The 257,909-nt window shown below is 32.6% G+C and overlaps 3 protein-coding genes and 2 non-coding genes across 6 annotated transcripts; 2 read left to right on the top strand and 3 right to left on the bottom strand.

The window, feature by feature from the left end:
- Positions 1-20,585: 20,585 nt before the first annotated feature.
- Trnay-gua (transfer RNA tyrosine (anticodon GUA)) lies at positions 20,586-20,678 on the top strand. Its single transcript has 2 exons — positions 20,586-20,622; positions 20,643-20,678. It is a non-coding gene; the product is annotated as a tRNA-Tyr (tRNA).
- A 501-nt stretch (positions 20,679-21,179) lies between these two features.
- Trnag-gcc (transfer RNA glycine (anticodon GCC)) lies at positions 21,180-21,250 on the top strand. Its single transcript has one exon. It is a non-coding gene; the product is annotated as a tRNA-Gly (tRNA).
- Positions 21,251-25,535: 4,285 nt separating this feature from the next.
- Positions 25,536-53,788, bottom strand: LOC114333574 (pyridoxal phosphate homeostasis protein). The gene is made up of 5 exons (XM_050643448.1): positions 53,656-53,788; positions 47,708-48,293; positions 41,701-42,058; positions 32,391-32,632; positions 25,536-25,671 (listed from the first exon to the last, which is right to left on the bottom strand). Exons 2-5 carry the CDS (start codon positions 47,795-47,797, stop codon positions 25,600-25,602), a joined length of 762 nt encoding a protein of 253 aa, XP_050499405.1. The 5' UTR covers positions 47,798-48,293; positions 53,656-53,788; the 3' UTR covers positions 25,536-25,599.
- Positions 53,789-60,798: 7,010 nt separating this feature from the next.
- On the bottom strand, positions 60,799-100,002 carry LOC114333576 (uncharacterized). The gene is made up of 11 exons (XM_028283470.2): positions 99,853-100,002; positions 95,741-95,773; positions 79,665-79,709; positions 79,109-79,150; positions 78,859-78,888; positions 78,096-78,125; positions 74,723-74,767; positions 73,800-73,832; positions 71,037-71,063; positions 67,467-67,502; positions 60,799-61,021 (listed from the first exon to the last, which is right to left on the bottom strand). The coding sequence occupies exons 1-11, from the start codon at positions 99,919-99,921 to the stop codon at positions 60,941-60,943; spliced, it is 471 nt and encodes a 156-aa protein (XP_028139271.1). The 5' UTR covers positions 99,922-100,002; the 3' UTR covers positions 60,799-60,940.
- A 6,867-nt stretch (positions 100,003-106,869) lies between these two features.
- LOC114333577 (uncharacterized) lies at positions 106,870-151,718 on the bottom strand. Of its 2 annotated transcripts, XM_028283471.2 has the most exons (10): positions 151,600-151,718; positions 133,053-133,088; positions 131,966-132,265; positions 131,867-131,902; positions 121,918-121,953; positions 118,156-118,200; positions 113,688-113,717; positions 112,631-112,657; positions 111,150-111,194; positions 106,870-107,095 (listed from the first exon to the last, which is right to left on the bottom strand). In XM_028283471.2, exons 1-10 carry the CDS (start codon positions 151,666-151,668, stop codon positions 107,015-107,017), a joined length of 705 nt encoding a protein of 234 aa, XP_028139272.1. In that variant the 5' UTR covers positions 151,669-151,718; the 3' UTR covers positions 106,870-107,014. The 2 variants fall into 2 exon arrangements, with proteins under 2 accessions (XP_028139272.1, XP_028139273.1); XM_028283472.1 differs by lacking the exon at positions 118,156-118,200.
- Positions 151,719-257,909: the final 106,191 nt, after the last annotated feature.

Here is a 257,909-nt window from a genome sequence, read left to right as displayed (position 1 = left end):
TTATATGTAAATATGCGCTTTTTCAACATAAATTTAAATGCATAGGGTGATCCACTTAAGTGTAGTATAATCCATAAGCTTTATTTTTAATGACTCCATAAGATTTTAAAAATATATCTACAAATATACAGGATAACAGCCTGTATATTTATATCTTTTTAAAAGTTCCTTAACAACCTGTTCACAACGAATTATATCATGTGGGGTCTATTATGAATATTAAAGGGTGAAATTTTGAAAATACAAAGTGTTGAAACCACTGATAGAAAAAAAATATCTATTGTGCGTGTCCTAATTATAGGAAATTATAAGAAACGCTGGGATACGCCAACTTATAAACTTAAATGTAGAGGGTGATTCACGCAAGTCTAGGTTAGTCCGTTATCTTTATTTTTAATAGCACACCCTGTATATTTTTTATGTTTTTACTCAATATTCGATCTGTCCCAATATTCAGTTGCCAACAAAATAAACATTTTTTAGGGCAAGTAGGTATATTTTGTTTTGTGTTACTGATTGAACCTGTATTATCAGTAATTAAAGAATTACATAGTATTGCATTAAAACACTACTAGAAGAAAATAAACTGTCATGGAATTCTTAATTTTGGAAATTATAGGTAGTTAAAAATATTGAAATAAGAACTATAGAAAAATGTCAGAGATAAACATTGAGGTACTCAGTATTAAAATTTATTTTAAAACAAATTGAATTGCCTACTATCTTCTTCTTCTTTTGGGATCATAGCCCTGGATATATGTTTGCCTATCTGGCTATGTCCTCCATTCGGATCTCTCTTGTGCCCTTCTCCTCCATTGTCTTATCTTATATTCATAGTTTTCACGTCGTCTTCCACATTATCCATCCAACCATTTCGCATCTCGTTCTGGACCTTTCTCCTTTTCGCCTTCCTATCGGCTTCCATTGTATTTACTTTGCTGTTTGTGAATCTTCTTGTCTCTGAACATGTCCCAGCGATGACAGTCTTTGACTTTTTACAAATTTTAATATATCATAACCATTCAATTCCGCGTGGTTTCTCCTGACTTTCTATCTGCTATCTTCTTCTTGCACCAGACCATATAATTTTCTCAGTATCTTTCTCTCGAATGTCCTGAGTTGGGCTTCATCTTTTTTCGTCATTACCCAGCTTTTACAACCATAGGTCATTACGGGTCTAAACCAGGGAAAGTCATTGCCATATTAAAACCAGGGAAACCAAATGATAACAACCCTAAGAATTACAGACCAATAGCCCTACTATCGGTGACGTTTAAGCTTCTAGAGCGCCTTACCTACAATAGAATTACCCAAAGCTGCTTGAAACGATACCGGTTGATCAGACAGGTTTCCGACCTAAAAGAAGCTGCGCAGATCAGGATCTTTCAGTTACCACATGTATTGAGGCAGGGTAAAACAGAGTTCCAGCGAAAACTTAAAACTGCAGCCGCATTCATAGACCTAACAGCGGCCTACGATACAGTCTGGAGATAAGGCATGATATACAAGCTCCTCCGTACAATCCCCTGTAAATCCACCGCTCGAATAATCAACAGCATGCTAGCCGACCGAACGATTCAAGTGGTCATGGGATCTGACATCAGCACCCCAAGGAAACTGAGGAATGGACTGCCTCAGGGATCTGTCCTGGCTCCTCTTCTTTTTAGCCTATACATCTCTGACATACCAGAAACCAGATGAAGGAAGTTTGGTTACGCCGATGACTGGGTCCTTGCAACAAGGTGTAAGTCATTTGAAGAAATAGAAGAAATCCTCACGGCGGACTTACACATAATGGGAAAATATTTCCGTAAATGGAGGCTCCAACCAAACGCTACGAAAACAGAGGTTTCCAGTTTCCACCTAAATAACAAGCTTGCAGGAAGAATACTCAATATTCAGTTCGAAAACACCACACTCGCCTACAATAAAACACCGAAGTACCTTGGGGTGACTCTTGACAGAACCCTATCATTCAAGGAACATCTGATAAAACAGCGGAAAAACTTTAATCCAGAAACAACATCATCCAGAAGCTGTGCGGCACAACATGGGGAGCATCGGCTTTCACCTTGCGATCATCTGCCCTGGGTATAGTCTTCTCAACTGCGGAATACTGCTCTTCAGCATGGCTTAACAGCTCACATATACACAAAGTAGATGCCCAAATTGAATAATACAATGAGAATGATTGCTGGAGTTATCAAATCTACCCCTACGCAATGGCTCCCAGTACTGAGCCACATTCCACCACCCAAACTACGACACATACACGCACTCACTAGTGAGTACAGAAAGATAGTAGATAACGAGAACCTGCCAATCCATCAAGATATAGATGCCGCCAACGGTAACCGTCTACGCTCCAGGCGACCACCAATAAAAACAGCAAAGGTTGCTGTGGAAAATGAGTTAAATTTAATGACAACATGGACTCGAGAATGGATGGAAGAACAAAATAGCAACTTACCCTGCATCACACAGAAACCACCAGGCTTTGACTTACCACGCAACACATGGTCTATGCTGAACCGAATCAGAACCCAACACGGCAGATGTGGTTACATGATGCACAAATAGGGTAAACGACCATCCCCACTCTGTGACTGTGGACAACCACAACCACAAACCATCTATCACATATCACATCACAGAACAGTGTCTCACAAGATCATATCATGGCAGATCAAAGGATTTCCTGATGGCGACTCCAGAGTCGATAGACTATGTAATAAGTTAGATGTACGTTTGTGAACCTATGTATTGTCTTATACAAAATATATGTAAATGTAAATGTGTCAGGTGCCATACGCTAAATAAATAAAAATACGGGCCTAAACAATGTTCTGTAGTTAGTCATTTTGGTTCTTTTGTCTGTTAATTTCGATTCAATAATCTTTTATTAGCCTAGTATGTACGATTCCCACTGGAAATACGTGCATTCATTACGTTACTTACGGAATTCTTCCGATTGATTTCTTTGCCCAGATATGTTAAGGTTTCCACACGTTCAACAGTATAGTTGTCTACTGCGATACTATTTTCATTATCTGGTCTTCTTTTGACAGCCAAGACGTCACGTACTTCGTTTTTATTTCGTTTATTTTAAGCCCTGTTTCTCGTGCTTCAGGATAAATTTCCTTGAACGCTTCCATTAGTCGATTAGTCGTTGCTTGCTTCTACTAATGATACATAGCTACATCACCTGCATATGCAGCAGTTTTTCTGATGACTGCCTCAAGAACTAGGTTGAACCACATGGTTTATATGGCGTCTCCCTGCTTCACTTCCATGTAAATAGGGGAGTCAGTTCTCCCCTAATTGCTTACTATATCAAGTTTTAATCCGAAAATAAGTTTTGCTGAAGTCGTATTGATGTTTCAACTAATCCTTCCCTTCTTCTTCTTCTTCTTCGTGCGACTAGGATTATTCCTGTTTGTCTGCCTCTTATTCTGTTTCAGTTGTTGTTGACTGTACATTGTCTTTCCACCTTTTCGGCGGCCTTCCAACGGGTCTTCTGCTATTCGGCTTGTTGTTTTTACAGATGTTCGCTAATCTATCTGGCTCCATTCGGTTTACATGTTCGTTCCAGTTTTTCTTTCTTGTTTTTATCCACCTGTTAATATTTTGAATTTTGCATCGTTCTCATATACTTCTGTTGCTTTGTCTGTCTCTTAATGATATGCCCGCTATTGATCTTAATACTTTCATTTCGATATTGTTGATTTGTTGTTTCGTCTTTCTTGTATCGGTCCTTGTCTCCGCTGCATATGTTAGGATAGGTTGTTGACTGTTGTCTTGTATACTTTTATTTTGCTTTCCGTGGTCAGATATTTTTGTTTCTGCATATGGTTTCTCGGAAGCAACCACTTATTCATGCCGCTTTTGTTGCTTGTGTTGTGGTCTCTGTTCTTATATTCCTGTCACTAGTAATTTCTACTCCTAGGTAATTAAATTTCATTACTTGTTCTACAATTTTACCGTCTATTTCTAACTTGCATCTACGCGGCTCTTTACTTGTCACTATACATTTAGTTTTTTCTATTGATATTCTCATATTAAGTTTATTTGCTGTGATATTGAAAGTGTGGAGATGCCTTTGGAGGTCATCCTCGTTATCAGCAATTAGTACTGCATCATCGGCAATCGGCATAGCATAGTATCGTAATTTTATGCGCTCCCAAGTGGTATCCATATCCATGTCGTTTTCTAACTTCGTGAATTATTTGATTCATCGCCATATTGAATAACAATGGGCTGAGCGAGTCTCCTTGGCGGATTCCTCCTTTTAGTTCTATGCGTTCTGTTTCTCCTGTTGACATTATAACTCTGGTCTTGTTGTTGTTGATTTCATTAATTAGCCTTATTATTTGATGGTCTATTTGTTCAGCTTGTAATAAATTTAAGATGTCATTTCGCCTCACCCTGTCAAAAGCCCTTTTTAAATCTGCAAAGCACATGTATGCTGGAAAATATTCAATAGACTTTTCTACTATTTCCCTGATAATAAAAATTGCATCTATTGTGCTGCGGTTCTTCCGGAAGCCTTGTTGTTGTTAATTCTTCCCGTTTTGCAATATTTTCTACATGCCCTAAACATTTTTATTTACAGTTGCATATAATACTATTAGGAACTCTTAAGAAAATTATCCCCATAATATTATCACAAAACAAACCAACACACCGTTTCAATAACTTCTACACATCAGCATCTGCTCTAAAAAGCCCTCACACAAATTCTTGTAAGTAATTTACTTGAACATGTTGATGGGCCACATTCAAAACGTTTTTGTTGTCAAAAAGGGCATTATCGAGGAATGTTTTTCCGGTCTGCTAAGGAATCATAATGGCAGCGAATAGATTTGAAAGAAACGAATTCTCACACAAATGCCACCAAAATATTCGAAAATTACTACCTTGAGGGATACATGAAGTTCAGGGTGGTTCAGGTATGCGTGGAGCAGAACCGTAACCGATTGTTTTGAATAGAAAATATAAAGGGTGTGTAATGATGTGTATATTTTACAGTTCAAGTTGATTCTGTTAGAGTTGACTCCAACTAGTTGGAGTCAACTCCAACTGAAACGAGCAGTAAAAGTTGATTTTAAAAATTTAAATCAACTTTTACTAGTTGGAGTTGACTCTTCCTGGATCTATTCAGTAAATGTTGATTATACGAGAATCTCAAGTGCATTTTTGATGAGTGTGCGTTTCTTTGTTTTGACCGTTTCAACTACTTATTAGTATAGTCTGTAACGTCGCCCCCGTTAGGTAAATTATTCTGATTCGATTTTTTGCACAAACTTACTCAAAGAAATACATCCGTATAACAATCCTTATAACAAATAGGTACACAGGGTGTCACGCGGTACCGCGGTCGAAAAAATGTTTAACCAATTTCAGTAAAGTCAGTCAGTAAAGTGACTCTTTATCGAACGAGTCTGATATTACGAGCAGAGGAACAGACGCGTTCGATAAAGAGTATTGAGGTGGTGCGTACAAAATTGTATCGTTAATTACACTTACTTACAACTTTGAGGAAATTTTTTTAATTTTAGACAAAATAAAAAATTCGTATGACAGTAATGGCAGTAATGACAGATGACTTTTGCATGATGGCCGGTTTTGATGTTTAATCGATAGTTATCAATATTGTATACCTACCTAATTACTAAATCTGTAAAGTTTTGATTTATTTTGTATGAATATAATTGCGAAACACTACAGAATTTTACTTTTTGACATAAATTTTATTAATAATAAGATAAATTTTGTACAATATTTTTAATAATTAAAGTAAATAAATTTTAATTTCACTCAAATAAATAATCGATTGCTGCCATTGACCACTTACATTCAATCTCGGTTAATTTGATTAATTATCGCGGCAGGTAAAGTAACATTCTTCTTTCAATACAACAAAGTGTTACTTTACTGCCGAAAATGAGGGCAAATGAGTACAATAATGAATGATTTTAGTGAAGTTTGGCGATAAACAATGATTTTAAACAAATTCGCAAAAATACATAGTTTTTTCAATTCGTACAAATTTTTTTTAGATTCGTTGGGCCTTTTTTCTCTAAAATTGACTGTTGTCGAGTTATTAGCGACTTGAAGTTTGAAAAACGCCAAAATAACCATTTTCAAGGTTTAATAACTCGGTTAAAGATAATTATTGTGAAAGTCGAGCGAGCGGCCGTGGAGTAACGGCATAATCGCTGGCCTCATACGCCAGTGCACGTGGGTTCCAGCCCTGCTAAAGACAAACCATTTTCATTTTCAATAATGACACGAGCCGTCTCACCGTGCCTCGGAGAGCACCTTAAGCAGTCGGTCCCCCTGGGCTAGTGTACATCGACACTAGTTACTTGAAACAGGGTTAAAGATGTAATTGGCGCCGGAACTGTCCGAAAGGCAAAAATGCCATACGATATTATATATTATGAAAGTCAGAAACTAAAAAAAATCAAAGATTAAAGCTACCTCTATAAGATCCTGAAGAAATTTTTGTCATTATTTCAATAATAAGATATTATTTTTAATTATCAACAATGAGCGCTAACCGTGTATTGAGGCGGCCGTCAATGTGAGTGCGAGTGAGATTCACCATTGGATGGCTGGAATAGTGCATCTCTTTAGCACTCACCATTGACGGCCGCCTAATACGCACTTAGCGCTCATTGCTAATAATTAAAGATAAAGCTTAGTAATAAAATAGTGACAACAATTTCTGCTGGATCTTGTAGAGGGGGCTGTAAACTTTGATTTGGTCACTTTCTGACTTTCATAATAATGGATTTTAACCGAGTTATTAAGCCTTGAAAATGGCCATTTTCGCATTTTTCAAATTTTAAATCGCGTTAACTCGACAACAATCAATTTTAGAGAAAAATCACAAAATATCTTTTTTTGCTCAGAATAACCCAAATGATCTAAAAAAAAATTGTTTAAACAATTTATCGATCAAAGTACTGCCTGGCACCCAGTAGATTTGTTATAAGGACCTCTTTTTGAGTAAGTTTGTGCAAAAAATTCGAATCGGAGTAATTTACCTAACGGGGGCGACGATACAGCCTAGACTAATTTGAACATATTCAGTAACATTTAATTTCTAGAATCGGCTGTTTGTGTGAATCAGAATCAACTTTTACTAAATGGCATTGGGAAGAGTATACTTTTCCTAGTTGGAGTCTACTTTTACTAGTAAATGTTGAATGTAAATCTTCATTTTATATTTATAATCAACTTTTACTGAAACCAGCCGTTAGAGTTGACTCCAACTAGTTGGAGTCAACTCCAACTGGATAATCAACTTGAACTGTAACATATATAAAAATTAATTTACATCTGTTTTCAAATTTGTATCTCTATTATTTCTAGGTCTGGATCCCGCGTATGAAAAAAAAGTTGATTAATAGCAAGCTGAAAATTTGTTAATAGCTTAGGGGTGTCTAGTCGGACGAACTTTGATGTATGGAAACACTGGAACAGGGGGAGTGTTAAGTGTGGAACAGGTTAAAAATTTGGAACGGTCAGACCACGAAAACGCCACATTTATTTTGTCCGACAGAATATACCTAAACTCTCCGAACAGAGATTAAACTCTCATGCAAAAATCAGACTGTTATTTATCACCTGTCATAATTCCTGTCATTTGACATATTCTACATGTTCCACTCATTATAACGCCCATTTGGTGATAAATAGCAGCCTGATTTTTGCATGAGAGTTTAATCTCTGTTCCGAGATTTTAAGTCTGTTCTGTCGGACAAAATACATGTGCCGTTTTCGTGGTCTGACCGTTCCAAATTTTTAACCTGTTCCACAATTAAAACTTCCCCTGTTCCAGTGTTCCCATATATCAAAGTTTATCCGACTAGACACCCTTAAGCTATTAACAAATTTGCAGCTTGCTATTAATCAACTTTTTTTATACGCGGGATCCAGACCTATTCATCTATCATAGATATATAATAATTATAAGTTAAGTCATAAATTAATATATGAACTTCCGATAGCTGTTTTGATGTCAATACACATTTTACAAATCAAGAAGTCAAAATTTTGAGCAGTCAATTACATATATTATTATGATAAAAAAAAATTCATAAACATCAGTAAGAGTAAATCCTACTAATAAATACTTCTTCTTCTTTCAGTACCCTGTCCGATTATCGAGTATTGGCAATAATAACTTTGTTAACGGCAGCTCTAAATAGATATGCGGTGGGCTCTTGATACTACTCTCGGAGATTTCGGAGCCAGAATGTTCTTCGTCAGTCTGGGCCTGTTCTTCCGGCGATTTTACCCTGTATTGTGAGGTGTAAAAGGTTTCACCTATCTGAATGTCTCACTACACCGCCACCGGTGTCGAAAAGTTGGTCGAGAACATTTGGTCGACAAACAGTTGGTCAAATGCAGAATGCATAATTCATCGAATGTACAATTCGTCGACGAACATTTGATCGAATGGATTTTTCGTCGACAAAGACCCAAAGAGAATATACTGCAGGCTGTGGGTGAAAAAACGTGATATAATTCAGGAATTTTTGAAACCTATCAGGTGTTGTAAAGGACGATGCCAGGAATAACTTATACTAAAATGTAACCAAAAATATTGTGCGCTTTTTTTTAATTGCGATTTTCATTTGTTAAATTTGCAATTTTTAATTATTTTTAATTTTGTAGCTTAGGATATTGATTTTAGAGAAAAACTTTTTAATAGAAAGTTGTAGTAAATTAAAAAACCTACAATTTGAGCTATGGTAAGTTTAATTTCGTTAATTGGTTATTGCAAAACAGCCTGCGAAAAGTCCAAAATGGCCGTTTTTTACAATTGCATTATTTATTGTACAAATAATTTTCTTTTATTTCTTAAAGCTTTAAATTTAAGATCTTTCAATTCCTAACATAAAAAAATTGTAAAACCAGATTAACGAATTTGTTGCTTAGATATTATAAATTGTTTATCCCAAGAGGTCAAATGTCGAAGGCTATAACTTTTTGAAAAAAAATCATAGAGAGTTGGTGAAACATCCAATCTCCTTCTAAAGAGTTATATTTTCATATTCTGATGTAAATAAATGCGTAAAACATTTTTAAACCTCTAATTTTTGGGTTTGAAAATAAGGGGACAAATTTCGTTACAAACATTTAGAGCTGAAGCGGCCCTGTACATCCTATGAGTTTTTAACTTATAGATTATTGTTGCTGAAGATGAAACGAAGATTTATAAAAAAATAAAAAATTTCTACGACCAACTGAAGCCGAGATAATTTTTGGGTTTGAAAATAAGGGGGCAAATTTTGTTATAAACATTTAGAGCTGAAGCGGCCCTGTATATCCTATGAGTTTCTAACTTACAGATTGTTGCTAAGACGAAACGAAGATTTATAAAGAAATTAAAATTTTCTACAACCAACTGAAGCCGAGATAATTGTTTTTTCTTTCTTAAATCGTAGTGCCTTTATTTATAATAATTAAGAAATTATTTTACAGTCATTGACTAAAGAAAGACTTATATTATCTTAAAATGAAAATTATTATAAAATATAATTATATTTAATTATTAAAAATTATTTTTTAAATCGGTGCTTTTGCAAGCGGGCGAATTTTGCAAATCGCCCGGCTGGATTCAAATCCGCGCGCTCGGAAAATTTTTACGTAACTTGTATTAAATTTTGACAGAAAACAATTTAATAATATTACCATTATAATATACAGTCTATTTACCACTGTATTTGTTTTTCTTGATAAACTTTTATATGTGAAATCCAAAAAGACTAGTCACTACAAGAAGAAAAAGTTTTATATTGTATATTATAGTAAGAAGTAACATTATTATTATTATATTTATATAACAATGAAAAAATTAAAAATATATTTCATATATATGTATCATTTTTGTAATATTATTTCTTTAGAAATGAAATTTCACATATAAAAGTTTATCAAGAAAAACAAATACAGTGGTAAATAGACTGTATATTATAATGGTAATATTATTTAATTGTTTTCTGTCAAAATTTAATACAAGTTACCTAAAAATTTTCCGACCGCGCGGATTTGAAGCCAGCCGGGCGATTTGCAAAATTCGGCCGCTCGCAAAAGCACCGATTTAAAAAATAATTTTTAAGAATTAAATGTAATTAAATTTTATAATAATTTTTATTTTAAGATAATATAAGTCTTTCTTTAGTCAATGACTGTAAAATAATTTCTTAATTGTTATAAATAAAAGCACTACGACTTAAGACAAAAAAAAATTATCTCGGCTTCGGTTGGTTGTAGAAAATTTTTATTTTTTTATTAATCTTCGTTTTGTCTTCAGCAACAATCATCTGTAAGTTAGAAACTCATAGGATGTACAGGGCCGCTTCAGCTCTAAATGTTTATAACAAAATTTGCCCCCTTATTTTCAAACCCAAAAATTATCTCGGCTTCAGTTGGTCGTAGAAATTTTTTATTTTTTTATAAATCTTCGTTTCATCTTCAGCAACAATAATCTGTAAGTTAAAAACTCATAGGATGTACAGGGCCGCTTCAGCTCTAAATGTTTGTAACGAAATTTGCCCCCTTATTTTCAAACCCAAAAATTAGAGATTTAAAAATGTTTTACGCATTTATTTATATCAGAATATGAAAATATAACTCTTTAGAAGGAGATTGGATGTTTCACCAACTCTCTACGATTTTCTTTCAAAAAAGTATAGCCTTCGACATTTGACCTCTTGGGATAAACAATTTATAATATCTAAGCAACGAAATCGTTAATCTGGCTTTACAATTTTTTTTATGTTTGGAATTGAAAGATCTTCATTTTAAAGCTTTAAAAAATAAAAAAAAATTATTTGTACCATAAATAATGCAATTGTAAAAAACGGCCATTTTGGACTCTTCGCAGGCTGTTTTGCAATAACCAATTAACCAAATTAAACTTACTGTACCTCAAATTGTAGGTTTTTTAGTTTACTACAACTTTCTATTAAAAAGTTTTTCTCTAAAATCAATATCCTAAGCTGCAAAATTAAAAATCTTTAAAAATTGCAAATTTAACAAATGAAAATCGCAATATAAAAAAAAGCGCACAATATTTTTGGTTACATTTTAGTATAAGTTATTCCTGGCATCGTCCTTTACAACACCTGATAGGTTTCAAAAATTCCTGAATTATATCCTGAAATCGACCTATTTTTCACCCACAGCCTGGGGTAATAATACATGGCGGAGACACGAAAATATATAAAGTTAGTTTCTTTGTACCATATCAAAAAATATTATTTTATAGGTTGCTAGAACTAAGCTTTGGATATAGTGTAATTCAGGGAAGTTTATTGTCACGATTTCTTTACTTTTTTTAGTGATATTGACTGATGATTGCAGTCAAAAACATTGTACGGAAATGCATCGATTCCCTAACAATTTATTTACCTCAGCATCTCGCATATTTCGTCTTTTCCGCAAATGCCCCCAATTTTGACTTCGTCCGGAAATGCTCCTTTTGCAAGTGTGCCGACACCAAAAAGAAGAACGGTACAACATCACTATTTAAAATATCGGTTTTTAATTGCTGTCTACTCTCCCATCGCAGCCAATTTTTTCATCAAAGGACTCCGCAGAAACCTTATGGGAAATGGCCCTTTGTCAAATGCTCTGAAATTTTGGATTTTGGTAGTCATTGATGTGTAGAACAAAAGACTCCATGGGCGCGTAGCTCCAAAAAATCATAGTTCTAAGATATAAGCCTCTGAAGTTACAGGTATAGTGAGGATGTTTGAGTTGGAATAAATTCATTTTCTCGAGAATGGGCGACTCTGGAGATAAATTACGAATCAGGTCAATTTTTATTTTTAAATTATAATTTTTTGGCATAGATATCATACTAATGACGTCATCCATCTGGACGTGATGACGCAATCAATGATTTTTTTAAATATGAATAGGGGTCGTGTGAGAGCTCATTTGAAAGGTTATTTAATTCTCTATTCACTAATATAAACATTAACATAATCATTTATACAGGGTGCCCAAAATTTTTTTTAATTAAATTAATTAAGACAAAAAGAAGAATGTATATATAATTTATTTAATTAGAAATACATTTTACTGCTGTCATAAAACAGAAAAAAATGTTTATTTGATAAATAAATATTGTTTTTCGCTTAAATTCAATATTAAAGCTGCCACCCACCTGCCTCTTAACAGTTTGAACATTTAATTTAAGCGAAAAGCAATGTTTATTTTTTAAATTAACATTTTTTTTCTGTTTTCTGACAGCAGTAAAATGTTTTTCGAATTAAATAAATTATATACATTCTTCTTTTTGTCTCAATTAATTTAATTAAAAAGAATTTTTGACCACCCTGTACAAATAATTATGTTAATGTATATATTAGTGAATAGAGTAAGGAATAAAAATATAATAAACAATATTTTAAATCTAAGACTTTTCGTTAATAAACTGCTTTCTAGCTGCATCCCGTATCTCCGGATTTTACAATATATAATCACAGAGACGACGAAAATAGGAGAAAACAAATAGAGGACACTTAGGCCACGCATTTACCTTCTCTTCGTCTAGGAAAAGGACCGAAAGACAGTTTCTAAATACTCAAAACTGAGTAAAAATGGAAAAGATAAAGGCAGTTTTTGTTTATATTCGATTCAGAGTTGGACCACCATCTCCATATAGCTATTTCAGCATCCTCATGCCTCCTCAGTGAAGCTATGCAGTCTATAAAATTTTAATAAATGTGAAGTATTTGTTGGGCATTTTTCGCATAATTACGTATGATATGTATAATAAGTGCGACAGAAACGCATCATAAATTGCGATGTGCGGCGGCTTAAAAGTCGAGTGGACTCGACTATATGGGACAATATGGAGCATAATTAGCAATTAAAAAAACAACGGTCTATATTGAAGTAAGCCCCGATTACTCGTTAGAATCTTGAAATTGAATGTATAAACTTCAATCTAGGCATTTGGCAATCTGAAAGCTAATAATGTACATATGAGTTTTCAAACCACGAAAATGCATAAATATTTTCACATTTTTCAGATTTTAAATCGCTTATAACTCGACATCTATGAACTTTTGAAAAAAACGGCAAGAGACCTTTTTTTTAATACAATTTTCTTCTGATACAATACCTTCTGATTTGTTTAAGGGGACATATTTTAACAGGAATCCACAAAAAAAAAACGAATAAGAAAATTTGTTATTCGAAAGCGGCCTCACAACATGGAGTAATATGGAAAGGAAACCTAATAATATCCGATTATTTTTTGGCCACTGTATGTAGAGTTGAATACTTTCCTGGTACAATGTACAATAAATAAAATAGAAATTCATTGTTTATTGTTTTGATGTTATTATCAGTAACACAGAACTCACAGAAGTATTGTAAATTGTTATTGAGAATATTTTAAAAGTTAGGGATTTATAGTTTGGATGTTAATAGTCTTTCTCAAGCTTTTAGACATCTTCAGTTTTGTACATTTTGTACTTTATTGAAATCCAGTTATTAAAACAAATTTAAAATAAATAATCATACTTAGTACGAAATTGTAAATAATTTGTTATTTTTTCTACATTAGTTTGAATGCAAGCTGTTTGTTGCCAACTTATTAAATCTGAAAATTATTTTAATTACATACATGCACACTAGTGATGTAACGAATGTCATTTTTTGAACATTCGCGAATACGAATGCGAATGCGAATATCTGCTAACGACATTCGTGAATGCGGATGCGAATGTGAATATTCCGTTTTTTTGAATTAGTTTCTATTTTTGTCATCTTTTATAAATTTATAATGAGAAATTAGTTGATATGTAGTGAAAATCAATCTGAATCTTAAGCGTTATTTCATAATACCAAATAATAAAATAAAGTGAAGGCTGATAATGTGATTATACGAGGTTAAGTTACCTTTTCTTGATAAAAAAAAGATGAGACGAGAATAGATTTTGATTTTATTAATGTAATATTATCTTCAAATTATTTCTTTTTCTGATATTCATATTCGCAAAACATTTGCACAAATTTTACGAATGCGAATACGAATGCGAATATGCAAAAATATGCGAATATTCGCGAATGCGAATGCGAATAAGAATATTCGTTACATCACTAATGCACACCTGAAAAGTACTCCCACTTAACATAAAGTAGAGAGGAAATGAATATAAAAAACGCATATGACAATTTTATATTATAATCAAAATTAAGGATTATAATAAATATAACAATAAAGGGAAAACTCTTTACAAAATTAAATTATCAGTGAGAAAAATGACATTTTTTATTATGTACAACCTGTCTGAAGTTTGGAGTGAGTTTGGTGCAACTGATTCTCGTTGGGGAGTTGAGATATTCATCTGTTAGCTGAGATCTGTACCGTTTTTTAATAAAGTCCATTCTTGATAAAGCGGCTTTGCACACATAAGTTGAGTCAAACATAATATACAATTTCATGGCCAAACATTTTCAAAATTGCCAAACTCTATATTCTGAATTTAATGACGGTCCGCACAAAAGTAGCTCACGGTCCGGGTGCGGACCGCGGTCCGCTAATTGGTGACCCCTGACCTAGAAGACCTACAAGTCCTCATGGACAAAATCACGTATTACAGTCAACAATATGGACTCAATATAAACGTAAAGAAAACAAAGCTTATGATCGTCAGCAAGAAAAAGATAACAGAAGGTCAACTCTATATCGACCAAACCCCTGTAGAAAGAGTGAGGCACTACAACTACCTCGGCACCATAATAAATGAAGAATGGACCAACAACCAAGAAATAAGAGCGCGCATGGGAAAAGCTAGATCAATCTTCAACCGTATGGGGGCGTTTTTCAAGAGCCACAACCTTTCTCTTGGTATAAAAGTAAGAATGCTGAGATGGTACGTCTTCTCTGTACTTTTTTATGGTGTTGAATCATGGACCTTGAACGAGGATATGTGCCGAAAATTGGAATAATTTGAGATGTGGCTATATCGGAGAATTCTTAAAATCCCATTGACTGATCGTCAAAACATTTGACATGGTCAAAAATGAGGAGGTTCTTAGAAGAATGGGGAAGAACCGAGAAGTACTAACTACCATCAAATCTCGAAAGATGGAATACTTTGGACACATTATGCGAAATGAATTAAGATATGCCCTCCTACAAGCCATCCTGCAAGAAAAAATATTTGGAAAGTGAGGTCCAGGAAGAAGAAGAACATCCTGGTTAAAGAAGCTCAGGATCTGGTTCAACACATCTGTGCAGCCTTTCCGCGTTGCTGCAGATAAAGTGAAGATTGCCATTATGATCGCTAACATTCGTCACGGATAGGCACATCAACAAGAAGAACATAAAAGACATAAATAACAACTGATATGCATTAATGTCCCTAACAGGACAAATACATAAGGCCGCAGTCATGTCCGGATGTTTGAAAGATGTGATCTGGAATAACCCATATATGAGAACGGACTGCAAAGTTAGAATTTATAAAACTTGCATCAGACCTGTTATGAGCTATGGCATTGAATCAAGAGAAGACACCAATAAAACTAAAAGCATCCTACGAACAGCCGAAATGAAGACACTAAGAGCAATTGCAGGGAAGACAAGAAGGCATAGAATACGAAACAACATCATCAGGGAACAATGTGGCGAGCAAGATGTAGTAAGATCATCATCATCATCATAAACAGCCTCTCTCAATCCACTGCTGGACATAGGCCTCCCCTGTTTGTCTCCAAAGTGTTCTATCTTGTGCTTTTTATATCCAGTTTCTTGTTGTCTTTTGTAAGTCGTCTTGCCATCGTATTGGTGTTCCTCTGCTACGTTTATCTGCTCTTGGTCTCCATTCAACTAGTTTGCGAGTCCATCTTCCGTCCTTCATTCTGGCAACGTGTCCAGCCCATTTCCATTTTAAGTTACAGCTTCTTTCAATGACGTCTATGACTTTGGTCTTAGCTCGTAGATCTTTGTTTCTAATCCTGTCTCGCAGAGTGGCCCCTATCACTGATCGCTCCATTTTTCTCTGCGCTACTCTTAGTTTTTGTGCGTTTTTCTTTGTGAGCGATAATGTTTCTGCACCATAGGTCATCACCGGTAGCACGCATTGGTCGAAAACTTTTTTCTTCATGTTAGTTGGAATGTCACTCTTAAAAATGTCCCTAAGAGCTCCGTATGCTGCCCATCCTTGTATTATTCTTCTGGATACTTCTGTTGTTTGATTGTCCTTACCTATCTTAATTTCGTGACCCAGATATATATATATATATATATATATATATATATATATATATATATATTGTCTACCAGTTCTATTTGTTCATTTTGTATTTCAAGGTGTTTACTTGGTACTAAGTTCGTCATATATTTTGTTTTTGTTATATTCATTCTTAAGCCTATTTTATGACATGCCGTACCAAGTTCTTCCAACATTTTCTTTATTTGTCCCAAATCGTCTGCAATCAGGACTATATCGTCTGCGTAGCTTAGGTGGTGTAGCATCTCTCCGTCCACATTTATTCCTTTCATTCGAGGGTTTTGATCGCTTTTTCTAGAGCCGATATGAAAAGTTTAGGTGACAACGTATCCCCTTGACGGATACCTCTTTGGATTTTTATTTGTTTGCTGTTAGCGTGTAGCTGTATCGAGCTTGTCGCATTTATATATATATTACATATTAGCCTCGAATATCGGCTATCAATGCGGCTCTCGTTTAGTGCTTCTATAACACTGTTGAGTTCTACTGAGTCGAATGCTTAGTGGAAATCTACGAATGCTAAAACTAAGGGCTTGTTATATTCTATGGATTTTTCGATGAGTTGTTTTATTGTTTGGAGGTGATCGTTGGTTCCAAAGTTTGCTCTGAATCCAGCTTGTTCTCTACTTTGATACAGGTCTAATTTCTTGTCTAATCTTGTGGTGATTACTCTCGTGAAAAGTTTATAAATATGGTTTAACAGACTGATTGGTCGGTAATTTTCCAGATCAGTTTTTTCTCCTTTTTTGTGCAGAAGAATTGTTTTGGCTCTATTCCATTCAGATGGTATGGATTTCTTTGTCAAACATAGATTAAAGAGATCTTTTATTTTTCTCATTAGAGGTTCACCGCCATTCTTAACAGCCTCGATCACTATTCCATCGTCTCCTGGTGATTTATTGGATTTCATTTTATTCATCGCTTGTCTAATTTCACTGAGAGTTATTTCTGGCATGAGTTCAGAGCCTTGATTTAATATTGTTTTGCTTATTGCATCTTTTAGCTGTGTTTGGTTCATCCGTCTGCTTTTATAAAGTTCTCCATAGAAGTCTTCTACTATTGTTAAAAGCTCATCTCTATTTGTTGTTATTTCGCCCTTTTTGTTTTTTAATTTAATGATCTGACTTTTTCCATTATTTAGTTTTCTTCGCAAACTTTTTAGGCCTTTATTATTTTCTATGGCTTGTTCGATTTTAAGTGTATTATACTTTCTTAAGTCTTTTTTTATTGCTTTCTTGACTTCTCTGTTTATCTCTCTCTTTTGCTCTCCATTTAAATCATTTCTTTCTGTAATAACATTTCTTTGTTTCATTAAATTCCTGGTGTCAGCACTAAGTTTTTCTTCGTTCTTACTTCTTGGACAGTGTTTTCTCATGCTTTCTCCAATGGCTTGCGTAATATGTTGGTTTAGTGCATCTATGTTTTCATTGAGAGTTATGTCTGTGTTGTTTCTCAGTTTGGTTTCAATGTCGTTTTGATATTCTTTAATGTCTCTAGGTTGAGTTCATATTGGTATTGGTTTCGTATTTACTAATTTGCGTCTCTCTTGTTTTGTGCTTATTTTAACTGCTGCTCTTACTATTCTATGGTCACTATACCAGTGTTGAATGCATTTAGGACCGTTACGTCTTGGATGATTTCTTTTTTGTTTGTAATTATGAAGTCAATTTCGTTTTTTGTTTTATTATCTGGACTTGCCCAGGTCCATCTTCTATGTTCTTTCTTATAGAAAAAGCTATGGTAGTAAGATGGGATAGGCAAAAACCAAGAGAATGGTTCAGTCATGTAAAAAGAATGGAGGAGCACAGACTACCAATAATTGCGCTAGAAGAAAAACCAGCTGGCAAGCGTCCACCGAGGAGACCATCAAAAAGATGGAAAGATAGTTGGCGGTCTACCTCTCAAGAAATACTTCAACGTCGGAATTAACACATCGACAGATCTACAACAAGTAATAAGAGGAGACTTTTCCTAACTAACGTGTTTATTGGGTTGAATTTGTCTGTCTGTGGTTTAAATTTCATGTCAGCTAATATATTTTTATATATCAAACATTTTTTTCTTTATTTTTGGACCTTGTTAGGGGGGAAATTTCCCCATGTTTCCTCCCCGTAGATCCGCCACTGCCTGTAAGGGTCCGACTCTTTGTCATACAGCAATATGGAGAGTATGTAGCGTAGCGGCGTATATCTGATCCTAACACACGCTCGAAACACACACTAAGAATTTTGAACGTACGATGGTTGAAATCTACAAATCTACATGGTGGCTCGAGCAATCATATGAAATCTTTCTCCCTTCACCGAACGTTTCAAGCGGTGGAGGGAGAAAGATTCCATATGATTGCTCGAGCCACTATATGTGCATTTCAACCATCTCTTTCTCCTGTCGTTTCCCCATTACTGAGGATCGTGATTTCTTCCAATATTCCTAACAATGTTTCTCCATTGGTCTCTATTTTCAGCTGCTCTAAGAGCTTCGCAGAATGAGTTTCCAGTTGAATTCTTTATTTGGTCCGACCATCTAGTTGGTGATCGTCCTCTTGATCTTCTCCCCGGAACGTTTCCAGAAACAATTAATCTCTCCAACTTGTCGTCACCTCGGCGAACCACGTGACCAAATAATTGCAGTATTCGTTGCAGACATATTGTGGACAGCCTTTTTTAATCTTGAGTTGGTTTAGAACGGAAACGTTTGTCCTATGAGCTGTCCAAGGTATGCGCAGCATTCTTATCCAGCACCACATCTCAAAGGCATCAATTTTTTGGCGCTCGCATGCGCGAAGCGTCCAAGTCTCTGCTCCGTATTCGCGGTGTGCAAGTACTTGGAAAGGGAAACGAGAAACGACCCTGCGCGAGTCGCGGAGAAATATTGCAACTATCTTAAATAATTCATATTGTCAATTGAAATTGTCAAATTGACGTATATTTCATACCTTCTGTCAATGAAGCAGAAAAATTATATATTGCTCCACAATATTGATATGATACGCAATTATTATATAAAGGTAAATTTAATTAATTGTATTTTGCTTGCAGTACTGCATTTTAATAACTAATTTTATTTACTACATACAATTGTTGATGTTTTCATAACATAACCTGAATCTTATTTTTTCTTCTTATTATTTTTTTTGGACTATGGCCTTGACAATTATCCAGTAACCAGGACTAATATAATTGGCCAATTTAATTAAAAGTGCGAATAATAGTACAGAGCGTAGAAATAGGGGTCGCTTTGCCGAACTTGCACGGTCCCAATAGAAATATTGAGAATACAAGGGCATTCACCAGTCTTATGTTGATATTTTGAGAGATAGATCTGTCTTTTCAAACTTTAGTTAGGCGACTCATCGCATTTCAACCATCGCACGTTCAAAATTCTTAGTGTGTGAAAACAAGCGTAAGGTTTAATGTAATATCGTTGACTGATAAATATACTGGTATTTATCAATCTCCGTATTTATCAATCAACGGTAATATCTCTATTAATAAGTTTTTCAAATATGAAAAAATATTTTGTCTATGTGAGTAGATATACCTAATAGACGCTAATAATAGGTAGTTAAAAATATATTCGAATTGTTTATAATATCTAGGTAAATAATAATCATAGGTAAATTCAAATCCTACTTATCGTTGCCTACAAAAGACAAAATTTTAGACGTACCTATGAATTTCTTATATTTAAGTTATATTTTCTGTTATGCAGTATAAAAATTAAAAATAGTGCCTTATAAAATAAAAAGATATAGAAAAATAAAAAAAATCACCCTAGGTTTCGATCCCACATTCTATGAGAATGATCGCGTGTGTTTCAGTGGTGTCATGGCAAAATTAGCAGTGCCGGAACGCACTTTTACTAACTTTTTGAAAGGTAAAATATTACTTGATGTTTTTTTAATACAAGTTACGTCTGCCGCATATTTTAAAATGTATATGCATTTGCTTAATTCAAAAATATTTAAATTCTGGAATTGTCGCTTTTTATTTTATTTTAATTGTAGCTTTTTTCTTAACCAGTGCCGGAACCACGTTCCGGCACCATGACACCACTCTGGTGTGTTTACTTAATGCCTCTGCCCTGCCTCTATCGACCGGGTTAGAAAGCACTTTCCTTTTTTTATGCCTTGTACTTAACGGAGAACATTCTCCGAAAGCGTGTATATTCGTTCGTAAAATATTATTTGTTAACACATAATGTAGGTAATTTAAAATGTATTAAAGGTTAAAATGTTATTATTTTTAATACTACCTATGTATTTAGTAATTTATCCTCCTTTTATGGTCATTAGGAAAATTAAGATTTCAACCTTCGATAGCTCAGTTGGTAGAGCGGTGGACTGTAGTGGAAAATTCCGATTTAGATATCCATAGGTCGCTGGTTCAAATCCGGCTCGAAGGAGTCCTTTTTTATATATTTTTTTATAAATAATATATTTTATGTATGTAGTTTTTTTTATATGTATATTTATTATTTCAATGCGTATTAAGTACATAATATTTTAATATAAATTTTATTTGAAATATTTTTAAATACAAGCCAAATTTATTTTGAGAAAAATTCACAAATGTCAAAATCTACTGTTAACATTTTAATTTCCAGGCTTTTCTAAAACTCCCAGGTATTTTACATTTTACTGTCCAGATTATTGACGTTGAAAGGTCCATAAATATCTTTTTTGGTATAAGATATTTGAAAAAAAACTATTGAAAATTTGCAGATGTCCAATATTATTACTATTTAATTAAGTTATTTCGTTATTTGTAATAGACTAATAAATTAAAATAGAGACACTCATTTAAATTTCTATATTTTCTAAATTTCCAAGAGGTTGTGAAAAAAAAATGTTTAAATAAGGTCGAACATCCATATTTAAAGCTGAAATAGCAAAATTTGTTTGTAGCATCGGTGGTTCAGTGGTAGAATGCTCGCCTGCCACGCGGGCGGCCCGGGTTCGATTCCCGGCCGATGCACTCTTTTTTTGATTTTTTTAGCCACGTTTATATTTTGACATAATAATTAAAACTGGTGCAAAAATATATTACGTAGGTACTTACAAAATTTTTTTTATTTTATTTGTGTATTACATGTTTATAAAAATTAATACTTCCTGAAGACCGCAATATTGTCGATGAATTTGGCATACGAAAGTATAGGTAGGTATTATATATAGTCCTGTCGCCAGGGGGGGTACAACGGCCTCCTGTATTCAGATGGACTTACCCAAGTTTTTATTATGTATTTTGGCCCGTAGAACACGAATTTTTTGGGTAACAGTTGATCCGGATGTCGATAAGATTGTTATAAACAAAGAAGTTGAGGAATTACATAACAGCGATTTCTTGCAAAACAAAACATGTTTTTGTATTTTTTGGGCCATTCTAACCAAAAAATGTTCCTACAAGTTTTTTCGTAGGATGCATAGTTTTCGAGATAAACGCGGTTGAACTTTCAAAAAATCGAAAAATTGCAATTTTTGAACCCGAATAACTTTTGATTAAAAAATAAAATAGCAATTCTGCTTACCGCATTTGAAAGTTCAAGTCAAATTCTATCGGTTTCGAATATATATATATATATATATATATATTGCTAAAAATTTATGTGTTTATTGCTAAAAAAAGCTATAAACACATAGTGTTTCCCGTGCATAATACATGCGTTTACATGCATGCTACGTAGAAATAGCCTCGCTTGCACTTGTACCTACTCTACCTACTCGTTCGATTTTAAATGAGAAATCATTGAAAACATCACTCCAGCACTAGGTGTTTATACTTTTGTTTAACAATAAAATAATAAATTTTTAGCAATGCAAATAACTAAAACCGATATACTTTGACTTGAACTTTAAAATGCGGTAAGCAGAATTGCTATTTTATTTTTTAATCAAAAGTTATTCGGGTACAAAAATTGCAATTTTTCGATTTTTTGAAAGTTCCACCGCGTTTATCTCGAAAACTATGCATCCTACGAAAAAATTTGTAGGAACACTTTTTGGTTAGAATGCCCCAAAAAATACAAAAACATGTTTTGTTTTGCGAGAAAACGCTGTTATGTAATTCCTCAACTTCTTTGTTTATAACAATCTTATCGACATCCGGATCAACTGTTACCCAAAAAATTCGTGTTCTACGGGTCAAAATACATAAAAAAAACTTGGGTAAGTCCATCTGAATACAGGAGGCAGTTGTACCCCCCCTGGCGACAGGACTAATAGGTCAAAATAGAAAATTCATTTGAATATTAATAATTGATATTTAGATTTTATACCAAATATAAAAATGTTGATGAAAGATTAACATTTCAAAGTACGTGCCTCCTAGTGGAGGAACACGGGCACCGAAGACTGACACCGACCAGTCGTTACAGTAGGAAATTTGCCCTGTACCTACACCAAATAGCAAGAGTTTGTTCCAGCATCAGTTTCAAACGGTTTGAAACCATCAGCGCTGTTTAAACCAAGCGCTCTACATTATATATTCGAAAAGGCTTCTGTAGTTTTAAAACCAAGATATGCCTAACGTACAATAAATTGTACACCATAAACATGATTTGACTTGTACATAATTAGATACAAATTCTTTCTCTTGGTAACAGTCTAAGTACAGCAACATGACAAGAATTCCTGAAAGTATTTAGGCTGTTACCACGAGAAATAATACGCGTATATGAACAAATTAAACATGTTTAAGGTGTACAATTTATTCCGTTAGACACATCGGACTTTATAACTTTTTTAAACTAAGATACCTAAATATTCTTCTTTGTCTTTATAAGCAATTCTGCTTGTTCATTGGCGGATTGATAATATCTATTCGCGGTGTGCAAGTACTTGGAAGGGGAAACGAGAAACGACCCTGCGCGAGTCGCGGAGAAATATTGCAACTATCTTAAATAATTCATATTGTCAATTGAAATTGTCAAATTGACGTATATTTCATACCTTCTGTCAATGAAGCAGAAAAATTATATATTGCTCCACAATATTGATATGATATGCAATTATTATATAAAGGTAAATTTAATTAATTTTATTTTGCTTGCAGTACTGCATTTTAATAACTAATTTTATTTACTACATACAATTGTTGACGTTTTCATAATATAACCTGAATCTTATTTTTTCTTCTTATTATTTTTTTGGACTATGGCCTTGACAATTATCCAGTAACCAGGACTAATATAATTGGCCAATATGAGCGTAGAAATAGGGGTCGCTTTGCCGAACTTGCACGGTCCCAATACAGGGTGTTAGTAAATAAGTATGAAAAACTTTAAGGGGTAATTCCACATGAAAAAATAATGACAGTTTGCTCTATAAATGTATGTCCGCAAACGCAAATGATTTGTTTACGAGGTATGGGGTGTTGAAGTTTTTATTTTAAACTGCCAATTTATTTATTGCTCTAAGACCGGTTGAGCTATCAAAATAAAATTTAGCCTGTAACCAGTTTGTGGTATTTACAAACAAAAACTTAGCCTTAATACGGAACTGACACATTTTTTTTATTACATAATAATGTTCAGTTTTGTTTAAAAATGAGATTTCCAAAATTTCACGCTTCAAAAACTCGTAATAACTTAGAAATACATATTTAAAGTCTTCTGTGGTATAAAATAGTTCAAACGACCCGTGACGTCACATAGTTTTACATTAGTTATTATTATGGTTATATTTCGCTGTGTCTAGGTACACGCTAACGTGTACGCAAATAAAAAAGTTAGGTACACGCGAATTAAACTTCATCAAGCCAGTGACGTCATTATTTAGCGTGCGCAGTGACTGTATATAATATTATGGTACATGCTATTTTGATATGTTTAGTGTTTGTTTGATAGAAAAATATTTGTTAAGGGAAGGGAAGCAGAACTATTCAGATGTTTCAAACTTAATTGTAATAAATCAATGTACATATATATAAAAGTATATATTTAGGTTAGCAAAATAAATATATGTATTTAGTAGACATGACACGTACAAAATATTGTTAAAATAATTCTTATACGTAAGTTAATTATTATAATCAACTATTATAAATGGGAAATAAGCCACAATTTAACTAAAAAATCGATTTTATTAACGTTTCGACGTCCAAATCGGATGTCATTGTCAAAATACAAAAATTAGTCAGATTAAATAATTAGAAAAATTTTTTTACTAAGAAACAACATTTTTGTTTAATTTAATAATATTTTGTATTTTGACAACGACGTCCGATTTAGACGTCGAAACGTTAATAAAATCATTTTTTTAGTTAAATTGTGGCTTAGTTCTCATTTATAATATGTAGTTGATTACAAAAATGCCACAAGGAAACAGCTTCAGAACACGTTAAATATTATTGTGAAAGCTTTAGGTCTTCCTTTTGTTTTAATTTTGGACGGTAATACTATTTCACTTATAACTAAAAAAATATATATTAATTTATAGTCTTTTAACTTTTTCATACTGTTTTAAAATGTTGTTAAACTCATTAAAACAACTAAATAATTGTCCACACTGCATAGTTAATTTAAAAACAAACACTAACCAAATAAAAAATAAGAAATCTCTTTACTAATCAATATTAAAATTAAAGTGTAAATACAACGCGATTAAACAAATTCCAACACTCTGTAACTTTTTTATTTGCGTACACGTTAGCGTGTACCTGGACACAGTGTTATATTTAGGTATATTCTTCTTCTCCTTCTTTAGTTTATTGGCCTCCACCTACTTGGGTATTTGGTCAGCTCATCGTCGCGGTACAAGTGAAAAATATTTATATTCTAATGACATTTATCGTATGTCATTGTAATAATATATACCAGTTTGTTGAGATTGGAGTTTGATACAGTTTTTGAAGGAAAGGAAAGAAGGTTTACTATACATAATGGAACCATTTTGCAAAAGTACAAGTTTTCTATGAATAGTTCAACGAATCAAAAACACTTGTGACGTCACATACTTCATTTTTTACTGACGTTTATAATGTCTAATTTAAAATTATATACAATTTTGTTTACCTTGTTGACCAGAGTGTAAACATACAACCGGATGAAGTCACGACGCGTTTTGGGCTCGCTGGTATAATTTGAATTTTTAATCGTCTTTAGGGGACAAACGAAAGACAAACAAAACTTTTTTATCTTTGATACATGTTTTAAATTATGTTCTGTTGTGATTTATAACATTTTTTTCGAAATTAAAATTTTATGCAAGTTCCCTATTGTTTTATTACAATTAAGTAAATAAATGAGCAAAGAACTACAAAATTTAAATCAACAGCATTTATTTTCAATAAAGTTCTAACATACATCCAGAAATTTCACAACCATTCTAAGAATGCTTAGGGGCTCTGTACCCAAATATCGATGATCCAACTCGCACATTTGTACTCCCCATTTCAACCTGGAAAATAAAGGTGGTTATTACTATTACCTTTTGAGTCCACTGCTAAACATAGGCCTCCCGTAAATAATTCAATTTTATCCAATCTTGAGCATCCTGAATCCAGTTGTGCTGGATGCGCATGAAGTCATCCGACCGCTTTGTTGGAGGACGTTCTTGATCACGATGAGTATCGTGTGTAGCTCTGCATTTTAAAATGTTCTTGGTCCATTTTCCATCTTTTAATATGGCAATATGTTATGCCCCATTTTAGCGTTGTAATTATTTTAACATCGTCCATAACATTAGTTTTTCTCCTAATTATTTTATTTGCAGTTATATCTATGAGGAATATATTTAATATTGGCCTCCCCATTGTTCTCTATACCACTTGTATTTTATTGATTATGTTTCTGCTCCATATAGTCCAGGGCGCATCTGTTTTGAGATGGACGTTGAGAGGTGACTCAAATTTTTTTGCAGAAATTGCTTGAAAATAACTCAAATAATAATATTTGACTTATCCTCCCACTCAAAATGGTCCGGAACAATGTTTAAAAAATCAAAATGTCAAAATATGAAGGAAAAATTCGATTTTTTATTGGTTTTTTTTTATTATAACTTTAAAACTATTCATTTCTGAGAAAAGTTGTGCTGACATAAAAGTTTCGCAATTAAATTTCCTACAATATAGAATTGGTTAAAAATTTAAAAAATAGTCACCTTGTTGCAAAATAGCAATAATTGCGAAAAAAACCATACAAAAACAAGTATTCGCATTTTGCATTTCTCATCCACTTATGCTATACTTAGGACCTTCATATTTTACCCAGAAAAACTTTATGATATAGTAAAACAACACTAAATTTCATTAAGATCGGTTTAATAGATTTTGCAAAATACATTTTGCAATCCAGCTTTCGCAAAAAAAAATATTTTTTTTTAATGTTGCAGGACTGAAGATAAAGCAGATAGCAAGTTGAATTTTTTTTTGCTTATAGAAGTGTACTGTAGTTTTCATTTGCAATTTGCAAAATTAAAATCGATGAATTACCACGGCGTCAGGAAATTTTTTAAATAAACATTAATTTTTGGTGCTACGCGCAGGACAACGGTGTTCGATTCACACAAGTTGATTTCCACCAAAATTTCTTCCAATCTTTATCTAATATATTATTTTCTTACTCTATATTTTGTTGTATTTTAATATTTTAATTACACAAAAATCAAACTAATTTTATTGTTGTTTGTGAAATATTGTTTAAACAATTGCATATGTTTAAAAATAATAAACTTTTATGCTCTAAGTTAAAATATATGAAAAAAGAAAGTTTTTGCTAAAAAAAAGTGTTATTTCAAAGGATAGAGTATGTGGTTTTATTTTGCAATAAATAAATTTATTTATTTATATCGAAATGTGATAAAAATTAAAATGTATCAATCATTATCAAAGGTCATTGGAATGCCCAATCAGAGCAAACTATCCGCTGTCCTGCGCGTAGCACCAATAATTAATGTTTATTTAAAATAATTCCTGACGCCGTGGTAGTTAATCGATTTTAATTTTGCAAATTGCAAATATAAGGTATAATACACTTCTATGCGCAAAAAATTTCAACTTGCTATCTGCTTTATTTTCAATCCTGTAACATTTTGAAAAAATGAATTTTTTTTGCGAAAGCTGGATTGCAAAATTTATTTTGCAAAATCTATTGAACCGATCTTAATGAAATTTACAGTATTGTTTTACTGTATCATAAAGTTTTTCTGGGTGAAACAAGAAGGTCCTAAGTGTAGCATAAATGGTTGAAAAACGTAAAATGCGAATACTTGTTTTTGAATGTTTTTTTCGAAATTATTGCTATTTGGCAACAAGGGTGACTATTTTTTAAATTTTTAACTAATACTAATACTTTTAAAGTTATAATCAAAAACCGAAGAAAAAAAATCGAATTTTTCCTTCATTTTTTGACATTTTGATTATTTAAACAATGTTCCGGGCCTTTTTGAGAAGGAGGATAACTCAAATATTATTATTTGAGTTATTTTGAAGCAATTTCTGCAAAACAATTTGAGTCACCTCTCAACGTCCAAATGTATTAATATTTTTACAGATGCGCCCTGGTCTAATATGTTAGACATGGGAGTCCATATTGGTCAAATATCTTCCTTTTCAAGCACATGGGAATATCTGATCTAAAGACTTCCCTCAGTTTTCCGTAAGCCGTCATGTTAGTCATATCCTCCTGTTTAACTCTGTTGTTTGATTGTCTCTTCCTAATTTAATCTGGTCACCCAATATTTATAAATAAACACTTGTTCAATTTGTGTGCCATTAGTTGAGCTACTTTTGGAAAGTACAAGATTGTTCATGTATTGTTCTTTGGAAAAGTTAATATTAAGGCCAACTCATGTACAAGAGCCCTGAAGGTTTTGGCAGAAGAAGAAGAAGTCGGCAGGCATGATTTACCTGGTCTACTATAAGGACTATGTCGTCTGCAAATCTCAAACTGTTTAGAAACTCCACATTTATGTTGACTCCAATATTTATGTTTCCCAATGATTGTTCCCTGTAGCAGCACTCTGCAACACAGCAGTGAATAGTTTAGGAGAGATAGTGTCTCCTTGCCTAATACCCATCTCCAAGTGAAATGTGTTTGTGTCGCCATAGTACATTCTCACTGCAGCTGCTGCGCTATTATATACAGGGTGTTTTATTAACAATTGTCCATATCGTAACTGGAGAAACCTTAGCACAAAATACGAAGATTTAACCAACACTTATATAAAATTTTTGTACGATTGATCATTTTTGACTGTTTACCGTGACAGATTTTACGTCAGTAGGTGACATTTACTAGCAACTCGACGGTAAGTAATCCAACTCGACGGTAAGTACTCCAATACCTACCATAGACAGTACTCCTACCATAGACGGTAAGTAATTCACTTACCGTCGAGTTAAAAAATCTCTTAATTTTAATTTATTTTTTGAAAGAATAAAGAAAACTAACGAATTATTTATTAATGTTGAAACTTATGGTACAATTTGTTAAATTATTTCATGAAATCCCACTTGTTTGGGCTGTGGTTTCACTTCTAACAGAAACTCCTGCAGAATCGACTACATTAGTAGTATTACTAGTATTGCACAATATTTTTTCGGCAAAATCTATTTTATTTTGAAGAGAATCTTCTACATAGCTTTCTGCCACTGTCGATGAACGCCAACCTCCATGACACTTTAATCCGAGGACATCAACACCTTTATTAGCCAAAAGCGTTGCTGATGTCCTCCTGAATGAATGGCCAGTATAGTTCTCGGGATTAGGCAAATTTAAGAATTTGGCAATTTGAGAAGGCCAGCCCCCGATTGTCCCTTTCCCTATTACTTGAGCACAACATTTTCCTTTGGCGTATCTTAAGAACAAATGATTTGATTTTACTTGTAATGGACGAAGTTTTATATACTTTTGCAGAATTTCTAAATATGGAATTTTATCGTCTGGTTTATTAACGACTGTAAAAGTACGCTGGATGTTCGTTTTTGTATTGGGTACTTTTAGAATCATTAAACCATCGGTTTGTTGGATGTCATTCATAGTAATATTATATAATTCTTCTCTTCTACAGGCACCAGATATTCCCAATATCATTGCGACTTACAAATTATGAAAAAATCTTCATTAGAGTATTTCTTTTACCTAAACTAGCTTGTGAACTAGAAATTCTTCATCCGGTGCTTCCATCAGAAATTTTTCAAATTGCTCCCGTGTAAAAATGCTCGCTTTCTTAGGCCTATAGCCAACATTTTTTCTCTTCGAATACGCGATCAAAGTTGAAAACTTGGAAATGTCAATGCCATCATAAAGAAAAACGGTGGATTTAATCATTGAATATTCTGCCCAGAGGCTTCCAGGAGCTTTCAACTGCATATTTATGTCTTTGAACGAAATATGCCAATAGAGTCTTTTCTTCGATTCTTAAATTCTTGCCTTCGCACCATTTTTTAAAACTTTGGTAGGTATTTTGATAACGGCTTTTGGATTTTTCGGGAATAATTGCGGAACACCCTTCTTCCCAAGCCCGTTCAATTTCTTCAAATTCACTTTCGCTCATATTTTAATTTATAGTAATCAAAATTGTACTTAAAATTATTGACAACTAAATAAAAACTCAATACTCCATTGTTGTTATGCACCCTAGTTACTACCTAACAACCAAAGTATCTATCTTGATAAAATGAATGAAACTAGTCAATATGACGAAAATGTTTAATTTTATAATTTATAATGGTATCAATCGTGCAAAAAACGTTATAAGCATGTCGAACGTTAAGAGTAACCTATCTCAGACAATAATTGGAGTCGTCGCTCCGCTCCTCCTCCAAACAATTGTCTTCGATCGGTATAAATCCCTTACCGTTCTCCATACTTAATATACTATTTCGGCTGTTCAGAGGCGTGCTGTAGGGATATATACTTCCTTTTCGCCCCTTTCCCCCCTTACAATCTACGCCACTGTCGTATTAATCATTTCAGCATGTTTTTTTGATTCTTCGTTACTTTTTACGTAAATATCATCTGTTGTCTGTAGGGATATATACTTCCTTTTCGCCCCTTTCCTTCCTTACAACTACGCCACTGTCGTAATAATCATTTCAGCATGTTTTTTTGATTCTTCGTTACTCTTTCCGTAAATATCATCTGTTGTCTCAATGCGATAGAGTAAGTAGTTTTCAAGTTATTTGAGTTTTAATGTAATGGATTCATCAAGATGTATTTTATGTATTTTTTCTACAACCGTGTTAAAAATGCAATTTTCAACACTCCATAGGAGCGTTAAAAATGCTACTTTAAAGCACTAGTGCTTTAAAAATTTTAACCACTGCAGTTAAAAGTGAATTGTCAAATTGTGAAACGTCAAAATATTTATATTTCATTTATTAACATTAATATTAATAGTACAACTTGCGCAATTTGAAAAAGACGGTTTAAAAGGTTTTTTAAAATTTAATTTAAACTATTATTGCATTTTTAACACGTTTGTAAAAAAATGAAAACTACTTTATCGCAATGAGACAAAAGGATGATATTTATGTAAAAAGTAACAAGGAATCAAAAAACATGCTGAAATGATTATTACGACAGTGGCGTAGATTGTGAGGGGAAAAAGGGGTGAAAATGAAGTATATATCCCTACAGCACGCCTCTGGTAACAGCGGAAAATTATCTTTTAAGACTAGTTAAAGTACCCTAACATATGTAAAGTGTGTGTCAAGTTTGAACAAAAAATATTAAAACGTGCTTGAACAACGGGCTAAAATCATTTTAGAATATTTGTAATAAAACACTCTGTATCTCGGCAAGGAAGAATATTTTATTTAAGTGTTTTGGGTTAAATCTTCGTATTTTGTGCTAAGGTTTCTCCAGCTCCGATATGGACAATTGTTAATGAAACACCCTGTATATTTCGAAAAAGAGCAAATCATTTGAAGCAAATGAAATATATATTTCATTTGTTAAAAAATCACCCCTAAATTACGCTCCAGTGGTTGGTGGATAACTAGCTTACGTTCCAGTCTATTAGTAATTATTTTCATAAAGATCTTATATAAACGAGATAACAAGTTGATAAATTAGGTTCTTAACCTAAAAACTAGGTGCCCCACCAGAATAGAAGCTTCTTGATTCCAATATAGATACTGTAAAAGTCTCATATTTTTATCATCTATTCCAATCATTTTTAGTTGGACCGTATCAAACGCCTTTTCAAAATATATAAAGCACACGTAAACCGGTTTCTGTACATCCCATGATCTTTTCAGTAATGTTAGCACTGAGCACAATGCGTGGTCCCAAAGCAAAGTAAAGCGACTGGTCCCAACCCTTCTCTGAAACCGAACTGTTTGTTTCCCATTGTTTTTTCTAAGAACTATCTTGAGAAGCAGTTCGAGAGTGTGACTCATGAGACTGACTCCGTCTCTCTCTCTCTAGTTCCATTCCTCCTAGTAAAGTATTGGGCGTTTATGCATTTCTTGGCATATGTTACTTTGCTTTGATCTTTCTAATAGTTCTGTATCAGTTATTCTGTTGGGAAGTATATTTTCAGGATTTTTCTAGAGATTTGTTTACAAAAGTTTGCAGTTTTTTAATTGTATTTTCGTCCATGTTTCTGCTTCGTAGACTAGTATACTTTTGATGCAACTATTAAATTTTTGTTGTTTCTGACATTTCGTTTGTTTGCCTAATTCTATTTAAGGCGTTGAATGCATGTTGGGCCTTTATTATTCTCGTCTGTATATCCTTTTTACACCCCCGCTCCTTTCCATGACTGATCGTAGATATGTGAACTTGCCTACCTCTTCTATTTCCTTACCGTTTATCATATTCCGTTTATATTTTATTATTTGGATGGTTATTATTTTTTAAAGTCTGGTTTTCTCTGTGTTTATCCAGAGTCCGATCGTGTCGGAGTACTGTGACGATTTGTCAATTTTTGTTTGCATATGATTTCGGTGTTCAGTTAGCAGGCAGATGCCATCTGCAAATTCGAGATCTTCTAACCGTTTGAATAGGTTCCACCTGATGCCTGTTCGATCGTCAATTACTTTTCTCTTGGGACTAATTCTTCTAAAGTTTAGACTTCTTTAGTCTTTTACATCCAGGCCATGACGACAAAATATGGATACAATATTCAAATCAATATAAAAAATTAAACACGTATTAAAACATACTTACAGCTTGTTCATAATCAGTCGACATTCCCATAGACAATTCAATATTTTTCCAATCGAGACCTAAACTCTGGCAGAGATCATCACGGCATTGCTTCAAACGTAGAAAATCAGGATTGGGCCCATCAGCAGGATCATAACCATATTTACCTATAGTCATTAGTCCCTTTAATTCTAAGTTGGTACATTCTTTTAAAACGAATTGAGCTACATCAGATACTTGTGTAGGAAGAATTCCACTTTTTTCTACAAATAATAATCTTAAAATATTAATACTTATTAGGTAATAAATAATACAGGAAAATACAACAGAAAACAAAAGAAATGATAAGATAGAATCTGGAACAAAAATGGCAAGCATTTAAAAATATGTATATTATTGGAAGTGGCCAAAAAATATCTGGGATTTGTAAAAAGAATAAATAGGTGAAACAAACAGACTGGTGGAATGCAGAAATAAAAGAGTGAAAATTAAGAAAAAACTTTGGAAAAACTATTTAGGGAATAAAACTGAAAAGAAAAAGAGGAATCAATTTGGACAACAGTTGGAACACAATAACAAAGAAAATCAAAAACTTTTTTACAGAGCATTAAAAACCATGAGGACAGGCAAACCTAGTAACGATATAAGATTTAAAAACAAAGCAGGAAAATTAATCACAGAAGAAGAAGAAATGATTGAAAGATGGTGGCAACACTTCCAAGAATTACTATCTACCATAAAATAGGATAGGAATAAAAAAAACATTAAAGTGGCGATAGTGAAGAACAGAAGACAAGCATCAAGATAACAATCGATAATAGAAGCAATAGCCAAACAATTAGTCCTGTCGCCAGGGGGGGTACAACGGCCTCCTTAATTCAGATGGACTTACCCAAGTTTTTTTTTATATATTTTGACCCGTAAAATACTGTAGCAAAACAATGAGTCACCAGCCGCAAGGCGTAAGCCGAGAAAAGTCTAGATCGAGCACGCTATACGTGGAACCGATGCGCGGTTGTTGGAAGGTCACACGATAGTCGGAGAGCTGGCTTAGCCCGGAATGATCGAGAATAACGACTAGGATATATAAGGCATAATTTTTGTGAATAGAGTTTAGTCTTAAGGTGATACAGTAGCGATCAACAGGTAGCCAAAACGCGTTCCAAGATTGCGGCTGTAATTTTGAATATTTTTTCGAGATATTTGGCACACATATTCGTAATATAATAAAGAATGGCGGTACAGAGCCCAATTTGAAAAATATATTAATATGGGGAAAGTACTCTGTAATTAAATACAATATTAAAAAAACGAGCCTGTACCGCCATTAAGAAGAACAAAAAAATACACTTTCTTCAAATAAACTTTTTTATCCGATGCCTAGATTTTGTGTCATTTTGGAACTACTAATGAAATAAAAAAAATTAGTAGTTCCAAAATGACACAAAATCTAGGCATCGGATAAAAAAGTTTATTTGAAGAAAGTGTATTTTTTTGTTCTTCTTAATGGCGGTACAGGCTCGCTTTTTTAATATTGTATTTAGTTACAGAGTAATTTTCACATATTAATATATTTTTTAAATTGGGCTCTGTACCGCCATTCTTTATTATATTACGAATACGTGTGCCAAATATCTCGAAAAAATATTCAAAATTACAGCCGCAATCTTGGAACGCGGTTTCGCTACCTGTTGATCGCTACTGTTTCCTCTTAAGCTAAAGTTGGTAAAGTAAACTTGTATAAATAAATAATAAAGTCGTATATAAATTACGAACCGCTAGTTTTATTGTAATTAGAAGTAATTACACTAATCACGCTACAGTTGGTGTCGGTGTTCGGTTAACTTAGTGCGATATAAATAAGTGAATTACAGAGAGACTTTAAAAGACTTTTGAACTTTATTCGTCGGGAACAACCGGAGTGCGTTAATTGTTCGGTATTCGGAAAGACTTTAAAATACTTTTGGACTTTATTCGTCGGGAATAGTTAAAGTGCGTTGATTGTTCGGTATTCGGAAAGACTGTTAAAAGACATTTTGGAAAGTACGTGTGTGCCGACCAAAGATGTTGCTACAAGAACTTACAGTAAAACAGCTCCGTGAACAGCTCGAGGAACGGGATCTGGACAGCAGTGGGCTCAAGATAGTCCTACAAGCACGACTCGAGGATGTCCTCACGAAGAACGGAGAAGACCCAAAGACGTTCCACTTCCAGTCAGCAGAACAAGTAATCTTATCGAAATTAAAAACTGTTTCTGAAACGATCGATGAAACTTCTAGAAGAAGCGACGAGAAACTTGAAGAAGTTAGTAGACAGAACAACGAGAAATTTGAAAGTGTTTCTCAAAAGATCGATGAAACTTCTAGAAGAAGCGACGAGAAACTTGAAGAAGTTAGTAGAAGAAGCGACGAGAAACTTGAAGAAGTTAGTAGAAAAAGCGACGAGAAATTCGAAAATGTTGCTAAAAGATTCGATGAGACTTCTCAAATAATTAAAGAGGTCTGTAGGCAAAACAACGAAAAACTAGAAGAAGTTTGTAAACAGAACAATGAGAAATTTGAAGAAGTTTCTAGAACATTCGATAAGATGCAGAAAAGTGTAGAGACCGTAGAAGAAAAGATCAAACAGCTAGAGAGCAGGATAACCGATACAAAAGTACAACCATCAGTTAATGCAGCAACGTTAGATCCTTTAGTGAAAGATGAACTACCGAGAGACGAAACGTCGCATAATATGAGATTCAAATTACCACCATTTGATGGAAAGTCCTCTTGGTCCATATATCTTAGACAGTTTGAAGCTATTGCGACCGCCAATCATTGGACCGAACAAGAAAAGGCTGTTTCCTTGACTGCTGCTTTACGAGGTGATGCTGCAGATATATTAAGGTCAATTCCCAAGGGTCAAGAAAATTGTTACCAGACCTTGTTCACTCGTCTAGAAAAACGCTATGGAGATGCCCATCTACAACAAGTATACAAAGCACAACTGCGAAGTAGAAGTCAACGAGCAAGTGAGAATCTGCAAGAATTTGAAGCAGATGTGGCTCGTGTGGTGCGGTTGGCTTATCCAGAGGTGCCAGACAGCGTTTTAGAAGAAATTGCAGTAGATACCTTCGTCAATGGGCTGAAAGATAATGAACTACAGAAAGCTTTACGACTAGCAAGACCGAAAGTTTTAGATGAAGCACTTGCTATTGCATTGGAACACGAAACGGCTAGTCAAACTTCACGAGGCCATAGAGTAAGAACCATTGAAGAAAGTGACGAACACAACGATGAACGTCTGGAGGAAATGATACGGAGAGTATTAAGTAATCAGATGCCAAAGAGACGCGAGCCTAGATGTTGGAATTGTGGAGACGTAGGCCACATTCGTCGTAATTGTAAGAAGATCGTACAGCCGTCGGAAAACTAGAGCGGGTCGACACCAAGGGGCAACTGCCGACCTCGAGAACTAGAGCCCCCATAGTAACTGTCAACCTTACGTCCTCCGGTGGAAACCACAACTTATACATCGAAGGTCGTATCAGTAATAGATGTAGATCATTTTTGGTGGATACAGGTGCAACGAGAACTATCGCACGTCCAGATGTAGTACGAGACCATAATAAATTATCACCTGCAACAGTAAAGCTTAGAACAGCGACTGGTGAGCTAATTAATACATATGGCGAGGCTAATATGTCAGTATCCATTGGCCAGACCACAGTTGAACATCAAGTATTAATTGCCGAGATCTCCGACGAATTCATATTGGGGATGGACGTACTAAGGAAAGTGGGGGCAATATTGGATGTTCAAAATGGAGTTCTCAAGATCAATGGTGAAGAGTTGCCCTTTCACGACGACAAAGAAGATGTCATCCGCTTACTTACTACATGCGACGTAACCATACCCGGTAATAGTGAGAAAATTCTGATGACCATGCTTGATGGACACTGCCGAGAGGGAAGTTTAAGGATGGTCGAAGATGTGGATAATGTCGAGTTCCTAACGGCGAAAACTTTGGTAAAAGTTCGAGATGTGATCCCTGTAAGAGTTATGAATTTAAGGGAAACTGCTATCAAGTTAAGTAGAGGAGCTTTGATCGGGCAGTGTGTTCCCGTGGCTTCAATTTGCTCTGTGAATACCAATGAGAAATCATCGAAGGCGAAGTATCCAAAGGAGCTTGTTGAGATGATCATTGAAAGATGCCAAGATCTTGATCATGAACGAACGGAAAAAGTGACATCTATGCTGATGTAAGAGTATCAAGATGTTTTTGCTATTGACACGAAGGATAAGGGAAAAACAAGCATAGTAACGCATAAAATAAATACCGGAGACGCTCAGCCAATCAGACAACGGCCTAGACGACTTCCATTTGCGAAAAGAGATGAAGCCGAAGAGATTATCAAGGATATGGACAAACAAGGGGTAATTGAACCATCGAACAGTCCATGGACATCACCAGTAGTTCTGGTAAAGAAGAAAGATGGTTCAACGCGTTTTTGTATCGACTACCGCCAGCTCAATGCGGTAACAAAAAAAGATAGTTATCCTTTGCCCAGAATAGACGATACATTGGATACTCTCTCCGGTTCTCGTTGGTTTTCCACACTCGATTTAAAAAGTGGATATTGGCAAGTAGACATGGAGCCAGCCGATCGGGAGAAAACCGCATTTTCGATAGGATCAGGGCTTTGGCAGTTTACGGCTATGCCGTTTGGTTTATGTAATGCCCCTGCCACATTTGAAAGATTAATGGAGGCAGTTTTAAGAGGTCTAACATGGAAAACATGCCTGGTTTACTTGGATGATGTAATTGTGGTTGGAAGGTCCTTTGATGAACATGCCAAGAATCTAATAGACGTCTTTCAACGATTGAGGGCAGCGAACTTGAAGTTAAGTCCGAAGAAATGTCACATGTTTCGACGAGAAGTTAAGTACTTAGGACATATTGTATCGAGTAATGGTGTAACAGCTGATCCTGAAAAGATTGATGCAATTAAAGATTGGCCAGTACCAAAAGATAAACATGAAATTAGAAGTTTCCTTGGCCTATGTACATATTACCGACGATTTGTCAAAGGATTTGCCAATATCTCCAAGCCCCTAACAAAGTTGACGGAGGAGGGCAAAGAATATACATGGAGTGAGGAGTGTCAAAAAGCTTTCGAACAACTACAAAGGGCTCTGATCAGTGCACCGATATTAAGCTACCCGGGACAGGCAGGAAAATTTGTTTTGGATACCGATGCTAGCAACAGTGCCATAGGAGCTGTTCTCTCACAAATCCAGGATGGACAGGAAAAAGTCATCGCTTATTTCAGCAAAGTCCTGTCGAAACCAGAAAGAAACTATTGCGTTACCAGAAGAGAACTGCTGGGTGTAGTGAAGGCTTGCGAACATTTCCATAAATACTTGTACGGCAGAAAGTTCCTTCTTCGAACAGATCACGCTGCTCTAAAATGGCTCATACAATTCCGTAATCCAGAGGGCCAGATGGCAAGATGGTTAGAACGACTGCAAGAATATGATTATGAGATAGAACACAGGGCCGGAAGAGTTCATTCAAATGCTGATGCCCTTTCGAGACGACCATGCAGTGCAAATTGTAATCACTGTGCCAAATTAGAGGAACGATTTTGCCCCGTGAGACGAACCACCGTAGTTAATGAGCAATGGCAGCCCCAACAGTTACAAAACGCCCAAGAAGATGATCCATGTATAAAAAGAGTATTGGATTGGATGCGGCAAGGTGAAAGACCTAGTTGGCAGAACATTAGTGCATGTAGTCCAGAAGTCAAGGCCTACTGGAGCCAATGGAATTGCCTGGTACTAAAAGATGATCTTCTGTACAGAACCTTTGAGAACGATGATGGTACAGAATCTAAGCTGCAGTTGATTGTACCTAAAAGTAAAGTGTCAGAAGTATTGCGTCAGTTGCATGACGGTACATCAGGTGGACACTTTGGTATTACGAAGACTCTGCAAAAGGTTCGAGAACGGTTCTATTGGGTGAACTGTAAAGATGATGTAAGAAGATGGTGCCGGAAATGTGAACTGTGTGCATCCGGTAATGGTCCAGTTGGTAAAAAGAGAGCACCCATGAGACAGTACAATGTTGGAAGTCCTATGGAAAGAGTTGCAATCGACATTGCAGGTCCATTTCCAGAAACCGATGCTGGAAATAAATACATTCTGGTAGCCATGGACTATTTTACGAAATGGACCGAGGCCTATGCATTACCGAATCAAGAAGCTGCTACCGTTGCAGAGGTACTTGTTAAAGAATTCTTCAGCCGATTTGGTGTTCCCTTGGAGATCCACTCCGACCAAGGGCGAAACTTTGAGTCAGCTCTTTTCCAAAACGTTTGTAAATTGATTGGTGCCAATAAGACCAGAACAACACCCCTGCATCCTCAATCAGATGGAATGGTCGAGAGGATGAACCGAACGATGGGTAAACACTTGTCCAAAGTTGTATCTGAACATCAGCGAGATTGGGACCAACACATTCATTTATTCCTGATGGCCTACCGCTCGGCCGGGAATGAAACTACAGGTCAAACACCAACCTGCCTGATGTTGGGTCGTGAAGTTCGTTTGCCCTGCGACCTAGAGTTTGGCTGCAGACCTTCCGAGGAATATGTTGCAGGCGAAGAATACGTAGACCGCCTGAAGTTACGAATGAACAGCATTCATGAACTTGCCCGACAACACATCCAGATAGCCAGTGACAGAATGAAAGATCAATATGATTCTCGCTGTAAGAATGAAAGCTTCGAAGTAGGTGATCTTGTCTGGCTTTATAATCCACAACGTCGTCGAGGCCTGTGTCCTAAACTGCAAAGACAATGGGAAGGTCCGTATGAAGTTAAGAAGAAAATAAATGACGTAATATACAGAATTAAGAAGTTGCCAAACGGTAAACCAAAAGTTATTCACATAAATCGTCTCGCACCATATGCTGGCTCAAATGAAACAGAGGAAGCCCGAGTCCTCCAACAGGAGATGAAAGATGCACCACAGCCAAGTTTTAAGGAATTTATGTCAAATTACGCAGAAAGAAAGAGTGCTAGATTCGGCGTGACCACAGAAGTTCAGCAAGATCTGTTTGGTGTTCCAGAAAACGTCTCTCTAGCCCACTGTGTTGCCCAAGACCTCGAGATGACTAAAGGAATCTCGTCCGTATTCAATAGAAAGTTCGGCCGCCTGGACGAGTTAAGAAATCAGCAGCCTAAAATTGGAAGAGTACTGCGATTGGAAGATGGTCCTCGATCTTTGCTGTATATGGTGACCAGGAAGTCTTATACGGACACGCCAAGCTATGAGAACATATGGCGTGCTCTAAGTAATTTGAAGAAAATCGTGTGTAATTATGACATCAAAGATTTGGCTTTACCAAAAATAGGCCATGCAGTAGAAAATCTGGATTGGAAGATTGTGAGAAGCATGCTTGAAGTGGTCTTCAGAGAAACTGGCGTACGAATTACTGTGTGTTGCATGAACCCGAAGATGTCGGATCCTTGGTGGGTGTATGCAAAGCTGGAGAGTCGTGTAGATTCCGCCATCCTGGGCCTTCATCTAGAGTTGCTGATCGGGACGCTCAGATCTTAAGAGGGGAGCAATGTAGCAAAACAATGAGGCACCAGCCGCAAGGCGTAAGCCGAGAAAAGTCTAGATCGAGCACGCTATACGTGGAACCGATGCGCGGTTGTTGGAAGGTCACACGATAGTCGGAGAGCTGGCTTAGCCCGGAATGATCGAGAATAACGACTAGGATATATAAGGCATAATTTTTGTGAATAGAGTTTAGTCTTAAGCTAAAGTTGGTAAAGTAAACTTGTATAAATAAATAATAAAGTCGTATATAAATTACGAACCGCTAGTTTTATTGTAATTAGAAGTAATTACACTAATCACGCTACAATACGAATTTTTTGGGTAACAGTTGATCCGGATGTCGATAAGATTGTTATAGACTAAGAACTTGAGGAATTACATAACAGTGATTTCTCGCAAAACAAAACATCTTTTTGTATTTTTTGGGTCATTCTAGGCAAGTTTTTTCGTAGGATGCATAATTTTCGAGATAACCGCGGTTGAACTTTCAAAAAATCGAAAAATTTCAATTTTTGAACCCGAATAACTTTTGATTAAAAAATAAAGTAGCGATTCTGCTTACCGCATTTGAAAGTTTAAGTCAAATTATAAAATTTATTATTTTATTGGTAAACAAAGCTATAAACACCTAGTGCGTGAGTGATGTTTTCAATGATTTCTCATTTAAAATCGAACGAGTAGGTAGAGTAGCTACAAGTGCAAGCGAGACAATTTCTACGTAGCATGCGTTAAAACGCATGTATAGGCACGGGAAACACTACGTGTTTATAGCTTTATTTAGCAATAAAAAAATTAATTTTTAGCAATGCAAATAATCAAAACCGATATAATTTGACTTAAACTTTCAAATGCGGTAAGCAGAATTGCTACTTTATTTTTTAATCAAAAGTTATTCGGGTTCAAAAATTGCAATTTTTCGATTTTTTGAAAGTTCAACCGCGGTTATCTCGAAAACTATGCATTCTACAAAAAAACTTGTAGGAATATTTTTTGCTTAAAATGACCCAAAAAATACAAAAAGATGTTTTGTTTTGCGAGAAATCGCTGTTATGTAATTCCTCAAGTTCTTTGTCTATAACAATCTTATCGACATCCGGATCAACTGTTACCCAAAAAATTCGTATTCTACGGGTCAAAATATATAAAAAAAACTTGGGTAAGTCCATCTGAATTAAGGAGGCCGTTGTACCCCCCCTGGCGACAGGACTAAATTAGCCAAAATATTCAAAGAAGCATGTAAACAAGAAACAAAAGAATTGGGGATAGGAGTAATATTGCCGATATATAAGAAAGATGATCCTAAAGATTGTGACAAATATAGAGAAGTTACCCTGTTACGCTGTTCATTTAAGATCTATGAAACAATAATAGAACAAAAGCCAAGAAACGTTACAGAAACTACTTTAAATGAAGCACAAAGCGGCTTTACTTTACATTAACAGGATAAAAACAAGAAAAAAACTGTAACGAACATGCAAACCGAATGGGACCATATAGATTAGCGAACATCTGTAAAAACAACAAGCCCTATAGCAGAAGACCCATTGGAAGGCCGCCGAAAACTTGTAAAGACAATGTACAGTCAACAACAACTGAAACAGAATAAGAGGCATACAAAGTGGAGTAATCCTAGTCGCACGAAGTAGAAGAAGAAAGCGCCTTTAGAGATGGACATGGAGTACAAGGTTATTAACTTTAATAATTGTGAATTATTATCTTACCATCCTCTCCACTGGTATTTACTTGAATCATTATATTTAACTTTGATTCAGGTGGCCCAAATTTTGGCCAGCTTTTGTTTAGTGTGGATGCTAACTTTTGAGAATCTACTGTTTCTACAAGATGCAAATTGGGAAGACCTAGTACTTTGTTAACTTTATTCGATTGGAGGTGACCTATTAAATGCCATTTTATTTCTTTACATTTCTCTAAAATTAGTGGATTGTTGGCTTTCTCTTCAAGTTCTTGGACATAGTTTTCTCCAAAATGTCTTTGGCCTTCTTCATAGGCTGTTACAATTAAGTTTGCTGGTTTTGTTTTGCTTACAGCTACTAACCTTGGTTCTATGACTTGTAATTCCTACAAATAATGCAGACTAAGTATGTATATTAAAATTCTATTGATTTGATGGTCGTCAAATAAAAACTCAAACACGAACTATAAAAGGTTTTATATCTAATAATAAAGAAGACACTGATACCCCAGGAAAATTACTGGGTGCTATTTTATAACTGGGATATTAAGGGGGGGGGGGCAACAGGAAAGGCGTACCATCTCGTTTTTTATTGAAGTTATACTTCTTTAGGCGCGATTTCATTGAGGGTGAAATTTTATTAATCTGCGCGCATGCGCACACAGGCAGTATGGAGTTAGTTACTAAATGTTTTAATTTATGTATGATCAGTCCAGAAAAGGTGTGGAAAGAATACATTAGTGTTTTTAAATATTTTTTGCTACAAACGTGTTAAAAATGCAATTTATAGCACTCCATAGGAGCGTTAAAAATGCTACTTTAAAGCACCAGTGCCTTAAAAATTTTAAGGCACTGCAGTTAAAAGTGAATTGTCAATTGTGAAACGTCAAAATATTTATATTTCGTTTATTAACATTAATATCAATAATACAACTTGCGCAATTTGAAAAAGGTGGTTTAAAAGGTTTTTTAAAATTTAATTTAAACTGTATTATTGCATTTTTAACACATTTGTAGAAAAAAACTATTAAAATTTGTTAAAATATACAAAAATAAAAGTAGATGTTATTCTGATTTACGTATTGACAATATAGACAGTTTTGATGTAATGTCAAGAAAAATATAAAAATGGAATGTCAGTCAAGTTCAAGTAAAAGTTTTTGTAGGTATTGTCCTGTAATTAAGAATGAATAAATTATAATTGTTGATATATAAGACGTTTGTAGAAAAAATATTGTATGATATAGGTACGTGTTAAAAAGTATATTTTTAAGGCACTTATGTGAATTGCAGAATGAGTGAAGCAAATCTTTCACACGAAACTTTCACATATGTGCCTTAAAATTGTACTTTTAACATTTATATCATAAATAGGTAACTATTATTATAATTTTTGTGTATTTGGACTTGTCTACTTAACGAATAAGATAATAAGGTATATTATTTAAAGTATTCTATAATTCACTTCGTCTGTTTGTCACTATGTCTGAGAAATCTTGTAGCCCGGATAAACAAAAGGGTATAAGCTCAGTGGTAGAGCGTTGGACTGGAGATCAAGAGGACCCCGGTTTGAATCCTGGTGTTTTCTATTTTTTTTTAATTTTTGGTATTGATTTAATAAAAATTTTTGGAAAGTAGTACTTAAGTAAAAATGAATTTAATCTTTAAATAAAATACAAATAAACTGTCCGAAAGTATATTTATTTCTGTTGTAGTAAAGAAAAGAGAGACGTTCTCACAAACAATTGTTTGTGAGAACGTCTCTCTTTTCTTTACTACAATAGTATGGACTCACACATGCAACCCATTCATTTTTTTATATTTATTTCATTGAAATCATATTTAGAAGTATAACTTCTTATGTGCATACAAAGTACACACACATTCTTTTTTTTAACATTTAAGCAAGAAATGACTTTTTTCATTCATTTTAATTTTGTGAAGAAACTAGGCATTGTAGAGGAAAACATTCAACAGACGACTTTCTTGAAAATACATGCTCTTTAGAATGAGATTTTCTAAATTAAAAAATGTTTATAAACGTCATTGTAAATTAAACCCAAAAGTAGTTAAGCATTTTTTTTCAATTGTTTATAATAGTTATTAAAACAATCTTTTGCAATTTGAGTTTTTATGTAGTTACTATATGTGCAAAAGATGGACCCTATCAGTTAAGTAGTTTTTAAACAATTCAATAATTTGTTTATCATCAGTGAAACTTCTTGAAAGTAGTGGAAACTAGCCACATATATCTAGGTATAATAACTTTTAGATTACATGATACATATTCGATTTTAAAACTGTGGGACGAAGGGTTAGCCCTATAACATCAGAATGTCGGAAAATAAAGAATATCATGAGTTAAGAATCTGAGAGTTAAGAATCTGTTCTGACTTTTGTCAACATTGTCAACGGGTACTAACGGAACAGCAAAAGAGCAATATACATGCTATACAGGGTGATTGATTAGTGTACACGATGGAAAAAGCCTTACAAATGCCAAATTTGTTCTCAATAATTTAGTCAAAATGGAAATTTGAAAACGCATTTAAAGATACACACTGAAGAAAAGCCTTATAAGTGTGAAATTTGTTTTAAGCAATTTAGTCAAGAGGTGAATTTGAAAAGCCATTTAAGGGTACACACGAGAGAAAAGCCTTACAGGTGCAAAATTTGTTCTGAACAATTCAGTCATGATACAACTTTGAAAATGCATTTAAGGATACACACTGGAGAAAAGCCTTATAAGTGTGAAATTTGTTTCAAACAATTTAGTCAACAGGGGAATTTGAAAATTCATTTAATGCCTGAAGAAAAGCCTTACGAGTGTGGAATTTGTTCTAAGCATTTTAAACACGTTGGAATTTTAAAAACGCATTTAAGGCTACACACTGGAGAAAAGCCTTATAAGTGTGAAATTTGTTCTAAGCAAATTAGTCTACACACTGAAGAAAAGCCTTACCAGTGTGAAATTTGTTTCAAGCAATTTAAACACGGAAATTTAAAAACGCATTTAAGGCTACACACTGGAGAAAAGCCTTATAAGTGTGAAATTTGCTTCAAGCAATTTAGGCAAGAGGGGAATTTGAAAAACCATTTAAGGACGCACACTGAAGAAAAGCCTTACGAGTGTGAAATTTGTTCTAAGCAATTTAAACAAGTTAGAAGTTTAAAAACGCATTTAATGCTACACACTGGAGAAAAGCCTTATAAGTGTAAAATATGTTCTAAGCAATTTAGTCTAGAGAGAAATTTGAAAATTCATTTAAGGATGCACACTGGAGAAAAGCCTTATAAGTGTGGTCTTATAGTGGGGTAAAGCTCAATAGATCCGCTACAGTAATAGATAATAACAAAAGATAATAACAAAATTGTAGCCAACTTTGAGCTTTACATATTAAAATTATATAGAATGTTAAAGGGTGTTTGATAACATCGTGGCAGACCAAACTTATGTTTTTTTTTTAAATGGAACGCCCTATATTTTATCTTATATTCAAAATCTTCTTAACTTCTCCATTAGAAAAATATAAAAGTCTGTTATCTTACACAGGGTATTTACAGAGTTATAACCAATTTTCTATGAAAATCGTAACAAGTTCAGCTCCCTGTATAAATAAAAATAAGCACAATAGCAATGGTTTATTGGTACCATATTTTGTTGTTGATTGTGAAAATTTTTAAGAATGGTTGATATAGTCGGTTCACTAAACTCAGACACAACTGACTAGTGATTTTAGTTGGTAATTTTTTTGTTTTTGGCCAATTTTGCCAAAATTTGCAAAATTAGTAACTATTTAGTAATTATTAACTATTTAGTAATTATTGCTTTTGCCAATTTTACCAAATTGGCAAAATTACTTACTAAAGTCACTAGCCACTTGTGTCTGAGTTTAGTGAACCAACTATATTGCTAATTTTCTTTATATCAAATACAGGTTGAGTCAAAACGCAAGTACATTATTTTCTCAGTAATTTTAAATGGAACACCCTGTATTTTATGTCACTATCAAAAGGTACTGTTACTGTACTGTAATTTTTGTATAATATTCAATATGTCTAAATTTATGAGTTTTCGAGATATTTTATTTTTCAAAGCAAATTATTAACCGCTTAACGTGCTTACCTGAGTTAACTCGGTTTTAAACTACGTTTCTATTTTCGCTTAACCGAGTTAACTCGTGTTTAAAATATTTGTACGATATATAAAGGCGTCTATGTGTTTTAACTCCTCCAGCGCTAAATAACGGTATCCCCACTTGAATGGGCGGCCATACCTATGGGAAGGGGGGGCCGTTGCCCCCCTAGCTTTTCGGATGCTTTAAACTATATATGGTTATCCAAAGTATACGAAATGTAATCTGCAACATATTCACGTCTGGCCCCACCCCTAAAAATTTTTATATGGGCGCCCGTGCCCACTTGTTTTTTCGTTTCTAATTCTAAACTTTCTACGATCGACTGCCGACTGGGGTGGGATCTGCCCTGACTGTGACGTACCTCTGTGTGTAACCCCTTGTTTTAGAGTGTATCACACTGTTAGGAATATTTAACATTATTATACTTGAATAATTGCGATTTTCTTCTTACTTGTAGTATATTGTATGTAAAAAGTTACGACCGAGTTAACTCGGGTGAGCGCATGAGGGTATTTGATATTTTATATTTTTCTAAAAAAATATGCGATTTTTTGCTTTAGATTATATCTAGTGACAATAGTCTTGTTCGTAGTTTATTTTACTGTAATAAAATAAATAGGTAATTTTTTGACGTATTTTTGCAAATAAATGTGTGCGTTAAGCGGTTAACAATTAGGGGTTTGAATCTTTCCAAATTTGAAGTAAGCCATAACTGAATTTTTAAAAACTGATAATTTAAGATTACTGATTATCAATCCGGTATTAGTAATAAATTTTACAAAAAAAACACAACCACAACATACAACATTTTTGAAACAATTAAAAACTAAACTACTTTTGTATGTAAATGTAACAAATAAAGAAAGAAAAATCATTTATTAGTTATAAATTTTACAAAAAAAAACACAAAATACAACATTTTCTGAAAACAATTAAAAATTACTTTTGTATGTAAATGTAACAATGTAACAAATAAAGAACGAAAAATAATTTATCAGTAAAAAATTTTACAAAAAAACCATGAACACAAAATACAACATTTTCGAAAAAATTAATTTTATATATTTAATTACATAAGGTGTTCAAAATGAGTTGAGTGAATGAGTTACTTACACTACGAAGCATTTGTAAATCAACACTTCAAAATACACTTTGTATTCTATTTTTTATCTCATCCCTTGTTGGAGACATTTTATAACCTTCATTCTTAACGTAACCTCAAAAAAATCAGTCGTTTATTAAATTTTGATCTAGGAGGCCACGCTACTGGTCCATTGAAAAATGAAAATATCTCGAAAACTAATAAATTTCGACATAGAGAATGTTGTATACAAACTAAAGTATGTATATATAAGTTAAATTATGATATAATTTAAAATTACTGAGAAAATAAAGTACTTGCATTTGGACTCACCCTGTATTCGATATAAAGAAAATTAGCAATGTCAATCATTCTTAAAAGTTTTGACAATAAATAAAAAATTTATTTATTTTTGTTTATACAGGGAGCTGAACTTGTTACGATTTTCATAGAAAATTGGCTATAGCTTTGTAAATATCCTGTGTAACATAACAGACCTTTATATTTTTGTAATGGGGGGGAGTTAAGAAGATTTCAAATATAAGATAAAATATAGGGTGTTCCATTTAAAAAAAAAACATAAGTTTGGTCTGCCAGGATGTTATCGAACAGCCTGTGACATTCTAATTAATTTTAAAATGTGTGACTAGGAATAGTGCGGAAACAGTACGAAGACAAAGTCAAGTAGGTATATAAAAACGTTTTAAAATGATGGGAAAGTGTGCATCCACAAATGGATATCCTGGCTTACAAAGACAAATACATAAAAGTAAAACCAAAGATGAAATATTTTTAAGGTATCAATTATTGCTTACAGGGCTTCTCTTGTTGGCTGCTTCCTCAATTTTTGATAAAACCAACTTAAGGCCTTGTTTCACGTCTATTTCAGTCATCCTCTTCAGCATAATATGAAAAACATTTAATCACTAGATAGAGTACACTAATTTCACATTTGTTTAAATTGCAGATCCAGTACTAGTATTAGCAAGAATTATTAATGTTGAAATAAGGTTAGGATGCAATGATAAACGAAAATATAAGGTTTAAAAATTATTTCTTGCGGTGAGGTAATAGCAAATATTTTGAAATTAATTTTGATAATTAAACTGATTACATATTTTTATTGTAAAATAAATATAGTCTGGGGTTTGGGATTAAATCAGCTGTTCTTCTTCTTCTTCTCTTTTTTTATGGCTTCGCTACGAGGCGATTCGCCAGCACTATTTGTTGGCGACCGTGATGTAATCTGGTTCTAAACCATATCAGGGCCGCTGACATTTGCGTGAGATGGTAGCATTTTTTCCTGACTTTTAAAAATTTGAGGTTAAGGTGTTATATACAAATAGGAAACACAAACACAGATTGTAAACAAATGGTAATAGGAACGCCACAGAGGAGAAACTGGAAGGCAAAAATATTAAACATATTAAAATAAAGTTGAGCATCATGAATTACAAATTAATTTTATTATAGTCAAGAAACTGTAAGATTGCACTGACCGACCTTTCGTTAGGGGATATTAAGATTGTATCTATTGAGATTGGTGTTTTGAATTTCATTGAAATAAAGATTGTGTATAAATCCATGTTGGGAATAACATTAATGGGGCATTCAAAGAAAATATGGTTTAAATCCTCCACTACTCCGCATTCACATGCTGGACTGTCTATTATTTTGATTTTAAAAAGATGTTGTTTAGTTAAGCAATGACCTGTTCTCATTCTTATTATTGTGGTGATATGTCTTCTGTTTTTAAATGTTAGGGTTGAGAACCATGCCTTAAAGGAAAAAGAGGTTTGCATTCTCATATACTGGTAGTTTTTCCTCCGCAGCATGGCTTCCCAATTGATTTTAAATTTAGTAATAATTTTTTCCTTTATGGAGTTTAGAATATCTTGGGAGTCTAATAACATAGCCAACGGAATATTTAAGCCTGTCCCTATTTTGGCTAGTAAATCAGCTTCTACATTACCAGGAATGTCAGAATGTCCTGGAATCCATGAGATTAAAATGTCAAAACCTTTCTTATATGCTGATAAGATGAGATTTTTTGTTTTGAGGGAGATTGAGTCATCAGTGGCTGATATTTTAGGGTTTTTAATTTTAGATATAGCATTTAGAGAATCTGAGAAGATAATAGCCTTCTTGATGTCTTTAGATATTATGATTTTAATTGCTTGGTAAATTGCCACATTTTCGGCTTTTGTTATAGATAACTCACCAGGAAGCCTAGAAGAAAACTTGAAGTTAATGTTGGGAATGTTGACTCCAAAACCTATTCTCCCATTACTTTTGGAGGCGTCAGTATATACAAAGGAGAAATCCCTATTGTACTTTTGGGTGAATATTGAAAATTTTTGTTTGATTGATGATTCATTTTTCTTAAGATTACAGTTTAACGTTTGTATTGGATTGCTTAATGTGTTGAAGTCCAAGTCATAACAAGGAAAGTTTGGATGTTTGTGTATTTTGTTTTGATAAGGGAAAAAATGTTCAAGGGCCATTACAAGAAGAGGTACAAGGTTTGCCTTGTGGAAAATGGGTTTATTTATGATTTTTCTACGTATGTTAAGAAGCGTCTTTATTACTGGGTGATTGTTAATTTTGATAATTTTAGATATGAATTTAGACGCTAGTATTAGACTTCTATGTTCCAGGTCAATCTGAGCAGATTCAGCTAAGATTGCTAAGCGCGGAGTGGATTTCATGCATCCCAGGCATACTCTGAGCCCTTCGAAAAATACTTTATTTAGGTTATTGCTACATTTCTGTGTAATTGGGCTGAACAGAAAGGAACCATAATCCATATGAGACCTAATCAAAGCATTAAAGACCATAATTAGAATCTTGGGGTCTGCACCCCACCAAACTCCACACAATGCTCTCAATATGTTGATATTTTTCTTTGCTTTAAGTACAATTTTGTCTATGTGAGGGTCCCATTTCAAGTTTTTATGAAAAGTGATGCCCAAGAATTTAACCTGATTTTTGAAGGGAATGTTATTGTTATTATTAAGAGTGATTATAGGGGGGTTTGTTTTGCGTTGACCTCTTGTGAACCACACAGCTTCACATTTATCAATTGAAATAGACAACCCATGAGCTTCTAGCCAGTTTTGAGTGTTTGTAATTTCTGGGATGATCTTATTTGTCATACTATGAATGTCTTTACCGCTAATATACAACACTAAATCATCTGCATACCCACATATTTTCACTTCGTTAGAGAATAAATAGAAAAGGTCATGAATGTATATGTTAAAAAGAATGGTGCTTAAGGGAGAGCCTTGAGGTAGCCCCTTAGAAGTTTGGTATGGTCCCAAGAAATTGCCGTCATCAGCTCTTGAATATAAAAGTCTATTTTGTAGGATTTTAAGGATAAGGTTGATTAAAGCCAAGGGGAGGTTTAAATTTTTAAGTTTATTATAAAGGTTGTATATTTCAACATTGTCGTAGGCTGATTTAATATCTAGAAAAATGGCTAATACCGTTTGGGAAGATTCAAATGCTTCTAAAATCGTAGAGTGTAAAAGAGCTAAATTATCATATGTCCCTCTACCTTTCCTGAAACCTGATTGATTAATTTTAAATAGTGAATTGTGTTCCATAAACCAATCCAGACGATTTTTAATTATGATTTCGAGAGTTTTAAGTACACAGGATGATAGGACTATTGGTCTGAAACTCTCAGACAAAGTAGGGTTTTTTTGAGGCTTTAAGATGTTAATTACATTAAATTTTTTCCATTCCACAGGAACAGGACCCCCACTCAAACAAAGGTTGTAAATTCTTAACAGTGTGTTTTTGGCTGCCAGTGGGAGGTTTCTTAACATCAAGTAAGATATGTCATCGATACCTGGCGCAGAATCTTTTTTATTATTTAACGCCAAATTATACTCATGGATTGAAAAGGGAGCAACTTCTTGGTTATCATATGACATATTAAAATTGGGATCAATGTTTATTGAAGACATTTTACCTAATATTTCTAATTTGATATTATCTGGCGGATTATGAACAACTTTATTATTGTGATAATTGGAAAATTTTTTAATTTTATTCCAAACGTAAGTGATATTGGATCCTCTGTTTAAGGATTCACAAAAGTTTTTAAATTTGTATTTCTTTTTTGTTTTTAAGTTCCTCCTAGTCATAGCGATGATGCGTTTTGTTTCGATGAAATTTTCTATAGAGGGGGAATTATTAAAATTGGAGATTGCTTCTTTTCGTGTTTTGATCCATAAGGAACACTCTTCGTCCCACCATGGATTCCTGGGTCTACCCTGTACCCCACAATTTTTGAAAGGGATTGCTTCATCTGCCGCTGTGTTTATGACTGTAAGGAAATCCTTATAGTCTTTGATTTCTGACAAGTTTTGCTTGTTTAATAATATGTTCTGGTAATAGGTATTCCAGTCAGCTTTTTTAGTGTTTCTTGTTTTGTATGGTTTAAGTAGGTGTCTTTCTATTCCATTAAGGTCCTCTATATTTAATTTAATGTATGTGGGAAAGTGGTTACTGTTACCGCAGTCTTGGATAACACCCCACTCAGACGACAAACACATACTGTTGCTCACAATTGCAAGATCTATTGCACTGATGTTCTTATTAGAGTCTTGAAATAACGTTGCTGAGCCATCATTTAACACTGTAAGGTCATTATCAAAGGAAAAATCAAAAATAACTTTACCACCTTTATTGCATACCCCTTTATCCCAAGCGGGATGGTGTGAGTTCAAATCCCCCATAATGATTAGATTATTTAAGGGTATACCTTCTACCATTTCGTTTAGTAAGGTGGCAGTGATTGCCATATTTGAACTAGAATATATATTTATAAGGTATAGGTTACTGATACTAATTATTATGTATTGAACTAGAGCTGAATTGAATTTTTTGATTGTCGAAAACCTTATGGATTTCTTAATGCATGTTGCCACCCCACCAAATGAATCATCCCTGTCTTGTCGGATGATGTTATAAAAGTTTAAAGAAAATCTGGCATCATGCTTAAGCCATGTTTCATTGATGAAAATGATATCTGGATCCATTTCGGATATTAGACTAATCAGGTTATCCCTATTTGCATTAACACTTCTGATATTCCATTGTATTATTTTTAGTTTTGGGTTGTGAGACATTGTGGTGTATAGGAAGTTATAAAGAGTCAAAGTCTGAGATTGAATCTTGGTCCATATAGTCCAAGTTTGTCTGGGATAATATATTTTTGAGAATATTTAAATTATCGAATGTCGCATTATTGAGAAAATGTAGACAAGCGTTTCTGGTATTATATAAAGTATCTGAGTCAGAATGTTGAATATGTTGCAATGCACTGGGATGCCAGGCTAAGTTTTGTAGAGAGTTTGATGAGGGTTTTTCTGTGTTTGTGTTATATGATGTTGAGGCTTGTTGTTGGGAGGGAGAGTATGTTGATTTTTCGGGGCGTGAATTAGGGAAAAAGAGGTTTTCTTCATGAGCTTTCTTGTCGTACCCTTTTTGAATGACTCGTCTTTTGTTGTTTGAGTTAGAGACCACCTGTTGAAATGAGCGTTTGGTAGTGGAGGATTTGAAGTTATGAGTTCTTCTTTGGGAGGGCGTGACAGAGTCGTTGATGCTAACATTATTGTTTGGGATATTATTGGACTTCCTATTCCTAAGAACTGGGAAGTCACTGGCATACATAATAAACTTATCTTTTTCTACATATGTTTTTGTGACTGCTTCGTTGGCATCATAGAAAGTCATATTTTCGTATGCCATTAATTCTTTAATGTTTTTTTGCCTCAGGAATTCGGGGCAGTTCTTATCAGTGGCTTTGTGGGGTCCCTTGCAGAAGAAGCATCTGACTTCACATGCTTCAGTATGGGCAAGTTCACCACAGTTAATGCAACGATCTTTACTCTTACAGATTGTTTTAGTGTGCCCAAACCTTAAACAATTGAAACACTGAGTAACTGGTGCTACGTAAACGTTAACTAGTTTCGGCATGCCATAAAAGTTTACTATTTTAGGCATTATTACACCTTTAAAAGTAAAGAGTACTGTGCCTGTTGGTTCATACGTGATTACGTCATTCTTGAATACCTTCCTATTGAGTCTTCTAACATTTAGTATTTCGATGTCAGAGCCTGTACTGCAACAATCCAACAATTCTTTGTCACCAATCTCTAGATCAATTTGTCTAACTATACCCTTACAAGTAACAAAATTAAAGGGAATATAAATTTTATAACCCTTGTCTAACAAAGTTTTATTATTTAAAAATTGATTAGCTGATTCAAAATTAATAAATTCAATTGCAATTCGATTAAGGCCTTTACTATGTATTTTTCGAATATCTTTTAATTTTAAATTGAAAATATCTCTAGCAATTTTAATCCCATTAAACGAACCTACTTTCGTATCTATGTTTGTTGATTCTAAATACACAAAAAAGGGCCCATTATCTTTTTCGGAGTAGAGGTTGATAATTTTTTGTTCCTGATGGGTTTTATCGTTCTGAGATAGGCTATGGGAGTTAGAAATATCGTTATTACTATTTGAAATATCGTTATTACTATTTGATGCGGAATCTAAAATTATGTTCTCGACGGGTTTGAGGGGGGACGTACCCCCCTGTTCGTTACTCATAATACAAAAAGCCAGTCAGTGCAAGTTTTGTAATAAACAATATATAAAAAAGAAAAATAACAAAATATATCAAATTAAGCCTATAAAAAAGAAAGAAGTATTCAAATGATTAAGCTAATGCTCAACTTACCCAGACAAAAACAATTTGGGGTAGGTTAGGTACGTTAGTACTTAGGAAAGACCTCGTATTCGTAGAACGCGGAGCCAAGCGCTGTTCACACCACCAAGCACAGGTCAAGAGTCAAAATCAGCTGTTCTGTCAATATTTTGATTATGACTAATGACTTGTGACTTTGACTTTAGTAGCGGTTGCGGATCCTACCACAAACCATACATCGACCATGTTAATCTTTCGGATCGAATTAACGCCATCTCTTGATTGGAATGGGAATTAAATTGACAAATTTTAGTTAAGTGAGAATTTCAATTTATAAATTTTGCGGGATTTTTGATGAAATTTCGCAGGAAATTAAAACAACAGAAAGACAATTCAATGTTTTATTCCATATTTTACTGAAAACTTCAAATATTCCAATTTGTTTTCAAAATGCTAATCACTACTGCTATGTGTCACGTGAAAGCACTGATTTCGATGTATATCGAGTTGAATAAAATTTTTTTAAAGAATCTTGCAGGATGATTGTTTAGATAAATATTACCTTATAATCTTTTACAAACTTCCAAAAATATATAGGTCCGAAATGTTGATGACACACTTGTCTATTGGAATAAACTGTTTCAGGATCTATTATATTGTTTTTGTTTAATGTGAAGAAACACAACACGGGATGATCAATGTAAACTAAAAATTCTACTCATAAAAACAGAGAGGAGGTTACTACACTTGATTAAAATTGTGATTTAATCTAATTAAAAACGTAACACCACTATAATAAAATAATTAAGCCACAAACTGTAAAATAAAAAGTAAATAACAAATTAATTTAATTGTCAACTGTCAGTTGTTAAATATGACAAGAGAATTGACTGACAGCGACATCTCTGGATTGGAATGGTAACTAATTTGCTGTCTTGACCTTGACAATTTACGTGAAACGTCTATGAGTATGTATGGTTTGTGGATCCTACCACAAACCATACATACACATAGACGTTTCACGTAAATTGTCAAGGTCAAGACAGCAAATTAGTTATCATTCCAATCCAGAGATGTCGCTGTGAGTCAATTCTCTTGTCATATTTAACAACTGACAGTTGACAATTAAATTAATTTGTTATTTACTTTTTATTTTACAGTTTGTGGCTTAATTATTTTATTATAGTGGTGTTACGTTTTTAATTAGATTTAATCACAATTTTAATAAGTGTATTAACTTCCTCTCCATTTTTATGAGTAGAATTTTTAGTTTACATTGATCATCCCGTGTTGTGTTTCTCCACATTAAAAAAACATTATAATAGATCCTGAAACATTTTATTCCAATAGACAAGTGTGTCATCAACATTTCGGACCTATATATTTTTGGAAGTTTGTAAAAGATTATAAGGTAATATTTATCTAAACAATCATCCTATGTACAAGATTCTTTTAAAAATTTTCATTCAACTCGATACATATCAGTGCTTTCACGTGACACATAGCAGTAGTGTTTAGCATTTTGAAAACAAATTGGAATATTTGAAGTTTTCAGTAAAATATGGAATAAAACATTGAATTGTCTTTCTGTTGTTTTAATTTCCTGCGAAATTTCATCAAAAGTCCCTCAAAATTTATAATTTGAAATTCTTACGTAACTAAAATTTGTCAATTTAGTTCCCATTCCAATCAAGAGATGGCGTTAATTCGATCCGAAAGATTAACATGGTCGTGAAACGTCTATAAGTATGTATGGTTTGTGGATCCTACATCTATGATCGTACCCAACTCATAGATAGTCAACTCATCGAATCCCAACTCTCATACACCCAAAACGCATACGTACCAAATCGTATACGAGCCTATTCGTCTACACACCAACTCACATACATATTAAGAAAAATAAAAATATATTATGTAGGTGTCTAAAAGAATATATAGTTATCGTTATATTATTTAGAAATTGAATTGATAATTAACAAATCAAATAACCACATTAATTTTGTAGAAGTAAAGGAAAACTTAATTTCGAAAAGCCAATAAAATTATTTTAATAAATAAATAAACAATTAGGACATACCAGTGATGTGGGAGATGGTGGGAGGGAGACATCACTGGGACATACCTACATATTACCTACAGTCCGTCTAATTTACTTACCGTTGCACGTCATTATCTACGCCAGAGATCTAAGTTGACATAGTTGCCAAAGTATAAAAAAATCCTGAATCCATTTTAAATCAAATAGATCACATAATTATTGTAAACGTGGGTTATACAACAAAACAAATTAATATTCAATGTAGATAAATAAAAACTTTAGAAATAGAGAACAAGAATTAAGTTATAATCTTACGTTAAAGTAAATAATAAAAACAGTAAATATAATAAAACAAATACTTATAGTAAAGAATATAAACAAATATGAAGTGTCATCACCGCAACTGTCAAATAAATGTTACCAATTTATTCTAAAATGTCACCTTTCGTTCGATTACAGTTACAGTGTGTTCCGAGCAAATGTGCTTCATAAAAACGCCTTATAATCCATTTATACAAATTAAATAAAACATATTATTGTGTATTTCTTTAGGTTAACATTAATAGAAATCTTCAAATATTATTTCTACGCGTATATAATAAAATATGTCTAGTGGCTGTCATTACAGTGTACTAGGCAAAATGATTCTAAGAAAGAACACACCTACCTCCCAAATATTTCGTGTTGGTATCATGTGACGTCACAGGCTATGACGCGGATGACGTGCAACGGTAAGTAAATTAGACGAAGATATATTATTAGACACGCTCAAAATATTTGTAGCCTCTCCAGCCTCTGCTTAAATAATAATTGAATCTCGCCTTGCATGTATTGCTAATTGCTACAATTTTAAGTATTTTCTAGAAAAACTAGAAAAGGCGAAAAGAGAATTTAATTTAGAATATAAAAACTCGTATAAACACGTAAAAGTGATTGCCCTGGAAGAAAAGTGTATTTGCGTAATATTTATTGTACTTTAGTTTAAATTATTGAATTTTATTTAATTATTGATTTAATAGGAAGTATAGTTTATAAATGGGATTGAGTTTTAAACCACTTTAAAATAGTAAATTTAGACGTTAAGAGGATCGGTACGTATTTTCGGCTGCAATGCTATTCAAATGGGGATTCATTTTTTTCAAACCCTGAGAAAACTAATAAGTATTTTTGAAAAATTTAAACGCATAATGAAAGATTACGTTATTAGCGAGGGCCGAAAGTCCCTAAGAACTTCTATAATGTTTATTTTAATAAGTTACAGGGGTGAAAAAACTAAGAGAAAATTTAGTGTGATTTTTAATTTCAAATATCTCATTCAAAATAAACTTTTTATTTATTCTAAGGGACTTTCGGCCCTCGGTAATAATTTAGTCTTTCATTCTGCGTTTAAATTTTTCAAAAATATTTATTGGTTTTTTCAGGATTTGAAAAAAATGAACACAATGCCGTGGTAATATTTTCCAAATCTGTCTTTGTCTTACAACGCACTCAACCGAATATAATATTGTCAGCATATATTGTCAGTCAGACACTGACAATCAGTGACAATTTTAAATATTTGACATTGCATCGGGAATATTTTGAGAAATTGATTAAATATTATTGATATAGTGTATTTGATAAATAATTAAGACGTGAACTTAATAAAAAGTTATTTATTGTGTATTATTTGTGGAAGATCCAAGCAGAGAATACATCAGATATATCCTGTGATCCAAGTATTTTGTTGTTAGAGATGTTCAAAATTGTAAGCGTTCCAAAATAACAACATATTATTAAAAAATCACTTTAACACTTTTCCTCTTTTCTCGATTGATTATTAGTTTTTGTTGTACAAATAAATTATTACAATCACTGAAAACATAGTTAGTGAAAAAATTATCACATTTATTAACTGAATTAATAATTTGCAATTATAAAAATAACAGTTATCCAAGAACATTCAAAAGCCATCTCTTTAAATTAATTATGACATTTTCAAGTAGAATGACATTCTAGTAATGTTTACATATCCACACCAGTGTGAATTTTACTACACGTAATTTGCCGTGTAAAGACAGAAAAAGTAGGGATACACGTAAAATATTTGCGAATTATGTACCCATAGCCTTAATGTGAATGTATATTAAATGTCCACTTGATGAGTTGGGGCTTTCGATGAAGTGGCTGTATACGATAAGGGTGTATATGAACTTTCTTTCGATGAGAAGGGATTCGATGAGTTGCACTACAGGTTGAACAGTAACTTCACACTACTCTGAATAGATGACGCCATTATGACTATTTTTAAATTTGGTCGTTGCCTTTCACATCATGGGTCGTTGCAAACCATTGCAAACCAATGAGAATATAAAATAAATTCATTAATTTTATTTATTCCTCTCTTTTGTATAATACTATGTACTACACCCCTTCTTGGAGTTTTATTATGTATGAGCTGGTTTCAATAATCATTATTATTTATTTACCAACTCAGCCTACACTAATACTGACCTCTACAGTTTAGTTTTCATACTTAAAAAATAGTTTGCTTTTCAGTGGTTTCTTTATCTAATTAATAAATTTTTTGTGGTTTCTTTATCTACTGAATAATTTTTTTAATGCTTCCAAGAGCAATGTGGAGATGGCGATTAAAACTAAGTTTAGTATATTATTTTATATAATAATTTTAATAGGGATAGGTAGGTATATTTTTTATGGTAGGGGAGCCCAAGCGGGGATTTTTGCAGTTACTCGAGCGCGTCAGGTTATCACATGGGGAGAAACCTTGTACCCTGTAAATGTCCCCCGACCATATATTGATTGGCTCTTAATACAGGAGAGTTCGTTAAGGGAAGTCCGAAAAAAAAATTATCCATAGAAAAACGAAACGGTCGAAATCGTCAGGTTAAGATGAGGTAAGTTAAGTAGGTACATGCAAAACAGTGTATATTTAAAAAATCTGACGATTTGAGCAGGGCGTAAAGAAATGGGCGAATCACAAAGTTTCTCAAAAAAGCGAATATTTCGCGAGGTAACATCAGATTGAAAAACTAAAAAATACGTGTTCAATGTTTTTCAAAAAATCTATCGAATGATACTAAACACGACCCCCCACCGAGAGGGGTGGGGGGTAAATTTAACATTTTAAATACGAACTCTGCGATGTTTCGCGAAATGAACATTAGATCGAAAAACTGAAAAATAAATGTATTCAATATTTTTGAAAAATCTATCGAATGACACCAAACCACACGACCCCCCACCGAGGTGGGATTACTTTAAAATCTTAAATAGGAGCCCCAATTTTTTATTGCAGATTTGGATTACTTATGTAAAAATAAGTAACTTTTATTCGAGACATTTTTTTCGAATTATGGATAGATGGCGCTATAATCGGAAAAAATGATTGTTGGAAATGGAAAATTAAATTAAAAAATGGAAAGTCCCCCACTCAGAACCTATTTTACTTAAAATCAGGCCCGAGGCACTACATAGTTTTCAGGCCCCTAAATATAATTTAATAATAATAAGTATTAATTAAGTTAATTAGTTAATATTGATATCAAATTTTTTAATTGTTCTAAGACCTTCTTCTTCTTAACGTGCCCTATCAAGTCCTCTTGACGTTGGCGATTAACATGGCGAAACTGTCTCTGTCTCGAGCTATTCTAAATAGTTGTTCTGCTTTCTTTATTCCTGTCCACTCCCGGATATTCTTCAACCAAAAGGCCTGCTTTCTACCAATTCCTCTGCGTCCTTCGATTTTACCAATCATAATAAGTTGAAGAATATTATACCGGTCTCTCTTTACTACGTGTTCAAAATAGGCCATCTTTCTATATTTGATGTTATCAAGCAGCTCGCGGGCAGCATTTGCTCTCTTAAGGACTGCCGCACTTGTCAGAGTAGCCGTCCATGGTATTTTCAGTGTACATCTGTGCAGCCACATTTCCAAGGCCTCCAAACGATTAATGGTCGATATGTTTAATGTCCATGCTTCGACACCATACAAGAGGACTGACCAAATGTAACATTTAATCATGCGCTTTCGAAGTTTAAGTTGCAAGTTATCATTACAGAAGAATGACCTCATTTTTTAAAATATCGTGCGGGCTATCTCGATTCTACATTTTATCTCTTTATCTGGATCTATTTGTTCAGTATGGCAACCAAGATATTTAAAACTGGGTACTCTTTGAATTATATGACCATCAACATATAACTGTGAATCTTGATGTGCCAAACGGCTAAATAACATGTATTTTGTTCTTGAACAGTTTTTGTTTAGGCCAAACTCTCTTCCCACTGTGTCAATGGCATTTAAAAGGTGTTGTAATGTATTCATATCATCACTTAAAATAACTGTATCGTCTCCATATCTGATTGTATTTATCAGAATTCCATTAACTTTCACACCCCATTCCAAAATATGGAGCGCTTCTTTAAATATTCTATCTGAATATAAATTGAATAACAGTGGGGACAGTATACAACCCTATCTGACACCTCTTTGTATTTTGCATATTTCTGTTAATTTTCTTTTTATCCAAGCTGTCCCTGTTTGACGCCAGTATAATTTTTCTATGATTCGTACATCTTGACTATCAACTCCTTAATCCTTTAATATTTTAATTAATTTGTGATGTTTTACTCGATCAAAGGCCTTCTCATAGTCAATAAATACCGCAAATACGTCTTTCCTTTGATCTCGGTATTTCTTCAATAATACATTTAGTGCAAAGAGTGCGACCCGGGTTCCCAGTCCATTTCTGAAGCCAAATTGTGTTTCATCCTGGTCTTCTTCACATTTATCTCTGATTCTACTGTGTATGATACGTAGAAAGATTTTCAAAGTGTGGCTCATGTGGTTCTAAGACCACAGTTGACAAATTTAAAAATTTATCTTGTTTTATTGCAATAAAATTTTTTTGATGATCTTTCCGGGTGCCTCACTGGCCTAGTAGTAAAATGGGCCCTGCCCCCACTTTATGGAAAACCTAACTTTTTTTGGCTTTTAGGACCTAATCTTCAAAATCCAATAGGTCTCCATAACTGCAAATTTAGCATACTTTCCTCCCTTAGGACTAGATTAATTTTTTTTTTAATAATTGGAGGCAGTTTTCATAGCATCTTTAATGAGAAACACAAAAAACTTAGTGATAAACTGTGTTTATTTTAATAATATGAGACAATTGTGGTAAAAAGAATTAACTTTATATTATAATTGGAATCAGTTATAGATAATAGTAAATTTCAAAAATTACATCAATCTTTGTCTTTGGGGCGAAGACATCATCAATTTTTCTTGACCATTCTTGTTTGTCTTGGTCTATACTCCATCATCATTCTTTTTGGAGCCTGTGCTGCTTCTTGATCCTAAAAATAAATAATAGTATTAATTTAACCCTAGAGGAAAGTCGTCAATTATGCAATACCATTTTGTTTTGGGGATATAAAATAATACCTTTATAGAAATGAAAACAATTTAATGTTATGACGCATCAGTCATACATTTTTATGTAGTAATTAAAAGCCTTCTATTAAATATCTTAATTAACAAAAAAAAATCGAACAAAAAAACAAAATCCCAAATGAGTAACCAAATATGGAATAGGTACCCATATATGGAATATAGGCATAAACCAACATATCAATAACAAAAATAGACATAAACATCTGAGATCAAATAAATTTAAATAAGAAAATTGCGAAAAATGAAAGAAGTAACTTAATTCACTTGCAGACATCACAGATCCATGTACGAAACTCTGGACCAGCACAGTCATAATGAGCCCACTTACACTTAATCCACTATTCCATAATTAGGCACCAACGACTGTCCATTTTTGGATTTGTACATTAGTTCATAAAAGAAACTATGAACCAAGCTACAGCTACATACTACCTAAATGAAAATGAATACACGAACCCTGTACCATTAAACAGGGGAGTCAAACAGCGAGACACTCTATTTAGTTTTGGAGGATGTTTTTAATAATCTAAATTGGAGATATAAGGGAATAAACATCAATGGCCGCTACCTCAGTAATCTACGATTTGCGGATGACATAATCCTAATAGCTACTGACCTACAAGAACTGCAAACCATGCTTTCAGAACTACACACAGACTTTTCTAAAATAGGACTGAAAATGAATTTAAACAAAACAAAAGTCATGCACTCCGAAGAAACGATGACAATAATAAACAACAAAGTTATAGAAAAAGTTGAAGAATATATATACTTAGGACAAAAAATAATACTAAATAGGGAAATTCAAACGGAAGAAATAAAAAGAAGAAGAAAGTTAGCAGAACTTTTAAAAACAATTTATATATGAATTTACTCTATTTGCTAAAGGCGACGATAATGAACCACCAACACCTGAAGTTACGACAAACGAAGAAATAAACATCGAGGAGGGAGAGGTAAAGGAAGCATTAAGAAAATTAAAAAATAGAAAATCTTCAGGAGAGGACAGAATATCGAACGAACTCCTAAAGTACGGAGGACAAGATCTAACTAAACAACTATTAAAACTAATACAAAAAATAATAGAACAAAACAGAATACCACAAGAATGGAGATCAAGCATCCTAATACCTCTCTTCAAAAAAGGAGACAAATCAGACCCGGAGAATTACAGAGGGATTAACTTATTAAACACAACATTAAAATTAACAACAAAAGTGATAACAAACAAATTGAATGAAATTATAACATTAGCAGAAGAACAACAAGGTTTTAGGTCGGGAAGGTCATGCACTGACGCTATATTTATAATGAGGCAAGTTCAAGAGAAATCGTTGGAATACAACAAACCGGCACATTTAAGTTTCGTGGATCTTAAGAAAGCATTTGACAGGGTCACATTAAAGGACGTTATCCACTTGTTATACTCGAGAGAGGTACCTCTGGGAATAATTAAAACGATAGAAAACATCTACCAGAACAACACAATAAAAGTAAAAGTGGAAGATGAACTAACTGACCCAATTCAAGCCGGCAATGGGATAATCCAGGGGGAATCCTTCAATCCTTTATTGTTCAACCTGATCATGGACGAAATAATAAAAAAAGTAAGAACTAAAAGAGGATACCAAATGGGAGAAAGACAACTCAAAATAATCTGCTATGCGGACGATGCAATACTAATCCCTCAAAGTGAAAATGATTTACAACGTATGCTGCACCAATTCAACATCATCGTCAGAAAATTTAACATGTTAATTTCTTCAAAAAAGACAAAATGCATGGTTATAACAGCAGACCCAATAAGATGTAAATTGGAGCTGGAAGGTCAGATAATAGAACAAGTGATGAAGTTTAAATATCTAGGCATCACACTATCTAGCTACGGAAGGCTCGAAACAGAAGTGGAAGATCAAGTGAATAGAGCAAACAGAGCGGCAGGTTGCCTGAATGACACAATATGGAGAAATAAAATATCGGAAAAGAAATGAGAGGCAGAATTTACAGACCAATAATGACATACGCGACAGAAACACGACCCGACACAGAGAGGACAAAAAGATTTCTCGAAACAGCGGAGATGAAAACCCTTCGAAAAATCGATGGTAAGACTCTATGGGACAGAGCTAGAAGTACATACAGTGAGCACGTAAAGGTTGGATTAAATTCATTTTCTCGAAAATGGACGATTTTGTAAAAAAATCCCGAAACAGGTCAATTTTTATTTTTAAATTACAACTTTTTGGCATATATATCAGACTAGTGACGTCACCCATTTGGGCGTGATGACGTCATCGATGATTTTTTTAAATGAGAATAGGGGTCGTGTGATAGCTCATTTGAAAGGTAATTCAATTATCTATTCAGTAATATAAACATTAATATAATTATTTATACAGGGAGCCGAAAAATTTTTTTGAATTACATTTATTGACATAAAAAGAAGAATATGTGCAATTTATTTAATTCAAAATACATTTTACTGCTCTCAGAAAATAGAAAAAAATGTTTATTTAAAAAAACTAAACCATTGCTTTTCGCTTAAATTAAATGCTCAAAATGTCAAGTGGCAGTTGGGTGGCTGCTTTAATATTGAATTTGAAAAAAAACATTTTTTCCTGTTTTATGATAGCCGTAAAATGTATTTTGAAATAAATAAATTACACAGATTCTTCTTTTTATGCCAATAAATTTAATTAAAAAAAAATGTTTTTGGCACCCTGTATAAATAATTATGTTAATGTTTATATTACTGAATAGATAATTGAATTACCTTTCAAATGAGCTATAACACGACCCCCATTCTTATTTAAAAAAATCGTCGATGACGTCATCTCGCCCAAATGGGTGACGTCACTAGTATGATATATATATGACAAAAAGTCGTAATTTAAAAATAGAAATCGACCTGTTTCGGTATTTTTTTCCAAAATTGTCCATTTTCGAGAAAATGAATTTATTCCAACCTTTACGTGCTCTCTGTATATACGACGGAGATGCAAGGTGGATAACATTAATAACTGGGTAAGAAACAGAAGTATAGAATGGAATGACCATATAAGCCGAATGACAACAAATAGGGTAGTCAGGACAGCGAGAGACGGTTCCCCAATAGGAAGACGATCAGTGGGAAGACCACGAAAACGATGGAACGACAACTTACTAGAGGCACATTGAAAAAACAGACAGAGTCATGTCTACACAAAAAGAAGAAGAAGCAGAAGAAGAAGAAGAGAAGAAGAAGAATTTTACAAAGTGAAAGGCAGATATCGAGCACTGAATTAAATTTAATCTTGCCCAAAAACTTTCGCTCCTAGAGCATCTTCAGGGGCATCTGAAATAAGTAAAGAAAAAACGCCATTGTAAAGCAAGAAAAAGTTGAAAAACTTCGATAAAAAAATCTAAGATGATGTGTTAAAAAAAATGTTCAATATCGTTTTAAACTTAATTCGTCAATAAAATGAAGGTATCCTCGAATGTCATTTATTATGATACTTAGGTATCAGATAGCTGGCAACTTAAATTAACATATAAGTAACTACGAACAAATACACTAACTAAACAAGGGACAAACAGATAAATTTGAGTGCCGGGTGTGGTAAAATTCTACATTGTTGGAAGGTGCCCCTTGTACTACTACTACAAGGGGCGTACAATAATTACAATTTCGGAGAGAAGTTAAAAAGTAGTTTTTTTAATTGTAGGTATTGTGTCAAAATTTAACAATTTTGAAATAAGTAATTTATATTAATAATTTATATTATTGTACATTTGAAGAGGTTAGGCGGCGCCTACCTTGCCTACCCCGACGGGCTGTCCCTGCGTAAAATATGTACCTAATCAGGAGCGTCATTTGAAATTTTGATAGAAGGGCAAGCATTATATGCTTGCCCCCCATATATATGCATATATGCATTATATGCAATACATTTTTATGCAAACATAATACAAAATTGATCTATTTTTTCTAAATTTCAGTAATTTTCAGGGTCAGGGGGGGGCAAATGCCCCCCTGCCCCCTATCAAATGACGCCCCTATACCTAATGTATGTCATTAACAAAGATCGAAAGCGAGAACCCTATATTTTTATCTATATCTATATCTATACCTATACAAAATACCTACCTACTGAGAAATACGATTCTCCATATGATTACCGGGACTCAAGTACAAAAGTAATCATAGTAATCAAAGTAACGAATACTGTAAATGATTAGGTACTTTATACAAAAGTAACGATTTGTAACGAATACGCGAAAGTAACTATAATCAACATCACTAGTGAAAACCAGTGCCAGTACAACACAAACACACACACAAATATCCAAACAAATCGTTATCATGAAGAGTCTAGACCAGGGGTGGCCAAACTGTGGCTCGCGAGCCACATGTGGCTCTTTGAAGGATTACTTGTGGCTCTCAATAAATGTACCTGAAATACTTTAAATTTTTGTGTTAAATGTCTTAAATTACTGACAACAAAAATATAAATGACTAAGTGCAACATCAGGACTTAGATAAGGACATGATAAGGAGACCCCGTATCACCATTGCTACTCAATTTGGCCTTGGAATATGTAATAAGTAAAATATCACCTGAGTTGACAGGAGGATTTGCGAATCGATGATCAAAACTACTGTGGCCTTTGCTAATGATCTAGGTGCAGACACTCATTTTACAAGAGATGTGAGAGAGGTATTTTTACAACTCAAGGAAGAAGTAGGGTAGTCTGGGCCTTCGAATTAAATGAAGAGAAGACGAAATACATGCTAGAAACCCAAAATCCAAGACCAAGAGTTACGCAGAACATAACTATTAATGACCACAATTTCGAAGTAGCAAAAGAGTTTTAATATCTAGGGGCGGTAATCGCACTTGATAACCACATATAAAAAGAGGTCTCCGCAAGGATAGCTGCTTGGAATAAAGCATTACAGTAGGAAAAATGAAAGAATACCCATGAACGAACATATAAAACACGCTGTATTTTCCTGTCACCGTGTCACACAAAAAATTGGCCAGCGCAAGTACATGTATTAATTATTGTTACATTTACTTGCACTGGACAATTTTCTTTGTGATACGGTGACAGGAAAATACAGCGTGTTTTATATGTTCCTTTATGGGTATTCTTTCATTTTTCCGACTGTATACTCCCTATCATCATTATGAAGATCCAAGCTGTTAAAAAACAATCTAAATTAAGATTGTGCATGCAAATTATTCGTCCAATTATTAGATTATGGAAGTGAAACATGGCCTCTCCATCAGCAGGAAATAAATATTGTTTTTGAAGGAAAGTTTTCAAAATGATATTTGGCCCTCAAAGAGATGAATTGAAAGGAGAGTGGTGGTTAAATACAGTGCTTTTTGATGACCAGACGGTAGAAGATCAGTAGGCCGTCCCAGAAAAAGATGGAAGGATGGTGAAGCATTGAAGTATCCTGAAATAGTAAAGGCTGCTTGTAGAATTATATATTTGCATATTTGAAACAACGATGTTAACCATTTTATTTAACTTTAAAATTTGTGAAATCCAAGTCCATCTGCACTGAGAGAAAAATTTAATACCTTTTTTACACTTTTTAAATAATTGTTTAATTGCGGCTCGCGAAAAATTTTAAATATTGAAAAATGGCTCTGACTATCAAGGAGCGTGACCATCCCTGGTCTGGACTATAGAGGTAGGGGATTTGTGACGATACCGACAAAATACAAGTAAGTAGACTACCACTGTTTAAAAAGAATTTCGTTTTTTATAAGTTTGCGTCATTTTTTTTTGTCGGACAATTACTGTTTTAATAAACATGTATTATTTGAACGTTAAAAAAATTAAAATTATGACTTTTGTAATCGCAAAACATAACCTGCCATAATTAACATATTTACGTTGTCCGACTAAAGAAACGAGGCTGTAAATTTGTCGGACAAGAGATCGACAATCTTTAGTAATCAGTTATCAATACATACTTTCAATTGAAAATTAAGAGTTTTATAATAACAAAACTGTACCGCGCTAGAGTGAGATCTTGCGGGTGTCGGACTCGACGATCGTGCCCTCTTTTTTGTCCGACAAAAATATTTTATTTTACTCTAACTAACGCATAATCTTTTAATTAAAATGAAAAATTATAGTTTTGCAATCACAAAACTTAATCGCGCTAGAGCTACAGGTTTAGGTGTTGTGCTTGCGGAAACGCGTCCAACATGCACTCTGAAAATTTTCAGAAAGTGGTAGACTCGCTCAAACGAAGCAATTAAACCCATCTTTAAGACTTCTGTAACCATTTTGAAAAAGGACGATGTACTGTGGACTAAAACTATTAAAAAAAATAAGTCAACTTACTAGCAAAATTTTGTTTGCAACTTCCTCTTCAATGAGCTGAAATCAAGAACAATTTGTATTAACTTATAAAAAATTAACTTTATATAAGGCTTTATTATTATGAAAACTGGCGAATTTACAACGACTATTTTGACATGATATTCTTTTTAAAACATCACTTTTCCTTTCTAGAGACTTTTTCTAGTGAAACCATTGTATAAAGTTATATCTCAAGTATTTTTCATTATGTAAATCGGGTGCCGTTGTCAAAATACAAAATACTATTAACATAAACAAAAATGTTGTTGCTTAGTAAAAAAATTCTTCTAATAATTTATTTAATTTGACTCATTTATATCGGCAATTCAGATACATATAATACGTTTTAAAGTAGAAGACTTTAAAATGATATTGCCAATATTTATGAGTTGCGTTCCTGGGACGACTTTACTGAAAGATAGTTCATTCCATTACATGAAATCAACCTCAACTCAAGAATATCCGTCACAAAAAAAAATCATAGCATGTGATCTGTCTTTAAAAAGACAACCACATGCAACGGTGACATTAACATTCTCGCGTTAGAGATCTCATAGTAAATCACGAGGGAAAACCAGGAAAAACCTCGCGATACTATCCCGACATCGTAAGTATTTGGTCTTACATTTAATTTACTCTCAAAATTAATATCAAATATGTATGTGGAGATATGGTGGAGATATGTAGATGATGTGTTTTCAATATGGCCTCATAGATCAGAATTGTTGGATACATTCCTGAATATTATAAACGATCAAGAAGAGACAATAAAATTTACAATGGAAAAGGAATATAATAACACCCTGCCTTTCCTCGATGTTTTAGTCTCAAAGAAGGATACTGGATATGAGACTCAAGTGTATAGAAAACCAACACATACCAACAGCTATCTCAATTACAAATCAAATCACAACGTCAACGTTAAAAAGGGAATCATAAAATCCTTATATGATAGATCCAAAATTACTTGTTCTAACGAAAATTCATTTTTAGAAGAAAAACAATTCTTAACATCTGTTTTATTAAAAAATGATTATCCTTTATCGTTTATAAATAAGGAATTGTCAAGATTGGATCGAATGGAACAGAACAACATAGAACGGGATCCTACAACATTCATAAGAAATAATACGAGGAAAATATCAATACCATACATAAAAGGACTATCCGAGAAACTTAAAACAATAGGAAATAAATTCAACATTTCAACAACATTCAAAACAACCAACACATTGAGATCTATTCTATCTAAAACTAAACCTAACAATGAACAAGAAAGGACAAAGAATTGTATTTATAAAATACCCTGTGAATGCGAACAGTTTTATATAGGTGAAACATCAAGACCATTAAACGTTAGAATAAGTGAACATCAATCTTATATTAAAAATAGAGAATTTGATAGATCTCAAATATGTCAACACGCATGGGATAATGAACATAGAGTTCAGTGGAGAGATTCAAGTATAGTCCTGAAAGAAACAGATAGTAAAAAGAGAAAAATCAAAGAAGCGGCTCTAATTATGCTAAACGAAACCAATTGTGTCGCAAATTCCTCGGTGGAATGCAGTAGGATGTGGATACCCATACTGAAAGAGGAAGTCAATAGAAAGAAAATACCACAATTAGTAAGTCAATAGTCGAGTTAGTACATATTTTATATTTTAGTATTACTTATATATCCATGTATTATTGATATTATTTATAATTTAAACAAAATTATAGTAAAGTCAGAATTTGATATTAATTTTGAGAGTAAATTAAATGTAAGACCAAATACTTACGATGTCGGGATAGTATCGCGAGGTTTTTCCTGGTTTTCCCTCGTGATTTACTATGAGATCTCTAACGCGAGAATGTTAATGTCACCGTTGCATGTGGTTGTCTTTTTAAAGACAGATCACATGCTATGATTTTTTTTGTGACGGATATTCTTGAGTTGAGGTTGATTTCATGTAATCGAATGAACTATCTTTCAGTAAAGTCGTCCCAGGAACGCAACTCATAAATATTGGCAATTTCATTTTAAAGTCTTCTACTTTAAAACGTATTATATGTATCTGAATTGCCGATATAAATGAGTCAAATTAAATAAATTATTAGAAGAATTTTTTTACTAAGCAACAACATTTTTGTTTATGTTAATAGTATTTTGTATTTTGACAAAGGCACCCGATTTGGGCGTCGAAACGTTAATAAAAAATTATTTTTTAATAATATTGTGGCTTATTTCCCATTCTAAATAGTTAAAATTGTAAAAATGCCACAAGAAAATAGCTTCAGAACAACATTATGTAAACTTGTAGCATTTCTTTTACACTCTGTATATCATATAAATTCCCTTAAATATTTTATTTCATACTTTAAATTGCGCTTTAAAATCTTCAAAGAGAATAACCCTAATCTCAATGTTTATTTGTACTCCCAGATGCCTTTAGCCACACAAGTACTGCTTGAGAACACCTTTATCAATGTTGGTGTTTCTTCCGAAGCACTTGTTTTAATTAATTTCTGGTTACCGCTTGTTATCAAGACAGTTATAAAACATTTCCAGCTGCGGACTTACAATAGCAAAGCTAAAACATTGTCCCTCACTTACGTGGATTCCTACTTTAGTTCAGAACCAGTCCTGTGAAGCAGTTCATTTAGTAACTCATCAGGTAGTACTTCAACAGGAAAGAAAAATGGCTAATCAGAGGGTTCGAGGTGTAATGTATGTTTTATAGTCAAAGCCCGAATTTCAGGCACTCCTAGGTTTGACTAGGCAATCCGCAGGTCTGACTGACAGGCTTAGTCAAAGCCCGAAATAAATTATAGTTTCGGCCTTTGACTAGTCAAACCTAGGAGAGACTAAGTTGGTCAGGCAAAGGTCGAAATTTAATTTTATGAAATCGGGGTTTGACTAGTCAAACTCCGATCAGCTATTAAAATGTCGTTATTTATTAGATTACGTTTAATAGAACGTAATTTTTTAATTTTAATGTTTATTTTTTTATACTGTCGTAATTAAAATAAAAAAAATATGGCATTTAGAGTTGCACAATACGTTAGACCTTTTACACTTACGTACTTTGAAAGAGCATTTCTTATTGCAGTAGCAATTTATAAATCCTTGTCCTCCAAATTTAGAATCTTTTGTACTAATTTCTCTTAGAGACAATATAAAAATAATAAACATTGCAATTAAAAAATGACGTTCTATTAAACCTAATCTAACAAATTACGACATTTTAATAGCTGATCGGGGTTTGACTAGTCAAACCCCGATTCCATAAAATTAAATTTCGACCTTTGCCTGACCAACGTAGTCTCTCCTAGGTTTGACTAGTCAAAGGCCGAAACTGTAATTTATTTCGAGCTTTGACTAAGACCGTTAGTCAGACCTGAGGATTGCCTAGTCAAACCTAGGAGTGCCTGAAATTCGGGCTTTGACTATAACATATGCACAAAATCAAAGAGCTAGTCCAAGTCATGGTTAACTCTATGTCTAACAGAGTTTTGTAAGACAACGACAAAGATGTCTGATAAATGTATACCTAAACAACTACTAACCTGTTCAAACTTCTTGGAAAACTCGGCCTGAAAATTATGAATTTTATATTTAATAAAACAGTCTATGTGATTAAAGCCACATTTACACGGTCAATATATTATTGATGCAATATTTTTTCAATGATATTATTGTTTCAATGTATTCCTTAGCACGTTTAATATGTTGATCAATATCAATATTGCTTCAATAATATTGACTGGTAAGATTATATTACAGTTAAGTCCGCGAGTCTTTACCCGTGCGTCATTAATACCTGGCGAGATAAAACACATACTTTTTATCTAGCATCATTCTCTTCCATGCATGAAACTCATGACAAACCAGCTGCCGTTTGTTATTAAGTAACAACACATGTTATTTTTATGAACCATCTAGACTCAGTGCATTGAAAAGAGATGGGTACAAAAAAAGACGATTCGGTATGTTTTCATATTTTAAGCACAATTTGTTTGACGTTTCTGATTTGTTTAATTTTGTGGCTGTCAGTCAGTTGAAATTTTTGCGGTTTTTGTCGAATTTTTGCGTTTTGAAGTTTCTTTATATTACACAAACAGTTGTTTTCACAACTAATTTTATATTGGGCATTGAAATTTTAAGGTAAATAATTATATTTAGGCAATTAATATTTAAAACATACAAAGCTAACGTCATTCACACAGTAAAGAAATGACTGTGTTTAGATTTCCGTCAAAGTGAATAAAATAACAAAAATAAAATATGTTATTGGATTTTTTTATAAATTGTTTATTTATTTATTACTCAATAATAATAAAAGAATTTATTAAGCTACTTCTAATGTAGCTGTAATTCTGCGCAAAAATTTTGAAGCAAAACTTACATTTGACATTCTATATATTTGATAACGACAAATTTTATAATAAACCCCGTAATCGGAACAGTAGCCACTTTCTGTCAGTTGTTGTTGCGTGAAATAGATTTCCGACTTATTTCGTATGCTTTAAGTGATGACGCACGGGTAAAGACTCGCGGACTCAACTGTACATTGGTCTTTTAGAAATTTGAAAAAAGAACAATGACTAATCTTTAAAACAAGTTCGATGTAAGTTATGTTCTATATTATATCTATTCGTTTTTAGTGTCAACTACATTTGAAATATAGTTAATAATTACAACAAATTATAAAAATCAAATAAAATTTCTAAACTAAACATAGTTTCAAAAGTTATGTATCACCCAAAATTATGCTCATTTTCATAGTTGATTTTTTCATGAACATAACGGATTGCACTAATTTTTTTATTATTTTAGATTTTTCTTTGGTATTTAAACACTTGGGCAAAGGTTTAGTCAAACTTCTTTTTTGTACTTATACCGGGTGAATGAAAAGAAATGTTTTTCTTATGTTAAGTTTGAGACACCCTGTAGTGAGGACAAGGTACAAGTGTGAGTATACATCGAAATCTTATTTTAGTCTTATGTCTTGTGAACATTTTGTTTTTTGAATGTCCCTGATATCTATATAAACAAAGAAAATAAACGGTTTTATTCTTTAACATGTGTTTTAACTGAATCAAAAGTTTGAGAGCCCCTGTAGGGAGGAAATGTTACAAAGGGGTATACATCAAAATTATGTTGAAGTCTCATATTTTGTGAACATTATATTTTTTAACTTTCTCTGATATCTTTAATAATAAAGAAACTAGACGGTTTTACTCTTTAATATGTGTTTTAACTGACGACATGCGATACGTGAGAAGGACATGTCTTGTCATACACTAAGATGAAATTATTTCTTATACAGGGTGTTCCCGCCAATTCTGATACATGCACATGCTGCACACAATTCTGGGGTGCATACCAGCTTTCTGGGCATTTCTCACACTGGTAATCAATCACTTACATTTTTTCTGCGTACGAAATTAATCACCTCAGTATAATAATCGACATAACTTTGTAGGTTGTGTGAATTAAGAGCGTAGACGCAAAATTTCGGAACAATGCTTTTTAAATGCATTCGTTTTTTTCGAATCCTGAGAAAACTAATAAGTATTTTTGAAAAATTTAAACGCAGAATGAAAGATTACATTATTACCGAGAGCCGAAAGTTCCTTAAAATAAACAAAAAGTTTCTTTTAAATGAGATACTTAAAATTAAAAAACACACTAAATTTTCTCTTCTTTTTTGCCCCTGTAACTTATTAAAATAAACATTATAGAAATTTTCAGAAACTTTCGGTCCTCTGTAATAATGTAATCTTTAAAAATAATTTTTCAAAAATATTTATTAGTTTTCTCACGATTCGAAAAAATTAAAGCATTGGCCCAAAATTTTGCGCTTAAGCTCTTAATGATATTCCTCTATAGTTCTTAGGTCTGTACAGTCTATACATTCCTATATATGGTCTGTACAGTATAAATACCATTGCACGTCATCCGCATCATAGCAAGTGATGTCATCTGATACCAACATAAAATAATTAACTCGTAGGTCTGTTCCTTTTTAGAATCGTTTAGCCAAGTGCACTGGAACTACATCCACTAGACCTATTTTATTATAATATACGTGTTATACTGGTTATACTTCTGCAATAATAATGTGATATAGTTGTTTGAAGATGTTTCAGGTTTTTTACGGTATTTATACTGTACCAACCATACATGTTTATTGTTTATCTCCCTTTTTGTGGACGGGCACTACATATGTATGTGCCTTTGATGCCATGCTTTGATACTATGCTCATGGGTAGGTACTTATACCAAAGTATAACCAAAACAGTTTACAAAAATTAAACGTTTCTTACCAAATCAACTTGAGTTTCAGCCCAAAGTTTTTGCTAAAACAAAAATTCTCGTTTAGTTCCTATATCTATTAAAAGAAATATTTAAAGAATTTTTAATGGTAAGGGAGCCCAAGCGGGGATTTTTGCAGTTACGCGAGCGCGTCAGATTATCATATGGGGAGAAACCTGGTACCCTACAGATGTACCTCTGCCATATAATTGGCTCTTAACACAGGGAAGTTCGTTAACGGGGGCCCGAAAAAAAATCTATCCTTAAAAATACTCGAAATTGTCAGATTAAGATAAGGTAAGTTAAGTACACGCAAAAGAGTGTATATTTCAAAAATCTGACGATTTGAGCTGGGCGTAAGGAAATGGGTTAGTTAAAAAGCAATATTTTTCAAAAATCTATCGAAAGGTACTAAACATGACCACCCGCGGAGAGGGGTGGGGGGTAAATTTTAAATACAAACCCCGCGATATTTCGCAAAATGAACATCAGATTGAAAAACTGCAAAATACACTTTCAAACTGTTTTTGAAAAATCCATCGAATGGTACCAAACACGATCCTCCACGGAGGTGGGGTGGAGGGTTACTTTAAAATCTTAAATGGGACACCCAAATTTTTATTGCAGATTTGGATTCATTACGTAAAAATAAGCAACTTTTATTCGAAACATTTTTTCGAATTATGGATAGATGGCGATATAACCGGAAAAAACGATTGTTGGAAATGGAAAATTAAATTAAAAATGGAAAGTCCCCACTAAAATGGAAAATTTTACTTAACTTTTTTTGAGTTTAGGACCTAATAATCACAACCCAATAGGTCCCCATAATGCTCGAGTGACTGCAAATTTAGCATACCTACTTTGCTCCCCTGCCATAAAGATTAAGACATTTAAAGAAAGTTAGAACATTTATTTTTAAATTAATACTTACGATTTCGACAGCTTTGTCAGCTAGAAATTGTTCTAGAATACTTATCTGAAAAAAAGTGATCATTAGATAAAACTGAAATAGGAATAATATTAAAAAAGTCAGTGCATATTACGGGAGTTAACCGTAAAGAGTTTTCAAAATGGTTTTGAATTTGGAATGTCTATTACATAACATTTGAACATTATGTTAATTGCAGTGGTATTCTTATGATTGCTTTTTATAGTTTCTTTTAGTAGTAATTTATTTTATTGTCTATTCATTTATCGCCCTTTTTCCTTGCAAATTCTAGAAGGATGGGGTACAGGTGAAAGTCATAATTTGTTTCCGGCTTGTGGAAAACAGTGGCAAATTGGATACAGAAGGTACAATATAGAGAACAATGGAAGGATATGAAGGAGATCTATATCCAATAGTGGATGCATGAGGTTGAGGAATGATGATGATGAATAAAAAAAAAACGGAAATATTCGGAATTATTATAAATAAGGCTTAGATAATGATTTGAAATCGAGGGTGTAATTAAGGATTTGATACAGCGAAAAATATAATATTGCTTTTCGCATGTGAAAAGCTTCGCATGAGTTGTTACATACAGGGTGGGGCATTAGTGTGACAAAGTCCAATTACTCGTTTGTCAAAAGAGATACGAAAAAAGTTATTTCGGTAAAAGTTGGGGCACAGATAGGACCATAATTTAAAAATATTTTCAAATTTACAGGGGCGTGCGTTTTGACAGGGTGATACAAACTTATGTTTTTTAAATGGAACACCCTGTATATTTTTACATTTTTGGATTCTCGTCAATGTTTCCTTTCTTAAAATATAGGGTTTTGTGATATTATATGAGGTAGTTTAAAAGATAATTACGTTTTTTTGTTAATTTCTTAGCAAAATTTACACCCTGTAGAATTGTAGTGATTTGTCATCAAATTTTTATTTTATGTTCAAACGATTTTTAATCTAGTCTACTATTGTTAAACATTGACAGTATAGCGAAATGTTTACTTTTAGTATACAGGGTTGGTCGAAACTTGGAATGAGTATTTTCTGAGTTTTTTTTTAATGGAACACCCTGTATTCTAGTACTGTTATGAAATGATATTTTATGGTACTTTTTATTTCTTAAGCATTCCCTATACCTAAGTGCTTTAATTTGTAAGTTATTCGTGTTTCTTTAAGTCAAACATTAATTGCAACAAAAATTACGTGAAATTTTATTAGGCGGCCGTGAAAATATTCAATTAAAAATAATTTTTCGAAAAAAAATACATCATAATCTATCCTGATTTATGAATGTTGGATGAGATATCCAAATAAATTCGTAGTTCAGATTGTTGGTGCGCAAAATATTAATAAAAACATACAATATTCTACCTAGTCGGCTATGACACTAAATTTGATTTAAAATTTGACATTATACTATTTTTATAGTTCCATTTGCTTTGTTACCATTACTAACATGAATTTTCCTAATGAGGAACTGATTAAAAAGATTTTCGTGATAGTGGAGTATAACAAAAATGTTCTACTAGCAATAAGAATTTTTAATTAGAAATTCCCTGATAGACGACAACCAAGAAGAGCGACGTTTGAAAATATACTAAAACGGTTTCAGCGAACTGGACACTTGATTATGATAAATCTGATAAAACAAAAACTATTGTAAATGAAGAAAACAGGAATTAAATGTAATCCTTAGTGTCACTGAGGATCTGCATATTAGTACAACCGTTCTTATTCTACAATCTAAGTATGTAGTCTGTTGAGACCGTTTTAGTATACTTTCAAAATTTCTCTTTTTTGTTGTCTATCAGGAAATTGATGATGGTAAATTTTTATTGCAAGTAGCTCATTTTTGTTGTATTCTCCTAACACAAAGCCGTTTTAATCAGTTCCTCATTAGAAAAATTAATATTAGTAATGGTAACGAATCAACTGAAACTATATAAATAGTGTAATGTCAAATGTTTAAGCAAATTTTGTGTCATAGCGAACGAGGGAGAATTTTGTACGTTTGAGTAATATTTTAAGCACCCACAAACTTAACGACGAATGTATTTGGATATATCATCCAATATTAATAAATTAAGGATCAGGCTAGATTATTATGTATCTTTTATCAAAAAATTATTTTTGATTGGATATTTTCACGGCCACCTAATAAAATTAACGTTTGGCTTAAAGAATCACGAATAACTTACAAATTAAAGCACTTAGGTATAGGGAATGCTTAAGAAATAAAAAAAGTACCATAAAATATCATTTCATTACAATACTTAAATACAGGATGTTCTATTTAAGAAAGCTCAGAAAATACTCATTCCGAGTTTCGACCCACTCTGTATACTAAAATTAAACATTTCGCTATACTGTTAATATTTAGCAATAGTAGACTATACTAAAAATCGTTTAAACATAAAATCAAAATTTGATGTCAAATCACTACAATTTTACAGGGTATAAATATTCTTTAAACTGCCTTATATTATAATATTACAAAACCCTGTATTTTAAGAAAGGAAACATTGAGGAGAATCCAAAAATGTAAAAATATACAGAGTGTTCTATTTAAAAAAACACAAGTTTGTGTCACCCTGTCAATACGGACGCCCCTGTACATTTGAAAATATTTTTAAATTATGGTACTGTGTGTGCCTTAACTTTTACCTAAATAACTTTTTTTCGTATCTCTTACGACAAACGAGTAATTGGACTTTCTCACACTAATGCCCCACTCTGCATGGAAGTGAAACATGGACTCAAGCTGCTATTTTTTAAAAAGAAAGTTCTCATAATGATATTTGGCTCCTAAAGAGATATATTGATAGGAGAGTGGAAAAGGAGCCGCAATGCTGAATTGGTGGCTCTGTATGGTACTGAAAACATCACCAGACATATTATAAAAGCTAACCGGATAAGACGGTCAGGTAATGCGGTAAGATCAAAGGGAGACAGTGTTTCCTGAGAGGCCAAAGGAGTGTTAAAGACAGTGCCTTTTGAGAGACCAGATGGTAGAAAATCAGTAGGCGGTCCCAAAAAAGGATAGAAGTATGATGTATGATGTTAAATCCGATTTATCCAGGATTGGGGTACAACAATGGAACATGGAAGCGCAAGATCGTAGAATATTTAGGGCCATAGTAGATGCGGTGAAGAATCACCTCGAGTGTTAAAGCCAGTCAAGAAGAACAGGCATGTGAAAAATTGAACAAACAACTTGGTATAATATTCGTTGATATCAGTACATATTGATTCTTAGTAATATCAATTCATAGTGTTGAAAATGTTCCAGGAAATGCTTATGCTTTAACAGTGGCAAAAAGTGAACTTTAAAAGAGTACAAATAATTAGGATAACACTAAAAATTACTTACTTGTTCAGTTAACTCTGGATCGGCAGCATCCTGAAATAAAAGAAATAATTAATACATAATTTAAAATAATTCACTGTAAAACGAAGTTACGAGACGTCTTATATTTCAGTTCGCTCAGAGAGCGTCATAAACGCCCTTTCGTACGTTTCACTCTTATTAGATATCTTCAGAGGGGTAGGTATAGAGTATAGATGGTTAAACACCTCTGAATGAACTGAAACAAATCCAACCTCCCAATACCGAATTACAACAAATAACTCGATATGGATGCCGTAGCGACATCTGCTCGGGACAATAAAACCTCTAATGGGACCAAGTTTCTGGTAACGCCTATTTGTGGCTTCTATTATTTGCAAACCAAAAGAATGATGAATGAAGGAACACAGGGGGAAGTATAAAAGTTGTACCTCACTACCTGTCTATTCATCATGTCCATAGGTATACTTTAACAGTTACAAAAAAGTGAATATTAAAAGAGTCCAAATCGACGGTTAAAAGGTAAAAGGTTGTAACCCACAATCAACAGTAAGTAGAAAAACGTTCCATTTAAGTAATTTTATGAGGAATTAACCTAATATTTTTTTTCATTGATTTGTAGATCAATAATTTATCTATAAATTCATGAACAACATTATTAGGTTAATTCCTCATACAATTACTTAAATGGATCGTTTTACTACTACTGAAAAAAGTTGATTTGTGGGTTACAACCTTTTACCTTTCAAACGTCGAAATAATTTTGATAACACTAAAAATTACTTACTTCTGCAGTCATTTCTGCGTTGCCAACATCCTGAAATAAAAGAAATAATTAAAATATGATTATTTAAAACTTAAATAATTATTCGAAATATTTTTGTAGTTTACTGTATTCAAATCTTTCAATTTTATATTGCACTAAACTTTAGTTTTCGATTCTGATATCGATAACTTGTTCGTTAGAAAAGAAAAAAGATCAAATTTCATTAACAAATAAATAGTAATGCTTAAGGAAATGCTTCAAAATACAATACCAATGAATATGAGCCATATTTTCTTTCAGGTGGGGCAATAATCTGAAAATAAAAAAGTCGATGAAATATTTTGTGTAAAACATGTTACAGTTTACAGATTAAAATACTACATAATACTAAATATTCTCCAAATAAAAATTTAAAATAATTTTTTTTTATTTAGCTAATGCCTCGACAACTAATGGCCATTGGCATGGTAGTTACGGTGAATTTTTGCAGTCAGGTACCCAGTGTCATTTGTAGTGTGTGTGTTGAGTAAGTGTCTTGTTACTTTGCAAAGTCGACGTCATTGTCTTTGCAAACAGACGCTAATTGTATCCGAACGTCTGCGGTCCCTCCGATAAAAATAAAGATTTTTATAGATTTAAGTGAGTAGGGGTCTTCTAATGCGGCCGATATTAAAGTGGTATGTATTTACATTGTAATAATGAACTTCCTTATTTCAAATGGGACACCCTGTATATTTTTTGCGTTTCTTATGATATTGCATCTGCTATGCAGAGATGATGCCATACATAAAAGGAAAGACGTTTTTAAAAAATATTGTTTTGCTTACCCTAAGATTTCTGGACGGTGGCATCTCTTCTACTGGAACTAAATTCTGAAAAAAATGTTTAAATTAAAACAGTGTTATAAAATGGAGTAGATATTATTAAATTAGTTCTCATTTGCATAACATGTAAAAAACATGTAAATTTCAAAAAAGTTTGAGTGCAGTATATACAGGGTGTTAGTAAATAAGTATGAAAAACTCTAAGGAATAATTCTACATGAAAAAATAATGACAGTTTGCTCGATAAATGTATGTCCGCAAATGCTTCGATTCCAAGATAGGGGGTGTTGAATTTTTTTTTTCAAACTGCGAATTTTGTTATTGCTCTAAGACCTTTTAAGCTATGAAAATTAAATTTGGTGGGTTTTAAGAGGTAGTTATTGGGCATTTTTTGGCAAACAAATAACAATTTTATATTCATCATTGGCGTGCCTACCGGTAATGGTCTGAATTCTTTTAAAGAAAAAAATAGTACGCCACTGAGATATTTCAAATTAAAAATTATTTTTGTATTCCACGTTTAGTTTATGATAAAGAACCCTTCTTGTCTTTTTTTATATGGTGCACCGTTTTTATACAAAAAAATAAAACATCTTCGCGAGTATTTTTCATTTCGTAATACATTATCAAGAACTCTCCAACAGTGCCGGCGATAACGGGCCTGTAAGGGATGCACTGCAGGCGGGCGCCCCTGTTTGGAGGGCGCCAAAATGATTTTTTTTCTGCTGGTGCTATACAAAATACTAATTTAAGAAAACCGTTGAATGCACCTATGCTAGTTTTGCAGGCGGGCACCTTATACCCTAGCGCCGGGACTGCTCTCCAATATAATAATGCCAAACTAGAACAATAACAGAAAATATTTCTAAAAAGATTTTAACTATGTGCAAGGCTACAACAAATGTTCAAAATTACCTCCTTTAAAGGTGACAGAGTAATTTTATATTTTGTTTTTGTCTGTTTTTCATATGAGGCGCCGTTTTTATGTAAAAAATAAAATATCTTAACGTTTACAAAGTATTTGAAATAGGTTTTTATGCATATGGAATCTACCTCGAATAATTTGTAAGCGTTAAGATGTTTTATTTTTTTTTATAAAAATGGCGCTGCATATGAAAAAAGACAAGAATGCTTTTTTGTCGTAAATTAAACTAGGAATTCAAAAAAGACTTTTAATTTGACGTTTCTCAGTGGCGTACTATTTTTTTCTTTAAAAAATTCAGACCATTACCTGTACGGGCGTCAATGGTGAATATAAAATTATTCTGTTACCTTTAAAGGACGTAATTTTGAACATTTGTTGTAGCTTTGCACCTAGTTAAAATCTTTTTAGTAATATTTTCTGTTATTGTTCTACTTTGGTAGAACATTTGTAGAACAACTCGTAGAACAACTTTATTATATTGGAGAGTTCTTGACAATGTATTAAGATATGAAAAATACGCTCGAAGATGTTTTATTTTTTCGCATAAAAATGTTGCACCATAGGAAAAAATACAAGAAAGGTTCTTTTTCATAAATCAAACGTGGAATTCAAAAATATTGTCAGTTTAAAATAAAAATTTCAACACCCTGTATCTCGGAAACAAACCATTTGCGGACATACGTTTATAGAGCAAGCGGCCATTATTTTTTTATGTAGAATTATCAATTAAAGTTTTTCATACTTATTTACTAACACCCTGTATATATTTTTTAGTTTTTGATTATAGTTATTTCATTTATATAATACATCAAAATGTTTTCGGTCCTACCAGACCATCGTCACTCAGAACGTCTAAGCATTAGTAGATGAAACTAGCCACAGGAAAAGGTAAAAAGACCTTTAGGTTATATACATGATTACAGTATTATAATTAATCGAGATAATTAACTAAGTCGATGTTTAAAGATTACATATTGTTAAGGGGATATACACATCTCTGCCCGAAAAAAAGGTACCACTATGGTGAGAGGTGATGACCATCTATCTTTTTCATCAGCGAATTCTAGACATTGGTATTTTCGTTGATATACAAGTACATACTGCTGTTTCGGATTTGACGAAAATTTCAAGAAAGTGTTGTTCTGAAGCTATTTTCTTGTGGCATTTTTACAATTTTAACTATTTAGAATGGGAAATAAGCCACAATATTATTAAAAAATGATTTTTATTAACGTTTCGACGCCCAAATCGGGTGCCGTTGTCAAAATACAAAATACTATTAATATAAACAAAAATGTTGTTGCTTAGTAAAAAAATTCTTCTAATAATTTATTTAATTTGACTCATTTATATCGGCAATTCAGATACATATGATACATTTTAAAGTAGATGACTTTAAAATGATATTGCCAATATTTATGAGTTGCGTTCCTGGGACGACTTTACTGAAAGATAGTTCATTCGATTACATGAAATCAACCCCAACTCAAGAATATCCGTCACAAAAAAATCATAGCATGTGATCTGTCTTTAAAAAGACAACCACATGCAACGGTGACATTAAAATTCTCGCGTTAGAGATCTCATAGTAAATCACGAGGGAAAACCAGGAAAAACCTCGTGATACTATCCCGACATCGTAAGTATTTGGTCTTACATTTAATTTACTCTCAAAATTAATACCAAATTCTGACTTTACTATAATTTTGTTTAAATTATAAATAATATCAATAATACATGGGTATATAAGTAATACTAAAATATAAAATATGTACTAACTCGACTATTGACTTACTAATTGTGGTATTTTCTTTCTATTGACTTCCTCTTTCAGTATGGGTATCCACATCCTACTGCATTCCACCGAGGAATTTGCGACACAATTGGTTTCGTTTAGCATAATTAGAGCCGCTTCTTTGATTTTTCTCTTTTTACTATCTGTTTCTTTCAGGACTATACTTGAATCTCTCCACTGAACGCTATGTTCATTATCCCATGCGTGTTGACATATTTGAGATCTATCAAATTCTCTATTTTTAATATAAGATTGATGTTCACTTATTCTAACGTTTAATGGTCTTGATGTTTCACCTATATAAAACTGTTCGCATTCACAAGGTATTTTATAAATACAATTCTTTGTCCTTTCTTGTTCATTGTTAGGTTTAGTTTTAGATAGAATAGATCTCAATGTGTTGGTTGTTTTGAATGTTGTTGAAATGTTGAATTTATTTCCTATTGTTTTAAGTTTCTCGGATAGTCCTTTTATGTATGGTATTGATATTTTCCTCGTATTATTTCTTGTGAATGTTGTAGGATCCCGTTCTATGTTGTTCTGTTCCATTCGATCCAATCTTGACAATTCCTTATTTATAAACGATAAAGGATAATCATTTTTTAATAAAACAGATGTTAAGAACTGTTTTTCTTCTAAAAAGGAATTTTCGTTAGAACAAGTAATTTTGGCTCTATCATATAAGGATTTTATGATTCCCTTTTTAACATTGATGTTGTGATTTGATTTGTAATTGAGATATCTGTTGGTATGTGTTGGTTTTCTATACACTTGAGTCTCATATCCAGTATCCTTCTTTAAGACTAAAACATCGAGGAAAGGCAGGGTGTTATTATATTCCTTTTCCATTGTAAATTTTATTGTCTCTTCTTGATCGTTTATAATATTCAGGAATGTATCCAACAATTCTGATCTATGAGGCCATATTGAAAACACATCATCTACATATCTCCACCATACAGTGGGTTTTAAATTTTGTTTAGAAATGATATTAGTTTCGAAATCCTCCATAAATATATTAGCCAATAATGGAGATAAAGAGGAGCCCATTGCTAGACCAAAATTTTGTTTATAAAATTCATTATTTAGTTGAAAATAGGTATTATTAGTACATAATGTCAACAACTCCATTATAGCTGATACATTTAGTTTTGTCCTAGTTGTCAATGTATCATCATTCTCTAATTTCGTTTTGATTATGTTTAAAGTTTTATCTAATGGCACATTTGTAAATAAACTGTTTATGTCAAAACTTACTAAAATATTATTTGGATTAAATTCAATAGTTGATAATTTGTTTACAAAATGTTTTGTATTTTTTATAAATGTGTCATCATTATTAGCAAATGGTTTTATAATGTTTAATAAAAATTTTGATAGTTCACTACAGGGAGAACTGATGGTATTACAAATGGGTCTAAGTGGTATGTTCGCTTTATGAATTTTCGGTACTCCATAAAAATGTGGTGACTTACTGTAATGAGGTGTAATTAATTTTCTTTGATAGTATGTTAGATCATTTTTAAATTTGAATAAAGTTCTATAGATTTTGTTTTCCAGTGTTTTCGTTGGATCCTTCGTTAATTTGGTATAAGGTCCATTTGTAATTAGATCTGTAATTTTGTCCTCGTATTGTATTTTATCCATTATTACAGTTGCATTTCCTTTATCCGCTGGTAGGATCGTTATGGAGTCATCATTTTTTAAAGTTTTTAAAGCTTTAATTTCCTCTTTACTGATGTTCTGTTCAATTTGATTTGTCTTTTCCAATTCAAGTTTACATAGTACCCTATACTGTTCTTTTTCATGAGTTGGTAAACACTGTGATATTTTTTCCACTGAACTAATTATGTCTAATTTTGGAATAGATGGATGAGTAACAGCATAGTTTAAACCCTTTGACAATACCAAATTCTCCGTTGCATTTAACTGTCTATTTGATAGATTGACAACTGTCGCTAATATGTCATTATTTCTATTTAGGTTATCAAAAGTATGTATACTATTTTGTTCTAAAAGAATATTAAATTTATTTAAATGTATATTTCTTTGTTTCTGATATGAATTTTGATAAATTATGTGTAAACTAAAAATAATTCGATCAAAATCAGAATTTGATATCATTCCGAAAAGCAAATCTTTAATACTTACGATGTCTTGTTCAATAAAAAATAAATTTGACCTGTGAAATTGTAACCTTTCCCGGATCATTGACAAACTGGCTCTATGTAGAATATTTTGGAGTCTTCTGCTTGAGTATGCTGGCCGTAACCTCAAGCCCTTCGGTATTAAGTTGTTATCTCTACATCGTTTTAAGAATTTGATAGAATTTTGACAGTGTGCCAGTTTCTCGTAGAAGGTTTCCAATTTCCTAAAATTTTGACACACGCTAGGCCCATACCGGTTTCTTAATGTTGTTCTGAAGCTATTTTCTTGTGGCATTTTTACAATTTTAACTATTTAGAATGGGAAATAAGCCACAATATTATTAAAAAATGATTTTTATTAACGTTTCGACGCCCAAATCGGGTGCCGTTGTCAAAATACAAAATACTATTAATATAAACAAAAATGTTGTTGCTTAGTAAAAAAATTCTTCTAATAATTTATTTAATTTGACTCATTTATATCGGCAATTCAGATACATATGATACATTTTAAAGTAGATGACTTTAAAATGATATTGCCAATATTTATGAGTTGCGTTCCTGGGACGACTTTACTGAAAGATAGTTCATTCGATTACATGAAATCAACCCCAACTCAAGAATATCCGTCACAAAAAAATCATAGCATGTGATCTGTCTTTAAAAAGACAACCACATGCAACGGTGACATTAAAATTCTCGCGTTAGAGATCTCATAGTAAATCACGAGGGAAAACCAGGAAAAACCTCGTGATACTATCCCGACATCGTAAGTATTTGGTCTTACATTTAATTTACTCTCAAAATTAATACCAAATTCTGACTTTACTATAATTTTGTTTAAATTATAAATAATATCAATAATACATGGGTATATAAGTAATACTAAAATATAAAATATGTACTAACTCGACTATTGACTTACTAATTGTGGTATTTTCTTTCTATTGACTTCCTCTTTCAGTATGGGTATCCACATCCTACTGCATTCCACCGAGGAATTTGCGACACAATTGGTTTCGTTTAGCATAATTAGAGCCGCTTCTTTGATTTTTCTCTTTTCAAGAAAGATACTGAACAGCGGTGATGACAATGGGTCCACTTATTGCACCCCCACTGACTTTAAACTTATCTATTTTTTTACAATTATTTTAAGCCTATTTCCTATTTTTCTGTGTACCACTTTTATCATTCTCAATATTTTTTCACTAATTCCCAAGTACCCTGTACATTTTTCTTCCGTTTTACTCTGTCAAATGATTCTTCAAAGTCGATAAATAGGGCTACTGTAGATTTTCCATATTCGTAGCTTTCTGCTTGTATGTTGCGTAGCACGAAAATTTGATCTACTCTGTTGCATCCTCTTCTGAATCCATATTGATATTCTTGTATATTATCATTATCTATTTTTTGTAATGTACCGGGTGTCCCAATAAGAATGGCTCTCGGCCATATCTCAGGAACCGTTTATAGTAGAGCTTTGAAATAAAAAATTTTATAACAAAAGTTGCCTCAGGAAAAGCCTGGAAATTATTTTCATAATTGTGGGTCCACCGCTAGAGGGCGTAATTGAATATCAAAAATAAAAAAATCTAAATTTTACAAAATTTTCCTAATGAAGGGGCACTGGAAATCCGATGATTGTATTCTTCATCAAATTCTACGCATATTTAATTTAACAAGTTTAACTCTACCTTTGCAAATAAGAGGTGGGGGTGAGTGGGAACCTTGTTATGAAAAAATGGCTGTAAGTCCGGTTCTGCTAAATCAAATTTTGAAAACTGGGTCTTGTTGAAGACAGATCTTTTTCTTCAATGTAAGCGTGATAATTTTGAACCATCCTAATAAGTAATAAGCCAGCTGGGAGGCGTTATTTAATTTTTTTCAGAAATCTAGTTTTCTTTGGAAAATATTAAATACAAGTATGCATTTTTAATCATACTTTATAAAATTAGATTAAATTAGCAATAGAATAGCGAAAACCGCATGTCGATACCTTTTTTCTATCTCAAGATATCTCGAGAAATGTGTAAATTTTATACATAACTGTTACTATCACCGGTAAGCTAAGTTAATGAAATGTAGTGTGCTGTGGAAAAAAACAAAATAACATTTTCCAGATGTCAACGTATAAAAATATAATTAATTAAAACAACAATATAAAGAGAGACAATACTATTAAAATTAAATATAACACAGAACAAAAAGAACTACTTAGTGACGACCTAAATATTCAAATTGTTGCCCATCATACACTACTCTAGGATACATTATCCAGAGAATACTAAACGCCATTCAAAGCATATCGAAAGCAGAAATTGAGACTGCTGTTCAATCTACTCTTGAAAGAGTAAATGTTTGCAACGAAAATGATGGGCAAAAATTTGAACGTTTATGTCATCACTAAATAGTTGTTTTTATTTCTTTGTAATAGGGCTTTTCAACGCTTCTCATTTGTTTCGAACCTCTGTCATATGCCGTATAATCCGTGTATAATATTAATATACGAGATATGAACGAGGCTCGAAACAAATGAGAAGCGTTGAAAAGACCTAATATACGTTGACAGCTGGAAAATGTTTCTTTGTTGTTTCCATAGCACACTACTTTTAATTAATTTCGTTTACCGGTGACAGTGACAGTTATGTTTTTAAATTTACACGTTTTGTAAGATATCTCGAGATAGAAAAAAGGTATTAACATGCGGTTTTCGCTATTCTGTTGCTAATTTTGTCTAATTTTGTAATATGGTATTAAAAATGCATGTTTGTATTTAATATTTTCCAAGGAACACTAGATTTCTAAAAAAATTAAATACCGCCTTCTAGCTGGCATATTACTCAGTAAGTTGGTTGGAAATCATAACTTTTACATTGACGAAAAAGATCTGTCTACAACAAGACCAAGTTTGCAAAATTTTATTAAGCAGAACCGGACTCACAGCCAGTTTTTCATAACAAGGTTCCCACTCACCCCCACCTCTTATTTCCAAAGGTAGACCTAAACTTGTCAAATCAAATATGCGTAGAATTTTATGAAGAATACGACGATCGTATTTCCAGTCCCCCTTCATTAGGAAAATTTTGTAAAATTTAGATTTTTTAATTTTTGATATTCAATTACGCCCTCTAGCGGTGGTCCCATAATTACGAAAATAATTTCCAGGCTTTTCCTGAGGCAACTTTTGTTATAAAATTTTTTATTTCAAAGCTCTACTATAAACGGTTCCTGAGATATGGCCGAGAGCCATTCTTATTGGGACACCCGGTACAAGGTTTTTGGTCAAGAATGGGACATAGCTTAGTCTTAGATTCCTGAGGTTAAAATAGGTCGATTTAAGCTAACTTACCTTAGTACTAAAGTTAATAATAACCGAAATACAGGGTGTCAAAGTTAAACTGTTATTTATTCTTGAATATTTCCTAACAGGCATGGGATAATAACACGAAATTTGGTAAGCGAGGGATTTTTGGGACGAGAAATCTAAATTCGCCGCCAAAATGATGTATTGCCCAGAGGGCGCCACATACCTCTTTCAGTGCTGATTTAATAGGTTCAATTTTTTTTATTACTCTCCATAGTTTTTGAATCAAAACTTTTATTCTCTTAATATTTTTACTTAAAATTCAGCTCGCTAAACTTCACCGTTTTCGAGATAAACGCATTTTAAATCTGCGAGGCAACATCATTTTTGGCATAATATCATTGTTGTTACACCCGAAAAGTAACTTAAAACCATAAAAATTTAGGCACAATTATTATGGTTTCAAGTTTATTTTTCGGGTCTAACTACAATGATATATATTTTGCAAAAAATTATGTTGTATCGCAGATTTAAAATGCGTTTATCTCGAAAACAGTTGAGTTTAGCGAGATGAATGTATAGTATACATTTTTTAAGTAAAAATATTAAGAGAATAAAATTTTTGATTCAAAAAGTATGTAGAGTGGAGGATAAAAAAATTGAACGTATTAAATGAGCGCTGAAAGACGTATGTGGCGCCCTCTTGATAATAAATAATTTTAGGTGGCAAATTTAGATTTCTCATCCCAAAAAACCACCGCTTACCAAATTTCGTGTTATTATCCCATGCCTGTTAGGAAATATTCAAGAATAAATAAAATAAAAGACTTTGACCCCCACCTTAACTTTGACACCCTATATTTCGGTTATTATCAACTTTCGTACTAAGGTAAGTTAGCTTGAATAGACCTATTTTAAGCCCAGAAATCTAAGATTAATCAAACACTCTGTATATTACCTTTTATATGTTCTGCTCCTGCAAGTATTTTATATGCATCATTTATTAGTGCTCTTCGCCTGTAATTATGGCATAAACTTTTGTCGCTTTTTTGTGAATTGAGTACAATATTTCTTTCAGCAACTTTTTCAAATGCTTAATAATTTAGTACTGATCCTACATCGGGTTTTCTTAACATTTTTTTTTATTGATTCGTTTATGTTGGATAATAAAAAAGGTACGTACCTACTTTAACAACTAGCCATATTCTTCTTCAATACAGGTTGTTTCTTAATAAGTGCGACAAATTTTAAGGGGTAATTCTGTATGAAAAAATAATGACAGGTTGCTTTATAAACACATGTCCGCAAATGCTTCGTTTCCGAGATACGTGATGTTACAATTTTTCTTACAAACTGATGATTTATTTGTTGCTCTAAAACCGGTTGAGATATGCAAATGAAATTTGGTGGATTTTAAGAGCTATTGCGCATTTTTTGACATAAAATTAAGAATTTTATATAATGCATTGGCGCGCATATGAGTCATATTACCAATGCTGAATATAAAATTCTTAATTGTATGTCAAAAATGCGCAATAACTACCTCTTAAAACCAACAAAATTTCATTTGCATATTATATCTCAACAGGTTTTTAAAGCTTACTGTCATTATTTTTTCATGCAGAATTACCCTATAAAGTTTGTCGCACACCCTGTATTGATGAAAAACATGGCTAGTTGTTAAAGTACCTAACTTTTTTATTATCAACCATAAGCGAATAAATCAAACTCTAATTTCTCTATTTTTAAAGCTTTTTTACATTTCTCACATTCCTTATGGTTTTTATACAGGGTGTTTCATTAATAATTGTCCATATAGTAACTGGAGCAACCTTAGCACAAAATACGAAGATTTAACCTAAAACACTTAAATAAAATGTGGTTCCTTACTGAGTTACATGGTGTTTCATCTAAAAATTTAAAAACTATATTTACTCAGCATTTTAAAACTATTTGACGTATTCTTTTCCTTGGCAGGAAGTATAGGTACTGTAAAAACTACTAAATTATGTTAAACAAACGTTTCTGTCTATTACCAGAGGCGTTCGACGGGGAAAGTGAATGGTTCACCCTTTCCAAATTCTACGTCACTGGCGGAATTGCTATTTTAGTTCAATTTTGGATTCTCCAATCCTTTCTATGAAAATAATATACTCTTCATTCTTAACGATAAAGTCATTAGTTTTCGAGATCTTTTAAGTTAAAAATGAAACGACAGTTATTTTGATTAGTGTATTGTGTCGCTTAATTTTTAATTTTAAATATCTGGAAAACTAATCATTTTATCGTTACGAATGAAGAGTATATTATTTACATAAAAAGTATTAAACAATCAAAAAATTACACTAAAATAGCAATTTCGTCAGTCGCGTAGAATTTGGGAAGGGTCAACCAGCCACTATCCCCTGTCGTACGCCTCTGGTAGTAGCTAGAGACGTTTATTTATCTTAATTTAGTAGGGTGTACAGTACCTACACTTTCTGCCCAGTATGATAAGGATACGCCAAATAGTTTTAAAGTACTGGGTACAAATAATTTTTAAATTTTAATCATATGAATAATATCATAAATTAATCAAAATAACTGTGCCGTTTCATATTTAACTTCAAATATCTCGAAAAGTAATGACTTTATCGTTACCAATGAAAAGTATATTGAAAAAAAGACTAAGTTTTCACTCTAATGGCATATAAAACAACATAATGCTATTCTACATCCCACCAGAATGAAAACAATGGGAACCTTCTCTGGTTACACCTCCGAGGCTTCTACAATTTGCAAGCCATACGGATGCTGAGACTAAGGAAGATGAGGGAATTCTACAATTTACAATTCACGTCCCATCTGCTCAGCGCGGTAAAGTTCCAACGAGAATGGTTCCCTTCATACTCCACACAGAGTAAATGTAAATCAAAAATGAATAACCATTTTCAATTTCGTTGGAAAACGAAAACACAGCCGAACCATCTTCCAGTCCAATCAGAGAGTGCTGCAAGCACCCCTACCGGTTTCGAAACTTATTAGTCTCTCATCAGGAGGCACATATGCTGCTCTCCACGATCCAACCAAAACAAACCACAGCGTGCAGTCCCGGATTGCAACGAACGAAATGGCATAGATGCCCTAGCGGCAACTGCTAGCAAAAAGACTAAGTTTTCACTCTAATGGCATATAAAACAACATAATGCTATTCTACATCCCACCAGAATGAAAACAATGGGAACCTTCTCTGGTTACACCTCCGAGGCTTCTACAATTTGCAAGCCATACGGATACTGAGACTAAGGAAGATGAGGGAATTCTACAATTTACAATTCACGTCCCATCTGCTCAGCGCGGTAAAGTTCCAACGAGAATGGTTCCCTTCATACTCCACACAGAGTGTTCGGCTGTGTTTTCGTTTTGCAACGAAATTGAAAATGGTTATTCATTTTTGATTTACATTTACTCTGTGTGGAGTATGAAGGGAACCATTCTCGTTGGAACTTTACCGCGCTGAGCAGATGGGACGTGAATTGTAAATTGTAGAATTCCCTCATCTTCCTTAGTCTCAGCATCCGTATGGCTTGCAAATTGTAGAAGCCTCGGAGGTGTAACCAGAAAAGGTTCCCATTGTTTTCATTCTGGTGGGATGTAGAATAGCATTATGTTGTTTTATATGCCATTAGAGTGAAAACTTAGTCTTTTTGCTAGCAGTTGCCGCTAGGGCATCTATGCCATTTCGTTCGTTGCAATCCGGGACTGCACGCTGTGGTTTGTTTTGGTTGGATCGGGGAGAGCAGCATATGTGCCTCCTGATGAGAGACTAATAAGTTTCGAAACCGGTAGGGGTGCTTGCAGCACTCTCTGATTGGACTGGAAGATGGTTCGGCTGTGTTTTCGTTTTGCAACGAAATTGAAAATGGTTATTCATTTTTGAAAAGTATATTATTTACGTCGAAAGTATTGGAGAATCTAAAAATGGCACTAAAATAGTAATTCCATCAGTGTCGTAGAGTTAAAGAACGGTCAACCATTCTATGTCCCCTGTCGTACGCCTCCGGTAGTAGCTAGAAACGTTTCTTCATCATAATTTAGTAGGGTGTACAGTAGTCGCACTTTCTGCCAAGAATGAAAAGGATACGTCGAATAGTTTTACAATGCTGAGCAAAAATAGTTTTTTAAATTTTTAGATAAAACACCCTGTAACTCAGTAAGGAACCACATTTTATTTAAGTGTTTTAGTTTAAATCTTCGTATTTTGTGCTAAGGTTTCTCCAGTTACTATATAGACAATTATTAATGAAACACCCTGTATAGGATTTTCGATAGTATACTTACATATAAAAACCGTACAAAACATATATGGGTCATTCCACGAATATCCGACTCTCTTCGATTATCGCGACAACGAATATTTCAGTGTGCAACATAAGAAGTACGAAAGTAAATGGCTCTAATAATTGTTCCAATAAACAGCAATGTAATTTTCAATTTACTTTCATTCTTCTTATATTACACAGCAAATTATTCGTTGTCGAGATAATCCAAAAGAGTCGTATATTCTTTGAATAGGGTATACATGTAGAAAAGTTTATAATAAAACGAAATAACAACTTGAAAATAGTACTTTACATGATGAATGTCTCCTTTGGTTTGAATATAAAAAGTTTTAACATATCGTTTTAGAAAATGGCCCTAAAAACTACAAGTGAGAGCATCAAATAGGATTTTACGACCACAATTTCGGTCTCAACTAACAATATGTGCCATATAGGCCAGAAAATATCCGCAAACTCATTTTCAGCTAAATGACGAACCATCAAAAATATGGCACATGAACACGCACTGAGTATAAACATCCCTTATAACCCTCCATCAAACTCCCCAATTCCCATTTGCAAAAATAACCCCTATCACCGAGAAAAATACAGGTCATGGCAAACCGAGATGGGGTGTCACGTATGGAAACAACAAAAGAGCACCGTTGACAATGCCCTGGACAATTGACAGCCGTAAACTCATTATTGTAACAAAAGACTGTCATTGCCTGTATAAAAACCTCATTAAAATCGGTTTCGCTCGTTATGAGTTTAATAACATGTATATGTGGTGGTATTGTCCAGAGTCCCAAAGGGTATAGGGATAAATTATAGATCTCGTTTATTTCTGAATGCTGGTTTAAAAATATTTCAGTTTATTAAATTTTTCTAATAAATTAATTACAATTGAATTGGTCGTTTTAAAAACGACACATTTTATCAAAAATAAAGAGGTGTGTAATAATATTATACATGAAATAATAATAATAATATTATCCATGAAAATATTATTTTCATGGAGTTTTTATCGCACTAAAAAGTCACACTAATCCGACCCCAGAAGGAGTTGCATACTTATTATATAAATAAGTACAAAGGCACAATCATTGGCCCCTTAAATAATATTGTTATGCTCTATTAGATCTATTTAATTAGATTGATTAGCAAATTCTTACTTTAATTAATTATTCAATTATTTTATTTATTGCCTATGTAAAAACAAAACTAAATTCAAATTAAATTTTCTAATCAATTTTATTCTCAGGGCTGAATTTGTATTGGCTACAATACCTGTGATCGGTGGCTTCTAATATTTCTGATTGCTTTCTTCTTCCAGTTTGGAAACAGGGAAATTGAAAACACTCAATATCATATAAATGTAATCTTTTGTTTTTATCAAATAAGCCGTGTACATGTGATTAAAAAAAATATTAAATTTAAATTTTGTTGCAACAATCTCTTACTTAATAAATTAAACTCTAACTCTGATATCTTCTTGTTTTGACAAAAAATTATTCAATTAAGTTATTATTTACTCATACTAAATTTAATAAAATTTACTTTTCTTCTTTTGACTTGATTTCTCAAATTTTAAATGACTAACTGCGTAAAAAAAAAGTTCAATAAACAAATAAACAAATATGGGTTTGATATTAACAAATTTTCTCCATTCCGACAAATAATTTGACTAATTTCTACAAAATGGGAAGATTGCTCGACACAAGAGATTTAAAGTTGGAGTCAAGAATTAGGTTAGCGAGGTGCTACGATTTCTTGGCATATTTTATGGAATCGAAGCTTGGAACTTGAGTGCGACATCAATGAAAAAATTGGAATGATTCGAGTTGTGGGTTTATAGAGGAGTTGAAATATTGAAACTACATAAACCATCCTAATATTGACTAAAAGCGAGTAGTGGTATTATCCATTCTTATATTGTATAATTTTCAAATACTTGTGTGTATAATAAGTATGTTTATTAGAATAAACACCGAGCGACATCAAATGATCTATAATGTATACTGTATATTTATGTTTTTAGTATGGTATAGTTAGACCCAAACCCAGACATCCAAAGTGAAAGTAGTTCTCCAACACCAAATTGTTCTATATGGTCCACATAATGTTCAGAAAAAAGTCACACCATTTTGAGCGTCGGGTTTGGGGGGGGGGGAGAGGGGGGGAGAAATCGGTAAATTCGTAGTTTTTTAAGTTTTTCGCCAATATTTCTAAAACTGTGCGGTTTAGCATGAACAACCTTCTATACAAAATTGTTCTACATTAAATTTGAAATAAAAAAGGCCCTATGCATAATCTTTCTAAAATGAAAGGTTCCAAAGTTACGGAGGTAGTATAGTATAATTGGTCCAAAAAAAGGCTTAACCCAGACATCCAAAGTAAAAGTTTTCCTTCAACACCAAATTGTTCTATATGGTCCACATATTGTTCAGTAAAAAGTTACACCATTTTGAGCGTCAGGTTTAGGGGGGAGATGGGAGAGAAGTCGGTAAATTAGTAGTTTTTTTAAGTTTTTCGTCAATATTTCTAAAACTATGCTTTAGCGTAAGGAATATTCTAAACAAAAATAGTATACATAAAATTTAAAACAAAAAAGGTTCTATACATAATTGTTATAAAATCAACTGTTCCAGAGTTACGGAGGGTGAAAAGTGGAGGATTTCGATACTTTTTATATTTACCGATTTCTCTCCCCTCTCCCCCCAAACCCGACGCTCAAAATGGAGTGACTTTTTTCTGAACATTATGTGGACCATATAGAACAATTTGGTGTTGGACGATAACTTTCACTTTGGATGTCTGGGTTTTTGGTATAGTTAAATCATAAAATATTGCCCAAAAAATATAAAAAGTATCGAAAACTTCGACTTTTCACCCTCTGTTACTCTGAAACCGTTGATTTTATAACAATTATGTATAGAACATATTTTGTTTTAAATTTCATGTAGAATATTTTTGTATTTAACATTGTTTACGATAAAGCACAGTTTTAGAAATATTGACGAAAAACGTAAAAAAACTACTAATTTACCGGCTTCTCTCCCATCTCCCTCCCAAACCAGACGCTCAAAATGGTGTAACTTTTTACTGAACAATATGTGGACCATATAGAACATTTTGGTGTTGGAAGAAAACTTTTACTTTGGATGTTTTGGTTAGGCCTTTTTTTGGACCAGTTATACTATACTACTTCCGTAACTTTGGAACCATTCATTTTAGAAAGATTATGCATAGGGCCTTTTTTATTTCAAATTTAATGTAGAACAATTTTGTATAGAAGGTTGTTCATGCTAAACCGCACAGTTTTAGAAATATTGGCGAAAAACTTAAAAAACTACGAATTTCCCGATTTCTCCCCCCTCTCCCCCCAAACCCGACGCTCAAAATGGTGTGATTTTTTTCTGGACATTGTGTGGACCATATAGAACAATTTGGTGTTGAAGGATAACTTTCACTTTGGATGTCTGGGTTATGCCATCTTTTGGATCAACTATACTATACTATTTGCAAAATAATGCTGCGGATAGAAGACACATTATATTTGTCGTTTGAATTATTTTTAAAGAATAGATAATAATAAAAGACTTACCTGTATATCTTGAACATCTCTCCTCTGTCTGGGCTAAAAATAAAAGAAAAACATAAGATCATGGATACATCCGATATTGAAATAAAGCAAACATGGTATAAGTTTTTCAAAAAGTTGCTAAATGAAGGGGGTAGGTGCAAAATTTCGGCTCAAATACTTTTTAAGTCGGTCACAACGGCCTCGTTGGAAGAGGCGCAGTCGATCGATAAGTTTAGTGGATTTGCGATCGACGGTTCGAGCCTCAGTCAGGTCATGAAATTAATAAAAGGCCAACGTCGATAGTAGAAAATTCAATAAAATCTACGACTTCGTCTGGAGTAACTGGCGTCTGATCGGCCTATGGAAGAGCTGTACGGCAAGGGATAAGGGCTTGCGGCTTGGTGATACTCCTCCATAGATCCCTACCGAAGGGCGTTGACGCCTAATAACGATGTATACAGAGAGGGGCTAAATTATGGAATAAATTAATTTTATCTAAAATGGACGACTTTGGAGAAAAATCGCGAAACAGGTCGATTTTTATTTTTAAATTACAATTTTTTTGCATATATTTCATACTAGTGACGTCATCCATCTGAGCGTGATGACGTAATCAATGATTTTTTTAAATGGGAATAGGGGTCGTGTGGCACCTCATTTGAAACGGTGTTCAATTCTCTATTCAGTAATATAAATAATAATATCATTATTTATAGAGGGTGACCAAAAAAATAGTTTTTGAATTAAATTAATTGACGCAAAAAGAAGAATGTATGTAATTTATTTAACTAAAAATACATTGTATTGCTGTCAGTAAATAGAAAAAAATGCTTATGTATTTCACAAATAAACATTTCTTTTCGCTTAAATTAAATCACAAACAGCCTCCCACCTACCACTTGGCAGTTTGAACATTTAATTTAAGCGAAAAGCAATGTTTATTTGCCAAATAAACATTATTTCCTATTTTCTGACAGTGATAGAATGTATTTTGAGTTAAATAAATTGCATACATTCTTCTTTTTTCGTCAATTAATTTAATTTAAAAATTTGTTTTTTGGCCACCCTGTATATATAATGATATTAATGTTTATATTATTGAATAGAGAATTGAACACCTTTTCAAATGAGGTGCCGCACGGCACCTATTCTCATTTAAAAAAATCATCGATTACGTCATCACGGCCAGATGAATGACGTCACTAGTATGAAATATAATATGCCAAAAAATTGTAATTTAAACATCAAAATCGACCTGTTTCGGGATTTTTCTCTAAAGTCGTCCATTTTAGAGAAAATTAATTTATTCCATAATTTAGCCCTTCTCTGTATATACATATATACTTTTTAAATGCATTCATTTTTTTCGAATCCTGAGAAAACTCATAAGTACTTTTGAAAAATTTAAACGCAGAATGAAAGATTACGTTATTATCGAGGGCTGAAAGTCCCTGAAAACTTCTATAATGTTTATTTTAATAAGTTACAGGGGTGGAAAAAAATTAGTGTGATTTTTAATTTCAAATATCATATCTCATTCAAAAGAATCTTTATGTTTATTCTAAGGAACTTTCCGTCCTCGGTAATAATGAACTCTTTCATTCTGCGTTTAAATTTATTAAAAATATTTATTTATTAGTTTTCTCAGGATTCGAAAAAAAAATGAATGTGTTTAAAAAGCATTGGAGCCGTGAATGAGAATACCGGTGAAAAAGAGATAAGGATGTCGAAGCTTTAAATGGGACGAAAAATGGTAAGACAGTAGGGCCTGAAGGGTTTAAATGAAGATGGTACGATGGACAGAAAGGAGTGGCGAAGAAGAGCGACTCCTGAAATGGGAAAAGCTGTGGAAGAAGAAGAAGATAACCAGAAAGGAGGAAAGATGACTCCGTAAAAACTAGTTGACTTTATGGTCTTTCCAAAGGCGTTGGTTGTATCCAAAGTTACCCTCAAGCTGGGGCGAGTACTGATCCGACTTGATGTTATATAATTATATAAAACAAATAATGCGGATTGTTGATCACTTTGGTTGTTAACAAACAAACTAAATGAAATTATAACATTAGCCGAAGAACAACAAGGTTTTAAGTCGGGAAGATCATACACCGACGTTATATTTATAATAAGGTAAGTGCAAGAGAAATTAGAATACAACAAACCTCAATATCTATATTTCGTGGACCTTAAGAAGGCATTTGACAGGGCCAAATTAAAGAACGTTATTCATTTGTTGTACTCAAGGAAGGTACCTCGAGGAATAATTAAAACGATCGCAAATATCTATCAGAACAATCGATTAAAATTAAAAGTAGAAGATGAACTAACTGACCCACTTAAAACTGACAATAGAATAAGACAGTAGAATTCCCTGAGTTCTTTTATTGTTCAAATTGCTCATGGACGAAATAATAAAAAAAATAAGAACTAAGAAGGGATACCAAATGGGAGAAAAACAACTTAAAATAATCTGCTATGCAGACGATGCAATACTAATCTATCAGCTGCGGGAGCACGCCAAATAGAATTCTATTTTAGTGACGTCACGTTGCCTAGCAACCGTCGATTCTCCCATTACGAAATTCTATTTTGTGACGTCAGCAAAATAGAATTCTTTTGCGAAAAAGCAAAATATAATTCTCTTTTGCTGACGTCACAAAATAGAATTTCATAATGGGAGAATCGACGGTTGCTAGGCAACGTGACGTCACTAAAATAGAATTCTATTTTAGTGACGTCACGTTGCCTAGCAACCGTCGATTCTCCCATTATGAAATTCTATTTTGTGACGTCAGCAAAATAGAATTATATTTGGCGTGCCCCCGCACCAGGGCCCAGAGCACGCCAAATAGAATTCTATTTTGCTGACGTCACAAAATAGAATTTCATAATGGCATAATCGATAGTTGCTAGGCAACGTGACGTCACTAAAATAGAATTCTATATGGCGTGCTCCTACACCTGGAGACTAATAATGACATTCGCGATAGAAACACGACCTGACACAGACAGGACAAAAAGATTGCTATAGTTTATTTTTTAACCAAGAGAAGTAACCTAAAAAGACAGATTCATACCCGAGAAACTCACTAGAAAAGTCAACAAATACATTGATTCAATGTACCGATATATTGATTCTTAACCATAAAGTACATTGAATGAACGTACTAATTAATAAAAATTAATGTTTTTAGTTAATGTTAGTTAATGTATCTACTTACATTGGACCAACGATACTGATCTTTGGACGAAAATTAATGTTCCCGTTTTTGAATCAATGTTTCTTCATTATATTTACGTACTTTTTTGGTTCAGTGTGGAGGCACATTGAAAAACCGGCAGAGTCGTAATAGAAATAGAAATATGCTTTATTGTCATGAAAAATTGTACAATTTTATCGACAAAGCTTATAAAAAGTCAAGAAAACCAAACAATAACAATTCAATTTACTAAAATTACATAAATCGTCAATATATTTAAAATAATAATAATAATAAAACAGAAAGAATCAATTGCAAAATTTAAATAAATTGCATAGTCTACCTAGTAATTAATAAGTTTAAAAGTTAAGCTGCTACATATGACACCCAAATATTTAGAAAACAAAATAATAAAAATACTACTTGTGCATAGGGTACTGTAATTTCTTAGTTATTGATTAAGAAAATCTTCTACTTAATAATATGGTCTTTCAGATAGGTAGGCTTTTGTCAGTTTACGGAATTTGGGGAAAGATGCTGCCGATTAAAGTTGTAGAGGGAGATGGTTGTAAAGTTTTTTGCGGAATATAATATAGATTTCTTTACTAACTCATAGGACGGGGTCGGTAAATAGACGTCAAAGGTAGAATTTCTCGTGAAGTAGTCATGATTAGGTCTTGGTAGAAAGACATGTAGATGTTTTCGAGGTAAGCAAACAGTTTCTAAAATATACAAAGATGGAAGGGTTAAAATTCCGTGATCTTGGAAGTGACTTCTGCAATGTGTTGTTCTTCTGAGGCCAAACAGATATCTTATTGCTTTTTTGTAATTTGAAAATAACATCGAATTGGGCAGCTGTACCAGAACCCAAAAATCGTCTCTATACAAAAAGAATAAGAAGAAAAAAAAATAGCTAATATGTTAAATCATTCTTACCCAAAAAATGGCTGATGTTTGCTGGAGAGCAATAGCAAACAATAGAACAAACACTGCTAACTTATTCATCTTGCAACAGAGGATTATCAACTATAACAATATTTCGAAGGTAGCACACTTTTTATATTTTGGCTTTATCAGATTATAAAATATTAATTAAATTTCCAGATTTCCTGTTGCCGTTATTTTTATTTATTCAATCAGTCTATCAGTTAAGTTTTTGTTTTTCAAAATGCTTGTGATAATGCTCTCCCGTAGAATAAAAATATATAATTATCGATGTATACGTGATTTCAGGTACCTTGACAATAACGCTGAAAGTTTTTGGTCTAATGTTAAATAAATAACCTTGAAGCCTGGTACAATTCCACAAGATTGGTTAACGTCTTCGTTTGTGCCTATACCTAAATCAAACTACGCAAAAAAATGTAACGACTTTCGATTAATAAGTCTCATGCCCCATATTCTGACGCTATTTCTAAAAATTATTCATAACAGAAAGACAAAGTTTTCAACCTAATAGAAACATTAATAATATTGAAAAATATTTAAAATATTACTAAAAGATTTTTAATTGAAAACTTATTGGTCCATTTTCCTGGTAACACCTCCATGGCTTCTAAAAATTACAAGCCAGATGGATGCTGAAGCGAAGAAGACAAGAGGGAATTAAAAAACTTACAATTCACGACCCCGTCTGTTCAGCAATTCACATAAATTAAGACTAATTATTTACGACCAAAAAGTATTTTTTCTCATGAAAGAAAAAAGTTATTTTAAAACTTGTGTATTAACAATATGTACTGACAGGTCAAAAATATCTATTCTCAGAAAACTTGCCAAAGAACAGCCAAAAATTCAAATGGCCAAAAAGAAAGATTTGGTAGGTATACCTACTACCTACTTATGCCATTCGGGTATGATACCAGAACTGCCGTCCTCAATTAAAACACGGTATCTTCAAGAAAATTGAAAATCGACTTTTTGCTATATGTGGTTTTCTTGTACCTAACCTTATTGTTATATTTCTGCAATGTCTGAACGCCGCATTATTTTATTTACTACCCAAATAAACCAATTGGAATATGCCGTATGTGCATAAAGAGTGATGAGAAAAAACTTTGAGAGCCGATTTCTCGGTTTTAAGTTGGCTGCACATACCGCGTTTTATTTGGGGACAGCAGAGAAGCCCACCATACTTTTTATAAAAATATTTTGGCACAAGATGATGTACGAGGAGAGGACTTTAACTAATAGTAAATGTGTCTATACTTTTTACAATTTTATCCGTGCAAAAGTGTTGTGACTTTGAAATTCCTATTTTTTTTAGCATTAATATTATTTTATTTAAATTTCTATTTTTGGTTAATGTAATATAGGCTGAAAAGCATGCAATATCATTATTAAATGTTAATTTTTCTTAAAACTTGTGTCTCATTTCACCGATATTAGCACGAAAATAAACAAAATCGTCTTTATCTCGAAACTTACTTATTTTGACTTACTGCAGTCTTGTACTGAGGGTGCGACGGAATGGGACGTTTCATCGCCGCCGGTTCATCGCCGCCGGTTCATCGCCGCCTGTTCATCGCCGCCGTTTCGATGCCGCCGGTTCATCGCCAGTCCATTTCATCGCCGTCCGTTTCATCGCCGTCCGTTTCATCGCCAGTTAATCACGGGAGATGACACGACACGACGTTAAATTCAGTTCAAAACTTATGACAAATAAAAAGATAAAAAATATTATTATATTAATTTACTGTTCTATTTCTACTTCCCCTAAATTTGATACTAAATAGTATTAAATTTGTAGTGTTAAATTATATTTTATATTATAAAAGTTTAAAAGTCTATTAACAGATTAAGTATGGCAACGGAAATGGTCATATCTCGCATTTCCTAGAATTCCTAATTAATACTAAAAATAAATAATAAATGTAACTGTCGAAAATTCGGAAATATATCAGTTAGCAATTAACTGACTGGCGATGAATCGGCCGGCGATGAACTGGCGGCATCGAAATGGCGGCGATGAACTGGCGGCGATGAAACTTCCTAGATCCGGGTACGATAATTTTAATAGGGATAGGTAGGTGTATTTTTTATGGTAGGGGAGCCCAAGCGAGAAATTTTTGCAGTTACTCGAGCGCGTCAGGTTATCACATGGGGAGAAACCTTGTACCCTGTAAATGTACCCCTACCATATATTGGCTCTTAATATATATATAAACAGTACCCTTATACCTTACGGTGTCGGGTTTACAATTTCTACATTATAATTACTAGTATCTATACTAATCATTTAAAAACGTTTTCCATTCTTTTCGATTCTTCGCTACATTGGTTACTTCTCTCTCCATGTTATTCTTTTCTTTTCTAGTATTCTTCTTACTACCCCATCCCATGTTGTTCTTGATCGTCCTCTTTTCTTCCTTTTCTGTATTTTTGCTTCCCAAACCTTCCTCACTGGTCTCATTTTGTCCATTCTTTGCGAGTGTCCCAACCAACTAAGTTGTCTTTTTTCAATGCATTCCAGAGTAGCTTCTATCTTTAGATCTTCTCGTATATCAGTATTTCTTAATCTATCATGTCTGGTCACACCCTTAACTCTTCTTAGATATTTCATCTCGACTGCTTGGATTCTGCTTTTCTGTTTTTCATCCAACACCCATGTTTCACACCCATAGATAGGTTAGTATAGGCCTGAATATCGACTTGAACACGTTCATTTTTGTTTTTTTGCGTTATTTCGCTTTTGCTGATGAATTTCTGGTTCATTGCATAATAAAGCTTCCTTGTTTTGTCTATTCTATTATTTCTAACTCAGTTCTTCCTGTTGCATCTATTTCCACCCCTAGATATTGAAACGATTTTACTTGTTCTATGCTAACATCTTGAATCACTATATTCAATATCACTGGGTTTTCATCATTAACCATTACTTTTGTTTTTTGTTTGTTGATTTTCAGGTCATATTCTTCTAGAACTTAATTCCAGAGATTTAGATTGTATTGTAAGTTGTTTCTACTGTCCGCTATTATTACTACATCATCAGCAAAAGCTCCTTCAGATATTTCTACTTATTGTAAATTTCTATGTCCTACATATAATTTTTTAGCCTTTACTCTATATTTCTTTATGATCTCGTCTAAGTATATGTTAAATAACAATGGACTCATTCCCCCTCCTTGCCTTATTCCCTTACTCGTTGTAAATGGTTCTGATATCATGTTATTTCTTATTATGTAATTCTTGTTTTTATTGTATATATATTGAATTATTCTTATTAATTTGTTACTGACGTCTCTATCTTCTAGAATGTTCCACCGTTTATTCCTTGTAACTCGATCAAAGGCTTTTTCAATATCTACGAATGCATAATATATTTTCTTTTGTTGTTGCAGCGATTTTTCCATCAACTGCTTGATTGTAAATATGTAATCTTGTGTACTGTGGCCTTTTCTAAAACCACTTTGTGATTTTTACATATTACTTTCAACTATTACTGTTAATCTTTTATTAATTATTTGCTCAAAAACTTTCATAGCAGTGCTTATTAGTGTTATCCCTCTGTAATTATTACAGTCCTTGCAATCTCCTTTTTTATGTATTGGTGTAATTAGTGCCATTTGCCAATCTTCTGGGGTTTGTTCTTCCCTCCATGCTTTTTTATATATATTCCATTAATATTTCTTCTCCTATTTGCCCTATGTTTCTTAGCATTTCTGCATTGATTTTATCTTTATCAGGAGCTTTCCCATATTTCAGATTTTTAATTGCCGCTCTTACTTCTTCTATAGTTATTTCTTCTTGGGCACTGTTTTCATTCATGTTACTGGGTTTATCTACAACTGTTTCAATTTTTTCATTAGCTTCCAGTAGTTTCTCAAAATATTCTTTCCATCGCTCTATTATTTCTTGTTCTTGGATTAATATATCTCTTTTCTGGTCTTTAATATACTTACTATCTTGTTTATTTCCTTTTCTGACGGTTTTGAGCACCCTATAGAAAAGTTTTTGGTGTTCTCTTAAATTTCTTTCCATTTCTTCTCCAAATTCTTTCCATTTATTTTGTTTTGATTTTGTTATTAAATCCTTTACGTGTTTCCGTATTTCTTTATATTGATCATAATAATCTGTTGTTTTATTAGCCAGATATCGTTTCAAAGCAATTTTCTTCGTCTTTACTGCTTCTTTAATTTCGATGGTCCACCAAGACGTTTGCTTTTTATTGCTACTCTTTCTGTAAGTTCCGCATATTTCTTTTGCTTTATCTAATATAATGGTCTTAAAGGTGTACCACATTTTTTCCAGTGTATAATTTTCCATATTTCCTTCAATTTTCTTTAGTTCTTCTGTCACATTTGCTCTATACACCTTGTCAACTTCGGGATTATTTAGTTTATATCATCGAATTTTTTCATACTCCGTTTGATTTTGCGTCATTTCTTTCTTATCATTTCCAATTTCGTTCTTCATTTTTAATTTTGTTACTAATAGGTAGTGATCACTACCGATTTCTGGTCCGCTTCTTACTTTGGTATCTACCACGTTTTTATAGTCATCCTTTTGTACGACTATGTAGTCGATTATGGATTTTTCTCCTCAAGTTATTACTTCTCGCGTGAATTTGTGTATATCTCTGTGTTGGAAAAACGTATTTGTAATTATCATGTTCTGTAGCATACCATATTCAATCATTCTTTTACCATTATTGTTTCTAGTTTCTTCCCCATGTGGACCTATAACCGTTTTATATATCTCATCTCTTTTACCAACTCTGCTATTGAAATCCCCCGCTATGATTATTTTTTCGTTTTGCGTCTTGACTGCTAGGGTTAATTCATTCCAGAAATTTTCCTTCTTGCTGACACTGTCATCTTCATTTGGACCATATATTATTATTACTGTTCTAAAGTCATTATTCTTATTCTTCATTACTACTTTTAATATTCTTTCTGATTTTGCTTCCCAATTATAGATTTCTTTTTCCCACTTCTTATTTATTATACACCCTACTCCTGCTGCTGCTCTGGTATTTTCGGTGACTCCACTGTAGATAAAAGTGTTACCATTTTCTGTTTTGTATGTGCCACTGCCTTCTTTTTTGTTTCTGTTATTGCTAGTAAATCTAGCTCTGTTTCCATAAATTCTTCTTCTAACTCTCTTTCTTTGCCCTGTATACTTCTTACGTTCCATGTTCCTATTTTCATTATTGGCTTTTTTTCATTTCTTCCTAATTCGTTGTTATCAGTTTTTCTCGTTTGCCGTTGTCTTTGCCTTGTCGTCTTATTATACAGGGTGTAACAAAAATACAGGTCATAATTTAAATTACATATTCTGGTACCAAAAATAGTTCGATTGAACCTAACTTAACTTAGTAAAGATGTGCACCTAAAAAAAGTTACAGCTCTTTGAAGTTAACAAAATAAAAATCGATTTTTTTCAATAGATCGAACACTGTTTGAGGTATCTTATTGAAAACGGACATGTGATATTCTTATGATAGGAACATCTGAAAAAAAAATTATAGTGAAATTTGTATACCCCATAAAAATTTTATGGAGGTTTTGTTCCCTTAAACCCCCCCAAACTTTTGTGTACGTTCCAAATAAATTATAATTGTTTCACAATTAGTTAAACACAATGTTTTTAAAACTTTTTTGCCTCTTACTACTTTTTCGAAAAGTTAGTTTTTTTGAGATATTTTGAATATTTTGTCAAATCCACCACTTATTTGTGTACGATTTTAGAGACTTGGTAATATGAAAATTTATTTATAAATTACAGTTTGAAGTATACTTTGAACCATATTAAAAAAGAAGCCACATCTCGATAAAAGGTGCCTTATCTGAAAAATAGTAAGAGGCAAAAATTTTTTAAAAACATTATGTTTAACTAATGGTACAGCAATAATAAATTGGAACGCACACAAACATTTAGAGGGTTTAAAGGCACAAAACCCCCATAAAATTTTTATGTAAACATATTAAAAAAGAAGCCGCATCTCGATTAAAACTGGTTTATCGAAAAAGTACTACGAGGCAAAAAAGTTTTAAAAACAGTGTGTTTAACTCATGGTACTACAAAAATAATTTAATTGGGACGCACATAAAAGTTTGGGGGGGTTTAAAGAAACAAAACCCCCCATAAAATTTTTATGGGCTGCACAAATTTCAATATAATTTCTTTTTAGGATGTTCATGCCATAAGAATGTCACATGTCCATTTTCATTAAAAAATCTTTAATAGTTTTCGATATATCGGAAAAAATCGATTTTCATTTTGTAACTTCAAAGGGCTGTAACTTTTTTTGTGTGCATATTTGTACTAAGGTAAGTTAGGTTCAATCGAACTATTTTTGGTCCCAGAATATGTGATTTAATTTATGACCTGTATTTTTGTTACACCCTGTATATTGGCTCTTAATACAAGGGAGTTTATTAAGGGGAGTCCGAAAAAAAATTTATCCATAGAAAAACGAAACGGTCGAAATCGTCAGGTTAAGATGAGGTCAGTTAAGTAGGTACATGCAAAAAAATGTATATTTAAAAAATCTGACGATTTGAGCAGGGCGTAAGGAAATGGGCGAGTCACAAAGTTTTACAAAAAAAGCGAATATTTCGCGAAGTGAAACACCACACGGAGGTGAGGTGGGGGTTACTTTAAAATCTTAAATAGGAGCCCCCATTTTTTATTGCAGATTTGGATTCCTTACGTAAAAATAAGTAACTTTTATTCGATACATTTTTTTCGAATTATGGATAGATGGCTCTATAATCGGAAAAAACGATTGTTGGAAATGGAAAATTAAATTAAAAATAGAAGGTCCCCCACTTTATGGAAAACTTAACTTTTTTTGGTCTTAGGAACTAATCTTCACAACCCAATAGGTCCCCATAACGCTGGATTAACTGCAAATTTAGCATACTTTCCTCCCTAGGACTAGATTAATTTTTTTTTTTGAATAATGGGAGGCAGTTTTTCATAGCATCTTTAAAGAGAAACTCAAAAAACTTAGTGATAAACTGTGTTTATTTTAAGAATATGAGACAATTGTGGTAAAATGCATTAACTTTATATTATAATAATTGGAATCAGTTATAGATAATAGTAAGTTTCAAAAATTACACCAATCTTTGTCTTTGGGGCTAAGACATCATCAATGTTTTTTGATCGCTCTTGTTTGTCTATTTAACTGCTTCATCGCTCTTTTTGTTCTTTCAGCCTGTGCTTCTTGACCCTAAAAATAAATAATATAGTATTCATTTAACCATAACAATTATGCCATAGTTATAATCGGTTCGCTAAACTCAGACACAACTGGCTAATGACTTTAGTAGGTATCTTTTTTGTTTTTGGCCAATTTTGCCAAAATTGGCAAAATTACCAACTACTTAGTAATTATTAACTATATGGTAATGGTCTTTTTGCCAATTTTATCAAATTGGCAAAATTACTTCCTAAAATCACTAGCCAGTTGTGTCTGAGTTTAGCGAACCGACTATATAAATATGTACACCGATAATGTACCTGCACTATTGAAAAACATATCCAGGGTGTTTGATAAAGAATGGACCATAGCTTAACCTTAGACTCCTGAGGTTAAAATAGGTCGATTTAAGCTAACTTACCTTAGTATAAAGTTGATAATAACCTAAATACAGGGTCTCAAAGTTAAACTTTTTTATTTTATTTATTTTTGAATATTTCCTGACAGGCATGGGACAACAACACGCAATTTGGTAAGTGGTGCTGGTATTGTACAATCTACTAAATTATGTTAAACAAACGTTTCTGGCTACTACCAGAGGCGTACGACGGGGGAGCATGAATGGTTGACCCTTCCCAAATTCTACGCCACTGGCGGAATTGGTATTTTAGTGCAATTTTTTATTCTCCAATACTTTCTATGTAAAAAATATACTCTTTATTCGTAACGGTAAAGCAATTAGTTTTCGAGATATTTGAAGCTAAAAACGAAGGAGCATAATACAATAATCAAAATAAGTGTGCATTTTCATTTTTAACTTCAAATATCTCGAATACTAATGGCTTTATCTTTACGAATGAAGAGTATATTATTTGTATAGAAAGTATTGGAGAATCTAAAAATTATGCTAAAATAGCAGTTTCATCAGTGGTGTAGAATTTGGGAAGGGTCAACCATTCATTTTCCCCTGTCGTCCGCCTCTGGTATTAACCGCAAACGACAATTTAACATAGTAGGGTGCACAGTACCTACACTTTTTGTAAAGTACCATAAGGATATGTCAAATAATTTTATAGTCCCGGGCACACATAATTCTTAAAGTTTTAAATAAAGAATAAATTATTTAAAAAAAGAACACTTTAAAATAATTTGACATATACGTGTGATACTTAGCAGAAAGTGTAGGCACTGTACACCCTACTAAATTATGTTAAATAATCGTTTCTGGCTACTACCAGAGGCGTACGACAGGGGAAAGTGAATGGTTGACCCTTCCCAAATTCTACGGCACTGATGAAACTGCTTTTTTAGCATAATTTTTAGATTCTCCAATACTTTCTATGCAAATAATATACTCTTCATTCGTAACGATAAAGTAATTAGTTTTTATCCAGATAGCTATACTTTTTTAGCGATAGAGATATTTGAAGTTAAAAATGAAAAGGCACACTTATTTTGATTAATGTATTATGCTCCTTAATTTTTAGCTTCAAATACCTCGAAAACTAATGGCTTTATTTTACGAATGAAGATTTTATTTAGCGTGTGGCTTAAGTATATCACAGAACATATTTAGATTTATGCATTATACAATGCATCACAAACAGATGTCCAATTTTTTTTATATATTCGATTGACCCTTCGGTTGCCATTACAAAGTCTATAGGGTCGCCTGTGTATGCTCTGCGTGGGCAGTCCTGAACAATGTGACTGATCGTCTGTCTTGCAGCGCCGCAGTCACAAGAAGGCGAGGGGAGTTTACCCCATCTGTGGAGGGAGTCGGCGCATCTTCCACAGTTTGTTCGAATTCGATTAAGGGATGCCCAAATCTTACGGGGACGTTCAAATTCGCCAGGTTTCCCTATGATGTCCGGTAGACTATGGTAATGTGGATCTGTCCTACTTTCCCAATCTTCTCTCCATCGGGTATTTAAGTCAAAGTTGGATTGCTGCAGCGCTTGAGCAGATTGTAGAGGGGGTAACCTGGATCGGAGACGGTTTCCAAGAATATCGGGGATGTCGTTGTGGACTAGAAGCTGGCGACTGTCCATTATTTTGTTATATTCTTTAACCAATGCATGTTCGCGGCGTAGGTTGGGTGGTGCTATATTACTAAGGGTAGGTAGCCACATTGTAGGGGTGGGCTTAATTGTGCCTGTTATCATACGCATAGTACGGTTTAGTTGGGTGTCGACCAGGTGGGTATGCCTGCTATTTAGCCACACTGGAGCACAGTATTCTGCCACCGGGTATATCAGGCCAAGAGCAGAGGATCTTAATGTTGATGCTGTGGACCCCCATGTAGTGCTGCAGAGTTTCTGTATTATATTGTTGCGTGTTTTCAATTTTGCTGCTGTTTTCGTCAGGTGTTCTCTGAATGTGAGCGTTCTGTCTAGAGTAACCCCAAGGTATTTCGGGTATTTATTGTGTTTTAACAGCTTGTTATTAAAATACACTCGCAATTCTCTGTTCGCCAACTTGTTGTTTAGATGAAAAGCTGATACTTCAGTTTTTGTAGTACTTGGCTGTAGTCTCCATTTCTTAAGGTATTCGCTGAGGATGGATAAGTCATTCGTGAGAGTGATTTCTGTAGTTTCTAAAGATTGGTGGCTTGTTGCAAGGGTCCAGTCGTCAGCATATCCAAACTTCCGAGATTCGGTTTCAGGCATGTCAGCAATATAGAGGCTGAAAAGTAAAGGGGCAAGGACAGAACCCTGTGGAAGACCGAATGAAGAGTTACGAATGAAGAGTATCTTTTCTACATAGAAAGTATTGGAGAATCAAAAAATTGTACTAAAATAGCAATTCCGCCAGCGGCGTAGAATTTGGGAAGGGTCAACCAGCCACGTTCCCCCGTAGTACGCCTCTGGTAGTAGCCAGAAACGTTTGTTTAACATAATTTAGTAGATTGTATAATACCAGCACCACTTACCAAATTTCGTGTTGTTTTCCCATGACTGTCAAAAAATATTCAAAAATAAATAAAATAAAAGTTTAATTTTGACAACCTGTATTTCGGTTATTATCAACTTTTGTACTAAGGTAAGTTAGCTTAAATCGACCTATTTTAAGCTCAGGAATCTAAGGTTAAGCTATGACCCATTCTTTACCAAACACCCTGTATTATGCTTTGAATAATAGGCCAGGAACCGAAGCTTTTCATCTCGCAATTTTTACAGAATAGATCGATTTGCTTGAAAATTTGAGAATAAGTAGTGGATAGGTCAAGGACCAAAATCTATATGATGCCGAAAGGCGCTTTTACCATGGGGGTGGTTGTCACCCCATCTCGGGGGTAGAAATTTTTTATTGTATTTTGACAGCAAAAGTTGATAAAAATATTCATTCTAAGCCAAAAATGTTCTATACATTTTTTTCATAAAATTAATAGTTTTCGACTTATTCGCTATCATAAGTTTTTTATATCGAAAAAATCAATGTTTTTCGATATACTCATTTACGATTCATTCACTTTTTACCGTAGAAAAAATTTTTTCACACCAAGTTCTTGGGAATTAAATAACCTACAATTTTTTATGGAAACATTTTTTCGTATCTCTGATGCTAATCTTTCTATTCTGAAGAAATTGGCATTTTTTACCAAACTACAAAAATTCGTTATTCGCTTTTAACTCCAGTTTTTTAAAAACTAATCATTTTAAGCCAGTGAAACTTCTAGAATCTATTATTAATACACAAATAAATAAGAATGAATAAGGTCAATGACTCAAAACACCGCTAACTTACATTATTATGCTTCCAATTGGATTTCTCCTTTTTTTTTTCAAAAAAATATATTGATTTTTTAACCGTAACTTTTTTATTTTTTATCTAAGAAAGTTTGTTAAAAAAGAATTTTGTAGGTTTTATAAGATCTATAAGTCTATTAATATTAAATCTTTTTAAAATCCTCAGTCGCACAAAGTGGTGACTTTGAAAGGGTTGGTAAAGGTGGTTTTTGCATAGACTTTCTTTAGATATTTTGTGAGGTAACGCTGTTGAGATATTATTTGTTTTATACTTATTTTTGTTTAACATTAATAAATATGTTAAAATATTTGAATTTCATATTTCATTTACTTACTTTAACTTTTTGTTTGATGGTGTCAATAGCATGGGATGCATCAGCCTGTAACAAAAATATTTTTTGAATAACATATAAAAAGGAAATAAATATAGATTTGGTAAGCCGATAAATGTTAGTAAGTTTATTATTAATACCTAACAATATACACTCACTGGCACAAAAAATGGGCACCCCAAAAAATCGGTCATTTTTAATGACGTATTTCCTTAACCTGATATCCGATTTAAGTATTTTTTTAATATGTTTTAGCCTTATTCTTTATCAATATCGCTGTAATAATATTGTTGCTAGACAGGTACATTGTCATTGTATACAGGGTGTACGAATCAAACTGTGTTTTTTTCTCAAGCTTTGGAACACCCTGTGGAATGTTCTAGCTTTTATAAAATATTGAAATTAAAACCAACTATATTTTCTTAACATTTTGTTTTTGATTCATTCGTTTGTGTTGGATAATAAAAAAATTAGGTACTTTAACAACTAGACATGTTCTTCATCAATACACGGTGTTTTTAAATAAGTACGGCAAACTTTAAGGGGTAATTCGGCATGATAAAATAATGACAGTTTGCTTTATAAATGTATGCCCGCAAATGCTTCGTTCCCGATATAGGGGATGTTGAAATTGTTCTTACAAACTGACGATTTATTTATTTCTCTAAAACGGTTTGTGATATGCAAATGAAATTTGGTAGATTTTAAGAGGTAGGTATTGTGCATTTTTTGGCATACTATTAAGAATTTTATATTCACCATTGGCGTGCATACGGGATATATCTAAAATGTTTATACCCGTATGCACGCCTATGGTAAATACAAAATTCTTAATTGTATGACAAAAAATCCGCAATAACTACCTCTTAAAATCTACCAAATTTCATTTGCACATCACAAAGCGTTTTAAAGCAATAAATAAATCGTCAGTTTGTAAGAACAATTTCAACACCCCCTATCTCGGAAACGAAGCATTTGCGGGCATACGTTTATCAAGCAAATTGTCATTATTTTATCATGCAGAATTACCCCTGAAAGTTTGCCGTACTTATTTAAAAACACCCTGTACTGTCGAAAAACAGGGGTAGTTGTTAAAGTGCCTAAATTTTTTATTATCCAACATAAGCGAATGAATCAAAAAACAGAATGTTAAAAAAATCTGAGGCTATAGTTGGGTTTTAATTTCAGTATTTTATAAAATCTAGAACATTCCACAGGGTGTTCCAAAGTTTGAGAAAAAAACACAGTTTGATTCGTACACCCTGTATACAATGACATTGTACCTGTCTAGCAACAATATTATTACAGCGATATTGTTAAAGAATAAGGCTATATAACATATTAAAAAATTACTTAAATTGGATATCAGGTTTAGGAAATACAAGTCATTAAAAATGGCCCATTTTTTAGGGTGCCCGATTTTTGTGCCGGTGAGTGTATTTTAATTAAAAAGCTAAATGTCATAAAATATTAAATTATCTTACCTTCAACTTTTGGATGGCTGGGAGGACCTGAAAATAAAAATAAAATAATTAATTACAAGTAGTGTCATTACTCTTTTTAATTTTTTAATTTTTTTAAGTTATCCTTCTTTAGGCGCGATTGGGAAAAATGTTGAGAGTAAATTTTTACGATGCGCATGCACACTGACAGAAAAAACAACAGTCTGAAGATAGTTGCTAAATCTTTCATTATAAGTTACGTGTAAGTGCAAATAAACAGTGTGAATAAAAAAACTATATATATTGGTGTTTTTGTTATTAGCAAATATATTTATTTTGAATATTAGTGGTAAAAGTGGTTTTAATACACTGTTTTAAGTTCAATATTAGATTTGAGGTTATCTGTCAGTATGTATAATTTATTTACATTGTAAATTATACATACATCATTACACTATTATCGTATATAATATCACAAGAGAGAAAATTTTGCCGGCAATATTTTCGACTGGTATGAAAGTTTGTTGCCTGGCAATTTTCGCGAATTAAATTTTGACTTAAATCACGAGACGTCAGTCGAGTGATTTTGTTAAAATTTCATAAGCGAAAATTACCAAAAGGCAACGAACTTGAATGAAACCAGGAGAAAATTTTGCCGGTAAATAATTTTCTCTCGAATGATATTCGACAAGACTATTTCACGAGACAATTAATGCACCATATCAACGAAATATAATCTTTATTTATTTGTTATTACCAGACACTTTCGTGACGGATCTGTCATAATTTTGTCGCTGAGAAATCACGTCGCTAACGAGTTTTGTCAGTAGAAAACGATGCGTTGCTATGCCGTTTTATCAGTTAAAAACAGTCTAGTGAAATAGTCTAATAAATATTTTTTTTCGTTTTGTTTTATTTCTGCTGCTTATATTAACGAGTCTTATATATAAGTAAAAAAATATTTAAATATTTATTTTTTCAAATTAAGTCTACAAATAATATCAGCTTGAAAAATAATTAGGAGTCATAAGTTAATTATCTTAATATAAATTAACAAATTTTCAATAATTTTTTATATTAGTATCAAGAATAATCTTACCTTGTTCTCTAAGTCAACAACACTTTGACGCTAAAACAAAAATTAGATATTAAAAAATGAAAATGTGTTATGCAATCATTAATTTTACACAAGTTAGAAGAAGAAAATACATACCACCTCCTCAATGCAATATTTTTATTATCTCATTGGTGTCTACGCTTTTTTAACTACAAAATTTTAGTAGTTACCTAACTTTTAATGCAACTTATAGATTTTCTTGTGTATCGAAAAGAAATTAAAAAAAAAATAAATTCCGTTCGTATAAATTTCAATATTTCAGCATTTCAAGAACAAAGAGAAAGGGAAGCTGAGAGAAGAGCGGAATTTTGTTATGAAATTTTGGAGAGAGTTAATGCAGACAGATAATTTTTAAAAATCATGTTATTTAGCGATGGATTTATATCAAATAATGAACCAAATATTAAAAACTAAAATAGAGAATACAACTTCAGACGAATTTCCTATCACAAATGGCTTGTACGTTTTTTTATCTCCAACCCTATTCAAAATCTATAGGTACTCAGGCAGGAAGCATTGAACAACTGGTGGAGAAAATGCACAGGGATGGGAATAGAACTTGGGAAGAGGTACATACCAAATCTTTCTTCGCAGACGATCAAGTGATTATGGTAAACGATGAGGAGGAAGCCATGGATTATTAGCCCAGGGCGCATCTGTTTTGAGATGGACGTTGAGAGGTGACTCATATTTGTTTTGCAGAAATTGCTTGAAATTAACTCACATAATAATAATTCAGTTATCCTCCCACTCAAAAAGGTCCGGAACATTGTTTGAATAATCAAAATGTCAAAAAATGAAGGAAAAATTCGATTTTTTGAAGTTATACTTCTTTAGGCGCGATTGAGATTGAGGGTGAATTTATATTGATCTGCGCGCATGCGCACACCGACAGTATGGTATTAGTCGTTATACGGGCTCTGATTGGTTGTTGAAATGATCTGTCAATAATAAATAATTGTTCAATATGAAGGTAAACAAATGTATAATATATTAGTTTTATTGTTGTGAGGACAGAAACAAAAAGGTTTATAATTGTAGTAACATTTAAATAGTTTTTAAAAGCAACAGGTACGTAATAATTGTAAATGTATCATAGGTACCTACCTATTTGAACCTACCAAAATACATAGTATGTAATACTTTTATTTACATAATTTGATTACCATCAAAATTTCTATCAATGTTCACCTAATATATTGTTTTCTTACTCTATGTTTTGTTGTATTTTTTCAATTCTAAATCAGTTCAATTCAAAATCAAAATAATTTAATTTAATTCAAAAATTTCAAAAGCTTAATCCGTTTAGTTAGTCGATCTTCGCACACAATGACACATTGCCTCCGTGCCGAAGCGTTTAAGGCGAATGAACCCCAATATACCAACCGCGCTGAGAGCTGGTTCGAATCCCAATAAAAACTTTTATTTTTTTATTTTTTTTATACATTTTATGATTGTAAGTATATTTATTATATAATTTTATTTTCAGAAAATACGTATTTAGTTAAAAAAATTTCCGACAATTAATGTTCAGAAATCATTTGTGGAATTTTTATTGTGTTTGTGTGTGTTTTATTCTTTTATTATTTTAATTTTTGGCACTGTTTTAATAAAAATGTTTGAGAAGTAGTAAGTATAAATTAGTTTAATATTTAAATAAAATATAAATAAAAAGTATATTAACTTCGTTTAAATCATATAATAGAAGTATAACTTCTTACGTGCGTACAAAGTACACACACATTCTTTTTTTCTTCGTTTTTTGATTATAACTTTAAAAGTATTCACTTTCGAGAAAAGTTGTACAGACTTAAAAGTTGCATAATTAAATTTCCTACTATATATGATTGGTTAAAAATTTTAAACAATGTCACCCTTGTTGCAAAATAGCAATAATTGCGAAAAAACCATAGAAAAAACAAGTATTTGCATTTTACGTTTTTCCAACCATTTATGCTACACTTAGGGACCTTCATATTTTACCCAGAACGACTTTATGATATAATAAAACAATACTATAATTTTCATTAAGATCGGTTCAACAGATTTTGCAAAATAAATTTTGCAGTCCAGCTTCGCAAAAAAAAATCATTTTTTTTTTAAATGTTGCAGGACTGAAAATAGCAGATAGCAAGTTGAAATTTACATATAGAAGAATATTGTATATTATTTTCTTGTTCTATATTTTGTTGTATTTTAATATTTTAATTCCACAAAAATCAAACTAATTTGATTATTGTTTGTGAAATATTGTTTAAACAATTGCATATGTTTAAAAATAATAGACTTTTATTCTTTTAGTTAAAATAAAATAAAAAATAAAAGTTAAAATATATGAATGAAAGAATTTTTTTTGGCAAAAAATGTTAATTCAAAGGACAGAGTAAGTGTTTTTATTTTGCAATAAACAAATTTATTTATTTATATCGAAATGTACTAAAAATTAAAAGTTATCAATCATTATCAAATGTCATTGGAATGCTCAATCAGAGCAAACGTATCCACTGTCCTGCGCGTAGCACCAAAAATTAATGTTTATTTAAAAAAATTCCTGGCGCCGTGGTAGTCAACCGATTTTAATTTAGCAATTGCAAATTAAAGGTACAGTATTCGTCTATACGTAAAAAAAATTAAACTGTCTGTCTGCTTTATTTTCAGTTTTGCAACATTTTGAAAAAATGAATTTTTTTTTGCAAAAGCTGGATTGCAAAATTTATTTTGCAAAATCTGTTTAACCGATCTTAATGAAATTTACAGTATTGTTTTATTGTATCATAAAGTTTATGATACAATCTGAGTGAAATATGAAGGTCCTAAGTGTAGAATAACTGGTTAAAAAAACGTAAAATGCGAATACTTGTTTTTTATGTTTTTCTTTCGCAATTATTGCTATTTTGCAACAAGGGCGACATATTTTAAAATATTTAACTAATCGTGTAGTTAAAAACAACTTTTCTCAAAAATGAGTACTTTTAAAGTTATTATCAAAAAATCGAATTTTTTCTTCATTTTTTGACATTTTGATTATTTAAACAATGTTCCGGACCTTTTTGAGTGGGAGGATAAATCAAATATTATTATATGAGTTATTGTCAAGCAATTTCTGCAAAAAAATATGAGTCACCTCTCAACATCCAAATGTACTAATATTTTTCGAAAGAGAATTCGAAAATTGGGAACTCACTATCAAAATTAACAAAAGGGAATATCATAGAATAAAGGACGGAGAAAGAAACGCATAATTCTCGATTAGAGATAAAAAACTTACGAAGAATTTAAATACCTACGGATATTGAGAGCGAAGGAAGAAATATCGAAACGGGATATTGTGGTATAACAAGTTTGATGTAACACGAATATCTAAAAATCAGCGTATATACGGCAGTGATCAAATTGGTGCTCATGTATGAGTGTGAGACTTGGACGCTGACAAAGGCAATAGTAAGAAAACTCCAGTGTTTTGAGAGAAAAATCCTCAGAAGAATCTTCTCACCTTATCACGACCCTAATAGTAACCAATACCGAATGAGAACAAATGCCGACGTCAAATAGGGCTATCGACGTAGTCCAAGAGATTCATCCCAACGTCTAAGATGAGCAGATCATATCCATAGACTCCCTAATAACGACAAGCGAATCTGTGAAAACAGATTATCTGTCTGACAAGATCTGTCTGCCCCGACAGGAAGACAGCCTACGCCTTTTTTCGCCTACGAATGCAATATAGTAATAGAGAGATAACATATATGGTCAGATTATGACGTAGAACAATGACCCACTGACCCAACTATCATGGACTTAGAATATAAAAAAAACAGGAAGGAGTCTTTCATATATCAACAACACCTTAAATTTCTAGCGGAACCGGCCATCTTGAACGTCTGTGGATGACTCATAAGTTTTTGTCGACGAGGTAGAAGGTGTTTGTGTATTGGATCAGCTGTGTGCATAGGCGTACCATCTGGTAAAGCTCCTGTATATGCAATCAATTAACTGAAGTTATTAGTATAATAAAATGTTATTTAACTGACTTTTCAACAAAATATTATATTAATACGTATTTTCTCTTGATCTGTAGCTGTTTGTTTAACATCAAAGATGTAATAGAATCGTTAAGAATTTCTTTTCTTCCCTCTTTCAAAGGTACGTCACTGGAGATAGAAAGCAAATCTGACAGCTGATCGCTATTTGCAACCTCCTTCCTGGCTCGTAGTCATTTCGCATTGTACTCCTTCCTGATTTATTTTATATTCTAAGATCATGGACAACCGTTCGAGATGGAAGCAAGTTGTGCAGTCAGCCAAGATTCACCCCAGGTTGTAGTGATACGAGAAGAAGAAGAAAAAAGAATTCTGTTTTGAGTTTGATGAAATGGTTACCCATTATCCTCGTATGTAGAGGCGAATATTTACTGATTGTAATGTAAAAGTCAAGCGTTCAAATTACTTACTACTTTGTTTGCTCTATCATCCAGCCATCCTCTAATAATAGCCAACTACAAAAAAATAATTATTATTTTTGTGCTTATTATTATCGACAATAATAACAATAGAACAAATATTTCAAATAGAGTCAAAAATAGCTATGAAAAATTTTTCCGTCATATTCTATTTTTTAAGATTCCGTGATCATAAAAAAGCCACGTGTACATTAATTATAAAACATAAAACATTATTTAACAGATCAAGGACTATCAAAAAAAAAAAAAATTGAAGGTACTCGTGGGAGTGCCGATAGAAGTGAAAACTTCTTATAGTATATAAATTACGAGCTCAATGCTTTTACCCCATCCCAAAAGAAGTGCTATACCTATATCATATACGATATACGCGATGCGAATGCAATATGCTATTTATGTATACATACACATAATTTATATATGTACAAAATTTATTTCAGCGAAGTGATGACGGTCGCAAATTCAATACTTTTTCCCCATCCAAGAAGTGCACAACGTCCCTAAAGGAATTTTCAATTCAAAAATTTATTTCGTCGAAGCGATAACGGTCGCTAATTTAATAATTTTCTCCATCCAAAAAGTGCACAACGTCCCTCGAGAAGTTTTCATTTCAAATATGTATTTCGTCGAAGCGATGATAGCCGCTAATTTAATACTTTTTTACATCGAAAAAGTGCACAACGTCCCTAAATAAGTTTCACTTCAAATATTTATTTCGTCGAAGCGATTACGGCCCTAATTCAATACTTTTCCTCCATACAAAAAGTGCACAATGTCCCTAAAAAAGTTTTCACTTAAAAAATTTATTTCGTCGAAGCGATGACGGTCGCTAATTTAATACTTTTTTTCCATCGAAAAAGCGCACAACGTCCCTAAAGAAGTTTCACTTAAAATATTTATTTCGTCGAAGCGATGGATAACAGTCTTTAATTCAATACTTTTCCCCCATCCAAAATGTGCACAAGATCCCTAAAGAAGTTTCACTTCAAATATTTATCTCATCGAAGCGATGACGGTCCCTAATTTAGTAATTTATCCCCATCCAAAAAGTGCACAACGTCCCTTAGAAATTTTTGACTTCAAAAATTTATTTCGTCGAAGCGATAAAGGTCGCTAATTTAATATTTTTCCCCATCCAAAAAGTGCACAACGTCCTTCAAGAAGTTTCCACTTCAAAAATTGATTTCATCGAAACGATGACGACCGCTAATTTAATACTTTTTTCCATCGAAAAAGTGCACGACGTCCCTAAAGAAGTTTCACTTCAAATATTTATTTGTCGAAGCGATGACGGTCCCTAGTTCAATACTTTTCCCCCATCCAAAAAGTGCACAACATCCCTCAAGAAGTTTTCACTTTACAAATTTATTTCATCGAAGCGATGACGGTCGATAATTTAATACTTTTTTCCATCCAAAAAGAGCACAACGTCCCTAAAGAAGTTTTCACTTCAAATGTTTCTCCCCATCCAAATTTAATAATTTTTCCCCATCCAAAAAGTGCACAACGTCCCTAAAGAAGTTTTCACTTCAAAAATGTATTTCGCCGAAGCGATGACGGTCGCTAATTCAATACTTCTTCCCCATCTAAAAAGTGCACAACGTCCCCAAAAGAAGTTTTCACTTTAAAAATATATTTTGCCGAAGCGATGACGTTCGCTAATTCAATACTTTTTCCTTATCTAAAAAGTGCACAACGTCCCTAAAGAAATTTTCACTTCAAAAATTTATTTCGTCGAAACGATGACGGTCGCTAATTTAATAATTTTTCCCATCCAAAAAGTGCACAACGTCCCTAAAGAAGTTTTCATGTCAATACATATACAATACCGAAGTGATGACGGTCGCGAAATAAATCCTTTTTCCTTATCGAAAAATAGGTTTTACATTTATTTTAAATTTAAATACTTCTTTATGTATATATATGTGTATCTATACAATTTATGTATAGATACACATAATATAGATACGTACAAAATTTATTTCGTCGAAGAGATGACGGTCGCTGTGACGGTCGTGAAATAAATCTTTATTCCCCATCCTAAAATAGGTTTTACATTTATTTTAAATTTAAATACTTCTATACAATTTATATATACATACAAACAATATATATAGCATAAGTGATGACGGTCGCAATGACGGTCGCGAATTCAATGCTTTTTCTCCTATCCAAAAATCGCACAACGTTCCTAAAGAAGTTTTCACTTCAATAAACGTACAAAATTTATTTCGCCGAAGAGATGACGGTCGCGATGACGGTCGCTAAATAAATCTTTTTTCCCCATACTAAAATAGATTTTACATTTATTTTAAATTTTAATAATTCTATACATTTCATATATACATACACATAATATATATATTCGTACAAAAATTATTTCACCGAAGCGATGACGGTCGCTATGATGGTCGCGAAATCAATCATTTTTTCCCATCGTAAAATAGGTTTTATATTTATTTTAAAATTAAATACTTCTACACAATTTATATTCACATACATTATAATATATGTATACGTACAATATTTATTTTGCCGAAGCGATGACGGTCGCCAAATCAATTATTTTTCCCGATTCGAAATAGGTTTTACATTTATTTTAAATTTAAATACTTCTACACAATTTATATATCGTCGCCTTAATACTATAACTTGATAACTCGAAATTAGTAGTTTTGAGATAAACGAGTTTAAAGATTTTAAAGATATTTGTGCTGCTACCATGATGTTGGTAAATACGGAATTCACTCTGCGGCTCTAAAATACTGTTCCTTAACTTTTTGGCAACTGATCTATTTAGGAATATGGTGTAAATTTGTTTTCCAATATGGAAAAAAACATGAAAAATTAAAGTTATCAACTTTTAGCACTACCATAATGTTAACATTTGGTAGTGTCGCATGTTGTGCTAAGTCGCATATAAGTGAACTTTTTAACACAACTAATATTTTAAACATTATTTTGTTGAAAATTAGCCCTCTGCCATGGGGGTTGCCAGATCTGCTAACAATTCTCGAATTCTTGCATTAAAATGAACCGAATAAACAGATAGCAATTATGTGGTAACTTCAATGGTTTCAGAGAAACACGTGCTAAAACTAGATAACTCGAGTTATCTAGTTATAGCATTCAGTGTATGTCGTATTCACGATTATTTCGATTAAATAATAGCTTGATAACTTATCTTGTCAAGTTTTAGCACTGACTATTAGTGGCATTTGAGTTTTATCAACTTTCGTCAATCATAAATAAATACTTAACCCGTTTGAAGTGAGCTATCAAGTTTTTACACAATATGGAGGCAAATGAAATACATCTTGTGAACTAGTTATCTCAAAAACGTCAATTTTGGAGTTATCAAGTTATAGTACTAAGGCGACGATATATACATTGTAATATATACGTAAAATATTTATTTCGCCGAAGCGATGACGGTCGCGATGACGGTCGCAATGAGGGTCGCGAATTCAACGCTTTTACCCCATCCAAAAAGTGCGATGACGGTCGCAATGACGGTCGCGAATTCAATGCTTTTTCCCCTATCCAAAAAGTGCACAACGTCCCTAAAGAAGATTTCATTTCAAAAAGATTTTTATTTTCTAGCTTCGAAAGGCTATAGTATTATTGTTTTCATTTGTATAAGAAAATTAATAAAATTTGTTTTAACTTTTTTTTGATAGTAACCTAATTTTTTGATAAACTTCCTAATATTTATAGACATACACAAATTCAAAATTTCTTATATAAACTTACATTTTCTTTTAGTCTTAGACGGGAGATTGGCTTGTTCTGAAAATGAAAAAATATTGAATGAGTATATTTTGTTTATCACTAATAATATTTTCTTTAAATTTGTGGAGAGCTTTACAACCTCTGCAGTATTTTTGACTGTAACTTCCTGATGTTTACGAGTGGAAGGCGAGCTGCTATTTTTTTAGGAGACTGCATGCTTAAAAATAATTGCAGTGCTTTAATCCAAATAAACCAAAAACGTAGTGGAAAGCTACCACCTGATTGCGTTGTTGACAGTTGAGCTCATCTTACAAATTACTTGAGTTTAATCGTGAACAGACTCAGCTCAGTAATTCTGGATAGCAAACCAATAGAACACGCTGGGTTCCGTCCCCATTACAGCTGTGAATGTGCAGAAGAAGAAGTGCTGAGTCTTACCACATAATTATATAGAAGCTGGTTTCAACGACGTTTGCAAACTGCGGTAGCTTACTGAAACATACTGACAAGACATACTGACAGAAGATTTGATACTTTGCGGTAAATACTTCAGTTTCCACCGTCATCTGAATAACAAGCAAGAAAATATCGAGTCTGATGTTTATTTTAATAACCTGTTATATTTTAACTCATATCCGAAATATATGGGCATCAAAATGGATAGAAAGCTGTTATTCAAAAATCATTTAGAAAACACTGGCTTTATAAAAAACACTTAAGGTGAAATAGTAGCGATCAACAGGTAGCGAAAACGCATTCCAAGATTGCAGCTGCAATTTTGAATATTTTTTCGAGATGTTTGGCACACATATTCGTAATATAATAAAGAATGGCGGTACAGAGCCCAATTTGAAAAATATATTAATATGTGGAAATTACTCTGTAATTAAATACAATATTAAAAAAACGAGCCTGTACCGCCGTTAAGAAGTACAAAAAAATACACTTTCTTCAAATAAACTTTTTTATCCGATGCCTAGATTTTGTGTCATTTTGGAACTACTAATGAAATAAAAAATTTTAGTAGTTCCAAAATGTCACAAAATCTAGGCATCGAATAAAAAAGTTTATTTGAAGAAAGTGTATTTTTTTGTTCTTCTTAATGGCGGTACAGGCTCGTTTTTTTAATATTGTATTTAATTACAGAGTAATTTCCACATATTAATATATTTTTTAAATTGGGCTCTGTACCGCCATTCTTTATTATATTACGAATACGTGTGCCAAATATCTCGAAAAAATATTCAAAATTACAGCCGAAATCTTGGAACGCGATTTTGCTACCTGTTGATCGCTACTGTTTCCTCTTAATAGTTATTTATGATATAAGTGTTAAAAGTACAACTTTAAGGCACGCATGTGAAGGTTTGCAGAATGAGCGAAGCGAGTTCTGCAATTCACATGAGTGCCTTAAAAATGTAGTTTTAACACGTATATCATACAATATTTTTTCTACAAACCTACAAACGTTATAAATTTATAAAATACAATATTTTTGTTAATTGCTGAAACCATGAAACCTATGACCCGTAAAAGGTAGAACTGGTTGTCTACACTCGAGGGGAATGTCTAAAAATTCTTAGCGAAAATAATATACTGTTACATAAACTTGTTTTTTCTACAAACGTCTTAAAAATGCAATAATATAGTTTAAATTAAATTTAAAAAACCTTTTTCAAATTGCGCAAGTTGTACTATTAATATTAATATTTAATATTAACGTTAATAAATGAGATACCTATAAATATTTTGACGTTTGTTTTCAAAATTTGACATTTTACTTATAACTTTTAAGTTTTTATTTTTTTTTTAAATTTTAATTTTAATTTAAGTGACTTAAAATTTTTAAAGCACCCAGTGCTATAATGTAACATTTTTAAGGCTTCTATAGAGTGCTAAAAATTGCATTTTTAACACGTTTGTAGAAAAAATAAAGTATCCATAAATTATGGATCTCTCGGATCTCTCAGAACATCAGCTCTAAGTCTAGTCTACTTAGTTTTCGAATACTGTAACCCGGTCTATATAGACATTTCAAATAAAAAAAATTGCCGGAGAGCCAAATTTTGGTGGAGAGCTAGGGTATACCATAACAAATAAAGTTTAAAAAGTCCCCATCGATCCCATGTGTGCATCAAAAGTTATTCGGGGTCAAAGGTCAAAATTTGAGATTTTTTGGATTTTTTTCGAAAACGGTAAGTTTTATCAAAAAAAAACCTTAAACAAAAGTTGTAAATCTTAAAATTCTCTACAAAAATAGTCCTTACTATTTTTTTCCTAAGAGTTGCCATTCCTGAGATATCGCGATTCAGAGAGTCACATTATACATGATATGCACACGTTTCCACACCACCTGTGAGGTAGTGGTTTTTTAGTAGTTTTTTACCGTGGTTTCCCCTGTAGGCCTACTCCACTAACTGTTTTGACAATTTTAGGATAATTTAAGGAAACAATACCGGTCAAGTTCTAGATATTACCTTATTATTGATATTGATATTGCTATTGATTATTAGGTTAACTATTGTTTTGATTTCTTTAGATATTTTAATCAGATTCATATTCTTGAAAGTCTACTTCAACAGTCAAGTCTTCTTCGATTTCATCTTCTTCCTCTTCCTCTTGCTGGATGTTCAAAAATTGTTCAAATGTGACTCAGTCATTGGTCTCTTCATTAAAATCACAGGAGTCTTCCTCTGTTGTACTAAACTGGATATTTGAGCAAGACTGACCTTGGCAGTTGGTACACACTAGAGAACACAGCAACCCGACTTTTTTACATCCACATTTGGCACTACAACCTTTTTTGCAATTGCAAAAAATAGTGTTAAGGAGTTTTTCTGGAGAAGGTGGGAGTAAGGTTTTAATCGGTTCCAGAGTATTATCTATTAATTTCCAACCCCTCTTCTGGATTCAGTCTTCTGGATTCAGTTCATTGCCTAGCCATGTTTGAACTTGATAATATACTCGATACAAATGTTAAAAAGCAGATGCTGATGTTGGAGGACGACATGATATTTGTACTTTTTTCGCGTATTTTTTACAAAAGTTAAGTATCGGTATTTATCAAGACAAATAATTTTTTTTTGGAGCTCCATAAACCGCAAGAAGAAAGCTGAAAGAAAGCTGAAATGTTAACTGACAAATTAACAGCTACGAATATTGAAGTGAAACAAGCTAAAAATGACGCTTATAATTGAGACAGCAGTTGAAAAATTTAAGGCAACAAACACAACAATTGTAGTTGGTGAAGGTGTTGATTTGTTGGTACTGATTACTGCAAGGACTCCAGTAGATAAAGTTATTTATTTTCTGAAACCTGGAAGGGCTCAACAGCGAACAGAGATATATTCTTCGAATAGTTTATCGGCTTATCCCAAATGCCAAAAGTACATTTTATTTTTACATGCGATAACCGGCTGCGACACTACGTTCGCAATGTACAGAAGGGGCAAAACGTCAGTACTTAAATTATTCGAAAAAAAAAAGATTTGACTGACTGCTGTAAAGTTTTTACAGAACTTGATTCTACACCGCAAACAATAATTACGGAAGGAATTCGCTTTCTTCTTGCGGTTTATGGAGCTCCAAAAACAATTATTTGTCTTGATAAATACCGATACTTAAGTTTTGTAAAAAATACGCGAAACAAGAAACAAGTACAACTATCATGTCTTCATCCAACATCAGCATCTGCTTTTCAACATTTGTATCGAGTATATTATCAAGTTCAAACATGGCTAGGCAATGAACTGAATCCAGAAGACTGGGGTTGGAAATTAATAGATAATACTCTGGAACCGATTAAAACCTTACTCCCACCTGCTCCAGAAAAACTCCTTAACACTATTTTTTGCAATTGCAAAAAAGGTTGTAGTGCCATATGTGGATGTAAAAAAGTCGGGTTGCTGTGTTCTCTAGTGTGTACCAACTGCCAAGGTCAGTCTTGGTCAAATGTCCAGTTTAGTACAACAGAGGAAGACTCCTGTGATTTTAACGAAGAGACCAATGACTCAGTCACATTTGAACAATTTTTGAACATCCAGCAAGAGGAAGAGGAAGAAGATGAAATCGAAAAAGACACTGTTAAAGTAGACTTTCAAGAATATGAATCTGATTAAAATATCTAAAGAAATCAAAACAATAGTTAACCTAATAATCAATAGCAATATCAATATCAATAATAAGGTAATATCTAGAACTTGACCGGTATTGTTTCCTTAAATTATCCTAAAATTGTCAAAACAGTTAGTGGAGTAGGCCTACAGGGGAAACCACGGTAAAAAACTACTAAAAAACCACTACCTCACAGGTGGTGTGGAAACGTGTGCATATCATGTATAATGTGACTCTCTGAATCGCGATATCTCAGGAATGGCAACTCTTAGGAAAAAAATAGTAAGGACTATTTTTGTAGAGAATTTTAAGATCTACAACTTTGGTTTAAGGTTTTTTTTTTTGATAAAACTTACCGTTTTCGAAAAAAATCCAAAAAATCTCAAATTTTGACCTTTGACCCTGAATAACTTTTGACGCACACATGGGATCGATGGGGACTTTTTAAACTTTATTTGTTATGGTATACCCTAGCTCTCCACCAAAATTTGGCTCTCCGGCAATTTTTGCTATTTGCCAAGCATTTTGATGTCTAAGTTGACCGGATTACTGCGCTCCAGAGTAAAAACATGCCAAAGATACATGGATGAGCGCGGTGTAGGTGGCGATCGCGGTCGCTACATCGATATCAAAACAAACCTTCATTTTCTTATGAGATCGCACATACCAAGGATGTGTCACCCGTTCATTATCGCGACCTTGCATCGCGGTTTACAGCGATGTCGATGCCAAAACAGCAGGATACGGAAAGTATCTTCGGTATGTTCTGCCCGTCATCGATGTAAACCTCGACCGCGATCGCGACCTACACCGCGCTCATCCATGTGTCTTATAGCCCGATCAAAGAACAATCTGACCTCAAAAAAAAATAAAGGAAGGATGAAAATTTGGGAACAGGTAGTTGAAATTGTCTATTATTTTATAAAAAAAGTTTACAATTCTACACCCCTCCATTTTACAAAAATAGGGAAATAAGGGTTGGTTTTTCATTAAAAGTGCTGTATTTCGGAAAATAAGACAATAATAACAAAAAATTTTATTTAAAAATCATCAAGGTACTTTTATCCTTACATTTTGACTAAAAACTTTGTTTGCATCTTGATTCGTTTCTAACCTATAGCCCTTTTTAAAGTACTTAACAGCGACGCTTATTTGAATTGCGCACGCAACAAAAATGTTACATTTTAAAATTAACTAACTTTTAAATCGATCATTTGGGCCATTTATCAAACATTAAAATGTACGAAAAAAACACAATACCTTTAGAAAAATATCAATTTTAACGTGAATATATTTTCATTGTGAATTACAAATTATTTAATTTAGAAAAATATGTTTTAAAATGTACTAATGCAAGTTTTGAGAGCAGCACATATTTTTTGTCACAAAAATTTACATAATCATTTAGATTAAAATTCCTTTTAGATTTACGTTTTAAGATGGCTAATTAACATTTAGATTTAAAGTTGCACAACGTTACTTTAAAGGATAAAAATTTGTATGGCGATAAAAAATGGATATTTTTTTGATTTTTATTTTAAGTCAATTTTCAAGATTTCAATCAATAATATCTTTGTTGAAAATTCATAAAAAACTTTAAAAATATGCTTGTCGGTACTTGAAAATATACTCTTTCGAAAGCGGTATCTATTTTTCTTATGGATAGAATACTTTTTAAATAAGGCTCACTTATGATAAATAACTACAACAAAATGTCATGTTTTAATTAAATCGATGCCATTCTTTTCTGAAAGACTTTTTTTAAATGAAAATATGGGAACATATTAAAAAAGGCTTGAATAACATAATACATATATATACAACAGGCCAATTGCAAAGGTAAAAATATATGGGGCACGTAAACACAGGTGAAAAAGTTGTTTAAAAGAGAAAACGGCGCGCTTCCTAAACACAGTAGACGAACATAACCTAAAAAATTGGAGCAATGTTCACGATGCAATGTTTTGTTATCGTTTTCGGCTGTCAAAGTTTTTGAATTTATAACTTATTATCAGTAGTAATAACCCAAGGACATTGATAATTGTTCGAAAAAATTTTATAACAGATTTCGAAAGCTTGTTGCTTGGAAACAGACGGACGCCGTAGGCGGAGGTCTGTTGCCTGTAAGCAACAAGCTTGAGAAAGTTGTTAAAAATTTTTTGAGCATTTATCAATGTTCGAGGGTTATTCGGAAAGAAAATTTTTTGCTGGTTATGAAAAAAAATACAGAACAGAAACAATTTATTTAAATGTGCAATTAACAAAGGAACAATTAGAAAAATTTAATGAAGATCCAGACATGTTAGTTAATTTCATAATTTCATTAATATTATCATCAGTATTACAACCAAATCGTGACATTTTGAAATATTGAATATTTGAAATGTCAAAATCGAAATGAAACGAAATGTAGGTATCCATAGCTACATGATTGAGTGAAAACAGCCCATGGGATCTGTTTTCAGTATAATGTTGGTTTTATTGGTTGTATTCAATCAGATGACCACAAATTAATTGATTTCATTGGATTTCTAATTGAGCAAAAAATTTTCAATAAAAGTGATCTGTTTGTTATAAAATAATTGTGTAAATATTTACAATGAGTGCGAACAGTGAAACAAATAATAATAATTCTTGTTTTATTTGTGAAAAACATTTAGAATGTGATAACGAAAAAATTGTAATTGTCAAACGTGGAATTGAAACATTAAAAAGTGTAAGTTTAGAAAGAAAAGGTGATAAACACAAAATACTTTTGGACTGTGATGAAATTAGAATGAAGACAAAAATATGTATTAAAAAGAGGAGAAACGTTTTCATGCTGCATGCGGAAGTTGTCAAACTGGTAATTGTACAAATCATAAAAAGGAAGACATTATAGTTTCTGATGATTAAGATGATAATAGTTTAGATGGTAGCTGCCAAGAGACCCAAAATTATGATTTTACAGTTGATTCTATTATAAATGAAATTGATTCAGACACAAATTTTACATCAGACGAAGATGAAAATGAACTTTGAATAATTTAGATTAATTAATTAAATGTAAACAGTGACGATCCAGTTCGATATACAATAAACGATTTTTCCACCTACCTCTACCGAAAGTATACTTTTCCGGACCTGATTGTAGGGAGCAAAGTTGTACTTTTCCTCCCTAGGGAGGAAAATATTTTTCCTCCCTAGGGAGGAAAAGTAAAAGTGACGTCATGGTATTTCATTCATGAAATATAACTTATTGACGCCCTGTACAATATCTATTTTCTATTACGTAAGTATCTATACATTTTACCTTTTATTTAAAAACACTCTGTATTTTGCAGAATGGTAAAAAACAGTAAATTGTTATTCTGATTTAACAATGTTTACATTAATAATTTGACTTATATTTGACAGTTGACAGTTATATTGTTACTTGTTAGTTTTATTTCTAATAAATTTTGTTGGTTAGTTCCATAAATAAGTTTAGTAAAAATGAAAAAATGACTTGTTATTTGAGGAAGGTGGAAAAACCATATGTATACCATGGGAGTAAAGTGCCTTTTCCTCCCTTGAATGACTACTGCCCTCCGCTACGCGTCGGGCAGTAAACTTCATTCTCGGGAGGAAAAGTAACACTTTCCTCCCTTGTTATACAAATAGCTATTTCATTGCACCTTTTATCATTTTAGTACTTCATTCCATTTGATCCTTTATAACTTAGGAGGCAACATCAGCGCGCGCAAAACGCGTTCCAAGATTGCAACTTTAATTTTGAATATTCTGAGATATCTGGCACACATATTCGCAATATAGTAAAGAATTGTGGTACAGAGTCCAATTTAAGAAACATGTTAGTATGTAGAAATTACCCTAAAATTAAAATAAATATAAAAAACGAGTCTGTGCCAAAATACAGATTTTCAAATAAACTTTTTTATCCCATGTCTAGATTTTGTGTCACAATGGAATTACTGAAAACGATTATCTATAACAAGAAATCGAACTTGACTGACATGGCAACATTTAGCGCGCCTATGAGTATAATAATTATTGTTATCACATTACTGTGCCTTTGTTTCAGATAGTATAGTGTATAGTGTCACTGACACTGTAGTACTGCCGACACACTGTTGCCGCACTGTTGAAAGTTCGGAGAACTATCGAAAAAAAATGTTGATGACGCGCTGATGTAGCCTCTTAAGAGAGTACATTTATTTTTTAGAATATTACAAATGAACTTTAGAAAACCTAATAAATATTTAGTAAAAGAAATATTTTTTTGAGAAATTTTGATATATTGTCATTGTATATGTTTATATTGAAATAATTAACTTAAAAATACAAGTATGTACTTTAAAATTATAGTTTTTCCAATTATTAACTTAATTCAAAAAGAGAATAATATAGGATACGTGCACGCGCATGTAATTCGTTCAGGTAAGTACATACTTACAAGAAAAACCAAAGTTTTCAGTTCTTTTTCCAAAAATTCAAAAAAAATTTCCAAAATTTTTTGGAAAATATTAACTTCAAGCCCTTAATAGATCTGTAAAGAGTGTGTTCACCAATTTTCAGATTAATTGATACAAAACTAACCGAATAAGACCGTTTTAAAATTTTTTGGTTTTCAACCCTTATTAAAAATAGGCTATATCTCGTAAAATAATCGAGATCTAAAAAAAATGTAAGACCAATCTTTAAGGTTAAATCACTCTGATGACTATTTTATTTTTCACTGTTACATTTTTTATTATTTCGTTATTTTTAAAATACAGCACTTTTAATGAAAAACCAACCCTTATTTCCCTATTTTTGTAAAATGGAGACGTTTTAGAATTGTAAACTTTTTCTTATATGTATAATAATAGACAATTTCAACTACCCATTCCCAAATTTTCATCCTTCCTTTAATTTTTTTGAGGTTTTTGTAAAGTTTTGTGTTCCTTGATCGGGCTATTAGGTATGTTTTTACCCTTAGGTTTATGTTCAGTATGACTGGTTACTCATTCTTCGAAGTAAAACAACAGGCACATGAGAGAGATAATTGGACAGAAATAGTCAAACAAATTACATGACACGACTACATCCTTACGAAGGAGAAAAGAGAGGAGACTCAACAGCAGCTATGTAACAAAGATCCACACCAAACTCAATCAAACCATGAGAGTTATTGAGAGTTATCAACGGATGTATTAAAAGTCGCTCCATGGCTCCCTGTCTTGAGTCATACTATACCTCCAGATATCCGCAGACAAGAGATTTCCCAAGGAAAAAAAATCATAATTGCAAAGCCCCAGCTACTGATACATATAGATATCCCATATCCAAAATATTGATTGCAGTAAAACGGTATCAATCTAGATTTCCTCAACTCTTTACGGCAAGACAACTACATGAGGAAGATTCCAGCGCATAAACGAATAGAATAGAAGAAATACTGGGAAATGGTAGCCCCACCACAGATAACAATAAACCAAAATGAGCGACTACAAGGTAGGGAATTAACCTGTTTTGAGTGGAAGACTCTAAACCTATAAGAACATCTCCTGGGCTGTGTTGAGAATCACTATTCAAATGAGGACTGAGCCAGATACAATCATGCGACTACGGAGAAATTCGCCAAACCATTGAGGACGATGTGATGGAAAGTCCCCTAACAGCGTACTCTGGTAGCATGATTGACTTCTTCCATACCACACATGCTGCACTGGACTGGATTAATGATCTCCACACAAAACTACAACTATGAGGAGCACTCATCTGCCTCTGAGGCATAATTTTATATTTTCAACATTATTTAGATACCTTATTTTTAACCAAACTTTTGAAATAACAATTTTTTATGAAAGTTAAATCAAAGTAATATAATACTCACAGCTTGTTCTTCAACCCATTGTTTGATCATAGCCAACTAAAAAAGAATGGAGATTATTACAGATTGATATTAATTTTTGTTTGATTATAACTGACTTACCTTGTCATTTACGGTTAGTTTATGTTCAGGTGTTGAAACTTCTGGACTTAATTCAAGGGTTGAAACTTCTGGTCTCAATTCAAGAGTTGAAACTTCGGGTCTAGCTTCAAGTGTTGCAATTGCTGGTCTGGCTTCTAGAGTTTGAACTTCAGGTCTTGCTTCTAAAGTTTGAATTTCTGGTAGGTGGGCTTCTAGAGTTTGAATTGATAGTGGTCGGGCTTCTAAAGTTTGAACTGCTGGTAGTTTAGCTTCTAGAGTTTGAACTGCAGGTTGAGCTTCTAGAGTTACTGGTCCAGCAGGCTACAAAAGTGTCAAGTTGATTTTAAAAATGTAAGTTTGAATATTGATATTAATGAAACCATTTATAGATAGATTAAAAAGAATTACTAGAGAAGCAATAAACTCAAAATTATTAATCAGGATAATCAACAAAATAAGGTCATAAAACATAATTATTTTTTATCTAAAGAAAGTACAGTGGAACCTCGATAAGTCGGATTAATCAGGACCGCGGCCGATCCGGGTTATAGAAAATCCGGGTTAGCCGGAGAATATGGTAAAAATTAATAAAATACATATAAATAATAAACAAATACACATTATAATTGCAAAAACATGAAATACATATGCATAGTACATCTAAATTACGTACAGTTGTTACAGTATTGTTTATTTCTTGGTAAAAAATTCAGTCAAAGTGGCAAAATGTATGTTTTGTCTGATGAAAATTGGTCCGGGTTAGCCGGACGTCCGGGTAGTCGGGGGCCGACTTATCGGGGTTCCACTGTAAGCTTCCTTGCACCCGTTCCAATACTTATGTCTTAAGACCTTTTTTTATTAGTTAGATATTATCTTTATTTTCTTTATTGAGGTATGTCAGTATATTTAACAAAATATAGGTGTATGCTTATGCTTATTGTACATTGCATAGTGCAACAGTGAGAATATTGCTGTACTCACTAACTGAAGTTAAATAAAAAAATGTATTTTTCAAAAAACATATTCCCGATACAACTAATACAAGACCTAACAGTTTTGTTGTTTTTCAATTTGTTCAAGCAAAATTGTAGATCTAATGAATGCTTACCACCATTACTTGCACATCTCTATTGTATCTGAACCCCTAAAAATACAAAAAAAACTTTAATAAGCAACATTGGATATTCATATTCAATATAAACGATGAATGAGTGATCTAAATGCCATGTAATGTAATGGGGATTGATATTAGTATGACTCAAGATAGATAAAATCATGTAAACATATTACTTAAAAACTAACAAATCAAAAAAGAAAATCTCCTAGTTTAAAAAGGAAGTAAAGACAAGATATGAACAAAAGAAGACTCTTTACAGTCAGTGGCCTAGCTGAAGATTCGGGGCCCCCCGCGACAATTTTTGTGGGCCCCCGTATTACAAACATAACGACAACTAATATCAGTATAATTACTAAACTATGTGTACATGACAATATTTGGCCTTTCTTTAATAAGCCTTCATCAGTTAGTGTTAATAAATTTTTTGGAAATAGACATGAAAACCTATTATACATGCTCTTAATGCAAAAAACCTCTTAGTAAGTTGTTGGCAATATTATGTATATCTAAATTTTCATTGAAAACATTAACTTCAAAACTGTTTTTTCTATTCTCCACTAGTATTAATAATACCCCACTATTCTGCTATTCCTGCAGCTTTTGCTAAAGTCTCGGAAAACGAATTTCTTATTTCTCGAAGATTATGACGCGTTTTTTCAAAAAATTAAAGGGCGACTGTTAAGTCTGCCGTTTCAGATTGCAAAAATTTGGATGTCAGATTAATAAAGTTAAGATTACTATTCTAGAGTGAATAGTAATCTTAACGGCAAATTCAAAATTATTCATATGCTCTTGTAATGTATTAGCTTCTAATCTTTCATCGTTTTTTTTTAGATAGCAATTAAATTTTCGTTAAAGATTTCATTATTTGTCGGAAAGCTCGAAGCAAAGCCATAATAGCATCATGTCTGGATGACCACAAGGTTTTACATAACCTTTTAAGTGTTGGCAAACGCGATGAATCCAAAGTCGCAATAATAGTACATAGTAGATCAGATCCCATCTTTTAATATTTGCACTAAAAAAATCATATAATCTCTTAATTATATCGTAAAAAAAAACAACTCCTGTACACCAGCAACGACATCATTCAACATTAGGTTCAGTTGTGGGATGCACAATGAACATAGGAAGCTGTTGTTTCAATGTCAGTTATGTGCCTTTTTACGCCTGAATATACACCACTCATAACGCTTGCTCCATCATACCCCTTTCCTCTGCAGTTGTGTACAGAAAGGTGCTTTGATTGTATAAATTTTAAAATTTCATTTACAAGACCTTCTGCACTTTGGTCTAATATGCGAATAAATCCCAAAAAACTTTATAAAATTATTTTCATCGCAAGTTATTTTTACATACGAAAAATAAACTAAGCTGATCGTTTTCTGAAATATCTTAAGGGGTGTCAAAAATTATTGAATTAAAACAACTTGTTTTAATTAAAATAATCAATTTATTTTTAGTTTCTTGAGCCAGCAAATTTATAAATTCGTTTTGTATTTGGGGGCTCAAGTAATTTGTTTTTAAGTTATTGTTATTATCGATTAATTTAGCTAAAACAGGATCATCTTTAGCTAGTACAAGAATCACAGACACAAAAATTATTTTTTTGGAATTTACTTATATCTAAACTACCAATATGTCCACGAAACGCTAAATTGCACCCGGAAAGAGTAAGAATCAGGTCAATTACCCGTCTCATTACTTCCTTCCAAATTCCCTATTTTGATGCTTATTAGTAAAATATGTTTTGATCGCCAATTTAAAAAAGTAAGTATTAAGCTTGAAGGCTTTAAGGGGCCCCGACGTTAGAGCCCGCAGGCCTGCGGGCCTGTCAGCTACGCCACTGTTTACAGTATAGAATACAACAAACACAGCAGGCATAAACCACTAAACGAATGCGAAATGAAAGAAATACTTTAGTCAGATAAATAAAAAGGGAACTTCTGAAAGCAGATGGAACACAACTTCTACAGAACACAACAGAGAATAATCAGAGGAAAAAAGAACAAAGAGGAACGAACTAATACAAATAAAAGACATTAAGAAGGAAACATGGGCAGACTACTTTCGATCCATAGCCTATTTTACCTCAAATCAGGCCCGAAGCACTACACACTTTTCGGGCCACTAAATATATTTAGTAATAATAATAATAAAAATATCATCAAATATCATCAAAGAGATTCATAACTGGAAATCTCCTGGACCAGACGGAGTTCAGAACTTCAGGCTTAAGAAGTTTTGGAGTATTCATGAGTGCTTATCAACATTAATTATTAATCATGTTATTTCTAACCCGCAGGAAATACCATCATTTCTAACTCAGCGAACCACTTATTTAATACCGAAGGATCAAAATAATACCCAAGATCCAGCCAAGTACCGCCCAATTACTTGTCTTCCAACTTTGTATAAATTGGTCACATCCTGTATAATCCGGCGTATCTTCCAACACTGTGCTCTAAACAATATCATAGAGCCTCAACCGAAAGGATGCGCTAAAGGTTCTATGGGTTGCAAAGAACAACTTATCATCGACTCAGTCATTTCTTACCAGGCATTCACCAAAAAAAGGAACCTCTTTACTGCCGTTATTGACTACAAAAAGGCCTTTGATTCAGTGCCGCATGAATGGCTTATAGATATATTAACAATATACAAAGTCGATGATAACATAGTGACTTTTTTAAGGCATATAATGACAAGTTGGAAGACTAAAATTCACCTCCAAATACCTGGTGAAAACAATATCGAAACGGAAAATATCGCAATCAACCGGGGCCTGTTTCAAGGAGACTCGCTGAGTCCATTGTGGTTCTGTTTGGCTATGAACCTATCACAGCTATTAAACTCCACTGACTCAGGTTTTAGCATTAAAAACAACAATACTGTAGTAGCGAAGTAGATGATTTGAAATTAATGGCTTCTACTCGAGATAATCTAGAACAGATGCTAAAAACAGTAGAAACATTCTCTAATGATATTAATATGCACTTTGGACTAGATAAGTGCCGCGTTTTAAATATAGTCAGAGGAAAGATACAGCCCGTTGGATTCGATATGCAAAATGGCCAGAACATCGAGGCCATGGATGAAAACGATATACAGTGGCGTACTGAGCATGGTTCCGCAGAACCAGGGCCCGGGCCCCAAAGGGGCCCGCTCTAACTCGATTTTTGCGTCTTTTTTTTCTAATTTGATGGGGACATTTTGAATTACACAAATACATAGTAGAAAATGTAACTGCTTAATAAATTTTTATTTTGGTGTAGTAGGTACCTACCTATTTATATATAAAAACGAAGGATACCTATTTATAAAAAAAATTCAAAACAAAATTTTTGAAGAAACATAGTGAACGCCTTTCTAAAGGTTCTGTACTCGCTTTTACCTGCACGTAATAAACCGAAGCCATGGTTTCAACACTTTGTTTAACCGTCTCGTCTGTACTTGCTAACCCAAACACTTGTATTAGCACGATCTATGAATTAAGTTGTAAACTACGAAGTTGTAAAATTTCGGAAATTTAGATATTCAATCCAAGTGTTGCTTAGTGTTATAAAAATAATCCCAAGACAATAGAGAGATTTTCGACCCTCTACTTTTTGATGTACGTTAAACGTAAAACTTTATACTTGCCATGCGCATTGAGCAATAAATAAGGGATAACGTGTTTACGTAAAATAGTTTTTGAATCCTTTCAGAAAATACGCATACAGACTAACGTTAATTGACATTAGGTAAAGGTAACCTATAAAATGGCAGTTGTGTGCTAAAACTTATTTTATTGAATTATTTGCCATAACGGAAGAAAATGTATTAAGACGTTCACCAAAGACAATTTACTACTTTAGGAACACAAAACATCCATCCTAAATTTAACAAGACAATTCAGTCAAGTGTTAGATTTCTCAAGAAATGATGTAATTTAGAATTATTCTACCAGGGTTGCCAAGCAGATTATATTCAATTATATAATATGTTTATTACCTGATAGTTTTTAAGAAAAACAAATTTTGATTACAATTTTATACATCGTTCTACTATGTTTTTTATTCTAGTTGTCTTTGGTTCAGCTCATATGACATTTTTTTCGTTTTTTTATGATTTAGATATATGACATTTGGCAACATTACAAATACGTTATCCCTTAATAACATGAACCTTATTTCTACCTAAATAAGGGATACCTTATCCGCTAATAAAGTAATACGTTATTTTTCTGTTAATGCGCATGAGCAGAATAACGTATAACGTTTAACGTTGATGAAATAAGGGGCCTAAAAACTCTCTAATAACTCGACGTTCGATGCTTCGTTTGTTCGAGATGAATTACGACACGAGTCGAAGGCATCATTATGCTCGTTGAATAATATTCTATTACATTTAATATATTTTATATTATTATGTTTTTAAACCAGGAGGTGTAATTCAAATTTACTGCTCCGTACTGTTTTTTTGTAATTGGTGCAACTTGAGGGAAGTTTACTCCACTGTTATGAAATTTTGACATTATTGGCATTTCATATGTTAATTAAGTTATATAGGAAATATTTTGTGTATTCTGAGTGATTCCTTTAATGTTTAGATTTTTAGTCTGGTTTTATACAAAAAGCAGTTGTTTTTTAGAACTCTTCAGCGACGTATTACTATAATAATATTTAGTTTAGTATCAAGGTATTCAGCATACAATGTGGTTTACCGTATACCGTCGGTCTTGTAGTGTAGCATCTAACTTTACGTTAGATGTTTAATTTTACTTCTAACTTCCAACCTTAATACAACTTTTGTGTAAAATAATTGATACAGTGTCTATTGACTTGGTGTAGCGCAAAACAGACAGCTCTTGCCTAGACATGGTGCTAAGTCAAATTATACTATGCTTTGTTTTTAAACCAGGAGGAGTAAATTAAAGAGACAGATTCACATCCAAGAAGGTCACCAGAAAAATCACCAAATACATCTTCTCTTTTGGTTGATCATGTCGGCTTTCGACGGTAATCCATATTATAATATATACCAATATTTATTTACTTTACTCTGATTATTGATATAATGTTATTAGATGTATAATATTTTTAGAGGTTTGCTTCCGACCAGATATACCTATCATTTATAGTATTCCACATTTTTTTGTGTTTGCACCAGCTTCATGAATTTTATTTTGATATGTCATTTTTGTTTTTTTTTTAATAAACTTTTAAGCGTATTTCTATAGTTTTTATAATCAACATTAAGAGCGTAGGCGCAAATATTTACGGATATATAGTCGGTTCGCTAAACTCAGACACAACTGGCTTGTGATTTTAGTAAGTAGTTTTGCCAATTTTGGTAAAATTGGCAAAAAATAATTACTAAATAGTTAGTAATTTTGCCAATTTTGGGAAAATTGACAAAAAAAATACCTATTAAATCACTAGCCAGTTGTGTCTGAGTTTAGCGAACCGACTATACCTACTTTTTCTTTCTTTACACAGCAAATTACGTGGGGTAAAATTCTTACTGATATGGAGATATAAACATTGGCTGACAATGGCATTGTCATGATTAACTTAGAGATGGCTTTTGAATGTTCTTGGATAACCGTTACATACTTGTATAATGGCTTAAATTATTAATTCAGTTAATTAATATGATCATTTTTTCACTAACTATGTATTCCGTGATTATAATAATTTATATAAAATAAAAACTAGTAATCGAGATAAGAGTAAAAGTGATTTTTTTAATAATACACTATTACTATGGAACGCTTAGATACATTTTGAACATCTTAACAACAAAATACTTGGATCACAGAATTTATCCCGGTGTATTCTCTGCTTGGATCTTCCATAAATAATAAACAATTAACAACTTTTTATTAATTTCACATCTTAAGTCAATTATTGATCTAATACACCATCAATATTATTTAATAAACAACTTAAAATATTGTTGAAGCCGTGTCAGTGTCAAATATTTAGTAAGCTTGTTTGTCAATGTCTTGTCACCACATTCTGTTCAACCATGATACAATGCTGTTCAACTGAGTGCGTTGTATGACAAAGATAGCGAATGTTCGATTTGGAAAATATCACCACAGGCATGGTGTCCATTTTTTACGAATCCTTAAAAAACTAGTTAATATTTTTGAAAAATTTAGACTCAGAATGAAGGACTACATTATTTCCGAGGGCCGAAAAATCCCTTAGAATAAATAAAAAATTTCTTTTGAATGAGACATTTCAAAAAAAAATCACCCTAAATTTTCTCTTTTTTTCACCCCTGTAATTATTAAAATAGACATTAAAGAAGTTTTCAGGGACTTTGGGCCCTCGGCAATAACGTAATCTTTCATTCTGCGTTTAAATCTTTTAAAAATACTTATTAATTTTCTCAGTATTCGAAAAAAATTAATGCATTTAAAATGCATTGGAGCCGAACTTTGCGCCTATTCCTTTAAGTGTTGGCGACCATTGCTTTATTAATTTCTTTTTAAGAAAATCTCGTTGCTTGATTAAATCTATCAACCCCACTGATATCCAAGGTTTTATTTTTGCTAATTTTTTATTTAAGCTTTTTATCTCCCTAGGGCGGGGTTTGTATGTAATTATTTAACTTATTTATAAATGTATCACAAAATAATTTGAGAATCCATTTTGTTGATATAAATTGCATTTCAATCTTCATTTCTTAAAAGCTGTTTTAGTTTTCCGATATTAAGGTATTTAATTATATCTGGAGATTTAGATGTAGAAAATTTTTGAGTTTCATTATTTATAAATACAGCTGGAGTAAAGTGATCAGCCATGTCAGTATGAAAAAGGATAGGATTAATATTAATTTACTGTTTTAAATTAGTTTGAATTTTTACAAAAATATGATGATTTATATTTAATGTTCATTAAAAACTTTTGATATACAATGTGTGTTTTTATTGTTCAGGGGCCCGCATCCCAACTGGAACCAGGGCCCGCTGATCTATCAGTACGCTACTGACGATATATACAGATATCTTGGAGTAAAGCAGGCGCGGAAAATTGACCATAAGCAAATGTCAACTGAGATAACTACTGAGTTTATACGAAGGATAAAACAGCTGCTTCGTTCACAGCTTAACAGTAAAAATTTGTTTAAGGCACTAAACACCTACGCTTGTTCCGCGCTTAGCTATTCATTTGTTATTGTTAAGTGGTCAAAAACAGATATAGAAAATCTTCAGCGAATACTACGAACACACCTCACAAAGGCACAAAAACACCATCCTAAAAGTGCAGTAGAAAGAACGACATTACCACGGAATCTAGGAGGAAGAGGACTTATGGATATAGGTGAGCAATTAGATAAACAAATTGCTAATTTAAGAACTTATTTTCAGATGCAAGCTGAGACATCTAGTCTACGTCGCGCTATTTGCGCAGTAGATGACACAACACCGATCAAACTGAGGGAACCAGAAATGCGTGTAAACCACCTCACTAAAGACGAAAAAATGCGCGCCTGACTGGATAAACCTCTGCACGGGCGACATCCCAATGAGGTCAGCCAAGACTATGTCGACTACAGCGTCGAACTTTTGGTTGACATCAGGAAAGATGTTTCCTGAAACGGAGAGTTCATTACTGGCCATTCAGGATCAGGTTATACCAACCAGAAATTACCTGAAATATATCATCAAAGACCCTCAGGTTCAAAACGACAGATGCCGATACGGATGTCAAGCCCAAGAAACAAACAACGATACCTAACAACAATAATCTACGTAAAAATTTACTGAAAAGATCGCCAAGTACAGAGATCTGGAAATTCAAATACGAAGGTAATGGCAGTGGCGGCCCGTGAGGTAGTGCCATAGAGCCATGGCACTACCTTGCTAACTATCCATAAACATATTTTTTATCTTCAAAACTTTTTAATTCCTATTAATTTTTTTGTGTGTATTTCTTTTGAGCTTCATAAATTATATAAAATATGGCAACTATGGGCGCCATACAATCCCTGCCGACAGCGGAGAGTATTCGACAGGAGAATCTCCTTCGCGCCGAAGTCAGTACTGACACGAGTAAAGAGAGAAAAATTTTACGAGCATTATATGTAAGTGACAGAGAAAGAGCTATATTGGACTATTAGTATACCTTAACATTAGAATCTCTGTGCCAGGCACGAGGGTATGAAGCCAGGTCTATTTATTTTGAGTTTCTTTACGTGCTGGTTTGTCGCTTTTATTATGTATATTTTCTGTTAAAAAGTTTTTGTATTTATAATTAAACTTTTAGTGCATCATGATCGTGGGTATTTTGATAATATTTTGATTATTTCTTAAGTTTAATTTATTAATTGACAATAAAGATTAGTATTTTAAAAAATTTTTTTTTGGTTTTTCGCTAGAAAAAAAAACTACAAATGTTATAAGGTGTTGTGGAGCTTTCGAGTTAGCTTTAAGAGGTCACGATGAAAAAGAAAATTCAGAAAATAGAGGCATATTTAAGGAGCTGGTCAATTTTAGCGCCGAATTAGACAACGACTTAAAGGTTCATATTATTCAAAGTACCAGATCTTTCAAAGGTCTACCTTCTCCGGACATTTAGTTGCTTCTAATTTATTTATGTCGGAGAAGTTTTCTGCTTCTAAGCATCAGTTCTCCGAATCATTTCTTAATGAACCATGGAGACAATTTTAATTTTTAAGCAAAACTCGGTTTAAAACTGAATTAGAAGTAGGTACTGTATTAGCGAGACGAATTAAGTACTACCTCTGGGGCTGTTTCGCTATCGGTTTTATTGTTGAGGGAAGGTTTAAAAAGCACATTTGAAGAAACTATTAAACTTTTAAGTATTTTAGTTACCATTCCTATATCAACATCTGAAGCAGAACGCTGTTTTTCGATGTTTACATCGAAACCTAGTGCTTTAGGTATGCTATCTGCAGAAAAGCATTTTGTAAATTGTATTGATAATTTTAATTATAAAGTCATTGAAAACTTTGCAACCAAAAAATAGAAGAATGAACTTCATATATCCTAAACTTTAAAAGTGACATTACAAAAATTTGTGCATGTGTGTGAATAATGAAATAGTATTATTTTTATAAATTGGTAAATAGAGACTAAATCGTAATAACAATTTTCAAGCACTATCACCAGTAAATGCTGGTGGTAGGTTAAGAGGTTTTTATTATTAATTAATTTACGGAACTGTTTTGATCAATGTTGGACAATTGCTTGGCACCTCAGATCAATAAACTAAAGATATGTACATAAGATAAAAGTATCCGCGCATATTTTTTTTTTAGTTTTTGTTGTCAGTATACCTTTTTTTGACAATATCGTGAATCCGCCACTAAAAATTTTGGCGGCTGCCCGAGTTGTGGCACTACCTTCTTAAAGTGGTACGAGCCGCCACTGGGTAATGGAGAATGCAAAGTACCCAGACGATACCGATTATTATGCCTACTACTGGAGTCATTCCGAAGACCCTCCTCGAAAGCATAAAAAAGCTGGGTCTGAATGAACATCTTTATAAGACCATGCAGAAAGCTGTACTACACGCGACGGCCAGAAGTGTACGAAAGTTTTTGGGAGATACACCTGCATACCAAGTCACCTAGGGCTCGATAACATTGAAAGAGTCCCACCAGAGCTCAATCCTTTTGATACCGTAGGTATCTGGGATGAGTCAATTTTCCCCTTAGAGGGAGTGTGAGCCGTATGGCTAAAAAATAAAAATAATAATGTTACACAAAAAATTTTTGGTGATCTTTCCGGGTCCCATTAAAATGCAGGCCCGAGGCAGGTGCGTCACGGGCCTAGTGGGAAAATAGGCCCTGTTTCGATCCCTATGTGCTGAATGTGACGATAATTTATTTATTTATTTAGCGTATGGCTTAAGTATATCACAGAATATATTTAGATTTATGCATTATACAATGCATCACAAACAGATGTCCAATTTTTTTATATATTCGATTGGCCCTTCGGTTGCCATTACAAAGTCGATAGGGTCGCCTGTGTATGCTCTGCGTGGGCAGTCCTGAACAATGTGACTGATCGTCTGTCTTGCAGCGCCGCAGTCACAAGAAGGCGAGGGGAGTTTACCCCATCTGTGGAGGGAGTCGGCGCATCTTCCACAGTTTGTTCGAATTCGATTAAGGGCTGCCCAAATCTTACGGGGACGTTCAAATTCGCCAGGTTTCCCTATGATGTCCGGTAGACTATGGTAATGCGGATCTGTCCTACTTTCCCAATCTTCTCTCCATCGGGTATTTAAGTCAAAGTTGGATTGCTGCAGCGCTTGAGCAGATTGTAGAGGGGGTAACCTGGATCGGAGACGGTTTCCAAGAATATCGGGGATGTCGTTGTGGACTAGAAGCTGGCGACTGTCCATTATTTTGTTATATTCTTTAACCAATGCATGTTCGCGGCGTAGGTTGGGTGGTGCTATATTACTAAGGGTAGGTAGCCACATTGTAGGGGTGGGCTTAATTGTGCCTGTTATCATACGCATAGTACGGTTTAGTTGGGTGTCGACCAGGTGGGTATGCCTGCTATTTAGCCACACTGGAGCACAGTATTCTGCCACCGGATATATCAGGCCAAGAGCAGAGGATCTTAATGTTGATGCTGTGGACCCCCATGTAGTGCCGCAGAGTTTCTGTATTATATTGTTGCGTGTTTTCAATTTTGCTGCTGTTTTCGTCAGGTGTTCTCTGACTGTGAGCGTTCTGTCTAGAGTAACCCCTAGGTATTTCGGGTATTTATTGTGTTTTAACAGCTTGTTATTAAAATGCACTCGCAATTCTCTGTTTGACAACTTGTTGTTTAGATGAAAAGCTGATACTTCAGTTTTTGTAGTACTTGGCTGTAGTCTCCATTTCTTAAGGTATTCGCTGAGGATGGATAAGTCATTCGTGAGAGTAATTTCTGTAGTTTCTAAAGATTGGTGGCTTGTTGCAAGGGTCCAGTCGTCAGCATATCCAAACTTCCGAGATTCGGTTTCAGGCATGTCAGCAATATAGAGGCTGAAAAGTAAAGGGGCAAGGACAGAACCCTGTGGAAGACCATTGTTAAGTTTCATCTGTCTACTCGTCTCCTTTCCCATTATATCCTGGAAGGCTCTGTTGGTCAGCATGTTGTCAATGAGGTTAATTATCTTTCTGCAGGGGATAATGCGGGCCAGTTTATATATTAATCCCTGTCTCCAAACAGTATCATATGCTGCTGTTAGATCTATAAATACTGTTGCTGTCTTTTGTTTCTTTTGAAAACTAGCTTCTATAAAAGTTGTTAATGACAGCACTTGGTCCGTACAGCTTCGATGAGGGCGGAAGCCAGCTTGTTCAATGGGGACATTTTCTAGTATCCTGTGACTAATTCTGTTGAGGAGAAGCTTTTCTAATAGTTTATATACCATGCTGAGTAGAGCTATGGGGCGGTAGTTTTCTGGCTTATCGTTTGATTTGCCCGGTTTCGGAATTGCAATTATCTTTGTTCGCTTAAGTGAGAAAGGAATGTTACCTGACTGAAGTATATCATTAAAGAACATTGCAAGCCACTGTTTCGTGTATGCACCACTGTGTATCAAGAACTCTGGATGGATACCATCAAAGCCAGGTGCTTTACCTGATTTCATTTCTTTCAGCGCATGTGTGATTTCAGAAATAAGTATTCTTGCTGAATATTCGGAGTTCGTTCTGTTCATTTGTTTTAATGCCCTTAAGTCTCTTTTCACGTTGGTAGTATGTGTTCGATCTCGTGGAGCTCTGGATAGAGATACTATATGGGAGGCAACCTTGTTAGGAGACATTTTAGACTCTCTGGATTCCAGCTGGTTAGCTCCTCCAATTTTCCGCAACAAGGACCATGCCTGTTTCGACAGTCTTTATCCATTTTTGGCGTCTAGCTGTATCGATGTTGTGTAAAAGCTCATCGGCTATTTCTCGGTCACCACTTTCGAGAAACTTCGTGTATAAATCTTCACATGTTTCAGTCCATCCAGGCACATATTCTTTGCGATACCCCCTAGGGATGGTTTTTTTGGCAGTGCTTATTCCTGCGCCCACAAACCTCTCATAATGTTTGCTGGTTGGGGGGACCCAGCTCAAGGTCCGGTCTAGTTGTTCAGAGAACTTCTTCCAGTTTGCTTTTCTAAGATTCCACCTGGGTCGAGGATATGATCTAATTATTGGAATTGATATTCCGATGGTGATAAGCACCGGACGATGTTGAGTATGTGGGGTGGGAAGTCTGCAAGGACACTTCTCGCAGTTGTTAGTGGTCTGTCATCGGTATCTTTTGAGACAAAACATAGGTCTGGGTTATATTCTTTTCTCCATGCAGCTGATTTAAATGTTCCTCTGTCTTTGGAATCAAAAACTAGATATGTGTTTTGCTCTTCGGACCATTCTACTAGTGCCTCCCCATTTTCATCATTCGTGGTGTACTTCCACATTTCGTGGTGGCTGTTGAAGTCGCCGATGTATATAGTAGGATGTGGATGAGTCTTTAGCACTTCTGGGTTCCATGTAGTGGCTGGAGGTTTGTATATGTTAACTACGGTAATATCTCCGATCTTGGTGACTACTTCATGTATATTATTGTCATTGGAAGCAGAAAGTAGGAAACCATTTTCTATATTGCAGCGAATGTAGGTTGCGACGCCGTAATGTTTATCATAGGTGGCTCCCAGTAAATCGTAGCCAGGTATCTTTCCCCTTAAATCAAGCTGGACTTTGTCTTCAGTATGGGTCTCTTGTATGGCAACCAGGTCAATGTCGTTATCGTGTAGGATTTTTTGCAACACTTGGCATTTTGCCTGGCTTATGCCTTCGATGTTAAGGTGACGATAATAAAACACCAACACCAGAAGTGACAAAAAACGAAGATGTAAACATTGCAGAGGGAGAGATAAAGGAAGCATTAAGGAAATAGAAAATCACCAGGAGAAGACAGAATACCGAATCAGCTTCTTAAGTACGGAGGACCAGATCTGACCAAACAACTATTAAAACAAATCCCAAAAATTAATAGAACAAAACAGAATACCACAAGAATGGAGATCAAGTGTCCTAATACCTCTCTTCAAAAAGATAGACAAATTGGTCCCTCTGAGAACTTCAGAGAAATTAATTTATTAAACACAACACTAAAATTAACAACCAAAGTGGTAATAAATAAACTGAATGAAATTATAGCACTAAAAAAAGAAAAACTTTAAAAAGGATTTAAGTCGTTAACACCATGCACCGACGCTATATTTATAATGAAACAAGTGCAAGAAAAATCATTATAATACAATAAACCGCCGTATTCATGTTTCGCGGACCTTAAGAAGGCATTTGACAGGGTCAATTTAAAGGACCGTATCCACTAAGTGTATGAGCGTAAGAGCGACGGATCTAAGAATAATCAACACGATAGAAAATATTTATCAGAATAACACAATGAAATACGAGAAGATCTAACTGATACAATTGAAGCTGGTTATGGAGTAAGACGGGGGATTCTCTAAGTGCTCTATTATTCAACCTGATCATAGATGAAATAATAAAAAAAGTAAGAACTAATAAGATTACCAAATGGGAGAAAAACAAACCTAAAATAATCTGCTATGCAGGGCATGCAGGCGATGCAATACTATCACAATCTCTCAACCGTCAGAGAATGTAACAAGTTAATTTCCCCAAAAAAGGCAAAATGCATGGTTATAATAGCAAATCCAACAAGATGTAAATTGGAGCTGGAGGGTTAGATAATAGAACACGTGATGGAGTTTAAATATCTAGGCATGTCACTATTTAGCTATGGAAAGCTCTAAACGGATGTGAAAGATCAAGTGAATAGAGCAAACAGAGCAACAGGGTGCCTGAATGAAATAATATGGAGAAACAAAACTACCGGGAAAGATCGATGGTAAGACACTATGGGACAGGGCTAGAAGTACAGATATTCGAGGGAAATGCAAGGAGGAGAACATTAGGAATTCGATAAGAGATAGAACAGTAGAATGGAACGATCACATAAGCCAAATCTCAACAAATGGAGTAGTATAGACAGCGATAGGCTGTTGCCCCATAGGAAGACGATCAGTGGGAAGACCACGAAAATGATGACCAACTTGCTGAAGGTACATTGAAAACAGACAGAGTCATGTCTATAAATAAAGAAGAAGAAGAAGAAGAGCTACACAATTATTAGTAAGACAATCATTTTTGTGTAGTGTGTGTATTTAGTAAATGCCTTTGTAATTAAATAAAGTTGGCTTCATGGTCTTTACAATAATACCAAAATTTTTTCTGGTCTTCTTTAATATTACATAATTATATGAAGGGCAGGTCACGTGCCTCGAATGACAGATAACAGATTGACAAATAGGATACTGGAATGGAGACCAAGAGATGATTGCCTACCGAAGCAGAGGTCGTCCCCCAACACGTTGGACTGATGATATAAAACGTTGTCATAGGAATTGGGAAGAGGCACATGCAGTGCCGGTTTATCCATTGGGCGCTTGGGGCGGACGCCCAGGGGCCCGAAGTGACCTTTCCTTTTATTGATAAGAAATTAAAATCCGCTAAATAATCAAGGTACATATTTTTTTAAATAGAGAAAAAGACTACGAAATTCCTGCGATTTTGAAATGGTCTGATTTTAAGACTGATAACTTTATAAGAACAGTGATAAGCTTTAAACCAAGGAGTACTTCCGTGTAAATGTCTGAAGCTGGAGATAAAGCTTGTTATAGAAGATTGCATGAAAGCAAATTTTATAGAGTAAAACCCAATGGAGGCAAAGAGGTGAGAGATTGGCCAATATACGACGCTGCTTGGCTAATATAAGTGTTAAAGCTGTTTATTGTTACCCGTGCAAATTATTATCAATAAAAAAAAGAGGATTTAGATAGAAACCAACTGGAAACATTTGTATAGTTTACTCAAATCTCATGAAGAAAACCATCTGAACTCTTCTTCTTCAAGTGCCGTCTCCTAATCGGAGGTTGGATATTATCATCACTATCTTTACTCTATCCACCGCTGCTCTAAAGAGTTCTATAGAACTGCATCTAAACCAGTCCCTTAAATTCTTTAACCATGACACTCTCCTTCTTCCTATACTCCTTCCGCCTCTTATCTTTCCCTGTATTATCAGTCTTAGCATTTCATATCGCGGTCCCCTCATTACGTGTCCTAGATATTGTAACTTTCTTATTTTTATTGTGTTTATTATTTCGCATTCTTTACCCATTTCTCGCAGTACTTCCGTGTTCGTTTTCCTCTGTGTCCATGCTATTCTAAGCATTCTTCTGTAACACCACATTTCAAATGACTGTAGCTTATTTATGTGTTCTTGCTTTAATGTCCAGCTTTCAAGTCCATATTGTAGTATCGAGAACACGTAGCATCTCAAAGCTCTTGCTCTCAGTTCTAAGCTAAGGTCTTTGTTGCAGAGAACTGTTTTCATTTTTACAAACGCATTTCTTGCTATTTCTATCCTGGTCCTTATTTCTGTTGTTTGATCATTTTTCTCTGAAATCCAGGTTCCTAGGTATTTGTATTTATCAACCCTTTCTATCGGTACATTTCCCAAATGTATGCTTGTTTGTATGTTTGTTTTCTTAGTTATTATCATGTATTTGGTCTTTTTTATATTCATTTTTAGTCCATATTCTTTACAGAAATTGTTTGTTTTGTTCAGTAGTAGTTGGAGTTGTTCAGCAGAGCTTGCTATAATCACGGTGTCATCTGCATATCTTATGTTGTTAATAGATCTTCCGTTAATTATTATTCCTTCACTTTGAGATAGCAATGCTTCTTCAAAAATGGCTTCACTATATGCATTAAAGAGTAATGGAGACATAATACATCCCTGCCGAACTCCTCTCCTGATTTTAATTTCTGGACTGGGTTCGTTATCTATTACAATTTGTGCTCTTTGATTCCAGTAAAGCTTTGTTATTATTCGTAAGTCCCTTTTGCCTATGTTTTTTGTCTTTAGAATTTGGACTAATTTTTCATGTCTTACTTTGTCAAAAGCCTTCTCAAATCTGAACTCTATGGTTACATTAATAACAAGATCATCAGTTAGATGGAGTTAGATGGATCACCAGTAAAGGTCCTAAGAAGAGTTGTTATAGTCTTACCAAAGTTACCAGTTAGCTATATATCTGACCAAATTTGCATTGAATTCCTGGAAGTGATGAAAACAAAACTTTTGACGCTGTAAATGCTTTATTTAAAAACTACGGATCCATCAAGTCCAACATTCCAGTTAAGCAATAATAGAGACAAAAAATCAACAGTTAGAAGTGATGCTAAGGCACTTCAGAATAAAATGGATACCTTTGAGACAGCTCTATTGACACTGATTTGGGCAAGAATTTTAAAACGGGTGAATGCAACAAGCAAAACGTTAGAAACTGTGGACTTAGAATTAATGACATTTCAGCTTTGTTGGAGACGTAAGGAATAAATTAAGCGAAATTGCATTAGAAGCCAAAAATATTTGAAAGTGAAACAATTTTAAAAGGGCAAGAAAGATTCAGAATTAAAATACAAGATCTTTTAAAGAGAATATAATGCTAAAAAGACATTACATCAGCTGTTAGATGTTTTTTTACTCCAAATAAAGAAGAAGTCAAGATGTAAATTAATATTTTATACGAGATATATAAAAGAGTTATTAATGAAACCAAAGAGAACTTTCATAATGAAATTACTCATTTTATAACGTTATGTAAAAATTTGAAAAAACATTATTTGAAAATTTGATGTCATCCAAGATGTAAAGGCAACTTTTTCTAATTTTTAGCTTTATTGCAAGTTTATAAGTCAAATTTGGATCAAGAAACCCTAGACGCATTATCACTATTGTATTACAGAAGGACAGAAGCACACAAGACCTAATATTCACATTAAGACAAGTAAGTGAGAAGGTAATCAAGAAGAATAGAGAGATACATTTGTGCTTCATTGACCTGGAAAAGGCGTTTGACAGAATCCGAAGGAAGGACGTATGGAAGTCACTAAAAGAAAGGGGAGTCGACTGACATATAATAGAAGTAATAAAGGATATGTACAAAAATAATACAAATTCAGTAAGAACCAATAACGAGGAATCCAGAGAATTTACTACAAGTCAAGGCGTCACACAGGGATGCGTGCTGAGTCCACTGATATTCTCAGTGGTACTGGATGAAGCGATAAAGAAAGCCAAGAGAAGAATGAGAAAACTAACATTAGGATACTGGCAAATGAAACGGACTCAACTATCGGAGCTACTATTTGCAGACGACATGGTATTGATCGCAGAAAACAGAGAAGACTTACAAAACAATCTTTAAATCCTAGAAGAAGAACTATCAAACATAAATATGAAAATTAATACAGAGAAAACAAAAACAATGATAATTTCAAATACGAGGAAGACACACGCAATAGAATTAGACGGGAAACAACTAGAGCAAGTGAAATATTTTAAATACCTAGGAGTAATAATCGAATCAAATGGTAAACAAGACATGGAAATAAACGAGAGAATGGGACGAACAGGAAGCTTATTTAACGCTATGAAAACAACATTTTTGGGGAAAAAAAGAGATACCGGAGAAAGTAAAAACGGCAGTCGTTAAATCAGTAGTTAGACCAACAATTATGTATAGCAGCGAGACATGGACATTGACGGGGATACAAAAATCCAGAGTCAATGTTATGGAAATGAGGCTCCTGAGGAAAATAGCAAACAGAAACAGGACAGACAAAATACGAAATGAAACAATTAGACAAAACCTAATACTAGAACCAATCAATGCAAAAATAGTGGAGGGACAACTTAGATGGTTCGGGCACGTATGTAGAATGTCGAACGAGAGGTTGACAAAACGAGTGTTCGAAACTAGAGTGAAGGGGAAAAAGAGGAAGACCAAGAGTTATGTGGGTAGATGAAATCAGGAAAGAAGTCGAGAAGAAGGGATTGACATTGGAAAGTGCAAGAAACCTAACGCAAGATCGGAAAGCATGGAGACTACAATGCCAAACTTAACTCCACCAGCCTTACACCTAAAGGTAGAAAGGCTTAGGACTAAGTAAGTAAGTATTATAGAAAATAAAGAACTGGAGCGACTGAATTTTGATAGTATTAATATGGCAGTTTGCGAATGCTAAGTGAAGAAAAAAAAATGAGCTAATTTTTGTCTTATTATGTATTCTTTAGAATATGTTTTTTTTGTTTCTCATGTGTTATTTTGTAGAACTATCTGTTTTTTAATATTTTTAAATGTATATTTTGAAATATTTATTACATTTGCTATTTTTTTTGTTTGTTTCAAAAAATTTATTGTATGGACTTTACAATAAACGACGAATAGCAATGAAGGGGGCCCCTAAATCTCCAGTGCCCAGGGCCCGAAGTTAGGTTAAACCGGCACTGGGCACAAGATCGAAACAAATGGAAAATTATGAGGAAAATCTATGTCCAGCAGTGGACAGCGAAGATTGAATGATGATAGTGGACAATATGAAACAAATAATATATGTAGTTTATAATATGTTAAACCATGCTTACCGCCCGGAATCCGGCTGATGATTGGAAACCAATAGCAAACAATAAAGTGAACACTGCTAACTTATTCATTTTGTAACAGAGGATTGATGTCAACTGTAACAGTTTCCAAGATAAAGCTCTTTTTATGTTTTTGCTTTATCAGATAATAAAACTTCACACAGATTGTAAAGTATTAATTAATTAATACCGTTAGATATTCGTCCAGATATTTTTCATTTGATAAGGTCTTTCGATAACATTTTTGCTTTTCTAAATTGATAATGGTCTCACGTTGACTAAAAATAATAAATTATCAGATTATACATGATTTTATAACATCTATTATTAGTGAAGTCACTGAAGGTGGATATGAGCTATTACCTCCGATTTCGTTGAACCTCCATCGATTTGCTGGAAAATTGGTGAGTGGTTAGAGGATATCTCAAGGAACAAAGGTGGGGTGGGTGCCAGCCCTACTCAAGGGTGAAAATTATTTTATAAAAAATAATCCCATAATTCGATAGAGGGACAAATTCTAAACAAAATTTGTTATTAAAGTTATTAAAATAAATCAAAACTTTTTGAGTTATTAAATATCAAATATTTTAATTTTTCGTGAGAAAAATGCATGTTTTTAACCGATTTTTCATAAGTAACTCAAAAACTATAGGTTTTTATAAAAAAATTATGATTACCAAAATTCAAGCTAATTTAAAATGAAATAAACCGCTTCCTAAAAAATACTTTTGATGGGCGCGTTCATCAGATGCAAACGTTGGCAATCAGTTTGCGCTTTATGCTTCTGAACGACTTGCTAATGGTAGGGGAGCCCAAGCGGGGATTTTTGCAGTTACTCGAGCGCATCAGATTATCATATGGGGAGAAACCTGGTACCCTGTAGATGTACCTCTACCATATATTGGCTCTTAACACAGGGGAGTTCGTTAAGGGGGGTCCGAAAAACAAAATCTACCCTTAAAAAAAGTCGAAATTGTCAGATTAAGATAAGGTAAGTTAAGTACATGCAAAATAGTGTATATTTAAAAAATCTGACGATTTGAGCCAGGCGTAAGGAATTGGGCGAGTCCCAAAGTTTCACAAGAAAAAAGCGAATATTTCGCGAAATGAATGACAGATCGAAAAACTAAAAAATATGTGCTCAATATTTTTTAAAAATCTATCGAATGATACCAAACACGAGTTCCCACTGAGAGGGGTGGGGGTAAATTTAATATTTTAAATACGAATCCCACGATATTTCGCGAAATGAACATCAGATCGAAAAACTGTAAAATACACTTATTCAATATTTTTAAAAAATCTATCGAATGCCACCAAACACGACCTCCCACCGAGGTGGCGTGGGGGGTTACTTTAAAATCTTAAATGGGAACCCTCATTTTTTATTGCAGATTTGGATTCCTTACGTAAAAATAAGTAACATTTATTCGAAATATTTTTCCGAATTATGGATAGATGACTTTATAATCGGAAAAAACCATTGTTGGAAATGGAAAATTAAATTAAAAAATGGCAAGCGCCCACTAAAATGGAGAACTTTACTTAACTTTTTTTGGTTTTAGGACCTACTTTTCACAACCCAATAGGTCCCCAAAGCGCTCGAGTGACTGCACATTTAGCATACTTTGCTCCCCTACCATAACGTCAAACATGTTTGGAAAGCGGTCGCCATTTTTGCAAACATAAAATATTTAAGTTGAACTTTGCAAACGTGTTGAATATTGAAAAAATATGGCGGGAATTTAAATTGTATATATTGTAGAATATATTGATAAGGGTTATATATTAAATAAAGGCTACTGAAGACATTCTGCTACGTTATTATCTATTAAATACATTTTCTTTTTTCCTTTAATAAAGAAAATAAATTCAAAAACGTATTTATTGAGAAAATTTATTTTAGGTTACATTCAAACCAAGCAAGCAAAATGTCAAATTTTAACCTAAACAACCAACCGTTCAGCTCGCTGTCAACAAGTTTAGAATCAAAGCGCAAACATTTGTGAATGTGTTTGCATCTGGTGAACGCAGTCAATGTTAACTAAAAGTGCGTTATAGGTAATTGAATGTATATTTTTTTCGGCGAGTACGCAAGTCTAATAGACGGAGAGCTAGAGGCGAGAAATCATCGTCATAAGTAATATGGAGTTTGGCATGTGAAATGTGTCCATTGTATATTGATAACTATGACCCCTTTCAGGCTGACACCTCAGTGGATACAGGAAGTAGCAATAAGGGATGAAAGGGGAAAGTTGGTGCAGTTATTAAATGTTTTCACCTTCTATTTTGTTAAACCTCCATCGATTTGCATGAAAATTGGTGAGTAGTTAGAGCATAACTCAAGAAACATAACTGATATGGTGCCAACGTGCGCTTTTACCCTGGGGGTGGATGCCACCCCTTCTCGGGGATGAAAACTATTTTATTAAAAATAACCCCACTAATCGATATCTTGAAGAGGTTTTTCAACCTCTGCCCTCTGTCAGTGCTGAAGAAGATGATTCTATCTATGAAAGTCTAGCAACAATCCAACAGCCAAGTGAGCAAATGAAACCAGTAACAAAAAGAGATGTAAAAAATACTATTCAATATAGATTAAAAACCAAAAAAGCTCCTGGCTATGACCTTATAACAGGAACTATCTTAAAAGAGTTACCAGATAAAGGTGTAATTATGATAACACAACTATTCAACTTCGCAATAAGGCTGAAAATTGTACCAACGCAATGGAAAATTGCTGATATAATAATGATCCATAAACATGGTAAACCACCTCACGAACATACCTCTTATCGTCCTATTAGTCTCTTACCGGTACTAGCTAAACTATTTGAGAAGCTATTAGCGACCAGGCTAATGAAGATAATAACTGATAAAAATCTTTTTCCGGATCACCAGTTTGGTTTCAGAGAGAAGCATTCAACAATAGAACAAGTTCATAGAGTCGTTGATATAGTAAATAAAACTTTTGAAGAAAAAAAGTACTGTTCTGCACTTTTTCTTGACGTCAGTCAGGCTTTTGATAAAGTCTGGCATGAAGGGTTGCTCTTCAAAATAAAAATGAACGTTCCTGATTCAATGTTTACTATACTAAAATCATATTTAGAAGAAAGGCACTACCGTGTCAAGCATGAAGCAGATACATCGAAAATCTACCCTATACGATCTGGAGTCCCTCAAGGTAGTGTTCTGGGTCCTATATTATATTTAATATTTACACACGACATACCAACAAACGAAAATGTAACGACTACAACATTCGCAGATGACACAGCTATGTTAGTCACAGATGAAAATCCCGCAACAGCTACCGAATCTCTTCAAAGGCATATTAGGAACATTGAAAAGTGGACAAAGAAATGGCGAATAAAGATCAATGAATCAAAATCACAACATATCATATTTACAAAATGTCGTAAAATATCGCCTAATATAGAAATAAATAACAAAGCAATTGCACAAGCCGAAAGCGTTAAATACCTTGGTATGCACCTGGACAAAACTTTGACATGGAGAACACATATATGGAAAAAGCGCCAACAGTTAAATTTAAAATTTCGTAAACATTATTGGATACTGGGCAGAACATCGAAGTTGTCTATACGTAACAAACTGTTGGTATACAATACAATACTCAAACCGGTCTGGACCTATGGGATCCAGCTATGGGGTACAGCAGCAAAATCCAACATATCCATAATGGAAAGATTGCAATCCAAAGTGTTACGCTCTATAACAGACGCCCCATGGTTCGTGTCAAACAAAGACATTTATTGTGATCTAGAAGTACCTACGATCAGTGAAGTGATAGTTCAGTGCAGTGTTCGGTACATAAAACGCCTAGAAAGCCATCCAAATGCCCTGGCAATAAACTTGCTTGATAATAGTCAACAAACTCACAGACTAAAACGTAAAAATCCACTGGACCTTATTTATAAATAAGTTTTATACCTCACCGTAATTGTGTTTATATTTTAGATATATGTATTGTTTGTAAATGTAAAATGTATGTGTGTATGTAGCATATTATCGGAATGTCATGTTTGTTCCATACTAGAGGTCCAGTCATTGGACTGACCTCTCTAACGTCAATTCTTTTTTATTTCAAACCCCAAAGACGCTTATTGTTAGAATTTTTATAACTAACAGATTGCTGAATAAACGTTTCAAAAAAAAAAAAAAAAACTAATCGATAGAGGGACAAATTTTAAGCAAAATTTGTTAATTTTAAGCAAAATTTGTTACTTCTAATTATTAAAATAAATCAATACTTTTTGAGTTATTAAAGATCAAAGATTTGAATTTTTCCTGAAATAAATGCATGATGTAAAGCGGTTTTTCGTGAATAATTCAAAAACTATAAGTGTTATCAAAATAGTTATGATTACAAAAATTGAAGATAATAAAAAATTAAGGAGATTTATTATTCGAAAAACCTTTGAGAATTAATAAAAAGTGAGTTAAAGGTGATGGAATATATATTTTTTTCGGCTAGTACCCAAATCTAAGTATTCAAGCTCAAATAACGGGAAAACGGTGCATTTTATAAAATATATTTACTGAACACTTGTCAAAGTACTCAAGAATACCTATCAAGTGAGCTCCAGATGAAGTTTATAACATCAAAGCTAAGCAAGTGATGATGAAAATAAGAGAACCCTTTCGAGTTTTTAGGAAAAAGTGAAAATTAAAACATACGCTATTTATATATTTATTTTGAAATTTGTTAACAGAATAGTTTTTAAATGAATTTCGGGAATGAAGTTAGGATTATAATTTATTATCAAGTTCGTTTTATTACAATTTAAATATAACAAGTTAAAAATGCGAGCATTATTATAACGAAAACTTTGTTTTTTATGTATTTAAATTCCTAATATGGAAAATTGCTATTATGAAAAGTTGTTTAGAATTAAAAATTATGTTTAATGTGAAATTATATCCTACTATTTAAATATTGTGAGCTATAAAGGCACTTTACTGAGCGAATTTCTTGAGCGAAATTCATATTTTTTACACATCGACTAAAATCGATACAATTTTATATAATCTTATGTTTATGATTGCATCTTGGATTTTAGACCGTGCAGATCTTTTTATGAAGAATAATTTTTGTTCATAAAATTAATAATAATTATGATTGGTAGGTATCTCTAATTTGAGAAAAAAATTAAATATTTTCTTTTTATTAGAAGAATGTAGATAATAGTTACATTATTATAATAATTATTAATTATTTAATTATAATAATAACAACTATTGCATATATTAGAACACAGTTTTTAATTCCAAACAATTTTTCGTAGTAACAATAATTTACAACAGTGTGAAAAAAAGGTACTTTATTCTTGAGCGAAATTAATATTTTTTAAAATACCTCCTATAATATAGATAAAATTTGCTATCTGATGATTGAATCGTAGGTTTTAGACGATGCAGAACTTTTTATGAATTATAACTTTATTTCGTAAAATTAAAAATAAAAAAGTGTCCCGTAATATATGTGTCCAACTTAAGTTGACACACTGTATATTATACAATATAATATACATAATACATAAATCATTGGGTAGATAGCACCAAAAATTTGTAACCTGCCATTTAACATTACTTACATTAAAATTAATAAGTAATATTTATTTATTTGATATTTCAATTCTTTTACAGTTTATATGAAGTAATATATTTTTGAAATAATATGAAATTTTCATTAACATTTTTACGTACAGTGTCTCCATTGTAGAATTATCTCGCTCTCTAAAATTGCTAAAAAATCATAAATTGCTGTCCCGAGATGCAACTTGTTTTGAGGTCGGTTATCTCGAAGATGGTTTGAGATATCGAAATGTCGTTTTCAGATTTGGATTCAGAAGACAAAACTACATTGACATCGGTACATAAGCTCCAGATATTGCAGGGGTGGCAACGCAGGAACGAACGAACGGACTTTGCGAATTTATAAACGAAATCAAAATTTTCGTTGAAAATACTATTTATTTTTCACTTTCGCTGTCACATTCACTAAAATCGCTAACATAATTATTTTCATCACTTTCGCTATTATGACTGTCATCATCAGCTTGCTCATCATCCATCTCATCGTCTGTTTCATTCTCAAAAATAATATCTCTAACAATCTCTGGCATTTGAGGCCCTTAAAACCATTTGAATTTATATGTGTTATCTTCAGCATAGTCCAGAAAGCCACTGCGCATTCGCTAGGAAAAATACTCTAATTCGGATTTTTTGCAAAATCTTACTCAAAAAGGACTCCTTTTAACAAATTTGCATGTTGCCAGGACCAAAAGGTGGTCAAAAATTTTTTAAACGTTATTTTTTTGTTTTTTTCCTAAAATTATTTTTTTTGCATGGAACCAAGTTTTTTTAGGTTTTTTGGATCATTTCAAACAGAAAAGGTATTTACTGACTTTTCTCTAAAGTTGATAGTTTTTAACATATAAGCGATTACAAATTGAAAAATTGCGAAATCGGCCATTTTTAACCCTCAAAAACTATGTGAAAAACTGAAAATTTGAATGTTGCCAAGGTAGGTAGATATTCTTTAAACATCGATTGATGAAATCCCGAAGAGTTTTTTGCAATGCAATATTCAAAACTCCTCTGTTTTTTAATTGCTAATCAAGCGTGCGCGACACTATTTTCCACCGACAGTATGGTGCAAATGAAAGGAATAAATTCGTTATTTCGTAAACCGGCGGCTTTAAGGAAAAATCCCGAAACAGTTCGATTTTTATTAGTAAGTTATGATATTGTGGCATATATGGTATACTAGTGACGTCATCCGTCTGGGCGTGATGACGTAATCGATGATTTTTTTAAATGAGAATAGGGGTCGTGTGGTAGCTCATTTGAAAGGTTCTTCAATTCTCTATTCAGTAATGTAAACATTTACATAATTATTTATACAGGGTGTCCTTCTACTTTTTTTTTTCAAATAATTTAATTTAATAAAATTTTTTTCTACACCCTGTATAAATATTTATGTAAATGTTTATATTACTTAATAGAGAATTGAAAAACCTTTCAAATGAGCTAGCACACGACCCTTATTCTCATTTAAAAAAAATCATTGATTACGTCATCACGCCCAGATGGATGACGTCACTAGTATACCATATATGCCGCAATATCATAACTTAAAAATAAAAATCGACCTTTTTCGGGATTTTTCCTTAAAGCCGCCAGTTTACGAAATAACGAATTTATTCCTTTCATTTGCACCATACTGTCGGTGGAAAATAAGAGTCGCGCACGCTTGATTAGCAATTAAAAAACAAAGGATTTTTGAATATTTCGTTGCAAAAAACTCTTCGGGATATCATCAATCGATGTTTAAAGAATATCTACTTATCTTGGCAACATTCAAATTTTCAGTTTTTCACATAGTTTTTGAGGGTTAAAAATGGCCGATTTCGCAATATTTCAATTTGTAATCGCTTATATGTCAAAAACTATCAACTTTAGAGAAAAGTCAGTAAAGACCTTTTCTGTTTGAGATGATCCAAAAAACCTAAAAAAACTTTGTTCCATGCAAAAAAAATAATTTTAGGAAAAAAACAAAAAAAAAACGTTTAAAAAATTTTTGACCACCTTTTGGTCCTGGCAACATGCAAAATTTGTTAAAAGGAGTAATTTTTGAGTAAGATTTTGCAAAAAATCCGAATTAGAATATTTTTCCTAGCGGATGCGCAGTGGCTTTCTGGACTAGCAAGTTCCCAACCATTTTGTTCAATAACCAGATCTGTTGGATTTTTTTTATAGGCGTTCAACCAAATACTTGTAATGTATCGTGCTCGTAAAAGATGTTGATATAGCTCAGATTGAGATGGTGGTAAAGTTGATGCATCAAAATTTTTCAGATATTTTTTAAAAAATGGTTCATTTACGTCTTTTAGCTTATATCGACGATTAAATATTGTAAGCCGTATGTCATTGACTTTTCTTTGGAGAATTCTTTTTGTAATCCCTGTACCGTATATGTGACAAATATATGTTTCTAGAATTTCAAAAACCGTCTCTTCGTCAAAATCGATATCTCCAAGAGCATAAAATGCTTCCTTATATTGCTCAAATGATTTCATAATATTGAATGGTCTCTTTTTTCCCTTTCTATGAAAACATGGATTATAATCACAGCCAGTTAGAGCGTGGAAACCAGCTAAAGCTTTGCATATTTAATCTCCAAAATGTTAAATTTTACAGATATCAACATACTTAATGTTTTTTCCTGCGGTTCCAGACTGTATCCAAATGTGTAAATTACTGTTCAAGTGATGCATATTACTTAACATAATAACCAGAATATCTGTATGTGAGCATTTTATGACTACATTGGCATCTTTCTGTAGTTGACATACATACGTGGTATATTATTTTAGTGCCTGCCTCCTCATGAGCTGGACCACTAAAATGTGGATCTTCGTCTTTCTGCACTTCTCCATTTTTACTAACGAAAAACTTGTGACACTCAACAATATTAACATATATTATTTTACCTTGCAGAAAAGGTGCTACTTCGTTATCAGCCCAATAAGTCAAAAAAAAAAAATCGAACCAAAGCCTCTTTGAATTTGGTATTTCTTAACTCTTTAATAAAATCGACTGGTCTCTTTTGATTGGGTCCTGATATACAGAAAACGCGATCGGCTTCTTTGTTACCTCTTGTAGATCTTTCATAGTCTTTAATTGACGGTTGGAAATATTGATCAAATATCATCAATCCGTCAATTTAAGAGCACATGAGTGAAGTTACGAATGATAAAAAGAACATATTATTATTAATTAAATGTATGTTACTAAAATATTATTTTTATATTATTTCGATATTTAATTGAATTTTTTCTATCGATATAAACTTAGTGGCGGTTCTAGCCAGCAGCTGCCCCCCCTCCTTCAGTTTTTACAGTACTTTTGTACTATAATTTTCGTTAAAAAAGCACGTTATCTTGTTTATTCACCGGTTGTGTTCCCTTGTCTCCCACTTTTTTGGTCTAGAACCGCCCGTGTATAAACTGAATATGTACAGAAACTGAGGGTGTCCAATAATGGGCACATTTTTGCTATATTTTATATAAATGTCTTAAAACAATTTTAAAAACTTACATAAATAATATAATAATTAAGCTCCAAATTTTTGGAGTCTAAACTTTGAAAAATGTTTGTAGTATAATGTTTAATGGTATCAACTTTTCCGGGAGCTCATTTGATACATATTTCCAAGTACTTTGACAAGTGTCAGTAAATATATTTTATAAAATGCACCGTTTTCCCGTTATTTGAGCTTGAATACATAGATTTGGGTACTAGCCGAAAAAAAATATACATTCCATCACCTATAACTCACTTTTTATTCATTCTCAAAGGTATTTCGAATAAGAAATCTTTTTTATTTTTTATTATCTTCAATTTTGGTAATCATAACTATTTTGATAAAACTTACAGTTTTTGAATATTTACGAAAAACCGCTTTACATCATGCATTTATTTCACGAAAAATTCAAATCTTTGATCTTTAATAACTCAAAAAGTATTGATTTATTTTAATAATTAGAGGTAATAAATTTTGCTTAAAATTTGTCCCTCTATCGATTAGAGGGGTTATTTTTAATAAAATAGTTTTCACCTCTGAGAAGGGGTGGCATCCACCCCCAGGGTAAAAGCGCACGTTGGCACCATATCAGTTTTATTTCTTGAGGTATGCTCTAATTACTTACCAATTTTCATGTAAATCGATAGAGGTTTAACAAAATAGGAGGTGAAAACCGTTAATGACTGCGTTAACTTTCCCTTTTTCATCCCTTATTGCTACTCCCTGTATCCACTGAGGTGTCAGCCTGAAAGGGGTCATAATTATCAACATACAATAGACACATTTCACATGCCAAACTCCATATTACTTATGACGATGATTTCTCGCCTGTAGCTCTTAGACTATAAGTATTCAAGCATAAATAACGGGAAAATGATGCATTTTATAACATAAACTTATTAAACGTTTGACAAAGTACTTAGAAATATCTATCAAATTAGTCCTCGAACAAGTTGATAGCATTAAGATTTATGCTCCAAAAATGTTTCAAAATTTATCTTTTAAAATTTTTTCCAAAAAATGTTATTGTTCTTTTTTAAATAACTCCGTTAATTTTTAGGATATCAGATTCACCTAAAAATCATTTGAAAGTTTATTCCAAGTGTAATTAAACGACGTTGAATTTAATCTTTTAAACCCCTTATTTTTTTAAAAATTAAAGGTTAAATTGCCCCGGTTACATGGTTCTCGCAACAAAATTTTAGCTTTAAACGTTTCTATCTCGTTTTTTTTACCCTACAGAAATAATAAAAAAGGTAAAATATTTGAACAGAAAAAACTAAAATTTGGTTATAACATAATAGTTTCCTGACAGTAACATGACATGGATGAAAGTCACATCTGAGAACGGACCGGATTAGCCCATAAGCATAGCAATTAGGTGCATACCCATGTGTCTAGTACGGTGACTCTTACTGTATATCATTTTTTACGTATATTAAGTATTTTTGGAGTTATTATCAAAAGAAAATGAAAATTACGATCATTTTAAAAATTCTGATTTTTTAAATTATACCTTTTTTTCAAAAATGTTTATTCTAAACCGGTCAAAATTGTTGAAATCATTACTTATGCTAATATAAAGAAATTATTGTAAGGATTACTATGAATTTTAATTTTTGTGGAAATGGCGTATGTTTTATTTTTCACATTTTCCTAAAAAATTCGAAAGTTTTCTCTTTTTTTCATCATAACTTGCTTTTTTTATTATCTTCAATTTTGGTAATTATAACTTTTTTGTAAAAGCTTATAGTTTTTGAGTTATACGTGAAAAACAGCTTTAAAGCATGCATTTTTTTACGAAAAAATAAAATCTTTGATCCTCAATAACTTAAAAAGCATTAATTTATGTTAATAACTTTATATAACAAATTTTGCTTAGCATTTGTCCTTATATCGATTTATGGTATTATTTTTAATCAAATAATTTTCACCCCCGAGAAGGGATGGCTTCCACACCCAAGGTAAAAGCGCAACTTTGCATCATATCACCTTTGTTGCTTGAGGTATCCTTTAACTACTCACCAATTTTCATGAAAATCGATGGAGGTTCAACGAAATCAGAGGTGAAAACCTTCAGTGACTCCACTATATAAATACTATAATAAAACTGATTTTTTTATCTAAATACAATTTCAAGATCTTGAAATTTCTTGAGTCAAGACAAGAATATAAGATGTCAAGAAAACGTCAAGACAAATTTTTTTAAGATTTCTTGATTTTTTTTTCAAGACAAGACAAGAAGCTGTTGTCAAGACAAAAATTCTTGTGTTGTCGACCCCTAGGAGGAATAGAAAAAGACAGTCGAAAGGTCAATAAAACAACGAGAACTGCAATACCTACGATATATTAAAATGGATGGAGAAAATTACGGTATCTTTCAGGGTACAATTTAACGCCAAATTTTTTTGTTATATCAATTTATAAACTATTATTAGTTTTTTGGTTTCCTGTTGCAAATATTTTTACCGTGATAGTGAATTTTTATCGTTAAAAAAATCCATTTATCGTAATTGGTGATAGTAAACGATTGTGGCACACTAAAAATAAACAACATATCTAAATTGATAGACGAAGCAACGAAGCACTAAAAAGCCCAAAACCTAGGAATTTTGTGCGGTAAGATGAATCATCATGCAACTTTTTGCATTCAATTCGAGAGAGTGTCAGGCAATTTTGTGAACTAAATTGATCTCCGGAAAAAAATTTGTGCAGGAGAAAATGCATTTTCAAATTGCATCTCGAAGAGATGGAAAATGAAAAATTTAGAACTCAGGAAATATTGACGAAAATGAGTTCAATTTTTATATTTGGGGGGTTTTGGAGGTCAGTGAACACAAATTTCATGATGGCGATGGTCTCCGAGGTAACTGGTATCCAAGGTGGAGCTCGTCGCCTGGGACGATCGAATACTTCGCGAAATGAAGATTGGATCGAAAAACTGAAAAATACGCATTTAATATTTTTCAAAAATCTATTGAATTACACTAAAGACGACCCCCCACTCCATCCCCTGGAGGTGGGATGGGGGTAACTTTAAAATCTTAAACGGAAACGTCCATTTGTTATTACAGATTTGGATTGCTTACGTAAAAATAAGGAGAAATTTTTTCGATTTGTGGATAGATGGCGCTATAATCGGAAAAAACGATTTATCGTGATACCCTAGGTAAATTATAGAAACTGTCTAATATCTCGAGAAATACACTTCCAAATAAAAGACCAAAAATACTATTGTGTTTTCAATGTTATCAATCAAAGGCAAAATAAAAATTAAATTAAATTTTTTTTAATAACGCGGGCACATAAATTTGATAAACCCTGTATATTGATCTGTAAATATTTATTAGAATTTAGTTTGGATGTAAGTGGATTTCTTTTTTAATGAGCTTTCCGATGAACCATTAAAGACTATTGTGAATAATTAAAGTGAAAATAACGATGTATTTAGGTTTATAATGGAAAAAGATTGTTACTACGGGAACTATAGAATCCACAAAGATGTAATTATCACTTTCTGGGAAAGTGGTGTAAAAGAAAGTTTGGAATTTTAATATCTTTGTTTCAACCCGAGTAAATGACGTTTTCGTGAATAGATAGTTAGCAAGTACCAGTGGTTTGTTTGATAGTGGAGAATAGTGCTGAAAAGTGGAACGAGAGACTGATCAAGTTGAGACGAAATACCTCTTTGATTCTGTATTATTGTGAGAAGGAGAGCAGAGAATTTTTGGAGTTTTGTTTGATTCGAGTACGTGTCAAAAGAGGCCCGGCTTGTTGGAGAATTGGTGCTGGTATGCTGATAGTTTTGAAGCTGGAGAACGGAGAGGGCTTTGATGAGTAGCCTTTAACATAGTCAACGAGGGAGAGCTGTTTTTGGGTCACGAGAAGACATCAGAGTGATTGAAGCAAAAGGTCAGTCAACTTATGTGAAAGATATTTTTATGTTTCGGGAACTAAAATTTTGAGTAAAAAGCGTAGGAATTAAAATTCCAATATTTCAGAAAGTAAATAGGGAGTATAGCTAATCTTGCGAATACATAATTTGGTTTTGTTTATTTTGTTGTACCAAAGTAATCGGGAACAAACCGATAAATATTTTTTTAACTAGAATACATTTAAATGGTAGAAATTTCATTCGGACATCTGTGTCTACAGGTTTTAGATTTGATAGATTTTAGAGTATCGATTTTGATAAATAAAAGACAATTCTGTATTTTTATTTTATATTTGGCTTTATTTCTTTTCCCTATTTTATCCTGATTAGGATCAACTAAGAGATACTGAACCCACGAGAGAAGATAAGTATAACGTAAGATAATTTAGACATTTTCTTAATATTATAAAAAGGCACCCTGAGATTTTTTTTATGTATTTTTATGTATGATTTGCCACAATTAAATAATTAATTAAATAAATAATAATTAATATAAAATTAATAAGAAGCAGATCATAACAATACGTATTTAACATTTTTCAAGGACCTATCGAATAACATCAAACACGACTCTCCACTCCACCCCCTGGAGGTGGGGTGGGGGTTAACTTTAAAATCTTAAATAGGAATCCCCATATTTTATTGCAGATTTGGATTCCTCATAAAAAAATAAGTAATATTTATTCGAAACATTTTTTAGAATTGTTAATAAATGGCGCTAATAAATAGTGTTTTTCCGATTATAGCGTGATATATCCATAATTCGAAAAAATGTCTCGAATAAAAGTTACTTATTTTTACGCAAGGAATCCAAATCTGCAATAAAAAATGGGGCTCCTATTTAAGATTTTAAAGTTACACCCCACCGCACCTGCAAGGAGTGGAGTGGATAGAGTTGCACAAGTTTGACTTGAATGTTTGAACCTGACTTGAGTTTGACTTAATTTCAAGTCAAACTCAAGTCAATCCTTCTGACAAATAATTCAAGTCAAGTCAAATTGGTCAATCGTACAGGTTTGAACATTTAAACTGTTTGTTAAACTAGTTTGAAAGAGTTTGAAAAATAATTTATTTAGTAGATATACTTTTTTGTCGAAATTGACATGTTAGTTGCCAATTAAGATAAGAAAAGTAAATGGACTAATTAAACATCTAAGATCTAACAACACCACGAGAAAAACCAAATGAAAAATATACAAAACCCTGATAAAACCGGTCCTTATATATGGATCAGAGACATGGACACTGTCGAAAAGCGATGAGAACTTATTAGGCACGTTTGAACGAAAAATCCTAAGACACATATACAGGGTGTCCCGAAAAGATTGGTCATAAATTATACCACAGATTCTGGGGTCAAAAATAGGTTGATTGAACCTCACTTACCTATATACAATAGTGCACACAAAAAAAGTTACAGCCCTTTGAAGTTACAAAATGAAAATCGATTTTTTTTCATATATCGAAAACTCTCAGAGATTTTTTATTGAAAATTGACATGTGGCATTTTTACGACAGCAATATCTTAAAAAAAAATTAAGTAAAATTTGTGCACCCCATACAAATTTTATGGGGGTTTTGTTCCCTTAAACCCACCCAAACTTTTGTGTACGTTCCAATTAAATTATTATTGTGGCACTATTAGTTAAACACATTATTTTTAAAACTTTTTTGCCCCTTAGTACTTTTTCGATAAGCCAGTGTTTATCGAGATATTTTGAATATTTGTCGAATCCACCACATATTTGTTTATGGTTAAATACGGTTATAGAGACCTGTTAATAATCTGAAAATTTATTTATAATTTACATTTTTAGGTATATTTTGAAAAAGAAGCTACATCTCGATAAAAGGTGACTTATGAACAAAAGACTAAGAGACAAAAGTTTTAAAAACACTGTGTTTAACTAATGGTACCACAATAATAGTTTAATCGGAACGTACACAAACATTAGGGGGGTTTAAAGGAACAAAACCCCCATAAAATTTTTACGTAAATATATTGAAAAAGAAGCTGCATCTCAATAAAAACTGGCTTATCGAAAAAATAATAAGAGGCAAAAAAGTTTTAAAAACGTTGTGTTTAACTAATGGTACCACAATAATGAATTAACTGGAACGTACACAAAAGTTTGGGGGGGTTTAAGGGAACAAAATCCCCATAAATTTTTATGGGGTGGACAAATTTCACTATAATTTTGTTTTAAGATGTTCCTGACATAAGAATTATACATGTCCATTTTCAATAAAAAATCTCTAATAGTTTTTGATATATTGAAAAAAATCGATTTTCATTTTATAACTTCAAAGGGCTGTAACTTTTTTTGTGAGCACATTTGTACTAAAGTAAGTTAGGTTCAATTGAACTATTTTTGACCCCAGAATGTGTGGTATAATTTATGACCATTCTTTTCGGGACACCCTGTATAAGGGGGTGAAAGAAAATGACGTATGGCACAGAAGATATAATTTTGAACTATACGCAGCATACAACGAACCTGACGTCATAACATCCATAACGATCGGACGTCTGCTCTGGATGGGCCATGTTAAACGGATGTTGGAGACCGAAACACCAAAATATATAAAGAGGCAAACACCAGTAGGGAGAAGATCAAAGGGAAGACCCAATCTTAGATACATGGAACAAGTGGAACAAGATCTGAAAACACTTGAGATTACCCACTGAAAGAACAAAGCAAGGAACAGAACAGCATGGCAGAAAATCCTAGAACAAGCCAGGACCCAAAAAGGGTTGTCGAGCTACTGATGATGATGAAGTTGCGCGTTACATAACATTGTTTTTTAACTTAAATAAAAAAAACTACGGAATCACAATCTCCCAACTTTTCAACTTTCGTTTATATGTTACATAGAACCCCTGGATTATATTATATTGCCCCCTCACGTTCCGCTCATGTTACAATAGGACAATAGTATTCGAGTGAAAAAATCTTAAAATTTGTCTAACCAGATCAAGCACAGTAACACATGTTTGCAATAAATAGCTGGACCTTTCTTCACAACAAAAGATGAAAAGGTACAGATGGGATAAAGAGGTTGTAAAATTGTGTTACGATACTTGAACGGCCTCTTTAACTAAAATTCATGAAGGAACAACAAAATATTATATTTTTGATAGAGTAGGCGACTTTGCAATGTAGTCTTAAAGAATTAGTTCACTAATTGTCATTTTATAACACTGTTCTTTATTTTTACATAATACAAGTATGCACTTTTCAATTTTCATTGTTTTGAAATTACCTGCCGCAATATAAAATAAATAAGTATATTTATTTTTCTTAATTAATTCACTACATTACTTCAACGATTTTTTTAAATCAGACTCAATTTGATCTGGTACTTATTCTGAGCAGAAAAATATTCAGGTTCAGATATTATTTCACAAAGCACATACTTCAAAACGAACGTAATAAACAACGAACGAACGAACGTAATGAACTACAAACTAATTTGAGGAGTAGCAGAGTACAGATTCAGACCTATCCAAAGAAGTCAAAACAAAAGTCGGTACGCTCTCAATTAGAATTGGAAATAAACACGTTGCGCAATATGATATTCAAACTTTAAACTGTTTGAAGTTTGATTTCAAGTCAAACCTAAAGATATCGAAATCAAGTCAAGTCAAGTTTGTTGAATAAAATCAAACTAGTTTGACTTGATGCATCTCTAGGAGTGGAGGGTCGTGTTTTATGTTATTCGATAAATTCTTAACAAATATAAAAGACGAATTTTTTGGTTTTTTATTTGGAAGTGTATTTCTTGAGATATTAGACCGTTTCTATAATTTACCTACGGTATCACGAAAAAATCGTTTTTTCCGATTATAGCGCCATCTATCCACAATTCTAAAAAATTCTAAGAGTTGCTTACTTTTACTTAAGAAATCCAAATCTGCAATAACAAATGGGGTTTCTATTTAAGATTTTAAAGTTACCCCCACCCCACCTCCAGGGGATGGAGTGGGGTGGTCATGTTTAGTGTCATTCGATAGATTTTTGAAAAATATTGAACACGTATTTTTAAATTTTACGATCCAATCTTCATTTCGCGAATTATTCGATCGTCCCGCGAATTATTCGGTCGTCCCAGGCGACGAGTTCCATCCTGGGCACCAGGTACCTCGGAGACCATTGCCGGCATGAAATTCGTGTTCAGTGACCTCCAAAACCCACAAATATAAAAATTGAAATCATTTCCGTCAATATTTCCTGAGTCCTAAATTTTTTATTTTCCATCTCTTCGAGATGCACATTAAAGATACTTTTTCTCATGCTCAAAAATTTTTGCCGGAGATCAATTTAGTTCACAAAATTGCCTGACACTCTCACGAATAGAATGCAAAAAGTTGGATGACGATTCATTTTACGGCACAAAATTCCTAGGTTTAATGATTCTTTGCCTCGTCATATGAAAATATGACAATTGATGAATAAATGAAATTCATTTTATCTAACAATAGCACATAGAAAACTTTGGTTTTTAATACTTCCCCAAAATGTATTACAATTTAATGTCATTACAGCTGTTTCGGCAGATCCCTTGAGAAAAAAATGTTAAATTTCGTTCGAGTTAAAATCATATATCCAGACATAATTTGAAAAAATCCCAAGAAGTTAAAATATTCCACAAAAGATCCTCCCAAATTGGATCCATCTACTCCATTATTTGAGCCGTAAATCTCCAACTAAATAAGAGTTCATTCCGCTTACAAAACAGTCACATCCATGGAAAGGTATGATTTTATTGGGGGTCCCAAGCGTACAATAGAGTCAGCAGTTGAGCATCACAAAGTACGCTTTCAGCTTTTTAAAATGGCTCCCTTAGTCCCAAATGACGATCGATCTACCGCTAAATCTGCGAAATTGTAGTGGGCTTTAGAGACCGCCTTCCACATTGGGTGTTTTATGTGCCATTGTTACTCTAAAATATCGATGTGCAAGTGGAATATGAATCAAAGTTAAATAAGTACTTTAATAAAGTGAGTAGTTTATATTCGGTTGTCAGAGATAAAATATAAAATTTTCATTAATCTAACAATAAAACACTGAAAAACTTTGATTTTCGATACTTCCACAAAAATTTTTATCAATTAATCAGCCGTGTGATGGATGACCGAAGTTATCTTTAACGTTTAAGTTAAAGTTAAGATAACTTTTTGAAGCTAATTTGGGAGTGCCACAAGGTTCTAATCTGGGGCCTCTTTTATTTGTACTTTTTATTAATAACACCATCAGTATTGAAATATTCAGAATGTCTTCTATTTGCTGATGATTTAAAACTCTACAAACGCATACAAACTGTTAGGGCCTATGTATTATTACAAAAAGATATAAATAATTTACTTGAATTGCAACAAGTTATACTTTAATGTGAAAAAATGCTGTATATTTACCGTAACACATTTAAAAGATCCTATTATATTTCAATATAAAATTAATGAAGAAACTTTACTGCGTTATATAATCTTTCGCTGGCCACATAAATAATATAACGAAGTCTGCAAACCGATTACTAGGGTTTATAATTAGACAAACCTTTAATTTTAAAAATATAGCAACTCTTAAAATTTTATACTATACTTTAGTAAGGGCAAAATTAGAATTTGGAGCTCATATCTGGTTTGGTGAGTATCAAACTGCATTAGATACACTGAAAAAAGTTCAAAATAAATTTTTAAGATATATTTATTTTAAAAAATATTACATACGACCAGATTATACTGAAGTTAGAACAGTGTTGTCAATTGCATTTCTCTAAATTATCCGATGATCGCTCTAAAAATATCCGATTTGTCACGAAAAGGTACGCTAGGTCAAAAATTATTCTGTTATTAAAATCAATGTTGCCAATGTTATTCTTTTAGTTGATTGTAATCAATTATCATTATGATAATTAACATAATTAATTGATTAATTAATTATTAATAATCAATTAACGTAATAATTATTAACCTAATTGATTAATTAATCAATTAATCTCATAATTGTAATCAATTATGTTTTCAGCAACCCAATCAAAGTTGACATTGACAGTAATTAAATATTTGATAATGATCAGTTGATTCCATTTCTGATTAGCGTTCGAACAACCGGCTCTTTAATCTACTGGATTCTCTATTTCACAGTTTAAAAATTTTCGTTTATAATGAAAATCTCGTATCCTAGCTGATTATTACCTAATTCATGTATGTATGATACTATTTACTTACTATTATTATATTATTCGTATTTTTTATTATCGTAAGTGTTAAATTCTAAATATATAAATAAATCTAAATATTTCATTATTTGGATCGTTATATTAATTTATTATAATTATTTAAGTAAAAAAAAACACTTTTAAATATTATTTTATTAAAACGTAATAACTACCTTAAACTAGGTACTGGAAAAATAAATAATAAATAAATCAATATAAAATAAACTACAGCTACATTAATAGTATAGGCGCAACATTTCTGGTCAATGCTTTTAAAATGCATTATTTTTTTCGAGTCCTGAGAAAGCTAATAAGTATTATTTAAAAATTTAAACGCACAATGAAAGATTACGTGGTGCGTTCAACGTTAATGCCCGACTAAATAATTTTTATAGGCAAAAAATTTGAAGGATATTTGAGTTAATTAGTAGATATCTAGATATTACTAGTTTCAAATAAGTAGATTTTTCTACAACCACTATTCCAAATGCATTTTTCTGCACAATTTTATGTTAACAAACTTAATATTTTCTCACAGAATAACTGACAGTAGTGTGCAAAAAAATTAAGTTTCTGTGCAGGAAAGTTCTTTTCTGCATAGTACCATTACATTCCTCAAAAAAATCATAAATATAATTAGGTATAGCATGTTTTGATGAAATGGTTTTGTTTAAGATATTAGATTTGATAGAACTTTACAAAAAAGAACCGATTTAACTACATCTCATGTCCGATAAATCTGGAAAATCTTTTGAACTTTACATTTGGTATTCTACAAATGACTACCTTATTCTGAGTAACGTTTATAGTGTACATTGTGGGCGCAAAATAGTATACATGTCATATATTCTGTGTACATCTGTGGTTAAAGTGTAGACAAATATATAACCTGTAAGACAGGTGATATTATTCTTAATTATCTATCGAATAGAAATTAAATTATTTATTATTTATTAAATTATTAATTGTTTTATTTTACAATTTTATTCTTAATAAACATCAATTAACCAATAAGGATTTAGCAATCTCAGCAAGATACGCCAAATGAATATATTGTTATATTTTTAAAAACTGCTTAGCAACCTGATTTCAATGAATTATATAATGTATGATGATTATGAATAATACAGGGTGAGATTTTTGAAATTATAATGTATGGAACCACTTATGAAATAATGTAGTTTGTGTCCTTATTTTAAAAAATTATAAAAACCCTAGGATACCGCAACTTTTAAATTCAAATATGCACTGTTTAAATATAAATTTAAATATACAGGGTGATTCACGCAAGTATAGCATAGTACATTATCTTGTCCATTTTAGTGAAACACCCTGTATTTTTTAGAAGTTTGATGTTCTTAGAAACTACTAATATATATTGGGTTTTGTATTTAATGTCTTGACGAAAGTTTTAAATAATTTCAAAATTCACCTTGTATTATTCATAATAGAACCTACATAATACACTTTTTTGAGATGAGGTTGTTAAGTAGCTTCTAATAACACAAAAATATACTGGGTGATTCATTAAAACTAAAGATCATGGACTATGCTAGACTTTCGTGACGCACCCTGTATATTTAAATCTATATTTATAAAGCGCCCATTTGAATTTAAAAGTTAACGGGTCACAGAATTTTTTAATAATTTTCTAAAATAAGTACACAAACAATTTTATTCCATAAGTAGATACTTTCTAATTTCAAAATTTCACCCTGTATTATTGTTAATTATATTTCGTTAAAATTGGTTGTTAAGCAGCTTTTAAAAATTTAAAAATATATAGGGTGTTCCAATAAAAATAAAACATGGACTCTGCCAGGCTTGCGTCAGTCACCCTGTAGATTTAAATTTATATTTAAAAAGTGCACTTTTATATATTAAAATCGACGGGTCCCAGCGTTTTTTATAATTCTTTAAAGCAAGGACACAAATAATTTTATTCCATAAGTGCCTTTCACACTGTATAAGCTCATCATTATAATATAGTTAAAATATGTCCAATTAGTAATAAAACACCCGTATATTATATAATGAAGTCTTAATTATTTTACTACTACTAATTACCTGATGTTCAGAAGCATGGCTGCTTTTCAGCAATATTTTATTTTTATTATTTGATTTGGTTTAAAACAAATTCATTATTATATTTCAATATCCACACGTTAGTAAAAATTTTTACCCACCTTAACATTTTTATTGACCATTTATCCATTATAAAAAGTATTTTCACAAACCAAAATTATTTCAACCGACGAGAGGTTTACTTAAGCACTGCACTACATAAAATGAAAATAAAACTAAATCGTGCGTGAATTAGCTTTCATAAGTTTAAAGACTAAAAACTAAAAACTCATAAATAACATCGGACGGCAGACGGTTTTTGAAATTTGAATTGGATTAGTATGCCTTAAGTGGATGCACTTGTGCATTTAAATTCTAAACAAAAGAATCGGCACATGTCCCTTTTGTCAAAAGATGAAAAGTATCGGATGTCACTAACATTCATCCAGTATAGGCTATTTATAAAATTTTGGGTGGAACTAAACAAAATTAATGTGTTGTTGGTGTTGAGAATATATGGATGAGAAAGTTTTAGTCGATGGTAGATACACTGAAAAATATCCGCAAATATCCGATTTATGTAAAGGTACGACGAAGATACGGAAACTCTCAAAAAGGTACGCAAATCGGATAATTATCCGCAGATTGGCAACACTGATTCAAGTATTCTCATCATAAAACTGAGGTCATCTTCGTCTTGTGTGATCAGTATTTGGTCGTCAGCAAAACTTAGGGTTTATACCAAGATATTCGTTTTTTACTGGTACATATTGTTATGATCTGCTTCTTATTAATTTTATATTAATTATTATTTATCTGATTAATTATTTAATTGTCGCAAATCATACATAAAAAAACAATAAAAAAATCTCAGGGTGCCTTTTTATAATCTTAAAAAATGTCTAAATAATCTTACGTTATACTTATCTTCTCTCGTGGGTTCAGTATCTCTTAGTTGATCCTAATCGGGGTAAAATAGGGAAAAGAAATAAAGCCAAATATAAAATAAACATACAGAATTGTCTTTTATGTATCAAAATCAATACTCGAAAAATCTATCAAATCTAAAACCTGTGGACACAGATGTCCGAATGAAATTTTTACCACTTAAATATTATTATAGTTATAAAAAAACAGTTTATCGGTTTGTTCCCGATGACTTTGGTAAAACAGACTAAACAAAACAATTTTATGTATTCGCAAGATTAGCTATACTTCCTATTTACTTTTAGAAATATTGGAATTTTAATTCATATGCTTTTTACTCAAATTTTTAGTTTCCGAACATAAAAATCTCTTTCACATAAATTGACTGACCTTTTGCTTCACTCACTCTGATGTCTTCTCGTGACCCAAAACAGCTCTCCCTCGTTGACTATGTTAAAGGCTACTCATCAAAGCCCTCTCCGTTCTCCAGTTTCAAAACTATCAGCATACCAGCACTAATTCTCCAACAAGCCGGGCCTCTTTTGACACGTACTCGATTCAACAAAACTCCAAAAATTCTCTGCTCTCCTCACAATAATACAGAATCAAAGAGGTATTTCGTCTCAATTTGATCTGTCTCTCGTTCCACTTTTCAACACTATTCTCCACTATCAAACAGCCACTGGTACTTGCTAACTATCTATCCACGAAAAAGTCGAACTGCTCATCAGCGATGCCAAAAACATAATGACTTCTTTTTCAAACTCTCTCAATCATTCCAACTACTTTTCCCCTTCCACATTGCCAAGAATCCGAAACATCGACTTTTCCATTCGACAAACAAAACAGTCATTTTCAAAATTATTCCGACCATCCTAATTACTTTCGGGGAACCCTATACAACATTTACTCGTGTTGAAACAGATATTAAAATTCCAAACTTTCTATTAAAACCACTTTTCTCGAAAATGATAATTACATCTAGCTGTGGATTCTATAGTTTCCGTAGTAAACAATCTTTTTCCATTTTAAACCTAAATACATCGTCCTTTTCACTTTAATTATTCACAAAAGTCTTTAATGGTTCATCGGAAAACTCATTAAAAAAGAAATCCACTTACATCCAAACTAAATTCTAATAAATATTTACAGATCAATATACAGGGTGTATCAAATTTATGTGCCCGCGTTATTTAAAAAAAATTTAATTTAATTTTTATTTTGCCTTTGATTGATAAAATTGAAAACACAATAATATATCCATTCATTCCTTCGCACTTTATTTTCCATGGTTTCAGGTTTTTCTCCAGGAATATTTTGAGCAGGGTATGGTATGTTGTCGGACTACCCTTTGGTAGTCCTTTTGTCGTTTTAAATGGACTATTCTATTGCCCGTTTTGATAGCTACTTTGTTATTCTTGTAGAGTGCTTTTACTGCTCTTATCCAGATTTAGCCATACGGCTCACACTCCCTCTAAGGGGAAAATTGACTCATCCCAGATACCTACGGTATCAAAAGGATTGAGCTCTGGTGGGACTCTTTCCGTGTTATCGAGCCCTAGGTGACTTGGAATGCAGGTGTATCTCCCAAAAATTTTCGTACACTTCTGGCCGTCGCGAGTAGTACAGCTTTCTGCATGGTCTTATAAAGATGTTCATTCAGGCCCAGCTTCTTGATGCTTTCGAGGAGGGTCTTCGGAATGGCTCCAGTAGTAGACATGATAATCGGTATCGTCTGGGTACTTTGCATTCTCCATTGCCTTCGTATTTGAATTTCCAGATCTCTGCTCTTATTATTATTATTATTATTATTCATGGAACTTCGATGGCTTCCATTGCTTCTCATAGCTTGGTTCTAGGTATCACATAGTAGGGTGACCAAACCATTAACTTGTAAAAACGGGACACATCCAAGGAGGTTTTGGGGGCGATACCCTCCACCTAAAGGGGATCTGAGAAGCCTCCATCGATGCGTAATCATTGAAATAGGCTGCTTTTAGTCAATTTGAGACCCATCAATCGTTAAAAAACATAATTAAACAAAATAACTAAAATTGTTAGTCAACATTAAAATCTTTAGGAATAAAAAATCATCATTAGGATTTGAATTGGGGATTTTATTTTTCAATATAAAGTTGTAAAAACTAGTACAATACATTTTTAAATTGCAGAATACCTGCAAGATTGCCAGAAAGGTATCCACTCCCATCTTGTTTCTTTCCTCAATTCATTGAATGTTCGTAAGCGAAAAGATTCTTTCAGTATTACCACAGATTATCAGAACATAATATGTGTGATAATCTGTGGTATTACCATTATGGGCAGGTATCGCAAACACATACTGGCATATCTTCAAAAATTCAGAGTACTGTTCTGGCTTGGTATGCGCTTTAAAAAAACAAATCTATTTTTCGTGACACTGAGGTGGTTTTTTATCTTCGTCGAACCATTCTTTATTCTTTTCACTGAAAAAATCCACGAATAATGCTAGTTAATCAAATAGCAAAGTATCAATTATATCAATGCTTTATTCATTGAAGTAACAAATACTTTCTTCAATTTGTTCCAACCTGGGGATCTCCTTTAAAAGTATTCATGTAAAAACATGAAGTTGAATAAGAAATTGAAATGAAATATGAAATATTAATATGAAAAAAAAATGTATACCATGAATAAAAATGGTATACATTTTTATTTTATTCATGTAATGAGAAAGTAGAGAACGGTACACTCCATGTTTGAAGATACTGTATGCAGGTTTCATAAAAGTCATTAATTTCAGTTCTGAAATTAATTTGGTCTTGTTGCATAATACTGCCACGCTTACAGGGGCGTCATTTGAAATTTTGATTGGGGGGGGGGGGCAAGCGTTATATATACAATACATTACATATATACAGTATGTCCCTGTAAGTTGTATCCATATGGAAAACTTTTTTAATATCAATTTTACGAAAAAAGTTATTCTTTATAAAAAGTTCTGCATGGTCCAAAACCCAAGATTCAATCATTAGATATCAAATTTTATGAATGTTATACGAGGTATGTCAAAAAGTTTGAATTTCACTCAAGAGTAAAGTAGCTTTATTTTTCACAATATTGAAAATTGCTATTATGAATTGTTGTTTGGAATTAAAAACTATATTCTAGTATGCAATTACATCCTTCTAATTGAAAATTTTTTTTTTTTGAAATATTATGGATAACTAACATTATTTTCAGTTATTTCAATTATGATAACTCCTTTATTATGAATTTTAAGAAAAAAAGAGATTCTTAATAAAAAGTTCTGGATGGTCTAAAACCTAAAATACAACCATCTTATATCAAATTTTATCAATTTTATACGGGGTATGTCAAAAAAGATAAATTTAGATCAAAAGTAAAGTATCTTTATAATTCAGAATATTTCAATTAGAAAGATGTAATTACATACTGAAACATAGTTTTTAATTCTAAATAACTTTTCATAATAACAATTTTCGATATGGTGAAAAATAAACGTATTTTATTTACTCTTGAGCGAAATTCATATTTTTTGACATACCTCGTATAAAATTGTAAAAAATTGACATAAGATGGTTGCATTTTAGGTTTTAGACCATACAAAACTTTTTATTAAGAATCACTTTTTTGCGTAAAATTAATAATAAAAGAGTTATCTGAATTGAAATAACTGAAAATAATGTTAGTTATCCATAATTAAAAAAAAATTAATTAGAAGGATGTAATTGCATACTAGAATATAATTTTTAATTCCAAACAACTTTTCATAATAGCAATTTTCAATATTGTGAAAAATAAAGCTACCTACTTTACTCATGAGTGAAATTCAAACTTTTTGACATACCTCGTAGAATATTCAAAAAGTTTGATATTTGATGGTTAAATCTTAGGTTTTGGACCATGCAGAGCTTTTTATGAAGAATAACTTTTTTTCGTAATAATAAAAAAGTTTTCCATATGGATACAACTTACAGGGACATACTGTATGATGTAATGATGAAAATTGATGTATTTTTTGTAAATTTTAGTCATTTTCAGGGTGGGGGGGGCAAATGCCCCCTGACCCTATCAAATAACGCCCCTGAATGCTTAAGAATGGATTTTGCATTTAATGATAAGAACTGATCCTCTTTTCTACTGGTCAAAGCTGTGAGAGTAGATTCCAATACATCATTAACTTCCATAACACTTTTTGTACTTCCTTCAATCTTTCTAAATCCTTGAAAAATATGAAAGATTAAAAAAAACTACTGATGAGAGACTAATAAGTTTCGAAACCGGTAGAGGTGCTTGCAGCACTCTCTGATTGGACTAGAATATGGTTCGGCTGTATTTTCGTTTTGCAACGAAATTGAAAATGGTTATTCATTTTTGATTTACATTTACTCTGTGTGGAGTATGAAGGGAACCATTCTCGTTGGAACTTTACCGCGCTGAGCAGATGGGACGTGAATTGTAAATTATAGAATTCCCTCATCTTCCTTAGTCGCAGCATCCGTATGGCTTGCAAATTGTAGAATCCTCGGAGGTGTTACCAGAGAAGGTTCCCATTGTTTTCATTCTGGTGGGGTGTAGAATAGCATTATTTTGTTTTATATGCCATCAGAGTGAAAACTTAGTTTTTTTGCTAGCAGTTGCCGCTAGGGCATCTATGCCATTTCGTTCGTTGTAATCCGGGACTGAACGCTGGGGTTCGTTTTGGTTGAATCGGGGAGAGCAGCATATGTGCCTCCTGATTAGAGACTAATAAGTTTCGAAACCGGTAGAGGTGCTTGCAGCACTCTCTGATTGGACTAGAATATGGTTCGGCTATATTTTCGTTTTGCAACGAAATTGAAAATGGTTATTAATTTTTAATATGAAAGATATTGAATTATCTATGAATAAACCCTAGGTGTGCCTCAGTTAAAGTATTATTAAAAACTGTCGAAGTGAAGGGAAGACAGCCCGAAGAGAAGTGCGACAAAATTGTTTCATCAACCCAATGTAAATACGGGACATTTAAGTGTCCCGGAAGACTATTTCGGGACCCCGAGTACGATCGTAAAAAACATTACAATCCCGTTTTTATGGGACGTTTGGTCACCCTAGCATAGAGAATAATATATTTAAAAAACATCTTAAAATTACTTCTCGAAAACGTTGCTAGCTCTCAGACTATAAGGGCGGACGAACTGGGGTTGTTTTCGGGTTTGTATTTTTCAAATTAAATGGCATTTAGTCAGTTTCGGGTTGTGTCCTTGCGGAGAAATCGAACAAATGTCTCTATTATCGAACCGAAAATACCTGAAAGTGATAGTCATCTATTATAGATCCGTTTGTTGTAGTGGTCATGTATGAGAGGTCCGTGGGGTGCAGGCAGGTGGTCGAAACAATTTTAATTGGTTCCAGTTTTGTGTCGAAACGGTAATTTGTAAGTTATAGTTAACTGTTAAGAATGTTGGGACCTTTATAAAACTATTTTTTAATTAGCGTTAATAAAGATTCCCATTTTATAATGCTATATTTTGCAAGCCCTTTGTATATAGACCAGGACTAATCTGTAAAAAAAACGTGTATTTTTTGGATATGAGAGGTGGCATTCGGATTTTTGCAGATAAAGTTAGGTGACACCTTCAGTAATAATAATTGACTTATGCTCCTTCTCAAATATCAGGAACATTAATAAAAAATTTAAAATATTTAAAAATTTCGAAAAACATCGATTTTTTCTGTTTCTTTGCTTATAACTTTAAAACGGTCCGTTTTGGAACAAAGTCGTAGAGAAATAAAATAAAGATAATTGAATTTTGTATGATATACGACTGGTCAAAAATGTCTTAAGGTATTACCTTTTCTGCAATATAGCAATAAATACAAAATAAGGGGGCAAAATACGCCTGTTATTATTCAATGTTTCTTAACCACTTTGGTGACACTTAGAACCTTAGTAATTCGCTTAAAATTCTTATAACTTACTTAAATGGTCTACCAAATTTCATTAAAATCGACTTAATAGATTTTGCATAATAAATTTCCAAAAAAAAGTTAAAATTTTTCAAAATCTTTCAGAACAAAAAGAAGACCATTTAGAAGTTGGCTAATTTTTTTACATATAAAGAGGTGCTCTAACTATCTAATACACTTTACATAATTAAAATCGGATTATTTAAGGGGCCTCAGTAATGTTTTAAAATTACAAACAATTTTTTGGCTTATAAACAAATAGATTTGTTTAATAATAAAAAAATTAACTTTTAGCAATGCAAATAATTTTTTTTTTATTTAAATTTATGTGTCTCGGCTGCAATGGCCATTGACACAAACAGTATTGGTTATACAATAGTTAATTACAATGAGGACTTAAAATTAATTATTATAACAGTTAATTTCTAAATCTTAAATAACTTTAGGTAAAAATTATGACAGAAATATTGGGAGTACAATTATTAGATACTATAGAGACTTACAACTAATTATTACAATAATTATTAATTATGGATTATAGTGATTAATTATTAATCACTAAATTTTGAATAATAGGTAGAGATTATAAAGACAAAAGATCATATTGTGTTAAATAATCGAATGTCTTTCAAGAAACTAATTAGGTTATGAAGTTGATCGGACGAGTTTAAAATATCTTTAATATTTGGCTTAAGTTTATGTCGATTTCTTTGAGTCACATACTGAGGACACTCAATAAGGATGTGTTTCACGCTCAAAACACTACAGCAAATTTGACAATTAGGCTTCGGTTCAGACTTCATTAAGTATTCGTGTGTGTATCGGGTATGTCCAATTCTCAACCTTCGAATGACTGCTTTTTCTTTTCTAGTCATAGTTGGGAGTTCAAATATATTGACAGTCTGCCGGATCTCGTGTAATGTGTTTTTGATTGTGTTCCAGTGGATTTGCCAAGATATATGTTGTTGCTGCTTAAACATCTGCTTCAAGTCACTACAGATTTGAACATGTAATTTTGAGTGCTGACCATTTAGGGTAGAGGCTACTTTGGCGACGTGATCTGCTTTTTCATTACCGGGGATGCCGATATGGGATGGTACCCAGATGATAGTAACAACTACGCCTTGAGAGGCAAGTGTACTATATATGTTATGGATTTCATGAACTAAAGGATGTTGAACATATAAACTTTTTATGGAGAAGAGTGATGATAAGGAATCTGTGCATATTGCTTGGTTTTTACTATCGATTTCTAAGGATTTAAAAGCTTCTAATATCGCGTATAATTCACCAGTATATACGCTGCATACATCTGGTAATAAAAATGATTTTATTGTCTTATCAACTGTGGTAACAGCACATCCAGTTCCTATTTCACTTTTGGAAGCATCTGTGTATAAAATTTTTTGGAATTGGTTCTTTTCTATGATTTCTTCAAAGTATTGTCTTATTAAAATGCTCGGAGTTTCGTGTTTGTTATAGGCCAACAAAGAAGTATTTAAATGTATGATTGATCTGCTCCAAGGAGGGGTAGTTGGAATTGGATATGGAAGTGTTTTGGTAATATCGATGGCATTTCTTAAGGTTGATTTCTGGATTTCAATAATTGATTGGATCGTTCTCGGTAAATCCGAGAGGGGCTTTGAATTTATTAGACGATAGACGGGGTTAGATGGATTTGCAGATACTGTAGCAAAGTAAGATTGTAGGAGATACTCTCGTCGAATCCAGAGGGGTGGCTCATTAGCCTCGCAATAAAGGCTCTCTACAGGACTAGATTTGAAGGCGCCTAAACAGAGACGAATGGAAGTATTATGCACAGAGTTGAGTAACTTTAAGTCAGACTTTGACGCAGACATGTAAATGAAACTACCGTAGTCCAGTTTAGAGCGAATTAAGGCTCTATAGATATTAAGTAAAATGCTTTCGTCTGCACCCCAAGTATACTGTGACAGTGCCTTGATTATATTAAGCCTCTTCATTGCATTTCCTTTTAGCTTGTTAATATGCTCTTTCCAAGTTAGTCTACTATCAAAAGTTAAACCAAGTATTTTGTAGTGTGTTACAGTTTGCAATGGAATTTCGTTGAGATATACAATAGGATTTTGGTTACAAGGTCTTCTGCTAAATTATTAGTCAGTATTAATCCTGTGTTTTTAGCCCATTCGTTAAGTTGATTTACGGCGGTTTGCAGTACTTTACATGTGGCGGTTGTATTTTTTCCTTGACTATATAGAATAAGATCATCCGCATACATTACATATTTGACTGGTAGACAAACACTCGAACATATGTCATTTATTGCGAGAATAAACAAGGTTGTACTGAGTACGGAACCTTGTGGGACTCCATTATTTTGCGGGTATGTTGCAGATATTTCACCGTTTACTTTTACCTTGAAAGTCCTTTTTTTTTTAAAAGTTTTGTATGAAGAAATAAATATTGCCTGTAATATTGTATTGAAGAAGCTTTTGAAGAATGGCTGGTCGTGAAATGCTATTGAAGGCTCCTTCTATATCAAAAGCACTAGCGATAACATCTTGTTTATTCGAAAAGGCGGTAGCTATTTGTGTTTGCAGTAACACTAAATTATCAAGTGTAGAACTGTTGCGTCTGAAACCAGATTGGGCTTCGTTAATTATAGCATATTTTTCTAGAAGCCAGGTTAATCTTGAGTTTATCATTTTCTCGAGAAGTTTGCATGACGAGCAGGTTAGTGAAATTGGCCTATATGATTTTGGCAGATTGGAAGGTTGATAAGCTTTTTTTATTGGTATGATGATTGATTCGCGCCATATGCGAGGAAATTTCTTGGTAAGCCATATTCTATTGTACAGATTTAGAAGTTTTGCAAGGCTGGAATTAGATAAATTTTTTAAAAATATGTATGGAATATTATCTGGCCCGGCAGTGGAGTTTTTACAAGACGCTAGAGCTACTGTTAATTCTTCTAGTGTAAAAGGAAGGTTGATAGCGGCTATATCATGTCTACTAATTTGAGGAGTGTGAGAAGTTAACGGATTTTGCTCATTTAAACTTTGGTTATGCTCGAGTTCATATCTAAATTTCAGTGCGAAACTTTCAGCCATAATATGCGAAATTGTTTGGTTATCTGTAATTACTTTTCCTTCCCGTGTAATTGCTGGGATTTTTGGTGAAGATTTCTGTCCTTTCATTTGTCTTATTTTTGTCCACACTTGTGTTGGAGAAGTATCACTGGTAAGAGTGGAAACAAAATTTTGCCAGGAATCTTTTTTACTTTTTTTAACAACATATTTAGCTTTAGCTTTTAGTCTTTTGAAGCAAATCAGGCTTTCTTGACTTCTCTTTCTTCGATATCTGTTAAGAGCAGATTTACATTCTTGCACTATTTGTTCGCATTCTGGATTCCACCATGGTACAGCCTTTTTAGAGGGGCATATTGTTATTTTCTGAACATGAGTTTCTGCAGCCATGATAATGCAATTATTAAAAAGAGTTATTGTCTCGTCTATATCTTCAGACCCTTGTACTAAGGATAGTAAGTTTTCGGCTCTACTTTTGAAATGATTCCAGTCTGCTTTAGCAATATTCCACTTAGTGACGGGGCAATATTTTTTATGACTATTTGTTATGACTATCGGGAAATGATTACTATCGTATAGGCTGTCTAACGTATACCATGAGAGTGAATCAGCTAACTTGGGATCACATATACTTAAGTCAATAGAGGAGTAACTTCCTGATGCGATATTAAAATATGTGTTAGCTCCACTGTTCATCAAACAAGCATTATTGCAACTCAATACGGTTTCTATGATTTTTCCTCTTCCGAAAGTTTTCTTGGAGCCCCACATAGTATTATGGGCGTTAAAGTCTCCGACTAGTATAAATGGGCTAGGTAGTTGGCGGACTAAATCATCTAACTCGGTTTCAGAGAGGTTACAGTTAGGTGGAATATAAATACTGCATATAGTTATTTTATCTGGACACCAGATGGTTACTGCTATAGCCTCCAAATTAGTGGTTAGGATATGATGTAAAGAAAATAAATCGTTAGACACGAAAATAGAGGTTCCTCCACTTGCTCTAGTAAATGTTGTTCGAAGAAAATGGTAACCTTCAAAGTTTTTAAGCTCTCGTTTATGAGAGTGTTTAAAATTAGTTTCTTGAAAGCAAATGATATCGGCTTCTGTATTATTGATTAACTGTTGTATGCGTTCTAAGCGAGGGTAAAACCCATCGCAATTCCACTGAACTAGCGTGAAAGTAATGGCTTTAGGTAGTTAAGGAAGAGTCTGAGAGATAATCGTTATCATTATTGGTTGATTGAGATGCTGTACTTTCCGTTTCTGTGTTGTCTATATTTAACTGTTTTTTTAATTTTCTTAGAGACTCTTGTGAATCTATTTTTCGCTGTTATGTCTTCAAGTGAGGGGTATATTTTTTTCATATCGTCAAGGAGTGCCTGGACATTTTGAGTGAACTCCTGTGCTTCGTGCAATGGGTTATCACTGCCGAATGTATTTTCTAGGAAGGCCAGAAAATTTTCAACAGGAAGGGAAAATGAGTCTGGATTTTCTTGAAAAAGATTTTGGATAGTGTGAATTGTGGAATTAGTTAATTTAGACTTATCGGGAGAGTCTTTCTTAGATCTTTTGGCTTTATGCTTAGTGGGAACAATTACATCTGGTGAGGGCATTTCATTGATTTTAGTGGGTGTATTTTTAGAAGTTTGTGTTTCTAAAGAGCTTGTATCACTGATGTCAGAACGACTTCGTTGCTGACTGGTGGATGGGGGAATAAAATCATTATTTGAGGTTATGGAAGTAATGGGAACATCGACTGTATTTATTTGTTGACTAAGATCTATATTATTTGTTGGGTTTGATAGTGTGTGCATAGAAAACATACCATTTTATCCGTAGAGAGGAATATTCTGTGAGAGTTGTTGTCAAAAGGGATTATTATTGAAGTTTGGAGCTCAAAGTTTTCTGTGGATGGAGTGACATATACTTGTCTTCTAAAACTCATAATATGGGTAAATACATCACCGGGGATTCCAGCTTTTAAATATGACACTGGTGACGCGAGTTGTAGACCAAGATCCTTGAGATGTTTCTCTATGATGTCGTGTGGAATTGATGGACAAGCGTTGGAGATTATAAGCCTTTTAGCTGGGGTTACTAATCTCCGTACTGGTAGTTCAACTGTATTTATTTTAATTGTAGGATGTTCAGTAATAATTTGATCAACAAGTTCAGAATTTGTTAGGTAGATACAGATTCTATTATTGGAAATTCTTGAGGCGAAGCAGATGTTTTTCGGATTAACAATATTACCTATGGCCTTGACATAGTCTAGTAGTACTAAATTTGGTTCTGCATGAATTAAAATAGCTTCGGTCTTCTTCGGATACCTAGGACGTGCTTTAGTCATTGTAGCGGTTGCATATGAACTAGTAAGATTACTTGAAGAATTGGGTATAGACATGGTGTTGCTAACAGTGGGGGAACATTGATTTAAATTGTTACTCATGTAGTCAAAAGTAACTCGAATTTGTTTATATTAACGCTTTGGTTGTCTGGAAATAAGCGACAACTTGGAATACATCACTGCAATACTGGTTGCCTAACCGTTTGGGGCCAGAGAGCAACCGTGGAAAACTATTGACAGTTTCACACTGAAAGTGTTTTAAGTTGGAAGATTATTACGTAAAAAAGGTCTTACTGACTGAATCTACAGCTTGTTCTTGATAATCAACACTTAACGCAATTGTTATTAGTCACTGTTTGAGCGAAAAATAGTTTTAATAACTAGTATTTACAGTAATAATTACAAATTACGGCACCAATTTACAGATCGATACATACACGTTCTCGCAAATAATTAAAACCGGTATAATTTGACTTAAACTTTCAAATGCTGTCAGCAGAATTGCTATTTTATTTTTTAATCAAAAGTTATTCTCGTTGAAAAATAGCAATTTTTCGATTTTTTTTAATGTTCCACCGCGTTTATCTCGAAAACTATGCATCTTACGAAAAAACTGGTAAAAACATTTTTTGCTTATAATTACCCAAGAAATATAAAAACATGTTTTATTTTGCGAAAAATCGATGTTATGTAATTCCTCAAGTTCTTTATTTATAACAATCTTATCGACATCCGGATCAACTGTTACCCAAAAAATTCGTGTTCTACGGGTCAAAATACATAAAAAAACTTGGGTAAGTCCATCTAAATAAAGGAGCCTGTAGCACCCCCTCCTGGACACAGCACTAATTTGTTTATAAGCCAAAAAATTGTTTATAACTTTAAAACATTGCTGAGGCTGCTTAAATAATCCGATTTCAATTCTGCAAAGTGCATTATATAGGTGGAGTGCTTCTTTATATGTAAAAAATTGACAAATCTTTGTATGTTCCAGTTTATGTTGTATAAGATTTTAAAATTTTTTAATTTTTTAAAAAAGTTTAGATTGCAAAATTTTTATGCAAAATCTTCTTCTTCTTCTTCTTTTGCCCTTTAATTCGTCCAATTCTGAACATAGGCTTCCCCCAGTTGCAAAATCTAGCAAGTCAAATTTAATGAAATTTGGTGGACGGTTTTAGCACATTACAAAAATTTTCTAAGAGAATTAGGAAGGTTCCAAATGTAACCTATGTGATGGAAAAACATTGAATAAGGACAGGCTTGTTTTGCCCCCTTATTTTATATTTTTTGCTATTTTGCAGCAAGGGTATTAAATTAAGACATTTTTAACCAATCGTGTCTGATAGAAAATTTAATTATCTTTGTTTTATTTCTATACGACTTTGTTCCAAAATGAATCGTTTTAAAGTTATAATCAAAGAAAATAGAAAAAAAAACGAAATTTTTAAATATTTTATTTTTTTTATTAACGCTCCGGGCATATTTGAGAAGGAGCATAAGTCAATTTATTATTAACGAAGTTATCACCTAACTTTATCCGCAAAAATCCTAATGCCACCTCTCACATCCACCTAAAAACAGATCCTTCCTGATCTAATATGCTATTCGTAAACTCGATATTAATTTATTGACTGTGTCATTATAATTTTTTTGCAACAAACACAAAGAAACAAAAGATGTACTGATTCAATTTTCAAGTGTCCACACGAATTTTATTCGACTACTGTTTAATTGTTGATTATTTTTAAACGCTTTTATTTAGTTCAATAGTTTGCGTCAAATCTTTACACGTTAATTTAACTACCTTTTCTTCAACGCAAATGACTAAAAATTTGCAGACATATGCATTCGCGGGAACAACACACGGAAAGTCAATAAAAAATTTTTCTCATGTTTATTGTTTAAATTAAAAAAAAACGATTTTAATGGAAAACGCTTAAATTCTCTTGTTTTTTACAATGTAAAAACTTGAAACTTTTACGGATTGTATAGCTAATGTTATGAACAATACACAATTTCACTTTTTACGTTAATTGTTTACGTTATGCTTCAATAATAAACATGATGATATATTTTAATGTTTTAAAAGTGTAAGACTAAAAAGTAAAAAATTAAAATATATGAAAAAAAATTTTTTAAGAAACGCTTTTCTTTAGTTACGAGTGAATAAAATTAAAAATAATATAAAAAAATCAACCAAAAACCAAAAAATAAAAAAAAAATTGAAAAAATCTAACACATTCGTTAAAGAAAAGCGTGGGGCGAAAACCGTTTATTCAATGAACACACGCCACGCTTTTCTTTGACGAATATGTTAGATTTTTTCAATTTTTTTTTTATTTTTTGCTTTTTGGTTGATTTTTTTATATTATTTTTAATTTTATTCACTCGTAACTAAAGAAAAGCGTTTATTAAAAATTTTTTTGAAGTTATACTTCTTTACCGGCGATAGAGGGTGATTTTTTTATATGTTAAAACCTATCAGCCCGGCGCATGCGCATTATAACTTTGTTCTGATTGGATGTTCAAATGACATGTCAAAAATTATCCGATATGGCAGCTGTGGTTTGGAGGTAAAGGTAAAGGTAAACAAATGTATAATATATTAGTTTTATTAAATAAAATTAACATGAAGTAAAACTCCCTAGTGTAGTTGGTATATTTAATAAAAATTCTAAAATTTTTTAAAAATCCAAACGGATTACGTTCGAAACGTTTTCGGACTTATCAGTCCATCATCAGTGAACTCTCTGTCCTTGCTAAATAGCCACAATGCCAAACACTGGTCAAGATGTATGTTCTAACTACATGGTGAAATCTGTTAAACAATTTGGCTTACATTGGATGCCAACGGATTAGTACTAGGTACATGATGCTCTACTCCATTAATCATGTACCTAGAGCATCATGTACCTAGTACTAATCCGTTGGCATCCAATGTAAGCCAAATTGTTTAACAGATTTCACCATGTAGTTAGAACATACATCTTGACCAGTGTTTGGCATTGTGGCTATTTAGCAAGGACAGAGAGTTCACTGATGATGGACTGATAAGTTCGAAAACGTTTTGAACGTAATCCGTTTGGATTTTAAAATTTTTTTAGAATTTTTATTAAATATACCAACTACACTAGGGAGTTTTACTTCATGTTAATTTTATTTAACTAGATGGTATACAGCCAACCTTCGGGTATTATCCCGTTTTATTTTTTTTTATTAGTTTTATTGTTGTGAGGACAGAAACAAAAAAGTTTATAATATTGTAGTGACTTTTAAATAGTTTTTAAAAGCAACAGGTACGTAATAATTGTTAATGTATCATGGATATAAACCTACCTATTTGATCTGCCAAAATACATAGTATGTAATACTTTTATTTATATAATTTGATTACCATCAAAATTTCTATCAATATTCACCTAATATATTGTTTTTTTACTCTATGTTTTGTTGTATTTTTTCAATTCTAAATCATTTCAATTCAAAATTAAAATAATTTGATCAATTTTCAAAATATCAAAATATCACAAGTTTAATCCGTTTAGTTAGTCGATCTTCGTAAATAATGACACATAGTGTCCGTGGCTAAGCGGAGAAGGCGAATGAATTCCAATACCAACCGCTCTTATCAGCGCTGGTTCGAGTCCCATTAGAAACTTTCTTTTTTGTTTTTTTTTAATACATTTTATGATTGTAAGTATATTTATTATATAATTGTATTTTCAGAAAATACGTATTTAGTTAAAAATTTTTTCGACAATTACTGTTCAGACATCATTTGTGGCTTGTTTAATGTGTTTGTGTGTGTTCTATTCTTTTATTATTTTAATTTTTGGCACTGTTCTAATAAAAATGTTTGAGAAGTAGTAAGTATAAATTAGTTTAATATTTAAACAAAATATAAATAAAAAGTATATTAATTTCGTTTAAATCATATAATAGAAGTATAACTTCTTACGTGCGTACAAAGTACACACACATTCTTTTTTTCATATATTTTTATTATTGTGTTTATTATGAAGCATCAATCGCGTAATTTAACCCGCGATAAACGTGTCCAAGTAGTGATAGAAGAAGGTTGGAGTTACCTAAAGGCTCTTTTTCACGCTACTTCTTATTGTACGTTTTGTGTGATAGGACAAATCCTATACAATAAAATGTAGCATGTAACCAGCAAAACGTACGTTTTGTCGAATCGAAAAAATTAAATCGGCTTATTGACAAAACGTACGTTTTGTCGTACGTTTTGTACGACCCACAAAACGTACAAGAAAACGTGTAAAGAAGCGTGAAAACTTGCCTTTAGAAATATTCCTCGAAACAGACCAAAGCAATTACGAATACGGTTAACTACTCCTATTCAAGACGTATTTTGAGAATGCCTGCTCTTCGACAATGTTTTCTAAAGGCTCGTTTTCACGCTTAGAGATTTAAAATTTCCGTAAAATTGGGTGCACGAAAAAACCTGTTTTTTCCGGAAAAAACAGGAAAAATACGGAAAAATTGAAATTTGTTACAATTTACCAAACAACTTAGTAGAATCGGATCGATCTATATTATCAGAAGTGCCTTTTGTCTTTAAGTATATAACATACACAATGTGAAATATTACCCAACAAGTTGACCAGACTAGTTCTCTTATCGAAAGCTTGCTAAATTATGTTGAAGAACGCTACGAATTTTGTTCTAAGCCGATTCACTTTGCAGCCAATCTTCTTGGTGTTCGCTTTAAAGGAGAACAATTGAATGAAGACCAACTAATGGATGCTCTAGACTTATATTTCTGAAATGGCTCATTCAATAAATCTAGATTTAGGGAAGGTGGTGACAAATCTGTTCCAAAAACTGGATTCTTTTGGTCGAAATTCTTTATGGAATAGTGCGAATAGTACTCATCCCGTTATATGGTGGCAAGATTTGTTACATCGCAGCCACTTATGCCAATTGCCTCTGAAATAAATGATTTCATAAATAATTTTCATCTCTTCAGAAAGAAACTGGTCTTTACACGGCCTCATACATCCAAGCAAGCGAAATATATTATCACAGGAAAAAATTCAGAAGTTGTTGCTATTCATTTAAATTTGGTTATAAACGAAAAACAGATATTCATTTACGATGCTAGACCAGATCCACTTTTAGAAGAGACTGACAAAAATCATGTTGTTTTATCCATCCAGGATGATGAGGCGGGGTTCGAGTCTGAATCAGATGCTTGGTCTGAAGATTCAGACTTAGTATCGTGAAAACGGACCTATGTGCCTCCTGATGAGAGACTAATAAGTTTCGAAACCGGTAGAGGTGCTTGCTGCACTCTGATTGAACTGGAATAATGATGCGGCCGTAGTTTAGTGTTGCAACGAAATTGAAAATGATTATTCATTTTTGATTTTTGCTTCACTTTAATCCATTGATCCATTTGTAGATTAACTCGGAATACATAAATACTGGAAAGCATAATATAATATTATCTATGGAGTTGAACATAAAATCTTAAAATATTTTTTGGGTAATTCTGGAGGTATTCTGGAAGACGGAAACGAGATACATACATACTAAGGATTTAACAGTTTTTTCAGTATGTATTTCTTCACTCAACCGATCTTTCTGTTCTGCCAGTCCCCTTCCCACAGATTCCTTCTTTCCATTGCTTCGTCCACTTCATCCCTGAAAGATCTTCAGGGACTGCCTCTCTTGCTTTTCCTTATCGGGCTCCACTCTGTTATTCTATTTATCCAAAGATTTTGGTCTGCTCTTCTGACATGCCCGTACCAGTCTGTCTGAGTTTATGCCCATTCTTTTCTTAATCTCTCTGTTATTTATTCTATCTCTTCTTGTTACTCTGCAGCTTCTTCTTGGGAATTCCATATCTGTTGCTCTTATTTTGTTTTTTATTTTCGTATTTATTGTCCAATTTTCGCAACCATAAATGAGGGTGCTTCTTGTTCATGGTATTATATATTCTTCTTTTTATTTTTATACTGATGTTCTTATCCTACAGTACCGGGTTAAATTTTCGTATGCAGTCTCTTGTCTGTCCTAGTCTATTTTTCATATCTTTTTCAGTTATTCCTTTGTTTGAGATAATGAAATCGAAACCTTAATACTTGTACTCAGGGCCGGCGAAAACGGGATTGCAAGGGATGCACTGCAGGCGGGCGCCCCTGTTTGGGGGGCGCCAAAATGAGCTTTTTTCTGCTGTTGCTATACAAAATATTAATTTAATAGACACCGAAGTATAATACGAAAATACGAAATAGACTATTTCGTATTTCTTTTTGAGAAAATTAAGAAAAGAAAATTTTTTTCTGTAAAACTTACCTAAAAAACATTTAATAATAAACTTAACAATAACAAATGTTCAGCAAAAAATTTTTTTTAGCTCATACAGTATGTCTGCGTAACTTGGAACCTATTGATAACTTGTTTATTATCAGTTTAAAAAAAAAAAGTTATTCTTTATAAAATACTCTGCATCGTATATAATCTCAGATGCAATCAAATATCAAATTTAATGAATTTTATACGAGGTATGTAAAAAAATATGAATTTCACTCAAGAGTAAAGTATCATTAAATTTCACAATATCGAAAATTTTTATTAAAAAAAGTTGTTTGGAATTAAAAAAATTGTTTTAGTGTTCAATTACATCCTTCTAATTAAAATATTGTGAATAATAAAGACACTTAACTCTTAAGAAAAATTCATATTTTTTACACATCTCATATAAAATTAAAAAAGTTTAATATCTGATGGTTGTATCTTAGATTTTAGATCAGGGAGAGCATTTTATGAAGAATAACTTTTTTTCGTAAAAGTGATAATAAAATAGTTATCACAATTGAAATAAAATGATGATAAGTATCCGTAATTTGAGAAAAAATTGAAAAAAAAATTCGATTAGAGTAATGTAATTGTACATTTAAACATGATTTTTAATTTCAAACAACTTTTCATAATAGCATTTTTTTATATTCTGAAATATAACGGTACTTTACTCTTTAACGAAATTCATATTTTTGACATAACTCGTATAAAATTGATAAAATTTAATATCAGACAATTGTTATTGTTTAAACAATTAATAAACAATTAGCGGCCAAATCAGCCAGTCGAACTTTTTGCTTTAACATGTATATAAACTAACAAACAAGTTTTAGAAAAATATCAGCTTGTTTGAATTTTTCCGAAACAATGCATGTTTTCGTTCTAATTGCACTCCCCTATAGGTTTATTTCCATCCCATTCTTTGTATATACCTGTTCCAGTTTTCTCATCATAATCAGTCATAAACACTGTAATTTTGCTATTTTTTCAAATATGAACATGCTTCTTTTCTGAACAAACCCTTTATTAAAAAATAGATTATGCTGACCCTACAAAGTAAACCAAAGGCCACCCTCTCATAAAAACATGTCTACCCTAACCTCAAAACCAAATCATGCGATAGTTCAAGTTCCTTCCCAAGGACAAATTGTCATCCCCGAACATTAACTTCCAAATAAATTTATAATTCACAAACGATTAATTTCAAAGCGTACAATAAAGCGTATAATGGCAGTGCATTATCCACTCTATTATAGAGCAGGGGCTCTATTGTGTCACTAAGTTGCCTATAATTGTTAACAACAGATGACTCTTCATGGTCGGCTGAATCAGTTCGGGATCTGCTGTCAGAATATGGATGGATATGGAACACGATTTAGGTTCCGTGAAGTAAATGCAGGGCCGTAATTAGTAATAAGTGTCAATAATGTTTTAAATTAATTTATATATGTACATATTTATTTTTATAAATTTAAATAGGACCAAAAATTAAAATAAAAAAATAGCTATATAGAATTTCAAAGCATAAAGTAACTATTAAATAATAAATATTTTATGACCGCAAATAAATATATAAATAAAAAATTAGTTTTTATAAATATAGTTATTTTCCTAACAAGTGTAGAAAGTCATTCATTTCCGCACGCGATTGCAGTTTGCCGAACGACGCGAAGCGGGAGTTCGGCAGGCAATCGAGTGCGGAAAAGAGATTTTCTGCAAGAGTTAGGAACAATATTTTTTCTAAGAGTCTTTAAAAAATTACCAAATCTTAATCAATTAATTTAATTAATATGAAAATACATACACAAATTAATTCTTTGACAAGGTTGTCTAAACTAAACTTTCAATATAATTAGTTAGCATGACGACGATCTTGGTTTCCATGACGATGATTCAAAACGACTGTTATTGTCTACCCATTTGACTTTCGAATATTATGCCAAAGGGTACCCCCCGTTAAGATAGGCAAAATGCCCTCACTCCCAGAATTCAATTTTATTAATTTTTTTACGTTCTATGCAACTAAAAAATGAGATAACGCGGATTTTTAGCTCGCCACCCCCCTTACCCCTCCCCCCACAGCCAAAAACGTAGATTTTTAGATTTAATTTTTTTTTAGTTGGGTTCCAATTGATTTAAACATTTCAAAAAATTCACAAGTATAGCTGAGGCTTTTACAAAACATTTCCATTTTTTATGAACCCATAGGTCGAGTGTACATAACCTCAAGTTTTTTTTTAACTTTTTAAAACCTATAACTTTTTTTTGGAGGGGGCTGCAGGTCCAATTTTTTTTGGATTTTGTGTATTTTATCTAAAGCTATCTCTCTGATTTTTTTCAGAATTTTGCGTCAGGTGCGCCATTTTGAAAAATTAAGAAAACTGTTTTTTTAGGGGGTTTTTGAAGGTTTTCTCCATTTTATAGACTGCAACATAGATCAACTCAAGGTTTTGTTAATAGATTATGTATAATTTAAAATAACTGAATATATTAGGATATTCAAAAATTGGCGAAACACTTTTAAACCCCCCAAAAACCAGGTTTTTTTTAAGTTTTGTAAGGATTTTTGCGGATCTAATTATATTTTTTGTGGTCGATACAGCCTGAATATTTTTTTTTAATTTTTTTACGTTCTATATGATTTTAAAAAATTAGGACTCACCGCAATTTTAGCCCACTTCCCCTATTCCCCCTCCCCCACAGCCAAAAATATCAATTCTTCGATTTTTTTAACTTGGTTTGCAATTAAATTATTAATGTTATTCTGAAGCTATTTTTTTGTGGCATTTTTGTAATTAACTATTCTAAATGGTCATTTTTTAGTTAAATTGTGGCTTATTTCCCATTTAGAATAGTTAATAATTATTCAATTATAAATTACAAAAAAATCACACGCACAGCTGAGGCTTTTACAGAACATCTATTTTTATGGACCCGAAGGTTGAGAGTATAAAGTACATATTATAACCTCTTTTTTTTTGTTTTTTAATACGTATATTTTTTTGTGATGGATTTATATCTATTTTTTTGTGTTTTGTGTATTTTATCAAAAACTATATTTCTGACTTTTTTCAGATTTTTCCGTAAGGTGCGCCATCTTCAAAAATCCGCAAAACTTGTTTGTTCGGTGGTTTTTAGGGATTTTCTCCATGTTGTAGACTTCAAAATAGATTTATTCAAGGTTTTTTATAGGTAATTTAGGTATAATTTAAAATAACTGAATTTTTAGGGATATTTTATATAATTTGCTATTGAATAAACTTAAAACAACCTGCTAGTTTTCACAATCATAAACTTGTCAGGATGGCACGTTCCACAATTAAAATTACGTTTCACAATTATTAAAACTTTCCCTGTTTCCATACCTACATCAAAGTTTGTCCGACTAGACACCGTTAAACTATTCAGATATTTTCAGCTTGCTATTAATCAACTTTTTTTTTGGTACGCGGGATCCAGGCCTAATATTTTTTGAGATCAATACAGCCTGAATATTTTTTCATTTTTTACGTTTGATGTGTTTAAAAAATAAGCCTTAGCCCAATTTTAGACCTCCTCCCTCTCAACCTGCCCAATAAATCATCATTTTTTCGTTTTAATTTTTTTCTCAGTATATCTGATGCTCAGTTTGTCCTCAAGTAAACTACATTTAACAAAATAATTTCAAATTTTTGCAATATTTTTATATGTATAAAGTAAAGATTTTTATATAAAGTAAAAATGTCATTGTGATATCTTTTGGGTAGGATACAAAAAACAAAAATAAAACAGAATAATCAATTTAAGAAAAATACATTATTTTAATATATCCTACTTCTTGTCGTTTTGTGAATCAAAACATTTTGTTCTTTGTTAGTTTGTATTTAGTAGGTACCCTAATATTACCTTCCATTATACATATTCTAATTATTCAAACATGTGCTTGTACCATCTACATAACTTTTATCTCTGCTCTGATTATTATAATGTCATTTTGATTCACGTTTACTGCCACGTAAAACACCATAAAAAGAATAAGGAAAGTATTACCAAAGAATATATAGCTCCGTATATAGCTTCGGAGAGTATATTCGTTGGTATTACACTTCAGTTCTAAAGTCTTCATCGCTTTCTTCGTCTATTACAGGTATAACATCTGTATTGTCAAAGAGTTTTGTAAGATATTCTGCTGGCTTGATGATTTTTGTAAAATATCTTCCATGCGATTAATATTATATTATGGCAGCTACATGCGAACAACAGCCTATGGTTATGTTGCCGTTTGCGCAACTCACATCTACAACAGTATCTATCGTTTAATGTTTTCCGAACCATCTTCGTTTGGCTCATAATGCAAATAGTCCATGCTGTATGCTTGTCCCCATTAGGTAAATTATTTCGATTCATTTTTTTGCACAAACTTATTCAAAAACAGGCCCTTATAACAAATCCACATGGTGCCAGGTAGTACCGCGGTCGGAAAATTGTTAAACAATTTTTTAAACGAATTTAAAAAATCAATTTTTTCACTTAGGACAAATTTGTTTTAGATTCTCTGGATCAACCTGAGCAAAAAAGGTTTCTTGTGATTTTTCTATAAAATTGACTGTTGTCGAGTTACATGCAATTTAAAATTTGTAAAACGCGAAAATGGCCATTTTCAAGGCTTAATAACTCGATTAAAAATTATTATTATGAAAGTCATAAAGTGACCAACTCAAAGTCTAAAGTCCCCTCCACACTCGACCTACGGGTATATAAAAAATAGATATGTTTTGTAGAAGCCTCATAAAATTTTTAAATTAATTGCAACTTAACTAAACAAAAAGAAAATAGAAAAATTGACGTTTTTGTGGGGACAGGGGGAGGGGGTGGTGGGCTAAAAATGCGATTAGTCTTATTTTTAATCACATATAACGTAAAAAAATGAAAAAAAATATTCAGGCTCTATCGATCTCAAAAAATATAATTAAATCCGCAAAAATCCTTACAAAACTTTAAAAAAACATGGTTTTTGGGGGGTTTAAAACTGTTTCGCCCAATTTTTGAATATCATAATATACTCAGTTATTTTAAATTATACATAATCTATTAACAAAACCATGAGTTGATCTATGTTGCAGTCTATAAAATGGAGAAAATCCCCAAAAACCCCCTAAAAAACAGTTTTCTTCATTTTTGAAGATGGCGCACCTGACGCAAAAATCTTAAAAAAATCAGAGAGATAGCTTTTGATAAAATACACAAAATTCAAAAAAAAATTGAACCTGCAGCCCCCTCCCAAAAAAAGTTATAGGTTTTAAAAAATTAAAAAAAAAAATTGAGGTTATGTACACTCGACCTATGGGTCCATAGAAATGGACATGTTTTGTAAAAGCCTCAGCTACACTTGTGAATTTTTAAAAAAATTTAAATCAATTGGGACCCAACTAAAAAAAAATTAAATCTAAAAATCTACGTTTTTGGCTGTTGGGGGAGGGGTAAGGGGGGTGGCGAGCTAAAAATCCGCGTTATCTCATTTTTTAGTTGCATAGAACTTAAAAAAATTAATAAAATTGAATTCTGGGAGTGAGGGCATTTTGCCTATCTTAACGGGGGGTACCCTTTCATCGAATTATCAGTAGTAATTGCACAAGAGCTCTGAAATTATTGAATTTTTTCCGAGTGACACTTTGACAGTTTTAATTTCACGAGCCGAAGGCGAGTGAAATTATGTCAAAGTGTCACGATAGCAAAAATTCTATATTAATTTCAGAGGTCGAGTGCAATTTGTTGCGATTATTTCATGAATAAAACTGTTCAAAACCAAAATTTTATTGTAATTTATTTATGTAAGTACCATTAAACACACAGTTTTTATAAATATTTGACGATTGAAAGTCATCACTTTTATAATTTTTAAAACATTAATTGTCATTAATGTCACTGAATGTATATTTTCGTACCAACGAAGGGCATCTGACGTAATATACTTAACGACGGGAGATTATCAAAAATTATCGATTTAATTCAGATTTCTGTAGCTTTCTATTGGTCAGAATCTCCTATGAATGAAATAATCTCGTTAATTTCATTAAAACAGGAACACAATAAGATATATTTGAAATAAATTAGTAAATAATATATAAATATTAGTTTATTGCATGTATTATAATTACTTTAAGGCCATATTAACATATCTAAATTAACACGCGTGCGGAAAAGTAAAAAGCGCGTGCGGAAAAGTAACACACGTGCGGAAAAGTGAAACTTTCTAAACTAAAATGCGTGCGCGAAAGTAGACATTTTTGCACGCTGGTAGAAAAAGATTTTTTAAGGATTGTTTATAATAAAATTAGGTTCAGTGGTTATGAAGTCATATATGAAAAAAAAAAGATGTGTCTAAAAGTTAACAGGTTAACAGATGGTATGGATGGTATACAAGATGTTGAAATACAGCAAGTTCTTCGATGTGTCTTCTTGCAGTACCGTCTCCTATCGAAGGTTTGCTACCATCACAGCAATCTTAACTTTGTTGGCTGCAGCTCTGAACAATTGTATTGAATTGCACCCTTAAATTTCGCAACCAGGAAATCCTACTACGTCCTACATTTCTTTTTTCCCCTCTCATTATGTGGCCTATATATTCTAGTTTTGTCGTTTGTATGGTTTTGATGACTTCTCATTTCTTCCCCATCCTAAGCGCACTAATCTCAGCCCAGGATTATGAAGCAGCCAAAACTATTTCCAGATCTCACCCAAAATTAGAAGAAATCAAATTTAGAGAAAATGAGGTAGACACTACCGTCGATATCAAACAACCTATTGTATCCCAAATTTTAAGCATACTGCAATATCTTCAAATGAATACAGAAAATGTTTTAATTGCAGAAGACTAGGGTATTTGCAAAATCGACATAGACGATCCCAGGCAAAGATAGAAGAACCAAAGAATGAGGTCAGAAGGTAGCCTAAATCGACAACCAATAGAGCCCGTGACATAGTCCTACTAGAAATACTAGTAGAAATAGGTCTCTAAGAACTAGATTTCACAATAGTGACCACAGAAAGGAAAAAGATATTCAGGAAATCTGCAGTTGCTAACCTTAATCTTGTGCTAAAGGAATAAGAATCTAAGTTCTAAACGTAAAATATCAAGAAATAAAAAAATGACTTAAAAATTGCAAAAAATTCATATTGGATATCGAATAACGTGGCAGAAACACAGGAAATAAATTTAAATTTTTTTAAATATTTTTATTACAATAATTTTTCTTTCTAATAATTTTCATTTAATTTTGGCTAAACAATCATAATCATTTCATATAATAATTCATTTCAAAGAAAACTTTCCATCTTGAAAATAATTGGGATCTTCTTTCTAAAAAATATTGTGTTAAATAAAGAATATTAAACAGAAAAGTAAAATTTAAACGTATCATTTATCCGGACAAGAAGTGTCAACTCAAAAAACAGCTCTTTTTTCAGGAGAAACAAGAATGGATTTTTTATATCTAATTTAACTAAATGTTAAACGATAAGTACTAAAATTTATAAATTAAAAACGAATAATATGGACAAGTGAATGTTTCTAATAAAATTGTGTAAAAGGCAAAACCAATAAAACTATGATATCTGATTTGAACTATGAACAAAAAAGATCAACCTTTTACTTATGTCACTTTACTTTTAAAATATTGGTCACTTTGATAAATATTGACGAAAAAGCCATATAGTGCAGTCACTGAAGGTGGATATGAGCTATTACCTCCGATTTCGTTGAATCTCCATCGATTTGTATGAAAATTAGTGAGTGGTTAGAGGATATCTCAAGAAACAAAAATGACATGGTGCGAACCTGCGCTTTTACGCTGTGGGTGGATGCAACCCCTTCTCCGGGGTGAAAATTATTTTATTAAAAATAACCCCATAATTCGATATAGGGACAAATTCTAAGCAAAAGTTGTTACATAACGTTATTAAAATAAATTAAAACTTTTTGAGTTATTAAAAATCAAAAAATTTTATATTTCGTGAGAAAAATGCATGTTTCTAACCGATTTTTCATAAATAACTCAAAAACTACCTATAAGTTTTAACAAAAAAGTTATAATTACCAAAATTGAACCTAATAAAAAACGAAATAGACTCGTTACTAGAAAAATCTTTTAATTTTAAATAAAAGTGAGTTAAAGGTTATTGAACATATATTTTTTTCTACGGGTACCCAAATCCAAGTATTCAAGCTTAAATAACGAGAAAATTATGCATTTCATAACATAAACTTATTAAACATTTGTCAAAGTACTTAGAAATCTCTATCAAATAAGCCCCCGAACAAGTTGATAGCATTAAAAGTTATGCACCAAAAATTTTTCAAAATTTATCTTTTAAAAATTTTTCCAAAAAATATTATGTTTTTTTTAATTACTCCGTTAATTTTTAAGATATCGGCTTGATCAGATCAGATATCTGAAAATCACTTTAAAGGTAACATTAATTGTCATTAATGTCACTGAATGTATTTTTTCGTAGCAACCAAGGGCATCTGACGTAATATACTGGACGACGAGATATTATCAAAAATTATCAGTTTAATTCTTATTTCTGTAGCTTTCTATTGGTCAGAATCTTCTATGAATGAAATAATCTTGTTAATTTTTTTATAAAAAATGTTTTGTGTCAATTTTTATTTATCACATGTAGAGAAAAAAAATTGAAAAAAAAATTGTTTATAACAAATTGACGAATATTTATTGTAAAAAGTGTCATTTAGACGTTATTATTTTTATATGCTACCCTAAACTCAAAAAAAAAAACATTGAAATTGGCCCATTTTATTAACGAAGATATTGCAAAGTACTACTGCACCACACTTCATGCAAAAAGTTTTCATTTAAGGTCGCTACGAAAATCATTATTTTTTAAAATACTTTAAAATTTTAACATTATGTATAAATGACATTGTTCAGTAGTAATGTTGATAGATGAACTCATGCATTTTAAAATGTTAATATTGATAAATAAACAAAATATGAATTTTTAAACTTGGAAAAGCTATCTCTGCAAAAAATGGATCTAGAAAATTTTTTTCTTTTGTGAATATCTCAAAAACTACCAAGAACACGAATATCGAAAAATAATTTCAAAATTTTTAATCATGGCGATGTTATTAAAAAAACAAGTTTTAAACAAATTACACCAATTTTCAAAGACCATTTTGGATTGGTGTTTAATTGAAATTTTGATTTGTCAATACATCTGTCGAAAATATACATAAAAACAAAAAAAATGAGGCCTTAAAAACTTGTATAGTCCATCGGCAACAACCGCGTTTTTGCAATTGAAAAAATGGTAATTTTTTATAATCAAATTAAATATCTCATAAACTACTCAATATTTATTAACCAATTTTTTTTCGGTTTATACTGGTACCATAGAGCAACTTTTTCTGCAAAAAAATGTTTTATAGTGTTTATTTATAATGCAAATCATATTTTTTGGAAATTTGTTTTTTAATTTTTATTTACAATTATTTAAATAAATTAAGGGTCAAATTTAATTCAGTAAGTCTTATATAAAAAATTGTTTCTTCAGCTTTGCAGAAAAATTTTTTAAAGACCTTAATAAAAACATGAATTACCGCAGCAGTTAAAAAAGTAACTTTTGAGCAAAAATTACCCATTTTTAATTATTTAAATAATGATCCCCTTATATGAATCATATACTTTCTTGAAAATATCTTTTGTTTGAACCTAAACTTTGATAAAAAAAATTATTCCAACCTGTACGGAATAACATTTTGATTTTATTTTATTTTATTGGGCGATAAGGCAAAAGTAAATTGCAATGAGGTAGATATTAACGTTTGTGAGGAAATATCTCGATAGTATTTTATTGTATGCATTTCTAACCGGAAAAAATACCCAAACTCACCTATCTTTAATGTTGTTGTGTAAGAAATTTAGATTACTAGGCCGCGTGCTAACCATTTAACTTGCAGATGCCAATATAATACGTACGATACCTATCCTTGAATAACTTATATTACCTTGTATAATGCGTATAATATTGTGCTGAACAGGAGATAATTATTAATTTTTTACTCAGAATCAGCTGAAGCTCATAATTTCAGGCAACTTTGCTATGCTATTCGGCTATTATCAATTTGACATAGGTTATAAACAATGATATGGGTAACAATTGCGTACCTACATACTTTCTTATCACCTTTTATAAGTAAAAAAAGTCCCAAGTACTCCATACCCTTTGTTTTTAGCGATGTGCTAACCACTTAAATTAAACTTACAGATGCCAATATACTTAGTACATACTTACAAGATAATTATATTCATTTTCTGTGTTTTTCCTCCGAACAAGCCGAAGTCCATAATTTCGAGCTACTAGGGTCTTAACAATTTGATATGGTTTATAAAAAAATGATATGGTAAACAATATTGCGTACAAACTTTCTCACCACCATAAAATAAAAAAAGTCCCATGTACTCCATACCCGTTATTTTGGACGACCGTTAAGTGAAAACTAAAGGTTTTTAGATTCAAATCAAAATTTTTTAAAAGTAAGTTTCTTCAGTTAAATTTTTATAGAGTATTTGTAAAACGTATCAAAGGCAGTTTCTTCTTACCAGTTTTTGACGAAATAGTGATCCCAAATATCGACGCTTATATCTGCTCTCCTACAAATAAAACAAATACTTTAATGTCTTCTATTTCTTACCTCAATGAGGTATTCGTATTTAAAATTTATTTATCAAGGATATCATAACGGATATATCTTTTTCTATTATTTTTGATGCTACAATGGACCAGTTTTATCACAGTTTAAATGTCAGTTGAAACGCCTGAGTATTTGAAAAATTATGTTTTTTAAGATAAGGACGTTTGGGTCCTCATTGGAAACACCTCAGAAAACTAGAAGATAAATGACAGTTCAATAAAACAAATGAATATTAAAACTTGGGGTCAACTTGAACAAATATAGTATCCGATGAAACAGATATAACAAATAAAATAAAGGGAGGAAATACAAGAGCCCGACAATTACACTATAGATAATATACAGCGACGATATAACAACCAAAACTAAACAGCAAGACAATAGTGTAAATTTCTCACTGTATGGCTCAAAGCTGTGAGTGACAAATAAAATAATAAAAAAGAGAATGGCGTTTTGAAGATAAGCTAAAGATTAACACTAATGGACACTAAGTGAGAATTAAAGGAATTACAGAATGAGGGGATATGTCTTCTTATACAGCTTTAAGTAAAATATGTATATAACAAAATAGGAATTTGATCCCCGGAAATAATAAAATTGATGGGGACCGAGGAATGGATAGCATGAAAGAACTAATGAATTATATCATAAATAGAGCAGAATTACCAAAGGACTATAAGAAAGACATTATATTACCAATACACTAAAAGGGAGACAAGAGAAACTGTAATAATTACCGAGGTATCATCATAATATCAAGTATCTCTGGGAAGGTATTGGCAAGAATAATAGAGACAAGAATAAAAACCCAAATATAGACAACTATGGAAGACACACAGTGTGGATTCAGGAAGGACAGAAGCACGCAAGACCTAATATTCACATTAAGACAAGTAAGTGAGAAGGTAATCAAGAAGAATAGAGAGATACATATGTGCTTCATTGACCTGGAAAAGGCGTTTGACAGAATCCGAATAAAGGACGTATGGAAGACAATAAAAGAAAGGGGAGTCGACAGACACATAATAGAAGTAATAAAGGATATGTAATAAAGAAGTAATAATCCAGAGAATTTACTACAAGTCAAGGCGTCAAACAGGGATGCGTGCTGAGTCCACTGCTACTCTCAGTGGTACTGGATGAAGCGATAAAGAAAGCCAAGAGAAGAATGAGAAAACTAACATTAGGATACTGGCAAATGAAACGGACTCAAATATCAGAGCTACTATTTGCAGACGACATGGTATTGATAGCAGAAAACAGAGAAGACTTACGGAACAATCTTGAAATCCTAGAAGAAGAACTATTAAAAAAATTAATACAGAGAAAACAAAAACAATGATAATTTCAAATACGAGGAAGACACACGCAATAGAATTAGACGGGAAACAACTAGAGCAAGTGGAATATTTTAAATACCTAGGAGTAATAATCGAATCAAATGGTAAACAAGACATGGAGAGAATGGGACGAACAGGAAGCTTATTTAACATTATGAAAAAAACATTTTTGGGGAAAAAGAGATACCGGAGAAAGTAAAAACAGCAGTCGTTAAATCAGTAGTTAGACCAACAATCATGTACAGCAGCGAGACATGGACATTGACGGGGAGACAAAAATCCAGAGTCAATGCTATGGAAATGAGGTTCCTGAGGAAAATAGCAAACAGAAAGAGGATACACAAAATAAGAAACGAAACAATTAGACAAAACCTAAAACTAGAACCAATCAATGAAAAAATAGTGGAGGGACAACTTAGATGGTTCGGGCACGTGTGTAGAATGTCGAACGAGAGGCTAACAAAACGAGTGTTCGAAACGAGAGTGCAGGGGAAAAACAAAAGAGGAAGACCAAGATTTATGTGGGTAGATGAAATCAGGAAAGAAGTCGAAAAGAAGGGATTGACATTGGAAAGTGCAAGAAACCTAACGCAAAATCGGAAAGCATGGAGGCTACAATGCCAAACTCAACTCCACCAGCCTTACAACTAAAAGTAGAAAGGCTTAGGACTAAGTAAGTAAGTAAGTAAGTAAGGAATTTGATCTAAGTTGCTGGTATATTTCTAGACAGATTATATCGATTATTTCATTCATAGGAGATTCTAACCAATAGAAAGCTACAGACATGCAAATTAAGGTGATAATTTTTGATAATCTCCCGTCGTTAAGCATATTACGTCAGATGCCCTCCGTTGCTACGAAAAAATACATACAGTGACATTAATGACAAATGTTTTAAAAATTATAAAATAAATGACTTTCAACCGTCAAATACATATTTATAACAACTGTGTGTTTAATTTCACTAATTGGTACTTACATATATAAATTACAATAAAATTTTGGTTTTGAACAGTTTTATTCATGAAATAATCGCAACAAATTGCACTCGAACTCTAAAATTAATATAGAATTTTAGAGCTCTTGTGCAATTACTACTGATAATTTTACATTTTGTATTTCAAAAAGAAATTTATTATAAATATGAAATAAGACATACCTCGTAATTAAAACAGTCAACGTTTAAAACAAGACTCATTAAAACTGCTATTAGCAAAAGCAAAATTACAGTTTGTTTCATTTTGATATAAAATAGTATTTAATAACTACTATAAGCAAATAGCAATTACATGTAAATAGGTATGAGTGCGTTTAGGAATATTATCACGTCAATTGTAGCGATAATTTTAGTAGATTTTTATTTAACAGGATATCACGTTTAGAGTAATTGGTAACATGTAAACGGAAACTATCATAAAAAGATTATTTATTTGTTTATTTAAATTAACGTACTTGTGACATCTATGGTCACTGGTAGGAGTTACAGTTTACAGTTTACGGTTCACATGGTATAGGTGTAATTTAAACTATATCCCCCTGTGGCTCAGTGGTAAGAGAGCCTACCTTTGGATCCAAGGGTTCCAGCTAGACAGGGAATTTTTCTTTATTAAAAATTAGTAAATAAACCTAATTTTTATCCTTATGGGATCGGCGCTCACCTGAGGGAACTCAGACGTTTGGACGAAAAGGAAAAAGAAGAAATATCAACCACTATCAGAGAGAGAAAGCTTGAGTATTTCAAACATCTAATGAGATCTAGCAAATACCATTTACTTCAACTTTATTGCTTTCGTACTCAACTCTTCGCAGGAGATCAAACATCTCTTGCTTGCTCATTTGCTGCTATAAGTGTAGTGTCATCAGCAAATCTTAAATTGGAGATTTTCCTAACAGCTACTGTTACTCCACCGGCCCATCCTTCTAAAACCATCCTCATGACATGTTCACCATAAATTTTAAATAAGTCAGGTGACAACACGCATCCTTGTCTAACACCTCTCTCGGTCTTGAATTGGTTTGAGAACTTTTGATCTAGTCGTACTGTTGCTATATTGCACTGGTACAGATTTTTAATAAGTGTCACCAGGTGCATTGGTGTGCCCATCTCTATTTAAATTGACCGCAGATTTATCCAGCTTACACAATCAAGTGCCTTTTGTTAGTCAACGAAGCATATAATCATAGGTATCTACTTGAAATTCTCTTGACTTTTCAATGAGTTGTCTCAGGTTCAGGATTTGTTCCCTTGTACCTTTACCCTTTACAAACCCCGCTTGTTCCTGAGGTATTTGGTAATGTAGATAGCTTTTTAATCTGTTTTTGATGATGTGTAACAATATTTTACTAGCATGTGTTATTAGATAGTGACAGTGTGCGGTAGTTTTCACATCTAGTAGTAGTAGTTCCTTTTTTGTGTAGCGGGATATAGATCGAGGTACACCAATCAGATGGCCATTTTCCTGAATTCCAAACAGCGACACAGATAGAATGGATGATATATGTAATCCTTTGTCACCTATGTAGTAACTGTAGTATTTCACATGGTATTGAATCAATGCCTGGGGATTTATTTCTCTTTAGTGATTTAATTGCATATTTGACTTCAGCAAGTAAGACAGTAGGTTCTCTAGGGTAGTCAGAGGGCCACTGATTTTCTGCTGATATCTCGTTATTTTTATATAGCTCGCCACAGTAGTTTCGCCATGTTTCCAATATGATATGACAATAAAAACATGTTTCTGAAAACATTTAATTTCTTATGATATTATAAGAGGAATGTAAAAATTTGATATTTGCTTGTATATTATACATGATGGAGACATTAACTCTTGAGTGTAGCACTGATGAACAGACTAGATGCTTTTAAATTTAAATTATACAGGAGAGTAGCTACTAAAAACTTCATGGATGACTCTCCTCTTTGTTCCTCTTTGTTCGTCGAAAATTTATTTGAAACATTGGAATTATTCACAAAATCAAAAGAATAAAGATCAGCTACTTGAAGTGTCTTTTAACCTTCGGAAGACCAAAACGAAAGGGGTAAATTTGGACCCCAGCGTATGTTTTTCTTTAATAAATTCAAAATTATTTTCAATTTTTAACTCATTATTTTATTATTTGACTTTAATATCATTTTAGATATCTTCATATTTTGAAATAAAAAAAATTCCCTATATTTTACGAATAAAAAATATATTCTGAAGTTGATGTTTAGTAAAATACCGTCTATTATGTAGAATTCCAAGTAGTTTTACACTGCTCGTTATCAAAATCTATTTTTAGACTGTGGTGCCTGTTATGTACGAATCATGACATTCCTGTCTGCTACAGTTAGTCATTATTATTATTTCCTGGCGTATATTATTATAGTTTCTTAGTATTTTGTGTACATATAAGATATGGCCCGCAAATATCTTACTGAGGCTGAGTTACAGGAAATTGTTACTGCTAGCAATTTTTATGATGATATAGAAGATTAAATAGTATCAGAAAACGAGGATGTATTGTTAGATGAAGATTGAAATGCTGAAAACATTCATTCCAGGTCATTTTTGACCTGGGGTAATTTTTTACCCTCGTTGGTCATCCGTGTAACAAAAAAAAAATTGGTCATTGGAAGGTTAAAAAATGAAAAATAATATGAATCTGCTATGCTGATATTGAAGTGCAAAATTAACGGTAAGAGAAGCGTTGGAAGACGCAAAATGTGAATACAAGGAAATGGACAGGGTAATGCTTATTTAGAATTCCAATTATTCTGAGTGAATTGTATGTCAATATTCATTTACGGACTTTACTTTTCAATAATATAAGCTGTTGCCATAATTACTTTTCAAGCTTTTTACCATACAAATTTAGCTTGGAGATAAATTGATGTATTTACGTAAATACTTTCAAAAATGATTTGAGATTTGCTTTTAGCTACTAATAATAATAACGCATAATGTATAACAGATATCAAAACTGTTCCATAAATATTTACATCTAGATCAGAGTATTATTTTTGGGTTTATAAATGTCAAATATAACGTAGATATTTACAAATTGTTTACTGATATGATATATTTTGGAAAACCATTGGCGTTCGTAAATTAAGCGATCATAAGTATGAATAGTAGTAGTATTGCGAATGAAAACACATGTACATAATATGTCTGCTCTGGGCGAAAGAAAGATAACTAGAAGCAAGTCTGTCCCAAAGCGAAAAACTTACTGGTTCTGTACAGAGGTGAAATAAAAATGCAAAGAAAAGAAAAAACTTAACTAAGTACATATCAACCAAACCACAACAAGCGTACGAAGATTACAAGGAAATAAGAACTAAAATATTCACTTGTAAGATAAATTAAAAACCAGCACTAGGAACGCTTTTTAAAAGGAACTGGAGAATGATTTTTATGGTTTAACAAAAGAAATATGGCGATTTATAAGAGGTCAAAGAGCGGAGGTATGGGCATTAATAGACCCAAACACGTCGAAAAGGAGGTGTGGATTGACCATCTAGAGAAATTATATAAAGAGAAACAACAAATCATAGTGGAACCACAAACACTAGAGCTTACCATAAACAAACAAGTTCAGATAGGCAAGCATGAAGTACAAAAAAAGAGTTGAAAAACTATAGAACAGAAAATGCCTAACAAAATGTTACGTATACAGTGTACTACACTATGGATTGGAATCATGGACGTTAAATGTAGAGACAATGAGACGACTTAACGCCTGTGAAATGTGGACCTATAAAAGAATTATGAAGGTTTCCTGGGTAGATAGAGTTACGAGCAACGAAGTATTAAGAAGAATAGGTAAAGAGAAGGAAGTTGAACTTACAATTAAAGAAAGAAAACTACAGTATCTCGGACACGTCAAGTCAAGTCAAATTTATTCATCACATGCGACATTGTACAAAGTACATGTATGAGACAAGTCAAAGTTACAGACATACAAAAGTATATAAATTAATAAATATGACAAAACATACTTAAAAGTTATTTTTAGAATATGGCTCTAGCTCACAAATATATTGATGTACATACCTCCGAAAGTCTGGCTGATGTAAATTCATTCGTATATCTATTGGCAATTTGTTAAAGAAACTTATGGCTGCATAATGTGTGCTACCTTCCAACAAAACAGAACGATGTTGTGGAAGCATAAAGTGATTGTCTCTGAATCTTGTTGAATAAACATGGTTAAATTGAAATTTATTGAATTCATAAATTTTGCAATGTAAATACATTATACACGAAAATATATACAGACCAGGAATAGTAAGAATATTGTTTTGTCTAAAGATGCCTCTACAAGAATCTCTAAATTTCATTTTATAAATTATCCTAATAGCTCTTTTCTGAAGTACGAATATCTGCTCTAATTCAGAGGTACAACCCCAGACTTCAATGCCATATTTGGCTATTGAGTAAAAATGGGCAAAGTATACTGTTTTTAATATTGATGTATTAAAGAGACGTGAAAGAATTCTCAATGCATAACATGCGCTACTTAATCTGGATTTCAAATTAGAAATGTGGTTTGACCATTTAAAATTACTGTCTAACAGGACCCCCAGCAACTTCGTGCAGTTTGTTTTATCTATTGCTGCTTGTATAGTGGCTTGATGGTTTAATAAATTATTTGACGTGAAAATCATATACTTTGATTTCTCTTCAATTAAAACTAGTTTGTTGGATAAGAAATAACTGTTGATGGTGGATATTATCCGTGTAGTTTTATTTTGCAAATTTTGATCGGATGTTGCTGTGACTAGAATGTTGGTATCAACCGCATAACTGATGATGTTAACTCCACTCAGTGAATTAGTTACCAAAGCTATATCATTAATATATACTATAAAAAGTAGAGGACCCAATACACTACCCCGAGGGACACCATAATGGATATCCAATGTGTTTGATTCGTTTACAAGTCCTTTAGATGTTACCTTTACTTTTTGTCTTCTATTTTCTAGGTAGGAAGTAAACCATTTTAGAACTTAACCACGAATACCAATCCTCTCAAGTTTTGTTAGCAACAAATTATGATCCAAAGTATCAAAAGCCTTGGACAAATCGAGAAATAAACCACATGCCTTCTCTCGTCTGTCCAAAGCATCCAACACTAACTGACGAAATTTGCAAGAGCTGTAGTTGTAGACTTAGAAGATGTAAAACCATGTTGAAAATTATGCAAGACACTATGCTTTTTTAGGAATGCGTTTATTCTAGTATAAACCAGAGTTTCAATTATCTTTAAAAACACAGATAAGAGACTTATGGGACGGTAGTTGTTAAGGTCATCTTTATCACCACTTTTGAATAAAGAGATTACAATAGATAGTTTAAACATACTAGGAAATATTCCTTGTTGAAAAGAGGCATTACAAATATCCGTCAGTGGATCTGCGAGAGCGTGAATGCATTGTTTTAATAACTTAGGGGAAATCTGATCAAAACCACAACTGTGTGATACGGGGCGAGAAGTATGGCTTCCTGCGACTCATAATACAAGGAAAGATAGATGGCAGAAGAAGCATCGAAAGAAGACGAATTTCATAGCTGAAGAACCTGCGAGAATGGTTTGGATCTAGCTCAAAACAACTATTTAGAGCTACTGCCTCAAAAATTAAAATAGCTATGATGATTGCCAACCTCCGTAGCGGAGATGGCACCTGAAGAAGAATAAGAACAGAAAAGCTGAAGGTTATAGGATATCAAATGAATTGCTGAATAATTGTGGAGTGACAATGACAGATCAACTTATATTGTATTAATAGTAATCATATTATTAATTAACAAGATTAAAGGATACAATACCCAACGTACCAGAAGAACTAAGGACAAGCGAACCAATCTTATTAATCAAAGAGGGAGATAAGAAACAACCAGGAAACTACAGATGTATCAATTTACTTAATACTACCCTGAAATTTATAACTAAAATTTTATAATTATTAAGACGTAAAAAATCTTCCTTTGTAGATGGTATATAATTTATTTAAAATTTTTTTCTAAAAAAGATCCAAGTTGGAATTAAAGTGGGTACATCACTGGTACGATACAATCAAACGTTTTCGGACTAATCAGTCCATCATCCGGTTAAAGTTCCAGATCCAAAGTAGTTGAAACTAGCTACTGTGGTAGGTCGAATGACCTCACCAGTATAAAAAAAAGGCATTTCGGCTACATCGAGAGTGACAATAAGTCAATGATACAAGATTTAAGTGTAACTAACCCAAAATGGAGTCTTCATCTTGGCTTCAAACTAAATGGTTTTAAAGACAGTAGGAAACTGACTGTAGGAGTCAGAACTGACTCAGAATAAAAAACTGAAAATTTACAAAGCGGCACTTAGACCAGGTATCACATATGGTGCTGAAGTAATGTGTTTGACACAGAAAAGGAAGAAAGATTGAGGATCCTAGAAAGGAAAATAATTCGGAGGATAGCAAGACCACTAAACTTAGGTAATAATGAATTCAGAAAACTCATGAACCACGACAGGGCCCCCGTAAGAACTACTGGCGCCTGTGTGCAAAAAAGGATTTTGGCACCCTTAAGACATTTTAATAATGTTTTTTTATTTATTTTTTTTGAAGATAGGTAGGTAATAGGTGCTTTAAATAAAGCAAAATAGGAACAAATAACACCATAGCAAACCTTAATTGAATAAAGTTTAAGCGGCTTTATTGAATCAATTCTGCTGGACCATCTTGTCACACTTTACCCGAGAACATTTTTTCTCACCACATCCCACCTTTTTGTGGATGGCGAACCCAGAGTAACGCGATTTTCAAATTTTGTCCATTTAGACGGGGCTGTATCGTCGCTATCGAAATTATTCCGATTCGATTTTTTGCGGTGGAGGAGATTTCCTTTGTAGGAGGAGATTCCTACAGGCAAAAGACCACTCGGACGTCCCAGAATGCGATGGAGAGATAACATCCAAGCAGATCTCTGGAAAATGAACATTCCATTTGACCCTAGGTTGATGGAAGATCGAACAAATTGGAAGAAAGTTGTACAGTCAGCCAGGACCCACCCAGGGTTGTAGCGCTACGTGATGATGATGATGATGATTTTTTGCACAAACTTACTAAAAAAGAGGTCCTTATAACAAATCCACAGAGTGCAAAATTGTTTAAACAATTTTTTTAAAAATAATTCACAAAAAAAATTTTTTTATTTCCAACAAATCTTTTTTAGATAACTTGGGTCATTTACATTTTGAGTAAAAAAGGTCCCTTGTCATGTTTCTCTAAAATTGATTGTTGTCGAGTTATACGTGATTTAAGATTTGAAAAATGCGAAAATGGCCATATAACTCAACAACAATCGACTTTTTTGCTCAGAATGACCCAAAAGGAAAAGTTCGAAAAGGAAAAATTATTTTTGTGAATTTGTTAAAAAAAATTGTTTAAACAATTGTTCGACCAAGATACCGCCTGGAACCCTTTGGATTTGTTTTTGAGTAAGTTTTTGCAAAAAATCCAATTGAAATAATTTCGCTAACGTGGGCAACGATAAAGCCTGGACTAGGTTAAAACAACAGCTTTGTAATAAAATAATGACAAAAATTTCTTCAGGATCTTCAAGGAGGGGTTTTAAACTTTGATTTGGTCACTTTTTGACTTTGACTGAAAATGGCCATTTTCTCATTTTTTAAATTTTAAATCGCGTATAACTCGACAACAATCAATTTTAGTGAAAAATGACAAAACATTTTTTACTCAAAATGACCCAAGTGATCTAAAAAAAATTTGTTCGAAATGAAAAAAATATTTTTGTTAATTTGTTTTAAAAAATTGTGTAACAATTTTTCGACCACGGCACCGCCTGGTTTTCTGTGGATTTGTTATAAGGACCTCTTTTTTAGTACGTTTGTGTAAAAAAATCGAATCGGAATAATTTCGCTAACGAGGGCGACGATACAGCCCGTTCAAATCATGTCGATTCATAATTTGAGCGCCACACAATCGTTCGCTTAAGCGCTGGTTTCCTCGAAAGCGGCACCGACAAACTGCGACCGTAGCACTGCGATGAATTACGTCAGATTACGGTGAAAAATTCAAGGTTCTTCACTGCGGCAATGAAATGTGCAAACTCAGCAAGCAGTGGCTTCCAACGCATCCTTGGAAACCACCGTTATTATTTTGCATGGTACAGTTTTTTATGACGTCATTCATCGCAGTGTTATGGTCGCAGTTTGTCGGCACCGCTTTCGAGGAAACCAGCACTTTATCGATGAGATAGAATTACCGCCGACTCGACACACTATTGCTCAACCACACTCAACCAAAAAGGTACGTAATATCAATAAAAATGTTAATTCAGACAACAAACGCAATACTTAAAATTTGTCCAATTCTTGGTTTTATTGGGACAACAAGACGATGTTCATCAATTTATTATTTTCGTTCGTTGAGCCAATGTATTACGTTTATTGAATGGATGAACATTCATTATGTATACCATAATATCACTTTATTGGTATTACGAACTCTGTTCACTGAGTCAACGAACACTATTTATTGAAACAACAACGTCGTTAATTGACCGACGAAGACTATTCGTTGTGTCAATAACAGTGTTATTTCTCCTAACGTATTTCGTTTATTTCTACAATTATTTCCGTTTATTGTTACAATTAATTCCGTTCATTCCCACAATAAATACGGTTTTTCTTACAAGCAATTCTATTCATTCTTACAATCAGTTTCGTTCATTCCTACTATGAACGTATTTTATATTAATAATTACTGAATGCAATAGCCCAATGTATGATATTAATTGATTAATAATAATTTTTTAAATCCCCCTTTTTTGTCCTTAACCTAAAGGACTTTACACTGTGTGATTTTTCATATGATTTCACTTATACAGTGTACTGGAATAAGTGTTACACTCCCCCCACCCCCTTTTTAACTTATTTATTTTTAGCACATAAGCAAAACGCTCGGAGAGGTCGATTTTTAAAATTATCAAAGTATATTATAACATCAATGTTTCGAACTACACGATCCCTCTTCAGGTGACAGGCACGGCGTAACTTTGATTTTTTTAATGGGAAAGTACGTCATGTGACAGCTTATTTAAAAGCGTTTGAAATAGTGATTCCAAAAATGTATAACACTTTAATCCTTTTTGAGAGCGCAGGTGCAAAATTTCGATCGAATTCTTTTTAAACTCATTCATTTTTTTTTGGAATTCTGAGAAAACTAATAAGTATTTTTGAAAAATTTAAACGCCGAATAAAATATTACATTATTACCGAGGGCAGAAAGTCCCTTAGAATAAACAAAAAGTTTCTGTTGAATGGTATGCCTATTTGAAATTAAAAATCATACTAAATCTTCTCTTTTTCACCCCTGTGACTTATTAAAATTACCATTATAGAGGTTCTCAGGGACTTCAGACCCTCGATAATACTGTAATATTTTATTTTGCATTTAAATTTTAAAAAATAATAATTAGTTTTCTCAGGATTCGAAAAAAATTAATACATTTAAAAAAAATTCGACCGAAATTTCAGGATAATAGACACACAACTTCCTTCTACTACGGACTACACTTGAAAACGAAATGCAATTATTATTCGGCACTTCGGTAACACGGAGAAGCTAGGGGTATCACGATAAGGAAAAGCCGTTAACTTTCAAATGGTCAAGCAAAACATTTACTGTCTCAACAACTACGATTATTGTCACAATAAACGCATTGATTGTGGGAATTAAATGCAGTAGTAGATTGATTAATGCATTCGTTGTCACAACAATCAATTTACATCTATTCAATAATCATATATTACTCTATATTAACAACATTTGTACATTGTTTTAATGAAATCTGTACGTTGTCACAATAAACCAAGGTCATCTTCGAAATCAAGAACGTGAGTTGCTGCCAGAATTAACAGTATTTATTGAATATACGAAACTAAGTTATTGGCTGAATAAATTGAGTGTTATTGATTAATGTACTCTAGTTATTCTCACAATTATTATTCAATCATTGTGACAATAACCAAATACATTCGTCAATGTCTAAAAGTTCGTTGAAACAGCAAATTAAATTGTTGTGACAACGAAATACTATTCAGTAATCACTGTTAATCAATATTACGAACTAAATTTTTTTGAGTGCATTGTACAATTTGGAATTTTTCTACGAAATCAAGGAATAGTTAGGTATTTCTTATCTACAGTTTTGTCTACGGAATGGGTGTTTGTTATTTTTATAGCGGGATTTTTTATTTTATATATATAGAAAGACTAATAATGTCATCCAAACAAAGTAAAACTGAACTATTTAATTTCTCAACTTTTATTTTAAAATAAATTTTTGCTTTTTGATTTTTTTTGTAAATATTTTTGCAATTTTTGACCCTTGGTTTTGGCGCCCGTGTGCATTGCACACTTTGCACATATGGTAGCGGGGCCCTGAACCACGAAGTAAGAGAACTTCTGAAAGGAGAAGACATTGTCAGATTTATCAAGGCACAGAGACTCAGATGGATGGCACATATAGAAAGGAGGAATCCAGAAGCCGTTATTAAGAAAATTTCCAAATGGAGACCTATATCAGGCAGACCACGAGAAAGACCCAAAATCAGATGGGAGAACCAGATAGTAGAATACCTTAAGAAGATGGGAGTCAGAGAATGGGTAACCAGAAGCAAAAACAGGAAGGAATGGAGGAAAATTGTAGAAGATGCCAAGTCACACAGCCAATTGTAAAACCAAAATGTTAATGCGGATTGATTCACCGCGACAAACGAATCGGAAGGGCCCAAAGAGGGCGGCAATCACTCCGCTAGAAGTGTAGATGCCATGATGATGATGATAATAAATACGAACCGCTCGTTTCATTGTAATTATAAGTTATTACAGTAAAAACCGCTACAGTTAAATAAAATCCCAATTCAAATGGTGAATAGTTAAAACTACCTTGCAGCTATGCTGTATTGATATTGCTGGGTCTATTTTCATAAAAATGAAGAAACTGTTTAATAATGAGTTGACACTCAATTTTCAATATGTGAGGTTCATTCCTTGCATATCACATTCACGTGGGTTAGAGTCCTGTGTTGCCCTGGGTTATATCTAGAAATATTTGCAACATCCATCTGTAAAAATAATAATATGTAGTATCCTTTAAGATCTTGAAACTTTTTCACCTATAACTTTTTGGTGGCTCACGCATGCATGCTATTGGCTTAACACTGATGATGGATTACCTATTAATCCGAAAACGTTTTGTTTTGTGATGTAACCCTTATTGGGGTCTTTTAAATATACCTTTTACAAAGGATCCTGTATTTTTTGTGATTTATGGTATACAGCCAGCTACAGGAATTTTATTTTCCTCGTGGATTTTTTTGTTTAATAATCGTGATATCAGTCTCTCTCTACGAACGTTAATAGACGGAGAGGCAGCGCTGAAAAATCTCTTTGAATTTACTAAAGCTAGATTTTTCACAGTTGATTACTGTGAGTGTGTAGAGAAACATACTGCGGTCGGTCAAGCGAAACGTAGAACAGGGGTTACTGAGAGGGTATCAAAGTTGCTTTCATACAAAGTTAATTATTTCCATTTACTAAGGCTGAAAATCAGTACACACATTCTAAATCAAATATAAATAAAAGTTATTATAGTCGGTCAGCTGTATGACGGGACAGAGCCGTTCAGTCGGCCCAATAGTCGATTGACGAAATGAAGCATTTTGTCTCGCAATTTTTTCGTCCAGCATGGATTTACTTAAAATTTTCACAAAAGGTAGGGAATAGTCCAAGGATCATTTTCTATATAATGCCGCTATCATAGGCTGAAACCTCGGGGGTGGTTATCACCCCATCTCGGGGGTGGGAATTTTGTATTAAATTTTGACCATGTAATTCGATGGAAAAAGTGTTTCTAAGAAAAAGATGTATTTTACATTTTCTTCGCAAAACCAATATTTTTCGAGTTATTCGCGCTTGAAAATAACAGTTTTTAGACGAAAAAATCGACTTTTTTAGAGGGTTCTTTGAGAATACCTCGAAAAATATCCTATATATTTTTGGCGATAAAAAGTTTCTTCAAAAATGATTTTGTAGGATTTTTAAAGATCTATAAGACTGTGTAAATTAAATTCCGTAAGATCCCTTAGTTTTTAATTGGGGCGGGTTTAAAGGGCTCGAATAAGGGGGTGTTTGCTGGTAAATATAGGTTTTAAACAGCTATATCTGGCTGACTATTCACTGTAATAAAAATCTATGCAAAGGGTAGTTTTAGTCAATAAAAAAGCTACAATTTAGTAGTCTATAATTCTTTTCGTGCCTTCAGTATTTTCGGAGATATTTTGAAGGTAAAAAATACCAAATTGCAAAAAATCAATTTTTCTTTAAACTCCAATTTCTCCAAACTTAGGTATTTAAATAGGTCAAACTCCTTGAGTGTATGGATAATATAAATATAAAAGGAACTACAGAAAGGTGAAGACCAATTTTGAATTAGGAAGGTAGTTAGGGGGTTGTTTTCACTGATTTATTCGTAGAGAAAAGCAGCTACCGACATTTTTTTGATTATAAGTCGCTTAATTTTCATGCTAGAAACTTTGGATTTATTTTTTTAAGGTCTAATTGTATACTTGAAAAAATATTATTGAAGTTTTTCTCGAAAAAATGCAAATTTTTCCCATTATTTGGCTTTGAATATTTCAAATTATGCATTTGACGAAAAAAGCTAACCTTTAACATGCTGTATCTCGGTTTGTATTGGTCTTAAAGATATTGTAGGAAAAGAATTGTTTTTGTATTACTAAAAGATACAATTTCGATATCTACAGTTTTTTTGATTAAATGCATATTTTTCGAGGTATTCTCAAAAAACCCTCTAAAAAAGACGATTTTTTCGTCGAAAAACTGTTATTTTCAAGCGCGAATAACTCGAAAAATATTAGTTTTACGAAGAAAATGTAAAAAAACATTTTTTTCTTAGAATCACTTTTTCCATCGAATTGCATAGTTAAAATGTAATAAAAAATTCCCACCCCGAGACGGGGTGGCAACCACCCCAAGGTTTTAGCGTATGATAGCGGCATGATACATAAAATGATCCTTGGACTATTACCTACCTTCTGTGAAAATTTCAAGTAAATCCATGCTGGACGAAAAAATTGCGAGCCCAAATGCTTCATTTCCTCAATCGACTATTGGGGCCGACCGACCGGCTCTGTCCCGTCATACAGCGGACCGACTATAATAACTTTTATTTATATTTAATTTAGAATGTGTGTACTGATTTTCAGCCTTAGTAAATGGAAATAATTACTTTCGTACTAAAGCAACTTTGATACCCTCTCAGTAACCCCTGTTCTACGTTTCGCTTGACCGACCGCAGTATGTTTCTATACACACTCACAGTAATCAATTGTGAAATATCTAGCTTTAGTAAATTCAAATAGATTTTTCAGCGCTGCCTCTTGGTCTATAAGGGCGATGTGTTTAGTACTTTGTTGTACGGCGAGGAAGCATGGACTCTCAACGAACTATTTAGAACAGTTTTAACCAAAGCTCTAATTTTCTTGATGTTGTCAAATTTGCGATAGGTGAGGAACGGTAAGAAGAATAAAAGCGAATGAAATAAAAAATTTATTTCGTAATTTTTGATTTATTAGAATGATATATTAGAAAAGTAATTATTTCTCATTTTGATATAGGGGGATACGCCGCTGCTCAAATCATATTTAATCATTTCATGGCTCTAATCAAAATGAGAACACGTGCTACAATCATTCGATAGCATCATTACTGTTGTCATCGTCTTCTGTAAGTGGTTTATTTTGCCGCGATACTGCACCATTTTAACGCCTATCCGATTAATTGCTAAGCATTTGCCGGGATTTTAAAGTTAAGTAGACATGCCAACGCCTACTTACTCTAAGATTTAATTTAAACCAGATGATTTTTAATTCGTCGATGGTTGTTTATGAGTTGGATGCAGATTCGGTATTTAAAGATCTAAAAATACCATATAAAAATCAACAGAAATAGTCATTATTATACTTTATTTATAATATAAAGTTTTGGTAGCAACAGAATCCCAACCATTCAACAACCCCAATCCATAGATATTGACAATATAATATCCCTAATACTCCGGTCAACTTACACATCCAAGGCTACAAAAATTACCATCAAGCTGAAAATTGGCAGGATTGTTCAAAATACCATCATAAATGAAATCTAAAAAGTCCTCATAAATCCGACCCGAGCTAAAAAAATTACGAGGGGTCAAAAGTCACCAAATATAGTTTTTAGCGATTTTCAGCGAAACGGTAAGTTTTAGAATAAAATTAGTTCTAACAGAAAATGTAGATTAGATAATTATCTATAAAAAATGTCTTATTACTTTTTTTTCTAAGAGCCACCGTTTTTAAGATACAACGATTCAAAAAGTTGTAATCGTCATGATATGCGCACACATTTCCAGACCACATTTGAGGTAGTGTACTTAGCGTTTTTTAACGTGTTTTTCCCAGTAGGCCTATTTCACAGATGTATTATGATCAGTGATACTCAACCTGCGGCCCGCGGGCCGCATGCGGCCCTATAGCGTTCTTATGCGGCCAGAAGACTAACTACAAGGCCCTGTGATCAAAGTATTTGTCAAATTTCACGTGTTTTTTCAAATTATTTGATAATGTGCCGATGTGTTTGAGGAGTGTTTGGGAGTGAGGCAGACAATTGAATGACTTGATTTTAAATTATATTGAAATTTTTAAGAACTTACAAAGCTAAGTATTATTAACTTTTAATACTAAATTATTAAATTTAATGAACAAATACTCATTTTAACAATAATCAATACTTCTTTACTACATTGCAACGACCCATTTATTAATCACAAGAATAATTCAGGTCCGAATTAACAAAAATTTTTTTAAAATAATTGTGACCTTGAAACAACACCCTGTATATTCAAATTTTCAAAATTCGTCTACTAGTTTGAAAAGAGCACAAAAACTAAGTTTAATTACTCGGTTCAATTTTTTGCGCAGACAATTTAATGACATTAATTTTGAAATTGTATCGAAATTTTAGTTTTGAAAGTTGTGTTCTTAAAAATTTCAACATAGTTTCAAAATTAAAGTAATTGAATTGTCTGCGCAAAAAATGGAAGCTCCATTAAAGCTCTTTTCAAATGTGCAAACAGGTTTTGAAAATTTCAATATACAGGATGTTGTTTCAAGGTCACAATGGATTTATAATTTTGTTTAATCCGGACCTGGATTTTTCTTGTGATTAGTAGTTGGGTGGTTTGGGTTCTAACTGTGACATATGTGTACCTACTAAATATCAAAAAAATATACAAGGTGGTTCTAAAGTTATGGGTCCAGAAAGAAATGGGCAAAATCGATAAAACACTCTGTAACTCGGTTTTAAAGTCAGTGGAGCAATAAATTTATTATGTCTAGAACCGCCTCATTTACCTCTATTCACCATTCAAGTATTTCCGTTTCCCAATGAAACACCCTGTATACTACTTCATCTTGATTGCGGCCCGCAAGATTTGGCAATAGCTACTATGTGGCCCTGGAAAGAAAAAGGTTGAGTATCGCTGATTATGATTCTGTTTAATTTGAAGCTATTGAACAATTAATATTGGCAAGGGTTAAAAATGATAAAAGTTATAAAAAGCTGTATAAATTAAAAAAAGGGAAATTTATCCAACTGGTTCATAATTTTCTAATACTTCTGTTTCCTCTTCTCCTTGTTCTTCTTCTGCTTCCTCTTCTCCTTGTTCTTCTTCTGCTGCTGCTGCTGCTGCTGCTTTTTCTTCTTCTTCTTCTTCTTCTTCTTTTTCTTTTTCTTTTTCTTTTTCTTTTTCTTTTTCTTTTTCTTTTTCTTTTTCTTCTTCTTCTTCTTCTTCTTCGTCTTCTTCTTCTTTTTCTTCTTTTTCTTCTTTTTCTTCTTCTTTTTCTTTTTCTTTTTCTTCTTTTTCTTCTTTTTCTTCTTCTTCTTTTTCTTTTTCTTCTTCTTCTTCTTCTTCTTCTTCTTCTTCTTCTTCTTCTTCTTCACCTTCTAGTTCTTCTTCTTGTTCATCCTGGGTGCAAGTAAATTGCCCCAATTGCCCCACACATCGCATGGCTCCTCGATAGAAGCAAATGAATCCTCAATTGTTGGTGATTCAACTTTGGAGCATGACCGGTTTTGACAATTATTAGTGCATGCTACCGAACAAAACAGTCCAACTTTTTTGCAACCACATTTAGTGCTACATCCCTTTTTACAGTTGCAAAAAATTGTGTTCAGGAGTTTTTCCGGCGCAGGTGGGAGTAAAGTTTGAATTTGTTCTAATGAACTGTCGACTAATTTCCATCCCCAGTCTTTTGGATCTAGCTGATAACCAAGCCACACTTGAACTTGGTAATATACAGTCGGAAAAATGATAGAATGCCCATGAACGAACCTATAAAACACGCTGTATTATCCTGTCACCGTGCCACAAAGAAAATTGACCAGCACAAGTACATGTAATAATAATTATTACATCTACTTGCGCTGCCCAATTTTTTGTGAGACACAGCTGATTGAACTGAAGAAAGCTAATTCCGTTGGAAATAACTTCTTGTGGAGTTAAATTAGTTTTTTTTAAAACTTCAGCACATTCAAGTAAAATTAGGTTTAACACGTACTTTCACTCCGGAGTAATACTCAAGACTAATTAATACCTCGAGGGTGTCATCTACCTGAAGGATTTCGCCACCCAGGAAGATAACGGTGTAATTTGCATAATAGTAAACAAACTAAATTTGCATAAAGTTTATTGCATATTGAAATGTTTATTAGTACTTAGCAATAAACATTTTACCTAGAAAGTTGGCTTTCATTATTACGTTCAAATCCTTCTGAGAAAAGAATAGGTAGGATGATTAGATTAGCCGACGGCGACGTACCGATAGAACGTGTTTATTCCGACAAAACCCATATTTACAAATTGAATAAGACGCATAAGTAAGAAAAATGATTATAGGTTAATACTTTGTCATATCAATTAACTATTTGTGTTGGGAATAAGCCGTAAAATTAAAATAATAATTCTTATTATTTTCGCGTTACACTCACCTTGTAAATATTTTTTGTTGGCACTGTAATAAAGCTTATACATTGCATCCCTCGGTAGACCGCAAGCTGTAATATTTATAATATCTTATATTATTATGTGTAATATAAGTTAAGTTGACCGATAGAATATTATGTTTACTTGTATTACAGCTTCAGCGATGTATATACGTGGTGTACTAATACATATTATGACGATTAGAACTCTTTCAACTATTTGAATCGTTGTATCTCAAAAACGGTGGCTCTTACGAAAAAAAGTATTAAGATATTTTTTATAGATAATTATCTAATCTACATTTTTTGTTGGAACTAATTTTATTATAAAACTTAACGTTTCGCTGAAAATTGCTAAAAACCATATTTGGTGACCTTTGACCCCCCGTAAATTTTTTAGCTCGGGTCGGATTTATGAGGACTCTTTAGATTTCTCACGTGTAGCCCACACAAGTAGCCCACAAGGTAGTCACAAGTAGCCCACGTGTGTGGGCTACTTTATACTCAAAGTTTCTGTAATGTGTATATTAGTGACTGATAAGTTTTTGTTGATAGTAATTTAGATATATTAATTTGGAACTTAAATTCGTTGATTTTGGTTTGTAGTTTATAAGAGGATAAAAATATTGATGTTGTTAATGAGTTACTTATAGAAAAACTGGATGTTTTAAATTATTTCAATTATTGTTTTAAGTTATTTGGTTTGTCAAAAATGTATGAAAAGAATTTACTACGGTATAGTAGAAATAAAATAGGTGTAAAAAAAAAAATATATATTAAATAATAAATATAATATGATTAGGATTTGATATCAGGGGACAACTCAATTCATGACAGGGATTCACATAAACTTTCAGAATTGTAGGGGACTTAACACGAAAACTGCGGAATTCTATAAAAATTGCTTGGAAGGTAATTATGATGTAGTAGTAGCTGTAGAAACATGGCTTCGGGAGGATATGGTTGATGGAGAACTAATTGATATAAATGTATTTAACTTATTGAGATCTGACAGAAACCAGGAGATTTCTGGCAAAACTAAGGGAGGAGGAGTATTAATGGTAATAAAAAAGGAGCATAAGATTTTAAAAGTAACACAACATTGTTCATCTTTTGAAATTTTGGTTGCGGATTTAAAAATTAATAACAAATTAAGTATAAAATTAATTGGAGTGTATATTCCACCAGATTGTAAATTACATGACTATGCGAATTGCTTCGAATTGTTACAAACACATATTACTGATATTAATAACACGTTTATTTTTGGCGACTTCAATATTGCAGAAATTAAAGGAACCGAAAATCTAGATTTTACTAATGGAAGTGCTAAGTTTAAAAGTATGATTGAGTTTTTAAATTTTAATTCATTTTTGCTTTATAACAATGTAAAAAACTGGCAGGGCAAAACTTTAGATCAAGTAGTAGCATCTGCAGATAATATAAATAGTTGTAAGGTATGTCAAGAGCAGTTACCGTTAGTAAAGGAAGATAGATTACATCCATCTCTGGAAATTCAACTTTCATTTACAGTATCAAGTTTTAGACAAACAGATAAGTTAGTTGGTAATAGATTTAATTTTAAAAAAGCAAATTTTAATTTGATGTGTGATTTGATGAGAAATATGACGTGGGAAGCTGTAACAGAGGAAATAGAGGTAGATAAAGCTCTAGATATCTTTTACTCAAAAGTACTTAATATATTTGAAGGATCTGTACCACAATATAATATTTACAAGAATTATTCTAATTTTCCGAAATGGTTTACGCCTGATATCAAAAAGTTGCTCAAACAAAAAAATAATTTTAGAAAGTTAAGACATGTTTCAATTTATTTTAACAATCAATTTATAGAGACCAGAAAAAAACTGAAATCATTAATTAACATAGAGCACAGGAAATATATACGGCAAATTGAGGAAAATATAGAAAATGAGTTTAACAATTTCTGGAATTTCATTAATAATAAGAATTCTAAGTCTAATCAAACAGAAATATTTTATTTTGGGGGTAAAGAAATAAATCAGAGTGATACTGCTAATGAGTTTGCGAAATATTTTGAATCTGTTTATTCTACCGACATTTCTAGCTATAACACTAATTTTACAAATATTGTTAGTAATAACAATGTTTTGAATTTACCATCAATAACAAGCGTAGATTATGATAATGCAGTCAAAAAGCTGAAACCAAAGAAAGCTGCCGGTATAGATGGCATCCCCCCGTATATTTTAAAGGCATGCCAAGAGTGGTTAAAGTTACCATTATTACATATTTTTAATCTAATAATAACTTATTCAAAATTTCCAGAAAAATGGAAACTATCTTCAATTACTCCAATATTTAAGGCGGGTAACAAAAGAGATATTGAAAATTATAGAGGAGTCGCTATTATGTGTGCTCCATCAAAAATTTTCGAACAAATATTGCATGCTCATGTATATAATCACGTCAAAAATAGTATTAATGATCATCAACATGGTTTTATGTCGGGTCGCTCGATAAACACAAGTTTTATTTCATTCACCGAGTCTGCAAACAATGCGTTAGAAAAACAATTGCAATTGGATGTAGTGTATACGGATTTCGAAAAAGCCTTTGATAAAGTAAAACACGATGTTCTTTTAAGAAAGTTATGTAATTTTGGCTTATCTGATAATCTAATAAAGTTATTTAAAAGTTATTTGCAGAATAGGAGTTTTGTTGTAAAACACAATGGAAATACTTCTGGTAAATTTAAGGCTAACTCGGGAGTACCACAAGGGTCTAATCTTGGACCACTTTTGTTCTTAATGTTTATAAATGATTTAGCAAACGTCATCCAGTATTCAGATTACTTATTATTTGCAGATGATTTTAAGTTATTCAAAATAATTCAAACTGTTAGGGATTGCGTAATGATTCAAAGGGATATTGAGAACATTTTATTATGGGGTGACAATAATAAGATCAAATTCAATATAAATAAGTGCTACGTTATGTCTATTACCCGTAAAAGAGAACCAATAGTATTTGATTATTTAATAGGACTGAATGTTTTAAAAAGGACCAGTGAGGTCAAGGATTTGGGTTTGATTTATAATAATCAACTGTCATTTGCTACACATATTGGTAAAGCTGCAAAACGAGCGAACCGTATGCTGGGTTTTATATGTCGACAAACTTGCGATTTTACTAGTATTAAGGGTATAAAAATATTATATAATACTTTAGTTAGACCAATATTAGAATTTGGTTCCATTATTTGGGGACAACAACCTCAAGTACATTTAGAGGCACTAGAAAAAGTTCAGAATAAGTTTCTTCGTTATTTGTATTTCAAAAAACATCATCGATGGCCTGATTATGGAACCATAAGATCAACCATGCTAAGGGAAGAATTTGAAGTTTTGTCTTTGACTAGTAGGCGCAAATTTGTAATGGCAATGATTTTATATAAAATAATTAATAATATTTCAGGTACAATTGATTTACGAATGCGGATACCATTTAATGTTCCTCGAAAAGCAACGAGATATCAGTTGTTGTTTGGAAAAATAAGAACATCTGTTTGCTCTCCTCTAGAGGCCATGTTGAAACTAGCGAACAATATAAATTTAGTAAAAAACATTGATTTTACAATGTCAGTTGGTTGCTATAGACATATAGTGCAAGAGCACTTTAAACTAGTAGATGGATAATAGATATCATTAGTCTAGCTGTTTTTGTGTTAAAGTCTTCTATATCTGCCTATCAATAGTTGTGCTAATGACTGTATATATTAGTTATATTTGTTATATAAAATTTATGATTATAACTGTCCATGTAAAAAGGTTTTAGGACCTGTTTGGATTTTTATAAATAAATAAATAAATAAATAAATTTCATTTATGATGGTATTTTGAACAATTCTGCCAATTTTTAGCTCGATGGTAATTATTGTAACCTCCCCCCTGTTTTTGAGTCTAACTAGACCGGTCTATAAGTTAAGGCGAAAAAATTATAGAATTAGAAGAGCCATCGAATAAAATGGCATCTACTGAATCTTATAGCTAGGTAGCAATTAGAAGAAGAGAACAACAATTAATTCGGGAAATAAAATATACTACAGTCGAACCCGCTTATTGGAATAGCCTTCGTGCCAAAGCAAAAATATTCCTATAACCGGGATATTCTACTAACCGATCACTGGTGACTAATAGTAGAAATAACAGTACCGAATATATTGTTCGTCCGCTATATCTTTTCTCATGCGTCACGATTCATTTTCAAACAAATTAAGTCAAAACATAAAGTGAAACGAACGTCGATGTGTATATACATTTTGTACACTGTATACTACATACTACACACATCGGCGTACGTTTCACTTTATGTTTTGACTTAATTTGTTTGAAAATGAATCGTGACGCATGGGAAAAGTTATAGCGGACGAACTATATGTATCTAATAATATTACATAATGTACTTTGTACATACTATGTATGTACATGTACATACATACCTACGTATATATATATATATATTATGGTTTTATTTCTTTTTGTATTAATAATAGAGTAGTGTACCTAACTATTGCTTATTTTATTAAAAAACTGAATTACATTATACAGGGTGTAACAAAAATACAGGTCATAAATGTAATCACATATTCTGGGACCAAAAATAGTTTGATTGAACATAGCTTACCTTAGTACAAATGTGCATATAAAAAAAGTTACAACCCTTTGAAGTTACAAAATGAAAATCGATTTTTTTAAATATATAGAAAACTATTAGATATTTTTTATTGAAAATGGACATGTGGTATTCTTATGACAGTAGCATCTTAAGAAAAAATTATAGTGAAATTTGGACCGCCCATAAAAATTTTATGGAGGTTTTGTTCCTTTAAACCCCCCAAAACTTTTTCGAATAGGTTTCGAATTCGAGTAGGTTTTGTGTGCAGAATATTAGTTACATATCCTATGCTATTTCGGTCCAGAAATTTACTGTGTCGGTGTAGGATTTGTAAACGAAATTTTTTTGTACTGTAGCGGTGTAGGATTTATTATTATATCATAAAATTTAGATATGTTTTGAAAATTAAAATAATAATATATATTTGGATAATATTAAAAATTAAAAACAAATGAATAATTACTAATGTACGAATATATACAGTATATCCCTGTAAGTTGGAACCATATGGAAATCTTTTTTATTATTGATTTTACGAAAAAAATATATTCTTCATAAAAAGTTCTGCATGGTCTAAAACCGAAGATGTAATTATCTGATATCAATCTTTTTCAATAGTATACGAGGGATGTCAAAAAATATGAATTTGTCTCAAGAGTAAAGTACCTTTATATAGTATTTCACAAGATTCAAAATTGTTATTACGAAAATTTGTTTGGACTTAAAAATAATTTTCTAAAATGCAACTACATTCTTCTAATTGAAAAAAAATTGAAATTTTTTCTCTTAAGATACTTTACTCTTAACAGAAATTCATATTTTTGACATTTCTCATATACTATTAATAAAACTTACTAGTAGTAATATTAGATGTAATAATGTAAAAGTAATATCAGTTGATTGCATCTTCGGTTTTAGACCATGCAGAACTTTTTATGAAGAATATGTTTCTTTTTTTCGTAAAATCAATAATAAAAAAGTTTTCCAAATGGTTCCAACTTACAGCGACATACTGTATATATTCGTATGTTAGTAATTATTCATTTGTTTTTAATTTTTAATATCATCCAAATATATATTATTCATTTTAATTTTCAAAGCATAACTAAATTTTATGATATAATAATAAATCCACTTAGTAAATATTTGATTAGTTTTACTTACATGACTGAAACAGTATAGACATTTGCTCAAAAATAATCAAAAATTTCGCTTACAAATCCTACACCGATACAGTTAATTTCTGGACCGAAATAGCATAGGATATGCAACTAATATTCTGCATACAAAACCTACTCGAATTCAGTCGCCCCCATGACTGAAATAGTATAGGTTTTGTAAATTCGCTACCCGGTCTCCTTAGAGCTGCATTATAGTTTAACGCACACGCTGCCAGGAGATTGGGCAAGGGCGGCTGATCGGCCAGCAGCCTCCTCTGCAATTTTAGGATCCTGACTACAAATAATGAAAAAACTAAAAATGCGAATTGTGTGATGAAACTTGGTATGTGGGGTTAGAACAATATTTGGAACAACTTGTTGAAATAACTTTTTCCTATATCTGTAATGCAAAGCAAAATATCGGTAATTTACCGTGTTTTTGGCATCTCAGTAGGCTGCTTTTAGAATTAAAAAAATTCAGTTGAGTATCTTTAAAAATGTGAACCTTCAACCTGTATGGACTGCAAAAATTCGAATCTGTATTTATTGACACATATTGTATAGAACTGTTAACAAATAAACGACACAAACTTTGGTAATACGCTTTTACAATTTGACTAACTATTTTTAAAATGATATATTATGAAATTATGAATTATGATGATATTATAAAATGTAAATAAAAAATGGTCAAAAAAATTGGGCCTTAAATTAGATTTTTTTGTCGGATCTTTTTTGCTAGTGAAAATTTTTCTAGATATTTTAGAGTTAGGTATAGCCTCCCCTATGGTAAAAAATCACGAGCCGCCGCTGCTAAGTATCATTACAAGTCGAACGCTTGTGTTCAACCAGAGACTTCTATTGCATAGTACAGAACACTATCTAATGAACCTTTTGCGTGCCAGTTGTATTCTAGTCAAAATTTTGTCCATCCATTTCATTTTCTTTGCGTTGTCACATGAATTGTTTATTGCGTTGAAGAGAATTTGAAGGCCTATCATTATGGAAGTATTATCTGTGTTCTGTGCACCTGATGTTATTATTAATTTCATCATTGATTTAAACACCTTCGCTATCATTGGTTAACGCTACTTCAAATACTGATTCATATTTTGAGGCCAAGCTTAATAGGAACTTTAGCTGAGACCTTCTGATACTGTAATTTAAGCGGTCTGATCATAGTAAAGATCTTTTAACAAACTGATTATAATCATCATACCTATCCAGACCAGCTAAGTCTAATCATTGCAGTACTAATGTATATGGTACTTTATCAGGAGCTTTCTCGAAATCTATAAAACATAGGTAACGTACCTAAATGTTTTTCGAAACACAATGCTTTTTTGTAAAACAATTTGGTGGGAAGAGATATACTTCAATCAATTACTTATATCTGTAGAAAGTATTCTCTCTGCTCGTTATAAATTCGATCCATCGTTTTCGTTATGCCACCCTGCATTAGCACATAAATTAGATATTTTGTTCTCATTTATAAAGGACAATTTCAAAATATTTCAAAAATATATATCGCCGCTGCCTACGAAAAGTATAACTCCGAAAAATGCCGTTAAGAGTAGAACTTTCAATGAACGCCGCGAAAAATATTATTTTCGATTATATGATTGTGAAAATTATAATCCCTAATAAAGTGTTAGCGAAAAAATTTATTTTTTGAGAAGTATCGGCAAAAACACCATTTCTGTTTGTGGGTCCACGAAAATTATAATTAGTAAAAAGTTCTCAGAAACAATTGTTGTGCAGAAACAGAAACAGAAAGGGAAATAATTGTTTTCGTCGGCATCTATTATGAACTAAATCTTTTCATTATAAATATTTTGGGAGTTATAATCTTCGCGGACACGCATATAAAAAAAATTGTAATCGCCAATACTTATCAAAGAGTTATTATTTTCACTGGAAATGTATTAGGTCGCAGCGATATACATTTACACCACACCTTTTTTAGGCGTCAACGCCCTTACGGTAGGGATCTATGGGGAGTATCACTGAGACGCAAGCCCTTATCCCTTGCCGTTACTGCTTCCCCATAGGATGATTTGACACCAGCTTATTCCAGACTAAGCTGTAGATTCTTAGAATTCTTATACTACGTCATTAGCCTTTTTATTTTCACCACATTTATTTTATTGTTCACCGGGCCATGGGCTCGGTTTGTCTATCTATCCGGCCGATATTTAAAAAAATAATTGATTCCCTTGAATTTTATTCAAAATCTTAATTATTTTGTTTGTTAAAATGCTTTAGATTATTTTCAATATCCATAACTTAAGCGTTTTGGTTGTAATGTTTTCTTGTTTTCACTGATCAGTAACTGTTCAAACATAATTTAAATTAACCCGTGATCAATACTTTCCTAAAGATAAATTTAACGTGATTAATAAGGAGAATTTTCCACTTAGCACAAAGTGTTTCAATTTCGTTTATAAACATAGGGCGGAACCCTAAATTAAATCCACAGCCTACATTGTTCATCCCTGTTACAGGCTGATAAAACCACCATATCTATTACTACGGTAATTTGTTAATACTAGCTAGATAATTTGTTAAAAATTCTTCAAAAGTTTAGACTGCTTTAAAATTTAGGTCTGCTCAAATTATAATCACTAATCGTAAAGTCCTATGAGATGGACAGATGATCTGAAACGAACTGCCGGGAAAAATTGGCTACAAGTAGCGTACAACAAAAAACAATGGAAAGGAAGACTTGAAGAGGCTTATGTTCAGATGTAGACGTGAATGGCTAGACGAAGAAGAAGAAGAAGAATCGTAAAGTCCTATTAAAAGTTCATAATCGAATCTATAGAAAGCGCGAAACAATCATCGGAGACGATCAGTTTGGATTCAGACCCGGCATGGGAACAAGAGAATCACTCTTCAGTTTACTAGTTCTTGCGCAAAAATGCTGCGACTAACAGAAATATATATTTATATGCTTTATAGACTTCGAAAAAGCATTTGATAGAGTAAGACACGACATACTATTAGAACGTTTGCAATAAGTCCGGTTTAGATGGAAAAGACATACAATTACTAAAAAAATTGTACTGGAACCAAAACGCCACAGTTAGGATAGAAGGTTCCACATTCGCAGAAGTAGAAATTAGGAGGGGAGTTAGACAAGGATGTATTCTGTCGCTCCTGCTGTTTAACATTTACTCCGAGATTTTATTTAAAGAGGCACTCAAGGATTCCAAAGATGAAGTCAAGGTGAAAGGAGTAAATATCAACAGCATCAGATACGCCGATGATACGGTGTTGATTACGGATTCCGACTTGGGTCTACAACTACTCATCGACAAAACCAACTCGATCTGTGAGCAGTTTGGTATAAAAATAAACATAAAAAAAATAAAGTGACTTCAATCCGAAAAAACTAAAACATACCTCAACCTTTCACAATAAATGGGCACATTTTAGAACAGGTCAATAGATTTAAGTACCTGGGATGTTGGATCGATAGCAGCCTAAATCCTAATCTAGAAATAATATCGAGAATAGAACAGGTCAGAAAATCTTTCGAAAAAATCAAAAAACTCCTTTGTGATTCTCGAATAAAACTAGAAATTCGACTACTACTCTGGGCTAATTAGCAAAATTCATGGAAAAGTTATTTACCAGCAATTTTATTGCTGGAATCGAATTATAAGATCCTATATATTAATAATATAGGTATGCAAAGTCCGCAGATAGTGTGCTACTTTTTTTATAAACAAAATGGCGCCGACAAATCGTATTTTTTTCAATTATTGCTCTATAACCCCGAAGATTTTAACTTTACAACAAAAACACCCAAATAAAAATTCACCGAAATTAAATTCTGCATAGAGATATGTTTTCCACGATTTGCTCCGACTAAAATTTTCCTCGGAAAATGCGGGTTTTCCTAACAAAAACTATAATTTTCAAATAAAGTTTTAGGTAAGTAATTATTAATCGATAATTAAATAACTTAGTGACATCAAAGATTTCTTGGTATAGATTGTAATTCCAGAAGCCGGTGAAAATTAAACGAATATTTTAGCAACAATTCAATTGTTAATTAACAATTTACGATCGCAATAATAACCAAAATAATCATGATACATTGATCAAACTTATAAAGATTATAAAGATGAGATGCCTGTTTAATATTTTACCGACAAAATATAAATTTTTCTTTTTTTTTGCATAATCTTTAAATTTTGAAAAAAAAAATAGTTATAATACGTTGGTCTAATTAGTAAAGTACAAAGAAAGGTTATTTACCAGCAATTTTATTGCTTTAATCGAATTATAAGATCTTATATATTATTAATATAGTTATGCAAAGTCCATTGATAGTGTGCTACTTTTTTTATAAACAAAATGGCGCCGACAAATCGTATTTTTTTCAATTATTGCTCTATAACTCCGAAGATTTTAACTTTACACCAAACATACTCAAATAAAAATTCACCCCAATTTAATTCTACATAGAGGCATGTTTTTCCCGATTGGCTCCGACGAAAATTTTCCTCGGAAAATGTGGGTTTTCCCAACAAAATCTCGAATTTTCAAATAAATTTTTTGGGCAAGTAAATATTTATTAATAATTATATAGCTTGGTGAAATAAAAGCTTTCTTGGTATAGATTATAAATTCAGAAGCCGGTTAAAATGAAACGAATATTTTAGCAACAATTCAATTGTTAATTAACAATTTACAGTTGCAATAACAACCAAAATAATCATGAGACATTGATCAAACTTAGAAAGATTATAAAGGTGTGATGCCTATTTAATATTTTGTCGACAAAATATAAATTTTTCATTTTTTTGCATAATTTTTAAATGTTTAAAAAAAAGTGTTATAACAAATTAACATTTCTTAGAAATTGTTTATTATATTCTAATTTTAAAAAATACTTAAAATGCGTATTTCATAGGTCTTGAAAATGAGTGCTTTAAAAAAAATTTCCAACCATTTGCAAAAAAGTTAGGAAACAGCAAAATAAATATACGATATATCCATTGTTTATAATTTGTTTTAATTGTTTCAAAGCTTAAAAGTGAGTCTATGGTACAATCTAATTACTCACAAAGAATGTCAAAAATTAGTGCAGTGGTTATATTTTAATCAAAGATTAAAAAATCTTTTTTTTGTAATTTTTAGCGCGAAAGTAGGCTTGATACAGAGCCGGAGATAAAATGTTCACTCGAAGCGACTGACACGCTTAAACTCGCGCGAGTTGTGTATGTGGGCGGGTAGCTACGGTACTGTATTATTCTACTTTCGCGCGTGTAAATTACAAAAAAATATATTTATAATCTTTAATTAAAATATAACCATTAAGCTGATAATCGATATTGTTTTTTAAATAATTAGCTTGTACTTTAAACTCACTTCTACGCTTTGAAAGAATTCAAAAAAATTATTAACACCGTAGTAATAGTATGTTTATTTTGCTGTTTCATAACTTTTTTGCAAATGGTTGCAAAAAAATTTTAAAGCATTCATTTTCAAGATATTTGAAATGCGCATTTTAGTTATTTTTTAAAATTATAATATAATAAAAACTTTCTGAGAAACGTTAATTTGTTTATAACTATTTTTTTTAAACATTTAAAGATTATGCGAAAAAATAAAAAATTTATATTTTGTCGACAAAATGTTAAATAGGAATCTCATCTTTTTAAGATTTCAAAGTTTGATCAGTGCATCATAATTATTTTGGTTATTATTGCGACCGTAAATTATTAATTAAAAATTGAATTGTTGCTAAAATATTCGTTTAATTTTCACCAGCTTCTGGAACTATAATCTAAACCAAGAAGGCTTTTAAGTCACCAAATTATTTAATTATTGGTAAATAATTACTTATCTAAAACTTTATTTGAAAATTAAAGATTTTGTTGGGAAAACCCGCATTTTCCGAGGAAAATTTTCGTCGGAGCAGATCGGGAAAAACACGTCTCTATGCAGAATTTAATCACGGTGAATTTTTATTTGAGTGTTTTTGTTGTAAAGTTAAAATCTTCGGAGTTCTAGAGCTATAATTGAAAAAAACACGATTTTCGGGCGCCATTTTGTTTATAAAAAAAGTAGCACACTATCTCAGGACTTTGCATACCTATATTATTAATATATAGGATCTTATAATTCGATTCCAGCAATAAAATTGCTGGTAAATAACTTGTCCCAAAAATGGCCTATTCTCCGATAATCAGCCCAGACTATACGTTTATTAAAATGCTACGTCTGGTCGACTCTTCTCTATGAAGTTGAGACATGGACAATAAGTGTTGCATATAATAGGAAAGAAACGAGAACTTTTCAGACAGTGAAAGTTAGAAAAACATCATACCTAGGCCACATACTGAGAAATAACAAGTAGCAATATGCTCAACTTATAGTGAAAGGAAATATCGAAGGAAAGAGAGGACTAGAAAGGAAAAGACTATCGTGACTCAGGAACATCCGATAATGGACAAAGGTAAATTTTGAACAGCTTATGAGAACAGCTGAAGACAGACAAGAGTTTGCAATTATAGTAACCAAATTCCATTGAGGAGAGGGCACTTTAAGAAGAATAATCGGAAAATAAACTCCAGTGTGCGTTATTATAGGTTAGTTTTATAATTATAGCCCAATAAAATAAAATAAAATCAAAATATAATTCCGTACAGGTTGAAATAAATTTTTTATTAAAATTTAGGTCAAACCAAAAGATATTTTCAAGAAAGTATATGATTCATATGAGGGGATCATTGTTTATAGTCTGGGCTGATTATCGGAGATTAGGCCATTTTTGGGAAAAGTTATTTACCAGCAATTTTATTACTGGAATCGAATCTTATGATTGTATATATTAATAATATAGGTATGCAAAGTCCGCAGATAGTGTGCTACTTTTTTTAAAAACAAAATGGCGCCCGAAAATCGGGTTTTTTTCAAGTTTTGCTCTATAACTCCAAAGATTTTAACTTTACACCAAAAACATTCAAATAAAAATTCACCGCAATTAAATTCTGCATAAAGACGTGTTTTTTCCGATTTACTTCGATGAAAACTTTCCCCGGAAAAAGCGGGTTTTTCCAACAAAATCTTTAATTTCCAACTAAACTTTTAGATAATTAATTGTTAATCAATAATTAAATAACTTGGTAATATAAAAGTACTTTTTATATAGATTATAATTCCAGAAGCCGATGGAAATTACATGAACAGCTTAGCAACAATTGAATTGTTAATTAAAAATTTACGGTCGCTATAATAACGACAGTAATTATGATGCATAAGAATAACTATGATTTTTTCATAAAAAGACACTATACCTATCTGATGTACTTTGCAGAATTGAAATTGGACTATTTAAGCAGCCTCAGGAATATTTTAAAATTATAAAGAATTTTTTGGCTTATAAACAAATAGAATATATCGGGAAATATTAAACTAAATTAAATTGTAAAAACGGTATTCGAAAAACAGCGGCAGGACGCTTCTTTTAAAGAAAAAACGTTTAATTATAATGACTATTTCCTGAGATACAACCGGTGAAAGTTGACCGAATTTACGGCAAAGATATAAAAAATAGGATCATAATTTTTAAACCATCACCTTTTTATTTTTGTCCTCTTTCTCCACACCAATTTTCATATCATTAAAATACTCATAACATATATTATTGTAATAAAAACTATCGATAATACGTGTGAAAATTGTCAAAAATAGCAAAATTTCAATCAAACATTAGGTTGGAGAAAATGTAACCCTCAAAGTTCAAAATCGGTATACGTTAAAAAAATGCATTTTCTCGGCTTTCCATGGAACAATTTCCTGCATTCTTTTTTTGTTCCCAAGTACCTCGAGTAGAGCCATCGAATTAACGCATTATTAAATGTCAGACTTGCTTTTGTTTTGTTATAATAAATTAATTTATTTATTATAACACAAAATTTTAATTTGTTTAAATACAAATTTTTTAAATAATTATACAGCTTTCAAATGAGAATATTTATGTTTTTAACTTTAAAAGGTACACTTGTAGTAAGTTTATCTAAAAAAAGCCTACAACTGGAAAAAATATGTAGCTATCTGTTCTTATAAATAAATTAATCTATTGTAACAAAACAAAAGCAAGTTTGACATTTAATAATACGTTAGTTCGATGGCTCCACTCGAGTTATTAGGGAACAAAAAAAGAATGAAGGAAATTGCTCCATGGGAAGCCGAGAAAATGCATTTTTTTAACGTATACCGATTTTGAACTTTGAGGGTTACATTTTCTCCAACCTAATTTTTGATTGGAATTTTGCTATTTTTGACAATTTTCACACGTATTAACGATAGTTTTTATTATAATAATATATGTTATGAGTATTTTAGAGATATAAAAATTGGTGTGGTGAAAGAGGACAATAAGAAAAAGGTGATGGTTTAAAAATTATGATTCTATTGTTTATATATTTGCCGTAAATTCCGGTCAACTTTCACCGGTTGTATCTCAGGAACCACTCCTCATAATTAAACGTTTTTTCTTTTAAAAGAAGAGTCTTGCCGCTATTTTTGGAACACCGTTTTTATAATTTAATTTAGTTTAATATTTCCTGAGATATTCTATTTGTTTATAAGCCAAAAAATTGTTTATAATTTTAAAATATTCCTGAGGCCGCTTAAATAGTCCAATTTCAATTCTGTAAAGTACATTAAATAGCTATGGTATCTTTTTATGAAAAAATCATAGTTATTCTTATGCATCATAATTATTGACGTTTTTATAAGGACCATAAATTTTTAATTAACAATTCAATTGTTGTTAAACTGTTCATTCAATTTCCATCGCCTTCTGGAATTACAATCTATACGAAAAGGGCTTTTACATTACCAAGTCATTTAATTATTGATTAACAATTACTTATCTAAAATTTTAGTTAAAAATTAAACATTTTGTTGAAAAAACCCGCTTTTTCCGGGGAAAGTTTTCGTCGAAGTGAATCGGAAAAAATACGTCTCTATGCAGAATTTAATTGCGGTGAATTTTTATTTGGGTGTTTTTGGTGTAAAGTTAAAATCTTTGGAGTTAGAGAGCAAAAATTGAAAAAGACACGATTTTCGGGCGCCATTTTGTTTATAAAAAAAGTAGCACACTATCCGCGGACTTTGCATACCTATATTATTAAGACATACAATAATAAAATTCGATTCCAGCAATAAAATTGCTGGTAAATAACTTTTCCTTGTATTTTGCTAATTAGCCCAGAGTATTAAATAATTAAAAATTGGTAATTTTTGCACAAAATTTACTTTTTTAACTTCTGCGGCAATTCTTGTTTTTATTAAGGATTTTACAATTTTTTTCTGCAATGATGAAGAAACAGTCTTTCACATGAGACTTACTAAATTAGATTTGACCCTTAATTTGTTTAAATAATTGTAAATCAAAATTGAAAAACAAATTTAAAAAAAAAGTTATTTGTCATAGAAATAAGCACTATAAAATATTTTGTTTTACAGAAAATGTTGCGTTATGATATTACTATAAATTGACAAAAAAATTGGTCGATAAACATTGAATAGTTTATGAGATATTTAATTTGTTTATTAAAAATTACCATTTTCTCAATAGCAAAAACGCCGTTGTTGCCGATATAATATACAAGTTTTAAAGGTCTCATTTTATTTGCTTTTACGTATATTTTTGATAAATGTATTGACAAATTAAAATTTTGATTAAACACCCCTTCAAAGTGGCGTTTGAAAATTGGTGTAATTTTTATAAAATTAATTTTTTTAATAACATTACCGGGATTAAAAATTTTGAAATTATTTTTCGATATTCGTGTCCCTGGTAGTTTTTGACACAACTACAAAAGAAAAAAATTTTCTAGATCCATTTTTTGCCGAGATAGCTTTTCCAAGTTTAAAAATTCATTATTTGTTTATTTATCAATATTAACATTTTAAAGTGCGTGAGTACATATATCAACCCTACTACTTGACAATATCATAATCGAGTTAATATTTTAGAATATTTTAAAAAATAATGATTTTCGTAGCGACCTTAACTGAAAACTTTTTGCATGAAGAGTGGTGCAGTGGTACTTTGCAATATCTTCGTTATAAATGGACCAATTTCAATGTTTCTTTTTAGTTTATTATAGCTCATAAAAATAGTAACATCTAAATGAAACTTTTAACAATAAATATTCGTCAATTTGTTATAAACAATTTGTTTTCAATTTTTCTTCTCTAGAGGTTATAAATAACAGTTGACACAAAAGTTAAAAAAAATACTGAATTAGCATTAAAAATTGGTTTAAAGACTTTTTTCTTTGTACAATATTAAAATATACATGTTTTTTACATTGCATTTTATATTATTTTTAACAGGTAATACACTAAAAATTATTGTGTATATATATTTGTTAATTTTTATTCACTTATATACATATATTTATATAGAGGTTGTCCTCACATTATTTTTGCGAGATTTTGCCAATGATTTGTACAAAGAAAAAAGTTTTTATGATTCTTTAACAACATTTTACTATTTTGTTAAATTTTTAAAATAAAAATTTGTTTTAATACTCTTTTGTGATTATCTTTGGTGCCAACTTTTATTTATCACAAGACTAAACAAGAATTTTTTTTTGAAAAAAAAATTGTTTATAACTAGTTATAGCTATTTATGGCAAAAAGGATCGCGCAGATGCTATTATTTTTATATGCTACCCCTGATTAACAGAAAACATTGAAATTGGCCCATTATTAACGGATATACCTATTGGAAACTACTCCTCCGCCAATTAAGGTTCTACGAATATCATCATTTTTCAAAATATTCTACAATTTTTATTATGTGCATAAATGACATTGTTAAGTGTTAAGGTTAATAGATGTACTCACGTTCTAATAAATGTCAATATTGATAAATAAACAAATTATGAATTTTTAAACTGGGAAAAGCTATCTTGGCGAAAAATGCTTTTAGAACATTTTTATTCTTTTGTGGATATGTCAAAAATTACCAAGAATACGAATATCGAAAAATAATTTCAAAATATTAAATCCCAGCGATGTTATTAAAAAAATAAATTTTATACAAATTACACCAATTTTCAAACGCCATTTTGGAGGAGTCTTTAATTGAAATTTTGATTTTTCATAACATTTATCGAAAATATACACATAAAAGCAAAACAAATAAGACCTTAAAAACTTGTATACCCTATTGGAAACAACCGCGTTCTTGCAATTGAAAAAATGGTAATTTTTACTCAATATTTATCAACCAATTTTTTTGTCAATTTATAGTGATATCATAGCGCAACTCTTTCTGCAAAACAAAATATTTTATAGTGCTTATTTATATTGCAAATAATATTTTTTGGAAATTTGTTTTTTATATTTGATATACAATTATTATTTAAATAAATTAAAGGTCAAATTTAATTTAGTAATTCTCGTATAAAAGACTGTTTCTGCATCTTTGCAGAAAAAGATTGTAAAATCCTTAATAAAAACACTAATTACCGCAGCTGTAAAGAAGTAAATTTTGTGGAAAAATTACCAATTTTTAATTATTTAAACAATGATCCCCTTATATGACTCATAATATACTTTCTTGAAAATATCTTTTGTTTGGACCTAGACTTTGATAAAAAATGTATTCCAACCTGTACGGAATTACATTTTGATTTACATGTATTGTAATTTTATTTGATCGGTCTATATTAATGTTAAGCAAATGCTCCTGATGATGGATGCTCTGACAAGTCATAAGTACCTGTAGGTACTCTGACAAGTACCTACTTGGGCACGATTTAATAAATAGCTGTGCTCGATATCTGCCTTCTACATATTTGTAAAAAAAGTAATAAACATATATCCAATCAAGTATTTTATAAAAATATTCAAAATTTTAGATATTGAAATAGCAAACTTTTAAACTCAGGACCCAGATGTAAATATCTTTCAGCGAAAAATGGCAGATTAGATTGTGTTAAGTGGTCTCGTTTATTACCTAGGTAATATATTTTACAGATTCCGAAAAGGGCCCTAACATGTGTGAAACTTAATCTTTTTCATATTTAAGCACATCTGACTGATTCATTAATTATTCTCCAGTTCTAATTCGACATTGGGCGGGATGTTAAAATTATTTAGAGGGTGCATTTTGTTAAGATTGGTTAATTTGGTATGTTCAGAGAAAATGTCAAAAAAATTTATTTATTTGAAAAATAACTTACAAGGAAGTATAATTTATAATGCCTTTTATCTTGTCTAATAATAGGCCTGGATTCCGCGTACCAGAAAAAGTGGATTAATAGCAAGCTGAAAATTTGTTAATAGCTTAACGGTGTCTAGTCGGACAAACTTTGATGTACGGGAACACTGGAACAGGGGAAGTTTTAATTGTGGAACAATTTAAAAATTTGGAACGTCAGATTACGAAAACGTCCCATGTATTTTGTCAGACAGAACATCCAATTGATTTGTTAGCCTTTCATTAAACTGTCATGCAAAAATCAGACTGTTATTACTAACCAACATGATTCCTGTCATTTGACTTGTTCTTCGTGTTCCACTCATTAAAATGCCCAGTTGGTTATAAACACCAGGCTGATTTTTGCATGAGAGTTTAATAAAATGGTAACAAATCAATTGGAAGTTCTGTCCGACAAAATACATGAAACGTTTTCGTAGTCTGACGTTCCAAATTTTAACCTATTCCACAATTAAAACTTCGCCTGTTACAGTGTTCCCATACATTAAAGTTTGTCCGACTAGACACCGTTAAGCTTTTAACAAATTTTCAGCTTGCTATTATTCAACTTTTTTTTAGTACGCGGGATCCAGGTCTATAGGTATGTTTAATTTATAATAAAAATATTATGAATTATTATAGACATTATATGATAAATAATTTTAAGTTTAAATAATATTTTACATGCAAACCAAAGGTTTTCACAATTGAATTTTTTGCAAATGTTTGGAGTATTTTGAATGAGGATCTAATTCTTCTTCTTCAGATGCAAATCCACTAATGGATGTTAGCGATCACATTTTCCATTAACTCTCTCTTTCTTGCAATATGTTTCAAATATTATATGTCGTTAATCCCTGTCCATTGCCTTATGTTTCGGAGCCAGGACATTTTCTTCCGTCCCATTCCTCTCTGGCCTTCAATTTTACTCTCGATTATAGTTGGAAGAACTGGTATTTTTCATTTCGCATGATGTGTCCTAGATACGCCATTTTCCTTTTCTTGATGATTTCGAAAAGTTGGAGTACTTGGTTGATTCTTTTAAAGACAATCTACATTTGTGACTTTCGCCGTTCATGGTATCTTCAGCAATAAACCCATTTTTCGAAAGCTTCTAACCTGTTTACATCCCTGGTTTTGAGTGTCCAGCCCTCTACGCCATATAGCAGCACCGACCATACCACTTAGTAAACTTTAGTCTCAGTTGAAGATCGAACACTGAACAGGTCAGTTCCTGAATTTTACGGAAGCTTGTCGAGCTTGATCAATGCGATATTTTACTTCCCTGTCCTATGCCCAGTCTTTAAAAAGCCACGTTCCCAGGTATTTAAATTTACTTACTCTTTTAATGGACTTGTTATAATGGTATTCAGTGTTATGGTGTAGTTTTCAAGTGTATCCAAGTTTCTGGAGATGATAATGAATTTGCTCTTTTTGGTATTAATCTCTAATCCTATTCGCTTACTCTATTCTCCGATTATAGTGGCAAGTTGTTGAAGATAGACTATGTTGTTACAAACTAAGACACCATTATCAGCATAACGTATGTTGTTGATCAATACCCATCATTGCATCTTCCAAAGACTCTTGAAGTATGGCTTCCGATTAAATGTTAAATAAAAGAGAGGAAAGCACATATTCCTGTCGAACACACCTTCTCATTGGTTGGATGTGGTTATGTATGGGTTTGGATTGTCTAATTGTAATTGTGCTGTTTGATACCAGTAGAAGTTTCAATGCATCAATGCAGCGGTATGCCTTTTGCCAGTCGGTAAAAAACACTACTAGTTACTACGTTCTACAAAACCAAGAGATAATCTTGGGTGCATTTCTTGACATATAGGGAGCATTCGACAACACCTCCTACGAAGAACTCACAAGGGCCATTCGTCTAAAAGGAATATACGACACAAGCTGCAGATGGATAGACTGCATGCTGAGGAGCCGTGTGATATACGCAAAGTTAATGGGGAATTCAATATCAGCACAGACGTAAATGTTAGATGACAATAGTAGTTCAACTATAGTCTGTTCGCTAAACTCAGACGCAATTTTCTAGATATTTTAGTCGGTAATTTTGCCAATTTTAGTAAAATTGGCAAAAAATTATTACTAAATAGTTAATAATCACTAAATAGTTAGCAATTTTGCCAATTTTTGAGAAATTGGCAAAAAGCAAAAAAATTATCGACTAAAATATCTAGCCAGTTGCGTCTGAGTTTAGCGAACCGACTATATCACTGAAACTAATAGATTATTATTTATTTATATACAGTGAGGACGTTTGAGTTGGAGTAAATTCATTATCTCGAGAAGGAGCATATTTAGAGAGAAATCCTGAGACAGGTCGATTTTTATTTTTAAATTATGAATTTTTGGCATATGTATCATGCTAGTGACGTTATCCATCTGGGCGTGATGACGTAATCGATGATTTTTTTTAAATAAGAGTAGGGCTCGTGTGATAGCTCATTTGAAAGGTTATTTAATTCTGTATTCAGTAATATAAACGTTAGCATAATTATTTATACAGGGTGCCCAAAAATTTTTTTTAATTAAATTAATTGAGATGAAAGAAGAATTTATGTAATTAATTTATTTCAAAAAACATTTGAGTGCTGTTAGAAAACAGAAAGAAATATGTATTTGACAAATAAACATTGTTTTTCGCTTAAATTCAATGTAAAAACTGCGACCCACCTGCCTCTTAGCAGTTTGAACATTGAATTTAAGTGAAAAGCAATATTTATTTGTGAAATCACCGGAGGGACCGCAGACGTTAGGACACAATTAGCGTCTCTTTGCAAAGACAATGACGTCGACTTTGCAAAGTAACAAAACACTTACTCAACACACACACTACACATTACTCCCCTGAGTTAGTGATAAGTTATAGTCTAAAAAATCATTATGAAATTGACTGGCCAGTTGGTTGTGAAAACCAGTGCCAATAAAACACAAAACACACGCACACATTTGTGAAATCAACATTATTACCTGTTTTTCTGACAGCAGTAAAATGTATTTTGAATTAAATAAATTGCCATTCTTTTTTTGCGTAAATTAATTTAATAATCAAGTATATTCAAATGGGAAATAAGCCACAATTTTACCTAAAAATGATTTTATTAACGTTTCGACGCCCAAGTCGGGTGTCGTTGTCAAAATACAAAATAATACTAAATAAACAAAAATGTTGTTGCTTAGTAAAAAATTCTTCTAATAATTTATTTAATCTGACTCATTTATATCGGCAATTCAGACACGTATTATACATTTTAAAGTAGACGACTTTAAAATGATATTGCCAATATTGATGAGTTGCGTTCCTGGGACGACTTTACTAAAAGATAGTTCATTCGATTACATGAAATCAATCCCAACTCAAGAATATCCGCCACAAAAAATCATAGCATGTGATCTGTCTTTAAAAAGACAACCAAATGCAACGGTGGCACTGAAATTCTCGCGTTAGAGATTCCATAGTAAATCACGAGGGAAAACCAGGAAAAAACCTCGTGATACTATCCCGCCATCGTAAGTATTTGGGTTTACATTTAGTTTACTCTCAAAACTAATACCAAATTCCGACTTGATATTTTAAATTTTAAATAATACTAAAATACTAAATATGTACTAACTCAATATGTTACTGATTTACTAATTGTGGTATTTTCTTTCTAATGACTTCCTCCTTTAATATGGGTAACCACATCCTACTACATTCTACCGAGTAATTTGCGACACAATTGGTTTCATTTAGCATAATTAGAGCCGCTTCTTTGATTTTTCTCTTTTTACTATATGCTTCTTTTAGGACTATACTTGAATCTCTCCACTGAACTCTATGTTCATTATCCCATGCGTGTTGACATATTTGAGATCTATCAAATTCTCTATTTTTTATATAAGACTGATGTTCATTTACTCTAACGTCTAATGGTCTTGACGTTTCACCTATATAAAATTGTTCGCATTCACAAGGTATTTTATAAATACAATTCTTTGTTCTTTCTTGTTCACTGTTAGGTTTAGTTTTAGATAGAATAGATCTCAATGTGTTTGTTGTTTTGAATGTTGTTGATATGTTGAATTTATTTCCTATTGTTTTAAGTTTCTCGGATAGTCCTTTTACATATGGTATTGATATTTTCCTCGTATTATTTCTTGTGAAGGTTGTAGGATCCTTTGATAATTGTTGATAATTATAATAAGTTAATAAAATCATTTTTAGGTAAAATTGTGGCTTATTTCCCATTTGAATATACTTGATTATAAAAATGCCACAAGGAAATAGCTTCAGAACAACATTAATTTAATAAAATTTTTTTTTGTACAACCTGTATAAATATATAATTATTTTAATGTTCATATTATTGAATAGAGAATTAAATTTCCTTTCAAATGAGCTATCACAGAACCCCTACTCTTATTTAAAACAAATCGTCGATTACGTCATCACATCCAGATGGATGACGTCACTAGTATGATATATATGCCAAAAAGTCCTAATTTAAAAATAAAAATCGACCTCTCACAGGATTTCTCTCCAAATTTGCTCATTCTCGAGATAATGAATTTATTCCAACTCAAACGTCCTCACTGTAAATAAATAAATAATAATCTACATATTAGTTTCAGTGATAGTTGAACTACTATTGTCATCTAACATCTACTTTATTACTGTGTTTAGAATTATACGGACCTGCAAATTGGAAAACAGTAATAAAACAGGAAAAATCTGATAGAAGCAGTAAAATAAACTTAAAGGTGTAAAGCTGTCGAATCCATTTTGAAAAATGGCACCATTCGACGGCAAACAAATGACGCTAAAAAATGTAATGTTCCTAAGCAAACACGATTACTTGAGGGAAATACATTTTCCCATCCCTTTTCCTATTTTCCCTTCCTCGAATGCTATTTGTCATTGAATATTGACTTCGCTATAAAATAAAACGATTGTCTTTTCCTCGTGTAAGGGTATACATTTTCGGAAATGTGTCGGTATCAAATTTCACCAAATGCCTGTGACTGTATTTATGGACAAGAAGAAAAACCAGAGACGAATTTAGTACAAAATATTTTCCTATGCGATTAAGCTTGTGTTATGCGATAAAAAACTTGTGTTAAAATTGAATTCAAAATCAATGAATTGATAATGTAGGTAACGGTATAATTAAAAACCTTAAAATATCTGAAATTATTCTCCCCAACCTACTTTCTCTAATATTTTAACTGGTATGTGGTCTTCTTCTTCATGTGCAATATCAGAATTGTCCGACGTTGGCGATTATAATTGCAAAGGCATTGTGCTGCATTTGATATCTGAGTCCGTTCACGAATGTTTTTTAACCAAGAAACTATATTATATCCCCTGTCATTTTCCGGTGTTTAACAGTCTTTAGCATTTGGTCTTTAGGAGTCTTTGGTATGTGGTAATACGACGAAATAATGGCATTTTTAAATATCCGATGAGGTAAATATCCCTGCAAGGGATTTATGTAGTATGTCAGACCGTCCGCTGACAATGAGAACATTGCTAGAGACGGCAAATGAATACCAAATTAATCAAATAGCTGTATTTTTTGCCTTCGTAGACTAGCTATAGAAGAAGCTATTATGAATTGTAGAATAAAGTCGAGATATGTATAACTAATACATGAAAACTATGATAGTTCAACTAGATGAAGAGTCTAAAAGGCGACGTAATTAAGTTACAGCTGTTTAATCTTAAGGAGAAACAAAATGCGTAAATCACTAGAAGAGCAAGACTACTTTCCTTACTTCCGATACTTCTTCTATTGATTGGTAATTTATCTCTTGCTATTTTGACCACACCTTCTTCATTCTGCTTATGTGGTTATTCAGTGACTATTCGTTTATACACTGTACGTTACATTTTCTTCTAATGTCTTCACTCTTCTTTCGATATCTCAATAGATTTATTGTAATTGTTCTCAGTACTCTCATTTCTGAGTATACGGAGGCCATACCAACACAAAAGACCCAGAGGCAGACCTCCTATGAGATGGACAGATGATCTGAAACGGACTGCCGGGAAAAATTGGCTACAAGTAGCGTACAATAAAAAACAATGGAAAGGACGACTTGAAGAGGCTTATGTTCAGATGTAGACGCGAATGGCTAGACGAAGAAGGAGAACGAAAAAGAAGAAGAAGACACTCGTCTCTGCAGTTTCCAGTAGTTTTTGTGTTGTTGCTGTGTCGCTTCTTGTTTCTGATACACATTATGTCATTATTGGTCTTACACTGGCTTTATAAATTTTTGAGTATAACTTAGTGTTTTGAGTATACCTTAGTGTCAGACAAGGTGACTCATTAAGCCCACTGCTCTTTAATATAATAATGGACGAAATAATAGAAGTAGTACGTAAAGGTCATGGTTACAGACTGGGGAACAAAGAAATCCAAATATTATGTTATGCAGACGACGCCGCATTAATCGCCAAGACAGAAGACGATCTCCAAAGATTAACACACATCTTCAATACAACAGCCAAGAAATACAATATAATAATATCGACATCTAAATATTCACTATGATGTAAAATCGAAATTGATGGGAAAATAATAAAGCAGAAAGCAAGGTTTAGATACCTGGGAATAGATATAACCAGTTACGGAAATGTTGAAGAGGAAGTACGACAACAAAGTTTAAAAGCAAGTAAAGTGGCGGGATCTCTTAATGACACAATCTGGAAGGACAAACACCTAAGACAAGATACAAAAGCAAGAATCTATAAAGCAGCAATTAGACCTATATTAACATACACGGCGGAGACAAGACCCGATACATCTAAAACAAGACGACTACTAGAAACAACAGAGATGAAAATACTCCGACGAATATCAGGGAAAACTCTGTTGGATAGGGAGAGAAGCGAAAACATAAGAAGATCATGCAATATAGAAGACATAAATGGATGGGTGACAAAACGGAAACAGGAGTGGAACGAACACATTAGTAGAATGGCAGAGGATAGGATAGTACGAATACCACGAGATAAATCACCAAATGGACGAAGAAGTATTGGCAGACCAAGAAAAAGATGGTGCGATAACTTAAACAATTTAGGAGGCTAATATTGAAGAAGAAGCAGGCTTTAAAGCCTACATACGAGAAGGAAGAAGAAGAAGAAGAAGTAGAAAAAGAAGAAGAACTTAGTGTTAACATACTTATCGGTTTCGCCATATAGTGGCACAACATATATCATAACACTATATTATGATACTTTACGGCAAACTCAGTTATACCAGAGAACAGCGACCACTGGTTGTACATTTAAGAACCGCAAAATACCTCAATATTTGATGAGAAAAGTGTTCGACCAGTATATCCTTCCTGTTGTAAAATATGGATGTCAAACCTGGAGCCTAACTAAGGCAAATATGAATAAACTAGCCACAATAAAAATGGCAATCAAATGGGAAATGCTAGTTATACGACTATCAAATAGGGTATCACAACGAAAATTGCCGATCTCAAATAAAGCTTCGCAGAACACACTACTATACAAAAAGACCAACGTTGAAACACCATAATACAAAATTGGGTCCCCTACAAAGGTAAACGATCAAGGGGAAGACCACAACCATAGATGAGATGGGTAGGGTTAGATGACATAAAAAAAATAGCTGGTACAAATTGGAAGCATGTTGCTTAGGATAGATATCGATAGAAGGAGTTGGGAGAGGCTTTTGTCCCAAATGGACGTTAGAAGGCTAAGAGAAGAAGAAGAAGATCTAGGTTTAGTGATCAGTAGCCTAATGGTTAATGACAATGACCTCCTAGAAAAGCAACATCACAGTAACAAAGCAGTCAATATTTCATGGATTAGAGTTAGAAGGGAAACTAAACGAAAAACAACTGCATACACTACAAACATACGAACAAATAATTTTCGTAAATAAGAGAAATACATATTTTCAGCAATTTCATAGCCATTTTAATTTTAGTATAATGGTTTTGGCAAATGTTTTATTTCTTAATTTAAAAATATAAAGTGCTATTCTTTTTCTCATGATCATCTTTCAGTGCGTCACAGTTTTTCGATCTCTTTCTAACGCATTAAATTGTATATGACAGAAAAAAAGGCACGTCGAGTATTACTTTGGTAATTATTCTAGTTCGGTGATTATTCTAGTTGTCGATAGATGGCGCCATAATAAAAAAATAATTTTTTTTTAATTAGATAATAATATTACAAATATAATCTGTATAATTTATAAGACTATACAAATCAAAGAAAATACCATTTTATAAATGCAAGAAACACATTTGATTTGGTTTTATTCCAAATTGAAAATAAAATGTGACAACTGTCAGATTTAACTAAAATGTCATGTTAGAATAAATGTCATAAATGTGTATTATCACGGACCTACCCTTTTTCCTATCATTTGTTACGCACTGAAAAATGATCATGAAAAGGACAATAGTTGTTGGTTATAGATTTTTTTCGTGTGTTTTTCAGACTGGATTTAAATTGAATTAGGTCACATATAAATGTATTGCAAATTACTTCACAGGATGTTTTAGTGTTCTTTAAAATGCTTAGTTATAAACATTTTAGTAATAGCCCAAAAGAAAACGAAAAAATATTGAATTAATATGTCATGGTGAAGATATGGTCCATAGAAAAAGAGATAACGCGGTTTTTTTATTGAATCTATATCTTGTCAACTGCCTTACAACATTGTTGAACAAGTTTACATACAAAACAGGAAACTGAATACTTTTTTATGAATGAATAGATCATCACCACCAATTAGAGATAATTTACAATATTCACTAAATCACTTCAGGTCAAAGTCAACAACAAAAAGCACCATAAATTATATTTCTTAATATCCCAATTAATAACAAATACAAAGCGAGAAGATAACACGTATAATAAATTTAACTTCTTATCTGACATAATTAGTCATAATCATTGAAAAAGTTTTTAAATATATTAAATAGTAGCTAGAGAACTATCTGGTGGTGACCTCTTCATATAAATATTAGTCCTGTTCGTGTGATAGTTATCTGAATCATGAAACGGACATGCTTCTGTATAATTGCTCATACAATTTATTTGCTACTTAACTTACTTTTTAATCAAAATCAATGAAAACAAATGCAATTAAATTGAAAATTAATTGAATAATTACACTTAGACCAGGGTAGATCTGTTTTGAGGTGGATGTGAGAGGTGGCATTCGGATTTTTGCAGATAAAGTTAGGTGACAACTTCAATAATTATAATTGACTTATGCTCCTTCTCAAATATGCCCGGAACATTAATAAAAAATTTAAATATTTAAAAATGTCGGAAAATTTCGATTTTCTCTACTTTCATTGCTTATAACTTTAAAAGGATTCATTTTGGAACAAAGTCGTAGAGAAAGAAAATAAAGATAATTGAATTTTGTATAATATACGGCTGGTTTAAAATGTCTTAAATTATTACCCTTTCTGCAAAATAGCAATAAATAGAAAATAAGAGGGCAAAAAAGACTGTTATTATTCAATGTTTTTCAACCACTTTGGTTGCACTTAGAACCTTCATAATTCGCCTAGAAAATTCTTACAACATACTTAAACCGTCCACCAAAGGACCCCGCAGAAACCTTATGGGAAATCGCTCTCTGTCACATGCTCTGAAACTTTGGGTTCTGGTAGTGCTTGATGTGTAGAACAAAAGACTCAATACTCAATGGGGGCATAGCTCCAAAAAATCATGGTTTTAAGATATAAGCCTCTGAAGTTATAGGTACAGTGAGGATGGTTGAGTTGGAATAAATTCATTTTCTCGAGAATGGGCGACTCTGGAGATAAATTACGAATTATTCGATTTTTATTTTTAAATTATATTTTTTGGCATATATATCATACTAGTGACGTCATCCATCTGGGTGTGATAGCGCAATCGATGATTTCTTAAATAAGAATAGGGGTCGTGTGATAGCTCATTTGAAAGGTTATTCAATTCTCTATTCAAGAATATAAACAACTACATAATTATTTATACAGTACATAAATATTTATACAGGGTGTATGGACATGGCTGAGATTTAATTTCTTGGACTACGTCGCGTCGCTCGCCCTATAAATCTGCTTGACCTCAGCATTTGGTCTCATTCGGTATTGGTTATCCACTAGCAAATTCGGTATTGGTTATATTAGTACATCCACTAGCAAAAATTCCTCCTTACAGGAGAGAATTCGTTCTCTCAGTAGCAAGTATGTACGACGTACGATAGATAGCTCAAACAACAGAGCTAAAGACGCCCTTAAAACACCTTGTAATCGATACGGCACATTCGCCAGGAGACCCAGAAACAAAGTTCCATTTCCTCCAGCCAATCTTCTACAACTGGCCAGAAATGAACTTCTTGATGATTATTATGATATTCTAGAACAAATTCATAAGGAAAAATTTTCCTGTAGCTGGCTGTATACCATTAATTACAAAAATTGAAGAAAAAGATCTTCTGTGTAAAAAGTATATTAGTTTGAAAACCCCAATAAAAGGCTACATTAAAATACAGAACGTTTTCGCTCTAAAGAGAGCATCATCAGTGTTCTAAGCTCTTCATGCTAAACCACCAAAAATACATGAGTTAAAACCCTTAAAAATCCGATCAAAGTCTTACATTGGCATATTATTTATTAAACCCTGGCATGAGTGAAATTTAAAAGGTATACCTCAAGGCATCATATGACTATACCACAAGCATGTGGGTGGTTGAGTTGAATTTCACCCATCGCCAGGGTTTAATAAATAATATGCCAATGTAAGACCTTTGGTCGGCTTTTTAAGGGTTTTAACCCTTGTATGTTTGGTAGCTTAGCATGTAGAGCTTGCTTAGAACACTGATGATGCTCTATTTAAAGCGAAAACGTTCTGTATATTAATATAGCCCTTTATTGGGGTTTTTAAACTAATATAATTTTTCCACAGAAGATCTTTTTCTTAAATTCTAGAACAATTTCCCCTAATATATCGCGGATAACATAAACTTCGTCCCCAAATGCTGATCCAAGAACCCTTTCCAAGTATATTGGTAGCATCTTGGTGCTTTCGCTGGAAAAGGGTTGATTCGCAACGATTCTTCTTGCGGTCCTCCGCTTCTGTGCTACAATATAATCGCCTTCTAAAGCCCACGCTCCACTAGCAGTTTTGCTTCTCCACCTGCATTACTCTTCAATACCACCCTATACTCCCAAAGGGAGATTCCGTACCGTGAAGAGGCCTGGGCCTATAACGAGGATGAAATAACGTGTCTTCATTCACTCATTAAAAACTGCAATACGTTTTTTTCTACCACGTCAAGTTTTTCCCTGTCCACAATCGAACATGAATCATAGGAACCACTATTACTGCTCTCCTAGTAGCGGACACTAACTTCCAATAGATGAGATTTGAGTTGAATGATTTAATAGGAGATAGATAGAGCTATCCAAAATGCTTCAGAGGTCTTAGGATCAAGACTGCGTGAGAGTGATTTTCTTGAAAAGAGAGTTAAGTTGTCCCATTCTAGATCAAGTACGTCTCTATACTTTCAAAATGATGGTGGATTTGTGTATCGCCATAGATGGTTTACTAGAAGAATTGGGAGTTTCAGCATTTAATGCTGGCGTCTGGCGAATCTATCGCTCAAAGCGAAGTTTGAAGTATGTTCTGCTTCACAATTAAAATTTATTTGGTTCAGTCCCTATAAACCATTCAGTTTGTTTGAGTGAAAAATGTGAAGAAATTAACAGAATTATGGATATGTTGCAATATCACATGCACCAAATGATCACTTTTGTCGAGCTTAAAATAATCTGCTTTCTTCTTTAACAGCGACGTGGATTTGGATATACAAAGAATCTCTGCTTTTTGTGTTCATTGAGTTAATTTGAATTATCGAATTGGCTGCTACACATTTTTCTTCTAATTCTTCTGGGTTGTCTATGATTGGGATATTTCCAATTCCTATGCTTACTAATCTTTTGAAATTTGCCCAGTTTGTTTTCTTTCTATTTTTTATTCTTGTGTAGTCTTCTTCCTATGGGCATATTTCTAAGAGTATGGGGTTGTGATCTCCTGGTCCTTCGTTTAAAGTTTGGATTTCCGTCTGTAGTTCTATAGGTTATTAACTACTACTATATCCAGGTGGGATGGTAGAGGGTCTCATCCTGGAAAATAAGTTAGTTCGATGGCTCCAATTGTCATGGTGTATTCTATGTTCATTAGATAATAATTATTTAATATTCTTCCGTTTCTGTTTCTTGTTCTATCGTTTCAGTTAGGGTATTTGGTGTTTAAGTGTCCTATAATCATAATCATGGGCATTTTATATTCAGAAAGCACGTTATGATCACATTGCCGTTTACAGAATCTCTTGGCCTTACATAATATGCTGAAGTAATTTTTGGTCTCATCTGGACTTTTATTGTCGCCTCCATAGTGTTTAGTGCTGGAGTCTGTTGAAGAGTGTGGTTTGTTTATTTCTTTTCTCATTAGGATTGCAGTTCTTTCTGAATTTGCTCTACAGTAGATTCTGTAAACGTCGTCTCGTAATTTTTTTCTAGGCAATGTCAATTTTTGAAAAGACCTTCATACCCCAAATTAAGGTTAGGTATACAGTCTTCCCAGAATTTTTAGAATAATATTTTTTGGAAACGATTTGCAGAATGAAAATCGGAACGTCAAACATCACTTTACTTAAATTATAACATATTTTATTCAAGTAATTTTCATATTTTCTTTAAATTTTTTAGATATTAATAGAATTTCTGTTACTAAAAAAATAGTTCTCCAATCATATTTATTTTGGATATAGATATTATATTTAGATTAATTCGAAACGATTAATTTATGTTTAAATAATTTATATAAAGTTACTACTAGATAATTGTCTTGTGGTGATAAAATTCTATGTAAACAAAATTTAAGGCTTGTTAATATAAAATATATGGTATGTTGGTCGTAGACCTATCATTTTCGGAATTTATATGATTTTAGTACGGTCCCTGGATAACGAAGATTGCATTCAATATAAAACCTAAATACCTATTTGAAAAAAAAAAAGATAAATGTGAGTATGTTAAAATTGGTGGAAAACAAATCACAAGGACCTTTTAGAACACATTAATAATATATTTTTGAAAGAATCCACATTTAATGCATTTTATTGCATTTGTAAACATCAAATTCTGATTCTGATAAAATAACACTATTCTAAATCTTTGTATCGTAATACATAATATTGCTTTTATTGGTACAACCTCAGAGGCGAATAGCATATTATGTCCATGCCATACTGGCTAATGATCTGTTTATACAAAAGTGATTTATTATTATATTATTTTCTACGACGCAGCCAGTAGGTACATTTTGCTGTATTCGATTTAGAGTTCTTCCCGTTTCTATTCATGGTTCTTCATCTATGGGTTCTTCATCTAAGTCCAGCATCAAGTGTAATACCAAAATACTTTGAAGTGTTATCAGATTGGACATGGGTATTGCTGATTTTAATTGGTATATATTGCTGTTTTTTGTTTGTGAAGTTTACGTGTACAGATTTTATTTCATTTAATTTAATCCTCCATATCTTTGTCCATTTATTATTTGGTCCTCTGATGCTTCATCTTGCTTCTCCTACTGCTGAGATGGAAGTATCATCAGCAAATGTAGCAGTTGTGTTGTTTTCTAAAACAGGAAAGTCTCTTGTGTATATAAGGTACAGTACCGGGCCGAGTATACTTCCTTGTGGCACTCCTGCTTTGATTGCTTTAAGGTTTGAATATGCATCTTCTTCCTTTTTCTAAATACTTACTCTGTAATATATGATTCTAATAACAGCAATCAATTTTTTGATGATAGTGTTAATTTCAATTTGTGCACAAGTTCTTCATGCCATACCCTGTCAAACACTTCTGCTACATCTAGGAAGATGGTAGAGCATACTTCTTTCTCTTCTACTTTGGGCTAAAGAAGAAGAATAAGATCAGTTATTCGATAGTTCTGGTCGACAATTGAGTGCTTTTTCAGAGTACAAATTGGTTAGTTGGTATTTCCTTTCCTTTTCGATAGGTTTTATTCTTTTAAGTATTATGTTTTGATATTTATAATTTTGAAATAATTGGTAATAAGGTAATTGGTCTATAAGGTGTGGGTGCAGTTTGATGGTTTTAGAATAATAATCATTTATCATTTCTGCTGCTTTCCACATCTTAGGTACATATTTTAAACTAGAAATGTAGAATTAAACAGGAGTGTTAGTTTAATTATGACCTTTTTTGGTAACTGCTTTAATATTTCTCTCATTCGAGGACTTTCTTAGGATTTAAATTTTCTCCTATTTCTGTTGCAATCTCTTTCGGATTATTCTATTCTATCAGATAAAAGCTCACCTTCATTTGGTTGAAAAGTACTTTCTAGATTCTTAGCAAATCTGTCAGCTTTCTGCTTATTGTTGTGTGCTTAACTCCTTCTATCACTTTTTCGTAGGTGGATTCTGCATTATTGGTATTTTGAGAGGTCTTGTGGCTTTCCATAAAGAATAGTCAGTGATGTTATCAGCTGTCAGCTCACTTAGCTAATTAGCGATTGTCTCATTTTTGATTTGTTGTATCTCTCGTTTTAATTGTTGGCTGGCGTTGTTAAATAGAGATTTATCTGCAGGGGCTCTAGTACTCTAGTCTGATGCCATATACTTCTAAATTTATTTCTGAAATTAATTCTCTAATTTCTTTACGATAGTTGTTACTTTTTTTCTGATTGGTACTACCGGTGTTTAATCCCATATAATCAAAATATTTAATTGGTAAGATAGTAGTACCCATGGATGTACCAAAAATTTTGTTAACGTGCAATGTATATAATGTCATTGTGTATTATACCTACTATTAGTTGTCTTTGTGGTATAAGTAACTGTAACATTATTTATTGCATTCTCTGTTATATTTGTATACCCTTTTCTTTTTTTCCCAACCTGAAGACAACATCGAATATTAACTTTTTGACCTTACAACTAATTTTAACGGTCTCAAATTTGATTTGGTGCAATTCTACACCTTTTTAAAATGAGGAAAGTTCTTGAGAAAACTATACCTATATGTGTGTGGTCTCTTTTCGCTTAACCGAAATAAAATACCAGAAGTGACTAGACCGAACACCCAATTTTTTATGTATTTTAGCTAAATGGTTTTATATTATTTCAAAGAATGTGTAAGCAATAAAACTTATAAATTGGTCCTAGCTATTAAATTTTACTACACACACAATCGGCTCGGCTGCAGTTTATGTGTTATTGGGGACATTAATTTTTCAAAATGTCATGGTGGGTGTAAAGCGGAACTCACGAATATGCCGCGAAAATTTTATTCTTTTACAGTAAATTATGAAAGGTAATGCACTTGTTATTTATTATTTTTCGTGTTACACATTATATACACATTATACATATAGTTTAAAAAGTTGTTTCTTTGGAGTTTTATGACTACGGGTTCTTTAAGGCTTATTCGCCGATACGCCAATTCTGCTCATTTATTTTACAATATATTTTCCTATACTTAATATTCCCTATCCTACTTATCCTACTTAATTTATTTAAGCATTATTAACGGGGTCCGGACAAATAATTCCCGGACAAATAATCCCAGACAAAAAACCGCCACAAATTATACCTGGACAAAAAATCCCCGGACAAAAATCTCCGGACAAATAATCCCCAGACAAAAAATCCCCACAAAAAATCCCCAAGAAATATTTGCTGCCGTATAGTTATCTAAAAGTTTTTCCAAAATTTTACCGAATTTCGACTTCCAATTCCTTGCCGCAAACTTCAAATTTTACATGACAAAAAAAAAATGTGAGTTTTTTCAAAATTGTTTCATATCTGCTCGGGGAAAGGCCAGATGGCAGAAGGTCCTCTTCTTCTTCTTAACTCAGACGAGACTCGTTAGTCTCTGGCACTTGGTCATAAGACCTTTGTACCAAACCCTGTTCTTCTCCTTAAACTTTAATAAGTCTTGTGGCCTCAACGAAGGCCAACAGTTTTCTTATTGGTAGTTTTGGGATCTCTTCTGGTTCAAACCTCATTTGACCAATGAAGTCCTGATTTACATCACCTAGCACACTGCAATGGCATAGTATGTTTCTTGTATCTATGTAATGGCAGTTTCTTCTTCCATTTCGCACTTTCTGCACCATAGTTCATTCACCTTAGCTAGTTTGTATAGGTGATTTCTTAAACGGCAATGTCCAGTCACCATTTCAGTGACCGTTTTGATCTCTCGTTTATTGAGGTTCAACAAATTGGTCGAGAGATTTTTATCAATATTCTTGATTATTTTTTTAGTCTGGATTTGCCCTTGAGTGGTTCTCCATTTATTTTGATGATTCTTTATCAGCCATTTCTGAACCTCGTTTTTCATAGCATCTTTATAGTGATGACACAGAAAGGTTCTGGGCCTTCAAAAGTTTCTTCCGAGCCTTGTTTCGCTAACATATCTGCTCTTTCGTTCCCATGCACCCCTTCATGACCCAGCTCCCATATTAAAGACACTTTATTGTCTTTTGTCAGGTTATTAAGGAGATCTTTGCAGTTTCTCACCAGTTTTGATTTGGTGAGAGGGTTCTTTACAGCCAGAATAGCCGATTGGCTAAATGTGTAAATGTTGACTCTCTTAGCTTTAGGGTCTTCATCAATGATTTCATCAACACAGCCCACCAAAACAAAAACTTCAGCCTGAAACACCGTTGTATGTTGACCTAGGCTGTAAGATTTATTGTAGTTACATGTTTGCAAAAAGACTCCTGATCCAGTACCATGGGCAGTTTTAGATCCATCAGTGAACCATATTAAGTCCCCATTAATATTTGGGACTTTTTGTTCTCTAGATGGTATAATTGTTTTAATCTCCTCAGTGAAGATTAGTTCTGGTGTCATATCTGAGTTCATCATAAAGATGGATTCCTCAAGTATAGTCCCAGTAATGTTTGTGTCGCTATTCAATACATAATTTGGCCTACAAGTATTGTTTGATTTGAGTCTTAGGATGGTTATAAAGGCTACCGCCGAAATATATAATTCCAGCGGAGGGAGACCTGTGATAGCCTCTAATGAAGCCGTTCCTGTACTATTCAAGGCTCCTGTTATATTTAGAAGCGCTTGTCTTTGTAGGGTGGTGAGAGTGGTCACACAAGAATGTAAAGCCGTTTTTCTCCACCAGAGTACTGACCCATAAGTGACTGTCCAACTGTATAACCAACATATCACCTTTGGTTTCAATCCCCAGATTTTACCTACAACTCGTCTGCAGTTCCAGAAGGGTCGCTCAGCCCTATTGGTTATATTGGTAATATCAGTATTCCAATTGACTTTCGAATCCAAAGTTACCCCTAGCTACTTAACCTCATTGGTTCTTTCCAGTAGGGAGAAGGTCTGTAGAACAGCCTAGAAAAAGGTGGAAAGATGCAGTCAAAGAAGATCTGGAGAAAATGGAAGTGAGACAAGGGAAAATAGTGGCACAGGACCGACAAACATGGAAGGGAATAGTAAACGCGGCAAACATTCTCGAGGCATAACGACATTGATGAAGATGATGATGACTAAATATTTTTGACGTTAAATTTACAAAAAGGAACAGGTTTTTTTGCATTATAATCAAGATTATCGTTTTCAATGCCAGCGGAAAAGGAACAGGTTTTTTCGCATTACAATCAAGATTATCGTCTTCAAGACCATCAGTTTGTAAAAGGCATAAAAACTTTTAGTACAATCCGCTTAAGGGCTACATAACAACAGAACGTTTTCAATTTTATTAAAAAATCATCATCAGTGTTATATTAAACAGGTTGAATGAGCTAACTAAGCCACCAAAGAAACACCAGGGTGGAGACCCTTTAAGTTGCCATTAAATTGTCGTAATGTAATCAACTCAATTTACATCCCACGTGATGGGAAGGTCCACACCTTACCTCAGGGCATAATTTTTGTATTATTTATATAGTTCAGTGAAATAAGGAAAAAAAATATCCTATTGGTGACACAACCCCCTCCAAGACGAAATCAAATTTTTGATTTTGATGATATACATTGTTATAAACAAATGAAGATCAAAAAATGGTATAATTTCTCTTTTTTCGTCTATTACCAAAAAGTTAA

The sequence above is a fragment of the Diabrotica virgifera genome, chromosome 2 (assembly GCF_917563875.1).
Source record: "Diabrotica virgifera virgifera chromosome 2, PGI_DIABVI_V3a".
Lineage (NCBI taxonomy): Eukaryota > Metazoa > Arthropoda > Insecta > Coleoptera > Chrysomelidae > Diabrotica > Diabrotica virgifera.
This window is presented reverse-complemented; position numbering and strand designations above follow the sequence as displayed.

What these genes read in the sequence shown, in the direction of transcription:
- LOC114333576 (XM_028283470.2), bottom strand. Translation starts at nt 99,921, where the DNA reads ATGAATAAGTTAGCAGTGTTTGTTCTATTGTTTGCTATTGCTCTCCAG. An exon ending in AAACATCAGCCATTTTTTGG is followed by an intron (nt 95,774 to 99,852) that starts GTAAGAATGATT and finishes TTTTATTTTTAG; the next exon opens with CCCAGACAGAGGAGAGATGT. An exon ending in CACCGTCCAGAAATCTTAGG is followed by an intron (nt 79,151 to 79,664) that starts GTAAGCAAAACA and finishes TTTTATTTTCAG; the next exon opens with ATTATTGCCCCACCTGAAAG.
- LOC114333577 (XM_028283471.2), bottom strand. Translation starts at nt 151,668, where the DNA reads ATGAATAAGTTAGCAGTGTTCACTTTATTGTTTGCTATTGGTTTCCAA. An exon ending in AACTAACCGTAAATGACAAG is followed by an intron (nt 131,903 to 131,965) that starts GTAAGTCAGTTA and finishes ATTCTTTTTTAG; the next exon opens with TTGGCTATGATCAAACAATG. An exon ending in CCATCAAACAAAAAGTTAAA is followed by an intron (nt 107,096 to 111,149) that starts GTAAGTAAATGA and finishes ATTTATTTTTAG; the next exon opens with GGTCAAGAAGCACAGGCTGA.
- LOC114333574 (XM_050643448.1), bottom strand. Translation starts at nt 47,797, where the DNA reads ATGCTGAAGAGGATGACTGAAATAGACGTGAAACAAGGCCTTAAGTTG. An exon ending in CAGCCAACAAGAGAAGCCCT is followed by an intron (nt 42,059 to 47,707) that starts GTAAGCAATAAT and finishes CATTATTTGTAG; the next exon opens with GAATTACAAGTCATAGAACC. An exon ending in CGACTGATTATGAACAAGCT is followed by an intron (nt 25,672 to 32,390) that starts GTAAGTATGTTT and finishes TTTATTTTCCAG; the next exon opens with GTTGAAATGGGGAGTACAAA.